The 206,821-nt window shown below is 36.1% G+C and overlaps 1 pseudogene; it reads left to right on the top strand.

The window, feature by feature from the left end:
• The first annotated feature begins 15,426 nt into the window (after nucleotides 1-15,426).
• On the top strand, nucleotides 15,427-206,358 carry LOC100586069 (annotated as a pseudogene).
• Nucleotides 206,359-206,821: the final 463 nt, after the last annotated feature.

Raw genomic sequence — 206,821 nt, 5'->3', positions numbered from 1 at the left:
TGGCAGCAGGGCAAATTGGGGAAGGGGTGGTACTGGAGAGGGAGAAACTCTAATGAAGTTTGCTTTTCAAATATGGACACTGGCATGCTAATTTCTGAATGGAGAATATTTTTTATGACTAACGTGATGAAAGGATTTTTATCAAAGGACATGTAAAATACAGATGCTGCCCAAGATGTCATCCAAGGACAAAAAATAGCTCTACAGAGAGGCTGGAGAGGCAATGGAGGAAATGCAAATCGTTATTTTCCTTTTTTATCTATGAGTCCTGTTTTTTCAGCATACTGGTGTCCCATATGCAATGTGCAAACAGGGAAGAATATCTCTTAATGAAAATTATTTGAAAATTACAGGATGCAGTATTTAAGCTTAATGTAGAATAAACCATAGATATTCTAATTTTCAAAGTAACTGATGCATTGATAGCAACTCTTATTTTTAAAGCAAGAAACATAGACACAATTCTATAAAATTTTCTAACATCAGATAGCTATCTTGAGACGTCTGAAAGACTGAATGACAAGGTTCACTTACGTATTTATTGACATTTTTAAATTAAAAAGAAAATTATCTTATAAACCATTTACATGGCTAGCAGTGTGGGAAAAGGTGAATAGGTCTAAATTAAATTTCTTCTCTATTTCAGTACTTTTGAAAGGCACGAAAGGAAATAACACCAATCCAGAAACGTATTCTTTCTCTCCAATTTTTCCTTTTCCCATATGAGCCAAGCCTGGAAGTCCACGGACACATTAGGGCATGTTTCCATTGTGTGGGAGAAACATCTGCAGAGTGCGCCGGGACCACCAGAAGTGGAGTGAGAAGGAAGCATGCGGGGGCGGTGGCGGTAGACAATGAAAGAAAACTGGAATCTGGTTAGGCCCAAACATCCAACTGAATTGCCTAACCTTTAGTTTACCCTTTTGGGTTATATAAGAAGTCTAAGAGCTATAAAATTTATATTAAAAACAATTTTTAAATGTCATGAAATAGAATTCATAGCATGCTCTTAGAATTCTTTCCTTCTGCAACTATGAGAAACACTCTACTTTGCACATCACCCTCTATAGAGCCTAAGTTGGGTGGTTTTCATGGGTTTCTTCCTACTCATTCTTCGCTGCCATTTGTTAATATGGCCTTGCGAAAGACTCGGAGCTACAGGCCTCCTCTTAACCCAGAGGGAAGCACAGTGAAGACAGAGATGGATTCTGAGGAAATTCACTGTAAAACATCAGGAGCCAAAGGGCTCTGGAAATGCAAATGATTATCATTAGAAAGTAATATGCAACTACTGAAGAAACATTTGAAAGAGTAATGTGGTCTAGCAAAACAATCCTGCAATCTGCATTCAATCAAAACTGACCAAAAATGCTCGCAGTGGTCCTTTGTATTGTTGGAAGCCAAATGCTCTCTGGAACTCATGAACAAAGCTTTACAAAGTGGCTTATTACCAACAGAGTATTACTGAAGCAATAACCAGCCTTAGAGTTGACTTTTCCAATAAGGGGGAGAGTCTCCGACTGCAATGGCCAAGGTATTTGAGAGTGACAAGAATAGTTATGTACCTATCAAATGCGCATAGATGAGCTTTGTGGGTCAATTTGTTTTAAGTCTACAACAGGTATAACTAGACATCTTGCCCACAAAATAGCTTTTGTAAGAAGATAATTAAAATTCTGTATACAGAGTTTTGAAAATCATATGAGGCAGAGCTATACTTAGAAGACTGGATGAGAAGCATACCTCGAACTTTTGGAAACTGCTTAATTAATTTTGATTCTAGGCCAATTTAATGAGTCTCAAGTACCGTGGCACTGAAAATCCATTAACCTTATTCTGTTAGAAAACAAGGCACATATTCTTTATAGATTGTGATTTTCACTCCTCACCTGTGGTTCAGTGCCTTAGTGAGCCAGGGTTTTGGACTCCAATCTTCAAACAAAAAGTTCTAAGGCTGGCTATGATTAAGTTTCAGACAAATCATCTGCCTTCTCTCCTTCTGGTTGACACCTGGCCTCCGTGAGCAGGACTGCCTCCTTAGGATGCCGACTGGCAGTCATGAGACAGAAGCCCTGTAGTTTTTCATGAAAGAACCACTTATCCTAGGGCCATAGATCACCTAGTACCAAAGTATGTGGTTTAGGAGATGTCAAGCACGTTCAGGGATTTTAGACCTCATTCATTTACCTACCAGAAACAGAAATATGTTCATAGGTAGTTTTTTTTGACAAATATTTGTTCTAAAGTTAGAACAAAATTGAAACCTAATGTACTTACTGTCAAAACCAGGCAGGCAAGTGGAAAGGCCAGTAAAACAAGTACCTTAGATTTTCTAATTCAAATATATTATATCTTTTAGTTTATATTTATTTTTCTGAAAGACAGTATAATCAAATTAGTTAAAATCAATATTTAACTGAAATGGAACATTGAAGAATAAGATGATGGTCTTTTTGGAGGCATTTAAGAAAAATTAAGTAGGCCATATTAGAATGTGAATATAAAAAAACTTCCATAAATGTTAACCTTATACGAATATTTTTTCTTTATATTCTGAAAAATATATTTTTGAAAGAATAGATTTTATTTTATTATCGGTGCCACCATTATGTAGTAGAAGATGTACTTGCACAATAAAACAATTCAATTGTAGCTTTCACAACTCCCTTATACTTCCTTCCCTCCTTCTTTTGTTTCGCCTTCCTTCCTTCCTTCCTTCCTTCCTTCCTTCCTTCCTTCCTTCCTTCCCTCCCTCCCTTCCTTCCCTCCCTTCCTTCCTTCTTTTCCTTCCTTCCTTCCTTCCTTCCCTCCTTTCTTCCTTCCCTCCCTTCCTTCCCTCCCTTCCTTCCTTCTTTCCCTTCCTTCCCTCCCTCCCACTCTTCCTCTCTTCCTTCCTTCCTTCCCTCCCTTCTTTTCCTTCCTTACTACCTTCCTTCCCTCCCTCCCTCCTTTTCCTTCCTTCCTTCCCTCCCTCCCTTCCTTTTCCTTCCTTCCTTCCTTCCCTCCTTTTCCTTCCTTCCTTCCTTCTTACCTCCCTTCCTCCCTTCCTTTTCTCCTTCCTTCCTTCCTTCCTTCCTTCCTTCCTTCCTTCCTTCCTTCCTTCTTTTCCTCCCTTCCTCCCTCCCTTCTTTCCTTCCTTCCTTCCCTCCCTCCCTTCTTTCCTTCCTTCCTTCCTTCCTTCCTCCTTCCCTCCCTCCCTCCCTCCCTCCTTCCTTCCTTCCTTTTCTTTCCTCCCTTTGTCCCTCCCTCCCTTCTTTCCTTCCTTCCTTACATTTTTTACTTTCCTTTTTTCCAAAGAAATATGACATTTTAATTTCTTTTAAAGCTTAGGAATTCAAGTTCAAATGGGCACTCTCGTTTTTTAGAATTTACATTGAGACTTTTGATAAATATTGAGTATATGGTATTTGTTAAAATATTCAGACTGATGGAGATGAAGAGATTAAATTAAATAAAAGGGTACTTTCCCAGGAGATAGTTTTTAACAATTTATTAAAACATGCTGAGTATTTCTGCCTAATTAAAATGTGCTTAACAATAACAATCACTTTATAGAAAACTGTGCTTGGGAAGGGACAATTATCAAATTTTCTGTGTTTAACAAACCAAAATTATTAAAACTCTTATGTTTGTTTAGTCTCTCATGACATTAAAATAATTTCTTTTATATATTTTTTATTTGAATACAACTATTTGATGCTTAAAGGTTTAATTTTCTCTAATCGCAGTTTGACCTAAAAAGGTGATAGATGCTACAGATTACCAATTCATCATCATGTGTCTTAACTCATTGAATCCTCACATTGACTCTCTTAAGTAGCGATGACTTCCATTTTACACTTGAGGAAACTGAGACTTACAGAGTGTAAGCAACTTTCTAAAAGTCAGGTGGTCATTAAATGTTAAGAATCTGAAGAAGAACCAGAAGTGTTGACTCTAGAATCTTAGATTACTGAACTGAAAGCTAAGGACAGTAGGCAAACAATTCTCTTTAAGTGAGGATGCAGTTGATAATATTGCCTGCATTTTTCAAGAACAGTGGTTCATATTAAGCATAAAATTAACACTTTGTCTATTGTAAATTGTATCAGAATATTATGATAGGTAATAAGAACATTCATAGTTGGAAACTTCACACACCTTGTCTATTGTTCTTTCACCCTGCAGAAAGGATGGGGCATGGTGAATGTTAGTTAAGATCCATTTACTTGAATCTTCTTCCAATTTTGTGGGCTTTGGAAATGAGAAAATTTTATTTTCTTTAAAGTCAAAATGGTGCAAGAAAAATATATCAAGAGGATAGAATAGACATATAAAGACAGACCCCTCCTCAATTGCTAATATAGAATAGACATATAAAGACAGACCCCTCCTCAATTGCTAATATATGCCATCATTATAAAAAAAAATAAAAAGTAGACTTGAACAGAAAAAGTGCAATATGGTTTGGAATTGTGTCCCCTCCCAAATCTCTTGTCAAATTGTAATCCCCAATGTTGAAGGTGAGGCCTGGTGGGACGTGATTGAATCATAGGGGTGGATATCTCCCGTTGGTGTTTTCATGATAGAGTTCTCATGAGATACGGTTGTTTAAAAGTATTTAGCACCTCCCTCTACTCTCTGTCTTCCTCCTGTCTGGCCATGTAAGATGCGCCCCTTCATCTTCCCCCATGATTGAAAGTTTCCTGAGGCCTCCCCAGAAGCCACTATGCTTCCTACATCCTGCAGAACCATGAGCCAATTAAACCTATTTTCCTTATAAATTACCCAATTTCAGGTATTTATTTATAGCAATGTGAGAACCCACTAAGACAAAGTGTATTGTTGAGGCTGGGCACAGTGGCTCATTCCTGTAATCCCAGCACTTTGGGAGGCCAAGACAGGTGGGTCACTTGAGCTCAGGCATTCGAGACCAGCCTGGGAAACATGGTGAAACCCTGTCTCTACCAAAAATACAAAAAATTAGCCAGATGTGGTGGTGCACACATGTAGTCCCAGCTACTCGGGAGGCAGAGGTGGGAGGATCTCTTGAGACCAGGAGGCAGAGGTTGCAATGAGCTGAGAATGTGCCACTGCACTCCAGCCTGGGCAACAGAGTGACATCTGTCTCAAATAAAATAATAAAATAAGTAAATAAAAACAAAGTGTATTATTGAATTTTTTTACTAATTTTTATTGTACAATATATAACATAAAATTTATCATTCGAACCATTTGTAAGTACACAGTTCTGTGGCATTAAATATATTTATGTTGTTGTGTAACCATTACCCTATCTGCAGAACTTTCCCATTTTCCTAAACTGAAATCCTATACCCGTTCAACACTAACTGCCCACTTCCCTCTTCCCCCAAACCTAAGAAACCACCATTCTACTTTCTGTCTAATAAATTTGATGACTCTATGCACCTCATACAAGTGGAATTATGTAATATTTTTCCTTTTTTTAACTGGCATATTTCACTTAGCATAATTTTTTAAGATTTATTAATGTATCAGAATTCCCTTCGTTTTCAAGTCTGAATGATATTCCTGATGTATATACCAAATTCTGTTTGTCCTTATCATCTGTGGATGGACACTTGGGTTGCTTCCACATTTTGGCTATTGTGAATAATGCTGCTATCAGTATGAGTGCACAATATATGTTTCATATATAATAATAGATTACAGATTTTATCTGCACCACCCTTAAAAACCTTTGGAAATCCCTGAGTTCTATGTCATCCACTATCAATCAATGCAGTAAAAATATTTCTTGTTTGCTTTCTCAGGAGCTGTACATACTAAAACTATATAAAGCAAATCAGAGCAAAACACCACCATCAAAAATAATATTTCCAAAATGTCTAGAATTTTTCTGTTATAGTGAATATTAAAGAAGGAACAATGGAAGGCTTCAGTTTTAGATAATATATATAATATATTGAATCTACAAGCTTATCTCCTCTTCTTTCTGAAAACCTATTGCATTAAGAGCAATGGAATAAAAGGTATGTATCTACAACAAAAATAGAAGTAGAATAAGAGGGAAATGATTAGAAAGATATAAGCTTTTTGGAAGTTAGAAAGCCAATTCATAGATGGGTAGTGACTGGTAAAATAGTTTCGTTTGGGTCCAGTGAAGAATGTGAGTAGAAGGGGCACTAGCTCAGGAGGAAGTAGTTTTGTCCCTAAAGAGTCTCAGTTGATAGAAATAGGAAGTAGGAATAAAATATGGGCATTAAAATAACAATCAATTGAAATTTTATGTGAAAGACCTCTCTACACTTAGCATGAAATGATAACAGCCAGATGATACCTCCTTAGAAAGGAAAAGTGAGAATTCTTCTCTAATGAGCTCTAAATAATTTAGGAATTGGTACATACTATGGTTTGAATGTCTCCTCCAAAGCTCATGTTGAAATTTAATTGTCTTTATAACAATATTAAGAGGTGGAACCTTTAAGAGGTGATTAGGTCATGAGGGATCTGCCCTCATGAATAGATTAATGCTATTATTGAGGGAGTGTGTTCATTATCACAGGAGTGGGGCTTTACATAAAAGGAGCTGAATTCATAAATTCAGTCCAGTTTTATCTATGTATCCCTTGCTTGTGAGCCTTTTCACCCTTTCATTTGCTGCCTTCCATCATGGGATGACCTTTGCCAGATGCTGGTGCCCTACTCTTGGGCTTCCTAGCCTCCAGAACTGTGAGCCAAACAAACTTTTCTTTATAAATTACCCAGTCTGTGATATTCTGCGATAGCAACAGAAAATGAACTAAAACAGAAAATAAATACTGAGAAGTAGGGCTGCTGCTGTCACAAACACCTGCAAATGTGGAAACAGCTTTGGAAATGGGTAATGAATAGAGGCTGGAAGAATTTGGAAGAGCAGACTAGACAAGGCCTAGACTGCTGTGAATGAAGCATTAAGTGAAATTATAGTGAAGGCTCAGAAGAGCAGAGTAGGGAAAGTCTAAATCTTAGAGATCACTTAAGTGGTCATAGCCAAAATGGTGGTAGAAAGGGATAGTAAGACATTCTGGTGAGGTCTCACACCTCACCAGAAATGAACAAAGTATTAAAAATTACAGTAAAGACTATTATTATTACAAAATAGGAAAGACCTTGGCAGAATTGTGTTCATGTTCTAGGACCTTATGAAATTCAGAATTCTAGAGTGAGGAACTGGAATATGAAAAAAAATAGCAAAGTATTCAGGCTTCTGTACGGTGACTTTTAACTGCATACAGTGAGATGCTAGAGCAAAGGAATAACCTAAAGACTGTACTTTTAATTAAAAGGGAAGCAAAGTAGAAAGATTTGAAAAATTTGTAGCCTGACTACATAAAAATGCACATTCAAGAAAGAACACTAAAGGTGTAGAAAGGAGCCTTTTGCTAAAGAGATTACTGTGGATAGAAGGAGACCAGGTGTTACTCATCAACATAATAAAATAAAGACCCCAAAGGCATTTCAAAGATCTTGGAGGCTTTCCTCCCATCACAAACCCAGAGCTCTAGGAGGGCAAAATGGTTTTGGGGGATGCCCCCAGAGAATGCCCCATAGGTTTGCCACTCAGAGCCATCTTGGGACTCTCATCCCCTCGTTCTAACACAGTACCCCTGTGGCCCTCCAGCCATGGTTGAAGTGAACTTGAGTGTGGCTTTATCTCCTGCTCTGGAAGGTAAAAGCCATGGCAGTGTCTACTGGTTGATAATTCTGCAGGCTTACAGAATGCAAAAGCTCTGTGGTATAGCTGCCTCCACCTGGATTTCAAATGATGTCACATATAGCCTGAGGATTCAGGCAGAAACCTGCTGCAGGCGCAGAGACACACAGAGTCTCCACTAGGGCAGTGCCTAGAGGAGTCATGAGAGTAGGGTTTTCTCTGAGACCCCAGAAATGTAGAGTTACAAGTGTGCAAGTTCAACCCAAGAGACAGAAATTGTGAGCTGAGCCCGGTGAAACTAAAGGGATAGGGCTGCCTGAGACCTCAGGACCTCTACCCCTGCCCTAGTGTGTTCTCAGAATTTAGGATATGGAGCTCTAAGACTTAATATTGCTTTCCCTTTTAGGTTTTTTACTTGAGACAAGTCATCCCTTTCTTCTTGCATAGCTCTCGCTTTCAGAATGGGAATGTCTATTCTATGACTGTCCCACCATTATATTCTGAAAGTAGATCATTTGTTTGATTTCACAGGCTCACAGCTAGAGGAAATTTGCCTCAGGATAAAGGGTGCCTTTAGTCTCACTCATATTTGATTCAGATGAGACTCTGGACTATGGACTTTGGGGTTGATGCTATAGCAAGTTGAGATTTTTGGGCTATTGTGATGGCTCCCAACTGATGTTATGGCCCCTATTGTGATGGATGAATGTGTTTTATAGGTGAGAAGGACATGAGTTTTGGAAGGAATGCTGTGGTTCAAATGTCCCCACCAAAAGTGATGCTGAAATTTGTCATTGTAACAGCATTAAGAAATGAGACTATTAAAAGGTGATTAGGTCATGAGGGCTCTGCCCTTATGAATAAATTAATGCCATTATCACAGGAATGGGCTCCTTATAAAAGGACAAGTTCTGTCTGTTTTCCTCTGCCTCACATTCTTGAGTGCCCTTCCGTCCCTCTGCCTGCCATTTCCTGCCATGTGATGACCTTTGCCAGATGTTCATGCCATGGTCTTGAACTCCCCAGCCTCCAGAACCATAAGCCAAATAAACTTAAAAAGTAAATAAATAAATTACCATACTGTAGTATGCTGTGATAGCAGCAGAAAATGGACTGAAACAGTACCCTAGAAGAAAACCTCCTTCCTTCTGGTATTTACTACTTGCAAAATGTTACATAACAGTCCTTCTTGTCCACCTAAAATCTAAATGTCAGAGTCAAGAAGCTGCACTTACGTACCAAGTACATACAGCCATTTTTAATAAAGCCTCTTTCTCAGATGGAAAGAGGCACGAAGAAACACCAGATAGAGGAGAAAAAGCAGCAAAACAAAAGATAAACACTGATTTATACAAACAGGACAACAAAACAACAAAAAAAGGTCTACAACCAGACACATCACCACTAGATTTCCATGAAGTAAGGAACCAAGTGTTTCCAGAGAGAAAGACAGATTATGCAGTAAATGAGTTTCAGACTTCTCAAAAGGATTACTCTGCAGGAAAGCAGTGCAATAATGCCTTCAAAGGCCTGAAAGACAAGGAAGTTTAACCTAGAATTCTATATCGGCCAATCTATCAATGAAGTCAGTAGTTAGAATCAAGATATTTTAGTCATGCAATGACTCAGAATATTTTTCTGGAAAATTCCCTTCTTAGAGAGTTATTTGAGAACATATTCTGGCCAAATATTGAATAAAAAGAGAGGAGATGGTAAGGCAGGAACAGTATATTCCACTCCCCCAAAAGGGCAGTACCAGGATGTCCCAGGATAATGCTAAGTACTACTAATAGGGATTGAACCAGGAAGGAGTTCTGCAGGCTGAGGAGGGGTGAGAAGAGTGGAATACATAAAACGAGTAATGTAATTAAGACACTGGGAATAATTGACTATTTATTGCGATATATAATGAAAATTGATTTTAATTTGTGTCTCATTTTTTATTGAGAGACATATGGTGGACATTGGAGTCATAAAAGAAAGCAATATCATTATGTAGTAAACACTTTTTACTGATTTTTACCTTTAACAATCCCCCAAATAGAAATAGTAGACAATGTAATTGTGTCTATTGAATGGAGAGTATATATATTTACCTTAGAATTATAAAATTGGAGGTTTAGAAGATAAGCAGGGGAGTGGAAGGGGATTAAAAAAGTGAAGAGAATGATGGAAGATTAACTATCTTCTATTCTACCGAGTAAGAGTTAAGACATGCTATTTGTGACAAATGGCTAAAAAACAGAAGTTTAAGAAAGTCTTCTGAAGTAGAGGAAAAAGAGAGGTGTACTGGGTAACAAATGTGATCCTGTTACTTTCCTATCAGAAGAAGAAATCAGCAGACAGTATCTACATTTTGTGAATCCAGAAAAAGTGTTTTTAAAAAAATTAGAGATTGAGGTACAAACCACTGGAACTAAAACCAGAAAACAGCAAGAACATTTGCTTCAGGAAGAACAGAAGTGTTGATGGGCAGAAAGACTGCTTTTAAATGAAACAATGTATCTTTGATAAAAATAAAAGCAACTGATCTAAAGAAAAATAAAGACCAGAGAGAAGTTTGTTTGTGCAAACAAACAAACATCTTTTTCATTCTTTTCATTACCTAATATATTAACTCTTTCATTTTTAAAATTTTTTGGTATGTTTCAAATGCAAAGACTTCATCTCATTAAGAGCAATGTAGCTATGCCCTTTAATTTCTAACAATTTGGATGGAGCAGATGTATTCTCTCATCTGCAAAATTAATCTAGATCCAACAAAAATGTTTTTAAATCATATTTTTTCCTCCCCTTATTTTAAAAGCATCAGATTTGCATTACCTTTTTATGTTTATGAAATTCTTTAAAAAATACCTTCACAAGACATTTATTTGCTAGGCAAGAATGAGACATCTAGTTGTGAAAGATTAAGTGACATGTTTTGGTCATGTGATTAACCAGTGGTAAGTCATAATAACCCATGTCTTTTTGACTCTTGGTCCCAGAAACTATTGTCTATACTTCTGTTTAGTTGTGTATAGCATCCTGCAAATTCTGTCAGAAGCCTATGATTTCAGTAACACCAAAACTTCTCTCTCAAATTGTACAAATATTCAGTTTTAAGACAAATAAGCTCTGGGGATCTAATGTACAACATGTTGACTATAGCTAATAAGTCTGTATTGTTTACTTGAAATTTACTAATACAAATTTGCTTAAGTGCCCTTGACCCAACTAATACTAAATTAAGTGTAGTGAAGGATGTGTTAATTAATTTGATTTTGGTAATCATTATACAATGCGTAAGTATATCCAATCACATTGTACATTTGAATATATATAATTTTTATTTGTCAAATAACCTCAATAAAACGGGGGAAAACTATTCTCATGTTGTGGTTTCTCTTGATACAAGAGAAAGTGAATAATAAAACTTCTTGTCTGCACCCATACATTGTATAAAATATCCTTTCTGATTGTAAAGAAGAAACATTTCTTTAAATACTCAGTTTGAATCCTAAAAATTTGGTATATTTATGTGCTCAAAGGAAAAACTGAGTCAGTTGTAGATCAGAAACTTGAAGATGGCTTCTCTCTTAGTCCATCTATATTCCGGTCTTCATCATGCAGAGGAAAAAAGAGGAACAAAGCCTGAAGAAACAGGATAAAAAACTTTTTTGATGCTGCAATCACATAAAAGGAAATGTAAATAATGACTGTATGTGTTTGCTTTTCATTTTGCTTTTGATAAATTAAGTAAGTATAAATCTTGAAGTATAAAAATAGGAAAAGGTAAATTTAGACTAGTGTAATGATAGCAATTTTAAAAAGTGGCAGACATGATATAAATGTTGTTAACTATTGCTCCCAACACCATTACATCGCTACTCTTTGTATATGAAGCTATCATTGCTTCCTTGTGATCTTGGTTCTCAAGTTCCATGCATCAGCAATAAATCTGCTCGGTGATGTATATAACATATTAAAGTTTAGTAAAACTCAATGGATACTGATGATGTGTAATACAAATTTCATAGTAAATACCTTTCCCATTTTTAACAGAATTCTCAATTTTCAGTTTTCTTCAGCCTTGTATTCCGTTATTGTTGATGAATTAATTTGAAAACCCTGATAAATAATATTTAATCTATATAATGTGCTTTATTTAAAGTAAATTAAAGTTATATCACAGTGAAAATAGAATGGATGACAGGGACTACAAATATTATTATCATTTAAAAATTATGTTGTGTTTTAAAGATTAAAATGCCATGTGAAATGTGTAACCTCCTTTTTTTGGACATAAAATCATCTTTTGAATTATCATTGAGAGATATAAACAAAAGAAGTGGGATTAGACCTTATACAGATAGGAGAGAGAGAATAAAAGAGCCAAAAATAAATAAGTATATAAAATAAATAGGGATTATCTGGAAAACATTCAGATGTTTATTGTTTTCTTCCACTGTAAACACCATAATCCCTATCTACATTAATTACATGAATTTTCCCCCCAAAATCATAACCATTGTGTGTTAAAACTACTCTTCTTTGTCAGACTGCTGCTTACACTAGCTATAGCAATTCTGAGTAAGTGAAACTGGAAAGAAGAGAAAATAATACTCCCTTTTGTACCGGAAGATAGTTAAAGTAGCTCTTTTCTTTTTTGATACTGACATCTATTGGAAAAAATGGAAGAATATATTGATATGTTTGCTTTTTGAAGGCAAATAAAAGCTAATTAAATTTAAAACTCAAATTTAAATTAAAAATTATGAACGTATAGTACATGAACCATTTTAATAGCACCATTTTCTAACTGCTTGAAAACACAGATAAGTTTTTAATCCTGTAAACCTTTTTAAATTCAGTAGTTGTTATTGCAAATACAGTGATATATCCTTTAAAACTCATTCATTCTAGATAGGATTCATGATTCAAACTATTGAACATTAAACAGTAAAAGAAAAGAATAGGCTGGGCACAGTGGCTCACGCCTGTAATCCCAGCACTTTGGGAGGCCGAGGCGGGCGGATCACAATGTCAGGAGATCGAGACCATCCTGGCTAACATGGTGAAACCCCGTCTCTACTAAAGAAAAAATACAAAAAATTAGCCGGGCGTAGTGGCGGGCACCTGTAGTCCCAGCTACTGGGGAGGCTGAGGCAGGAGAATGGTGTGAACCCGGGAGGCGGAGCTTGCAGTGAGCCGAGATCGCGCCACTGCACTCCAGCCTGGGCGACAGAGCGAGACTCCTCTCAAAAAAAAAAAAAAAAAAAAAAAAAAAAAAAAAAAAGAAAAGAAAAAGTTTGGCTTATATTCAAGTTTTGCCTATCAGGCTCTCTGAATTTTTTCTTATCATTTGGATTGATGATACATAAAGAAAATATGCTTTCAAAAATAATTTAATTCAATTTGTGAATGTCCTTTTCATAGAAAAAATATTTTTGGAATGTATTAGCTAGTTTTTTTCCAAATTTATTTAAAATATGTGTGCCCAGTAAGGCATGTATGCTTACTTTGTAACTACTACTCCATTCTATCTTTAACTAGATCTGGGAGTGCCTGGTCTACACAGGGTATTTTGTGTCTAAATGACCTCTCATGCATTTCTATGGGAGTATAGAGCACACAATTCTCAGGAAACGCTCCTATCTGGTAAAACAGACTGTAAAGTACACATTTTGTCTACACTGAGCTGGGTTGGGGAGCTTACCAAGGAGTCCATCCTTTTCTTTGAGCTTTTACCAATATGATAAAATCAAGCATGTGATGGAGAAAAGTATCTTTCTTAAAATTTAATTTATTTTTATTCTCTATTAGAAATTATACATTAAAAATTACAAAAGCAATATATGATTACATTACAAATGCAAATAGTACATGCATATCAAAAAGTGATCATCCCTCATACCACCACTCCTCACCTCTCAGGTAAAAGGGTTAACTTTAGTTTTCCAGATTTTATCTATTTACGTATCTGTGGATGTGTATACACAAAAGGTATGGTTCATGTTTCTATCTATTATTTCTATTTATATCTAATTTGCACATCTATATATTAGGGAGATATATTAATACTAGACATTCAAGAAATACATAGAAGTACCAAAAAATGTAAAAAAGAAATTACCAAGTCCCCAAATGCTACCATCAAGAAACATGTGTTTCCAATATTTTACAAACATCATCTAAGGCTTTTCACATCTCTAAACAGAAATAAAGGAGAAACATAAAATGGGGTCATATTCTTCATGTCATCTTAAAGTTTAAAATGTATTAAAGATAACATGAAATTTGTAAAATTTTTAAAATAAAATCAAAAGGATCATGAGTTTTAAATGTTTCTTTACCTGAAAGATATTTCCTAAAAATTAGATCCCACTAAACATAAGAGAAACAATAGAAAGAAAATATGAAAGAAATACAAAAAATATATAACCTTTTATTTAAATTTTCAAATTTATATCTATTGGCTCTTTGCTATGTAAAATAAGGAATTTGTAAACTTAAACTCCTAACTTCTGTTTTATTTTTTAACCCATTTTCTGTTAACCATATTAATGGTATATGGTCATGATTCTATAATGTATAACATTACAATATAGTAGTTTTTATCCTTACCTATTTTATATTTCATTTGTAGATTTTTATTGTATTGTCTTCACATTTCTTTGCCCTGTTAATTTGTAGTTTCATTCTGAATCTCATGGTGATGATCGAGGGACCATATTTACAATTTAATTTTGACTTGTGTTACAGGGGCTAGGTCTTGCTCATGCTGTTTAAGAAATCAATGTGGCTTTAAAAGGAATCAATACTGTATAAAATGCCGAGCAATAACAATTTAGTCCATAAAAGTAAATGACATTTTATCCCTTCCTATCAAATCAGATATACCATGCCATTTCTTTGGGCTTTGTTTTTGTTTTCAAGAAATAGGAATGTCCTTGAATTAGTTCATGTGCATGCCTTTGGGCCTTCTGTAGTGATACAAGTAAATAAATTTACTTCAGTAAATTTGTGCAATAGATTTACCTCAGTAAATTTATTCAATAGATTTACTTCAGTAAATTTATTCAATAGATTTACTTCAATAAATATATTCAATAGATTTATTTAACATATTTACTTTTCAATAAGGAAAATAGATTTAGTAAAAAGTATAGAGGAAAAGCAGCTATAAAGAAATATTTTATGTCATAAGGATATGTAATGAGATGTAGTTATTTGAGAAGCCCTTATCTTTTGAGATTTGCTTCCCAACTAAGTTATTTGTGCCTATCACTTGTGATTGTAAGGTTTTTCAGATATAAAATATTTGCTGGGTAGTGTTTGTGTACGAATGAAAATGAGGCTAAGGAAACAGAGTGCCACCCTCTTCCATGAGCTCTCCCCACACAAGTCTCCGCGACGCTCGACTCTGTTCTTTACTTCACACTTCACCTGTATCTTCTTCTTTACCAATTCTGGATTCTAGATAAGCATAAGCATAATTCTTCCTCACACCTCTGGAGCAACAGAGAAGCTTCATTGCTGGGCCCTCAAAATCCACTGGGACTGGAGTTTGAGGAACTCTTGTGGGTCTCTCTCACTGGAACTTTAATAAAAAAAAAAAAGTGTACTCAACCACCAATCAAAATCTTAGGGAAGCCTATTATAAACATTGCAATAAATATCAGGAAACTTGATAACTAAGTCACATGGCAGGTTTTCTTTAAGTGTTGATGCTTTAGTCAATCTAGGCATGATTACTGAATCTGCCTCACTCTTCTGAGGTCTGCAGAATGATTGCTGCAATCCCAGTTGTGGCCCTCTCTGTGGGACTGGAGGTAACTAAGTACCATCTTCAACCTGATCCCAGGGATGGCTCTGGAAGAAAGCTGAATTGGAAAGGTATGCTATACACTCAACTTATTTAAATGTACTTATTGAGATTCACTTGATGTCTGGGGACGTATCCTCTATGGACAGCTCTGTACCCCTGCCTGGAATGTTGGCAATCTTGTACACAAAGGGTGGCCAAGAACACTTATTTTATTTTTATATTTGAGGATGGGACATCCTCAGGGTTCCAGTGAAGACTAACTACAAACAACTTCCAAATTTAATCTGGAGCTTCTGCTCTAAGTCTTGCTGTGGTGAACAAAACATTCTAGCATGTCTTTGTGTGGGAATCTAAAAAAAAGAGCACATCACTGTCTCATTGAATTGTGGTTATGAATTTTAGATCTGAGGTTATCCCAGGCCCTCAATACTTGTTTTGTAAGTGGCCTATAGTGCTGAGCCACAGAGATAGGTACTTAGATATCTGGGTTTCTCCACCTTTGAGATAGTCCATTTCTTCATAATTTCTGTCATTCTTTAAAGTCAGCTTACATTTGTGGCATGAATCTTTCCCCCAAATTTCTCAAGTTTCTTGATATTTATTGCAGTGTTTATAATAGAAAGATAAAAGGCATGGTGTCAATGTTAATTAAATGTTAATAAGAGACTGGTAAGAAATAAATTATAAAACACATGGTGTAATACTAGACAGCCAATTAAATAATGATACAAATGTTATAATTTATGACATGGAAAGATACAGTAAATTGTTTAGTGGAAGAAAGTGCTGATTAAATATGTTACACATCGCTAAATGAGGAAAGTAGAAAATTCCCCCATGCAGAATAATTCCAAATAATTTGTGTTGATATTCTGCTCTCCGGGAGGTAAAGCTTAACTCCTCACAACCCAAATCTAGACCAAACACAGTGACTTCCTTTCAAAAAGTATAGTATGGAAAGGGGAAAGAAGTGTATACTTTATACTGACAGATACTACTGTGGTGGGTGATCAAGGTCAACATCAACAGTAATAGGTCATGTTGACAATATGTACCCTTGATAGAATGTGTAGAAAATGACTCTTCATCTCTGTGGTCTTCCTCCCATAAACCATAACCCAAGGCCGGGTGTGGTGGCTCACACCTGTAATCCCAGCACTTTAGGAGGCTGAGGCAGGTGGATCACGAGGTCAGGAGACCGAGACCATCCTGGCTAACACAGTGAAACCCCGTCTCTACTAAAAATACAAAAAATTAGCCAGGCGTGGTGACGGGTGCCTGTAGTCCCAGCTACTCAGGAGGCTGAGGCAGGAGAATGGTGTGAGCTCCGTCCCGGGAGGCGGAGCTTGCAGTGAGCCGAGATCGCGCCACTGCACTCCAGCCTGGGCGACAGAGCGAGACTCCGTCTAAAAAAACATACAAAAAACAACAAAAAACCATAACCCAAGTCTAAGTATGAGGAAAAAAATAAGTCAAATCCAAATATAGTAACATTCTACAAAATACCTAACCAGTACTCTTTAAAACCATCAAGATCTTCAAAACAAGGAAAGTCTCACACATCATCACAGCCAAGAGGGGCCTAAAGAGACATGTCAGCTACATAGAATGTATCTGTCTGAAATGGGATCCTGGAACAGAAAAAGGACCTGAGGAAAAAACTAAGGTGATATGAATACAGTATGAACTTCAGTTAATAACAATGTATCAATATTGGTTCATTAATTATGACAACTGTACTCTGCTAATGTAATTAACTTGGAATGGAGTATATGAAAATATACTATCTTTACAAATTTTCTGTAAATTTAAACTAATTAAAATTTTAAAAATTAAAAAATAAAAAAATATAAGCCTTTTTTAGCGGAAAGTGCATATAGATGTATGCATGTATATACACAGCAACACAGCAAGAATGACATTATACTATGCTAACCTTGGTTATTCCTTGAGTGTGGGTATACCTTCTTTTTGTTTATCTATATTTTTCTATGTTAATTATTTCTTGCTTGTGTAATAAAAATCAACAATTCAACTATTAAATACAATCTACAGAAATAGCACACAATAAACAAATGTATTTTCTCACAAATCAAGAGATCCAGAGGTAAGGTCGATACTCTCATGCAAAAGTCAAAGCTCTGGGAACGTCTCACTCTCCCTTTCAGCCCCTGGCCTTCAGCATGACAGCTTTGTCCTCAGGTTTGCTCACCCCTGGTCAGAAGATAGATGTCAGCATTAATTACATGGCAACATGCTTTCTTGTTTATATCCATGGAAGAAGGGAAAACATCTACTCCAATCTTCCTAAAAGATTTGAGTCAACTCAGGTAACTGTACCCATCCCTAACTAGTCACAGTTGCCATCACAAGTTACAAATGTTCACTGGCTTAAGCCAAATTCTCTGAACCAGTCACTGTTAATGGAGTAAGGAATTACAGGTAAGGCCTAATCAAATCCACCTAGAACCAGCAATAGAGTCACATTCCCCAGATACATGGGTTACTTGAAGAAGACTGAAACAAACTCCTTCATTGATTTCTTATTTGTCTGCAGATGGGACTTGGTGATCACATTACTGACTCCAACTGTTCCAAGTAAAGTGTAAGAAAAGACACCAGTTGGCCGGTGTGGTGTCTCACGCCTGTAACCCCAGCACTTTGGGAGGCTGAGGCAGGTGGATCACTTGAGGTCAAGAGTATGACACCGGCCTGGCCAACATGGTGAAACCCCATCTCTACTAAAATTACAAAAATTAGCCAGCTGTGGTGGTGGATGCCTGTAATCCCAGCTATGTAGGAGGCTGAGGCAGGAGAATTGCTTGAACCCAGGAGGTGGAGGTTGCAGTGAGCCAAGATTGCAGCCCTGCAATATACTCTGGGGGTGACAGAGCGAGACTCTGTCTCAAAAAAAAAAAAGAAAGAAAAAGACACCAATCGCCCACAAACTACCTATTATTCAATATCTTAATTCAGTAGAATTGAGAAATATGAACTAATGGTGTAATCAGCAATCGATAAATCAGTGGCAGATCCACACTAATTTGTTTACATATTGTCTGTGGCTGCTTTCATATTGCACGATGGCAGAGTTCAGTAGTTATGACAAGGACCACCTGGCTTGCAGAGTCAAAAGTATGTTCTGGTCAGCCCTTTATAGGAACAGTTTGCCAACCCCTGACCTAAAGTCAATCAGGGACTTCACTCTCCCTCCCTTAGTGAAGAAGGTCAGCAGTCCTCCTGCTCATTTGTCACTTTATTGAGGTCTCTCCACCCCATCAACCAATGCTCATCTGGTTATCCACCTGGGACCAATAATAGACAAGTGAGATTAGCCCCTAGGACAACTCTCCCAGAAGCCTCTGAACAAGATTAAAACATTAATCCAACTTCAAGGCTGAAGTTCCATGGTTCATTCTAAATGACTTCCAACTATGTTTATCCATAGAGCCTGTCAGAATTTCTGCAATGAGAGTGTCACTAGAAATTTGTAATGAAAGCATCACCAATTGCCAGCTTTATTCTAAGTGCCTTTGTTTCACATCCAGCATTATTGAAAGCATCTTCATTCTGTTGTTTTTTGAGTCATATGTTTTGACACCCCAAAAACTGCATTGAGTGTGGGCTCCATCTAGTGACAGAGCGTGCATACTTCCTTTTCAGTTCTGAGTCTGAGGAACTATTTCTATTGCCTCATGAAAATGCTTAGGCTTAAAAATAGCCTGCCTCCTAAGGAAAGAATCTTTCTTTCTCGTATGTTATTAGCCAATGCAGAGCCAAAAGAAGACCAGGTGGTAGGGATGATACACAGGTCTGTGGACAAGCTCTTGAATTCAAGGTCAGCCTCTCCACAATTCCCTTCTTAGCTCTGGATGCATGATAATAATTTGGGCAGCACATGCTGGCTAACCAGGTGGTGTCCTAAAATTTGTGAGCTTAGGGCCTCACGAATGCTTTTGAAACAGGAAACACTGATCTAACTATTAATGTATTACAGGGCTATAAAGCCTCGCCCTTTTATTTATTTATTTATTTATTTTTCATTTTTTCATTGCTTTTTCTGATTCCTTACGTCTGTTGCAGTAGCTTATTAGGGCCTGAGACCTACCATCAGCATATGCTGGTGATCTCCTCTCCCTTCAGTAGGTATACTAGGCATAGTTAAAAATTAAAATCAAACTGAGCATATGTGCCCTGAGGCTGCCTGTGCTGGCTAATGACCTGTACCTTTACTGAAGCCAGTGCAGCTGGTATTAACTGGCCACACCCTGTGCAATCAGAATCTGCAATAAATGTCTGTGTGGCTAACAGGTCATTTAAGGCCCGTGAGCTTGTATGTTTGCTGAGATATATTTAGCCTCTGCACCGTTGCTAGGACCAGCTTTGATTCTTGTGTGTTCACAGAGGTCTAGCATTTCTATAGAGACAGCTCATTGCCTGTAGATAAGATCACTGTGTCCTGCCATGAATGATGATGTCTATATCCCATCTTTATTAAGGTTTAGAAGTGTTCTTTGAGGACACAGCATTTAAAATTAAATCACACTCTCATTTCCAGAACATCTTCCAAAAGTGCAGGATTTGGAATTTTAAATGTTTATGGCCATACAGCTAAAAGACAGGTTGATGATGCCAAAGCACTGATAGGTGTAAATGTCTTGCTTGAGTTGACCTTAGAGAGGCTTCTAAAGCGTTTGAAAAGCTTTCAGAATAGTAATCTTAGCCCTGCAATCTTAGATAGATGTGAACTTTTGGTTTTCAGTCTGATGTAAGAACCTAGTGAATGGCTAAAATGTGTTAAAATTGTCTTTAAAAATGTTCCATGATACTTTTTTCTTTCCTTTTAGTGTTTGGAGGTTGTAATTGCCAAAGCAGTGTAATGTAGGTCACCCAGTTTTTTGTTGCAGTCTACTCTTTAGCGTCTCTTGTAGAATGTTACTTGTGATGTGCCTACTTATTATTATTGAATATAAGTCTCTTCATAATCCTTTTGAACAAGTAAAGTCTGAAACTATTTCTTAATTTTAGAGATATTAAATAACTAGCTTAATTTATAAAGCAATGTTTGAAATAATATTTTATGAGTTGTTTACCTTCAACACCATATATAACCAAAATTTATCAATCATTATTTCTAAGTAGTGTTTTACAAACTCTCCACAGAATATTTTTTAGTATATTTCAGTGAAATAACTTTTCAATATTCATGGACATTGTTTTAATTTCTATAAAACGCTGATTGCTATAAATTTTCATGATTTATGGTGTTATTTAGAATCTAAGATTTTTTTTAGAACTTATTGATGAAATTTAGAATGTCAGTTTAGATTATTAAAAATGTCCCAATGTGGGAAAAAATAAAAATAGAATCACGCTCTATTATCTTTTCTCCAGCTATCCACTGGACATTCTACTGAATGGATAAGAGCCCTTTTGAATTCAGCATTTCTCAAACTGAGCAACCTGACCTCCCACTTACACCCCTAATCTTGCTCCATCCAAAGACTTCTCTATCTCAGTTGTCAGAAATGCCAAAATTCTACTTTCTCAAGCTAAAAGCTTGGATCATCCTGGACTCCTCTACTTCTTGTACTCCCCACACTGAATTCATTAGGAAATCCTATTGATGTTACACTAAAAATATATGAAGAATGTTACCACTCATCACCTTCACTGCTTTTACTCCCATCCCGCTTCTTACTGGATGACTGCAGTGGCCTTCTAACTGGTTTCTCCACTTTTCCCCCTTTTCCCTTAAATAATCTTCTTAATATAGCACCTGGAATGATAACTTTTCTTAAAACATAAGATGGGTCCTGTTCCTACTCTCTTTAAAACCTACAAACAGCTCAGCATTTTGCTGAGAATAAAAGCCAAAGTTCTTACAGTGTTCAAAGGGACATTGTATGATGAATGCCTTCTTCGTCTCTGACTCCTCCTTTACTACTCTCTCCCTCACCACTCTGGTCTCCTGACACCAGCATATTTGCTGTCCCTTGAATATACCATACACCCAGCTGCCCTGGGCCTTTGCACTCATTGCTCCCTCCACCGGTGTGGTCTTCCCTAATGTGTCAGCATGGCTCACTCTTCATTCATCTCAAGTCTTTGCTCAAGCATCCTTCTGGTGATTCCCCTTAATACAGCAGCCTGCTCTCCTCTTCTCACTCAGCATCACTGATCCTTCTTATCTGGCTCTACTTCATCTCTTTTTCCTCTCACGTCTCTAGTATCCATATAATAGGCTTATTTATTATGTTTATTACTTAGTATCTGTCACTTCCTATAAGAATGTATACAAGGCCTGGGGTCATTGTCTGTTTTGTTACCAATGTATCATGCTCAACACATGGTAGGTACGCAATTATTGAACAAATGAATGATACAAGATTTCATATGAATATTTACATGTTTATATACATACCTATAAATCACTTAAGGTATACTTAAAATTATCTTGTATGAGTACACAATAAATTCTTCAATTAATTCCTTACTATGGAGCAATAATTGCTTTAGGTTCCCATTATTTTAATCTTTAATGAACAAGCATGTATGTAAATATTTTTATACATTCTCATTTATAGAAAAAGTACCTTGGGTAGTTTTACAATGTCCCAATTAACCATGTGTTATATCCCATTTTAAGAAATTAAATTATATGTCATATTGGTTTAAGTAACATAACGGAAAAAATTGTACTAGACTAGGAACAGTAAAACTTTTCAGATATGCTACTCTTTACTTTCGGGTAAGTTATATAAAATTCTTGAGCTTGTTTTTCTCGACTTTTAGAATAATATACACTTTATCATCTATGTCATTTGTTTATAGGGTTAAATACGAAAACATAAGGGTGATTGTTCTAGGAACTGTGAGACTCTATTGAAGTTTAGTTTTACTATATTAAGTTACCCTCAAACTCTGAGTTGTAATGACCCTTCAGACTCTTGTCTTTTATGCTAACTTTCAGAATTTTTTAATGTTTATAGATTCAGGGAGTACATGTGCAGGTATGTTCCATGGGTATACTGCAGGATGGTCAGGTTTGGGCTTCTAGTGTACCCATCACCTGAATAGTGAACACTGTACCCAATAGGAAATTTTTCAACCCTTATTCTCTCCCTCCCTCCCCATTTTTAGCATCCCTAGTGTCTATTATTTTCTTTGGTATGTCCATGTGTACCCACTGTTTAGCTCCCCCCATAAGTGAGAACATGTGATATTTGTCTATATCTTGAATTATTTCACTTGGAATAATGGCCTCCCGCTCCATCCATGTAGCTGAGAAAGACATGATTTATTCTTTTCATGACTGTGTAATATTCCATAGTGTATGCATACCACATTTTCTCTATCCAGTAATCTGTTGATGAACTCTTAGGTTGATTACATGACTTTGCTATTGTGAATAGTGCTGTGATACACATATTAGTGCAGGTGATTTTTTGATATAACATTTTTTTTCTATGGATAGATACCCAGGATTGCTGAGTTGAATGGTAGTTATATTTTTAGTTCTTTAAGAAATTTACATACTGCTTTCCATAGAGGTTGTACATTACATTTCCACAAACAGTGAATAAGCATTCCCTTTTCTCTGCATCCTTGCTAATATTTGTTGTTTTTTGACTTTTTAATAATAACCATTCTGACTGGTGTGGGATAGTATCTTGTTGTTTAAACTTGCATTTCTCTGAAAAAAATTTGCATTTCTCTGAAAATTAGTGAGGATGAGCATTTTTTCATAGTTTATTGGCTGCTTGTATGTCTTCTTTTAAGAATTGTCTGTTCATGTCCTTTCCTACCTTTTAATGGGGTGTTTTTGTCTTGTGGAGTTTTTTAAGTTATTTATAGATTCTGAATATGGATGCATAGTTTGCAAATATTTTCTCCCATTCTGTGGATTGTCTATATACTCTGTTGATTATTTATTTTGCTATGTCGAAGCTTTTTAGTTTAATTAAGTCCCATTTGTCAATTTTCGTTTTTTGTTGCATATGCTTTGGGGATTTTAGTCATGATTATTTACCTAGGCCAACGTCCAGATAATTTTTCCTAGGTTTTCTTCTAGGATTTTTATAGTTACAGATCTTACATTTAAGTCTCCACTCCATCTGAGTTAATTTTTGTATATGGTGAGTGGTAGGGGTCAAGCTCATTCTGCATATGACTATCCCATTTTCCCAGCACCATTCATTGAATAGAATGTTCTTTCCCCATTCTATATTTTCATTGACTTCAGTAAAGATCAGTTGATTGTAAGTATGTGGCTTTATTTCTGGGTTCTCTATTCTGTTTTATTTATCTATGTGTCTATTTTTGTACAAGTACCATGCTGTTTTGCTTATCATAGCCCCATAGAGCCAGTAATAAGACATCTCCCAACAACAATAACAAAAAATGCCCACAACCAGACAGATTCATGGTCAAATTTTACCAAACACACAAAAAAGAGCTGGCACCAATCTTACTAAAACTATTTCAAAAAATCAAAGAGGAGGGATTTCTCCCTAACTCATTCTATGAAAGCAATATCAATCTGATATCAAAATCAGGCAAGGACACAACAATAAAAAAAGAAAACTATAGGCTAATATCCCAGATAAACACAGATGCAAAAATTTTTAACAAAATACTAGCAAACTGAATCCAACATATAAGAAAAAGATAATACATCGTGATCAAGGGATTGTTATCCCAAGGATATAAGGGTAGTTCAACATATGCAAATCAATAAATATGAGTCACCATATAAACAAAATTAAAAATAAAAAAACCATAGGTCATTTCAATAAATGCAGAAAAAGCATTTTATAAAATCTAACATCCCTTTAAGATAAAAATGCTCAACACACTAGGTATAAAAGAACATGCCTCAAAATAATAAAAGCCATATATGACAAGCTAACAGTCAACATCATATTGGATGGAGGAGAGTTGAAAGTATTCCCCCTAAGAACTGGAACAAGACAAGGATGTCCACTGTCACCACTCTTATTGAACATAGTACTGGAACTCTTAGCCAGAGCAATACGGCAAGAGAAGGAAATAAAAAGCATGCAAATTGGAAAAGTGGAAGTCAAATTATCTCTGTTTGCTGGCAAAATGATCTTAAATCTAGAGAACCCTAAAGATTCCTTCAAAAGACTCCTAGACTTGATAAATGACTTCAGTAAAGTTTCAGGATACAAAATCAATGTACAAAAATCACTAGCATTTCTGTACAACAATAACCTTCAAGCTGAGAGCCAAATCAAGAACTCAATTTCAATTACAATAAGCCCCAGCAAAATCAAATACCTAGAAATGCATTTATCCAAGGGGATAAAAGAGCTCTACAAGGAGAACTGTAAAACACTGATTAAAGAAATCATAGATAGATGATACAAATAAATGGGAAAACATCCCATGGTAATGCATTACAAGAATCAACATAGTTAAAATGACCATAGAGGCCAAAGTGATCTACAGATTCAATAAAATTCTTATCTTATTACCAATGACATTTTTCACAACATTGAAAAAAAAATCTTTTACAATTTATATGGGACCAAAAACAGCCCAAATAAGTCAAAGCAATCTTAAGCAAAAGAACAAAGCTGGAGGTATCACTTTATCTGACTTCAGACTCTTCTATGTTGACATTTGTAGTAACAGAGAAAGAGATAGTGATTACCTTTTATTATTTCTTTCTTTATTTTATTATTACTATTTTTGAGATGGCATTTTAGTCTGTTGTGTAGGCTGAAGTGCAGTGGTGCTATTACAGCTCAAGGTAGCCTCAACCTCCTGGGTTCTGATGATCCTCCCACTCCAGCCTCCTGGGTTACTGGGACTATAAGTGCATGCCACCATATCCAGCTAATTATTTGTCTTTGTTGCAGAGATGGGTTTCCACCATGTTGCCCAGGCTGTTCTCGAACTCCTAAGCTCAAGCAAGCCACCTGTCCCAGCCTTCCAAAATGCTGGGATTACAGGCATGAATTACCATTCCTGGTCACTTTTGATTATTTCTAATCACCCCATTCTTAAATGGCATAGCAAACCTATGATAACATTTGATCATACAGAAACCTACCTTGAGTTGTAAACTATTTGCAAATTATTAAAGGTGTATTAGTCCATTTTCACACTGCTATAAATATACTACCTGAGACTGGGTAACTTATAAAGGAAAGTGGTTTAGTTGACTCACAGTTCTGCATGGCTGGGGAGGCATCACGAAACTTAGAATCATGGCAGAAGGTGAAGGAGAAGCAAGGCAGGTCTTACATGGCAGCAGGAGAGAGAGAGAGAGCACAGGGAAACTTCCATTTTTAAAAACATCAGATCTCAAGATAACTCACTATCATGAGAATAGCATGGGGGAACCGTCCCCATGATCCAATCACCTACCACCAGGTCCCTTTCTCAAAATGTGGGGATTACAATTTGAGGTGAGATTTGGGTAGGGACACTGAGACGAATCATATCCAAAGCTGTTTATTGAATAGAACCTATCTGAAGTTAACCTTCTGAGGCAAACACTTATCTTCATGAAGACAAGAACAGTGTCTTGTTCATCTGTGCAGCCCACATACTAACAGGATGCCAGACAAATGATGTATGTATTACTCAGGGTTCTCCAGAGAAACAGAACAAATAGGGTGTGTATGTGTGGAGGGGTATACATGTATGTGATTACATATGTGTGTGTATACATACACACACACGTATACATATACATATGGCATTAATCCATATATGGATTATATATGATATATATATATATGTATGAATATAGGGATATATATGGATTATGTATGGATACATACATGTATATATATACATATATGTAAAATCCACACATGTATATATGATATATGTATTACTGCATCTATGGATTATATATGAATTAATACATATATGACGTGTATATGTATACAAGCATACATATATGTGTATATGTATGTGTGTGTGTCTGCATGTATGTGTGTCTGTGTGTGTGTGTGTGTGTGTATATATATATATATATATATATATAGAGAGAGAGAGAGAGAGAGAGATTTGAAGGAAGATCCATGGATGAGTTGATATTGCAGCTTGAGTCTAAAGGCCATCTGCAGGCAGAATGTGCTCTTTCTTGGGGAACATTTGTCTTTTTCCTTGCAAAGCTTTCAACTGATTAGATGTGGCCCACCTGCATTATGGAAGGTAATTGGCCTCATTCAAAGTGTACTGATTTAAATATGAATCTCCTATGGTTTGGATGTGTCCCTCAAAAGCATTTGTTGGAATCTTAATCTCCAGTGCAACAGTGTTAGGATGTGTGGCCTAATGAGAGGTGATTAGGCTATGAGGGCTCTGCCCTCATTAATGGATTAATGCCATTATGACAGGAGTGGGTTCGTTATTGTGCAAGTGAGTTCCCTATAAAAGGATGAGTTTCATTCTGTTTTCCATCTCTCTTTCACTCTTTTGCCTTTCTGCCTTCATCCATGAGATGATGTAGCATGAAGCCCCTTGTCAGATGCTTGCTTTTTGATCTTGTACTTCCCTCCTCCAGAACTGTGGGAAATAAATTTTTGTTCATTGTAAATTACTCAGCCTCATGCATTCTTTTATAGCAGCACAGAGTGCATTAAGATAAATCTCATCTAAAAAATACTTTCACGGCAATAGCTATACTAGTATTTGACCAAATACCTGGGTTCCACGGCCTAACCTATTTGACACATGAAATTAACCATCAAAGTAGGTGACTAATAAATATTTTTGAATGACCATACTGGATAATTATAAATATATTTGCATTATTGTTTATTTCCATATGGAATTTATGGTAGTTTATTAATTTTCAGATATGTTAAATTATATCCTTTCAAGTTTTGTTACTTCATATGTGTACATTTAGGTAGATCAGATTTATAGATAAATAGATGAATGGAAAAAAAGGATGGACAAATGGTATATAGGCAAATAGACCCAGATAATAGAAATATACAGTTCTCGTTAATCATATTTTGGTAATATTAAGTCATTACAGATTTACATTTTATAATTTTTAATACTTATTTGTATCAGACACAGGCCTGACAAAATTTAACTATCAAAGTTACTATAAAATGAGATGAACACAATTAAGAATTTGTCATAAATGAAATCTCTGCCAATGAGAAAGGGAGAAATCCTTCTGCCCCTTGTGTGGTATATGAAGAAGAAAGAAATAGTAGTGACTGAAGGTCAGGTGGTAATGTTAAAATTCCTACTTCTCACTGTTCCCTGATCAATCCCCTTGAAGTTTAAGGGTGCTATGAAAATATCAACGTATATGAAAAGTCCTCTTCATCTAGCATGAGATTACCTGTATGTTTCCAAGAGAACTTTGGGATTTGGCTCAGCTGCATTATCCAATATAGTGCAAAAGTGATATATTAGCATTCACCAAGGTGGTGGCTGGATAAATAAAAGTGAAGCAGCCCTTTTAGCTTCCAGTGCCCAGTAGGCAAAAAACAAGTTTAAGCATGTTCTGGCAGAGAAATACATCGGATCTGAGAATGCTGGAGGAATAATATAGGTGTAGGGATCATAAGAAGAGACCACACAATATGCGGGACTTTTGTCACTAGAAGCAAATGAATGGACATATTGGACCTTAACGATGAGATGCATTGTGAGAATAGCATGTAGAAAATATTATTTATAGTATGCTTTGAAATATTTTTTCTGAGAATTCACAAATTAGCAAAGTTGAAGCAACTGGAATATCTTTGAAAGTATTATCCCGTCCTGTTTGCAGCCTGTTAGCATTCTCTCTGTATATTGGGACAGTGGGACAACATCATGCCTCAGACTGATGTTGGTACAGATATTTCATGTTGTGCTTACTCCTTTAAAGCTTTCTTGCTTAGTTCCTGTTTTCCCTAGGAAAGGCAATGACAGAATTATTTTTTAAATGTACATTCTAACTGAGAATGAGCCTGGGGAGAAAGTAGTAACCCTGTGTTCTTTTCCAGTCCTGGACTCATGCCCTAGGAGCATGTAGTGAGAAGAAACAGAAGAACTGAAATCTCAGCAGAATTAAAAACAAAGCAATCAATCTCTGCACTGTCTTTTACCACTTCTGTAGAGCTTAAAGATTTTTATCAGACTAAAACTTTGAGATATTTTGAAAAGTTTATTTCAACAAAGGTCTGCAAAATTTGCCTCATCATAAATAGGTTTATTACATTTCCCAATCCCCTTGAATAACTAAAAATATATTTTAACAGCATATCTCAAGTTTTTCTTCTTTCATTGTGCACAGTCATTGTTGAGGGACCTGTACTTTTGTGGTAACATATGGGGTGTTATTTGGAATAAAATACAAAGAAAATATAATCAAGAAATGATCTCGTTTCTTGGTTATCTTGTTTCTTGATATATTATAAGAAACTAATATGTGTATAAGAGACATACACATATTAGTTGCTTAAGAGAATGTAGTTTTATCTACCCCTCACCCCCACCGCAAAAATAGCAACATGCATTCCAATTCTGGATACTTGTCTTTGCTTAACATTTTGTATTTATTTTTAAAGACTAAATAAAATTTACTTACAGCCTTGATTTTTATCTTTATTTCTTTGAGGCATCCACATTGATTAAAACACTGTCCTAAGTCCTGACATATATTATGCAATTTATTTTCCTCTAGAAAGGAGATTAAAATTTAATTCAGAGACAGGAAACAAATGAGAGCCAATCAATTATATGCTGGGGCTTTATAAGCACAACAGACTGAACGATTCTGCTTTATGAATGGACCTCGTTTATTGTAAGTTCCTTTGCCTTTGGGCCTTAATTCTCAGGGGCTCACAAGACATATTTGGCATGAAACTATTTCCTTTGCAAGAATGCTATTATGATTCCACAGTAAGACTCATGCATGGGAAAAAACAAAACCTGAAAAACCAAATGAATAATGAGCAAAGTTGAGATGAAAAATTTTTGGCTGCTAGGTTTTGTTTTTGTTGACATTATATGTTGTTGTTATTATACCTTTTAAAAAGTGTTCCCCAGCAGTTGTGCTCCTCACAAATGTAAAGGTTGTTTTTCATTGTTTCTCTTTTAGAATGTGATCACAGAGACTTCCTGAGGTCCCGAAACACCTATGTCCTATAGCAGTGCTGCTCACACTTGCCTAATGAGAACAATTGCCAAGGGAGGTTGCTAGAATGCATATTCCTGAACCCCAATCCAAACCTAGTAACAGGGCCAAGTTCTTCATTAGCCACAGTAGGTATGGTGCCTAGGGTTCATGCTACTTTTAGGGATCTAAAAAAATGCAATAATTTCTTTTGAAATCTGAAGAACAAATATAATCCATCCTCAATTATATTTGTCTTTATATCAATACAGTCATAAAATATAATATTTAATATTTTATGGATGAAAGAGTCTATTGAATATAATAGTGCCTAGAGCCCCTGAAAATAAAAATGGGATTTGGTTAGCAACCAGAATATTTAAGGCAAGAGCTCCAGAATCTGCATTTCAACTAGCACTCACAAGTAAGTTTTTGAAACACTCTTGAGCAGTATTTTTAAAAGCTACATCCTTTCTGAGTTCAGTCAGGTTTCAATCAGAGAAATGGAATTATTGCAAGTATTACAGAAGGAATTTATGAGAGGAGTTAGACCTTACACAATTGTGAGAAGTACAGAGAAATAAGGTTGAGAAATGAGATGTGGAGGATTTGAGAAGTCACCAGCAAGCTTGAGCCTGGATGGGAGGTTAGAAGCTTGCAGATAATCTGGAAAGCCAGGCTTGTCCCCCTTTGGAGGTGAGACAAACAAAGGGAAGATGAGTTGGGATAAGTCTCTTCAAGGCTGTTGCCGCTGCGTCTACAAGGGTGGGAGTGTGGGATTGGGGTTCACTGTTTATCACCAGGACCTGCAGCCTGGCAAAAAGAGAGTGGGATACTGAGTAAGAAATAGCAAGGCAAACTTGAATGTACCTGCAGATACCTCCAGCTTAGCTAAGCTGACGTACAAAATGCGGCCTCTTCTTCCCCTCAGATGTTAGATAATTTTTATTTACATAACACATACTCTGCCTTCATGAGCTGATCATGGTTGTGCTACTCCCTGTCACTCCATTCTTTACTCTCCTACCCTCTTTCTTACTAGTTGTGTGATCTGGGAAGGTATCTTACCCTCCTAAGCCTCATGGTCTTTCCTCATTTGATAATAGAGAGACTAAGAGTGCCTGCTTCAAAGGATTGCTGTGAGAACTGAACCTGATAAATAAGGTAGGGTGTTTTTTTGCCAGACTGTCAGGCACATGGTAAATGTTTGTTACTAGTGTTATTATTAATAATAATAAAGTAGACCACAATTCAAGTGAATGATTGTGATATAATTGTAGAAATAATTCTAAATCTGCAATAAACTACAGTGCTATTTGTTGTCTTAATGATTTAATAGCCAGAAAAAATAATCAGCCTACTTAAAAGGAACAATAATTAGATGACTGACTTTGTAGCAGAAACTTTGAAAGCCAATAGAAAACAAGGAAATAATATGTTCAATGTGCTGGAAGAAAATAATTGTAAGATGGAGAGCCAAGATGGCTGACTAGATGGAGCTAAGAAGAGCTTTTTCCACTGAGAGAGACTGGGCCATGAAATAGATTGGTGCACTCCAAACAGATCTTTGGAAAGAAGGCATTGAGAGTGAACAGAGGGAGGATACAGACCCCAAGCTGAAAGGGGAGGAAGCTACCAACACTGCATGTGGTTGCCGAACATGAAGACTTGTTCCTGGCCCTGAGTGGCTCCTAGAGAAGCAATAAATGAAACAAAAGTGGAGTGGCTTACTCTCATCTTCGACCTCCAGGATCCAAGCTGCAGGAGATTCCACAGCCCCCAAGAACATCTGATCTGGCAAGAACTGGCTGGGGAGTTGGCAACGACAGAACTCCAGCCTGCATTGAGCCCAGAGGCTTTGAGCACAGCCATGGGTGCCCATGCCCCAAGGCTCTAGCTTATATTGGTTGCCAGAACTGGATAGAACAGGAGTGTCTTGCCCATGGGAGGGGGCCAGTCTGATCTGAGAACCCCCTATCTGCCAGCCTCTCCCAGGGTTAATGCCTAATTACACCTGCTTGCAGCACAGCCTCAGCTTGCCAGCAGCCACTGCCATAGCTCTTTCACTGGCAGCTCTTGCCTAAGCACTGCAATATTTTTGCAGATGGACCCCTGCCAGTGCATACTCACCAACAGCCTTTCCTGCCAGTGTGCACTTGCCCATAGCCTCCCCCCATCACCTTGCTGGTGCACATGCACATATGGACTCCCTGCCACCCTGCTGGTGTGCATGTGCACAAGGGCCCCCCACCACCTCACTGGAGCACTATTACCAGCAGCCCCCATTAGAGTGTAGTTGCCAATAGCCTGGGAATGCCTCAACCCCTGTAGCGCAGCAGGTGCTTCACCTTGAGCGGCCAGAGGACAAAGACAGAGTCCTGGTTACAACTCCCCAGGGTTAGAGCATGTAGCTCAGGAGTGCTGGGCTGAGCCTTGGCTGCCTGAAAGTATCCAGAAACAAAGAAAATAAGCTAAAGCCAATTTATTCCACAGTGAAACGCTCAAGGGCATCAAAGAATATAAAAGAAAAATGTCCCATACAAAAGACAGCCACTTCAAAAATTAAAGGAACATTGGCCCACACAGATGAGAAACAACCAGTGCAAGAACTCTGGCAACTGTCAAAGCCAGAGTGTCTTTTTACCTCCAAATGACGGCACTATCTCCCCGGCAATGGTTCTTAACCAGATTGAAATAGATTAAATGACAAACACAGAATTCAGAATCTGGATGGCAAGGAAGCTCATCAAGATATAAAAGAAGGTTGAAACCCAATCCAAGGAAAACAGTAAAATAGTAAAACAGTACAATAGTTGAAAGATGATGTAGCCATTTTAATAAAGAGCCAAACTGAATGTCTGGAAGTGAAAAATTCACAACAGGAATTTCAGAATGCAAAAAAAAAAAAAAAAAGAAATTTTGTAATGCAATTGGAATCATTAATAATAGAATAGACCAATCTGAGGAAAAATCTCAGAGCTAGAAGACTGCTTCTTCTTCTAATCAACATAGGCAGATAAAAATAAAGAAAAAAAAATTTTAATGCAACAAAACCTCCGAGAAATATGGAATTATGTAAAGAGACCACAGCTGCGACTCATTGGTATTCCTGAAAGACATGGAGAGACAGCGAGCAACTTGGAAACCATATTCGAGGATACTGTCCATGAAAATTTTCTCAGTCTCTCTAGAGAGGCTGAATACAAATTCAGGAAATTCAGGGAACCTTTTCAAGATGCAATACAATATAACCATCCCCAAAACACACAGTCATCAGATTCTACAAAGTCAGTGTGAAAGAAAAAATCTGAAAGGCAGCTAGAGAAAAGGGGCAGATCACATACAAAGGGAACCCCATCAGGGTAACAGTGGAGTTTTGATAAAAACCCCTAAAAGGCAGAAGATATTGGAAGCTTATATTCAGCATCATTAAAGAAAAGAAATTCCAACCAAGAATTTCATATCTGGTCAACCTAAGCTTTATAAGTGAAAGATAAATAAAATCCTTTCATACCAGAAAATGCTAAGGAAATTTGTTACCACCAGACCTGCTTTACAAGAGATCCTTAAGGAATTGCTAAACATACAAACAAAAGATTAATACCTGCCAGCTCCAGTGGCCTAGTACATAGCTCACCGACACTATAAAGCAACTATATAATCAAGTCTATATAACAACCAGCTAATAGCACCATCACATGATCAAATCTTCACATATCAAGATTAACCTTGAATGTATATTGGCTAAATGCACCACTTAAAAGACACAGAGTGGAAGCTGGATAAAGAAGCAAGACCCAACTGAATGCTGTTTGAAGAGACCTATTTCAGATGCAAGGATACCCAAAGGCTCAAAGTAAATGGATGGAGAAAGATCTATCAAGCAAATGAAAACCAAAAAAGAGTGTTGCTATCCATGAGCATGGGATGTGTTTTCATTTGTGTCATCTATGATTCCTTTCAGCAGTATTTTGGAGTTTTCCTTGTAGAAATCTTTCACCTCTTTGCTTAGGTATATTCCTAAGTATTTCATTATTATTTTTTGCAGCTATTGTAAAAGGGGTTGAGTTCTTGATTTGATTCCCAGCTTGGTCACTGTTGGTATATAGCAGAGCTACTAATTTATGTACATTAATTTTCTATTTTGAAACTTTGCTGAATTCATAAGTTCTAGGAGCTTTGTGGATGAATCTTTAGGGTTTTCTAGGTATATGATCATATCATCAGCAAACAGTAACAGTTTGATTTCCTCTTTACCAATTTGGATGCCTTTGATTTATTTCTCTTGTTCGATTGATCTGGCTAGGACTTCTGGTACTGTGTTGAATAGAAGTAGTGAAAGTGGGCCTCCTCATGGGTGGATAGAATCAATATTGTGAAAATGACTGTATTGCCAAAAGTAATCTACAAATTCAGTGTCTATCAAATACCACCATCAAAATACTACCATTAAAATTTATATCAAAATACCACCATCATTCTTCACAGAACTAGGAAAAAAATACGTAGCATTCATATGGAACCCAAAAAGAGCTTGCATAGCCAAAAACAAGACTAAGCCAAAAGAGTAATCTGGAGGCATTACATTACCTGATTTCAAACTATACTATAAGGCCATAGTCACCAAAACAGCATGGTTCTGGTATAAAAATAGGCACATATGCCAATAAAACAGAATAGAGAACCCAGAAATAAACACAAATGCTTACAGTCAACTTATCTTCAACAAAGCAAACAAAAACATAAAGTGTGGAAAGGACACCCTATTCAACAAATGATGCTGGGATAATTGACAAGCCACATGTAGGAGAATGAAACTGGATCCTTATCTCTTACTTTATACAAAAATCAACTCAAAATGGATCAAAGACTTCAATCTAAGACCCCAAATCATAAACATTCTGGAAGATAACATTGGAAAAACCCTTCTAGCCTTTGGCTTAAGCAAAGCCTTCATGATCAAAAACACAAAAGCAAATGTAACAAAAATAAAGATAAATATATGGAACTTAATTAAACTAAAATGCTCCTGCAAAAGAAAAGAAATAATCATCAGAGTTAACAGATAACTACAGTTTGGGAGAAAATCTTCACAATCTATACATCTGACAAAGGACTAATATGCAGAATCTACAAAGAATTTAAACAAATCAGCAAGAAAAGAAAATAAAACAATCCCATCAAAAACCAAGCTAACCACATGAATAGACAATTCTCAAAAGAAGATATACAAGGGGCCAACAAACATATGGAAAAATGCTCAATGTCACTAATTATCAGGGAAATCCAAATCAAAACCACAACATGATACCACCTCACTCCTGAAAGAACGGTCATAATAAAAAAATAATAGATGTTGGTGTGGATGTGGTGAAAAGGGAACACTTTTACACTGTTGGTGAGAATGCAAACTAGTACAACCACTATGGAAAGCAGTGTGGAGATTCCTTAAAGTACTAAAAGTAGATATATCATTTGATCCAGCAATCCCACTACTAGGTATCTACCTAAAGAAAAAGAAGTCATTATACAAAAAAGATACTTGCACACACACCTTTATAGCAGCATAGTTTGCAATTGCAAAAATAATGGAACCAGCCCAAATGCCCATTAATCAATGAGTGGATAGAGAAAATGTTGTATATTTATACCATGGAATACTACTCAGCCATAAGTAGGAATGAAATAATGGCATTCACAGCAACCTGGATGAAATTGGAGACTATTATTTTAAGTTAAGTAACTCAGGAATGAAAAGTCAAACATCATATATTCTCACTCATAATTGGGAGCTAAGCTATGAGGATGCAAAGGCATACTAATTAAATAATGGACTTTGGAAAGTCAGGTGAAAGGGTGGGAGGGAGTTGAGGGATAAAAGACTAGACTACACACTAGGTACAATGTACACTGCTTGGGTGATGGGTGCACCAAAATCTTACATGAACTTATTCATGTAACCAAACATCACTTGTTCCCCAAAAACTTATTGACATAAAAAATAAATTCAAAAACCTTTTACCATTGCACACCTTCAGTGCAGCCCTGAACTGATTACAGTTTGATACTACCAAATCCATGAATTTCTGTTCAAATAAACTTATAAAAATTTTAAAAGAAAACAAAAACAAAACAAAAAAAGAGTGTTGCTATTTTTATTTCACACAAAACAGACTTTAAACCAACAATGATCTAAAGGACAAAGAAGGGCATTGCATTACGTAATAATAGAAGGTTCAATTCAAAAGAAGATTTAACTATCTTAACTATATATGCACCCAACACTGGAGCACCCAAATTCATTGAAGAAGTTCTTATAGACCTACTAAGAGACTTAAATAACTAGACAATATTTGGGATATTTCAACTCCCTGCTACAGAAATTTCAGAATGCAATTGGAAGCATTTAAAACAGAATAGACTAATCTGAAGAAGGAATCACAGACCTAAAAGACCACTAACAGTGTTAGATAGATCATTGAAACAAAACTAACAGAGATGTTAGGGACCTAAAGTCAACCCTGACCAAATGGACCTAACAAATATCTGCAGAATACATAACAACAGAATACACATTCTTCCCATGTGCACACACCACATATTCTGAAGTGAACCATATGTTCTGCCATAAAGCAATTCTCAACAGATTTTTAAAAAGACCCAAATCCTACAAATCACACTCTCACACCACAACACAATAAAAATAGAAATCAACACCAGGAATATTGCTCAAAACCATACAATTACATGGAAATTAAACAACCTGCTTCCGAATTACTTTTGCATAAACAATTACATTAAAACAGAAATAAATAATTCTTTAAAACTAATGAAAACAAAGTACAATATACCAGAATCTCTTAGATACTGCAAAAGCAGTGTTAAAAGGAAAGTTTATAGTGCTGAACACCTACAGAAAGAAGTTAGAAAGATCTCAAATCTAACATCACACCTAGGGGAACTTAGAAAACAAGAGCAAACCAACCCCAAAGCTAGCAGAAAAAAAGAAAACCAAAATGAGCGATGAACTGAACACAAATAAGATGCAAAAATCCATACAAAAGATCACTGAAACCAAAAGTTTGTTCTTTGAATGAATAAGTAAGATGGATTGCCCATTAGCTTGATTAATAAAGAAAAAATAGAGAAGATTCAAATAAACACGATTATAAATGACAATGGAGAAATTATCACTGACCCAACAGGAAAAAACAAACAAACAAAACTTAGAGACTATTGTGAACACTTCTATGCACACGAACTAGAGAACCTATAAGAAAATACATTCCCAGAGATATACAACCTCCCAAGACTGAACCAGGAAGAAATTATAATCCTGAAGAGACCAATAACTAATTCTGAAATTGAAGCACTAATAAAAATGTACCAACCAGAGAAAGTGCTGGGCCAGAAAGATTCACAGCCAAATTCTACCAGACATATAAAGAAGAACTGGTACCAATACTACTGATATGTTTCAAAAAAAATCAAGGAGGAGGGACTATCTCCTAATTCATTCTATGAGGCCAGCATCATTCTGATACTAACAAAACCTGGCAGAGACACAAAAAGAAAAGAAAACTTCAAGCTGTTTTCCCTGATGAACATAGGCACAAAAATCCTCAATAAAATAGTAGCAAATCAAATCCAGCTGTACATTAAAAAGCTAATTCACCATGATCAGGTAGGCTTTATTCCTGAGATGAAAGGTTGTTTCAATGTATGCAGATCAATAAAATGTTTCATCACATAAGCAGAGCTAAAAACAAAAAACACTTGATGATCTTGATAGATGCAGAAAAAGGCTTTTAATAAAATTAAACATCCTTTTATGTTAAAAACCCTCAACAAACTAGCCATTGAAGGAACATACCTGAAAATAATAAGAGCCATCTATGACAAAACCACAGCCAACATCATACTAAATGGGCAAAAGCTGGAAGCATTCCCCTAGAGAACAGGAATAAGACAAGAATGTCCCTTCTCAGCATTCATTCCTATTTATCATACTACTGGAAGTCCTAGCCAGAGCAATCAGGCAAGATAAATAAATAAAAGGCATCCAAATAGGAAGAGTGGAAGTAAAACTATCTCTCTTCACAGATGATATGACTCTGTACCTAAGAAACCTCATAGTCTACCCAAAGGCTCCTACAACTGAAAAACAACTTCAATAAAATTTCAGGGTACAAAATAAATATAGAAAAATCAGTAGCATTTCTATGCTACTTGGACCAATAATGTCCAAGCTGAGGGCCCAATCAAGAATGCAATCCCATTCATAATAACCACAAAAAGAATAAAATACCTAAAAATGCAGCTAACCAGGGAGGTGAAAGATCTAAACCCTAATGAAACAAATCAGAGATGACACAAACAAATGGAAAAACATTCCATGCTCTAAGATAGCAATAATCAATTTTGTTAAAATGTCCATATTGCCTGAAGCAATTTACAGATTCAATGTTATTCCTATCAAATTACCAACATCATTTTTTTCACAGAATTAAGGAAAACTATTCTAAAATACATATAAAACCAAAGAAGAGCCCAAATAGCCAAAGCAATCCTAAGCAAAAAGAACAAACCTGGAGGCATGACACTACCTGTCTCCAAACTATACTACAAGGCTGTAATAAACAAAACAGCATGGTACTGGTACAAAAACAGACACATAGACCAATAGAAGAGGTTAGAGAACCCAGAAATAAAGCCACACATTTACAACTATCTGATCTTTGAAAAAATGGACAATAGCAAGCAATAGGGGAAAAGACTCCCTAGTCAATAAACGGTACTGTGATAACTAGCTAAACATAAGCAGATTAAAACTGGATCCCTTCCTTTCACCATATAATCAACTCATGATAGATTAGATGCTTAAATGTAAGACCTAAAACTATATAAACCCTAGAAGAAAAGCTAGAAAATATTTTTGTGGATGTAGGCCTTGGCAAGGATTTCAAGATGAAGTCTCCAGAAGTAATTGCAACAAAAACAAAATAGATAAGTGGAGCCTAATTACACTAAATAACTTCCGCATGCTAAAAGAAATGATCAACAGAGTAAACATACAACCTACAGAATGGGAGAAAATATTTACAAACCATACATTCAACAAAGGTCCAATATCCAGAATATATGAAGAAGTTAAATCAACAAGCCAAAACAAATGACTTCATTAAAAAAAGCGTGCAAAGGACATGAATAGACATTTCTCAAAAAAAAAGACATATACATGGAAAATCATATGAAATAATTCTCAACATCACTAATCATTAGGGAAATGCAAATCAAAATCACAATAAGATACTATCTCACACTGGTTAGAATGGCTATGATTAAAAAGTCAGAAAATAACAGGTGTTAGCGAGGTGAGGTTGTGGAGAAAAGGGAATGTTTATATATGCTGGTGAGAATGTTAATAATTTTACCCACCGTGGAAAGCAGTTTGGAGTTTTCTCAAAGAAACAGAACCACCATTTGACCCACTAATCCAATTCCTGGGTATATACTCCCCAAAATATACATTATTTTACCAAAAAGACACATGCACTTATATGTTAATCCTAGCACTATTCATAATAGCAAAGACATGGAATCAGCCTAGCTGCTCATCAACAGTAGACTGGATAAAGAAAATATGGTACGTATACACCATGGAATACTATGCAGCCATAAGAAATGGAATCATGTCCTTTGCAACATGGATGCGGCAAGTATCCTAGGCAAATTAACAAAAGAACAGGAAACCAAATAGTGCATGAATTCCCACTTATAAGTGGGAACTAAACCTTGAGTACATGTGAACATAAAGAGAGGAACAATGGATTCCAGGGCACACTTGAGGGTGGTCCGTGGGAGGAGGGTGAGGGTCAAAAAACTATGTACGAGGTACCATGCTCACTATCTGGGTGATGAAATCACTTGTACACCAAACCCCAGCGACATGCAATTTACCCATGTAACAAACCTGAACATGAACTCATTGAACCTAAAATAAAAGTTGAAAAAAATGGAAAATAACTGTAAACCTAGAACTCTGTCCACAAACCTATCTTTGAAGCATAAGAGCAAAATACATTTTACTCATAAGACATTTACCACTAACTAACAAATCTACCCTAACAGAAAATCTAAAATATGTACTTTAGGCAGAAGGAGAATAATTCCACCAAGAAGGTCCAAAATATAAAAAGGAATAGTAAAACAAATACGGAAAATGTTAACTAAGTCTAAATAAATAGTATTTTAAAAATAAAATTAATACTATTAGTAATTTATTCCTTCTAATACACTTTACCACTGAGCAAGACTGTTTTGCTTTAGTTTGAGCCTCCCCTCTTAAGTGATTGGAAAATATTCCAAAATTGACACCTGAATTTGAAGCTATGACAAGCATATTTTATATTGAATAATAGTCAAAATAATAATGCTTAGGCTAGTACAGGTATAATCTCCAAATCAAGACATGATTTTATGTTTCAGTATTTTTTTTCCCATTACAATTTTTCAGGGACTTGCCTTTTACAGTCTGTGTATGTCTGACTATGGCAGAGGCTGCTAGGTTTCTCTTCGTATATATTTTTCCCTCTTTGATAGAGACAGAGTTCCTTATTTTTAACTAGTCACACAGCCACCCAAAATGGAGCCTACATTTTTCAGTCTCCTTGGTAGTTGGTTGTAGCTCTGAAATTTAAGTTCTGGCCGAGGAAATCCATTAAAAGATAATGGGTATGGTATGGTTTGGCTGTGTCCCCACCCCAATATCTTGAATTGTAGCTCCCATAATTCCCACGTGTCATGGGGTGGGAGGTAACTGAATTGTGGAGGCGGGTCTTTCTTATGCTCTTCTTGGGACAGTGAATAAGTCTCACAAGATCTAATGGTTTTATGAAGAGGTGTTCCCCTGCACGTGCTCTCTCTCGCCTGCCACCATGTAAGACATCCCTCTGCTCATCCTTCATCTTCCTCCATGATTGTGAGGCCTCTCCAGCTATCTAGAACTGTGGACTTAACTGAGTCCATTAAACCTCTTTCCTTTATAAATTATCTAGTCTCGGATGTGTCTTTATTAGCAGCATGAGAACAGACTAATACAGGGTACGATTTCCAGGATATGTCTATAAAAGACAGGAGGGTGCCATTGACTGCCTCTCCCACTTCTTCTAAGGTTGGGCTGTGGTCCTGAACCATGAGCCACCTTGGACCCTGAGGAGGAGGGACCCCAGAGAAGGCCAAGCAACAGGAAGGGAGAAGCTGGGACCTCAGACACGGCAGAGCACTTTACTATTCCTTAAGCCATTCTGGGTTTTTTTTTTTTTTTTGGTATATATATTTTAACATTTTGTGAAATGTATATCCTAAATAATGAAGTGGTTATAAAAAATACATACGTTAATTTATTGGCAGACTGAAACTCATTGCTGTAAACACTTTAAATCTTTACATTTCACTGAATATAGTGTTAGCTACTTTTTATGCTGTCAATATTTCACTGATGTTCAGCTGCTGCTTTATATTTTAGAAGATGATGCCGTGATCATGAATGCACTAGAGAAATCTGCAGGGAATGTTTTATGGTGATACTTGCATCTGTGAAGCATTTGTCCTCCAAAAAGAAAGCATGTACTTAAAAGGTTAAATTCTCATGCCCTGTCCAAATGTACAGGTAACTTTAAGTAATAACAAGAAAAATAGAGAATGCATGTTGGTTTTGGTTTTTTTTTTTTTTTTTAATTATACTTTAGGTTTTAGGGTACATGTGCACAATGTGCAGGTTTGTTACATATGTATCCATGTGCCATGTTGATTTCCTGCACCCATTAACTCGTCATTTAGCATTAGGTATATCTCCTAATGCTGTCCCTCCCCCCTCCCCCCACCCCACAACAGTCCCCGGAATGTGATGTTCCCCTTCCTGTGTCCATGAGTTCTCATTGTTCAATTCCCACCTATGAGTGAGAACATGTGGTGTTTGGTTTTTTGTCCTTACGATAGTTTACTGAGAATGATGTTTTCCAGTTTCATCCATGTCCCTACAAAGGACACGAACTCATCATTTTTTATGGCTGCATAGTATTCCATGGTGTATATGTGCCACATTTTCTTAATCCAGTCTATCGTTGTTGGACATTTGGGTTGGTTCCAACTCTTTGCTATTGTGAATAGTGCCGCAATAAACATATGTGTGCATGTGTCTTTATAGCAGCATGATTTATAGACCTTTGGGTATATACCCAGTAATGGGATGGCTGGGTCAAATGGTATTTCTAGTTCTAGATCCCTGAGGAATCGCCACACTGACTTCCACAATGGTTGAACTAGTTTACAGTCCCACCAACAGTGTAAAAGTGTTCCTATTTCTCCACATCCTCTCCAGCACCTGTTGTTTCCTGCTTTTTTAATGATGGCCATTCTAACTGGTGTGAGATGGTATCTCACTGTGGTTTTGATTTGCATTTCTCTGATGGCCAGTGATGATGAGCATTTCTTCATGTGTTTTTTGGCTGCATAAATGTCTTCTTTTGAGAAGTGTCTGTTCATGTCCTTTGCCCACTTTTTGATGGGGTTGTTTGTTTTTTTCTTGTAAATTTGTTTGAGTTCATTGTAGATTCTGGATATTAGCCCTTTGTCAGATGAGTAGGTTGCAAAAATTTTCTCCCATTCTGTAGGTTGCCTGTTCACTCTGATGGTAGTTTCTTTTGCTGTGCAGAAGCTCTTGAGTTTAATGAGATTCCATTTGTCAATTTTGGCTTTTGTTGCCATTGCTTTTGGTGTTTTAGACATGAAGTCCTTGCCCACGCCTATGTCCTGAATGGTATTGCCTAGGTTTTCTTGTAGGATTTTAATGGTTTTAGGTCTAACATTTAAGTCTTTAATCCATCTTGAATTAATTTTTGTATAAGGTGTAAGGAAGGGATCCAGTTTCAGCTTTCTACATATGGCTAGCCAGTTTTCCCAGCACCATTTATTAAATAGGGAATCCTTTCCCCATTTCTTGTTTTTGTCAGGTTTGTCAAAGATCAGATAGTTGTAGATATGTGGCATCATTTCTGAGGGCTCTGTTCTGTTCCATTGATCTATATCTCTGTTGTGGTACCAGTACCATGCTGTTTTGGTTACTGTAGCCTTGTAGTATAGTTTGAAGTCAGGTAGCATGATGCCTCCAGCTTTGTTCTTTTGGCTTAGGATTGACTTGGCGATGTGGGCTCTTTTTTGGTTCCATATGAACTTTAGAGTAGTTTTTTCCAATTCTGTGAAGAAAGTCATTGGTAGCTTGATGGGGATGGCATTGAATCTATAAATTACCTTGGGCAGTATGGCCATTTTCACGATATTGATTCTTCCAACACATGAGCATGGAATGTTCTTCCATTTGTTTGTATCCTCTTTTATTTCATTGAGCAGTGGTTTGTAGTTCTCCTTGAAGAGGTCCTTCACATCCCTTGTAAGTTGGATTCCTAGGTATTTTATTCTCTTTGAAGCAATTGTGAATGGGAGTTCACTCATGATTTGGTTCTCTGTTTGTCTGTGATTGGTGTACAAGAATGCTTGTGATTTTTGTACATTGATTTTGTATCCTGAGACTTTGCTGAAGTTGCTAATCAGCTTAAGGAGATTTTGGGCTGAGACAATGGGATTTTCTAGATATACAATCATGTCATCTGCAAACAGGGACAGTTTGATTTCCTCTTTTCCTAATTGAATACCCTTTATTTCCTTCTCCTGCCTGATTGCTCTGGCCAGAACTTCCAGCACTATGTTGAATAGGAGCGGTGAGAGAGGGCATCCCTGTCTTGTGCCAGTTTTCAGAGGGAATGCTTCCAGTTTTTGCCCATTCAGTATGATATTGGCTGTGGGTTTGTCATAGATAGCTCTTATTATTTTGAGATACGTCCCATCAATACCTAATTTCTTGGGAGTTTTTAGCATGAAGTGTTGTTGAATTTTGTCAAAGGCCTTTTCTGCATCTATTGAGATAATCATGTGGTTTTTGTCTTTGGTTCTGTTTATATGCTGGATTACATTTATTGATTTGCGTATGTTGAACCAGCCTTGCATCCCAGGGATGAAGCCCACTTGATCATGGTGTATAAGCTTTTTGATGTGCTGCTGGATTCAGTTTGCCAGTATTTTATTGAGGATTTTTGCATCAATGTTCATCAAGGATATTGGTCTAAAATTCTCTTTTTTGGTTGTGTCTCTGCCTGGCTTTGGTATCAGGACGATGCTGGCTTCATAAAATGTTTTAATAAAACTGGAATGGAGACTCAGCTAAGACAACTAACATATATTATTACTTCATTTTAACAAAGAGTACTTTGGTACTTTGGCAAAAAATAAATAGCTGATTGCTTCCTTTGTCTAGACAAAATCACTTCCTAATCTTTGTAGAGCTAGGCCTAGGAAATGATTAAGTTACACAATATTTAAGCCTAGTTTTCATGCAACACTAATAATTCTATCACATTTTTCTTTCTTTCAGTAATTCATTTCGGATTACAATCTTTGAGCCATACATTAAGCCTGGTGTTTCATATATAAATTATTTACATTCTCATTTTAAGAAACCCATTTCTGAATAAGCTAAATTTACAATAAGAAAATATTAACCTTTCAGAATTGGTTTCCAAGAATCTGAAAATACATATTTTATAACATAAACTTGATAAGATTAAATGGTTATATTTCAAATATTATAAAAGTGTATAGAATTAACCGTGTGGTTATATTAACTGTGCTATAGCAGATTTTTATTTGTTAGCTATATTTTGAGTGAAGGATTGGATCTGTTTTGTTAGTTTTTAATGTTAAAAGGCACTGAATAAATCAACTCATTCCATGAATAAAAACTGTTTAATTTTCTTAAGTAAAATGTAATTGCATAAACATTCTAACAATCAAATACCTTCTGCTTCATTGCTAACATAAACTTGCCTTTGAGATAATTATAAACAATACTTTAGAACATTTTATACCAAACATTTGAAGATGAAATTAGAGTTTTCTAATTTGCTCTGCTTTGGAAGAAAGTATAGGTTATATTATTCAATTTGTATGGTGTAATTGTGTAATGATGATTAAATTTCTGTTACAGAATATCCTCAAAAACCTATGGGTAATAACCTTGATATCTTCTCCTGTGAGCGTAATGGAGGTTGACATTGTGAAGTTTATGGAAATACGTGAAAGGTGAAAAGTAATTTACTCTAAAATAAGGTAAAAATAAAATTTATTTTTCCTTTAAAACGCTAGAGTTTATTGGGTTAAAAATACCAAAAATACAGTAAAAACAATTACCGATAATACTACTATCTTGAGATAGTCATCATTAATATCTTAATATATTTCTATTCTGTTATTTACTTTGAACATATAAGCTTATGTATCTACATATCTACATATTTATGAAAATAGTCAATTTTTATTGTATTCATACTATAAGACAGTATTTTCATTTATTTTAAATCTTTTTAAATAGCTGTGTGCTATTTTATTTTATAGGATTTTTATAATCATTTTCTTCATTTTGCAGGCATTCAGGAAGCAATTACCTTTACAAATACTATTAATAGAAAGCAAGTTGGAAATGGTAAGTAAGACATAATACATTTATTTACTATTTTACCTCATCTCTTTTCAAAAGTGTAGGGTAATAGGCAGGTGATATTTTGACGCTATTGATGAAAATAAACGTAGCCGGCCGGGTGCGGCGGCTCACGCCTGTAATCCCAGCACTTTGCGGGGCGGATCACGAGGTCAGGAAATCGAGCCCATCCTGGCTAACACGGTGAAACCCCGTCCCTTCTAAAAATAAAAAAATTAGCCAAGGGTGGTGGTGGGCGCCTGTAGTCCCAGCTACTCGGGAGGCTGAGGCAGGGGAATGGCGTGAACCCAGGAGGCGGAGCTTGCAGTGAGCCCAGATCGCGCCACTGCACTCCAGCCTGGGCGACAGAGCGAGACTCCATCTCAACAACAACAACAACAACAACAAAAAGAAAAGTTACGCCACTTGTTCTGCCTCCATTGGAAATCAGACACTGACATAGTTCCTAACACCAGTATGTATACAGAACATCTTGACATTTAAATGGTGATGCAATTTAAACTTTGTAGCCTGCTGTAAAGCAGCGAGGGCGGACAGTCATGTAACATATCATTACAACTGAAGAAGTGCAACTAGAGGTAAATATAATGTACTTGGGAAGCATTTATTGCTCCTGACTAAAAACATGCATGCACATACTTAAGTACCATTCTCTATACACGTACACGTATTAAGATGTTAGGGATTTCTGAAAAATCCTCTTCACACACCTTTTTTGATTTATTTTTCTCATTTGCATTTCTTATACTTTTCTGGGTAACAGGTAAACAAACACTTGAGGTATTTAATTACTATGTTTTAATTTTTCAGTTTCTACTCTGTCAAAAAGATTGGGAAAAGTATTCTAATATTTAAGTAATTAAAACATCATTATTCTGTATAAATCAAAGATTATATGATGCTATTGAAAAAGTCAGACCTGTGCATTTTTTTTGGATTATCTTATAAGATATTTGACTGAATATATTAGGCATACTCATCTGCCTAATAACACCAATGTTAGCTAAGTTTCTAGACTTAAGAAAAAAACCCCACAGAATCTAATTGCCTTTCTGGTCTGACAAGTTTGTGCATTTGAAAGACAAATATTTGTAAATATGATATTCAAATTTAACACTGATACATATCTTTTTATAGTGGCCAACCAGTAAAAATTTAAAATAGTTCAATAGGTCAATGACTGTCAACACCACCAAATACATGTGTTGTGATAATTTGTTTATACCTTAAAGATTCCTATTGAAATGTATAATTTACAATGCATGCTACTTATAAGTTTTTGAAATGTACAATGTGCTGGCCTTCTAATTCCTGAGCAATCTATCCTATTTGAGCATTCACAAAATGATTAGTACTGGAATAGCATTGTTCACGATGACCAAAGCTATTCTCAAAATCTTACCATCATCCCTTCCATTCTAAGAAAACATGAAGTTTTAATGAGCAAGCTGTTCTATAGTGTCAGAAACTATTGCTGTATACGTTTTACATGTGTTTCAAGTAAAAAAAAAAAGACAAAACAAAACAAAACTTCAGTGCCAACTTCGTCTGTTCATCTTGTTTCACTGAATGGAAATACGTTTTTAAATATTTCTGAATATACCCATAGTACCAAACACCAAATATTTAAAGTGTATGTATTTACTTATTATCGTCTGAAATGCCTTTTACTGTTAAAGTACCTCTGAGTTTACTACAGTCTGCATGTTCAGTTAGCTAGACGTTGGCATCCAGTGGGTCATGCCATGTTTATGGTAAAGGGAAGGAATTTAAGAAGGGATAGGTAAGAAATCTAGCCATATCTATTGGGTAGATAAATTGAGCACCACCTCAGCATGTCACATATGTTAGGGCAATAACAGCATGTTGGTCCATCAGATTTACAATGCATGATGTCAGGGGATTCTGTGGAGTGGCCTGGCTGTGACTAAATGTTGGACTTAGAAAAGTCTGTCAACTAAAGAGACAGTGATTTCCACTCATCAATTTCATGTTCAATAGCAGAAGGACTCCAAATCCTTGGAGAAAACTGTCAGAAGAAATAAAGATATTTAATGCTAATTGAGATTGGCAATTTAGGCAGGCTACTAGAAGAGAAACCAAGGAAAAATAATAAATCAAAAACCTAATCAATAAACAAAGGCAATATAATTTATCATCAGATTGTTGGGGTTTATATCCTGGCTCCTCAGTTTAGTAACTGTGAGATCAAGAGCTATGATTTAAACTCTTTGCTTCAGTATCTCATTTGTAATATGCAGATAATAGCACCTAGATTCCATAACGTGGTTGTGAGGATTAAATGCGATAACAACTACAAGTTTCTTAGTTTCACTTCTAATACATATCGGACATTCAATAAATATTAAATATATATTAGCAGAAATGATTGTGGCAAGGTGATCACTTCTGTCTTTTCTGTCGGCAATCTCGTATTCTCCCTTCACTAAGCTAGCCTAGCTCTTTTGTATTCCACAGCTTCAGGGAAGGTTGCACTGCTGGACCACAACTAAAAGCCACTTACAGGACACACATCTTTTTGTGCTATTTGAGGTCTTAAAGCTTCGAGATAAAGGAATTAGGTAAAATGCTTATGAGGATAAGTAGAGGAGAAAAGACTAATGAGACAACACCAAAGGTAAAGTTTAGAAGAAGAAATTATGGAGGCTGAGTAATAAACATCAGAATTCACTGCCTCAGGACAGTACTCCTTTATCACTATAAAACCATGAAAAAAAACTTTCTAGATCTGAAGAACCTCTTCAGAGTTGTACAGTAATGTCTATAGCTATGACTATTATGGTTCATAAGTTGGTGAGTCTTGCTTCTTTTTCCAAGCCATATTTCACTTGGACCTTGAAAGATAATGGGGCTCTAATAATGACTAACTTTGGATTTCCCACCAAGCCTGTGGGATAGAGGCTTAGAATCAGTTTTAATTTGATGATTTAAGATTAAAAAGTGGCTATTTCTTATATATAGTTTATGTAATATGTGGATTGGGAACAATGTAATTATTAGCACAGTGGGGTGTGAATAAAGGCTTAGAGATTAAGAATAATATGACAGATCTCGACCTTGATATTGAAACCCACTGTATAGCATTAGAGCTCAATGAATACCTCATGGATCAGGCAGTTTGACTCTGAGAATTAGCAAAAGGTTAAGCCTACAGGCAAAGACACACTGTCCCATCTTTTGGGAGGAAGAGAAATGCTGGCTGAAGTGACCTTTCTTAATAGATTTTTTAAACATATTCTTTAAATTGCTGTGTTACCTGACAGAGTGAGAATCCTAGCTTAGTTCTAGGCATTTACCAAAAAAGAATAATATTTGACAAAAACATAAGTTTAATATTAAAAAATAATTTTGTGTTTTAGTAACAATATCACAGTTAGCCCAAATAATAGATTCGCCAGTTTTACTTGGAAGTACCTATCAGGTGTTTTAACCTCTGTAAGGTCAAATCGGCAGCATTTCCATTTCAGGCAGTTGCTTTAATGGTCTTAGAGAAATAAAACTAAACTAGGTCTTGCATAACACATAGTTTTTTTGTGTTTTGTTTTGTTTTGTTTTGTTTGTTTTGAGGCGGAGTCTCGCTCTGTCACCCAGGCTGGAGGACAGTGGCATGATCTCTGCTCACTGCAACCTCTGCCTCCAGGGTTCAAGCAATTCTCCTGCCTCAGCCTCCCGAGTAGCTGGGGGGACTACAGGTGCCCGCCACCACACCCAGTAATTTTTTGTATTTTAGTAGAGACGGGGTTTCACTATTTGCCAAGGCTGGTTGCAAACTCCTGAGCTCGAGCAATCTGCTGGCTGTGGCCTCCCAAAGTGTTGGGATTACAGGCGTGAGCCACCGCGCCCGGCTGACACATAGTTTCATACTATTAATATTAGTTAATTAATCAGAAGTCTCCAAGAAGACAAAACCATAAACAACAAAAAGACAGGAAAGGAGTTTGAAACTGAAACTGCAGCCTGTCCTACAAGCACTCCCAAGGCGTTGGGCTCTCCTCAGGTCAAATCCATCAGTACTAGGATCAGGTGACTGGACCATGAGCCATTTACAAGATGAAAGTTCTTAGATTATTTAATTAATGCCAGAATCCTAGAAGGTAGATAAATTTGTCTCATTTGTTAGCTCCCTGATTCCTGGGAGGAGAAAATGCGCATTTACTCTGAAAGGTCGTTGACTAAGGTCAACTAAATATAAGCCTATTGTCAAAGAGCACCAAACACACAAGAAAACAAATACCCACCAATAAGAACCAGCAGGAAACAGGTGTTTGCTTAAGAGCCCTAAGGATTACAGATACTGGAATTATCATATATAAAATATGAAATAAACACATGCAAAATGTTTAGGTAACAATGTAAAATTGTAAAAAGGAACAATTAGCAAAAAAGTATGTAAAAAATCTGAAAATTTGAAAGAACCAAAATACACTTTAAAAATGAGGCCGGGCACAGTGGCTCACGCCTGTAATCCCAGCACTTTGGGAGGCCGAGGCGGGCGGATCACGAGGTCAGGATATCGAGACCATCCTGGCTAACACGGTGAAACCCCGTCTCTACTAAAAATAAAAAAAAATTAGCCAGGCTCGGTAGCGGGCGCCTGTACTCCCAGCTACTCGGGAGGCTGAGGCAGGAGAATGGCGTGAACCTGGGAGGCGGAGCTTGCAGTGAGCCAAGGTAGCGCCACTACAGTCCGGCCTGGGCGACAGAGCAAGACTCTGTCTCAAAAAAAAAAAAAAAAAAAAAGAATGAAAAACATAATTTTTGAAATAATGATCAAAACTTTAATATATGGGTCGAAGGTTAGATTAGACTGAAGAGAGAACCAATGAACTAGAAAATATTATCTGAAGAAATTACTAACAATATGGCACAAGGAAGCAAGGAGATTAAAAAAAGTAAAGGCAAGATTAAGATGTTTTGAGAATGGAAGTCCTGAAATATGTCTAATTAGAGTCATGTGAAGACAGAATAAATAAAATGATAGAAAAGAAACATTTCAAGAGATTACCACTGAATATTTTCTATTAACATTGAAAGATGAGGTAAAAATAACTTATGCTAATAACATTGTAGTGAAACACAGAGAAGAAAAAATAAAGATCTTAAAAGATGCCAGAGGGAAAAGACAAATCTCCTCAAAGAAGTATCAATTTGACTGACAGTTGTTTGCCAACAACAGTAATGGATGCTCTATATATTATAACAATACCTTCAGACTCCTAAGAGATATGTATAAACCTAGTTTGGTGTACTTAACCAAATTAATTTTTATTCATTATTGCTTTAATTTCTTGGAGCTCAGTCTCAAAAGCCTGAATGAAACTTTTTCTACATTTTATGGCATGTTTTTATACTTTTGTTGTTAATTTTTATAATTATATTTTATTTCCTGTAGTTAATATATAATTTATAACTTTATTTTTGCCAAGTACAAATTTCCTCTTTTTGTCCAGTTTTACTTCTTCTTAGCCTGAATCTCTACTTGTATTCTATTTCCTACCATTATGAGGTTCTAATATATTTAATTTATTCTATACATTGTATTTATATGTAGTTGGATTAAATGCTAATGGCAAGAAAGTGAATCACCGCTAACTTACATACTGTATTATTCTTTTTTTTTTTGTCTTTTGAGATAGGGTCTGGCAGCTCTGTAGCCCAGGCTGGAGTGCAGTGGTGCAAAGGAATATATTGGAAAAAAATTTGGCACAATCTCATAAGATTAATCATGCATATATGAAATGACCCAGCAATTCTATTTCAATATGTACCAACTCCTTGCCCCTAAACAACTCTAATACTTGTCCATCAGGAGAAAAAAAATCTATAACGTCACTACCAAGAATAAAAAATTGAGAGCTAAATGATGAGAACTCATGAACACAAAAAAGGGAACAACAGACACTGGGGCCTACTTAAGGGTGGAGAGTGGGAGGAGGGAGAGAAGTAGAACAAATAACTAATGAATACTAGACTTAGTACCTGGGAGACAAAATAATCTGTACAACAAACCTCCATGACATGAGTTTACCTATATAACAAACCTCCATGACATGAGTTTACCTATATAACAAACCTGCACATGTCCCCTGGAACCTAAGATAAAAGTTAAAGAAAGAATAAAATATCGGAATCAATTAAAAGCCCCATTTTCAGTGAAAAATGAATGAACAACTACATATACCAAATGTGGATGAAATGTAGAAATAATTGGGAGTGGATAAAGCAAGTCAAAGATGACAGTGTACACCATAATACCATTTTAGAGAACTCAGAAATAAAGTTAGAAGTATGTGCTACCTGGAGTTACATATTTTATATGATAAGAATAATAACATGGCAAGTGGGTGATAAATTAAAATTCCAGAAAGTGGTTAATTGGTTGAGAGTAGGAAGAAGAGCAGATAGGAAGACACAGGTAGAAATTTAGGTGTCAGGGATGCTCTAGATCTTAATTTGGGTGGTTAGTTCAGGGAGGATATTTATTATTAAGCTTTATAAGTCACTTATGTGATATATGTAATAAATATAAATACACATAATGTTTATGATGTGTCAAATATTACCCAATAACGTTGTTAAGAACTAAATGAAAAAGTCAATTTACAATTTTTGAGAATTTTATTTATAGACTCAAGCCTTACATTACATTTATTTTATTATGTAAAAGCTCCATGGGCACTTTGTCTTCATTCAAAAAGATTTAATTGTCTATTGATCGACCTCATTATGTTACCATCTCAGGCAGTACATTATTTGTGAATGGGTAAGTATTGAAACATTGGTATTTAGATAACGGTTTATTCTGCTTCTCTCAGGTTAATTGACTCTTGATTGTATGTGCTGCAATGTATTGCCTAGAAATACAGATAGTTTTAAACGCTTTCAGGTTATTTTATGTATTTTCTGACAGGATATTTTTCTCACATAGATAATTGAAATCTTATTTTATATCACTAAACTTGATGCATACTGATTCGGCAGATCATTGTCTGAGAATACAAACAATATTTGGAATGTCGGATTATGATTTAGCCTGTCCACGTGGCACAGTGGAATCTAATTACATTACATGCTTTGTGTTTAACTCTACTTAAATCATCCAGGAGAGAGTAATGTCATGAGACGTATACAAAATGTACCTCACCATTACTTTCTAACTGCAATTGCACAAAGTTTTTCTGAACATAAGAGAATAAAACAAAGTGCCCTGGCTCCAGGACTTTGGAAAGGAACGGGTTCAGAGTAAGTAACAGTTATGCAAGCTAAAGGTACCAATAATAGATGTACTAAAAAAAGGAAATGTCATCCAAGAGGGGAGGGCAATTCTAACTTTTTGGGGGGCTGGTGAGACAGTGAATGGAGGAACATGAGAGCTGAGGTAGATTTGAAGTGGGTGTACAGTATCATTTGGGGGGAAAGAGAGGATAATAGCCTTTGAGGGCCAGGATATGGCTTAAGCAAAGGGCCAGAGAGTGTTGTAGACTCAGAGGTGATGAGGAGACTGCCGTTCTCAGCAAACAATAAAGCAAGGAGAGCACTTGTTTCAGTTAAAGACTTCTATATTGTTTCATTGCCTCTTTCCTCATCTCCACCCTCTCTCTCCTCCTTTACCTATGATTCTGCTCTTTTAAATGCACTTTTAGTCATTTCACTCCCCAGCTTAAAAACATTCACTGACATTCCCTTACATATGATGACATTTATTCTGGGGCTTGAACTCAAGGACCTCCTCAACATGATCATAATAGTTCTTGTGAATCATCATTCCTACTAATCTTCTGCTATAAAACTCTTTCATGAAAAAAATGAACCCATCCATTATCTTCCATCTTTGGTTTGTGTGCTGGTCTGCACTTGATTTTACATGTCCACCTCGACCACCATTGCATCACAACCTTTGCCATCTGTTTCAGGATTCCTATAAAGCCCTCCTTCCTCTAAAACTTTCCCCACATCCCTGAGGAACAATTTATTCTTCAAAATTCTCTACAGTACTGAAAGTACAACACTAAACTATTAACAATTTGAATAACAGAAATCAAAGAATTATGGACAGGGAAAAATAACAAATAAAAATAAAAGAGAAATATTCATGACTGAAGAAAATACATTATCAGATAAAAAGTATCCAGGAGTTTCTGAGGAAAATGTATAAAAAAGTAATTGTTCTAGTATACATCATTCAGAAGTTTCTGAACTACATTGATGAAAAGAATATGCAAAGCTTTCTAGAAATACAAGTTACTGACAAATGTGTAAGAAATATCAGAAACCATGAATGCTTGAAGGCTGTGGAAGAAGGCTTTCAAATTCTAAGATAAAATAATTTTGAACCTAGACTTCTATATCCAGAAAATTCACAACCAGCTGCAGAATGTAAGCAAATAAATCATTCTCAGACATGCAAAATCAGAGAATCTTACATTCTGTGGAATATCTTATTGGCATCTTATGAAAATAGGATTTGGCAAGCCAAAAGAATTAAACTAAGGGAGAAGAAGTCGTGGAACCTAGAGAACAGTCTTTAGGTTGGAATTTCAGTGTAGGGAAACCTCTGTGGAACACCTGTATAGCACATCTGGAAGGTAAACCATCCCACAGGAGGATTCTGGAGGGGGAAAGAGACAAGAGATACGTAATGGAAGAAAATAAAACCAAGAGACTCTTAAATACACATGCAGGCACGCGCGCACACACACACACACACACACATCACAAAACAATAAAGGCCATCCTATTAGGAATTAATTGCTTCCGTATACAGCAAAAATAAAAAAAATATGGCATAAAACAATTTATGAACTGTAAGAAAACACGTTATTTTTCCTTCATGCAGGAAACTTCAATTTTCAAGTGCTCCAGAGACTGAGATTTTGGACCCAATGGAGAAGGAACATAATCCCAACACACTATTAGTGACAGAATGGAATCTTAGTAATAATGTAAATGCTCCCTTTTAAAAAAATTACAGATGTTAGAGCCAACCAATGCTAAAGCAACAATGACTCAACTGCAGAAGGGTATGTGGGTGTAAATACATTGATTATATAAATGGAATAGTGCAGCTGACAGTAATTAGGAGATAAAAAAGCAGGAAGGAAAGGGTAGAGGAGCTTGTATCCCTTTTTTACAATGTGACACATCAAGATATGATACTAGGCCAGGCGCGGTGGCTCATGCCTGTAATCCCAGCACTCTGGGAGGCCGAGGCAGGCAGATCACCTGAGGTCAGGAGTTCAAAACCAGCCTGACCAACATGGAGAAACGCTGTCTCTACTAAAAATACTAAATTAGCCTGGCGTGGTGGCACATGCCTGTAATTCCAGCTACTAGGGAGGCTGAGGCAGGAGAATCGCTTGAACCCAGGAGGCAGAGGTTGCAGTAAACGGAGATCATGCCATTGCACTCCAGCCTGGGCAACAAGAGCGAAACTCTGTCCCAAAAAGCAAAAAACCAAACAACAAAAAAAAAAAAGAAAAGAAAAAAACATAATATTAAATGTTGAGAAAAAAATAGTTGTTTCATTACATGACTAAAAAATACAAAATTTAAAAATGAACATTTAAAATAATAAGTAGCAAGTATTTGAAGAAAGACAGCTGGAAGAAGGGAAAGTAAAAGGAAAAAAAAGTCCTCATCTTCCCTATGGGAATATTAATGCATTTGTTTAAAGTTGGCATATTGTCTAAAGTTGACATATTAAGAAATAGAGGAATAAGCAGATTATCTTGAAATATAAAGATGAATACCAGAAGAAATTAAAACAGAAACATTTAAGAGTCCTCTGAGGAATAGGACTTTGGTATCAGATATAATTCCTTCTTATCATAAGTTTTTTATTATTTGATATACTACTATATTAATGAATATTTATAAAACTATAGATTTTATAGCAGTATTATGTGATTTAAATATGCAGTTTTTGATTACAAAAACCCTTTTCATTCATTTTCTAAGCTAGCTTGTTTCCAAACATTGAGGACAAACTCAAAGTCAAAATATATGGCTGTTTCATTTATTATGGCAAATGTTACAGTCATGAAGACAAGTCACTGGATGCTAATTTGAGAGGTGATGTTCTCCACATTTAGAGGGTGGTGGATACCTTGAACAGAGAGGCAGTTCAAAGATTCTGATCAGCTTTGATAGCTTCCTGGGTTCCATTTTCATGATGAGTCTTTGTTATCATGCTAAAAATTCTCTTAACTATCAGATTGGTAGAAAAATCTATAGGCACACGTATATGCAACACATACACACACACACACACACTAACTCATATAAATAAATTTTGATTAGCTATGTTATTGTTCTCCACTTATATGCATCTACTTGAAATTATATATTATATATGTTATATGTATTATATATATAATTTAAAATTTACTTATCTACAAATAATTTATTCCTGGAATCAGATGAACAGTAATTTAGTTTTTTAAATATCTGTAATCTTGAAATAAGGAGAGTTACCATGGAGTGATATATTCACTGAAACTATGTGAATGTCATTCGTGTGTAAACTAAAAGTTTCCACTGTTGACTTTATTAGATTTAATTTCCTAGTTAAATTGCCATTAGCTTTCAGTTACATGTATGTGAAGTGTTTTACAGAAAATCTTTCATGTTCCCCAATTTCACTGTCAAACTGCCTTCTTCCCCTTCCTTCCTCAAAAACCCCAACTGCACTATTCACAATAGCAAAGGCATGGAATCAACTTAAATGCCCATCAATGGTAGACTAGATAAAGAAAATGTGGTACATATAACCACGGGATACTACACAGCCATAGAAAAGAAATAGATCATGTACTTTGGAGCAACATGGTTGGAGCTGGCAGTCAATATCCTAAGCCAACTAATTAAGGAAGAGAAAACCAAATTCCACATGTTCTCCCTTTTAAGTGGGAGCTAAACTTCGGGTGCACACGGGCAAGAGGAAGGGAACAACCGACACCAGGGCCTACTTGAGGGTGGAGGGTGGGAGGAGTGTGAGGATTGAAAAAATCTATTGCAGCGTATTGCATAAGCTCAGGAGTTTGAGACCAGCCTGGACAACATGGCGAAAACCCATTTGTACAAAAAAAATTACAAAAATTAGTTGGACATGGTGGTGCACACCTGTGGTCCCAGCTACTCAGGAGGCTAACGTGGGAGGATCACTGGAGCTCAGGAGGTGGAGGTTGCAGTGAGCCAAAATCATGCCACTGTACTCCAGCCTGGGTGAGAGAGCCAGACCTGTCTCAGAAAAGAAAAAAGAAAATAAAATACCTATTAGGTACTATGCTTATTATCTGGGTGAAAAAATAATCTGTACATCAAACCCCTGTGACCTGCAATCTCCCCGTGTAACAAACCTGCACATGTACCTCCGAACCTAAAATGAAAGTTAAGAAATTATGTTCTCAAACTCTCAATGGTATTTATGATATAGGGAACATAACAGAAAGGTGTGCAAAAGTTTATGTGCTTAAGAACTGGAACAATTGTCAGAAACAGTATATTTGGGAAAAGAAGCCAGTTTGGAGGAAAAGATGAGGTGTTCAGTTTCAGATCCATGGCATTTGAAGTGTTGGTGAGCTGTGTGAGTGAACACTTGGCTGGCAGAACAACTGACTTGTGTCATTGCTGGAAGTTCTCACCCCCAACTCTCACCTGGGTTGTGGTAATGTTGGATTCTGGGGTAACAAAGGCAAAACAGTTACTAATTTAGTTTTTGGGATTATAGGCTTGATGATGTCACCTTTCCTATATATCACCATCCTCTGCCTAGCTTCAGTTGTTTAAGTCCACTTTTATACTTAAAAAAAAAATCCCAGCTCCTTTGACTCATGTATCTTTGAATTTGTTACTTACCTATTTTTATTGATGCCACTGACTTGCCTCTTCGTCCTTATCTCTTTTTCACTGATGATTTTAGCCTCCAGCTAATGGTATTCTCTCTCCATTCTATCTCCAGCTAATGGTATTCTCTCTCCATTCTATCTCCAGCTAATGGTATTCTCTCTCCATTCTATCTCCAGCTAATGGTGTTCTCTCTCCATTCTCTCTCCAGCTAATGGTGTTCTCTCTCCATTCTATCTCTTCCCTGTTGTCTTCCCTCCCTACTTCCTTAGAGTTCATGATCCGTACGATAACTACTCAACTGAAACCATTTCAGCACCTTTGCCATCTTCCTTTATTGTCTCCACCTGTTCAGTTGTTGAAAACAATTATCCCCTTTCATTTTGTCTTTACCTGAGTAGCTGGATATTGCTGCAGACACTTACACAATAGGAACAGCTACTGTCCCGAAGTTATGCCTGCAGTTCCTAAATAGGTTATTGCACTGCTTGTCAATCATTTCCTAGCATACTCTTTCCCACTCTCATACAGGATTATGTCACATTTATTCTTCCCTCCTCAAACCTTCTCAAAAAGCTAAATAGCTAATTTGACACAGCTTTATAGATAAAACAGAATAAGTTACAAGAAATGCTCAATTTCCCAGTAAATGTAATCACTTACCATATCTAGACTCATATTCTTGCCCTTCTCAGTTGTTTTTATAGTGAAATGGTTCTGTCAAAGGTTGACCATTATAACCGTGCTCCCCTCTTGCATCCTTCTTGCCTTTCTAAAGACTTAGCACTTGTAATTGTGAGCTTTTTCTCTTGAATTCTTCGCATGTCCCTGAATCAGATCATTCTTAACAGACAAATAAGCTGTAATAACTCTCTGTTGTAAAATGAAAACAAATAAGGGAAAAACCTTCCTTGACTTCACATCGTCTTTGTTATTTATCTATGGTTTAATTTTCCCTTCTTAAAATCTGAGTACAGTCTTCACTGCCTTGATTCACATTCCATTTTCAGCTCACCCCAGTTGATCTCCAGCCACGATCACTTTCCCAAGATTTTTAAATTAATGTCACAAGTTGCCTCCATGTTGTTAAATCCACTTTGCTTGTATCATCTTCCAGGACTTAGCTTAGTGTCATCCCCTCAGAGTCACCTTCACTGACAATTGTACCTAAAAGGAAACCTGCAACCCTAAGGCACATCAGATTTTTCTGTTGTCCTTATAGCACTATTAGCTGATATCATTTGATTAGTATTTGTCTTCCCACACCATCAGCTTCATAAAAACTGAATCCCAACTCTGAGAGTAGTGCCTGAAATATTGAAGTATTTCATTTAAATGTTAACAATAAGTTGTTGAATGAATTCATAAATGCCTAAATAAAGTCAAATTTTTTATGCTCCTCTAATATCAGCGAACACCAGAGTTGCCATCTTGTAATTTTGATTTGATGTCCTCCAGGTAATAATTCCAGTGCTGCATGATATCTTCTGTGTGGCTCTTGAAATCCCTTATGCACCCATCTCCACTCCTCTCTGCCTCAGAAGGCTGGCCTGTATGCATGCAGCTACAAGTGTTCTAATTCCCCGCTTTCTGAAAAGATTTGGACAATTGTGAGTCCAGCAGGAGCTTGGAGGCAGACAGGAGAGTGGATTCAGAATTTTTATTACTCTAGATCCTTCTCTGTGGGGTTGCCTTGGGCTGGTTGCCTTTCCTCAACTCAAGATTGCAATTGTTCTCATGGCAGCTTGCTCTACCCAACTGTCTCCTTTTGGCTTCTATGCGTGCCAGGAATTACTCCTACCTTGTTTGTGTGTGTGTGTGTGTGTGTGTGTGTGTGTGTGTGTTAATTTGTTTGGCTTTTTAAACCTAAGTGTGATAACAGCTTTTCTGTTACTAGGTCCACAGTACTGCCTTTTCCTCTGTGTTTTCTGTACATCTTATCCCTACATTTATAAATTGCCCCTTTAATGAACTAGCCTCCAACTGCCCTGTTTTGAATATACCATGTACTATTTGTGGAACACTGAAAAATGCAGGATAAAAACAAATTCTGCCAAGTAGTCAAACAATTTATGTAATCTTCATCCACAACTTGTGCCATAGTCTAGGCAGAAATGATTTCAACTTATCTTTGGGGTGTCCACGCCGTTATTTCCCTATCACTAACAAGAGTCAACTCATTTGTTTATGCCTTATTGGAATGGAGATAAGGAGAGGGAGAAAAAGCACTGAGGTTTGTAAGTTGTAGCTGTGCTGCCCAGGAGATAATATAATTTAAACCAGTTCTGGAGTCCAAGGGATGACTAGCATTACATCCTCTTATATTTTAAGTTATGGAGCTCTAACTCCACTTTGCAAATAATTCAGCAATTGTATGCACCTCCTAAAATACTGCTTTATTCGTCAATGATGAAAACTGTTCTACAGATCAACAAGATTCTGTATGTTGATGACATCATTGTTTAAACTGAGACTCCTATGAGGCTATGAAAAGAATGCCTCCTTCTGATATGTTTCCAAAGTTGCCTCCTGTTTTACATAAGTGGTTTCATGCACACACACACACACACACACACACACACACACACACAAATACAAGCAAAAATTTGAAACAGAATAATATAGCTATTGGCAATTAGAAGCTCAAAAGTTTTTGAAGCTTAATAAATTATTTTGATCTTTTAAAATTCTTTTTCATAAGCCAAGGTTCCATGTTAAAGGAAGTTAATTATTTCAAACAATAGAGCAGATGGAATGCTCAAGAAAAAAATGAAAAGCATTGCTCATGTATTACTCACTCCTGATAAATATCTTTGTATATATACATAGGACGCACATAAATGCCAGACATATCACCGAGATTAAAGTGATGTCATCATTTCGACACTGTATTTTCTCACTTCTGTATTCCTTTAAGCAATATTTTAACAAACACAAAATATTCTTCACTATAAAACCAATAGCAAAGTATATTAATTCTAACAATTATATAGCTAACATAATTTAAATATTAATATCCTGATCCGTTTCCTTATTTTCAATTATTCCTTTCCTTGTCCACCTCTTGTGCTGCAGTATTCTTTGCCACATTTTATAGCAATTAGAGAACCTTTTTGTGAAATATCATAGTAGAACAATGTTTTAAACAATTTCCAGGGCTCATCATTTTTAGGGGGACTGAGTGGAGAGTGAGGAGTGGAGAAAGATGGTGAAAATGTGCTATTAACATTCAAGAAAATGTCTTGTTCTGGAAAATTATTTTTAGTTCTAGGAGAGAAAAAAGCAAAACAATAAAAAAAAATAAAAATAGAATTTGACTATTGTCAGAAAAAAAAGGTCGGGTATGTGTGAGATTAAAAGACATGTCGCTTTGAAACATGAGAGAAAAAAAGGAAAATAAATATTAAGAGTTCTGAAATATAATTATCATAATAATTTGAAAATCATTGCTCTAAACAAAGCTGGGTGGACAGAGAGCAATTTTAAATATATTTTACACTAACTATAATAAAATAAAACTATATTTCTAGTTTGATTCATATGCCCAATAAACTAAGATATTAAAATTGCAAAGGGGGAGGAATCGCATGTAGCACTTTGCAATTTCCTATTTCTGGAACATATGTCCTAGACCCCCAACTCATACAATACAGGCTTTCTAATTCTCTCTTTAAATTAAACCTTTGGGATTACTCGAGCATGGCTGATACACTTAGATAATATCAGGCATTTAATACACACTATGTGCCTTTGATTTACCTGACAAGTGACAACAAGGCTGTATTGAGTTAAGCAAGCACTATCACTAAATGAATATTTGCAGGATCTGCCTGTGGTTATTGTCATACCAGAACAAAACTCTTGTTCAATATCCTGTTTGGGAAGCAGTCTCCACCAGATGCATCCAAAGCAGGGCAAAACCACCCATAATGCAATTGGATAGACATGAAATTCTATACCCCTGAGGGATAACACTTCATCCTGGCCCCAGGTGGTGGGCAACTAATACTTTGTGTTCCTAGGAGAATGGGTATCTTTAAAGAATATATTTTTAAGTGACTCTTTAGTAATATGGACTTTACCTTTCTAACACTGATTATTTTTCTGTGATTATAAGTCACCACAATGGGAAATATTAAGTTGGTCAGAATGAGTTGCTTTTCCTTATTTTTCACACAAAAAAAGATTCTTTTATTTAAATGTGATGTGAAACACATGGAATTATCTTCCTATATTTTATTCATTTCTGATTTCCTATACATGTTCTCTGAAATAATTTGGTAAACTACGTAGTAGAAATAAAATGGATTTATATGTTAACCGAGAAGCTGGATATACAACTGAACAATGGCCAGGCAATATAAGTAAAAGAGAACACTAACCTACAACCCTGTAGCAACCAGCCCTGGAAACCAAGCAACAACTTCTGCAGCAACTAATTTCAGAAGTCAAACCACACTTATGTAGCAATCATACTTTGATGATTGACTTGGTCCAAGACTTCAGCTCACCTGTCCTGTCCCCTCTCTTACCTGCCCCTAACTCAGGATCAACCAGCGAGAGCCAAACATGCTTCCCAACTAATCACATAGGATGCCCCACTTCTGTAAGCCCACCACCACCCCCATTCAAACTGTCTCCAATTAGGGAAAACCTGAAGCCTTTCCTTTTTTCACTGTAAAGCTGTTGACAACCCTGACTGCCTTTGAGTATCTGCCAAATGTGAGCGACATTGGCTGGCTCCCTAGCTATAGCAAAGTGACATTGGCTGACTCCCTAGCTACATCAAGCTCTTAATAAACAGACTTTATTCATGCTAATTTAAGTGCTGTTTATCTATTTCTACTACATGCTAATGTTCTTAAAGCATATTCATAAAATTTTAAGATTTTAGATTATAATTGGTTTTAAGGTACATTTTAAACTGTTTCAAATGATTATTTCTGGGGCATGGATTAGATGTAATGGGTAACTTTCTTTTTTCTATGTATACACATACACATATAGATATATATACTTATATACTTTTACTTTATATATATTTTAGTTGAGTATCACTGATTCCAAAATTATTTATAAACAATAAGAAATAATCTTGGCTTCATTTAGAGAGCTAAGCTTTATTTTATGTAAAGAACTAAGACAAATTACACATTCAAATGAATTATCACAAAGTCCATAGCAAGCATATAAACAACAGTTTTATAGGCACTGATAAGTGACTACTACTAATAAAATAAATTAAAATTTGTTTTAGAAAAGTAGTTCACCTAGCATATCTTCTATTGTACTGGTGAATTTGGGAAATTGAAGAGTTTGTTCAATTTCATTAAATTCATCTCTTCCTTTTCTTTCTTCTCTCCAGCTATATGGAGATATAACCACAGCTGCTGCTTCCTTGCCTACCCAGGAAACCAGGCATGTCTGTTATCACACTTGTTTGGATTGGTGCCACCTGTTTTCTTCTCTGAAGCTGTCTGCCAGAGAAGGAAGCATTACTAACAAGAGGCAAACTTGGGTGGCACTGGTAGGGTTCAGGGCAGGAAAGGCAGGACTGATGCTCTAAACAGAGAGGAGGAAATAAACACAAAATTCAATATGAACCTTGTGGTTGTATATCCAAACTACAAGCAATGGCTTAGAACTGGGGAAATTATATGAATATGGATGGCAGGAATTGAAGGAGGGAGGGAACAAGCATATCACTAATGCAGAAAGGGGTGAAGAAAACACTGTAAATTCCTGAAGATGTGGGAAATAAACAGGAATCAGATGGATTCTAAAAAAAACTATTTTTACTACATTTCCAAAACTGAAAAATTAAAATAATTAGAAGTGAAATTTACAACCACGGAATAAAATATTTAAAAGACTTTATAGAACAATGAACATGTGATTTCATTAAAATATTGACAAGAATATTGCTTAAATAGAAATATAAAATCCAATTACAGATAATTTTAGAAAAGCTATTCTTAGCGATAATTCTACAGTAATCCCTCAATTGTAATCTATGAATTTTGTTATGGGATGATTTAGACTTTTTTATCTAGACTAACTAAGTGAATTATTATCACCTGATCTTTGAAAGGAGACAGGCATTAATTTGGAACAATTTCCCTTGGTATCTTCTATTAGAGTGAATTTAATAAGCTTGCTCTCAATGTCAAAAGATCTTGGAGAACTGTCAACATATACTAGATAATTTTTTTTCTGAAGATTTATTTACGTTTTACTCGGTAAGTTCTAAGGTTGAGAAAATTTTTGTTATTTCAACGCAAAAGGCAACAATGGTGCCATATTATAAAAAGAATACTTTGGCAACGATGAGTCTAAAAATCATTTATTTGTATGTGTTCGTTGATGAAAAGAGTCAAACTCTGTAAAATATTTTAGAGATTAATTCTGAGCCAAATATGAGTGACCATGGCCTGTGACACAGCCCTCAGGAGGTCCTGAGGACATGTGCCCGAGGTGGTCAGGGTATGGCTTGGTTTAATATATTTTAGGGAGGCATGAGACATCAATCAAATACATCTAAGAAATACATTGGTTTGGTTCAGAAAGATGGGACAACTCAAAGCTGGTGGGGGGGCTTCCAGGCTATAAGTAAATGTAAACATTTTCTGGTTGACAATTAGCTGAGTTTATCTGAAGACCTGGGATCAATAGAAAGGAAATGTTCAGGTTAAGATAAAGGATTGTGGAGGCCAAGTGTTATTGTGCAAAGGAAGCTCTCAGATAGCAGACTTCAGAGACAGCAGGTTGTCAAATGTTTCTTATCAGACCTAAAAGGGTGCCTGGCTCTTAGTCAATTATCCCTTGGATCTGGAAAGGAAGGAAGGAAAACAAGGGGGAAGAGGATTCTCTATAGAATGTGGATTTTTCCCACAAGGGACAGCTTTGCAGGGTTATTTCAAGATATGTCAGAGAAACATGTTTTGGGATAAAATATTGTGATTTTCTTCCTTGTTATGACAGAGTCAGATTGGAAAGTAAGTCACGATATCCACAGTTAAATAAAACCTTTCTGATGAGAATTTATGGTTTGTAGGGCATGAGTCCCCAGACCCTTAGACAGGAATTGGGGCAAGATTATAAAAAAATCAGAGCTTAGTCCTCATGTTAGTTTTTTCACTTTTGGATTTGATCACTTGAACTTTATTTTATAGGTAACTATCAGGAGTACATATTCTTTATTTCCCATGATTACAGGCAGTAATAGATCACAATAAGGGGCAGCTACAATAATTTAATAGTTTTTAGCCAATAGTCATGCTCTATGATTCATATAAATTTGGATGTGATTACATTTCTTGCATATTTTTTAACTTCACAGTGTAGGCTCCATTATACAAACACCTCATTTATATTTAAAATGTTACTAAGATAATGTTAGCATTGGCTTTATATAAAAACAGACTTAAAGAGTTTAAGTATTTTTTATGAAAATATACAGCTAGTAGGTGGTAATGTCTAAATCAGAACCCAAGTCTTCTCATTTCAAACTGAGTGTAGTTTCTATTATGCTCTGTATGTCTCATCAGAAGGAGGCTTCTGTGTGCCTAGCTCCTAGCTCATTTTGGAGTAGACTATGGTACTTCACCAAATGCCTGAAGCTAGTTACAAGCAATGCTAGCATTTGAATAGCATTCATTACTAATTAATATACTGTTAAGTACCTGTTAAGTACCAGGTGCTGTATTTGGTGACTTACAGATATTTTCTTTAATGCTTACAATAATTTTTAAATGTAGGAGATATTTATCTCTCTATTACATAAGAAAATTGAGATTCAGAGAGACTAAATAATTTGTCTAAACTCATATAGATGACAGAGCTAGGATTCATACCCATGTCTATTTAATTTTTGCTTGTTCTAGGATCTGCTCCTTTTGAGATAGAATACCTTCTAACTTTTATGTGACTGTTGTTGAATCTTCTTTCTTGATTCTTTAAGGACCAATCAGTTGGCTAGTTTACTTAAGGCCTGTTTTTTCTAAGCTGATGGTCATATATACGTATTGTCTGGAAGAGAAACAGAAGACACCTGGTAAGCATAAACACTATTGCAAGAGTGTTTAAAAAAATAGAGAGGATCGCCACAGGAAGAGAGTAATAATAGCTAAGGCATTCTGGATATGAGGCAGAGGCATACTTTAAAAATTTGGAAGTTATTTAAAAAGTTATTTATGATTTTTATATCAAAATCAGTCACATCTGAGCAATAAGCTATGGGGCTCTTGGTAGTAGTCTGAGTAGAAACCTACCTCCACTGCACTTCTAGCCACAAACTGCAGACTGCAAACCTCACTGGTCATTCTGTGAGTAGGGGCACAGAAGAGGGAAGAAGGAAGTCACAATTCCAGCCTCTGTGCTCTGAGGACAAACTCGTGCCTTCTGATTACATGTTCAACATTTCAACTGGAGAAGCAGCTATTAAATATCTTCTCAAAGTGAACAAACTGCAGAATACTGTTTGCATGGGTTATAAAACAGACAGGAACTTGCACATAGAGGTATCTTGGTTTTGATGTGATGGAAAATACTCCCAGTAGGTGGTTCCCAGCTCAACTGTCATTTCTTTTCTGAAGGCATCCAATTCCAAAAATACTGTTTTAATCTTCTCATCTTTTAATATTTTCACATTATTTAATAAATTTGTTATAAAATTTACCAAACTCTATTTTGTGACTGATTTATGTGTCCCCCCTCTATCTTCAGCCATTAGACTATGTTCTAGTTAGCAGCAGCTCCACTGTATCTTGTTCAGTTTTATAACTTAAGTGCTTCCATGACTTCAGCCTTTGTGGGAGGCACTATTTTCAGGAACACTTGCTGAATTTCTGAATCCAGTTACAAGTAATCCTAGCATTTGCATAACATCCTGAGAAGTGGTTAATTGATATTATCCCTGAATCAAATGTAAAATCTGGTAAACTCTCCAATGTTGAAAAATGTCCATCTTTAGTTATAAAGAAAAGAAATCATTTGAATTCTAAAGAGATGGAGAGGAGGACAGCACCATCTCTAGCTTCCTTCTAAAGATCAGAAGACTGGGAGAGTATGTCAGCAAATTTAATATTTTCAACAGGAGAATATGTCAGCAAATTTAAGCAGGAGAAGCTTTATCTGATTGAAGTTCAGTGACCTGATTGAAAACTGTAAATTGCCCCAATTTCTTTATGGGCTCTTCTTGTATCCTGGCTCATGTTAGGCCAAAACAACACAACATAGACTGTTGGAAAATTCTATTGCCATGATAACTGGCGATCCAAACTGACTATGGAAAAAATCTGGCCATGCATATTGGATCATACAAAAAGAACGTTACCAAGGAGACACCATGGCTACCACAGAGATAAGTGGCTCAGGTGAAAGGCAAGGTAGGGAAAAAGCCGGTCAGCCATCGCCAAACAGAGTAATTCTGTTAACAGGTTTGCTGGTTGGGTGGTTGGTTGGTTTGGGTTTTGTTTTGTTTTGTTTTGCCTGCCTTTTAGTGCAGGCACACAATGAAACTCTATGTGGGAAACGACGGCTGTGCAGGACCGCCTTTTAATCAGTTATGCCATCTCTACTGCAGGTCTTGATTCTAAATATCATAAAAACCACAAGCTTTTTAAAACACTCTGGCTATACTACAAGGTACTAATTCAAGACACGTCGTAAGAATATTTGAGATTGGTACTGATACAGATTTAATAGAAATGCTACAAAAAGTTATCTGAGTAAGAAACCTGTCCTAGCAAAGCGTACACTCACTTTACTGGAATAAATTACTTCATTTTACTGCTGCTCATGTCAGTTTTTATGTGATCTAAATAAACTCATCAATGTTTTATTTAAAACCTGAGTCAATTAAGTTACTTCTTCAGTTTGATAATAGCTAATTTCTCTTCTTTTTTTTTCTTTTTTTGAGACAGAGTCTTGCTCTGTCACCTAGGCTGGAGTGCAGTGGTGTAATCTCGGCTCACTGCAAGCTCCGCCTCCCGGGTTCATGTCATTCTCCTGCCTCAGCCTCCCAAGTAGCTGGGACTACAGGCGCCTGCCACCATGCCCAGCTAATTTTTTTGTATTTTTAGTAGAGACGGGGTTTCACTGTGTTAACCAGGATGGTCTAGATCTCCTGACCTTGTGATCCGCCTCGGCCTCCCAAAGTGCTGGGATTACAGGCGTGAGCCACTGCACCTGGCCAATTTCTCTTTTTTTATATCACTTTTTTTCAGTGAAGCATAATGACCAGGCTCAAACTTAGTTTGTAATTTCTAATTTATCTTATATTCATGTTTCTAACTAGGAGAGAGAAGAGATTAGCAGGTCTTGAAGACTCATTTTAAAGTAGGAGTAGCAATTTATACATTATCAAAAGTCTGTGATGAGAGTCAAGTATAGTAACATGTTAGAGAGCATTGTAAATTTTGAAGTACTGTGTGAATATAAGTATTCATTCATCATTCATTCATCCCTTTGTTTTTTGTTCATTTTTTTCATTCACAAATATTATTTAGGGCCTTCTCTATGCCAAGTACAACACTAGGCACTTAGGATACATTGAAAAAACAAGTTCTCAGATCTCATATGGCTTACAGTCTAGTATACAAAACAAAGATGCAACATACTTAATAGCTAAACTATATACTATCTTAGAATGTTGGAGGTTCTGTAGATAAACAAAAATAAAGGACAGTAAATAAGAATAGACCTTTCAGGGGTGAGCTGTTGAATTTAAGTTGTAAATCAAAATACAGATCATTGAGCAGATGAGTTTCTAGCTAAGACTTGCTGGAGGTGAAGGAGTTGATTATCCGGATATTTGGGAAAAGAAAACAACAGAAAGAGAAAAAAATAGTCTAAGTCCCTAGGGCAAGAGCACAACTAGCATGCTCTAAAAACAGTAAGGAGGCTGGTGTTGTTCAAGAAAAGAAAGCGTGACAGGGATTAGGAAAACATGTCAGAAAGCCTCAGGAGGGCCAGATTATATACTATCCTGTGGCCAACCATGAGGACTTTGTTTTTTACTCTGATGGAATATTTTGAGGAGAGTAGTGACATGATTATATTTAAGTTTTAAATGGTTCACTCTGGCCACTCTGTTAAAGCAGAATACAGAAATCAGGAGAGAAGTGAGAAAAACAAATAAGTGTATCACAATAGACATGGTAGTAGCTTATACCAGGGTGGAAGCTGTGAAGGTAGAAGTGGTTGCATTGTGGACAGATTTTTGAAATTTTATAAAAACCGTATTTCTTACCGAATGGATGTGACTGTTAAATAGAAGACTCAAAGTGGAATGCAATGGTTTTGGCTTGAGCAAGCGAAAGGGTAGAAATGTGAGTGACATGGAGTAAGACACATTTCTGGAGGAGCAGGTTAGGGAGAGGGTGAGCAGATTAGGAGCTCATTTTGGAAATGTTGTTTTGAAATCCCTATTAGAATAACATATAGAGATGTTGATAAGCAATTGAACATATGAATCTGTAGTTTGGGAGAGAAGTCTGAGCTGGAGATGTTAATTTAGCAATTGTTGGTGCATTGATTATATTTAAAGCCATGAAATCTGATGTGAACAAAGAAGGTGACTGCAGATACAGAAGTACACAGGAACAATGAATGAGCGTATGGATAGTCTGACATTAAGGGTTTGGGAAGAAATTGAGGCATGAACAAAGTAAATTAAGAAAGAGAGAAGTGTCTGTTCATATCCTTTGCCCACTTTTTGATGGGGTTGTTTTTTTCTAGTAAATTTGTTTAGGTTCCTTGGAGATTCTGGATATTAGACCTTTGACAGATGGATAGATTGCAAAACTTTTCTCCCATTCTGTAGGTTGCCTGTTCACTCTGATGATAGTTTCTTTTGCTGAGCAGAAGCTCTTTAGTTTAATTATATCTCATTTGTCAATTTTAGCTTTTGTTGCAATTGATTTTGGTGTTTTAGTCGTGAAGTCTTTGCCCATGCCTATGTCCTGAATGGTAATGCCTAGGTTTTCTTCCAGGGTTTTTATGGTTTTAGGTTTTACATTTAAGCCTTTAACCCATCTTGAGTTAATTTTTGTTTAATGTGTAAGGAAGTTTCAGTTTTCTGCATGTGGCTAGCCAGTTTTCCCAGCACATTTATTAAATAGGGAATCCTTTCCCCATTGCTTGTTTTCGTCAGGTTTGTTGAAGAGCAGATCGTTGTAGATGTGTGGCCTCTGATCTATTCCATTGGTCTATATATCGGTTTTGGTACCAGTATCATGCTGTTTTGGTTACTGTAGCCTTGTGTAGTTTGAAGTCAGGTAGCATGATGCCTCCAGCTTTGTTCTTTTAGCTTAGGATTGTCTTGGCTACATTTATGTAGGCAACAAATACATAAAAAAAAGCTCATCATCACTGGTTATTAGAGAAATGCAAATCAAAACCATAATGAGATACCATCTCATACCAGTTAGAAGGGTGTTCATTAAAAATTCTGGGAACAACAGATGCTGGAGAGGATGTGGAGAAATAGGAACGCTTTTACACTGTTGGTGGGAGTGTAAATTAGTTCAACCATTGTGGAAGACAGTGTAGCGATTCCTCAAGGATCTAGAACAAGAAATATCATTTGACCCAGCAATCCCATCACTGGGTATATACCCAAAGGATTATAAATCATTCTACTGTAAAGACACATGCACATGTATGTTTATTGCAGCACTATTTACAATAGCAAAGACTTGGAACCAACCCAAATGCCTGTCAATGATAGACTGGATAAAGAAAATGTGGCACATATACAGCATGGAATACTATGCAGCCATAAAAAAGAATGAATTTGTGTCCTTTGCAGGGACATGGATGAAGCTGGAAGCCATCATCCTCAGCAAACTAACACAGGAACAGAAAACAAAACACTGCATGTTCTCACTTATACATGGGAACTGAACAATGAGAACACATGGACTCGGGGAGGGGAACATCACACACGGTGGCCTGTCTAGCGGTGGGCAGAAAGGGAAGGGAGAGCATTAGGACAAATACCTAATGCATGCAGGGCTTAAAACCTGGAAGACGGGTTGATAGGTGCAGCAAACCACTGTGGCACATGTATACCTATGTAACAAACCTGCACGCTCAGCACATGTATCCCAAAAATAAAAATTTAAAAAAGAACCTCATTACAAATACTGTGAAAACTTCAAAAAGGAAAGAAAGGAAGACATATATTATCTTAGCTCAGATTGCTTTAATAAAATACTGTAGACTATGTGGCTTCAACAACAGCCATGTATTTTTTACAGTTCTGGAAGGTGGGAAGTCCAAGTTTAAGATGCACACTGATTTATTTTTAGGTGAGGTACCACGTCCTGGTTTGCTGAAGACCTTCTTCTGGATGTGTCCTCACAGGGTGGAGAGTAGGAGTTGTAGTCTTCCTTCTTCTAAGGACACTAATCCCATCATGGAGTCCCATCCTGGTGACATTATCTATAACTAATTACCTCCCTAAGGCTCCATTTCCAAATACCATTACATTGGGGTTAGCGATTTAACATAGGAATTCGGGGAGGACACAAACATTTAGTCCATAACATATTAATATATATTAAGAAGGAAGAACTAATCATCAGTTTCAAACGCTTCTGATATGTCAATTAAAATGAGATCTTAGGATCGACCACTGGATTTATCAGTTTGAAGATCACTGGTGACCTTGGGAAAGTACTTTTAGTGGAGTGGTGAGGGTAAAATCTGGTGGGAGTGACTTCAAAGAGAATGGGAGAAAAGGAAGTGGAGACAGTAAATGAAAGATCTAAAAAAAAAATAGAGCTTTTTTGTTCTTTTTTGGTTTTGGTTTTTGATTTTGGTAGGGAGAGGGTAAACTGCAGCATACTTTCTATGTCAACGGAAAAGATCCAGTAATGAGTAAACACTCAAAAATGGGATTTCAAGGTGTGAATTGTTGGAAAGATGTTCTTAAGTAGGTGATCCAGGAGAGGAACCAGTGCAGAAGAGGAGAAACTGGATTTAGAAAAAAAAAAAAAAAAAAAAAAAGCATGCATGATTTATCTCTGGTACTACATTTATAAGGCAGAGGGTGTGAAAACTAATGCTGGAAGGTTGGAAGATATGTGATGGAAATATGCAAAAGTTCTTTTCTAATTGTTTCAATTTTCTCTGTAAGATATAATTAGCTCAGATTGAGGCTGGGGGAAAAAGTGTCTAGTTAAGAAAAAGAATGTCTATAATTGCATATAGTATAATTGTATGGAAGCATAAAGGGCCCATATAAGGTTCCTGGTCATGTATTAAAAGCAAAAGCAATCAACAGGTTGTGTGTTTTTCTGCAGCCACACTCAGCTGCAAGAGTGAAGGGATTAATACATTTGATATACTTGGCCAAACAAGTTTCATAAAGTCAGAGATGTTGCAAGGAAGCTGAGGATGTATGCAAGGAAATGTTTATGATGGCTGACCTTAGAATTTAAGCTAGGTAAGGAAGTAAGAGAGACATCAAGACAGTAGAGGATAGTTAAAAGTTGTTAGGTTAAAAATTTAAGATTGTAGAAATTATAACTACTAAACTGGTATAAAGAAACACCTGAGACTGGGTAATTTATAAAGAAAAGAGGTTTAATTGGCTCACAGTTCTGCAGGCTGTATAGGAAGCATGGCAGCATCAACTTCTGGGGAGGCCCCAGGAAGCTTTCAATCATGGCAGATGGCAAATGGGAAGTGAGGCACTTCACATGGCCAGAGCAGGAGATCAAATCACCTCTCACCAGGGCCCACCACCAGCATTGGGGATTACATGTCAACATGAGATTTGGATGGGGACACAGATCTAAACCATATCAGATGCCCAGAACTCCTTCACTTCACTGTTCATGTCTTGCTTTCAGAGCAGGTGGGAGGAATCACTGTTAGTGAAATTAATATCAATCAATTTTCCACTCATACCTAGTTCTTATAAAGGTCAAAAGAAGGAAAAAAAACCCAATAGCTTAATTCTGTGTTTTCTATCGTGCCACTGCACTCCAGCCTGGCAACAGAGCGAGACTCTGTCTCAAAAAAAAAGTACTGACATCTGGGAATTATCCAAGACTGAAATATCTGGGGTGAGAGGAGTGGAAATGTGACACTAAGTTTCTGTATTTTTTTAAAGCTCCTCAGGTGGTACTAATGGAAAGCCAGGGTTGAAGACCAATAGCTTTTAAAAGAGGTTTATTTATCTAGTCATATTGAGCTGAGCTTCCTTTAGCAGAGATAATCAGTGGTTGACAAAGGCAAATTAAACTCATCACTTCTCTGGTTTCATAACTTTGAAAAGTGTCATTAGTAACATACCTACACAAAAGGTATTAGAAATGTTAACACACAAGGCAAATCAACAAGGAAATCAATGATTTTTGTTAGGTAGGAAAGCTGTTTTTTGTTAGATAGGGAAACTGTGATAGACCAAGTGAGCTTATGCTGAGAAAACATTATCTGTTTTATATAATCAATAATGACAACTCTCTTTCTAAGTAAAAATTGCTCCCTGGAGAATATAGCTTCTCTGTTAGTGTAAAATGGAATAGCAGATAATTACATGTAACTATAATCTCCCCTAAAAGGTCCTTCTGCATGTTTCATTATGGTTAACACTTGATTTTTGAGCCAATAATGAGTTCAGACTATAGAAGAATTGTATTCCATTGAATGAATTTTGGATGTTCTATCTGAAATATTTATCTGTTTATATATATATATGTATATGTGTGTGTGTGTTTTTTTTTCTTTAGTAGTTTTTAAATTCCAGCCAATTTAACCTTGACTCTTAGGCATGTTTGACTGTTTTATAATATTGATATTTAGTTGGTCAACTTTTCAAGCAACATTACAAAGGGAAATTGTGTTTGCAATAAGAAAATTTCTTTTGTATTTTGGCTGAAGGTATTTAAAAAGCATTCATTTCATGCTTTTAATCAATGCCATTGTTGGGTGAAATACAGTTTCATCAAACTTGGCAGTTTCAATTAAAAAAAAAAAACCTCATCTAAAACAAAGAGATTTAGAACTGAGAGGAGGAGATAGGAGAATAATAAATACATCAATAAACCATAATATACTAGATTCTCCTCTCCTGTATCCTTAAATGTGACTGAGCACTTTACCTATCTTTTGCTTAATCCAACACCCATCTGAAGTTTTCTCATTGGTCATAACAGTAGATAAGAAAGCATGCGGCCATGTGGACATTTCTATCTATAATTTTCTTCAATTACTTCTCTTTAAAAATTTCACACTCAAGGGGTACATGTGCTTGTTACATGGGTATTATAGGTGTAATGGTGAGGATTGGGCTTCTAGTGTACCCGTCACCCAAATATTGAACAGTGTACCCAGTAGGTAATTTTTTTCAACCCTCACTTCCCTCCTTCCCTCAAAAGTTAGATATATTGGAGCACTAATTTACAAACAGTGAAATTTATTCTTTTTAGAATTAAAATTATTTGCATTTTGACAAATGTACAAAGTCATATAGCCATCACTACAATCGAGGTGTAGAATATTACCCTAAAAAGTTAAAAATGTTCATACAAGTCAGTTATGGACATTTACATAATATCCATTACATCGGTTACGTGATCCTAATAAAGTCCTCTCTTGTTCCTTTGTAGTTACTTCCCTCCTATCATCCCCAAGCCTTGGAAACCACTAATCTGATTTCTGTGGCTATATGTTTGCCTTTATTAGAATGTGATATTAAGGTAATTATAAATAACAGTATTTTGTATGTAACCTCTTTTATTTAGCCTAATGCCTTTTAGGGCCATCTATGTCATTACATGTATCAGCAGTTTGCTGCTTTTTATTGCTCAGTGATATCATTGTCACAATTTAGTTGCCCACTCACCAGTTGACTGATATTAGGGTTGTTTATAATTTTTGGTGTAAAGTATAAGGCTGCTGTGAATGTTTGCAGACAGGTCTTTGTGTAGACATGTATTTTTATTTGTTGTGGGAAACTGCCTAGAACCAGTATTACTGGCATGTAGGTAAGTATACATTTTAATATTAAGAAACGGCCAAAGTGTTTTCCAAGGTTTCTGTGCCATTTTGCTTTTCTAGGAGCAATGTATGAGAGTTGCAATTGCTATACTCCTTATCAGCACTTGGTGTCATCTATTTGCATTTTGATTTTCACGTTCTAATAGGTGCAACATCTCTTTGTGGTTATATTTACATTGCCCTTATTACTAATAGTGTGTTTCTTTGCCATCCATGTTTCCTCTTTGATGTAGTATGTGCTCAAATATTTTCTTGATTTTTAAAAATTGGGCCTTTTTTTCTTTAATTGAGCTGTCAGAATTCTGTGGATATAAGTACTTTATATAAATAGGTCATTTGCATCAGATATGTCATTTTTCTCCCAGTCATTGACTTATCTTCTCAGCTTCTTAACAGTTACTTTAGAAAAAAAAAGATGTTTGGTATTTGATGAAATCAATTTATTCACTTTGTTTCATAGGTTATATTTTTATGGACTTACCCAGAGCTACAATGATTTTCTACTATGATTCCCACTAGGAGTTTTATAATTTTAGGTTTTACATTAAAATCCATGATAAATTTTGAGTTAATTTTTATGTCATGAAGCATATGTTGAAGCTCATTTTTATTGCATATGGGCATCCAATTTTCCAGCATAATTTCTTGAAAAGATTACCTTTTCTCCATTGAATTACACGGTCATCTTTGACAAAAATCAATTGGCCATATATTTGTTGGCCTATTTCTACACCCTTCTTATTTTACAGTGATTTGTATGTTTTTCCTTTAGGCAAGGATAGAATGCCTCTATGTTACAAACTTACACTAAGTCTTGAAATCAGGTTGTGTGATTTCTGGACCTTTCTTCTTTTATGAAATACCTTGGCTCTTCTTGGTCCTCTACTTTTTAATGTAAATTTAGAAATCAACTTGTTGATTTCTACCCAGAACACCCAGCTGAGATTTGGTAGAGATTGCATTGACTCTATTGTTTAACTTGGAGAGCATTGATATCTTAAGATATTTCCCTCTGTCAATTAACATGGTATATATCTCTATTTGTTTATATCTTCTCTGATTTTTCTCATTAAATTTTATAGTCCATAGCATATACATTTTGCATATGAATTTTTCAGGTTTTACTAAATTTATCTTTACATGTTCTGATGTTCTGTTTTTGATGACATTGTTAATTACCCTATTTTCTGTTTTAATTTCCAATTTTTCCACTGTTAATATGTAGAAATAACGTTGACTATTTATATTGACCTTGTACTGTGGAAAGTTCCTAAATTCACTTTCTTCACAGAGTAATTCTAGTAATTTTTTCTTCTACTTTTTTTGGTGATTTGCTACATAGACATCATGGGATCTGTGAACAAAAGCATTTCTATTTCTTGTTTTCCAAGTTGTTTTAGTTTTTTTATTTTCTTTATTATTGATTATAATCTTCAGTATGATGTTTAGTAGCAGTGGTGAGAAAAGACATCCTTGACTTATTTCCACTATCAGAGGGAAAAATTAGTCTTTTACCATTAAGTATTATATCAGCTGTAGGTTTTTCATAGATGTCTTATGAGGTCTTATATTAATATTTGTGGAGTTTTTATCATAAATAGATCTTGGATTTTGTCTAATGCCTTTATCTGTTAAAGTAAGTATATGGGTTTTGTCTTTAGTAAATAACGTTAACTGATTTTCAAAAATTGAATCAACCTTGCGTTCTTGGGATAAAATGATTTGCTTATGATGTACGATATTTGAAATGTTGCTTTCTTTGATTTTCTATTAATTTGTTTAGTATCATCTATCTATGTATATGAGGTATATTGTTGCATAGCTTTCTTCTTTCTTTCTTTTTTTTTTTTTGTAACATCTTAGCCTAGCTGTGGTCTCAGGGTAATGCTGACTTTATAAAATGAGATGGAGAATGTTCAGTCCTCCTCTATTTTCTCCAAGAGTTTGGGTAGAATTAGTATTATTTATACCTTAAAATTTTGATAGCATTTTTCCATTAAAGATTTCTGAATGTAAATATTCCATTCTGGAAATTTTAAATCACAAAATGAATAAATTTAATAGTTTAAAACTTTTAAAGTTATCTATTTGTCCTTGAGTGAGTTTCAGTAGTTTATGTCTGTTAAGGAATTTATTTAATCTACATATTCAAATTATTACAAAAAAAGTTATTCATAATATTTCCTTTTTATCCTTTAGTGCCTGTCTAATCTGTTGTGGCATCCTCTCTTTTGCTCTTGTTATTAGTAATTTTTGTGTTTTCTTTCTTTTTCTTTACCTTGATCAATGTGGTCAATATTTATCAACTGTATTTATCTTTTGAAAGAATCAGCTCTTGGTTATATTGATTTTATTTGTTATTTTTAAATTTAATAACTCTTGCTCTTTTCTTAGTTATTTTCTTCCATTTGTTTTAAACAAATTTTTAGATACTGGCAAATGGGACAGCAGCACCATATATTGAATAATGATTTACGGTATACACCGCACCCTGGAAAACATTGCTCCAGTTCTGCCGGGAGGTGCCATCTAACTGATAGTGTAACTGACCCTTCCAAAGGCCATTCAACCATTTTAACAGGCCAGTGGTTTCAAATTCATAAGGAATATGGTAAGACAAATGAATTCTACGAACATGAACCAATTGCTCTACTTCATTTGTTGTGAAACATGTCCTTCACCAGAAGCAGTGTTAGGTGGAATACCGTGAAGGTATCCACCATGATGGTGGATAAGGCTTTCTGTAAGTCCAAAAATGGTGATTTTGGCAGATGCATTGAGGATAGGAAAGGAAAATCTATATCCAGAGCAAGTGTCTCTTTCAGTGAGAATAAAGTAAGGCCTCTTCTAAGATGGAAATGACTCAATGTAATCAACCTGCCAATATGTAACTTACTCATTCTCCCCTGGTAAATTATGTTGTATTGGAGGTTAAATGTTCACATCTGATTTGGCAATTGGGCAGTGAGAAGTTGCTCAACCTTAGTGAGTAACTCAACCTTAGTGAGTAGAAGTACATGTTGCATGGCCTCATTTCTGACACAATGGCCAATTTGTTCATAAGCTTAATATAATGACAAGAATTATAGAATGATCCATCTTATCCACCTGAGTATTAAAATTCTCCTCTCTTGTGGTGACATATTTGTGAGCATTTACATGCAACATAAATATCTTTAACTTGCTGTCCACTTAGAAATATCTATCCAGGGCTGGGTGCAGTGGCTCACGCCTGTAATCCCAGCACTTTGGGAGACTGAGGCGGGCAGATGACGGGGTCAGGAGATCAAGACCATCCTGGCGAACATGATGAAACACCGTCTGTACTAAAAATACAAAAAAATTAGCCAGGAGTGGTGGCGGGCACCTGTAGTCCCAGCTACTCGGGAGGCTGAGGCAGGAGAATGGCGTGAACCCAGGAGGTGGAGCTTGCAGTGAGCCGAGATTGCACCACTGCACTCCAGCCTGGGTGACAGAGTGAGACTCCATCTCAAAAAAAAAAAAAAATATATATATATATATATATCTCTATCCAGATCTCTCTCCCTGAGACCAGTTTTCTAATTGTGTATTTTCCAACATTCAGTGAAACTATTAGCCCACAGTTCATACATTGGTATAAACCATACCTCTATTTCTCTCTCCAACAAAGGGACATTGGGTATATTGCTCAAAGTTCTGCTGATCAGGCGGCTTTGCCTTAATTGATGTCAACAGGGCCCCACAGAGTACAACTATAGCATTTCGACTGGTCACATTTGGATGGCACCTACTTATCAAACAGAACTTATATACTTCAAACCCTACTTATTCATTTTCAGCCAACTAGTCATAGACACTCCGAATGAAGCCATAGGTGAAGGTTGAGTAAAAGAATGTAAGTTTTGCAGGAGTAGGAACCATGGGCTTTCAGGAAACTTTCTCATGTAAATTATCTGTGCCTGCACAACCTGCTGAAGCCCAATCTCAAACATATCATTTTCACTTGATGACAGCATGCTGCTTGCTGTCCACACACAAATGTATGGTTAGATAGGTCAGACAATATCCAATTTATGATGAGCAGCTCAAGTTGCATGATAATTTGGGGGTCATGGTCAAGCATTCAGTCTCTCCTAAAGCCTAATAGCAAACCAGAATCTAGACAAACATCTCAAAAACAGAGTAGTTAGCCACCAGAAAAATGGTATTGCTTTTCATTACACTGATGTTATTATAAGCTCATTGGATCTGGTGAGCAGGAAGTAGCAACTACTCTAAACACAGTGGTAAGACTCTTGTGTGCCAGAGGTTTAAAAATAAAATACACAAAAATGAAGGATCCTGCTGCCTTGGAAAATTTTTTAAGAATTTGGTGGTCTGGGACATGTTAAGATATTTCTTCCAAGATTAAAAATAAATTGCTACATCTGGCCCCTCCTACCACTTAAAAAGAGGTAAAATATCAACTGGATCTTTCTGCATGTAGGCGGAAGCATATACTTCATTTGAGTATTACTTTAATACATTTTCTGAGTTATATAAAAAGCTGCAATACTTCTGCAACAGGTCCACTGAGATCATTGAGAGGTGAATCTCAGTCAGATCATCTGACCTCAGTAAGCTTCTACCTGGACTGGTGAAACAACATGAAGTTTTGGTTCTGCAAAAATTAGTGTCGACTCAGATTCAGTAATTAGTAATATCCTAGAAGTCTATTTCCTCTTCTCCAATGTGTGGTCACTCTTGTAAATGGCTAGAGGTCTCTTTGAGGAAGGATAAGAAGGTTATCCCTATAAATTTTTTGCAGAGTGGAAGGGTCCTTCCTTAATGGAACCCACCTCTCTTCATTTAAGGAATTTGGGACTACAAGCTTGTTCAAGTTTAAAAATTGATTGAGGGTCCTGCCTCTTTGTTTTGGTGATTCAAGTCAACCTTTATTTACTAGATCTAGAGTTTTTGACTTATGCAAATCAAATAAGCTTCAATATGTTATGTACCTATTTCAATTCTAGAGACACTATAATCAAGTTGCCAGTAACACAAATTTTTGTGGATCAGACTATTCTGATGAATGTTCTGGCTCTGTGTCTAACACGATAACCATGCTCACTTGGTCCTTGAACATTAAATGACACTACTTGGTCCCTGCAATCCCAGGATTCTAATTGTAGTTGGAGATTCCTGTTTAACTATAGCAGTTTCCTCTGTAATAACTGGCCTACAGAGAAGAGACACTATGGAGCTCTTTAAGAATATGGGGAAGAAGAGGGAGAGACTTTCTTCAAAAATTTTTCCTGCTTTCATGAGAAAGAGAGTGTACATTAGACCCTGGAGGGTATATTTAAGGGATGAGAGGGTTGAGCAGGTCTTACATGGTAAATCCAGCATATCATTCCATTTGCACTAAGCCTTTGGATAACTTCCTCTACAGTTTACTCAGAAAAAGAAAGCATTTCAGTCTCATTGGTGTGGGATTACTTTTGGTCCTATTTCCATCAATGATGGAACTGTACCTTCTTGTGGGTCAAACTTTGTATTTCATCTTTTAGGAGCTCCTGGGACTGGAATTTTGTGATAAAGTCTAGAAGCAAGGAGATGGGGTTAGTGGTAGTTCCTAAGAAGGATAGGTAGCCCCTTGTAATGCAAGTACCTAAAGGGCAGCCAATACAACCTCTTCAGGTAAGGAGGAACTGACTTCCTCTGCAGATTTAAGAGGGCTGCTTCCAGTGGCAGAGTGATCTTGGCAGAATTTCAGGCTTCAGAGTTCTTAGCTTCAGTGGAATGTCTCCATGGGTCTCTATCCTAATTTTCGCAGTCTCATTCCTTCCCAAACCTTGATGGCAACTTTAACAAAAGAAATCCTGAGAGGTTTAAGAATTAAATTTGTGTTGTAATTCAGTTATCTATAGATTAATATTTAGAGTTTGGTTTTCAGAAATCTTGATAGGTACAGAATATAAGAGAAGTAAAAGAAGCTTTGAGGTCTCTTATGTGGTCCTTGTGCTGGAAATTTAAATCCCTGAGTACATACTTCCTCCCTAGCTTTCTCCAGTGCCATTAGAAGTAGCAAAAGAATCTCATTATTCTCCTTATTTTCACTAACACGTTATACAGCAGCAAGTAGTTGTTCACCCAAAGCTTTGTCTTCTATAGACATTTAATTAAAGTATGTAGGATTATTACTGCCTTTACATTTAATCACATGAGAAAACCAATGCTAGATAACCCAGAACCAATTCAGATAAACTGTGGGGGATATAAAAATATTTTTTCTTGGCTTGGCGCAGTGGCTCACACTTGTAATCCCAATACTTTGGGAGGCCGAGGTGGGTGGATCACGAGGTCAGGAGATTAAGACCATCCTGGCTAACACAGGGAAACCCTGTCTCTACTAAAAATACAAAAAATGAGCCAGGCGTGGTGGCAGGCGCCTGTAGTCCCAGCTACTTGGGAGGCTGAGGCAGGAGAATGGCGTGAATCCTGGAGGTGGAGCTTGCAGTGAGCCGAGATCCTGCCACTGCACTTCAGCCTGGGTGACAGAGCGAGACTCCATCTCAAAAAAAGAAAAAAAAATATATATGTGCTTTTTTTTTTCTTTTTACCCTTTTAAGTTTTTGGCTGGGGTCCCTGTCACAAATAAAGAAACAACAACAAAACCAGATTAACACAAGATAAAAGCATGCAGATTTATGTAATGTAAGTTTTATGTGACACGGAAGCCTTAGTAAAGAAATGAAGATTCACAAAAGCAGTGAAACATGGCCATTTTCCTGCTAGGTTTGATAAAGAGTAAAAAGTTGTAGAAAAACGTGACGGGGCAAAGGGTATGAGCTAAGTGTAGTAAACTGGGGAAAACTTAGCAAGGGTTATTTGTTCAGATTCTATTTGGCATTCTTCCATTTTCAGAGATAAGGATGTTCCTTTCTCCAGGTATAAGGAAGGCACTTCTGACATGAGGGTCTCATGACCTGTATCAGGGGAAGGTCAGAAAGTTTTTCCTGCACCTGACATTTCTCAAATTCCTTCACTTTAAAATATTCAGTATACTAAAGTGCCATATTCTCAAGTAGCCTGTCCTGAACTCCATCAAAACCATTTTTTGAAACCATACTTGATACGTTCAATCAAAGAAGCAGAATGAATATACACACACATATACATATTTTTAAGGACATTTTTGCCAAGATTTGCCTTTATGCTGGGGAAGGCAGTCAGGAAGTAAAGATGGATGTAAAGTTTGGAGAGCATGTGCAAGGAAAGCCATGAGCACAAACTAGAGTCCGTAAGGCCAGAACAGATTCTGTGTCACTTCTCACTTACTCCAACCTCAATTATGTCAGTGTCCCATGGAAAAGTTAGTGCCATTTGTTACAGAGTTAAATCTACAATTGGCCCAGGAGTTGGGTCAAGCTGAAGGAGGATCAGCTGCAAGACTCTCTGCTGTCTGACACTGCTAAGGTGAGCAAAAAGAAAAGCAACAGCATGCATTAGCCCCAGCCCTGGCATTGTGAGCATGAAAAACATGGCTGCTGCTTCACTTCTACTGTCTGCATCTCATGCAAAATATCTTTTGAAGCTCACTATAATTAGGAGATGCACACACACATACACACACACACACACGCCTATGCAAGCATATGGAAATTCTGAGAAACAGAGTTGAGCCTAGCCAAGTGGACACACACTCAAAGTTGCCTATCCATGGCTTTCAGTCAAATGCATCATTTAAAACTATACAGAGCTTTACTACTTTGTATGATCTTAAAATACAATAACAATTTTGGCCTTCATTTTAAAATGAAGGTAGATTAAGTAGCAGTTCATTTAAGTTGATAAGTTAATGTAAAAAGAAGACCATATTAGATGTCTTAAAAGAATAACAGAAGTTCTATGAAGTTCCTAAAGAAAGATACATTACATAATTGGCATGAGAATAAGAATTATAAAATGTTTGTTTGGGAGGGGCCATACGATTTGGGCACCTGACTGTATTTTGATCAGTCAAGTTGATAGATGAGATTATTGTAAGCTAAAGAAACTGAGTAAAATGGTATAGATTAAAAAAAGGTATGTTAATAAAAGTGAAGGATAAGTTTGTTCCGAAGATAACGTGTGTGTGTGTGTGTGTGTGTGTGTATTTGCATGCACATGAGCAATGGAAATTCAAATAGAAATGTATATTTAAGCAAATTCTAGGAAAACAAGGGAGAAATAGCCATAGGTGAGTCTGAATTTGAAAGAGTAAATGAGTTTCCCTCTGTACTTGGAAGATCAATTCAAATTTCAAAGTAATATACAGGTGCACTAGGTGAAAGAGAAAAAGAGGAGTGAATACATTGAAAGTTAATGCATATTAGTTGGTGCCAGTTAGAAGAAATTGAGATGGGATGTTTGAGTCACTGAGAAAGTTGAATCTATGTGTTTTTATAATAATTTCAGGTAAGCTGTTAGAGATAGTAAGATCAAGGACGAAAAGGCTTTACAAAAGAAATATTGAAAAAATAATAAATAGCATTCACTTTTCATATACATATATTTTCATTTGTGGAAGACACTGTGCAGGCATTGGAGATACAGAAATATGTATAATGTATAATCTCTGCTCTTATGAAGCATAACATCTATTTAGGAAGATGGACAAATAAGTACAAGGCAACAAGGCCTATGAGGAAGGTATGAAGAGAAGACTTTGGAAGAACAGAGGCACATATCTAGTTAGACTAGGGGACCAGGGAGGGTTTCCCAGAGGAAATGACAGTAGTTATTCTCCAGGTAAAGATGAGGTTGTGAGCAGATGGAATTTTGTGTCAAGCTTTCATGCAATTGTATCAAGCAATTTTGTGCATTCTGTGCCTAGTAACATCAAGCAATTACATCAAGCAGTTGTACATCTGGAAGAGCTGAAGCGTTGTTTCTTAACAGGTGGATTCTGTGAGATGAGTAAGGTAAGGCAAATAATAATCAAATCATCAAAACTTGTATATTTAACTAAATATATGGGTTTTACTATATGTGGTTTTTTTTTCTTTTTTTTTTTTTTCGAGATGGAGTCTCGCTGTCTTGCCCAGGCTGGAGTGCAGTGGCACGATCTCGGTTCACTGCAAGCTCCGCCTCCTGGGTTCATGCCATTCTCCTGCCTCAGCCTCCTGAGTAGCTGGGACTACAGGCGCCCACCACCACACCTGGCTAATTTTTTTGTATTTTTAGTAGAGACGGGGTTTCACCGTGTTAGCCAGGACAGTCTTGATCGCCTGACCTCGTGATCCGCCCGCCTCAGCCTCCCAAAGTGCTGGGATTACAGGCGTGAGCCACCATGCCCGGCCTGCTATATGTGTTTTAAGCAGGAGACGCACATGATGAGTTCTTTATTTTCAAAGACTACTCTATGGAGGTTCCTCAAAAAATTAAAAATAGAACTACCATATGATCCAGCAATTTCACTACTACATGTATATCTAAAGAAAATAAAATCAGTGTGTCTAAGAGATATCTGCACTCCCATGTTTATTTCAGCACTATTCACAATAGCCAAGATATGGAATCAATGTAAGTTTCTATCAGCAGATGAATGAATGAAAAATGTGGCCTATACGCAATGGAAAATTATTCAGCCATAAAGAAGAATGCAATTCTGTCATTTGTGGCAACATGGATGAATCTGGAAGGCTTTATATTAAGTGAGATAAGCCAGACATAGAGAAATACCACATGACCTTACTCATGTGGAATCTGAACAGTTGATCTCATAGAGGCAGGGAATAGAACAGTGATTACCAGAAACTAGGGAGAATAGAGGGGAGGGGTGAAAGGAGGGAGAGTGGTCAATGGGTACAAAGTTAAAATTAGGAGAAATTAGTTATAGTGTCCCATTGCACATTAGGGTGACTATATTTAATAATGTATTGAATATTTCAAAATGTCTAGAAGAGAGAATTTTGAACGTTGTTACTACAAAGATATTATAAATGTTTGAGATAATATGCTAATTGTTCTGAATTGATCATTACATGATGTATATATGTGTTGAAACATCACATTGTACCCCACAAATACATACAATTAATGTGTCAATTGAAATAAAAATAAGGTGTACTTTCAACGAGTGGTAATTTTGGAAAGATGAAGACCAATTGGGAATGTATCATATAAGTCAAGGGTCATGTTCTGAAGATCTGAATTAAGGCAGAAGTGTGAATAGAGATATAGGAATAGATTTGAAATGATGATTATGATAATGGTAATGGTGCTAACGGGAGTGATGCTGATGCTGATGTTGATGAGGATGTTGATGCTGTTGCAGTTGCTGCTGCTGCTGATTACAGGTAATATCTTTGAGCACTTACTATTTTACATGTACTGTGGAAAGTTTACTACATAGATTATATCAAATAATCCTTACGGAAGCCTTCTAAGGTTAAATTTATTTTTATCTTCATTTAAGAGAAGAGGAAATACATCCTTTAAAATTTGAGTATTTTGTTCAAGATCATAGAGACACTAAAAATTGTATGTGGATTTTAAGCCAGGCTATCTAAAGTCCCTCCTTTAGGGCCACTTTATGATTTTCCTTCTCAGCAAATATTTAGGAATGAAAATGGTCAAGTGGAAGGCGGGCTGAGTTTGAATTAGAGAATAATCTAGGATTTCTCTCAACATTCTAACTTAGGTCATTAGAATAATAGTATTCCCATGTATTGAGACTGAGCGTGCTAGTGGAGGTACTAGCACTAACATTATCAGTTGTTGAAATAGGAACAGTATAGTGAGATCTCGCCTGAAAATATGTTTGAATTTATCTTCCTAGAGAGATAACCACACCAGGAAATTTTCTAAAGAAATACTGTAGGGTAAAGGAAAATATTCTGCAGATGCGCACAGCTGGACCAAGAATTGACCATTATTGTATTAACAGTGTATTTTGGCGTTCTTGCTGTTCTTCCTTTTTGTCAATGCCTCATATTTTTTTCCTTATTCTGTTGGTCATTTCGTACATTTTTAAAAACCTGAATAAATTTAACTCAACATTGATTTATGAGTAGCTGCAAAGTTAAAAACAAAATATTATCAGAATCACAGAAATACGTATCTTCAAAGAACATGTATTCTGAAGAAAATTATTTACAGTATGACAATAATGTCTAGTCACACTACGATTCCACCTGAAGACAATAGATCCCTGTCCCTCTAATCTAATTTGGATAGTAAACTCTGCTCTTGTACTGACACACTGTGATAATTGTGCTCTCTCTAATTTTACATCTTTATTAGCTTTTGTGTGAAGCCAGCTTGTCTGGTAATTACAAAAATTCTTTTGCTTTTTTCATGGATATCACTTTTCACATTAACAACAATAAAAAATACTGAGAATACCCCTTGAAAAGCTGCACTCCTTGTAATAAATCTTACCTATAAATAGTTACATTCCTTGTAATAAAACTAATTTATAAATTTTCATTATTTGTATTGTTAATATTTATAGTGATTAGGCTATAAAAGAAAAATATCAGTGCTTTCTCAGGTAATTTTTCCATCATGTTTAAAACTTAGGGAGACTGATAATTATAAAGATTAAAAACTTAAGGAGACCGACAATATAAGATTAAAAACTAAGGGAGACTGCTAATTATAAGATTGAAAACTTCCACAGTAAAAAATATAAAACTTAGGGAGACTGCTAATTATAAAGATTTAAAACTTCCACAGGAAAAAATATAACTGTAATGCTTTACTTTAATGGTTGCTTTCATTGCAATGATTTGTTCCTTTCTGAAAGTGTGGATAAAAGTCTGTGCATCCCTGCAAGCTTGTTAATGGTATTCTGTCACCATAGAGTACATGAGGTGAACCCCCTGGGGGGAAAAACAGAATGTCTCATCCTAAATGGACAGCTAATGAGATACTTAAAAGCACAGCCAGTGAAATGTGTTACTGGAATAGGTCTGTACAAATTTGTTTGAGGCTTCCAGGTCATTGATTTGTTTATAGAGATCTCTTAGATTCATATCTCTTTCACTGCTATGGTCTCGTATAGACTGAGGTCATAATGAACATTTATTTGGTGAGAGTCCCCAGAGGGTGTACCAAAATTAGCAGCCTCCATTAATAATATTTGAGGGTCTTCTGCTTGATTAAAAAGCACTAATTTAATTAGTGATTTATTTTCTTCTCTAATGCTGTTTGCATTGCATCCAATTCTGATTGTCAGTAATTTCCTGTGAAGAAACAAACAAAAACCACATGTTCTTAATATCGTCATTACTGTCCATCTCATTTATAAGTAATTTAGCTGTGTCTAAACAAAGAAAGAAAATGAAGAATTAGGCAATTGAGGAGGGAATTTATTTTCAACTTAGCCAGACTAGATCACAATATTTTTCTCAACTTTTCTCAATAATAGCATTGATTCTCTACTTTCATTTCCTATAAGTAAAAAGGCCAACTAGAACTGAAGCATGTGTTTATACAACATATGCGTTTAAGAAAATATCTGAATAAGATAGTAAAGAGCAGGACGTGACATCAACACTCCTAGAGGGGAATGAACCCAGTTCAGTATGTCTTTTGAGTGGGAAGCTGACAAAAACTGAAGTGGGTAAATATGAAAATGTCACTCCCTGGTTTTTAAAGAGAAAAACTGACACTTAGATAGTATCAATATAATTTTTAACATAAGTACCACTAGAATGGAGATTTACCAGAATCATATTATAGAAAAACAAAGATGAGAGATGTTTAGCCAAACATAAGGGGTTCAAGAAAAGTATCCTTCACACACACACACACACACACACACACACAGAGATTATATATATCTATCTCCCTAGATATATATGTATATAAATGTAATTTATGTATATAATATATATTATATATACATTATACATTATATGCTTGTAACAGTATATACATATATACAATATGTAATGACAAACATTTATCATTTATTTGTCTTGGAAACATACCAAATCTATTCTTCCACTTATTTTGAAATATACAATAAATTGTTGTTGACTATATTTGCCCTATTTGCTACTGAACACTAGAGCTTATTCCATCTATCTAATTGTATTTTTGTACCCACTAACCAACCCCTCTTTATTCTCCCTCCCCACTACCATTTCTAGCCTCTGATAACCAGGATTCTGTTAACAATCTTCCATGAGATCAATTTTTTTTTGGCTCCCACATGAGTGAGAATGCGCAACATTTGCCTTTCGTTGCCTGGCTTATTTTGCTTAACTTGATGTCGAGTTAAGTTAATCAGTATTTTTCCTGATGTTTGGTATTCACAGTAATTATCGTAAGTATTGTCCCGATGACATTAATTATTTCAACCATTTTTATTATCTTTCTTGTTTCAAACTCATTACTTTTGTTAATAGCATTGCTTGCTTCATTTGGTTAAATTCTTCATAATCTTTCACTTCCTAATTTAAGTCTTGTTTATCTCCAGAACCAAGATTTTATTTCAGAGGTGTGAATTGTATGTTATTACTGGTTTTCTAAGAGGCTAAGGAGGTGCATTGTGTGTATGCTTAGGTGTGGGGGAAAGGTCAGAGTGGGTTAGAGTCAAAAGTGCTAAGTTAGAACGACTTATTCAGTAAGAAAACTAGCTATTTTTCTAATAGTTTAGGTATAGTACCTGCACCGTCTGGTTGGAATATATATGATCACCTTTGGAATAGTCTTGAGCTGTGAATTTTTTCCCTGGTTGTATGGGATACTTTCATTTCGTGAAAACATGACAATTCAGGTGTCCTCATGCCCTACTTTATATCTACAAAGCTGTCTATTTATACTCTTCTTATAACCATTTAAAGAATAGAAAAAATAATGAACTTTAGCCATGATTTTTATTTATCTGTCAGAGCATAGGGTAGCATTTTCCCTAGGCTTTCCTTCATGTGTCTTTTCTAGAACAGTCAAATGATCCTATCTTTTGTCTTCCAGTTTGCAAAATGTCATAAATTTATTTCTTAACAGTAAGTAGCTCTAGGATCATTGTGTCTTTCCCGTATGGTTTTCCTTCCACAAGAGAAACTGTAATGCTAACTGTATTGGTGCTTCCTTTCACGCTGAGGCATAAAGAGTATTTCTGTGTGGATTCTTAAGACAGCACGCACCTTTTAATTCAAATTAAAAGAAATTTCAAAATTTTGTGTGCATACTGGAATAAGAACTATGCCAATCTTTTTCTAGTAGTGCAGGTTATGAGAATCTTCTATCTCTCCATAACTATATTCAATATTTTAAATTGTAGCACAATATTTTATTCCTTTTATGTCTATATGTGTGTGTGAAGGGGCAGGTGGGAGGCTTTCTGGCTTTACCTATCTTTTGTTATTTTTTTTAATTTTAGAGACAAAACATTCTATGGTTACCCAGTCGTTATTCTGCTGTTTTATTCAACATGTTAGAAACTATTATAAATGTTTTAGCTTTTTCAATTCTAGAAATGCTTCAAATCAGTTTGGAAGGAAGTAATATATAAATAATAAGTGACAAAAGTATTAGTTCTAAATAGTTGGTGACCCCTGTAAATCTGTATCAATAGCAGGAGAATGTGGCTTCAGTTTTGTCAAAGAAAAATATTTTGAACGAAATTTAAGTAGATTTCTAGCTTCATTTTTTCCTTTTATAATCAGTTTCACTGCCTAATCTGAAAGAGAAGAGAATTTTAGCTTGCAAGGTATTATATAGTTATTGTTGAAAGTTCCAAATTGAGTCAAATAGATGGGTTTTAACCCAGCCCTGGTTTTGTTACTAACTGAGTGATTCTGTGCATATCACTTTACCTCTCTCTCTTTGAGTTTCCTCTTATATTATCTATATCTTTGGGTTGTTGCGAATTTACCTATAGGTGAAGTGCCTAGTATAGTCTGGCATACAGAGTGCTCAATAAATAGGCGTTATTATCATTAGTTGATATTTTAGTGTTTTATTCAATTTTAATGGAAACAAAGTGGCAATTACACTGTGGCTTTGTCATAAACATAAAAACAGATAAATCTATATAAATGTTGTAGTTACATCTTACCACAATAAGATATGAAAAATTATTTTCTAAATTCTTAAGGAATTTTAGAATAAAATTCCTCAAAAACAAAACACATTTGTTGAAATTTTTTTGTATGCTTGCTTAGTAGATCTGAGATATAATAGCTCTGAGATCAAGCACATCTCATTTTACATCAGAGTCAAAAATTCTTTAATCTTCAGTTATTTTTAAAGTTTTTTCCCTACTGATTGTAATTTGTCATATTTCTATTTCATTTGGAATAATAACTTCAGTTTAAAATCTCATAACAAATTTATATCCATTTTAATTTAGAAAGCTAAAACACTAACAAAATATGTCTTCTGGAGACCTATGTTTTCCATCTCTTCTGCTTTGGTAATCAACTTTCTCATAGCTCTTTTGGGGAGAGAAATCTAAGATCACTGCTTAATAAATGAAGAGATGGTACATGGATTGGTTAATGCAAATTAAATTAATGGATACTATTGACTATTGTGCTCTTTAAAACTCATTGACATCTATCAAAGAAAATTTTGAGAAGAACCATGTTTTAATAGGCCAGTTTTGTGTCTACAAAGTTATGTTTAATGACATTACATTTTTTAGTGCATTTGTTAGTTTCCTACCAGCAGGATACTCAGAGAAAAAGCATATGTTGATTATGTGTGCGTCATGTTTTCTTCCTTATATTTATTTTTAACTTCTACATTTTAAAAATTAAGAGAAAATCTTTTTAAATCAAGGCAAAATTAATTTAAAACTGGTTCTATAGGGAAAGCACTTAAAAATCAAAGAAATATCTATACAAAATTTTGGGGGCCTCAGGAAAAAAAGCTCCATAAATGAATCCCAGCTATTTTATTATTTCAATGTTCACAGCAGTTATGTTTTGTGCAATTTGTTCATTTGAACCAAGTTTTTTTGTTTTGTTTTTTTGAGATAGAGTCTGGCTCTGTCTCCCAGGCTGTAGTCCAGTGGCGCAATCTCGGCTCACTGCAAGCTCTTTCTCCCGGGTTCATGCCATTCTCCTGCCTCAGCCTCCTCCCCAGTAGCTGGGACTACAGGCACCCGCTACCACGCCCGGCTAATTTTTTTTTGTATTTTTTAGTAGAGATGGGGTTTCACCGTGTTAGCCAGGATGGTCTTGATCTCCTGACCTTGTGATCTGCCCGCCTCGGCCTCCCAAAGTGCTGGGATTACAGGCGTGAGTCACCACGCCCGGCCTGAACTACGTTTTTTAAGATAGCTATTATACACCAACAAATCTATTTTATATTGTTTTAGTATCATCCTGGTGATCAGCTAAATCAAATTCAGAAAGACAACTGCTGTGAAATTTTCATAAATTTTTTGAACCTGAATAGCTTTTTCAGTCTGGCTGTGGACATGTAGACACTTAATCCATTATTTGAACATTAAAATCACTCTACATCTATATTTACATTTTTCTCAATTTTTCTGAAAATAATTTATTTTTATTTAATTATGCAGTAATGAAGGCTTTCTTCATTATCAAGTATTATTTTATTTCAGAATTTCTCTGAGGAAATTATTTCCAGGATTCTCATAAATGATTTGCTTATAAATAGAAAACTTTTATGGGTAGTTTTTCCATAAGTACTAATTTCACAAAACAAGACAATCTGTACTTGAACCTCTGAGAAGTGATTCCACTGATCAAATTTCAATATGCAAATATTTCACTCATGCTTATCATTCCACAAACGTGCAAATATTTCACTCATGCTTATCATTGCCTTCAAACATTAAGTTCTATTAAGGATGTCACTGTCTTTCACCTGTTTAGCTTCTATGGCACAGTTAAGCTTCTTAAAAATCCAATTCCTATACATTAAGTGGTGTATATGAAAAAAGAATGCAGGTCTACTTATTTACAGGGTCTTCAGACTCTTTTCATTACCTCCATCTTTGTCTTTTCTCCTACTTTCTATAACTGGAACATATTAAATGCATTCTGTGATGGAGAGACTGTGAGTAGCATTCTCACAACCATTACTCATTTACTTTACATCTTGACACCAGAGATGAAGCTCAATTCAATATCTGTGGAAATAGATAAAATCTCTCATATCATTTATGTTCAACTAAATAAACCCAAAATGTCAATGTGAGAAAATCCATTTTCAGATTGAAAAGCCATTCTCTTTGAAGATGACTACTTTTCCTATTCCTTGTCTCCTTCACAGGTCAATTACGATGGGGCACAGGGAAAAACCAGTCCTCTCTAAAATGACATGTGGCATTTAAAAACAAAAATCTCTATTTTCAGTGCTTGCATAAATCTGATGATTTTCTCCTCTTGAGCAAAGAAACTATAATGCCTTCCTGGTGTGTTTTGCAGAGCATGGGATCAACATCACACATGGAATATATTTGTGAAGAGACAGACAGAATTATGTCATACCCAGAGGGGAAAATAATCAGATATCAACCCTGCATTTGCTGCATTAATCATATTTTTGTGACTAAGAGAAATAAGAATAGAGCTGGTTATTAGACTCATAATGACCTCGTTCCCAGTCTCCAATTTTGGTGTGGCAAGTATGTTCATCTGTCTGCACATTGGGTTATTGGTAAAGTATAATCATGCATAATACTTCCTTATTGGCTCAGAGCTTTAAAAAGTGATTTCACATTTTCTTGTGTTCCTTGAAAAACTGTGTACTAGTCAGGTGCTAATGGCTCTCTTTGGGAAAGAAAACTAAGACATACTCTCTTATAATTTCAAAAGGATTTTAAGTGTATAATTACATTAGTATCTAAAGTAAATTGCATCTCATTTTTACATCATAGGAATTAGGATTATTAGCATTAAGTAAAATTCAAAATGTAGGAATTAAGGATATTATTACTGGGGAAAAATAACAGCATGAAATTTTAAAGGAAGGATTTGGTTTTAGGTAAGATAATGTTACTTCATACCTGGTAAAAGATAATTCAGTAAATATTTTCAAATATAAAGTAGCTTCTAATTGAAAATGGTAGTGATTTTAAGTGTTGAAGTTTACTAGAAGCCTTTGGGAGAAATTTAATGTATTGAAGAAGTTAAAATGTATACAATTTTACAACCTATGAGATATATTGCTAATATTATAAAGAAAAATCTATGTGACTAATTTGAACCTTAAAATATTTATATAAAAATGGTAATAAGTGAAAAGAAAAAAATATTTCTGGAGATTAAACTGAACACTTTAAGCTATAGAACTGTGTTTTGTATTTTCTATGTATCAGTCTTCAGTATTGTGCAGGCAACTCAATTTTAATGTATAAAATAGTCCGAGTGATGATACTCATGCCCAATAACCTATCGGTTGGATTAGAGTTAAAAGCACTGCACTAATGTTATTAATTTATATTTGTTCATTTAGAATCATGTAAATATGCTTACAACTTTTCTGATAAAACTCTAGCTAGAAAAGCCATAGATGGAGAGGAAGACAAGGCTTCCAATTGGAGAATGTCAATATTCTAAATATCTAATTGCCAACAATTTTACATGTCTGTCTGTGTCAACTTAGAAGAATAGAATAGAACCTACATTTCAAGTAAGATAAGGTAGAACTGACAGCCATTTCTCCTTTTTTTGTTGCCAGAACATTGGTCCTGCTTAGGATACCCATATACTAAAGATTATATTTCAAAATTTATATACCAGAGACATAATTTTGCTCAGCTAAACCTATGATGGCAATTTCAGTCATTATGCCAATGACTGAAAGATGAGGAAAAATCTACAGGGGGATTTTGGAAAAGACTATATTATTCTCACTGATAACAAGTAAAAGTTGAGGAAAAATAAAAAGTCTTCTCTTTGTTGGATTTTTTTTTTTACACTTGAAATCTTGGCAGTCATTTTGGGAACATAAGTAGAGTGAGCAAAAGATAATTAGTCAACACACATGTAGGCAGAGAAAATCATAGAAAGAACATGAGTCATTGTGATGTAATTTGTACGCTAAATTAATGCCTCTGATCATTTTATAAGCAATATTAAATTATATATTGTCTAGTTATTTTGTTTGGCTCTTCTCTTACTTGTGTAAGAGATGATACTTGTTATTTAAGGCATGGAAGTGCGTATTTTATAAAATATTATTTCTATCTGAGATGAATTTGAGAGCATTGAGCGTGTGTCAGTGGCCCAGGTACTGGTATGATTGAGTTCATCTAAATTTGTGGAACGACTTTTAGCCAATATTGTCGAAATTTGGAGCAAAAGAGGACCTAGGATAACTTTACCCACATTTTATTTTCCCCTCAACATTTTACAAAGAATACGCTGAACTCCAGAAATATTAATTAGCTTATTAAAGGTAGCCTAGATCTCTGTATTTACAAAAGCTTTATTTAGAGCTATATTTAAAACATGTGCCTTTATTCCTAGTCCAATTTTCTTTCCATTATGCTATGCTTTTCCTAAAGCCTAGAAATTAAGTCAATATCTGATTTTAATTATCATCTGAAAAGTCTTGTTATGTAGTTGACCCATCTTTATAAAACCTCTGGTGTTTATGAGCTTTCCAGATTAACTGATGAACTGGACTTAACTATTGGGGTTGGTGAGTCACTGTCCATGGTGCTGTAATAGTGGGGGCAGGGGGCACTTTCCAATTATTGTTTGACCCTTACTTTTTGATAGTAGTCATAGGTGCATGATATCATCCAAATGTAAAATTTATACCCTGATTATTGCCCATTTAAAAAATAAGAAACATACTGTTGTCTTGGAAATTATTTCCCTTATATCCTCATTAATCTGGCTTTAGTTTAGATGAATACGTTCTTCTTCTTCTTCTTCTTCTTTTTTCTTTTTTTTTCTTTCTTTTATTTTTTTTATTTTTTTTGAGACAGGGTCTCAATCTGTCATCCAGGTTGGAGTGCAGTGGTGCAATCTTGGCTCACTGCAACCTCTGCCTTCCAGGTTCAAGTGATTCTCCCACCTCAGCCTCCTCAGTAAGTACATTCTTAATATATTAGATACTGCACAGTCTGCAGTAAAGGAGTTTTAAGATGTAACAGGATAGTATAGCAATGAAACAGTTGACTTTTCTTATAAGACCACAGCACTGAGTTAGAACGGTAAAGTCATCGTTTTTCTTTTTTTTCAGATAAATATTGCCATCTCATAGTGCCATATCATAGCATTATCCAGAATAAGTTATAATGAAGACAGTTTTCTCTGAGGACGGAGAATCTCGGCACAGTTGGCTGATTAGTTGGTCATCAAAGAGAACAAGAAATTCCATACAAGTGCTTTCTCTAAATGGTCTGCAATCAGGCAACAGAGATTTCACCTATAAAAATATTGACTGGTTTATATTTCCACTAGCATCTATGAAACTTGCTTATGTGGGACTCTCACTCACTTGTGTGAGTAAAGCCTTTTATAGGCCTCAGTATTTCCAGAAGAATAGGTCAAAACATGGTTTGAGCATTCACAATAAAACCACCCATCAGGTCGGGCGCAGTGGCTCACGCTTGTAATCCCAACACTTTGGGAGGCCGAGGCGGGTGGATCACGAGGTCAGGAGTTCGAGACCAGCACAGCCAAGATGGTGAAGCCCCGTCTCTACTAAAAATACAAAAATTAGCCGGGTGTGGTGGCAGGCGCATGTAATCCCAGCTGCTCGGGAGGCTGAGGCAGAGATTCGCTTAAACCTGGGAGGCAGAGGTTGCAGTGAGCCGAGATCACACCACTGCACACCAGCCTGGGCGAAAGAACGAGGCTCCGTCTCAAAAAAAAAAAAAAAAAAAAAACACCCATCTCCTGTCTTTCCCATCTCAATCAGCTGGAATCCAAAGAGCACTGTGTATTTGGAGTAAGACCACCTCTCTTTTGACTTTCTCACCTTAGAGTCAAGTAGTCGCCTCATAACTTGTTCAAGTTCATGACAAATGTTTCTTCTCTTTTTCTTTGCTTCCCTCAACACTTCCCACTTATCACCTTAATCTGCCTTCAGGTCATTATTTCTTATTTCATTATATTATTATTTCTTGTTTTTGTTAATCAGTTTCAAAAGCTCAATCTTCCAGTCCATACATCATTTCCTTGCTCCAAATCAGGAATCTGTTCATTCCTTTATCTCCCATCCATCACTAACGTCTGATAAGCTTCAACAGTTTCCTTGTGTCAGATATTAGCAAAATCCTCCGTATCCGACATTTCTTATTGAGTTTTTATTTTAACTTCCTGTTTTAACTGGTATATGGCTGTCTTCCACAGCTTCCCTTGCAGCCATCCCAGTGGTATTTATCCTGTCTCATACACTCATCACAGGCCAGGGCATTCAAGTGAGGTAGTTGTCTTCCTTAATCCTCATTATCACATCTGAAATATTCTCCCTCCTTCCAACTTAGAAACCCAAACTGTGGATCTCATATATGCATACTGTAATACTCCTCATATGTGCCTACTGTAATACTCCATATGTGCATACTGTAATACTACTCATATGTGCATACTATAATACTCCTCATATGTACATACTGTAATACTCCTATGTACATACTGTAATACTCCTTACTGCTGTCATTTGCTTACATCATTTCTCTTCATTTCCTGAACATTTTGACTCCTGGATAACTTTTGTTCTTTTGCCCACTAATCCTTTAAAATGTGGCCTCTCCTGTCTCTGATATCTTATTTTCCAGTGATCCTGTCCTCCACCTTGCCACATCATGGTGGTCATTTCCTATATTTTGCCCTTAACACTAACTCCACCTCTCCAAGATATCAATCGCATGCAACCAGGAATCCAAGTGCCTTATCTTATCTTTGTAGCCCACTCACAGTTTCTTATCACTGATGATCTCACAAATATACTGAAATCTACAGTTCACTGATTCTATCACTTTTTAACCATTTGTCACACCCCTTCATGTTCACATTTTTCTCTATTAAAATTACTTAGCCAATCGTCATATACTCCCCCTTGCATATACCGTTAACTCATTTTGCCTACTCAAACTTTGTCCTCTTTACTTGGGACAATCACAACCTTGGTTGCCCTTACTTACATGTGCACTAATGAAGCTAAAATTAGACGTATAAGCTGCAAAGTAATCATACTGTATTTTATTTGCCCATTTACTTTGTCATCTTTAGAACAAGCTTTAACAAGCTATGTCCCATAGGCCAAATTCAGCCTGTTGCCTGCTTTTCAAAATAAAGTTTTATTAGAACACAATTATGTTCATTCATTTACATATTGTCTATTGCTACTTTCATGTTATAATGACAGAGTTGAGTAGTTGCAGAGAGATCTTATGGCTCCCAAAGTTTAACATATTTACTCTCTGGTCCTTTATAAAATAAGTTTTCTAATTGTCGTTCTAGATGACTATGCCATTACCTTTCACCCATCCTCTTACATCTAACATATTCTCCCCAGTCCTCACTTTTGGTGGGTGAGATTGCTTCGCACTGCAAGAAAACTTGAACGGTATATGGATATGCCTTCATGCTCACATCATATATGTAGGTAGGTAGTATGTGTGCTACCTACCTACATAAGTAAACCTAAGCTGAAAAGTTTTGCCTTCTCCCTTGATACTATAGACATTATTATATACATGCATTAGATTTTTCACATGAGCATTAGATCTTATAACTTCTCATCTACTAAAGGACATCGGTTTAACAATTCACTTCTCTCTCTTGAATCATCAATTTCCTGATTTCTCTTTTTGTTATATTGTCATCGTGAATATACAGACATGCTTTTATATCTTCTCTTTTTAAATAAAATCTTCTGATAACATCTCCCTCTCTAGCTTCTTCAGTAAAACCCAAAAGTATTTTCTACACTTACTGTTTTCAATTTATTTCCTGTCATTCTTCTAATGCATTCTCATCAGTCTACAAACGACATACACATCGCAAAATCCAGTGACTGATTCTCAATGTTCATTTTCTTTTACCTATTGATAACATTTTCATTAAACAATTACTTACTAAATACTTACATATGTGGGCACTGTTTAAAACATTAGCCAAAAATGAAAAAAGGTAAAAAATCTTTGCCTTTAAAAGGTATATATTTCACTAATTAATCATATTTAATCATGCATTCTTCCTTTCTCCCCTCCTACCTAACCCTCCACTTTTTCTCAATCTGCTTTATAGTTCTTTCTATTCTCCATGACCATTTAATGTTGCAGTATTCCAAGGATATGCAATTGGATATTTTTATTTTCTACCTGCAGATACTAACTCTATGACCTCATTCATTCCTGTGGCTTTGAATTTATACTTTTTGAAACTTTAAATGTGTATCTCTAGCCTGTATTTCTCTCCTGGTCTACAGATTTATATATAATATATGCATATATGATTTACATATATTATATTGCCTATTTAACTTGGATGACTAATAATCATCACATACATAACATGTTTTCAGATGAACTAATGATCTTCTCCTCCAACCCTTCTATATCTCAGTTGATGACAACCCCATCCCCAGTGACCACCCTCCTGCAAGCAACCATGTCTTGCTTGACTTGTCACTGTAAACCCTTAATGTATTTTTGTCCTCCACCATCTATTTTCAACACAACAGCCGATGTGATACCTATAAAATGTACACCAGACCATGTCACTCCTCTCCTCCAGCTCCACTAGGGGATATCATCTCATTCTTAAACAGCAATGTCCTTACAAAAGCCTATGAGGCATTATATGATCTGGTCCTCCCTAGCCTCTTTCACCTTCTGCTTATCTCCTCCTCTTCCACTTGTTACAGTAGTTGCTTCCTTGATGTTCCTGAAAGAGACCCACCATGCTCTGATTTGCAGTTTTAGCTCTAATTGTTCCCCCTCCCTAAAAAGTTCTTTTCCCCATATATCCGCTGGACTTACCTCCCTCCAGTATAGGTGTAAGTGGCACTTTCTCAGAATAAATGGCAAAAAAAAGAGCAAATAAAATTGGTTAAAATACTGACAGCATGATATTACTTGCTTATATGATAAAAGGCTCAAGGAACCATACTCATAACCTCCTTAAGTATTTTCATATTTTTATAATATATGCACAAGAAGCTTTTATGACCCCAATAGCACAAAATAGCTCTCTTCGTAATTATATATGTAACAGAGGCATTAAATTTTGGTATAGTTATTCATTTAAACAGCTTAATACAAGGACTAATAATATTTTTCTCACATTCAAGATAAAAAATGACCAGATGAATTTTCTGAGACCAACTAACTTGAGAGTAATAAAGCTAGAAAAATACAGGTTTTTAATTAATACATTGTTCGAACATCTACAAAGCATAATATTAATTTAAGAACATTTATAAAAGTAATAGTTGAGCATTCCTTTACTTTTTGCTTTTTGTTTAAGAGCTTTCTATAGCTTTTCAGTCATAACTTACCTTATTTTTCTTTCCCTTAAATTGTTTTCAAGATAAAAGAATCTTTATCCAGCCATATGCAAAATGCAGTACATCATTGTTTTCCACTAAAAAGTAGAATTTTTATCATCCAGATCATAAAAATCTGTAGAATTTAAGCCAGCATTCTCGAGTCCCGAAGACTTTTTGATTTTCACCCTGACCCTGGACCCTAAATTCGTTTCTGCTATGGCTCTATTCCTTTAGGATTTGAGCAAAACAATTAAATAAAAGAGAGTAGACTGAAAGAATCTCTAATAATCTTAGTAGAGAAATTAAGTAAACCATGAAAATCATGTCTGTCTGTGACCCCAGTGGATCTAAGAAAATATTCATGGTCACATGGGAACTTTTGAGTATTTCTGTATATCATGAACAAAGTGACAGCAGCCCAGCCAGTTTAGAAACTTCAAATGCCTTGAATCAATTAATTTTATTAAAAAATGACAAGTTTGCACTGTGATAATTCAACCCGTCTATTAAAACTACTTACATTAGCCCATGATTGCATACTCTGTTTGCCCACAAATATAAATAGTTATTTGAAACACCGTAATTTACTAACCCTGAAATGAACATTTAAAAGAATAAAGAAAAAGAAATCAAAATTAAAAAGGGAGAATGAAAGAGAATTTTAAAATTTAGAGAAGATCTGTTTTCGGGACACTAGGGCAGGTACCACAATACATATTTTCTAAATAAGAGAGGTGGTGGGGGGGATTTTTATAGGAATTAATTACTGAGAAGCATATGCATAGATGAAAACAAGTATTGTTTTCCTAAATTCCATCATCATTCACTGTGAGAGAGAGTTACAAGTAGTTTTTTTTTCCCATATCTGCCTACTCTTATACATCATTTTTTGAATAAGCAGCTATGTGCAAAACAAATGGTGTTCTGACCATGAGCTCGCTAACTTGGGTATAATTGTTCTGCCACAATTTGTTTTTGCACTTCATTCTACATTATCCTTTTGCTGCTGCCTTTTAACCTTCCTGCCTCTATTTGCTAAGGTGGTTGATGACTAAAATGTCTAGCCCTGAGGAGACAATCCTGAAATAAAATAAAACATGATACACTCGTTGCCTGCAAGTAAATCTAATTCCTAATATTTGAGCTGTTTCAGTCTAAGTGTAATAAAAATAGCAGTTGGTCTTAAAAAGGCAAAACAAACAAAACCTTCATTAACCTTGCCAAAAAAGAAAAATGGCTTCACTATTCTGATAGAATTCTGAGATACTCCCCCCAAAAATCTCCTAAGACACAGTCTATTTGTACCATAGAAAGGTGACCTCTTTGATCTAAGATACTTTACTCCTCAATTGAAGATTCAATTATTTTTTCTGACATCTGCTATCATTGATGGTATTCCCAGAATCTCTCAGCATTACAACAATGTGCATTAGTATAGGAAAACTTTTAAATGAAAATCTATATTACATTTTAGTAAACACTTTACTAGCACTTAGGCCTAGTTATAAAATATCCTATTGCTTTCTTTTCCTTTTCTTCTCCTTTTTTTCTTTATTTTATTTTTATTTCTTGCATTACTATAAGAAAAAGCTGAAATCACTTAGGCCCTTAAATACAAGAGTGTTTAAATATCACTATTGTCAAGAAAAGTTATACAACTGAAGGGTGCATTGGAAAAGTATGAAATACAAAACTCAGGAAACCAAGTTTCCATCAAGGGGTTCGTAATTTCTGTAGTCAAGTGCATTCTAGGTAGCTGTACTTGAATTTTCCATTCTTTGCAAAGCATGTTTTCGCCATTTCCATCATCTGTCTTCCCTTGCTGCCACATATATTCTCCATGAAATATTCTACTTCCTCCATACTCTGTGTTAATAGACTCAGAACTCCACCTTTTGTAGTAACATGGTTAGCTCCCTAAATTCAAATTTTATATTTGCTTTTGCTGTACAAGGAAAAAAAACTATGGAGCTAAATTTTATTTCAAAATTTTATGCAGAAAAACAAAACTTCTGTGCAAGTTTTCAAGATCTTAATCACCCCTAAATCTCTCCCCTACTTCCCACGACTATAACATGGCACATTATGTAATGAACACATAAAATCTTTAAATTGGAAAACAGAGTGGGGTTTGTGATATTTATTAGCGTCTTTTCTTCCCTTACTTCGTCATCGTCTATGCATCCTGCTGTCTCCAGTCTTTCTAGCTTTTTGGACTATCAAAACGTTTGAAATCCACATATGAGTGATAATCATTCAGTTTACCCACGACAAGTTTGTGTCTGTTCCACTGAGCTCACTAAGCTTAGTGTTTGCTCTCCTTGGGAACCTCAGCCCCTCACATGACTTCCATGTTTTATGTTTCTCAAGGTAGAGACATGGGTACCACCTCTTTCTGGACATGGCTCACATGAAGGTTAATGGCTTCCGACAGCAACTGACATACTAATAGTTGATCACTGTCTCTTTTTTGAAACACTGACTTCTCTAATTTATAAGACACAACATTTTCCTGGTTTTCTTATTTCTCTGACTTCCTTTTCAGTTTCCTTTTTGCTGATCCCTGTTTCTGATTTTACCTTCTAATCTAAACATGGAATGTGTCTGACCGTACTTTAGATCTTTCTCTTTTTATACATGTCCTAATGTGTCTATGTACATGATGTATCTTCGTTCTATATATGTTCCATATATATCATCTCCCTATATAATGCTTCTCTCTATATAGATCTCCTTTATATATAATAATGTATCCGTTATTAAAATACTGTTGAGAAAAGAAATATTTAATTATATTCAAACAGATTCATGGCATATTAATTATAAAAACATGGAATATAATTTGTGATCAATTAGCATGATATAAAATAGAGATATGCTCTAAGTTTTTTTTACAATTGAGAGATGTGATAACTGTTTTTCTTATATAAACTGTTAATTTTATTACTATGTATGTAGTAAATATAATATATGTGGCATAAACATATATTATAATTCATACAGATATGAACCATCTTGCCTGCCTAAACAATGTTTGTTTGTTTATGTGATAGTGTCAATGCATAAAACAATTTTTAAGATATGTACACATTGGCCAGGCATGGTGGCTCAACGCCTGTAATCCCAGCACTTTGGGAGGCCGAGGCGGGCGGTCCACGAGGTCAGGAGAAAGACCATCTTGGCTAACACGGTGAAACCCCGTCTCTACTAAAAATACAAAAAATTAGCCAGGCGCGGTGGCGGGCGCCTGTACTCCCAGCTACTCAGGAGGCTGAGGCAGGAGAATGGCGTGAACCTGGGAGGTGGAGCTTGCAGTGAGTTGAGATCGCGCCACCGCAGTCCGCCCTGGACCAAAGAGCGAGACACCGTCTCAAAAAAAAAAAAAAAAAAAAAAGATATGTACACATCATTTGCTCCATTATTATTTAGCTTGTTTTTAGATACAGAATTTGCTAGGTTCAATGGATATTACTGTGATATTTATGATGAAATAGCATTAGATTTTCTAAAGAATTGTAATTGGAACCATAAATCGGAATCAGCCTAAATAACTTACTGCTGAAAGCAGTATATCAATTTTCTTTTGACACTGTAATGCTGCAGAACAAAACAGCTGATAGCTCAATGGCTTTAAACAATGACCATTTATTAACACACGAGCCCTCAGTTCAGTGACTTAAACTGGGCTAGATCGTTTTGGCTGGACTCATTCACAGGGCTGAGAATCTATGAGCCAGCTGTAGGCTGATGAGGACTGGCTGTGGAAAGACTGAGGCAACTAGTTCTGCCCACATGTCTTTAATTGTCTCTGCTCCACTTGTCTTTAATTGGCTAGCCTTAGTCTATTCTCATATCAGTGACAGAGACAAGGGCACAAATGAAAGCTTGAAAATATTTTTCAAGCCTCTGCTTTTGAACAGACATTCCATTGACCAAAGGAAGTCACCGAGCCAGATCCAGAGTTAGAGTGGGAGGATACCACAAGGTTTTAGGTCAAAGAGCATGAATACAGGGAGAAGAATAGATAAGGGACAATAAAGAAATCAATGTACCACATATGCTATAAACACATTGAATGTTACCATAAGGGGTCATTATCATCTGTGGAACATTTTAGCCTACACATACATTTCCTCTCCCCCTCAAACCTTCTCGTTCAAGGTGCCTATATATTCAAAAACCCAGAGACTTGTAACCTGCATACTCTGAGTTACTAGACTCAGAACTCCACATTTTGTAGAAGCTCTGGATTAAAAAGAAGTGATTGAAGTGTATAACCTGATTGAGAATGATTAGCCTAAACTAATGCCAGAAGCTAGGGCATGGCAATTTGATTGGCTTAAGCAGAGTATTCCTCTATTTTAGGAATTGTCAATATACCAGCTTCAGGCCATCACAAAAACTCTAGGAGAAGAAAGCTATAAATACAAAGGAAACTTCCTTAGGTCTTACGATTTGCCCCATTGTTCTTGCTTTTCAGAATATAAAAATCGAGCACAGAAATATGTCTAGCTTCAATAAAATACTCTTCTTAGATTCCCTGTCTTATGTTTTCACTTGGTCTTACTACCTACTTCATTTTCTAATTGAGTTTTTCCACTTTATCTAGATTTCCCGAAGGATCTATCTTCATCCTGTGACTCGCTCTGATTCAATGGACTATTCTAATAACTTAGCAATAAACTCCGACTAAAGCCTGTGTCAAGAATCATTTTAGCCTTCACTCTTTTCATAACAATAATATGAGAGTATTATTTCCCACTTCCTTTGTAGAACATGTTATTTTATGATAAATATCTTGATATACCATAAATCAGGTTAAAATAGAGAAATGAGAAAAACGTAAGTGAAAATTGACTCATGACTACACACAATACATACCAGGACTCTAAGTTTCAGTCAGACAAAAATATACACAACCTTGTTCTTTTGTTTTGTCTATTTTTTAATGTCCTTCATTGGTTGACTTTTAAAATTCCTCATTAAAAAAATTTTCACTCTTATGAAAAAATAAAGTTATGTTTGATGATCAAGAATATTATGGGGTTAAAAATTAGCATTTAATACCTTATTGAAGGAAGCAATTTAAATGCATGGTCTACTACTTCATGGTTTGAGCCCGGGTTTCAGAAAGTTGGGCCAGAGCAACTCTCTGAAATGCTTCAGGCATGTTTCCTGGCTGTGTCTTGCATCACCTTTTCTGACTTTGTAGCCAAGGCTCATAGCTTCAAGAGTTGGATGTTGATTGTCAATGTGTTACTAATAAAAAGTTAAGCCCTCAGATTTTTAAACCAGACATATTTGCAAAAACCATTGCAATTTCTTAGTTTTCTTTCTGTATCAGCTATTCATCTCACACTCCTAAGAAGCAATACATGACTTCATTCATTATGACCTATGCTTCAGTCTGAACAATTCAGGAATATTCATCAGGATTTGCCATTAATCAGTTAAAGATGTTCATAAACAAAGCCAATGAATAATTCATATAAAACCCAGTACATGTGCTCTAATGATGAATAATCATGAACTGATCTGGAATTTGTTAATGACTTATGAATATTTATCTCTAGATTGTACTCCTGTGCAATTCACAATTCCACGAAAACTTTCCTTTTACATTTCATCCTGTACTTTTGCTGAAGATGCCTTTGGGACCATTAAATATTTTTCCTAGAGGGCTTTAATATGACAAAAATTGTGGATATGATGTCATCCGAAGACCTTACTAAACACACCAAAAACTGCTCCTTATTTCCATAATCTCGATCTAGCAGATTTTTCTTAGGTAATACTGCCTTTCACCATATGATGTTTGTATATATGACAGAAAGATGGCCATGTGGAGCCCACTTAACTAGTCAGATGTGAAAATGTAAAAAAATAAAATGAACTGAAAGCTGAATGCCGGAAATAACGTTTTCCTTAAGCAGCTACTAATCTTATGCCAGGTGCAGGCTGTGACACCCTTCAATGAATGTCTTCTTAGTGTGCCCTCTGGCCACTCAAAAATTGGAAATTTCACAGCAACTTTGGGCTGAGTATTTATATGAGATGAGACACTTCAGGCTAGGATTGTCATCAGCTGGCCCTTCACAGGATGGGAATTAACAAGCAACATTTTTGGAACTCTTCAAGTGTTCTGAGTGCTTGGCAATCATTTACCAGTTAATCCTCCTTTGAGGGAGGTCAGTCCTCCACTTGAATTTTCACATGAAGTATTTCACACAGATGTGAAGTGATCTCTAAAGGCCACAGTGCAGCAAATCTGGGGTAATAAAAATAATCAGAGACAGACTTGGACAAAATTGGAGAGTAAGAAATTGATAGTTTGGGTTGCCCAATTGGATGTTCTTTCTGAACGCTTCTCATAATGAAAGCAAGTTATCATTTGCTATATATCAGGAACTATTCTAAACACTTACGTGCAGGAGTTAATTTAATCTTCGCCACAGTCCTACAAGGTGGGTAGTATCATTATCTCTATTACACAGATGAGGAACTGAGGCACAACGTGGTCAAAACAATCGTCCGGCACACAGATAGTAAGTGACTGAGCTGGGATTCAAATCTATGCACTGGGGCTCCAGGCTGGGCTTGCAACATCTTCCCTGAGATGCCTCTGCTGCCCCATTTTTATCTTGCCAATCACAAGCATCCTATCTTAGCTTGTCCACCCCAGCAATTACCTGGATTATACATTTCTGTCAAGTCTTTGCAAAAAAAAAAAATTGTTTTATGTCCAGTCACCCACTGTCTTTTCTCTGGTAGGGAACTATTAAATTATCTCTACAGTGGGCCTGTATTTGATCACTGAAGTATTTTGAAAGAAAGAAACATTCAAAAGTTCTTTTAAAATATCACTGAAATAAATACATACTGTGTTCCTTTTACAGGACCACCTCTGCAGGGAAATGTGGTGAAATTTTATATCATTTTTTTTTCTTTTTTCAGAAGATCTTAAAAGTTACTGGGTCACTTACTGGGATGCTTGTGCAGTTAATCCAGGGAGGGGTTCAAAACTAACTGGTGTGCACACAGCAATGATTAGTGAGAGATTGAACCAGTAAAGTAGAATGCATCTTCGCCCAGACGTTTTATCTACTCTGCCAGGATATATTCATAAGCATAAATGGTTTTTTGGGTGTGTTCAGACAAATTACTTTGAGACTGCAAATTCCATTGATGTCACACACTGGGTGGTTAAATTCCTCAATTTATAAGGAAAGTTAATAGTTTCTATGAGATCAGCATCTATTTATAAGTATTCCATTTAGGGGGAGAAAGGGGAGTCCGTGAACTACTTTGCTTTCTTTAAAGTTCAGGACTATTTTCACGGACTTTTAAGTGTTTGTCTTTAGACTAAGCTTTTAGATGTATATGTATATTTTTAAGTCACTTCTTCATGAACCCCTCCCCATTGCATCCAAGGATATTTATATTTGAATTACCAATAACTAATTACAAATATGAATGGTAAAATGAGATTCATATCCGATTGCTTAAATAAAAGGGGCCGCAAAAAGGCAATGGTAAAGACAATGATTCAACAAAGAAAGAAATTTTGAAGTCTGTGTAAGAGGCTAAATTGAAAAAGGCATGCCTTAGGGTCAATTTAAAAATTATAAAAAATCCTGACGTTCGCAGCACCTCTTCCATTTATAGAACAGGTTTAACACTTTCTCCATAAGAGATGGCCAGTTGCTTTTCTAAATGTCTATAAAGTGTTATGACATTTATTTTATTCCTCATTATATGTATTTATCTCCAAATACAATTAAGCAGCATGAAAATATATCTTTATTAGAATTAATACCAATTTTCAATGGAATAATTTTATATTCAGAATTTTTCAAAACTTTTAACTCTCTCAATTTGCTAATACTCTGTACAGGTTTTATACATGATTAATATAAATTATTCCTTTGTAAATGTATTATTGTCATCAAGGGATTTTTCTCATTTAATATTTCATATTATAAAAATCATAATTGCCACTTTTTATAAAAGCGATATATGCATTTAAAATAAATGCCATGCATGTATTAGTTCATTTATACTTTTATGCCTGCCTTAGGTAGTTACCTTCATTATCCCTATTTTCATAAGGAAGAAAAGATTGAAACATAGAGGTTTCTTTAGTTATGCAGAGTCCCCACAGTTAGTAAGTGGCCAAATTGGGGGCTAAACATAGGCCTTTTAAATACAAAGTATTGCTTAAGAGCAATACTCCATTTTGTTTTAAAATATCTAATAATACCTCAAAGCTGATAATAAAATGCCCTTTCTATGCCGTCATTAATTACTACTTCCCTTATACCCTCCATCATCCTGTTTTAAAAAATACATATTTCCAAATTTCTAACTAATATAGTTTATAGAGCTATTTGTTTATTTATCAGTGTTAGACATTACATATTGACTTACATTATAGAAGAAAAGTATTGCTTACAAAGTTCTCCCCTTTGGCACTTCTACTGTCATCCTCCTGAAATACTAACATCCCACTTTTTAGGTCAAATTTCAGGATTCACATTTTATGGTTTCGCAAATACTACTGTTAGTTGTGCCATTGACCGAACTTTCTCACTATTTTTTACTGAAGACACTTACACTTTATTGGATACATTATTGTTTGTTTATCCTGGGGTTACCCATTCTCTTCAGTTGCTTTTCTTCCTATATACCTGTCATTAACTCAGCACACAAACTCACTGACAGAATTGTAAAATTATCCTCAATACCTCTCTGTTTCTCTGTTCTCATGGGACCTTTTTATTCACGAAGTCTATTACACATCTGGCTTTGGAAAATTACCATTTTCTACATTATCTTGGGAATTTTCTTTCCCGCTCCTCTCTGTTGAATCCCATTTATCTTCATCTAGTATCTTCCTTTCCGGTATTTACTCTCCAGTTTGGTGGAGTATATTCTCTAAGAGATCAAGAGTTAAGAGTTTAAAGACCTATACTTATAAGCATGACTTTATTTCACATTGAGTATATTGAATTGTAGTCGGCTGGGTTTATTCTACCAGCTTTTAACTTTGGACTTTTTAGGCAAAGTAATTCAGATAGATTATTTGCTTAAATAGAAAAAATTTAAATTCTTCCTTTTCATCTGTATAACACTCTTTTTTGGAGGAGGCAGTAGATGTTCAACATAAAAAACTAAATAATAATATTGACAGTATCTTTCTAATATTAATGTGAATGAATCCAGTATCCTGTTAGCCCTTAGTTTAAGATTTTTTTAATTTTCCAAGTAATTTTAACTTAAGAACAGTTTAATTGAATTCTCTAGAGACATCTGTTAATGTAATTGTGAACATTTTGTTTCCTAGTGGCCCAGGATGTGTGGAGTGATTTTATAATATAAAGTATTCTTTAAGAGAAAAATCTAAGTTCATCGTGGTGTTTGATTTCAGTTCCCTGGGCATTTATTTAAGATTTTAACATCTGTCTTTATCTTTGTGTTCCTATACAATGTTTTTGAGTCTTTTATAAATATATGTATATGGCTAACCTTTTACTACTGATTTAATCTATGCTTTGTGCATATGAGCCTATATGAGAAAACATTAATGCTATCCAATCTAAGTGAGCAATAATGGATGCTGACTTAGCAAATTAGTTATGTTCTCCTTTTTTTTTGCCTTCTCCCTCCATGAGGCATTGACTTTATAGCTTCCAAAAAGTGAAGAATAAGATAAAAGTAGATTTTTTTAAAAACCTAAAGTAGTTGAGTCTCTTTAGATAAGAAGTTCTAGATTAGGTATCCATATATGTCTACCAGTGATGGGATAAAATTAATTAGCCAATTGAGCTAATACTAACAGTTTTATGCTGTGTATTCTTCCAGCTCTTATTCTTTTGTGATATTTGATTGTTCAGCTGTTTCAATTTCTTTTAGCCTCCTCAGATATCCATGTGCTAAATTCCTAAGTCCAGAATTAAGCTTTAGATATCTTGGCAACCTAAGGGAAACATTGAAAGATTATACATCATTGAGTTATCCATTCTTTGAAAGCTTGAAGGAACTCACTGGTAAGTTATATTATCCAAGAGCTTTACTTTTAAATATAATTCTTGAATTTTTATTACATTTTCTGGTAAGTTACATTATCTGAGAGCTTTACTTTTAAATGTAATTCTTGAATTTTTATTACATTTTCTGCAATTATCTGTGTATTTGTATTTTCCCTTTCTTGAGTCAACTTCATCTGCATATATATTTAGAAAGATATTAACTTATTATAATTTCTAGTTAATTAACTTATAAATTGACGTAGTTTTTCTTTAAAATATTTTTAATCTCCTTTACATATATTGGAAGTATTCAACCATGTAAACTCCTCAAAGCTGAAGAATTGCTATAGGAGATGGGAATAAAGAATGACAATAGTTTTTATTTGCTGTGAAAGCCAAAATATTCAGTCACCTGCAAACATTGCAAAACTTTTTGGAAGATTACCTGATCAGATTATTTCAAAGTGGAAGGTAGTTTCTCAATTGCTTTTTTGCAGATAACAATAGCACTTTTGACACAAACCTAAACCAATGTTATCAAATTGGCATAAATACAAAAGCAACTGTAGCATAAATTCACCTGGAAAATTGTCAGTGAATTATGGTGTTCCTTGAGAAACACAGTTTAGATATATTTGTTGAAGTGAGCTAAGAAAACCTTGATTTTTATTTTATTCCTTCATGTATCTATGAGTTTGAATTTTCTGCACTTATAGCTATAAAAAAGTGGTTATATAGTAACAATTACATGTGCCTTGTCATTTCTCAAACCCTTCCACGTTTCCAGATGCTTAAACTTCATTTTAGCGTCAAGTATTTTGAAAATCACTTCTGAGAATAATTAGAGAATACTTTTGCTTTATTATACAATTTGTATTAATTTCCCCTTTTTCCTGAAATGGTAATCAACTGATAATAAAGAAGGTATATAAGGAATATATATTTGAAGTACTGTTTATATATTATATGACCATAATAACAAATAACTACATAAATAAATAACTAAATGAATAACTAAATTTCAAAAGGATAAACTATATTTCATGCTAAATTTTGTGACTTTGAAAATCTGTGTGACATTTTTCCTCAGAGATATAATAATTATCAAATTCTCAAAGGATATTGACTCATGAAAAGCCTCAGATTTAATGATTTACTTTGTGAGACTAATAATTTTTATATTGCTTAAAATATGTTAGCACTTATTTTGTTCTCTAATCTATACTAGCTAACACTTTCAGGTAAACAAAAGTATTCCTAACAGAAGTTATTGTATTGTGTTCAAATTAATAGAAATGTCTCTATTCTCATCAGCCAGAACTATTTTGTCATTTGATGCTAAATTATATTACATTAAGAAATATTGTTCTACTGATATTTTGCTAAGAATTTTGTTTGTTTGTAATCAGGAATGAATGGTGTTTATTTTTAGTTTACATATTTGATATTTATTTCATTTTTTTCTGTTTTGATCTATGTAAGTAACGAATCTTCTTCATAGATTTATAATAGATGTTCTTGAGTTTCTAGAATAAAGAACATAGAGATCATTAGAAGGTAATTATGAAAAGAGATAGAAGTGATGAGTCATCTTCACAGATTTCTAATAGATGTTCTTGAGTTTCTAGAACAAATAGCACAGAAGTCATTCGAAGGTAATCACAAAAAAAAGTAAGTAACGAGTCATCTTCATAGATTCCTAACAGATGTTTTTGAGTTTCTAGAATACAGAACACAGAAACCACTAGAAGGAAACCATGAAAAGAAATGTATTTACAATAGACATATGGTCTATTGCTTTAAGCAAAGGATTAGTGTTCCTGTATTTTTATATCTTTTACAGTACAAAACAAGCCAACCACTAGCTAAACTAATCAAAAGAAAACAGAAGGCATAAATATTCAAAATAAGAAATGAAGACGAATAAATATTTAAACATGAGAAGTTTAGCAGGACTACTTTGCAGACTTGTATGAAAATTAATTTGAAAACTTAGATGAACCGGTTAATTTCTTAAGGAAATACAGATTACCAAATTAACCCCACAGAGTTAGGAGGCTTCAACAGACCAATTTTCTTTTTTCTTTTTTTTTTTGAGACGGATTCTTGCTCTTTCGCCCAGGCCAGAGTGAAGTGGCGCGATCTCGGCTCACTGCAAGCTCCGCCTCCCGGGTTCACGCCATTCTCCTGCCTCAGCCTCCCGAGTAGCTGGGACTACAGGCGCCCGCCACCTCGCCCGGCTAATTTTTTTTTTTTGTATTTTTAGTAGAGACGGGGTTTCACTGTGTTAGCCAGGATGGTCTCGATCTCCTGACCTCGTGATCCGCCCACCTCGGCCTCCCAAAGTGCTGGGATTACAGGCGTGAGCCACCACGCCCGGCCAACAGACCAATTTTCTAAGAAGGAAAATTATTAAGGAACTGCCCCAGAAGCATCAGACTCAAATGGTTTCACAGAGGAATTCTACCACATTTTCAAAAACCAGATTAATGCTCTAAAAATTATTGCAAAGCAATGAAAATGGGGGAAAGTGATCAAGTTCCTTTGAGACTGGGAGTATAAAATCAGTAACTTAGGCCACTTCTTCTGGGTTCCCTGCAGTTTTTCATCATCTGCTTTTTTTCCCTATTGATGGGGAGGCAGTAGTGTGGTAGTGTGAGAGGTCACATGCTGCCATTTGATGAATTATTTTCTTTTTTTTTTTTCTTAAGTTATTTTAACATCTCAGCTTTCTCTGTCATCAAATTATACTTAGGGCATAGATTTATGTAGAATATAATTTTCCATTCTTGTTTGGTTGTTACTCGATTATTACTGAATGGAATTTCCTACATTGAATCTGCATTCTTGTTCACTAGGTATACCATGCTATTGCTCCATTGTTGGTACATGCTTTTAGCTCTCATATCTTTGTAATATACACACCTGTTTGAATTATTGTGTGACTTATTTTCCCATTTACTCATTTTTGCCTTGCATGCTACATTGTCCAATATTTATAGTTCATTGTCTTTCATTTTTCATAATTTTCTTATATATAGTTTTCTCTCCTTTTATTTTTAAACTTTCTAGGTCATAGTACCTACCTCATAGAGTTTCAAGGGGATTAAATGATCTAATATATATAAATCACCTAAAATACCCAAAACATACTAAGTATATAGTGTTTTTGTTTGTTTGTTTCAAGTAAATATACTCAGATTTTTAAATTTTTGTGTGAGACTAATTTTCTTAAGGATGAGAACTGGCTGTCTCATGCACATCCTTAGATTGCTTCAATCTTATCTGACTCTTGGGCTTTTAGCTGCTTGCTATACTGGCTTCTACCAAGACCACCGATTCCATTTGCAATGATGTTCTTCCTACCTGAGACTGAGGCTTAGAGTCTTGTGATCCTCCCACCACTTTCAGATGAAATACTGCACCAAATGGCATGGAACCGACTTCCCCAATGGCTGTCAAAGGGTCAGATAATGCAGCCTAAAATTCAGGGATAGTCACAATCCATGGAATGAATTTTGACCATTGAGGGAACGGAAATGCAGAGAAGATAAACTTCCCTCTCTGTGCTTCTCAATTCACTTTTCTGAAAGAAAGTATTTGAATAACTTCTTTAGAACAGTCGTTTTCTGGAAGAGTTAATACCCTTGTCTCTTGACGGAACAGTGGCGGTTCATGAACTTTACTCATGCTGCTCAAGCTTTCTTGAGTCCTGTCCTAATTGTACAATTTCCATTTCATGATGAATTTCTGAAACATCCATGAACTCATGACTTAGTAACTCAATAATATGCAGCTCATGAATGGCCATTTAAACTCATAGTTACTTATCGTCCCATGGTCATTACCTTTCTCTAGAAAAGACCAGTAGCAGATGGAGAGATGTTTCTCAAACCAGAATTTTTTCTCTGTCATGGTAAACATGTTTTTGCTCCAGATTCCAAGGGATCTGTATTGCAACTCATTTGTTAGGTCTTATCAGAGACCCCATTCAGCATCTCCATTCACAAGGAAAACTCCAGCCCTGTCAAAAGTTTTGGATAATATAGCTCAGTTGGCCTGGAAACTTAAACCATAGTTTGAACTTGCTTTAGAGCCCTCTCTTCCCCTGGGACTTACTTATAACTAACAGCCTTTCACAACTTGTGATAAATGAAGCAGAACAGTATTCCCAAGTGTACTATACGCTGCTTTTAAAAGTCCCCAAAGACCCAAAACTATTGTGCTTATTTCTGAGAATGAATGAGGTTCAAAACTTGCTCATCATCTTAAAAGGGATGTCCGAGAACACTCCAGACTATTGGCACTTTCTACCCCTAATTTGATTCAATGCAGTAAGTTCCTCAATGTTTGTAGAATTTCTCCAGTGCTGTTCTGGTAAATTAATGTTTAACAGCCATCTCTCCAGGTAAAAAGAAAAGGTCCTGATTTTTAGCTTTGTTATTTTTTAAAATATAAATATTCCCACCATGGCTGATTTCAAAGTATTAATTGGGCACCCCTGAATGTATCTTTGGGAAGAGATATGTAGTACCCCCAAGACTCAGAAAATACAGTAAACCAGCCCCTAAAAATGTATTTTACACTCTGGCCCATGTGAATTACTAGAGCACCTAGGATACTTGCAGCATTCTGCTCATTGGGAGCAATATGGTGTTCTTGATAGTAGAGCATGCATGATAGTCTGTAGGCCATGTATGGATCATGTTTGTCGTTTTGTAGCATATCAAGAAAAATCAAAGTCTCTATGGATACATTAGATACATGGATACATTATGGATACAAAATCTCTATGGACAGAAAAGAGTAGAATTAATCAGAGTTCTATGTTTAAGTTGTACTGCTGGTCTTAACAAATAAAGGCAAACTGTTTGACCTCCCATCTTGGGTACCAAGAAGACGTACTTTCCAAATGAATTTCTGCATACTAAATACCAGAGGCTGTGTTGATTCGATTCAACCCATTCCATGTCAGACACAGCAGTTTCAATTGATATTACTCCTTTAATAACTTTACAATAGGTCACCATTATACACCATGACCTGTGTGGGTTTTATCAGAGGCCATGCAGGTGAACTGAAGGGTAAATAATGGAGCCTAGAACTCTGAATCCTTCAAATCTTTTTATGTGTGTATAGTGCTAATATCTACATTATATATTGATATATTTTATAAGTACAACCAAATATAGGTACAATACAACTCTGATACTTACTTTAATTATGAATGGCAATTATTTGGAAAGAACCCTACGGTTCACAAAGTTTATTATACAGATACCTTTGAAATAGTAAGAGTTATACATAAATTATTTTGAACAATTTTTGAAAGATACTGTTCTTTCCAAAATATATTATCTTTATTAATTCAAATGGAAGCAGTCAGAAGATAAGCTTTCATGTTTCAATCCTTTGTTAAGTATAATATTTATCAGCAAAGAACATATCTGAAGTGTCAAACTCAATAACTATTCAAACAATTGGACACAACTACATGACGGGCCCTCAATCAAGAGGCAGAGCATTATCAGAACACCAGAAAACTACCCTGTGTACCCCATTTCACTTAGCACCCCCATAAGGATGTTTAGTGACTTGAAAAATATAGGTTAGTTCTGTCTTTTTTGTCCTTAATATAAATGGAATTATACATTTTGTACAAGATTGTGTTTGCCTTCTTTTTCTCAATATTTTATTTGGGAAATTCATCTATGCTATTGCATGTAGTTGCATATGATTATTTTTATTACTGAGTAATATACTATTGTAAGAATATTACATTTTAGTCATTCTAGTGACTTAATAAGTAACATTAAAGAAAGTCAGTACTTTTTCAAATATTTATTGGCTTATTAAATAGTATCCTGTGTGAATTGTCTATTCAAATTATTTTTTCTTTTTTCTTTTTTTTTTTTTGAGACAGAGTCTCGCTCTGTGGCCCAAGTTGGAGTGCAGTGGCCCAATCTCCGCTCACTGCAAGCTCTGTCTCCAGGTTCACGCCATTCTCCTGCCTCAGCCTCCCCAGTAGCTGGGATTACAGGTGCCCGCCACCATGCCCGGCTAATTTTTTGTATTTTTAGTAGAGACGGGGTTTCACCGTGTTAGCCAGGATGGTCTCGATCTCCTGACTTCGTGATCCACCCGCCTCAGCCTCCCAAAGTGCTGGGATTACAGGCGTGAGCCACTGCACCCAGCCTGTTCAAATCTTCTGTACATTCTTCTTTAGTGTTTCTTTCTCTAATAAATAAATTTAGTTTTAAAAGTCAATTTTTGTTAGATGTATATACTGCAAATATTTTCTCCACTCTGTGGGCTGCTTTTGCACTCTTTTACTGGTGTCTTTTGACAAATATTAAGATTATAATAAAAGCTTGGTCAAAAGATAATTCCTTAAAAATTGTATTTATGTGTGTTCCTTTCTACCCTATCCATTTCTGTTTCTTTTTCTTTTTCTTTTTTTTTTTTTTTTTTGAGACAGAGTCTCGCTCTGTCGTCCAAGTGGGAGTGCAGTGGCACAATCTTGGCTCACTGCAACCTCTGCCTCCCAGGTTCAAATGATTCTCCTGGCTTAGCCTCCTGAGCAGCTGGGATTACAGGCGCACGCCACCATGCCCGGCTAATTTTTGTGTTCTTAGTAGAGATGGGGTTTCACCATGTCGGTCAGGCTGGTCTCGACCTCCTGACCTTCTGATCCGCCCGCCTCAGCCTCCCAAAGTGCTGGGATTACAGTCATGAGCCACCGTGCCCAGCCCTATCCATTTCTTTAAAAAACTCACCCTTTGATGAATTAAAGAATAAACTTTTTTTTCAGTTTTTAAATTGACAGGTTTTTTTTGTTACCACTGGCTTTCCACTACCTGAATTATCAGGTTGATTTGCCCAAGAAAGGCCGCTGGCATACCAAACTGTTTTGCACCAAATAGATAAAAAGTTAAGATGCATCCATATTTAGTGAACCACCATATGGTTGATATTGTAATCAGTAATTTTATCAACTTATTTCTAAATGTCAGTGTTTTAAACAAATTATTTAAATATTAAATTCATTTTTTCCAGGAGATATTTTAACAGTTTCCTGTCACCTTTTTATGAGTAGATGAATTGATGATTCTCTTAGGTATTAATACATGCATGGGTATGTGTACATCATGTAAAGATATACACGTATTGTAACACTTTATATGTAATTTAAAACAGTCATTTACTAAAGGAAAAGAGGCAAATTATCTTTTAGGCCTGAAGAATATTTAGGTTGCAGGTATGAGTTTGACTACACTTATTACTGTGATTTGCAACAAGTGTGCAGGATTAACTTAAAGTATAAGGATGCTGGATTTCTTCTAGGAAAAGTCAGTAAAATTAAAACTTTTGACTTCTTATATACATATACATGTAACTATTTTCTCCTCAAAAAAATAGGTTGGGAAAATATTGGAAGGGCCAACTGGAGTTATTTCTTATTAAATACTTTAAAGCACTAATTTCTTTTAAAGTATGCTTTAAGAACAATCATTATTAAACAAAATCATTTGCCCATAAGCAGGAGTGAGAACACAATATAACAGAGAAATAATAACACTATTATTATGGAATTATGATTTTCCAATTTTAAAATTCCTACCATCGTTCAAACTAGCCTAAGGTTTTCTGCAGATTGCATTGAAGTAATTTGCTTGTGTATTTTCTTCTTCTTTGACTTGTTTTCTATGACTAGTGATTAAAGAACAAAAAGAGAAATGTTTCTTTGTATTAATTCTCAGGTTCAATTGATTCCTTAGAAGACATCTTTTTTCTCTTTCTCTTTTGCTTGAATTGAAAAACAATTAATCTAAGTCGAAATATGTTCTCTGATGCATTAGAAACTTTTCGCTTTTGTTTTTGAATTTGCCTCAAGGGATAAGATAAAGTCATGAAAATTGAGACATAAGCTTTTTTTAGCATTGTCTAACATAACACTTATTGTTAATATAAAACAGCATTGCATTTAAGCTACAGCTACTTCTTCATATTGAAGGCATCCTTCCAAATAAAATTATCTACACATGCTCAGGAATATAAATCAGTTAAATAAGCCACACAAGGCAGATTTTTTACTTGAAATTTTATTTCACAAAATTAAAAAATCTGGCTAGAAATAAGTAGATTGCAGAAAATACATAGCTTATTTTTTGTCAAACTCATTCAAGCCAAATGGCTAAATGAAGCCCGCACTCATCAAGGGGAAGACAGGGAAGTAAAGAAACAGAAATATTTACAGCTCATTTGCAATCGACAGAGAAATATGATGAAAGACAAGTGAACGCATTCTGCTGAAGGACTCCTTTTGGAGTTTAGGAAGGGCATTTGCCCCTCTATTTTATAGAAGAATGTAACTGGGCTTCCAATCAGCTCCTTTGTGCTTGTTGCCCTTACGGGTGGGAGATTTCCTAATCTTGGCTATATAAAAATGTCTGTGATAGTGTCCCGCCGGGAGCAAAAGTATAAATGTCCAATGACATACTAGTCTTTAGATTTTTCACACACAAAATATTTTTGAATATTTCATTCTGATGAGTCTGTCAGAATGAATACAGGTGTTTTTATCCAAACACCTAATGGATTATCACATTTAAGTTAATCTTCTCATAGTTTAATAGCTTTCTTCTCTAAAGTTCCAAAAAAAGACTCTTAAGTATGATGATGTATTTCAGAAATGTATAGCCCTATAGAAACAGGTTAAGTTTGTAGATGACATAATGTCTTTGAAATTTATCATATCAAATGTATACTTCCAAAGCATTAACAACATATTATAAGCTCATTGTTCAACGCAGCCCACGTTCCCTTCCTAAGTCAATACTTTGGAGGTAGGACACACAATTATCTTGTGTTTTTCTTCAAACTTTTAAATGCTATATGAAGACAATTTCATAGAAGTTCATGGGGCTAGAAGTACTTTTTGGGTAAATTCTTTTTTTTTTTTTCGAGACGGGGGGTCTTGCTCTGTCGCCCAGGCTGGAGTGCAGTGGTGCGATCTCGGCTCACTGCAAGCTACGCCTCCTGGGTTCACGCCATTCTCCTGCCTCAGCCTCCTGAGTAGCTGGGACTACAGGTGCCCGCCACCACACCCGGCTAATTTTTTTTTTTTTTTTGTATTTTTAGTAGAGATGGGGTTTCACTACGTTGGCCAGGATGGTCTTGATCTCCTGACCTCATGATCCACCCTCCTCAGCCTCCCAAAGTGCTGGGATTACAGGCGTGAGCCACTGCGCCCGGCCCTTTTTGGGCAAATTTTTAACATTTCTCTAATGTTTGCTACAAGTTGCACTGATAGCAAGTATCAGCAAGGAAAAAGATTACTAGCAAAAATCGTCAGAGCCCAAAAGCAACCTGGGATACACTCTGTAAAAGTTAATTATACAAAATGGGTCATTCTTGTTCTACCTAGCCAAAACAGAGTTGAGGGGAAAGAGCCCTCAGGACACACACACACATTGCTCCAAGAATATAACTCTTTGCAAGACTAGCTGTTGAAACTGCCTGCTGTAACCCAAAACAAGTTTTATCTAATGTCTTATGAAACAACCTGCAGCAATTCTAAGACGAGTTTTACCTGCCACTGTTGCTCACCAATCAGAACTTGCCAGTACATCGGAACTTTACTAGTGCCGATGAATTTTCTCAAATAGCGATACTAACATTCCCCTTTTTATAAAACCTCTAACCTCCTCTTTGTGCCTCACACACAGAGAAGACCACCCAACATGTGTGGTCTGTGTGTATGCCCTGAATTGCAATTCTTTCTTCCCAAATAAAATGTTAAATTTAGAGATTTGTCTCTACATATTTTATTTGAATTTGACAAGTCTCGTAGTCTAAAAACCAAATTTTCTTTATTTTAACGAAACTGATTTTAACTGACAAATTTATCGCCACAGGGAATTTAGATTAAAAAGTTTTCTGCAGTCTTCCATTCACAAATTCAATAGGAACGTAGCAAAAAAATGAGGTTTCTTTTTCGTTTAGTGAATCATTACTTGATGTAAAATCCTAATACATCCTTTTTTCTTAGAGTTTTACTTTCTTTTATAATTAGCTCAAAATAACATCAAAATAAACACAGCTTTATTTTCTGGGCAAATTGTGATTGTTTTTATATAATTTGGCTCTCATTGTGATATAATCGTATGATATTATGTAGGACAAGGCTGGGTATCTAGCTCTTTCCTCTAAGGGAATTTTCAGCGTGTGACTAGAAAAGGGTGGGAGAGTGGTGCCAGGTTTCTATTTTCAGAAAGTTTAGCATATAGCATTGGCCTGTCTATAGTTTTTCATCAGTGGCTTGCAGAGCATCATTATTTGACAGACTCCGTTCATATAACTTAGTAAAAGGGCATGGCCAGTAGAGTTGGGGAGGGTAAAGGTAAAAATCCTTCTAATCAGTGCAAGTGAACAGTGGTGCCCTTGAGCATATATCGGAGGGACTGAATGCTACTGCTGAATCTTAGCTCCGTAACTTATACATTTCATAGATATTTCAGGTGGACTTTGTGTTCACTGCCCTGTGGCTATTGATATTTTGGAATATGAAAGAATAAAAAAATCCATTTGTCTTAAAATATTATTACATGAGACAGCTTAATATATGCCCGCAAAGTAGCTTTGCTTGATCAGACACAAAATAATCTATTTTAGTTCTTTGTCACACATTTTTTCTGATGATAAGGTCATATAAAATCAATGTAAACATGTTAAGCAATATAGAAATTAGACGGCCAAATTCGCCAGGCGCGGTGGCTCACACCTGTAATCCCAGCACTTTGGAAGGCCAAGGCAGGTGGATCACCTGAGGTTGGGAGTTCGAGACAAGCCTTACCAACATGGAGAAGCCCCATCTCTACTAAAACTACAAAATTAGCCAGGTGTGGTGGCCCATGCCTGTAATCCCAGCTACTCAGGAGGCTGAGGCAGGAGAATAGCTTGAACCAGGGAGGTGGAGGTTGCGGTAAGCCAAGATTGCGCCATTGCACTCCAACCTGGGAAACAAAAGCGAAATTCCATCACAAAAAAGAGAGAGAGAGAGAAGACCAAATTCCCCTTCTTAAAGTATATTTTTCAAAAGTATAAAAATTTGACTCTTATACATACATACATACATCTATATATATACATGTATAGAATGAATCTGTATCAAAGATTTAATTCATTAGTAAAGGTACTTGGAAGATGTTAAAAGTAGTCAGCACACTGAGTATTAAAAGGTATTTTTTAAAAGGAAATGTTAGAATAAGTTTTCTAGTTTAGATATAAAAAATCATTAATGTCTTACAGACCAATAAAATCAAACCCTTTTGGTGTATTTTTTCTGTCAGACAGAAATCTAAAAGTTACTATATCACTTCTTTGTTTTTTGAGCTTTAATCAAATAGTAAATAACAACATCAGACACAGGTACATTGTCCTAGAGGATTTAATAACCCTTAACTGGACTTGTGAAAACAGCTCCAATATAATATTGAAAGAGCGTCATGTACTTTCTTTTGTCTTTCATCCTACTTTTAAATAGTTTTTCTCACCAGTTCTCCCATTTTGATATAAAATTTCCAAAGGTTATTCTTGAACACAAAGTTTATACTGCTTATTTGTGTCGTTTCAACAAAAGGTGTTGATTAACTAGATATGTTTCCTTGAGTGCTGTGGTCTGAATGTGGTATGCTTTTGCTCTGTGTCCCCACCCAAAATTCATCTGGAATTGCAATTCCCACATGTCAAGGGAGGGACCTGGTGGGAGGTGATTGGATCATGGGGGCGGATTCTCTCATGCTATTCTCATGATAGTGTGTCCGGAATTGGTGCGTTCTTGGTCTCACTGACTGCAAGAATGAAGCTGCGGACCCTCGCCACGAGTGTTACAGCTCTTAAGGTGGCGCGCCCGGAGTTTGTTCCTTCTGATATTCGGATGTGTTCGGAGTTTCTTCCTTCTGGTGGGTTCATGGTCTCACTCGCTCAGGAGTGAAGCTGCAGACCTTCGCGGTGACTGCTACAGTTCTTAAGGCGGCGCATCTGTTGTTGTTCGTTCCTCCCGGTGGGCTCGTGGTCTCGCTGGCTTCAGGAGTGAAGCTGCAGACCTTCGCAGTGAGTGTTACAACTCATAAAAGCAGTGTGGACCCAAAGAGTGAGCAGTAGCAAGATTTATTGCAAAAAGCAAAAGAACAAAGCTTCCACAGTGTGGAAGTGGACCCGAGTGGGTTGCCACTGCTGGCTCCCGGCAGCCTGCTTTTATTCTCTTCTCTGGCCCCACCCACATCCTGCTGATTGGTAGAGCAAAGTGGTCTGTTTTGACAGGGCGCTGATTGGTGCATTTACAATCCCTGAGCTAGACACAAAGGTTCTCCACCTCCCCACCAGATTAGCTAGATACAGTGTTGACACAAAAGTTCTCCAAGGCCCCACCAGAGTAGCTACAGAGTGTTGATTGGTGCATTCACAAACCCTGAGCTAGACACAGGTGCTGATTGGTGTGTTTACAAACCTTGAGCTAGGTACAGAGTGCTGATTGGTGTATTTACAATCCCTGAGCTAGACATAAAGGTTCTCCAAGACCCCACCAGAGTAGCTAGATACAGAGTGCCCATTGGTGTATTTACAATCCCTGAGTTAGACATAAAGGTTCTCCACCTCCGAACCAGACTCAGGATCCCAGCCGGCTTCACCCAGCGGATCCCGCACTGGGGCTGCAGGTGGAGCTGCCTGCCAGTCCCCCGCCATGCGCCCACACTCCTCAGCCCTTGGGTGGTCGATAGGACTGGGCGCTGTGGAGCAGGGGGCGGCGCTCATCGGGGAGGCTGGGGCCGCACAGGAGCCCAAGGAGGGAGTGGGACCGCTCAGGCATGGCGGGCTGCAGGTCCTGAGTCCTGCCCCGCGGGAAGGCAGCTAAGGCCCGGTGAGAAATCGAGCGCAGCGCCAGTGGGCTGGCACTGCTGGGGGACCCAGTACACCCTCCGCAGCCGCTGGCCTGGGTGCTAAGCCCCTTATTGCCCAGGACTGGCAGGGCCGGCCAGCTGCTCCGAGTGCGGGGCCGCCAAGCCCACACCCACCCGGAACTCCAGCTGGCCCGCAAGCGCCTGCGCACAGCCCCGGTTCCGGCTGGCGCCTCTCCCTCCACACCTCCCTGCAAGCTGAGGGAGCCGGCTCCCGCCTTGGCACAGTGCAGCGGTGGGCTGAAGGGCTCCTCAAGTGCCACCAAAGTGGGAGCCCAGGCAGAGGAGGTGCCGAGAGCCAGTGAGGGCTGTGAGGACTGCCAGCATGCTGTCACCTCTCAATAGTGAGTGAGTTTTCATGAGATCTGATAGTTTAAAAGTGTGGCACTTCGTCCTTCTCTTCCTGTCCTGAAAGCTTGTAAGACGTGTCTTGCTTTCCCTTCTCCTTCTGCCATGATTGTAAGTTTTTTGATGCACCCCCAGCCATGTGGAACTGTGAGTCAATTAAACATCTTTTCTTTATAAACTACTGAGTCTCAGGTAGTTCTTTATAGCAGAACGTTTATGTCCCCCTTGAAATTCATTTGTTGAAATCCTCACTCCTAGAGTGATGGTATTAGGAAGTGGGGCCTTTGGGAGGTGATTAGGTTACGATGGCAGAGCCCTCAAGAACAGGATAAGTGCCCTGATAATAGAAGCCTAAGAAAGCCCCCTCGCCCTTTCTGCCATGTAAGGTTAGAGTGAGAAGCAAGCTGTCTAAGATGAAGCAGGTCCTTACCAGACAACAAATTTGCCAGGACCCTAATTTTGGACTTCCCAGCCTCCAGACTGTGAGAAATGAGTTTTTCTTGTTTATAAGCCACCCAGTCTATGATATTTTGTTATATTAGCCCAAAGGGACTAAGATATTAAGCAAACAGTTTTGAGCAAGTACTAAACATCTACTAGAAAATTAGCTTTGTCTACAAATTATCATAAAGAATCTCAGTTTGAATTTTTATAAGTATGTATTATTTAATTTTTTATACCAAGACCAGGAAACCAAGCCCAAGAAAGTTTTTCCCATGACATTAGGGAATTCTACTTTGCTTGCGATGTGTAAAATCTGCTAAGATCTTTGGTCTGTCAGGAAGGGCATCCCTTACTGATGAAGCTAGAAATATGTAACAGGTAACGCGGCCAGTTTACCTGAGTGTTTTCTCCGAGCGTTGGCTCTCTATGCAAACTTATTCCCTAAGTGTGAGCTTGGTGTACCTTGACTAAATGAGAAGCATTCTCAATATGACACTGTAGGTATAATCTTGGATTTATGATCAATATTTCCAATTATATCTTAGTAAAAGGCAAACAGATTTTTACTTAACCTATGCAAACGGCTATATTAACATAAAAAGTGCAGAAACTCAGTAGAGGTGTTTGCTTCTGAATTATGAGGAGTAAATGAGACTTGGCAAATTGTGGGTTAGCCTTAAATTAAGAAAGAAACAAGCTTCTTTTTAATATACCAGCCAGAAAATAGAACCGTAAAATTAAATCAACAATACTGTAAACAAATAACCACAATTAAATTTCCCTCATTAATTCATTCAGTCCAATGGAATTAATTCCTTTACTGAGTCATAGGTCATCTGTCTGTTATTAATGAAGTTTTCTGCTTCTAATTTTAAAAAAGACCTAGCTGTCCTGACTCAGTCTGCTGGTATGATCTGACACTTGTCTAAATGATGTCAGCTTTAAGCTCCAAAGCCTATAACCATGAGTGTATGCTGTGAAGCATCGACAGGTAAAAGTCCCAGTATATTGCTTTCCATGAGTCTGTGAATGCAGCTTTCTTTACTGAAGACAAAAATTTACTCTATAATATACAACAGAGCCTTCAGGCAAGCATAAGATGACAGCGGCAAACATCTGTAGATGGGAGTCAATAGTTGTGATTAATTTGTTATAGAAACGAATGATATCAGTTTGGAGAGGAATGAAGTTGCTGAATGGAGTACAATAGATAACACTTTCATAAGAATTGTATCAGTGTTGCCTCTGATAATATATTACAGGCAGAGAGAGAATTGACAACTCTTGAGGGCCTTCAAATCCATTTTATAAATTGTAGAATCCTGGAAATACTTATGTTACTTACAATTCACTTGCATAAAATCATAATTTGGTTTGGAATCTCTTTCCATGCAGCACCTTTTTTTTAAATAGTGTGAAATAGTGTGAAGCAAATCAATAAATGTGCAGCATTCCCAATGAATCTGGGTTTTTTTTTTCATTTTTTGGGGGGTAAGGTGAAAGACCTTTGTGACTCCCCAGAAACCCTCTGAGAAACTCAAACTTTAGTTGTAAAAGACATGCGCTCTTCCTCACTAAATTTAGGATCTGATTTGGTAGAAGACAAATTTAAAAGATTAGCTGAGGAGATTTGGTCACTTGATTAAAATAGGATTATTGATGCCTAGGAACAATTGCTCAATGTGACAATATAATATCTTAAGTAAACATAGGAGAAGGAAACTCAATAGTTAGGAACCTCAGATATGAGCAATATTTCAACATTGTCTAAATCTCAAGAACATGATAAAGGCAAAACAAAGCACTGAGAATGATTCAGGTAGTCTGATGAGGAGGTTGTCCAGTCATACCATTTAAATACTCCTTGTTAGGAAAAGACTAGATACATCAATTATTATTTTAATGGATAATAAAATTTAGTTATGCATTAATATAATATGTATTAGTAAAAAAATTCTACTTTCATTTAAAAATACGTTATTGATAAAGCCATCAAAAATAAAATTTTGCCAAAATTTTAATATATTTTGTTGCTTCTTTTCAGGCTCATTATTTGCAAGAAACCTATTTCCAAGCAAATGAAATTAACATCTGCCAAACTTTCTAAAACTTGATACACACATTTAAGCATTTCCTTTTATTTCACTTTTGTGTATTCTGAAATGACCTGACAAGTTTCCATTAAGACAAAACCTCTTTTTTCTCTTAAAATGAAGAACTTTTCTGTTATAGAAAAGAATTGCTTTTCTACAACATTAGCATTCCTAGTATAATCTCAAACATCATTGTTAGTTACAACTTTTAATGAATGTAACTTCTATTACACAGAGAAAACTGCAAAGTAGTAATGGATACCTGACCGTCAATAGCAAGAATGTTGGCAGACAGCAAAGGCTCATGAGAATATCAGTGATCACCTACTGAGACCTACCTCCCTTTCACTCATTCTTAAAGTGGCTAAATATATATGTTCATTAACTTGACCCAAAGTACAGCCATTATGTAACATACTAATTGTTAAAGAGAATATACATATAATTACCTATATATGTAGTTAAAGGTAATTAAAGTTACAATATCCTGTCTTATTTTTCACTAGAAATCTATATATTATTTACTAATCCGTGATTAAATAATAGAAAAGTCTTTGAGTAAGGACATAGGAAATGATTTTAAGATCATGTACCCAAAACTATATAGAGTATGGTTGTTATTAATTATTAAAATATTAGTATATTTAAAATGTTGTTATTGCAGATGTTTTGTTTCCCTGGGAATTCTTGATTTCTCTAAAATTTGACTTATGTTACTCTTACTGGTCTCTATTAACTAATTAAACAAAATTCCTTCAATTTAAGAGACTTTATAATCCAAGTGATTGATAAACTCTGAAGGGAAGAAAGTGTTTTAAACTCACCAGAAGATGTATAGGTATTTCCCAGTTATAAACACACAGATATAGGAAGAGCTTGCAGTTTAATTTCTACAACCTCAGTCACAAGTTAAACACAGAGGAAAAACTTTACTGTTGAAGATCTCAAAGGGCCGCTTTGCTTTCTAGTGTGCAAGAAATGTTTTCTTCACTGATTTAAGCTCTACAATAGAAAAGCACACAAACACAATAAGGAACCAAATAAGCAGATTTCTTCCATCTCTCAACTGCCAAAAACAAAGTTTTTACAATCTCAATAGAGATCATCAAATATTCAGATCATAAAACCAGTACCCTTCTCACTGTTATCTCCAAATGGGGAATAACTTATTGGACACATATGAAACAGAAGCAGAATCAAACTTGATCAAGAATTGAAACAAAACCAAAACAGAATTGAGAGACAGAGAGAAAGAGAGGCAGAGAGACAGAGAGATGGGGGAAAATTCTATTATTACTTGGGAATAACTCTAGGGTTCCAGAAATATATATAAGTCATCAATGAGGAAATCACTAAAATGATAAAGCTGATTTCCTGTAGCACTTGAGAAGCTGGGCATTTATGGGTATACAAAGAGGAGAAGGAAGAAGAGTAAGAATAGAAGAATGATGTAAGGATAAGATTGTTAATTAGTTACAATCGTGGTTAATGTCCTACATGGCAATAAAACCATAATCTTTGGGGCTAATCCATCACATAGAAACCTACAGATTAATATATAACATTACAGTGGGCTAAAATTATGTAACAAGTAAGAAAGTCAAAAACAGACACACTGCCCTAGGATCTAGAGATAATTAAATGATCTTTTTTAAAAAGAATTGTTTAATAATATCCTTATTGATTTGCGTATGTTGAACCAGCCTTGCATCCCAGGGATGAAGCCCACTTGATCATGGTGGATAAGCTTTTTGATGTGCTGCATTTTGTTGACGATTTTTGCATCGATGTTCATCAGGGATATTGGTCTAAAATTCTCTTTTTTTATTGTGTCTCTGCCAGACATCAGGATGATGTTGGCCTCATAAAATGAGTTAGGGAGGATTCCCTCTTTTTTCTATTGATTGGAATAGTTTCAGAAGGAATGGTACCAGCTCCTCCTTGTACCTCTGGTAGAATTTGGCTGTGAATCCATCTGGTCCTGGACTTTTTTTTGGTTGGTAGACTATTAATTATTGCCTCAATTTCAGAGCCTGTTATTGGTCTATTCAGGGATTCAACTTCTTCCTGGTTTAGTCTTGGGAGGGTGTATGTGTCCAGGAATTTATAAATTTCTTCTAGATTTTCTAGTTTATTTGAATAGAGGTGTTTATAGTATTCTCTGATGGTAGTTTGTATTTCTGTGGGATCAGTGGTGATATCCCCTTTATCATTTTTTACTGCGTCTAATTGATTCTTCTCTCTTTTCTTCTTTATCAGTCTTGCTAGCGGTCTATCAATATTGTTGATTTTTTCAAAAAACCAGCTCCTGGATTTACTGATTTTTTGAAGGTTTTGTGTGTCTCTATCTCCTTCAGTTCTGCTCTAAGTTATTTCTTGCCTTCTGCTAGCTTTTGAATGTGTTTGCTCTTGTTTCTCTAGTTCTTTTAATTGTGATGTTAGGGTGTGAATTTTAGATCTTTCTTGCTTTCTCTTGTGGGCATTTAGTGCTATAAATTTCCCTCTACACACTGCTTTAAATGTGTCCCCCATGCTCATGGATAGGAAGAATCAATATCGTGAAAATGGCCATACTGCCCAAGGTAATTTATAGATTCAATGCCATCCCCATCAAGCTACCAATGACTTTCTTCACAGAATTGGAAAAAACTACTTTAAAGTTAATATGGAACCAAAAAAAGCCCGCATTGCCAAGACAATCCTAAGCAAAAAGAACAAAGCTGGAGGCATCACGCTATCTGACTTCAAGTCTACAGTAACCAAAACAGCATGGTACTGGTACCAAAACAGAGAAACAAACAAATGGAACAGAACAGAGCCCTCAGAAATAATACCACACATCTACAACCATCTGATCTTTGACAAACGTGACAAAAATAAGAAATGGGGAAAGGATTCCCTATTTAATAAATGGTGCTGGGAAAACTGGCTAGCCTTATGTAGAAAGCTGAAACTGGATCTCTTCCTTACACCTTATACAACAATTAATTCAAGATGGATTAAAGACTTAAATGTTAGACCTAAACCCCTAAAAACCCTAGAAGAAAACCTAGGCAGTACCATTCAGGACATAGGCATGGGCAAGGACTTCATGTCTGAAACACCAAAAGCAATTGCAATAAAAGCCAAAATTGACAAATGGGATCTAATTAAACTAAAGAGCTTCTGCACAGCAAAAGAAACTACCATCAGAGTGAACAGGCAACCTACAGAATGGGAGAAAATTTTTGCAATCTACTCATCTGACAAAGGGCTAATATCCAGAATCTACAAAGAACTCAAACAAATTTACAAGAAAAAAACAACCCCATCAAAAAGTGGGCAAAGGATATGAACAGACACTTCTCAAAAGAAGACATTTATGCAGCCAACAGACACATGAAAAAATGCCCATTATCACTGGCCATCAGAGAAATGCAAATCAAAACCACAATGAGATACCATCTCACACCAGTTAGAATGGTGATCATTAAAAAGTCAGGAAACAACAGGTGCTGGAGAGGATATGGAGAAATAGGAACACTTTTACACTATTGGTGGGACTGTAAACTAGTTCAACCATTGTGGAATACAGTGTGGCGATTCCTCAAGGATCTAGAACTAGAAATACCATTTGACCCAGCCATCCCATTACTGGGTATATACCCAAAGGATTATAAATCATGCTGCTATAAAGACACATGCACATGTATGTTTATTGTGGCACTATTCACAATAGCAAAGACTTGGAACCAACCCAAATGTCCATCAATGATAGACTAGATTAAAAAAATGTGGCACATATATACCATGGAATACTATGCAGCCATAAAAAAGGATGAGTTCATGTCCTTTATAGGGACATGGATGAAACTGGAAACCATCGTTCTCAGCAAAGTATCACAAGGACAGAAAATCAAACACTGCATGTTCTCATTCATAGGTGGGAATTGAACAATGAGAACACTTGGACACAGGAAGGAGAACATCACACACCAGGGCCTGTCGTGGGGTCGGGGGAGGGGGGAGGGATAGCATTAGGAGATATACCTAATGCTAAATGACAAGTTAATGGGTGCAGCACACCAACATGGCACATGTATACATATCAAATTGCATGGTAAATTTTAAACTCTTGGTATTTTAATCTTACATTAAAGAAAAACACCTTTAGAACACATTTCTAAATTTACTAGTAGGAAAGTGTTTGGGAGATTTTGTGCTATTTTTAGTTCCCAGTGGTCAATTAATATATTAGCTTTGAACCAAGTTCATTTTATTTATATTTTGTCTAAAATTAATGAATATTTGTGTCCCACTGGTTTCTCAATAATGTTTATCCACTTACTTTTTCTTTAGATTGCTTCCTCTACCAAGCAAGAGAGGTCATGTCTAGTGATATTCTATTATTCTCTACAAAGACTCTGTATATTCTATCTAGTTTTCCTCAGGTAAACCCTGAAGGTTACCAGTAGTGTTTTGATAACTTACATTTCTTGAGATGAATGAGGATGTTTTGAATGTCAGAAAAGGATGTGGGGTACAGGAGTGGAAGAAAAATGGAAAGAGAAAACGAAGAAAAGAAATACAAAAGATACTTCAAAATGTAACACCTCATGAAGAAGTAAAACCCCATATATAACATCATGCATATTTTATAAATATAGGTACATTGTAGAGTTGTTTTGCTTTTCAATTTCTGTAAATAATTTCAATATTGAAAAAATTCATATTGAAAATAATTATTCTTTATTGTACCCCTTTAGTTTACAAATGAAAACACTTTATAAATAAAACCATATTTATATTTTCAAATATTGTCCAAATTTGAATTGCCACAATTTTTCAAAATTTATATTTATAAACGTTTATTTCCCAATATTCCCCATATTTGAAGGCTACTCAATCACTGAATTTTTGTAGTCTCTTCCCCTAAATTATGCACATATCTTTTTTCATGTTGCAGAGCTTACCAGAACAGTCTTTTCCATTCAAATGCATCATACTCTTTTTCTCCAGACATCTGTATACCCACTGAGTTACTGGGTTCAGCTATTTCTAGTTCTCAAAATCACCAATCCCATCTAAACTGTATGTACTAATGCTAAGTTGGACTTCTGTGGCAGATATTTTTCTTTATGATGAATTCTGTCAAACACCTAATTAGTTTCCTACGACTTGATTTCCATTCGGGCCTCCAAATCTGTCAAAAACATATGTATATGTCCTCATGTCAATTACAGATTTGGTTAAAAATAATTTTCCCCAAAGAGTTCCCCAGAGGTTGCCATATAAATGAGCGCACACTACTATTCAATACTTTTTAGTTCGCCTGTCAGGTTTATTCTCTTTTAACCCTCACCTAGAGTGGGCACTTTGCTACTTGTACATATAACACAATACAAGTTTTTGCAAATTTTAATATTATTAACTTTACGTGATATATTCTGAGATATTATTGTTTAATATTTTATAAGTAAAATAGAAATGTACAAAAGTTTTCATATTATTCTTCGGGAAAAATTCAACCTCCACACAACGTATTGTAAATTTATAGCTTGACACACTTCACAAAAACTGACCGAAATCATGGATGTCAGGGAGCATAGAGCTAATTACTAAATATTTGATGAATATCAATAGGCTTATTGAATCCAGAAGCAAATTAACTAAACAATTTTCCACAGAAAAATACATTAAATAAAATTATTTATTTTTATTTGAGCAGTGTATTTTTAAATGACGTTTCATATTATTTTTCTAAACTTTAGTAATACTACTTTCCGTGCACTTTTATAATTTCAAAGTCTTATTATTATTACTGCATTTGTATATGTTTAAGTTTCAGTGATACGTAGTTTTCCAAAGACAAAAATATAACTGTTAGAATATAGGCACATTGGGTTTTAGATGGTATACATTGTATAGAGATAAATAAATACCAATACACAATTTTTCACATCTATCTAGTACCTACTATTAATCCCTTTGGGAGTCTAAAATGAGCTTTCCAGATTTTTTTACTTCTTTCTTCGTGCTATAGAGTTTGTTTTACTTTTCTGCCCCAAATTGATACTATAAATATAAAAGTGTTTAATTTTACTTAAATATATGAATATACTATTAATATGTTATCCAATTTAAGAAAAATATTTCATAAGCCTGCTATGTGCAGTCAGTGTTAGAGTTTTTAATGGGATTGGAAAAGAAAATAAAACTTTAGAAACACATAAAATATATTAAATACAATTTCATCAATATAATTTTTAATATATAAATATTTTGAGTTCACGTTTGCCAAATCAGATATACATGACTTTAGGAATGCTGAATACCATTTACAATGTCTTACATTTTTCAGCACTCAACAGATTTCAAGAAGCTTTCAAAAACGTGATCTTATTTAATTATTGTAACTTTATAAAGGAAGGTAGGCAGAAAAAGAAACAGATTCAGGTTCATAAAGCGACTTGTTTGAAGTAAAAAATGGAGTAACAGCTGCATATGAATATGCCTTTTAGACTTTTGATTGTAAGCTCAAGTCTTTTCTCATTATAACTGTAGCTTATTTTTGAGGTATACATTATTTATCCTAAAAATGAAACTGTTGCCTTGATGCCTGGGACTAATTTGCTTTTTCACTCTCACTGGCATCTTTTTGCTTCAGTAGAAATATCACTGACCTGCTTGAATATGTGTGGTGTACAGCACATAGATCTGTGGGTGTCCAAAATACAGATTTCATTTTTTCTCACACACTAATATTAAAAATTTGAATGAATGTCAATTTCTCTGGTTATAGTATTCTGTGAAATGAAGAATCATTTTAAATATTTGCTCAAGTCCATTCCAGCCCAACTGTTCTGTTCTACAAGCTGGTTATTACTCTACTAGAAGACCGAGCTTGGTAGCAAAATGATGTTTATTTGTCAAGAAGGAGTTTCTAATTATGGCCCGTTACAGCTAACTCTTTACTTCTATATCTTTCACTATGCAGACACATGTCTAGTGTGTACTTAATAAAATTACAAACCTTCAGTTTGGATGGAAGACACTATTAGGAGAAAAAAAAGGCATTATAATCACAACACTTAAGTATACTGGATATTATCTCAAAATACATGTGTAATTAGTTAAAAAGCAATGTTAGCCTTCTCTAAGGATACTCTTTCTCACACAATAAAGAGGCAATGACTTATTACTAATACCTAATATACCACAAACATTGAGTTGTATTATTTTGTTATAAATTTGAGAATACAAATCTCATATTTTCAAGTTCTAGAATTGTTGGCCTTTCAAACAAGAGTGGTTCTTTTCAAAATACTCTCAGCCTGACATTCTGTTACTGTTACATGTCAAATTGAGTTACATCATGTAATAAAACATACTCAGAAAGGTGTACAATTTTAAAGAACTCTTCCAAGGCTCGGAACAAAACATCTTGTATACATTTTTCCTATGTGTGTTTTTTTCAGCAAATAGAAAAATCAAAATGCCATAATTATAAAAGCAAATCATAAACCAATTGAGGCATCATGTTAGTATATCTTTATCAGACTTTTGAAAACATTACTGTAAAGTTGTCTGCATAAATATTTTTCTTTGAACATACAAGATTTTGGTAAGTAACATTTGTAAAATTGGTTGCATCAAAAAAGTGTCATCAGCTTCATTCACAACGGATACTTGGTATCAACAAGGATGAGTTTTCATCCCTCTTTGACAGCGGTTAGTTCTGTCTTCTCTACACGGTAGAACAGTTCTACATGAAGCCAATGAGGAAAGGTACAAGCTTGTATTCAGTGAGGATTTAGACTCGATTTCTTGGCCCAAATTTCTAATTTATCTGACTAAGAAACTTTATCTCTGACCAGATATTTTTCACATGAGGCCAGTATGTAAAAAGATTATACACCCACTCAGTCAAATTTAAATTTCTATTACTTGGAGGTATATTTGCAATGTGTTTGCCACAGTCAGATTTTAGCTTTGTAAATACTTCTGTCAATACTTACATTTAAGGACACAAGTAAAAAAAATTTTGAGAACTATTGGCTGGGCATGGTGGCTCATGCCTGTAATCCGCACTTTGGGGGGATGAGGCAAGTGTATCACGAGGTCAGGAGATCGAGACCATCCTGGCTAACACAGTGAAATCCCGTCTCTACTAAATATAAAAAAAATTAGCCAGGCATGGTGGTGGGCACCTGTAGTCCCAGCTACTCGGGAGGCTGAAGCAGGAGAATGGCGTGAACCCGGGAGGTGGAGCTTGCAGTGAGCCAAGATGGTGCCACTGCACTCCAGCCTGGGCGACAGTGTGACTCTGTCTCAAAAAAAAAAAAAAAAAATTGAGAACTATTTCTAGAAATATAAAGTATATAATATTGAAATCGTTTTGAATTATTAAATATATTATAGAAAACACAAGTAATTTTGTTAATGCTGTTAAAAATTCAAAAATTATAGTGTAAGAGGGAGCAGGAGAGGGTCCTTTTTATCAGTTGACTCTTTCATCTACCAGAATGTTGGCTTCTCTAGTGCTCTAGTCTTGGTCACTCTCTTATGCCTTCAAACGTATAGTTTTATTTCTCTTTTTTCAGCTTTGCTACTTGTTCTTGACAAGAAAATTGGTCTTATATATTAGCTAATCCCTCATAGAGGAAAGCATATGGGGTTTTCTGAAATGTAAAGATAAAATATTAATTATAAGATGACTTGAAAATTTCAAATATATAAATAAACATGCACAGTAAAAACTTCTAGTGTAATAATGAATGAAATTGAGTAATTCAGTTAACATGAATCAGATACATTTCTAATGCACATAGGGAAAAAATCATATTCTCATTATTTTAAGCTACATTATATTTTCCACTCAAGACATTTGTGGATCATAAAAGGAATACTACATAATAATAAAATAGAATTTGTAGCCATTTTAGATATGTATGCCCAGAGCAAAATAGTCTCAAAATACATGAATATTTTCAAATGTTGAAACAAACTTGAACACCTGGAATAAATCCCACTTGACCATGCTGTATAATTATTCTTATGTATTGTTGAATGTGATTTGTTAATATTTTTTTGAGGATTTTCATGTCTATGTTAAGACAGACATTACTATGTAGTTTTTTGTTCTTCACCTAGTTTGAGTATTAGAGAAATACTTACCTTATAGAGTGGATTACAAAATGTTTCCTCTGCTTCGATTTTCTGTAAAAATTGTAGAAAATTTACACCATTTCTTCCCTAAATGCTTGCTAGAATTCACCAGCAACCCCATCTGGGCCTGTGATCTCTGTTTTAAAAGGCTGTTAATCATTGATTCAATGTTTTGAGCAAGTAGTACATTCTGCTTGTGCGGTGACCAGAGTAAAGTTAAAAGTTTATACACTTGCCAGCATTCCTCCCCACACAGCTCTACTGATGGTCTGTTCTGGTTACCAGATACTTGTTTTGTTTCAAGGTTGGACGCTCCTAGAGTCTGGGCAGGAAGTTGTAGTCCGCAGGTTTCAACCAGAGGAAAAGCTGCTGTAGCCACTGGATCTATGGAAGGTCTACCAATGGCCTCAAAAGCTCTTTCCAGCTACTCGTATGGCCACTGCATGGTGTGCTGATGGTGTCATATGAATTATGGACACAAGGCTAAGTCTGTTTGGGATTCCTTTGAAAATTTTGGTGTGTGCTGCTTTGTTTTTATTGTGAAAAGCCAACATGACTATGAAGGGAAAGGAGGTAGCACAGAGATTTGCTGACTGAGTTAAAGAGAGAAATGTAAAGAGAGTGGGAATATTAGACTCATTAATAAAGCCTTTGAGTTGGCCGGGCACGGTGGCTCACGCCTGTAATCCCAGCACTTTGGGAGGCCGAGGTGGGTGGATCACAAGGTCAGGAGATCGAGACCATCCTGGCTAACACGGTGAAACCCCATCTCTACTAAAAATACAAAAAAAAAAAAAAATTGGCCTGGTATGGCCACGTGTGCCTGTAGTCCCAGCTACTGGGGAGGCTGAGGCAGGAGAATCGCCTGGATCATGGAGATGGAGCCTGTAGTGAGCTGAGATTGTGCCACTGCATTCCAGCCTGGGCAACAGAGGGAGACTCCTCAAAAAAAATAAAAATAAAAATAAAATAAAGCCTTTGAGTTATCTAGTCATGTGCAGTGGTGGTCAGTCCTCTGATGTTACAAACTCTGTGTTTGGCAATACCTAATAATGGTACAAACAGGTCCATCTTTTCACTGGGGGATACAGAAGAGCCTCATGACCAAGAACAGAAGAGTCAATTTCACAAAATTTTATCTCCCGGAGTGATAATGGCTCGTCTTGAAAGATAGACACAGTCTTTCGAAAGAGGCATTGCAATCCCAGCAGTGCCAACAGTGCCAAGGAACTGAGGCCAAAATATATTAATGTCATTTCAGAAGACTATAGGACAATATCAGAGAGAAGTTATTAATGGTTTTGATAAAAATGTTCAGCTTCAAGAAGCTCTTTGTCCAGGAAACTGCTGGAAGAAAAGAATGTGGGACCTAAAGGAGCAGAAAAATGTGTTAGAAAACATCAAAACACAAAGGGAAAAAGAGGTCAATTGTAAAGAGAATCAGTAAAAAATCTCTAATGGACTCTGTGCTGAAGATGATAAACTTCTCCTTTTAGAGAAGATTATACAGATGATGACAAATTGACATCTCCTTTTAGAGAAGATTACACAGATGATGACAAATTGACATTAGACAAAAAAGGTTTCAGAAAATGGAAACCAAGATTATCAGTCAAATATCAATTTGAAGAAACTCGTTAATGCTGTTAACTTAAATATTTTCTTTAAAAAAACTTAAAAGAGAAAAACAAGCAGTATTTTAAGAATTCCCAATTAGAGCAATGCAGTGAGAAATGCACTATTTAAAATTGAGATTCAAAAGCTTCCTTTGAAACTCCAGACACTGCCTGAACTAAATCAAGAATGTGAAACCAAACTTTGCAGAAAATCAATGGAGGAGGAAATGTATCACATAGAAATAGAGGAGAAACTTCCCAAATTATATGAAAGCATCATCCTTTTACATCAAAACCCTGACTCCTATGGGAAGATGTCTGAAGGCTTGAAGAAACAACTGGACAGTTTGTCTCATTTAATCAAAGGTGGATCATCTCTCATGAGAAAATAGCTCAAGAAAGCTTGTCAGCTGTTGTTATGACCAAGAGAGTGCAATGATCTAAGAAAACAAGATGGTCACAACATGCAAAAATTGTCTGAATTAGAGTTTGAAATCCAACTTTTCCCAGATGACCCCTTTGCAACTACTATTCCACATGTAGCCTAGTGTGGTGGCCAGAGAGTATCAGGTCGGCTCCTGAATCTTCAGGTTCCCTGAGGAGTAGGAGGGGTGAGATGTGATAGCTCAAGGATGCAGAGTGATGTGCAGATATGACTGAGGTTTCCAGCAGCTAAATCCTGAATATCCACATACTTAGCCAGATATCTGATATATTTTATCCATTTAAATTAATTCTGATTGAGTGACACCTTTTAACTTCTTAATTGATGCTGTATTTTCTCTATTGAACTTTTATATATCAATAATGATAAAATATTGTTTTTAGACTAGAGATGGTTTCAATATAGTTCTTAAGAGCATATTATTTCATTTTACCATACTTTCTAGAATTAGATCATATAAGTATTGCACTTTAACTTACTTAAACTGTAATTGAAGTTGAACCCAATCAGAAAACAATGGAAACGTTAAAGATCTTTTCCATATGCTGTGAGATGTGATAACAAAAAGTAATGTTTACCTCAATAAATGTTGATTGTTGTTAAACATGTCAAGAAAACAAAAAAGCCAAACTAAACACAATCAAATCCCCAGCCTAATTTGTAAATACTTGTGTTTATTTATTCCTAATTTTATAAATCAAGTTTAGGAAATTCATAGTGTTGTACCCGAGCGAGTTAGAAAAACGCCACACTTTGAGACGAATTATGAGTCCTTTATTAGCCAGTGACCAAGAGACGGCTAACACTCAAAATTCTCTCGGCTCCGAGGAAGGGGCTTGATTAACTTTTATACCTTGGTTTAGGAAGGGGGGGTTCTAGTTAAAATAATTTTACAGAAGTTAAGTAGTCAGAAAGTTAAAAAGATAAATGGTTACAGGAAAGTAAACAGTTCCAGGTGCAGGGGCTTTAAGACTATCACAGGGTGATAGACACGGGGCTTTGGGCGTTATCAATCAGACGAATTCTTGGGGACTGTGGATATAGCTTGCCACAGTGTCTTATCAGTTAATTGCATTCTTGGATGTGCTGGGAGTCAGCTTGCACAAGTTAAGTCCTTGAGGAAGGGGCTACCAGTGAAAGAGCCAAGATGGAGTCTGTCTGGCTCTCTTAGCTAAGGGAGAGTCAATTCAGGTGGAAACAAGGCTAGGTGATTAAAGGAAAAGGGAGTCTAAAAACAGGGTTAGTAAAAACAAGGTTGGGCATTACAATAGTTGTTGATAAGGTTTGGCTGTGTGTCCTCACCCAAATTTTGTCTTGAATTGTAATCCCCGTGTGTCTTGGGAGAGACTTGGTAGGAGGTAATTGGATCATGGGTCCTGAGGCCACCCCTGCCGTGAGAAACTGTGAGTCAGTTAAACCTGTTTTCTTTATAAATTATGCGTCTGAGGTAGTTCTCTATAGCAGTGTAAAAACAGACTAAAACAGAAAATTGGCACCAGGAGTGAGGTGCTGCTATAAACATAACCATAAAATGTGGAAGTGGCTTTGAAGCTGGGTAATGGGCAGAGGTTGAAACAGTTTGGAGGGCTAAGAAGAGGCCAAAAAGGTGAGGGAAAGTATGGAACTTCCTAGAGAGTTGTTAAATTCTTTTGATCAAAATGCTGATAGTGATGTAGACAATGAAGTCCTGGCTGAGGTGGTCTCAGATGGAGATGAGAAACTTATTGGGAAATGGAGCAGAGGTTACTCTTGCTATGCTTTAGCAAAGAGACTGGTGGCATTTCCCCCCTGCCCTAGACATCTGTGGAACTTTAAGCTTGAGAGAGATGATTTAGGGTATATTGCAGAAGGAATTTCTAAGCAGCAAAGCATTCAAGGGGTGACCTGGCTTTTTCTGAAAGTGTACAGTCATATGCACTCAGGAAAAGATTATCTGAAATTGGAACCTATGTTTAAAAGGGAAGCAGAGCATAAAAGTTTGGAAAATTTGTAGCCTGACCTTGCAGTGAAAAGAAAAACCCATTTTCTGGGGAGAAGTTCAAGCCATTAGCTGTAGAAATTTACATAACTAAAGAGAATCTAAATGTCAATAGCCAAGACAATGGGGAAAATGTCTCCAGGGCATTTCAGAGATCTTCATGGCACCCCATTCCATCACAGGCTCAGAGGCCTAAAAGGGACAAATGGTTTTGTGGACTAGGTCCAGGGCCTCGCTGCTCTGTGCAGCCTCAGGACATGGCACCCTGTTTCCCAGACTCTCCAGCTCCAGCCGTGACTAAAAGGGGCCAAGGTACAACTCAGGCCATTGCTTCAGAGGATGTAAGCTCCAAGCCTGGGCAGCTTCTGTGGGGTGTTGGGCCTGTGGATGCACAGAAGACATGAGTTGAGCTTTGGAAGACTTCATCTAGATTTCAGAGAATATATGGAAATGCCTGGGTGTCCAGGCAGAAGTCTGCTGCAGGAGAGAAGCCTTCATGGAGAAGTTCTACTAGGGCAATGCAGAGGGGAAAATGTAGGGTTGAAGCCCTCACACAGAGTCCCAACTGGGTCACTAACTAGTGGAGTGGTTAGATGAGGGCCACCATCCTCCAGACTCCAGAATGGTAGATCCACTGACAGCTTGCACCATGTACCTGTATAAGCCACAGAAATGGCCGGGCATGGTGGCTTGTGCCTATAATCCCAGCACTTTGGGATGCCAAGGCAGGTGGATCATCTGAGGTCAGAAATTTGAGACCAGCCTGGCCAACATGGCGAAACCCTGTCTCTACTAAAAATACAAAAAAAATTAGCCAGGCGTGGTGGTGAGTGCTTGTAATCCCAGCTACTTGGGATGCTGAGGCAGGAGAATTGCTTGAACCCAGGAAGCAGAGTTTGTAGTGAGCAGAGAATACACCATCGCACTTCAGCCTAGGTGATAGAGTAAGACTATGTCTAAAAAAAAAAAAAGGAAAAAAAAAAAAAAGAAAAAAAGCTGCAGAAACTCAACTCCAGCCCATGAAAGCAGCTGTGGAGGCTGTACCCTGCAGAGCCACATGGGTGAAGCCCACTTCTTGTATTCAGCATGCCCTGGATATGAGACATGGAGTCAAAGGAAATTATTTTGGAGCCTTAAGATTCAATGACTACTCTATTGGGATTTAGACTTGCAATGGGGCTATTGCCCATTGGCTTGGGCCAATTTCTCCCATTTGGAATGGGAGAATTTACCCAATGCCTGTACCCGCTGGACACTAATGTCCCCCAGAAGCCCTCTTTATTTTCAACCTACATGCATGCAATCAAAAGTAACTAAGTTGCTTTTGATTTTACAGGTTCATAAGCAGAAGGGACTTCCCTTGTCTCAGATGGGAATTTGGACTTGGACTTTGGGGGACTGTTGAGAAGGAATAATTGTATTTTGCAATGTGAGAAGGACATGAGTTTTGGGAGGGTCAAGGGATGGAACAATATGGCATGGCTCTGTGTTCCTACCCAAATCATCTTGAATTGTAATCCCGATGTGTCAAGGGAGGAACCTGGTGGGAGGTAATTGCATATGGGGGTGGTTCCCCCATGCAGTTCTGGTGATAGTGAATGAGTTATCAGGAGAACTGATGGTTTCAAAGTGTGGCACTTCCCTTTGCTCTTTCTCTCTCCTGCCACCGTATAAGGCATGACTTGCTTCCCCTTCACCTTTGGCCGTAAAGGCAAGTTTGCTGAGGCCTCCACAGCCATGCAGAATAGTGAGTCAATTAAACCTCTTTTCTTTATAAATTACCCAGTCTCAAGTAGTTCATTATAGCAGTGTGAGAATAAACTAATACAGTTGGCAACCATTTGTTTCTTATTTTGTTTGTTCTTTATAACCTTTGTTTTGCTGTTTATAATATTGTTTACTGTTTAAATATTTCTAATTTGTATGCATCCAGAATAAAAGATAATTTGATTGCATGACTCCTGTGCTTCATTTTTGACTTAGAAACAATCTTCTTAATCTCTTTTAAAAAATTCTGTTTCTCTCTGGTATATTTATGGTACAATTTTTTACATCAAATGTTTGATCTTGTTCTGCTTTGCATAAGAAAGAAATTATAAATCCAACATCATTTTTCCTGAAATCTTTATGAAGTTTTTCTGAGAAGGTTAACGAGACAGTTTATGCTAATTAGTTAACATGTCACTTTGGCCAGGTACTAAATTCCCATATGTTTTTAGATCTATTACTACTGCTTTTTAACAATGATCGTAGAGATTTTAAAACCTCAAAAGGATAGTGAGCTCCTCATTTAATTTTTTTTTCTTTTTACATTTCTCTTGGTTGCTTAATGTTTCCTATGACTATAATAAAATTTGGTCAAGTTCTGGCCTCACTCCTCAAAACACAAAATGTATAGATTAATTTAGGAGAGTTGACATTTGTCTAATGTCTTCCTATCTAAGGACAAGCACATTTAATACTTACTTGTGCTGTAATTTATATACTAGAGTTTTCCTCATCTATGAACTTCACGTTTATTTTTAGGGTTGTTGGTAGGCCTTTAAACTTATTATTAATCATAAGTATTTAATATTTTGAGATGTTAATACATATTTCCTTCATTCTATATTTTCCCTTTCTCTTCTCTTTTTCATTATGCACTGAGTATAAAGCCTGAGGAAGTGGATATGATGGGAAGATAAATCCAAAATGTCCAGAATATTCTTGCCCTTTATGTGGCAAATCTTAAACCCTAGGATGGAGAGAGGATTTGGAGACTAAAGAACATGCCTTGATAACAAAGATGGTAATAGTAGAATGTTCCTCTCCAACTACTACTTCACAAAAACACAGAAACACATGTACATGCCCCATTCAGACTCCTCTAGAATCTGAGAAGGCAGATGAAAGAGAGGCAGGGCTGGATTTTCTAACATTCATTCTATTTCCAACCTTATTTGGGACACTTAGAAACTTTCTTCAGCAGCAGGCTGAGAGACCTAACAATCCTGGTTGATTAAGACAATGTCACAGGAGATCATAGAAACAGATTTTGCTTTCCTCACAAAACTTTGGCAATACGTGGTCACTCCCTTAATAACCACACATACTAACGTCCCCCAGAAGCCCGCTTTACTTTCAACCCACATCCATGCAAAAAATTCAATTTCTTATAATCATGGTATGTTTTTTCATTAACCCCCACCGCCAGCGATTTTGCCGAGTCTTTTGAAATCAGAAATGCTTCCACATCCCTTGATTTTGTCATTTCAGGAGAGAGGTAATGAGCCCATGCTTCAGTTGCTGCAATTTTTACAGAATTCCATAGGGTTCTCAAAATGTAGAGAAATATGTTTCTCTTGAACTCTTCCCTTAATTTAGTCTATATTGTACTAAGTTTGGGATGTAGTTTCATAGTATAAGACTTAGGATTGCAGTTGTTTCCAGGTTTGTTTTTTTTTTTTTACTTTTATAAACATTTAAGGTCCAGTATATCACACAACATAAAAGTTAAGAGTGAGTATACAGTCAGTAATTACAAAGTGATCTCCTCTATCACAGCATGATGGCCAAAAAAAAAAAAGTATCTGTAGTATTCCCAAGAGCCACCTTCCATGGCTTGCAGGACCAGGTAGCTTAACCACATGACATTTTGTTTTCTTAGTATGAATCATTAATAAGGCTGGTGTTTTTTAATATATATTTTATATTAACATAGAATTTGCACACAAAACCTTTCACACTTTCTGTGTATAGTTCCGTGGGTGCTGAGAAACGTGTACAGTTGAGTATCCACTACCACAATCAAGATATGGAACAGTTCGTTTATATGCTAAAAGTAAGCCCATCTCCTTCAAAATTGTCTCTCCAACTCGTGGTCCCTGGCATCCATACATGTATTCCATGTTCCCACAATATTGCTACTGCAAGAACATCATACAAATGGAATCAAACAGCATGTACCATTTTAGTCTGACTTCTTTTACATGAGTTTATCCATTTGTTGCATGTGTTAGGGCTTTGTTCTTATTATGAGCAGTACTCCATCTTACAGGTGTACCACAGTTAATTTAAAGCTTCATCACTTAAAAAATATTTGGCAAGTTTCCAGTTTGAGGGGATTACAAATATAGATACTATAAATATATGCTTATGAAGGTAATGCCAAGTAGGCTGGATCGTAGCATAAAAAAATGTTAATTAGACATTACCAAATTGTTTTCCAAACCGGGTATTTTGCATTTCTTCTACCAATGTATGAATTTTCCAGTTTTGCATTCTTGCCAGCACTTGAGTTTTTTTCCTTTTTAAAGAAGCTGTTCTAATAGGTATATGTTATATACATGTGGTTTTCATTTGCCAAGTGACTAAGAGATTGAGCATTTTTATATTCTTGTCATATATATGATGTCTTCCTTGGTGAGGTGTGTTTAACTCTTTTGACTACTTTTTCATTACTTTCTTAGGAGTGTTTGAGAGTTGTGTGTATATTCTGCACACAAGTCCTTTATCAGGCATATGATTTGAAAATATTTACTCTAATTGTTTGCATTGAGTTTTCAATATCAAAAGTTTGTTTATTTTGATAAAGTACAAATTATTCTCTCTTTCTACATATATATATTTATGTAATGTATAATGATGAAAATCAATTAAGCATATATTCGTGTGAACGTGTTTCTGGACTCACTCCTCTGTTCCATGCATCTCACTCTCGATGTATACATACATCCTTTTCAAAGACCACCTGATGTTGAGTACTATTGGTTCATGTTAAATCTGAAAATATGGCATCAAGAATTCTCCAACTTAGTTTTCATTTTAAAAACTATTTCTACTATTAGAGTTCCTTTGTCTTTCCATATAATTTTAATAATAAATTATTAATTTGCCCACAAACTCCTATTGGAAAATTTGTTTATAGTTTTATTGACTCTATAAAAGAGTATGAACAACTGTAGGCTGTGAGAGGTAGGCTCTATAGAATCACGACAACAGAGTGACCTCTCCTCCCAGGCAGAAGATGTGATTAATTTGTTTGAATTGAGTGGGTAGCAGGTAACTAAAACCTGCTAGTCAGAGATGAATTCATACAATAAGATATTATTTAGCCTTAAAAGAGAAGCAAATCCTGTCATTAGTGACAACATAGATGAAGGTGGAGAACATTATGCCAAATGAAATAAGACAGACACATGACAACACGATTCCATTTATACGAGGTATCTAGAATAGTCAAACTCAGAAGCATCAAATGGTGAATGCCAAGGACAGTGGGGAGGAGGAAATGGGGAGTTAGCCAATGAATAAAAGTTTCTGTTATGCTAGATGAGTAAGTTCTAGAGATCTGTTGTACAACAACATCGTGCCTATGTCTAACAATACTTTATTGCACACTTAATTTATTAAGAGAGTAGATTTCATGTCAAGTGTTCTTGTTTTAAAAAAAGGCAAAAAGAAGCATTTGGAGGTGATGTTTATGTCTGTTCCCTTAATTTTGGTGACAGTTTCACAGGTGTGTGCATATGTCCAAGTCATGGAATTGTATACATAATTTATGTGCATTCTCTGAGAGAGAAAGAGAGAACCCAAGCCTAAACAGGAACTATGCCTAGTTCCTCTGAAAAGGAGGGCGGCTTGGCTGTGGACCTTACCTTTGGGAGGAGGGATCAGAAGAGAATTTGCAGTTAGGGCATCATGGCATACCTATTTATTCTCTATTTGATATTCAGCATTTTTTCTTAAAATTATAGGAGTTGTCATGTTTAACTTTAGTGGAATCTTCAATTATAACTATAATTTGAATCCTAGTATTAAAGCTGTGAAGGTTTGTGCAAAATGCAATTATTGCATTTTAGTAGATGGTAAAGTTAATTTGGAACTTATGTTGTAGAGGTGCAAAAGCTAATCAACTCCCCTTTAGATTTTTGTTGTACAAATTATTTTAGTAAAGTTTGGATTTCCAATTGGGTCAATGTTTGCACTTATTTTTTCTAGTTTTTTTGTTTTCTCCTTCTTTATCGAGGTTTCTTCCTCCTTTCCCCTCGTCTTTCATTCGTTCCTTTCTCTTTTTGTTTTCCATGTTTGTCACTGTATATATATGTTTGTGGGGTGTGAGGTTTCTCTCTGCTCTACTCATACTTATAAATGTATTCCTCCAGAGAGCCTCAAATCAGTATCATTGTGGTTATAGAGACTTCCCCGATGGCAAATGGTTGCTTTATAGGGATGAAGGACCTCGAGCTTAAGTCAAACTAAAATGAACTCTTATTGTGCCTCAGTGGTGTCTGGGGTGTTTTCTCTACCACCCGGAGAATCAGGATGTTTGTTGTAAGAGACAAAGGCAGCAGAGTGGCACAGTTAGAGTGCTGGGCTCATAAACCAGATATTGATGCACTGTAACCATCCTCTGCTATGGCCTCGCCTTTTCTGCAGTGCAGGCTTCCTTTTCTTCCTCTCTTTTCTCTCTGTACACATTCCTTCAGAGTATTTTGAATTTCTAATCACATAAATCATGACTTTTAGTTTCTATTTCTGTCTGATGATTCAGGGTGCAAAGTGCATTGTGGGTGGTTACAGGGAAAAACCCAGGAGCCCAACAGTCACCCTCATGAGTGCCTCCCTCCTTCTCCAGGGAGTGCCAGTCAATCTTCCCAGGTGAGAGCTTCACAGTCAAAATTTCATTTTGTCTTGCTGGGAGTGACAGCCATCGAGCTGTGATTGCAATATTATTCCTTTAGTCTGCTGGTAAGCAGCAGTACTAAGCAAAGCCTAGACACACTGGATAGGGGTTGGGCATTCTCCTTTCCCTTTTCTCATCAGTGTCTGGGCCACAGGTTGCCATGGTTGGGCACCTCATTAGCCTGGGAGGTCAGGGAACAATACAGGACAACAGCAAAAGAAGCAGAAGCACAGAACATGGGCAAAGCCACTACCCTTGCCTGAACATCAATGGCTCACATTAGGCAATGAAGTGCCACACTTAATTCTCTCTGGAGTGGTGGTCGCCTTCATTCCCACAAGCCTCACAAAGGTCTATTACTGTTCTTATCCCCACCTATCTGCCATCCCATTCTGTTGGGCCATTCTGTTTGTAATGCCAATTGATATGGCTGCCCCAAACCGCCAATGATAGTCACCAGGACAGATGCAGTGAGCAAAGAACTCCAGCCTGTCCCCTGTTTAGTGGGACTCAAGCACAGGTTAGTCAAGGCACTGTGTTAACACTGCCTTTCTGACTTGCCAAACGTGCTCAGTCTGACATTAGGCTATGTAGGGATATAGTCAATTGATAACAATTCTGATCCTAGGGAGAAGAGTGTTTTAGGGTGGGAATTGATGGAAAAACTCAAAAAAGGTAACAAACTGCACAGACAACAGCATAAACTGACCAGTAATTGATGGTTCTGTCTCTAAAGGCTTCACGGTATCACAGAACAAGTTAGTTAGCAAAGAACAGTTAATTAAAGCTGACCAGGTGTCCTAGGTTATGGTTGGGCCATCCTGTTCATTATGCCAATTGTTTTCATTGCCTGAAATTCTTCCCATTGGTGCAGGATGGATTTCACCCTAGGGTTAAGCAGATGGCCAAACACATGCCACCTGACACTGGACAGATGCGATCTACAGCACTTTGTTAGTCACATATACTCACAGCCTGTGGGAGGAGGACCTGCTTGCCACTCAGGGTTTACACTTGGGAATGGAGTGAACAGGCAGGGGCTGTGGGAGGCAGGCTTTGTAGTATCAAGAAGGTGAGATGACCCCTTGTTTCCACTAAAGGATGTGATTGACCTGTTTGAATAATTCCATGGGCTGGCAGGGAAATGAAATCCCCTATTCAGAGATAAGCAGGAATTCTGCCTGGTCTCCTAGACTAGGAAACTTATACAAAGGGGATCTTGCAGTTAAGCCATGCAAGTCTTTATTTTACCAAAATGTCATAACGGCACATATGAATAGTTTTTTGGGTCTTATATTTGGGTCTTGTACCACATATATGTTCTGTCCATTTTTGGTGAATATATTTTGAAACTCTGCTGTTAGGTACATTAACATGCATATCTACTTCCTCTTCTTGAATCATGGATCCATTTATCATAAATATTTGAAAATCATATATTTGATAGGGGATTTGTATCCAGAATGAATAAAGAAACAAGAAAAAGACAAATAACCAAGTGTAAAAATGAACAAAGGGTTTGAATAGACATTACTCCAATAATAGCCAATATGCACATGTTCAATATTTTATTAATCACACAAATGCCAATCAGAATCACAAGGAGATATCAATTCATACACTCTCGGGTGACTATAATCAAGAAGAAAAACTACTAAATTTTGGAGAAGATGTGGAGAAGTTGGAACACTCATAAATTGCTGTGAGGATGTCAAACATTGCAGCCACTTTGGAAAACACTTTGTCAGTTACTCAAAAGGGTATGCTTAGTTAGCATAAAACCAAGCAGTTTTACTCCTAGGTATATACCCAAAAGCAAGGGGAAAATATATGCAAACAAGAACTTATACATGATTGTTAATAGCAGCATTATTCATATTAACCAAAAAATCGAAACAGTCCAGCTATCTACCAACTGATATATATTAATAGTTAAATAAAATTTGGTATATCCATACAATGTGATATTATTTGGTAATAAAGAGAAAATAATTAGTGATACATGCCATGACATGGATAAACCTTGAAAACATTAAAATGATAAGAATCCAGTCACAAAAGATCATAATTTGTATGATTTAATTTAGATGAAATGTCTAGAATTGGGAATTCTACACATTTGGAAAGTACATTCATGGTTGTTTAGGTTTGGAGGAGTTGAGGATAAATGGGGAGTGACCGCTAATGGATATGGGGTTTCTTTGTAGAATGATGAATATGTTCTGAAATTGACTGTAGTGATAATTATATCACTCTAGAAGGATACTGAAAACATTGAATTGAATACTTTAAATGTGTGAATTGTATGGTGTGTGAGTTATGCCTCAATAAAGTTGTTATAGTAAACAAACAAACAGATGCCTGCCTCTCTACAAAGAAAACAGCAGACTAGAGGACTTCATTGGTAAGTCAAGAAGTACCAAATTTACCCAAGATATTCCATGTGATAGAAAAAAAAAAAAAAGAGTACTCAAACATATTTTATGAGGCCAGCATAACATTGATATTAAAACTGACAAAGGCTATGAAAGAAAGAAAAATTGCAGGTGGATCTTCTCATGAACATAGATATTAAGATCCTTTCCAACAAAATCCAAAACATAAAAAAGGCATAATACATCAAAACCAAGTTGGGTTTATTTCAGGGATACAGGCAGATGCTAACAGTCAAAAATTAGTGTACTTAAAGCTCCTCCCAAGTGCTGGCAGACCACTGCGCATGCGAACAGCTCACCCAAGGAAACATCCAGGGAGGAGAGACACAAATCTCTGGAACCACGCCAATGTATAAAACCCAAACTAAAGGGCTGAACAGCACACTTGGATCTCTCAAGTTGCCCGCTTGGCTCTCTTCCAAGTGTGCTTTACTTCATTTCATTCTTGCTGTAAAACTTTTTCATAAACGTTCACTTCTGCTCAAAAACTTGCTTCGGTCTCTCATTCTGCCTTATGCCCCTCAGAAACTTATTTCCTTTGAGGAGGCAAGAATTAAGTTGCTGCAAACCTGTATGGGTTCACTGCTGCTAACACTAACACAGATATTTTATTAGTATTTATTTTTGACATTTCAATAGGTTTTCTCAGAAAGATCATAGAAAATTCCAAGTATTCCATCATCCATCTTGACCTATGTATTTCATTATTATACAGTTGTTATCTAAAAATATGACTGCTGCACAAATTAATTTTATAATAATAATAAAATTCCTGATTCCCAACTGTTGACTAATGGTCAGTAGAATAACAAAAGACAGAGTGAAACTGTCTATATTCTTCAAAAACATTAATGACTTTCCCTGGTTATTGGGAGCTTTTATTAACATAAGCTTCACACTAAACATTTTTTCATGGCTAATAGAATTAAGCATCTCATATTTTATAAAACAAAACTTTCAGTATAGTATGTCTAATTTGTGTACCTATTGATTTCAGCTTTGGAATTTACTATGAATACAGCCAAATATAAGTGAGCATATCCTGAACATTATGAAGTGCATTTATGCATTTTTATGAATTGGCTTCTTTCTTAGCTGGTTGCATAACCTCCATAAAATTGAATACCTGAAGAATTTAAATAGCAAATAATTGACTTTCCACTCATTTATTGCTACTACTCCTCATTTCTGTTTTCTTGGCACTAAATAACCTAAGCTTAGAAGCATGTATCGAGTAGTTTTGACGTAAATGGAAAATTGACATTGTTTGCTAAAAGAGAACACTAGCCAGTTATAATAAAAATATTGGACTGCCCTACTTGTTAAATATAAACTGTTATATGTTCTCATTCAAACACCCTTTAATATTCTTGATTCTCTATCTCCATTGTCACTATCCTACTTTAACTCCAGTTATTTTCTTGCTGATCCATATACAGCCTCCTATCTGTTCTACTTAACATCCACCCAACACAACTCCAATCATTTTCCATACAGGAGTCAGAGAGATCCTAATAATGGGACAAATAAATTATGTCATTTTTCTGCTTAAAACTCTTCAATGTTTGCCCAGTGTTTCCACCGTTTTCATTATCTCTCTTCCACTCATTGTGGTTTTCTTTTAAACAGCTTCTTCATTGAGATAAGACTCTAATCTGTTTGGAGTCTTTACATGTACGCTATTTCCTCTGCTTAGAAAATACTTGGTCTTTTACTTCACAACCAGATTAGTTTCACATTTATATTTTATTCTTTATTCATTCAGGAAACTTCTATTTATCATGTACAATGTGCCAGATAACTATGATAATATTGGGGAGTAACTTCAGACATGCGCCCTGGCCCTCAACAGTACTATAGTCCAAGGACCAAAAAAAAAAAAAAAAGCAGCAAATTATTGCACAAATTAACTTGCAATTCTGAGAAAGTGTTCCAAAAGAAAAGCATGTGATGGTATGAAAACATACCCTAACAGTGTAATAAAGAGATTTCATCAAACTATAGAGGACAATGAAACTTTCCAGGGAGAAAGGATGATTAGCTAACCTGTGAATGAGTAGCAGTTGACTAGGCAAAGTGAAGGAAACTGCAGCAGGAAGGGTGAGATCAAGAGTGAAGACCTGAATTTCCCTTCCTAGTGGAAGGCCTCCCAAACACCCCACATGACAACAAAGTGCCCCTGCAAAGTAGATCCCTTGCAATCTGCCCTCCTCTTGATCTTCTCTGTCACTCAGTTCCGTTTCATTTTCTGTATTGCTTCCCACCATTGACATTCATCTACTTTGTGGCTTGTAATAATGGCTGCTCCAAGTTCCTTGTTTACAGAGATTAACATCTAGAACAGAAATATACTCCTCTTTCCTTCCCCGACCCCCAGAGGCAAATTCCAGGGAAGGACATTGATTGACCCTGCTGGGTCACAGGCTTGGGCATCATTGTTGGCTATCCCTGGATTCTGTGATCACTACTGTACCCAGGGTCAGGGCTTTTTGTCAGAAGGTGCACAGGGGAGAATCATGCTGAACAACCAGAAACAATCACTGTGACGATTCTCAACCACACTCAAATTTTAGCCCCCTCCACTAATTTTTTTTACTCTCATTTACTTATTTGAGAGTACTTCACTTTGAAAGGTGGTTCAGTCTTCTTTAAATATTTAGAAAAATGACAAACTTAAAGAAGTCTAAGAAACCATTTACAATGTGACTAACGTAAACTTTTTTTTTACATTAGTAAAATTGTTATAGCGGAATACTTGAAATTATATCACATGCTAGAATTCAGAAGCATTTTATAACCACAAGAGATGTAGAAAATTTTAAGCCAGTTGTTTCAGCTTTCATAAGAGCTAAACTTTTTTCTGTACTCACTCATAAGACAAGAATTGATTGTATTAACTTTTCCATTATACTGAAAATTACGATCTCACCCATGAAAGCCCTCAACACCTGGAAAATTCCTCCAAAGAGGAAATAATGCATCTAACATGGAAATATTTCACCATCCTCGATAAAATGTAATATGGATGAAAATATAAGTGAATAAAATAAACAGTTTATAGTAAACTCACCAAGTTGGAATGTTAACTGTTATTTTAAGAGCTGCCAATCTACGTTGCATATCATAATAAATTCCAGAGTAGAGAGTGGTGTTTTGCTTTATCGTTTGGGATCCCTGGGACTTATTCAAGGGTACAAAGAAAATAAACCCATAGTCCTAAATTATCTATAGTAATATGTTTGTCTCTGTGTATGCTAAAATTATATATAGCAACAATTTCATTTAATGAGAGTGAGCATTTACAAATTTATTGAATGCTTACTGTATGCGTGGCACTGTTTTCAGTATTTGGGATATGTCAGTGAATAAAGTCAAGTCCTCTGAACTTAAAGAATTTATGTCCTAGAAAGTTCTAGTAATTATTTATATTAATGGTTATGTGAACATTTCAAAGATATCTCACAATGTAAGGAGTAAGGACTCTAGGATGACATGTTCCTCAGACCCTACAAATGGGCATTTATCCTGGAGAAATCAGTGCGTTTCATATACTGGCTTTGATCCAGATAGATTAAGAAATCTGACATTGAGCACATCAAATGGCAGGATGTCTCTCACAGGTAGAATCAATTAGCTAAGTTGACAGACATCACTGACTATAACAAAAACACTAATTTATTGGCTTACATTGATAACTATGAAGGCTGCTATCCAGGGACTAAACAACTTTATGCCTTCTTTATGTCTGTAAATAATTTCTGAGAAAAGCCAAACTGTAATAAGAAAATTGCTTGTAGAGCATGATATTAACAACATTGGAGTTGAAAATAGGTTTCAAATGTTTGCAATATCCGGCTGAACGTATATGCTAATGTGAGCATTCTATGAAATATCTAGCTCCAAATTTCTGTTCAAATTATTTTGCCTTCTCTGATATTACTCTAAAATCCACCCATAGAGAAACAGAGATGCTCATACTTCTCTGTGGCTGATTATAAAAAGAGCACTCTGATTGTCTGATTAGAAACATTATATCTCAGTCTTCCCATTGATTTTGCCTCAAATCCACCAACTTGGGAAAATAAATGGAAAAACCTGCAGAAAACACACTTATCTCTGCTTTTGTTAATTGCACGATCTTCCTACTTCCCAGGTGACCTGTCTTAGCAAACATAACACTGGATTTCAATTTATAATTCCCTTTCTCTAAACAGACAATAATATTCTCAAATGACTTTTTTTTTCTACATGGTAAGCTCTCAATCTGTGACACTCTCTGTTTCTGGAGTTACTCTCTAAAGGTGGGTTTTATGCAGTCTTAATGATATTCCTCACTTCTTCCCCACGAACCACAAGTATATTATTTTAAACTGTCTCTTGTCTGCTCACTGTAAACATTTGTTTTTTATTTGTTGGTTTCTTTTGAGAAGGATTCCTGCTCTGTTGCCCGGGCTGGAGTGCAGTGGTGTGATCTCAGCTCACTGCAACCTCCGCCTCCCAGGTTCAAGTGATTCTCCTGTGTTCAAGTGATTCAGCCTCCTGAGTAGCTGGGACTACACGTGTGCCACTGCACCTGGCTAATTTTTGTATTTTTATTAGAGAAGGGGTTTCACCATGTTGGCCAGGTTGGTCTTGAACTCCTGACCTCAAGTGATCTGCCTGCCTCAGCCTCCCAAAGTGCTGAGATTACAGGCATGAGCCACTGCACCTGGCCTGTAAATGGCTCTTTAAAATTGTTTGGACTTACATGCTCCTGGTGCATCCTCTGTAGATGAGTTTATTACCTTTCTTACTCATTTCCCCAATTGCTGTGTCCTGTGTCTCCGTGAGGAGTTGTAATTCTGGTTTATATATATAACACAAAAAGTGCTCCCCACAAAAACAATGGCAATTGTGCAAAATGTAGTACTTTCAATGAACTGTAACATTGAAAAACAGCACTTATGATATTGAATTACATATAAATAATGTATGTACAATAAGATCAGTGGTGTGCCTGTTCTTAAGGATCACTCTGAAAATGGCTTCTAATTTGCCATATAACCCATGCTTCTCAAATTAACATCAGGAGATCTGCTTCTCTTCATTGCACGAAGTCATAATGTCATGACCTATAGGATAAATCTAATTTTATCTTTGGTTATTGGTATGTCATGGACTTACCCAGGACATGTTCCTTTACTAGTAAAATCATTGCCGCTGAAATATTCATTCATTCATTCGTTCATTCATTCTTTAGTTGGTTAGTTAGCTATTTATGGCAGATATAGAGATTCACCACTAAGATCTTTCTTCCTTCAAGCATTACACTCATTACCCAGCTGCAAGCACTGTAGGTAGCCTTACAGCTTTAACTCCATCATGGTTTGATGGCTGTCCTTGCCCACTCCTGCTTCTTCTTATTCCCTTTCCCAGGTGTGTTTGCCCAATATAACTGTTGTAGTCCTAATTCCAGTCAGTATCTGTTTCCAGGAGGATGCAATGATACTAGAACTGAGGTTTTTGAATTGGATCACTTACTGCCCAGCTGGGAATGAGAACCACATATCACGTGAACTGTGAGTTATGGATAGTCCCCAGCTCAAGCTTGCAGTCCAACTGCTAACATTTCACCATGTCACTGGTGCAATGACTCAGGTTATTGAAAATGCATAAAAGGTAAATAATGGAATTTGTTATTAAATTTCATTGCTAACCTGCTGAAAGATAGTGAAAAGCTAAAAACTGTGAATACTTGAAAACTAAGTGTAAAAGCCAGGACCTCTAATATTCTACAGGGACAGAAAATAAAAAGCTAAAGACAAACTCAGAATTTAATAGAATGGCCAAGCTTGAATGACATTTGAATATTCAGCTAAAGCAGGTCTATGATGCCAAGGCTATGGCTATGATTGAGAAAACCTAGGTCTCTGACACATGGGATCTGGGTAAATGAACCCAAAGCTATCAACTTCCCAGATATCTCGGAATCGTCGGAGACTGTATAGGTGGCCCATCCTTCCCCACTAAGAGTTGTGATTTCCCTGTGTGGGAAGACACTGCAGAAGCCTCTCTCAAGCAAAGTATCAGGGCTAACCTTGTTAGATGGTGAGGGCAGATCCCTCATCTGCCCTCACCATCTGTCCTGTCTTCAAAGCCAGTGGCTAGAAATAAGTGGCAGCGTATCTTAGCTGAGAGCATGCTACATACCCCTACAGAGGTAGGGGACACTGTCAGAAGAGCTATAATTAGCTGGCAAGTAGTGGTAGGAGCTGGAGGAGTATCAGTGAGACTAGATTTTGAGAAAGTTTGATAAAGAGGATCATATAATAAGATTAGATAAAGGAGGATTTATTGAATTTGGACCTCCATGGGATACACAATTTAATATCATAGCAAGCACCCCAGCAAATTTCCTGCTAGAGTGGTACTAAAAGCCTGAAGAAAATGATGGTTTTGTTGAACCAAGCTGAAATGTCAGATGCCTTGGCAGAAATGGAGAAATGGATTAAAAGGCTCAGGAAGGTGAACGAGAAAAGTGGATATATTCTATGTAAAGCCAGACTCTCCACCAAAGGATGACATTTCTGAAAAAGACAGACACACAATTCACCAAGACCACCAACAATGCAATGGTAAAATGGACACTAACATTACTAAGAAATTCAGTGATGCCTCTCCTTTGCACTTCCAGGGCTACAAAAGAGGCTGTCACAGAGTGTGACTCATTTAATAATGATGAGGATGATGAGCTTATGAAACGACAGAGATCCTGTTGTGGTGCTTAACAACTAAAGCTGGGTGTGGGGGAAGCAGAGGTGTCACAATTTTATAATTATTTACAAGGTTGGAGTGCAGCCTAGAGTATCTGACATTCAGAAAGTTATGGAGATGATTAAGTTAATATGGTGCCCCTGGGGGCAAGACACAGGGGCTATTAACAAGGTATTGCTTAATATATAGAATCTAAATAAAGCAAGAACAAATCACAAACACACTGCAATGCTAAAATGTAACCATCCCTTGTCAATTTTCCTGGACTCAAACTACTTTTCAGACTTACAACCTGTTGACTGAAGAGATGAATTGTTCCCCAGGAAGAAGGACCCTCTAAAACTGTGAGTAGTATGTACTGTAATGATTCCCTTTAGTGGGTGTGTGTGTGTGTGTTTGCTTTGTTGTTCTGTGTTTTTGTTTTTATTTTTTTAAAAATGCTTTCTTGACCCACTTTTGAATCTCTGGTCAGTATCCCTTCTTGAGAAGCTGATTTAAGTTCATACGCCAACCACTGTCCTTACTAGGCTCTTACACTCTGGGCCACTATTCAGTCCCTAATTGTCCCAGAGCCAGATGACAGACAATTAGGGACAACACCTATGATCCAGAGCCTGCAAAATCATTCAACTTAGCCAATCTAGAGAGAGCCCACAAAACCTACTTTTTTTTTTTTTTTTTTTTTTTTGAGACGGAGTCTTGCTCTGTCGCCCAGGCTGGAGTGCAGTGGCGCAATCTCGGCTCACTGCAAGCTCCGCCTCCCAGGTTCACGCCATTCTCCTGCCTCAGCCTCTCCGAGTAGCTGGGACTACAGGCGCCCGCCACCACGCCCAGCTAAATTTTTGTATTTTTAGTAGAGACGGGGTTTCACCGTGGTCTCGATCTCCTGACCTCGTGATCCGCCCGCCTCGGCCTCCCAAAGTGCTGGGATTACAAGCTTGAGCCACCGCGCCCCGCCTTAACCCTACCACACTTGCTGTAGGTAAGCTGCCCTGTAGAGCCGAAGCTTGATGTTACAATGTCACTGGTGCAACCCCGTGTGGCTCTTCCTGCAGCCTTGTTTTGTATGAAACTAAGTAACAAAGAGTTCTGCCTTCACCTACAGTTTTATTTATAGTTTCATCTACAGTTTCATCAATGACGTCTGTAGTGTCATTGTGTTGTGTTCCACCATCAAAATTGTCATTAAATCTTATAAAACACCCAGATTTTTTCCAGTGAGACCTATGGAATTTACTAGGGTAACTCCACATTGAGGAACAATGAGTTGACATACAAATTTAGAAATCTGAAATGTTATTCTAGTGGGGGGATGAAGGGCTTAGGTAATATGTAGAATCTGGTTGAGGTTGAGTTTGTGGTAGATCCCCTGTGTCTATAGACCCAACTAGGAGGCATTTCCAAAATTCTGGAATGTATAATTGCTACAGACATATATAACAGTTGGAGTAACCACTATATTGATTTCTTAGCCTGTAGGTTAAGGGCTATCATAGTAGCAAAAAACAAGTTGAATTATCTGAATTATACCCCAGCCATTATCTCTATGAGGATATTAGCAGAAATATTTTTTAAAATACCGTGTCAATTGTCTCTATTATATATTTCCATTACATTAGTAAGTATGGTTTCTGCAGAAGCTAGATAGACCTTAAAGTATAACTAGACTATCAAACTCCTCCAAGAAGTAGACCCGCACCCATGCTCATGTGGTTTATTGCTAGAGCAGATTAAGGTGCCTTAGGTATGTGATACATAGCCACAGATTTAGTGAATGAGTTATTTTTTATCCCATTTGGGAAAGGGTATCAGTTTACATTATTATGGAGTAAACAGGGCAGCAACTGAGAAGGTATATTATCGATGGCTCAGACCACTCTACTTAAATCTTTTTTACAGGAAGATTAACTTGTGATTTATTCTGATAATTTGGTAAAGGCTTTGCTCTCTAAGCTCTCCTGTGAACTGTTCTCCTGTGAACTGTTCTGTGGTTGGTATGTTTTTCTAATCAATTTTAGATGACATCTAGTGCTCTATTTCTAAAACTGCTTACAGTGATACCAGAAGTAAGTTATATCTTTTGAACAATGACTGGTCAGTAAAGGCTGATATAGTTAAAAAGAAAAAAAAAATTTAAATTAATTTGAATCAATTATATTTTTAAGAGGCAATCAGAAAAATTTTACTGATTTACTAAGTACAGATTTAAATTGTGAATACATTTTTTAAATTTTATTTACTTTTTGTGTTTTGTAATGTACTATATTTTTGCACTAATTTTTAATTGATTTTTTCTTAGGTTGTTAAATTTAGTATGCTCATATTACAGACATTTTAGAATTTTATACTTATATTTAAAATTCAATGATACATAGGAAAAAATAATAATTAAGCAGTTTTTGAGGAAAAAATGATAGTTTTATAGTTTATGGTTTCCTAGTTTTAAAGAAAGAAAAACCTCAGAACCTTAACTGGTGGAGTTTCAGAAACTCATGAGAAGTTATGAAAGACAGAAAATGTATAAAATATACAGATGAAAAGGGCTGATAAAAAGGAAAGAAGAAAAACAACTTTCTTAGAATGGAATGATAATGATATCCAGAGATTTAGAGGAGGTAAGATTAAAAGAATTTAAATTACTTGCTCTTCATCCTCTTAAATAAAGTAAAAATTGAGAAGGAAAAATGAAATCTATAGTGATTTCTACATATATTAATCCATCAATTTAACCTAGTAACTCTAAAATACTTCAATGTAATTTTATTTTATATTATGAAACTACCCCTGTATCCTTGTATCAAATTCTATCTTTTCTAATTTTTTTATTCTCCATTCTTCCTAATAATTTTCATCTCACGTTTTGTATTTGGGCTGCATAGTTATACTCCTATTTCCATTTATTCTAATCCTCATAGATGTCTCACTAACTCTTAATTTAGTTCTATCAGCTACACATGCAAAACACTCTAGTATAATAGCAAAGACTTGCTGACGTATGTGGACATGTAAATCTGTCTTAACGCTCAGCTGTTGTTATCTTGTTTGTTTCTTAGCTTGTATTGTTGAACTCCATATAATATTCTGTAAGATCTTAATTATTTTCCCATTATTCGTTTGTTTATTGTGTTTATCGTTATGTTTCCTTGGCTATGTCAGTCATGGATAAAAATATCCAAAGGATACACTTTTCCCTATTATGTAGAAAATAACCCCCTGGATATTCATTAGAATTTATTATTAGAGTGTTTTTCTAGATGGCATATACATCTTTTAGTTTAGGGTTCTCAATGTTACTTATATTCCAACATTATTTAAGAACCTGCAGTAACTGAAATAAGAATAGACAGTAAGCATGTAATTTCTGAATACACTACTGAATAATTCACTTCAAAATTCATTGCTTTGGAAATATGCTATCTATTTAAAAAGCTTCAGATAGAAACTAAAAAAGTGGAATATACTTTTTAAAAATGGGCTTTGAGAGATATTTGCAAGTATCTTTAAATTGTATCTTTATTTTCTTAGGGCTGTTTGATAATGAGAGATTTAATCTAGATTCAAAACTCTGTATAAAAATTCTAAGGCAATTATTCATGAAAGAAACATAAAGGGAAAAATAATGATCTAGTGAGTAATCAAAATAAAAGTGAGGAATATTCAGGAAATTGTGATTACTCACATATCATTTATGACTATTTTCTTATTCCAAGTAAATGGTTATTTGGTCATTTCATTTAAAAGTTTTAAAAAATCTTGACTAGTTGTCCAAAGAGACTTAATCAATTTCCCTAGTATATTATTTTTAGGATTATTGCAATTATCTTTTAACAAGCTTTTATATATTTTAATGCAGAGTGTGAACATCAGCCTACTTTATTGTAGCATTATCCAATTCTTCCAAATGTATTGATACTAAAGCAAACTTATTTATGTGATGAATATGACATTTTTTTCTCTTCTATGTTTTTCTATTTCATTTCACCCAGTGAAACACTTTTGTGAACAATTTCCAAATTATCCATGTTCTTCCACCCTAGTCCCTGTTTACCTTCTTCCTTATTTCTTACCATTTTTTCTTCACATACACTACTAGTTTCTACTGGCATCTAGACTAGTTTCTACTGCCATGTTCATTTTAAAATGATCCAGATTTTTAAATTTGTGATTGCATTTTGTTGGCTAATTTATCATAGTGCTTTTTCCAGTCCGTGTCATCTATATCAGAGAACGTTCTTCTGGAAGTTCAATTGCAGAATTCTTCAACATGGAATTTCAAGCAAATTAAGTTTTCAAAAACAAACAAAATCTCATGATCCTAGGTATGCAAATAGAGCTACACCCATGTATTAGGTTTCTCTAGAGGGACAGAATTGATAGGATGATGTATATACAAAGGGGAATTTATTAAGGAGTGTTAATTCACATTATCACAAGGTGAGGTCCCACAATGGGCTGTCTGCAAGCTGCGGAGCAAGGAAGCCAGTCTGATTCCCAAATATGAAGAACCTGGAGTCTGATGTTCCAGGGCAGGAAGCATCCAGCACAGGAGAAAGATGTAGGCTAAGCCAGTCTAATCTTTCCACGTTCTTCCGCCTGCTTTTATTCTGGCCTCATTTGCAGCTGATTGTGCCTACCCACATTGAGGGTGGGTCTGCCTTTCCCAGTCCACAAAGGCAAATGTCAATCTCCTTTGGCAACACTCTTGCAGATACACCCATAAACAATATTTTGCATCTTTCAATCCAATCAAGTTGACATTCAGTATTAACCATCACAAACCCCCAGGGCCAGCTGTTAACATTTGCTATCACACTATCCAGTTAGTTAACATTATCTTCCATTTGTAACTGAACATCCCCCAAATGGTGCCTTATGTGTGCTCTCAATCCAATCACTCATAGGTGCAAATCTCATTAAGTCTTTCATGAAGAGATAGTTCTATCAGTTTCTGGTCTTCTATCTTAAGGAAATACAGGCTGAGGATATATACCATATCATCATTTCCGAATGCATTTATTTACTCTCCATACCCAAAACCTGTACAAAGTAGGATAATAGAGGAGCAGGAACAAATAAAGCATTGCCCCACTGCTCCCAGAAACTGAGCTACAGCTAAACTAGATACAGATTTTTGTTGGGTCTTTGCTTCCCATGGGACTAAAAGCTTCTGTAAGAGAGTGAATGAGGAAATGTGATGCCCCACCATGACCTGGGGGATCTGGGCCCATGTTAACCTTTCAGAAGAGCAGTTGATATTCCAAAAAAATTAAATGAGGAAGTATATATAAAGATATTTTTTGAAAAGTAAGCCCAAGTTTCCCATTATTATAAACACAAAGAATAATGTTAAAATGTATAGTTAATTGTTAGGAAGTTCTTTTACTTGTATATAGCATATAACAACCTATACATTGTTTTCAAGCAACAACGGAAAAAAAAAGCAGAATTTATATGAAATATAAGAGAGAGAAGAAAAAAACACAACAGATAGTTTTTATAAAAATATTTATTTTTCCTTTCATATTAGCTGGCAGCCGGCAAAGAGGCCAGTCAGGGTGTTCTGCCTCTTGGTGGTTCAATGGGTCATTAAAGAAAACTATTTTAACTGTTTATGGATTCTCTTGACAAGCTTTGGTGCACCCATAATGGGTTGTCTCTGTGTAGTATCTATCAGGGTCCTTTTTTAACACTTCCTTCTTAGAATAGTTATGCACATGGTCCTTATATCAGAATTCCTCAAACTAGAGCTGGGAATCAGGCGATATGACTAAAATTCCTCAATGAAAAACTGTACCACCTCTGGAAATAATATAACCTTTCATTTATTTATTCTTTGACTATATTTTTAAAAATCAGCATGTGTTTCCACTTTTATCAGCTTACTGTTATGGTATTACTATGAACTAATAAATATTTCAAACTCCCAACTGCAAAACAAAAGTTCTGAATGAAATACCCACCACCATCAACAACCTGCACATCTCTCAGTCTCCTCCATTGCAAACCTTATTTGTTCAGTTGCCTCAGAAGAAAAATTTAAATGTGAAATTCCTGGTCCTAATGGGCCCATTAGAAGCACAGCAAGTAAGCCTGGGCCTCATGGTAGTAGAAAAGCAGCAGATGTGGCTTGTAGAGCTCTTGATCATGTGGAGTTTAGAGGCAATTATAAGGACTCCTGCTTTCACTTGGGAGGATTTGATACCGTTCACATTTTAACAGGAGCCCTCTGTGTGGGTATTGAGAAAAGAATGCTGGGTAGAAATGGTGAGTACGTGAACTCTTTTAGGTGGATTTATTGCAATAATCCAGGCAAGAATTGATAATGGCTTGGACTAAAGTGTAGCTATAGAGATGTTGAGAAGAGTTGGGATGCTGGGTAAAAGATATGTTTGTGGAAAGCATGTGGGATATGAGAGAAAGAGGGAAATCAAGATCGACTCTAATTGTGTTGAGCTTGAACATTGTGCTGAAGAAGTTTTATGCTTTGAACATTCTACTGAAGTCGTCTTAATAGGGTTGTGTGTTTGTACTTGTGGAAATAACTGAAGAATTAGAACAGCTGCATTTCATAGGATTATTTTGGACATCTAGATATGGAGTAGAGTTGTGAGATATTGAAAGGTTGCTCGACCCCATTCATGGCTAAATAAATGCAGTAAAAACACCAAGGAGATATTTTTCCCTTATCAGTTTGGCAAAAGCACAAAGTTTAATAGTACACAGAATAAACATGTGGGAAGGAAGGGATTTTCATACACAAAATGAATGTGGGAAAGTAATTTGAAAGATTTGAAAGATTACTGTGCAATAACTTTTAGAAGATATGTAATTCATCTCTGTATTCTCAAGTAAAAAGTGAAAGGTAGATAAAGGTTTATAATATATTCTTTTAATATAAAAAGGATATGTGTATGTATTGGTATATGATATCTATGTATATATGCTTTTCTATACATAGAAAATGTCTTGAGGAGAATATAAATGATTTAAAAAAGTAGTCTTTGTGAAGAAAATGTGTTACTTATAAACAGAGCTTTATGCTGGGCCGCTTTTGCAGTGCTGGAGTTTTTTTTTCATTTGCGTGTAATACATAATTAATTTTTAATTGTTAAAAATATAAAATTTGACTACTGTTCTCCTCTATGTTTCCATATGCTATCAACATTTAGCTTAAAGACATTAATGCCATAGGAATATTTAGGACCCTACTTAGCATGTTGCAAATTTGAAATTATTACCTGTTTATTAATTAACTATCATTTAATAATTCTGTCTTTAGTTCATGAAAAACACCAGGACTGAGTTCTATATGTTTCACCTTCTGACTTGTTGCATGCCAAATTTGCCTGTAATTTTAGTTTCAGAGGTTCTGAAATAAGTTAATTTCTTGTTATCATCAAAATCCCATCAAAATCTTATTAATCTAAAAAAAAATTTGACTATCACAGTGAAGTGGTATGATCTAGTATAGACCACAGTAATGTAAAATATCCATTTTTTTACCTTTTGAATTGTTCTAATTTTAATTTATTACAAAATATCTACTAAGTCTCATGTATATGGTCAAAATTCCCTGAGTAATTGCTTTATTAAATATCTCTTAAATTCTATTTTGGACTCAAAGTGAGCATTGAGTTCTTCTTGTGTACTTAGTAGAGACTGAATCAATGAAATACCAATGACTTCCTGATTGATAAACTTAATATTTGCTTTTCAACCTTTATTCTATTTGATCTCCTTCAAGCATTGCATTGCATTGTCAAACACCTACTGATAGATAACTGTATTCTAACTTTACTTCAAGATATTATGTTCTCTTGAAAATTTTTCTTTTCTACTATTTCTCCACAAGTACTTTTACTGGTAGCTCCTCCTCTTGTGTATCACCCTGAAGAATTCATTCTCCCCAGGGTCTGTCACTCCAAGTCAAACATTCTTAACTTGAAGGTTCGTAGGCTCAAAGTTGTTCCTAGAATTCAAGGTATCTAGAAACTTGGCTAAGAAAAAAAAAATGTATATATATATATATATACATATATATGTTACATATTTATTAACTTATAACTTAAATTTTGAATATAGGCAAGAAGCCACAATAGTATTACAGTACCTATATCTTGTCACTGATAGAAATTGAGTATGTTGATATCATGTGATAGTTATTATAGATACTTAGTATACCTTTTACACCCATCACTAGTTTAAAGTTATAGTAGTTAGATTTTCCACAGAGCTTGTTATTCAAGTTGTTAGTAAAGATGCAGATGTATGATCATAACTCAAATATGTTTTATAAATATTTTGGTAATTATATTTTAATAAATGGTTTTCTTTCAGACCCTATGTATTTAATATGACACATTTAGAAGATTAAGAAGTTTTCAGATATTTTTCCATTTTATCAAAGATGCCAATAACATAGAAAAGTGAATTTTTTCCTTGGGTTAGTTCACCACTTCCAAGACTTCATTAATCACTAAAATGCAAATAATCCTTTAATTTGTACCTTCAATAAAGATATTTCTCCTGAATTAGACCATAAGCAAGTCTCATAAATTCGACTCGTCCAGGTTGAGACTCTATTTGTCCATCACTCCTTACTTTCTCCATCTCCACCTTCAAACCTGAACCCTCCTATAATCCCTGTATTTGGTCATATTGCCCACATCAATCTAGTTTTGTAAACCAAAAATCATACAATCACTCTCTCTTCCTTTGGCTTTATAAAAAAAAAAAATAGAAAGATTCCATTTGACAATTTCTGTGCCAGGAGTTATTCAGGATTTGCATCTCAATTTCATTTTATCTTCCCAACAATCCTACACATAAAGACAGTTATTGATCCCTTTGTAGGCAGGAAGACTAATTAGCATAATAAACTGGATATTACTAACTGACAAAATTAGGATTCAAGCCCAGATTTGTCCAATTTAAAAGCCTATGCTCTCTCTATCACGCAGGAGGTGAATAGAGTTTATTATTCTTTTTCTTAGCCCACCAGGAACTCAAGGAAGCAGGACCCACACCTCTTCCATTTATTCATTCTTCGAACATTTGTTGATCTTATTCTATGCTTTAAAAGTCTAAGCTCTTTGTTCGGAGGAAACATAAAGTTATATGAGACAGACTCTAAAGTACCTTACAGTTTACTTTTTCTGCAATTTAAACACTACCTTCAGGCAAAGCGATTTCCATGAATTGGAAGACATGAAACATTGCCTTAACATTTGGATAGTTTAATAATAAGGATACCGATTATGATTGTTAATGCCAACTGGAATAATAAAAAAATAAGTATGGCTAAGGATAGCTTCCAAGCAGCAGTTACAGGATTTGTTCTGCTATCTTGGATTTGTTACCCAATCACATTCTTTTTGGTGAACATATTCCATGCAAGGTTTCCAGCACTGTCACAGATAACAAATTTGCTTACAGATGTGTAGACTGCTATGACAGAGACCATATATTGTCAGTGATAAAATCTGAGTTTCCACATTTTTTAATTTTCTCACTGTGACTAAAATAAATAGGTTTTGTAGGTTCTTGAGAATTTTCACCATAAGAAATATGGCTATATTTAAATATTTGAATAGTGGTTTTGGAATGACTGATTTAATTTTTTGAAAAATAATAAATGGTTAATTAAAATATATGTATATAAATTCAAAAGAAAAAGGTAGTAGATCATCTAATATCTTATATGCAGATAAATATGATTGATAGATTACCATCTCAGGCAACTCTATCATTTGCACAAATGGAAGAATACATACAGATGAAGGAAATTTTTAAATAAAAATTTGATTATACATGCCATTTTGACACAAAGCATAAATAAATAGTCTCTCTCTTTTTTTTTTTTTTTTTTTTTTTTTTTTTTTTTTTTTTTTTTTGAGACAGGGTCCTGCTCTGCTACCGAGGCTGGAGTGCAGTGGCATGATTACGGCTCACTGCAGCCTCAACCTCCTGGGCTCAAGTTATCCTCCCACCTCAACCTCCTGAGTGGGTAGGACAACAGGCACATACCGCCATGCTCAGGCTAATTTTTAAAAATTGTTTGTGGAATCAGGGTCTCACTATGTTTTCCAGGCTGGTCTCCAACTCCTGGGCTCAAGCTATTCTCCCACCAGGGCCTCCTAAAATGCTGGGATTAGAGGCATGAGCCATTGTACCTGGCAAATAAAGTCTTTTAAAAAGGAATATATGGCCAGACGCAGTGGTTCATGCTTGTAATTCCAACACTTTGGGAGGTTGAGGCAGGTGGATCACGAGATCAGGTGTTCGAGACCAGACTGGCCAATGTGGTGAAACCCCCATCTCTACTAAAAATACAAAAATTAGCCACGCGTGGTTGTGCACACCTGTAGTCCCAGACACTCAGGAAGGCTGAGGCAGAAGAATCGCTTGAACCCGGGAGGCAGAGGTTGCAGTGAGCCGAGACTGTGCCACTGCACTCCATCCAGCCTGGGCGACAGAGTGAGACTCTGTCTCAAAAAAAAAAAAAAAAAAAAGGAATATATTTTGCCTCTCTTGGCAACTTTTAATTTCCTAGGTGTTTTCAAACAAAGGAGAAAAATCTGGTTCAGAGTCTAAAAATGTGTTTCACTTCTCAATTGAGTGAAGAAAGTCTGTTGTAATTGTTTATTTGACAGCATTAGACATTGTTTATGAGGCATCCAATACAATTAATTAAAGAAGAAAACATTAGCATAGAGGTGGTCCTCAATAATTGGGAGGAAGAAAAACTTTGCCCTCAGAAACAACCTGGAGAGCTGTTCCATTGTAGTAGCCGCCTTCATGTTCTTTCCAGAATCCCTTTGGCTTTTGAGCCTTACTTAACCTTGCTGGTTGGTCTTTCTCATTTTGTCTCCTACAATGGTTACTTTTGGATACAAGGTCATTATTCCTAGATTTATTTACTTTTATCTCTGTGCTGCCTTGCCTAATATTCTCCTCCATTCGCAGCCGTAACAATTACCTTTTTGTTAAGATTGTATGTTTATCCAGGAACTAATAGTTCCCACATGAAGGAATTGTGAATTTTCATACCTATATTACTTACTTTCATAAACTGTATGTCCACACCACAGCAACAAGATGGAGTTGCTTGAACATAGGTAGTTTTATACATTTGTAAGGTGCTTTGTGTTTTTTAGTTTATTTATTTACTAGTCTCACAAATCTTCAGAAGGAGTTAAGTTGTATCGCTCTCTTTTAAAGGAAGAAAGAATTGAAAGAGTAGCAGTTTTATGATTTACCAGAAGGTATAAAATGGATTATAGCAGTTATAACTAGAGCCTGGAACCCAGTGTCCTGGTTTCTAAAACAGGACATTCTCTACTACATCGAGACATACACCTTAATTGATATTACCAGTGAAAAAGAAAATACAGTCATTACTTGGTATCCATCATTCCAGGACCCCCGTCAAATACAAAATCCAGGGATATTCCAATCCCTTATATGAAATGGTATAGTATTTGCATGTAACCCATGCATGTATACTTTAAATCATCTCTAGATTATTCACAATATCTAATACAATGTAAATGTTTTGTAAATAGTTATCATATTTCATTCTTTAGAAAATATTAACAAGAAAAAAGTCTGTGCATGTTCAGTAGACACAATTATCCTTTTTATTTACTTATTCCTTATTATTTCTTTACTTACTTTATTTTATTTACTTAATCCTTATTATTACTGCTGAGGTTAGTAGAATCCATGAACATGGAACTCACAGATACCAAGATTTAACTGTAGTAAGAAATTCACAGAAAAGTACAGTGGGAATATTGCCTATTGCATTTTAGTATATAGGAGCTATTAATGTTATCACAAACTTATTCTAACTCCAACATATTATGGTTAATTTGATTCTGGAATCACGTTTTACTTGATTTCTTTTAATTCATTGCAGTCATTTCCTTTGAGAAAGCTCATTAGCTGAACCAAAAATAGAAGAATAAGTTGTTCCATGCAATTTAGAACATCTGTAACTAGGTGCAATTTGTGTGTGTGTGTTTTAGTCTTAACAAAACCAAATATAATTATGCCTGCCAGAAAAAGAATTTGGGGTAGGCAAATTGGGTATCTTAAGTATGATTGACTCTATTTTTATGTAAGGTTATATTTTTCTTCCTGAGCTAAGATGTTAATTTTAGAGACTTAAAAGCTGAGCAGTTTAAGTATCAAATCATAGGTCGGTGAGCCCCGAATATCTGAGACAGGTCTTAGTTAATTTAGAAAGTTTATTTTGCCAAGGTTGAGGATGCGTACCCGTGGCACAGTTTCAGGAGGTCCTGATGTGGAAATCACATGTGTCCAAGGTGGTCAGAGCAGTTTGGTTTTATACATTTTAGAGAGACATGAAACATCAATCAACATATGTAAGATGAACACTGGTTCAGTTTGAAAAGGCGGGACAACTCAAAGCAAAAGTGGGAAGACTCATGCAGGGAGGGGGCTGCCAGGTTATAGGTAGATAAGAGACAAATTGTTGCATTATTTTGAGTTTCTGATTAGCCCCTCCAAAGGAGGCAATCAGATATGCATTTATCTCAGTGAGCAGAGGGGTGACTTTGAATAGAATGGGAGGCAGGTTGGCCCTAAGCACCTCCCAGCTTGCCTTTTCCCTTTAGCTTAATGATTTGGGAACCTCAAGATTTATTTTTCTTTCACAGGTCCTTAGTGCTAACTTCCAATGATTACAAGGTATTTGTCATTCCTGCATATAATAATAAGCTCAGAAAAAAATTAATGTAGGAAAGTCATTCTAATGGAACTCCAAACTCCTCTTTCTTGGTTCCCTTCTTCAGCTCTTTGTGTCCTCCAGGGCCTCTATATTCATGGTCTGGCTTCCCTTCAAAATCCATTAAGGCCGAGTTATTGTCCTCAAATGTGATGATGATTTATCTCACAACAGAACTGGTTGATTGACAGAATTCATTTTACTCTTGAGTTCTATTCATTGTGATTACTGTGTTGAACCAATATATGAAGGGACAGTTGTTCCTCGTGGCTGCTCACCCTTTGGCACCTCCATACCTGGCTTGAAACACATTCAGCCAGTTGAAAGCTAGAGTTGGGTTTCACAAGCTCAAAAGGATTGTCTTGCATCATTATTTTGTTTCAGGTTTATAATCCTTGCACAGCTACATACCATTCACTATAGCAGCTGAGGGACAAATCACCAAGTTTTATATATTGAATCCAGGGGACTAGAATGTCAAAGTGTGTGGCCTTGGCAACACCTGGCCTTTCCATAATGGAATGAGAATGGCTTCCGCAGATCTGGCCCTGACTCAGCTGGGAAGCTTTTTCATTTTACTGAAGCTCAGACCCCACCACTAGATGTTTGATTTAACTGGTCTTAAATAATCCTTAAATGACTCTAATTTCCAGCCAAAGTTAAGGCCTACTGGTATTGCATTGGTAATCATAAATGTTTACCAGCTGGGTAGGAGACAGGATGCCAAGTGATACCTTAAGGTAGAACCCAGTTGCTTTACCTTTGCTGTGATCTTGATTTCACAGCAAAGCAAACCCATGACAAGGTAGATCTCATAATAATTATATCTACAAATATTAGAAAAATAATTGATGCCAGTTATTTGACTGAGGATTACTCCTTTGGTTTATGGTTAGCCTTAGCATAGAATATATATCCAGTCCATTTATATACCCACAATTTGGCTTGTTTTTCTATAAATAAATTGGCTTTAGTGGCTTTGGTCTCTAGAACTCTACTACATCAAATATTCGGTAATAGAAATACACATATAATAATTTCAACTACTCCTGTCTTTGTTTTAAGGATAGCTCTCCTACCAACCAATGTGAGCTAGGGCACTTGCGGCATAATAGTTATGATTTCTCAGTGGTACCTGGCTTCTGCAGCTGACAGGCAATTGGGGAGCTATGATTCCAATATCCACTGAGAGTTATTAGAATCATTGGCTGATGTCAGTAGTTTTGGGAGCGTTTGCAATTTTCAGCCTTCCTGGAGAATAAGAATCTTAGTGTGGAAATCATATATGGACTGCATAGTAACAAAAACATACCTTCAACAAAGGCAATTAACAGACAAAAGCAACTATACTTATGTTGGAGTTCTATAAAATGAACTCACAAACTAAGCAAACAAATCTGAGGTTTTGAGGTTGTAAGAATATTGGAAAATTGAGGAATGGAAAAAGACAGACACCAAAGAAAAGATAGGAAAGTAGTTGAAAAGTCAAAGTGTAATAAAATATCTCAGTTCCATTAGAGATGTGTGTAAATGTGTGTGTGTTTATATGTGTGTGTTAAGCAAGCTTTCCCAAAGAAGGAAAATATTTTGTTAAAAAGGTAATTTTTTAAGTATTGAGTGAAATATAAGTAGAGCACAGCATATAAGTTTTATTAGCCCTATTTAACACAAGGGGCTTGTAAAATATATAATTTTATAGTTAAATACGATCAGTCATGAAGTCACTATAACCTCCTGTGTCCTTAGAACAAAGCACTGTAATTTTTTCAAACTGAGATTATTTTTAGAGGGCATATTACTGCTAAATCTCTCCTCTTTCCATCTCCCTTCCCTAATTGTACAGTATCTCGTGCTAAGCAGATGTGGAGTTTCCTTTTGGTGCCATAAAGGAATAATACCTACTGTTTTCAGTCATACAAAAATGCCTTTAAAACAAAAATATAAACAGTTTTCTGATGATTATAATAGCTGTCTCTCCTTGAAACATATTTTAGGAAAGTTCAGCTGGTAGGTATAAAGTTTTCATGGAGGAATTATAAAGTTTTTATATATTTCATAAATATATATATATATATTTCTGCATGATTCTTTCTTGGTGCCTTTCCTGTCTTGAAAGAAGCACAAGTTCATTGATGAATAGTATGGGTTATGCCAGGCTTTAATGCTGATGTCACTCAGCTTGTCCGGGGGAATGGTGTAAAATTGGAGGAAAGCTGTGAAATAGTTACTATTATTATTCAGTAATGACAGTATCACACAAGTCATGACTATACAAAATATTAGCAGCTGTCACTGATGACTGGGCATTTGACTCTCCTCAGGGGATGGGTCTAGTTGGGGACTGCCTTTGCCTGCCCCGCTAGTATTTGAATCTCAAATGACAGGTAAACCAGTTTTCCAAGGCAGAGTTTTAGAATCAGATGAACTTTGCAATTTAGTACATGCTCAATGAGAAAAAGTGTAATTTGCTCTTGAAAACTGACATAGGTACAGATACCCATGTCAATATATACAGGTTTATAAATCCATTTAATCTTATTATAATTTATAACTGGTCTTATTTATAAACTTAACCCAGTTTAAATCATATTTCTTATGCCCCAAAGTCTTCTACTCCAAAGAAGAAATTGTCCTTAGTTTGCCTTCTATTTATTGTGGAAATGGATGTCACTTCAGGGTTTTCCCATATTGATCACAGAAATGTTTCCTAGAAATGCTTTCTCTACAATGTAAAGTCAGATACTGTGAAAAAGGAAAGAGATACCCTTAGCTGTTTTTCTCCTAGTGTGGATAGTTCCATGGTCTAATCAATGCTGAGATGAGAAAATTACTTTTTCTAGATCACAGCTGTGCATAGGCATCTGGCTTAGAATTAGAAGACCAGGTGTTATTTCTGGCACACCCATGTAGTATTCTGGGCCCGTCATTTAGCTTCTCTGATTCTCATTACTCATTTTTAAAGTGAAGGTAATACTTTTGCCTCAGAGAGGAATTTTGAGGATTCGTTTTTAAAAAATCCTTTGTAAACTTGTAGTGAGTGGATTATGCAAATAAATGTTTGCTAATTTTTTAGCATAATGTATGAAGGATATATGAGGTAGCAAACATGTAGTGTTTCATACACTTTATTTTGGTTTGTTTTCAAAACAACCCCGTTGCATAGTGTTTTGGTTATCAATTGCCACATAACAAACTACCCCCAAATTAGTGGCTTAAATCTTTTTGCACAATTTTGTGCATCAAGAATTTGGAAAGTCTCTGCTGGAGGGCGTGTCTCAGATCCATTTGTGGTGTCAGCTAGGGCAGCTGGGACCAAAGGCTCCAGCTTTAATATGCTTCTGGACTCGATATGTGGTGTCCCAGGGCCCCTTGGGTTATCTTTCTCTCTCTACCTGGCTTCACATCCTTTATGGCTTCTCTGCATGGCTTCTCACAGCATGGTGATGTCAGAGTAGTCACTCTTCTTATGTGGTTTCAAAAGAGAGGAGCAGTCGAGCTCAGTTAGGGGTTGTTGTATCCGGAATTCATAGCATCATCTCCACTGGGGTCTTTCTATTGGCCAAAAACAGTCACAAGGACTATGTGGGTTCAAGGGTCTGGAAATATCTATTCACTTGAAAATTGCACTTACTTTTGTTACACTGAAGATTGATAGTTGTATAATTACTCTCAGATGCTGAAATTTTGTTTGTCTGATACTGAAAGATAGAATATTTACACTTTATTTTGGCCAAGTCATGAAGGCAACTACCTTCTCTGCATGAAAGCAGTCATGCTTTTCATAAGTTTGAAGTGTGGAAATACATTTGCGTTATATGTGGTATATCAACGGGACTTATATCACCACTGTTCCTTAGAATAGTTGATTAACTAGACCACCACGTTCCTTCATGAAGTCAGAAAACAGAAGACTTGTTTTTCTAAAATTGCCATGAGTTTAGAGCCATAATAGCATGATCTCTATAGGGAGCTTAGTTACCATGGAAAAATCCTACTGTGGTCATTCTTCAATATTGTGAACTCGATGTTAAGGGACAGTTTGCTTTCTGTGTTTGTTTGTTTTTAACCTCATGATTTTCCATCTATTCTGGAGTAAACTCAATATCACTTTTAATCCCCTATCCTTTGTATCATCTTCTTGGCATCTGTTCCTCTGACTTCCTCCTCTCATTCTCTGCTTGCTCCCTTTCTAAAAGGATTTGGCCAGGCACAGTGACTCACACCTGTATTCCCAGTACTTTGAGAGGCTGAGGTGGGAGGATTCCTTGAGGCCAGGAGTTCAAGAACAGTCTGGGCAAGATAGTGAGACACTATCTCTACAAAAAATAGCAAATAAAAAAAAATTAGCATGGCATGATGGTGTGCACCTATACTCTCAGCTACTTGGGAGGCTAAGGTAGGAGGATGGCTCGAGCCCAGGAGTTCAAGGCTGCAGTGGAATATAATCCCACCACTGCACTCTAGCAAGGATAACAGAGAGAGACTCTGTTAAATAAATACATAATACTTAAAAAAAAAAAAGGATTTGGTTATTCATCACAGTGAAGTACACCCCAGGAAGAGTCACACCATTTATAAGCATCAAGATCTTAAACTGTATTATGATCCCTCTTCTCACTTCTGTCTATGATACTGGTTGGACATAAGAGAAATTGGGCCTTCAGGCCTTATCTGTTTTTCCCTATTTTTCTCCTATTTGTTTACCCTCTTGAGACATGAGTAAACACATATTTCTCTACTATAAAAAATTTCATCTATAGTAGCTGATACTCAGCCTCATTGTGGAGGAGACAATGAGGTGTGGTGAATACAAGTGCAAGGATACAAGCCCTATGGAAGAGGCACAGGCATCACTGAGCTCCAGGTGACTGAGGTCATGTGAAAATGCAGAGCTGCTATATTAGTATCAGATCTCATTTTAATATGAATTCTCCTGATTTATAAAAGTTGATGACTATTTAAAAATTAAAAACACAGCAAAATATTATATAGCCCAGTGGAACATATCTATGAGCCAGATTTTCCCCATGGACAACTAGTTTATAAATCAGTTCATGACTCTAGACTCTTACCCTCCTCTTGAGCTCCAGATTCACACCCAACTGCTCCTAAATTTTCACCAAATGTCTAAAACTGATCATGCTTAATATATCTAAATCAGAGACTTTACTATTTTCCTTAATTTTTCCTATCTCAGGAAATGGTTCCATTATCAATTTAATAATCACTTAATTGTAACTTTTCTCTATTCTTACCCATAACTCAATCCACCAACAACTTATGTCACTTCTAATACTCAAAAGATAGCTAGAATGCATCTGTGTTTCCCTGTCTTCACTACCACTAATCTTTGCTATAATTTTACACTCCTAGATTAATACAATAACCTTTAGATTGGTCTCTCTGCTTTGATTCTTTTTCCTTTTCAATCTACACTCTGTCAGCAGTGGAGAAATATTTGACGATAGTAAGAAAAACAACAGCAACAACATTTTTCCTCCATATATCAGTGACTTCTATTGCTGTTGAAACAAATGATATAATTTTCTCTATGGCCCACTTCTTAATAACTCACTATTCCCCCATTCACTATTCTTGAGCCACATAAGCCTTCCTTCTGCTATTGAAGAAGTCAAGCTGTTGTACCTCTCAGGATCATGGTGTTCGCTTCTCTCCTGGTGACTGGCTCCTTCTCTATTTCATGTCTCAGCTCAAACGTTTCCGCAGAGAGGCATTTCCTGACCATCCTATCTAAAGTAACTCCCTCCACTCCGTTTCCCTCTGTAACATCGCCCTATTTATTTCATTATTTTATTAATGAATATTGATAAAATTAATATTTATATTGTATTTATATTACAGCTTCATTTATTTCTTTACCAGCATTAACTCTTCCCAGCCCAGCCCTCTGCAGTGTAAACTCTATGAAAGCAGAGATCTCATCTTTCTGTCTTGTTTGCTATAGTAGCCATAGTATCTAGCCTGGCACATGGTACTTTCAGAATAAATATTTGCAAGAATAAATGGTTTGAATATCTATGGAAACACACTTAGCATGAGCACATCACTATTTTGCAATGAGTTTTAAATTAATAGCATGTTCTATGTTATCTGGACCTGCCTACATTCATCATGTCAGTCAGCACCAGCCTTCTGCACTCTTTTGAATGAGTCATGTAACTCCCTGAGTGTCTTCATAGATGTTGTTTCTTCTGCCTATAGTGATCTCTCAACTCACGTTCCTTTTAGCTAACTCTTCCTCATTCTGTTATCCCATCAAATCTCAACTGAAAGTTATTTTGTCAGTGAAGCTTTCCCTGCCTGACTTCCATCCCACCTCCTGAGTCTTGCGTAGGTTTCCTCTAAAATGTGTTTTTATGTACCTTAAATTTGTATCCCTATCCAGTTTATAATTAACCTATCTTATTGATGGCAGCATTTGTTTACCATCCTTAAGGACCAAGTCTGTCAAATTTACTGCAACCTTATCAGCTTCTTACAAACTTTCTAGAGCAGAATTGAGACTAAATAAGTGTATTAGTCAGGGTTCTCTAAAGGGACAGAACTAATAGGATAGATCAATATATGAAAGGGAGTTTATTAGGAGAATTGACTCACACAATCACAAGGTGAAGTACCACAATAGGCTGTCTGGACACTGAGGAGCCAGGAAGCCAGTCCGACTCCCAAAACCTCAAACGTAGGGAAGCCAACAGTGCAGTCTTCAGTCTGTGGCCTAAAGCCCGAGAGCGCCTGGCAAATCAGTGGTCTAAGTCCAAGAATCCGAAAGTTGAAGAACTTGGAGTCTGATATTTGATGGCAGGAAGCATCTAACCTGGTAGAAGATGGAGGCCAGAAGACTCAGCCAGTCTACTACTTCTATATTCTTATGCCTGCTTTTATTACAGCCGCACTAGCAGCTGATTAGATTGTGCCCGCCCAGATTGAGGGTGAGTCTGCCTTTCCCAGTCCACTGACTCAAATGTTATCTCCTTTGGCAATACCCTCAGACACACCCAGGAACAATACTTTGCATCCTTTAGTCCAATCATGTTGACACTCAATATTAACCATCACAATAAGTATCCGTTACGTGTTTGTAGACAAGAGGCAAATGAAAATTTAGAACTCATGAATCTGTGATTCCTGTTCTCCCACGGTACAAATTAATTAACATTAACACAAATCAATTTGTATGACACCAGCTGTTATCCTCACTTACTAATACAGGATATTCATTCTCTGAAAAGTTATCTTCCATTATTTTTTGGAAGTCTTGAGGGATTTGCATGTGTGCTCATGAGCCATTTTCATCAGCCGTCATGAAGTCTGCTGTTTTGTCTCCTCGTCTTTGACCCATTGCTTTCTTAATATTTGTCACCAGCAGAGTCATGTGTAGGTACCGTGCCACTGTCTCCCAAACTCTCGACAAGACAGACTTCCATTTGTTACCCTTTAATAAAATCACCAATCTCTGCCAACCTCCATGCCACTGCTGCTCTGGAAGTGTTGGGTGAAACATTTTGTGTAGACTCACTCTGTTGAGTAACATACAGCAAAAGAGAGAGGGCTTCTTGCTTTCTCCTGAATTATACCTCATGAAATAATAACGCCTTGTATTCCAGTGTTCTGAAGATTTTTTAGAGAAGAGTTTGATAATTTATTCATGTTATTTAAATTCATGGCTACCTTTTTTAGAATTCAGACATAAATCCATGAGGCCCTGAATGAGATACAAGTTTAGAGACTGTTCCATGCTTTTCTCATAATTACTTTACCCTTCTAATAATTGAGGCTTAGACGTGGTTCAAAAACAGATCTCTCTCCAAGGAGAGTTGTTTTACATCCCTTAGACACATACATATCTAGAGAACAATTCTCAACTGTTTCCTGGACATGGAACACAACTGAGGATTCCCACACCTCCAAATTTTGTTTCAGTAAGGAAACAGACATGGCAGCCAGGCAGCTTCAGATCTGTGTTCAGGTCTAATGGGAAATGTTTTGCAATTCAAACATGATGATCCACCTGGCATTGCTATGTCTTGCGACACTATACAAAGGCAAAACAATTAGTGTGGTTTTTGCATCACAGATGCGGCAAGGGGCCTAGGGTACAGATATAGCAAATCCATCAAAATCATCAGGGATCCCAGCCAAAACCTCTTTCTTTCTCGTTTTTCCCATACCACCACTGATGATTCCAAGGAATTTCATATGCATATAAAAGGAGAAAACACTAATGTGAGCCTAAGGACTAGGAATGATGAGGAGTCTGTATTTTTGCAGGGAACGTTCTTTCAATGTGCACAGTGACTAAACTTTTCCATTGAAAAAATTTTCCACCCGGATAAATCTGCCACACTTTATGAGCAAATGCAAAACAGGATGATAGACACTGAACAGCCTAGAGACAGCCTGACCTGCCTTTTATTGCCTTCAAGGAGCCAATTTGAGCTCTGAGCAATGAAATGAGTCAGTGCTTGAGAAATGTAGAAACACCAGGTGAAACTTCAGAAGAGGTTTTTGTTAAAATGCAAAAGGTTTTTTTTTTTGTTTTTTTTTTTTTTGTTAAAATCGAAGTCTTATTCTTAGGAAAATAAATAAATACAGAACCACCCTGAGAGCAATTGTTTAATTCAAGGAGAATAAAAATCGTTAAGGAAAGCATAGACTGAAGAAAGACTACCATTTCTTAGACCCTGTTTGTAAAAAGGAACCAAAGGGAAGAATGAATATAACTGGAAACAAAAAGCATTGCTGTGAACAACTTACTTTAGCACAGAACTTCTATGTATTACTTTTTAAATACTTAAAATTATAGTAAGATTTAAGAAAGTATCCACATAGCAATTACAACTACATGCATCGCAATGTCTTTGCTGATTTTTATCACATGCAACAGTGCTGTAAGCTAATACTTCATGTCAGTGATGAGAGATTATAAGACAGCATTATTTACAGTAGGTATCAATGTATTTATTCGGATGTGCACAGAAGTTGGGACTCTTGTTGTAATTAAATAGAACTCCCACTAGAGGGGGCAAGAAAATAAAGCTCAAGGCCCTATGTACAGGCACCTTTCCAACCAAAGGTACGCTAGATACCAGACGAAACTGCTCAGTATTTATTTATTTATTTTTCTTCCTGGTGAATCATTTGCAGCCTGCTTGTCACTGTGGGAAGTTTCTTTCAGATTTATTTTCTCTGGTTTTTCAGCAGCTTTCTTTGGTTGTAAATCCATGCTGTGGTTGAGCAGCAAAGCAATATTCCAGCAAGCTCCAACAGGGATATATTTTTCTACAGGGTTTTTAAAACCTTGCACACTCAGTTTCAGCAGAGCCTTCCCCGGTTCCTTGCCAAAGGTAGCACTCTGGTAACTGAGCCTGAAGCTGATAGAGGGATAAAATTAGATGAGGAGGGACACACTGCTAAGGGAAGCTTTTGGAACTGCTTATTGACTCAGAAAGATAAACTGGGGAAGCAGGCAGGTCAGCACAATAGAATGTAATTAACAAATGCAATTAGCATCAGCGCATAAATCCCTCCCCCTTGACATTCTCCTTTGTATTGCCAAGGCAACCCAGGCAGCCTCTTCCTTTCCCACCTCCTCCATTCCAGCACCTCCAGGCTCCCCGCCCTTCTCACTCACTGACTTTGCCCTTGGAGTTGATTTTAAGTAGGTCGCACCTGGATTAACATGTGTGAGGGTGGAGAATGGGGAAGATGGAGGAGTGAAGGAAAGGTGAGGAGAGGGTTGACCTAGGTTTTGCAGTTGCAATTTTTATTTTTTGCTGGTTTACACTCTTTTCGGAATATAACCCATGCCAGTTTGGGAATATTTTATTACTATTTGTGACCATCAGCTGGCTTGAAAAATGCCTATCTTGTCGTCTATCCAGTTTGCAAATGGATAGATGTGCACTCAGGCATTTCACTCTGTGCTCTAAGTGTACATATTCTACACTTTGGTGTGTCATTTCAGCTAGTTTTTTGTCAGATAAACAATGTTTCAAGTTAATTTTCAGGGTAACTAGTAGCCAGGAAACAAATGAAGAGCACTAATATATATATAATTTATTATATTAGTATTTAATGTTGAATATATTATATCTATATAATATGTATATTTGTATATGGGCAGTAGTAATATCTGAGTGCGAAGTGCTGTTGAAGGCAAAAGTGGGTACTTTAATTTTCATTTAAATAGTTTTGTTTTTTATCATTTTAAACAAACACATGATGCTTTTTAAAAACACAAAACTAATCCAAAAATTAAAATAAAATGCCTTTAAAAATAAAGATATTATGATCAGTTGGGAAAAAAAAGTTATAGAATATGAATGAAGCAAATAACTCCAATAATTACAAAAACCTTTATTGAATGTTTTCTGAATACCAGGAAGTATTTAAGCACTTATTTGAGTCTCAAAAAAAAAAAAAAAAAAAAATAGGAAATAAGTATTTTTATCCCATTTGTTTTTCCAGAGAAGGGACCTGAAGAACAGATAATTTTTCCAATATTTCTTAGCAGTATAAACCACCATGTCATCATGCCTCTCATATTAAAAATTGTTACAATTTCCTCATGACATTATATTAGTTGTATATTCCTTTAAGAGAGAAATTACAGAGGAAAGGTAGGCAGCTTGATAACATTAAACATAATTAACCCTCATGTCAATGTGACTTTGGTGTCCTGAATAATCTTATGGATTTTGGAGTCAGCTAGAAGTGAGCTCACATCCAGGCTTCACCCCTTAGGCTTGGTAGGCTGCAATCTGAGCCTCAGTTTCCACATGTGTAAAATGATCTAGTAATAGGCATCTCTCTTCCGATCTGCCCACTTCCCTTTAGGACCTCATTTCCCCCACACTCACCACCACCCTGATTTTAGATACTGTCTTCTTTTTGATGAGGAAGGAAAGATCTGATAAACTCATTCAGATAATACTTTAGTTTCATAATGCCTTCTCTAGAGTTTTGGCACTAGTTAAAAAGATCCAGCCAGAAGTAAAAATACCTATACCAAAGGCATGGTTTATTTATGAAATATTGTGCCTTCCCTAGAGTATTGACACCATTTAAAAAGATCCAACCACAAGTTAAAATACTTATACCAAAGGCATGGTTTATTTATGAAATATTGTGGGGATGAGATCCTTTAATGCAGCTACACATGATTTGCATTCTTTTAGTTATTTGCATTTTCTATTTGTTCTGTGGTAAGCAGGTCCCAAAGTTAAAGGAAGCTGAGAGGCTGGAAAAAGAGGCTGACAAATCTAGTTTATCAGAAAGAAACATTTAATAGAGACTTATGAATAGCAGCCACAGACTTGGGCAGCGGTGAGATATGACGATCTGCCTCACTATCCCCCAGACTCAGGGCTTATATACTATAGGGAAAGAGATATGTACAGCAATTGCTTAAGGGCTAAATTTATGGTACATACACTAACGTCAAAGTTGTTTTGACCTAAGGGCAGGAATTACAGTAAGTAGTACATGCTGTTGCACGAGGAGCAAGGGATAGAATAGAAATCTTAGAGGCATTCCTGGAACTGAGGTTAATCAGAAGTCAACATGGTGAGGCAGGGCAAGTTGGCTGATGCCTGTAATCCCAGCACCTTGGGAGGCCGAGGTGGGAGGATCACTTAAGCCCAGGAGTTTGAGACTAGCCTGGACAACACAGGGAGACCCAATCTCTATTTAAAATATTAAAAAATAATAAGAAGAAGAAGTCAGCATGGCAGATTAACATCCAAGATGGAGTTGCTTTAGCTTCCACACTACTTAGGACTTAAATGTAGTTTTCCAAATTAGTCATATATGTATAGCACATACAGAAATTTAGAAATGCTGGGAGACTTTGCAGCACACTTCACATAAATGCAAAGCCTTTCCATAAGGACAAGTTCACGTGGATGATGCAGTCACAAATCAGGCCCCTCAAATTTTTCAGCTGCTTTTTCCTCTAGAGGCTATTTTATGAGGAAAAAATATATATCGAAGATTCCTGTTTCATTTTATATGGTGCCCTTGAATGTGAGGTTTAAATGGCTTATATAACTCACAGAAAAACCCGCTGTCCTCAATGCAGACTCTGGACTTGAGAAGTAAACAACTATTAGTCCAAAAGGGACCCATATCGCTTTATTGGGTAGGATACCTGCTTCCAGACTCCAGGAATCGGAAACTTTCCTTCAGCTATGTTCAGGCTACCACTTGTTAAACACCAAAAACAATATGTTAAACACCCAGGAAAAAAAAAAAAGTAAGTGGGACCTTCTGTGCAGACAGGGAATTTGGTCGTATGCCCCAGCTGCTTGGTTGGTGCCACAGTGTTTGGCAACTTCCTGAGAACAGATTGTAGGAGAGGAAAGTTTGAATCTGGAAGGGACCCTCCCACACACACGCTTGGGAATCCATCTTTTTAGCTGGCATTTTCGGCGAATATTAACATGACTAAGGGAATAATATCTCGGCTTATTAGAAAATGGTAGCCAAATGGGGTAGAGATAGAGGGTTTTCTGTCCATGAGAATGATTTTGGCTTCACCTAAAAGAAAACTTCAACTCAAAATGTCTCAAATGATTAAGAAAATGTATTATTTCACATTGTAAGGAGCTTGGCAATAAGCTGATTCAAGGGTGGGATGAATGAGTGAACAACAATATAATCAAGGACAGAGTTTCTCGCTGTCGTTCCCTTCTGCCATCCTCACAATGTTGGCTTAGTTCCTTGGCTTTGTCCCCTTATGAACACAATACGACCTTGCACTTCCAAGAGTCGCATCCTCAAACAAAACATCCAATGTTCCAAAGCAGGAGCAGGGGGCGGTGTGTGGGGAGGAGAGTGCGACCTCCTCGTACACTTTTGAAAAGCCTGGGAATCCTCTTGGCAGCTGCTTCGGTTGACTTGCCTCTCACCTCTCATGGGCCTGCATCATGTTCCTATTTCTGAATCAGTCATTGGCAAGGAGAATGCCAGTACTGTGACTGGAATAGAATAAATAAAATCCATCCCTGCCTTATCCTGAAATAATAGCCACATCTCTGGAACCAAAGGAGTTCCATTAGCAAGGAAGAAGTAGATGAATGTCAGCCAATGTTGTCTGGGCAAGGGCCAGCGAGCATGTTCCAGAGACAACCTAGGAAGTTAATTACAAATTATCTCCTCTGCTGTAACTCTGGTCTGTTACCCTTGAACCTTGAATGAGATCTGGACAACCTTTTTTCATTTAGCTGTGAGCCTTACAGGAAAGGCCTGTGGCATACCTGAGCCAGAAGGGTAAGCGGAAAGTGGCATAACCTGGAACCTTCAATGTCATTGCAGCTGTGCTTAGTAGATCCACAAGAGAAAAAAGAATCTGGGGCTAGGAGTTGGGGCTTCAAGATCCATCTGCTCTTTCTCAAGTGGATATTTCTGTCCCAATTTTCTCCATTTGCTCATTCAACAGATTTTATATGAACATCTAGCATATAATCAGGCTTAGTTCCAGGCACTAGGGATACATCAGCAAACAAAACAAAAGTCCATGCCCATGGTGCTTATGTTTAGTTAGGTTAGTGGGGAAAGAGACACTGAAAAACAAAATAAATAAGGAAATCGTTTAGCACATTGAAAGGTCGTAAGCGCTATGGGAAAAAAAAAAAAAAAAGCTGAGAAAGGAGCAGAGGGGACTGGGAAGTGAGCAATTTTAAACACGGTAGTCAGAGACAATGACACTGAGAAATAGCATTTGAGAAAAGTCTTGAAAGAGGTGGGGGAGTGACCCATGCAAATGTAGTTGTGAGAAGAGCATTCCGGGGAGTAGGAACAACGCATACAGGCCCCACAGGTGAGGATGCTGCTGCCTCCCAGTAACAGGAAAGAGACCAGTGAGGCTGGGGGGACAGACTTCGCCTGTAAGAGCCACAGCAAAATGCAACAAGGTTGTCAAGAGGCCTGGCTTTTGTTGGTCTAAATTTTTAGGGCACCAGCCATTGAATCTAAGATGGGTAGAAGAAAAAGAGAAAAAAATACCCTTTTTATGGGTCATATTTCTATAGTGATTGGGTCCTCCAGTGCAAAATGGGTTGAGGGCTTGCCTTCAAACCTGACTCTGTTAGTAGCTCATTTTCTCACCTTGGGCCAAGTCATGTCATCTTTCTGGATCTCATTCTGTTTCTTTTATAAAAGTAAAGTGCCTTCACCAGATTATCTGAGGTTCGTTTCAGATTCAACATTCTATGATTCTTTGTGTCTATTATCTGATAGAGCAAACAGCTTACTCTTCAAATGTAATTGAGAATAATTGTAAAAATGTCACACAAAAGATGGTCAAAATGACTTTCTAAATGTGTTTGGGAACCATTTTAATTCAGAAATGAAGGCAGAATTATTTTAAGGCATTATTAGTATATAAATTATACATATTTCTAAAGGTCCAAATATTTGAGCATCAGAAATAATTGTTTACAAGTAAGATATTATCTAGTGAGATAGTATATTTTTATAAGTTTGAATGAATTGCAACATTTTCTTTCCTCAAGAGGAGAGTCTTCTATTGGTCTTTGTAGCTTGGTTATAAACCATTTAAGAAACATCATTAAAACCAAAGGTATGCCTCAGTAAAAGTTACAGAAAATATCATACCAAATAAGTGGATCATTGACAGATTCCCAAGTCTGCATTATCCATCCATTTATTTCAATAACATTTATTTTTAAATTAATCCAAGATTTAAATTTGTTGAACATGAGGCATTTATTCTATGGCCCAAATAACCCTTCAATGAGTCATTTCAAACAGTCATTCAAAATAAAGCCATTCAAATAGTCATTTCAAAAAAGTCCTCTCAAAGGGTCTTATTACAAATTTTCTGGGAAACTGAGATTCTTGTATAAATTATTCTCACAGGTTGACTGTTCAAAAGCTGTTAATTATTTCATTCACTCAATAGATATGTAAAGAGCCTATTATGTGCTAGGCACTACTTTGCATCTTGGAGACAGAGCTGTAAAAATAGTTCCTCGGCCTACAGAACTTTGCTTTTAGTTTATTCATGTTTATCTTTTATGTGTGAAATGGAATAACTTAGAAGAAAATAGGGTGCAATATTGAGTATTTAGAGATATAATTCTTAAACAAAGGTTGCTGCCTCATATGTTTAAATTCAATTATTAAGTATTGCTTGCAATTTTTTTAGTTTTTAACTCTTAGTAGTGCTGCCTGGCACTGATAAGTAAGCTGGAATTTTTAATAGCTTTTCATAGACGAAGGATTTTTCAACTAGAACAAAAAAGCGTACTTATTTGTTTCAATAAATACAGGTACAATAATTTGGAGTGAAGAAATTGTTTTTAGAATCAGAAGTTTAAGCTCTAGCTCTGTCACATACTATGGACTCAAGCAAGTTGCTTAACTTGTCTGAGCTGAGGCCTCATACATGAAATGGAGCCTAGGAATGGGTGCCTCTCAAGGTTAAATCTCCAGTAATATGAAATATCCTATTATTCTAAACTCTAAAAGCACATTGTATTATGCAAAATTGAAACACTAATTTTTATTTAAAGCCATAACAACTAAATTTATTGTAGACCTATAATACACACCCCTTAAAAAGAATAAAAATATAAATAGCATTTAAATAACTTAAATTTTATCACATCACTTCATTTATTGAATACACCAGATAAGTCCTAAAAATGTATCAATGCATTTCTATTTTTTTTAACTTAGATCAGAATAGCACACTCAAAACAGTGTGACAGAAAAGAAAATGTGTTTACCTCTGCTGATCTAAAAAAAGACGAGCAAGTATAATTCATTTTAAAATGAGAGTTTTGTGCATCCCAAATAGCACACACACATGACCTAAGAGAACATTTTTCTCATTTCTAGTATTATATCACCCTTCAGAGATTTACTAAAGGTGTAAAAAATATCCCACAGGTACTATTGATTAACTCGCCAGGATTTGTTAGACTCAATGAGATAATAAGATAAGGTACCCACTGAGAGAATTTAGAATCTCAATAGAGAATGGAAAATGAGCAGCACCAACCAAAAGTGTATCCCCACAGATAAGTTAAAATGGCCTTTTAACCTTTCACAATCAATTTAAAGACTCCAGTGAGCAAAATATAAATAATGGCAATGCCCTGTCTGGAATGAAGCATAGGTTACATACTAAGTGCCTATCACTCATCTCAAGCAGAACAAGCCATCATTTTCAGCCAAATGTCAGCCTCATATTTTACTCTCTATGTCTCCAAGAATGTCCTAGTTCTAGAACCTTGCTAAGAAGATGTTATATTTTAAAATATATACCTAAATATTTGCAGGGTAAATATTTTATCCTTATTCACTTAGCATTTGTCATAAATGTTGTAAGACTCCAAGATGATATCACAGAAACTAATGCTTGGAAAAAGAAAAAAAATCTAAGTGTGGTGATGTACATTATTAACTAGCATTTCTTATTATAAAATAATTTGGGTAACTCAGGAAGCTGAGGCAGGAGGATTGTGTGAGCCCAGAAGTTCAAAGCTACAGCGAGCTATGATCCTGCAACTGCACTGAAGCCTGGGCAACAGAGCAAGACCCTCTCTCTAAAAGAAAAAGAAATACAAATACAAATAAAAAAGAATTTTGTGCCTAATCCTGTGATCCACATTTTACAAATTACTTATTTAATTTTCATGTTTGCTTGATGAAGTACTAGACATAGTCTTTGTGGACCCAAGGACTGGAGCATGAAATAGACTTAAAAAATCAAATATATTCAATTGAATAGACTTAAAAAATTGAATAAAGAAAATTTCTTTTACATCATATAAACATAACATAAATGATTGTTTTATATTATATCACCATTTAAATAAATGATTCAAGTGGTAACAGTTTCTTTTGTAAACCAAATGCACTTGCAATCATATATTAGCATGTGATTTGTGTCCCACATAAATTCCCCTAAAGCTGTTCCCTTCTTCTATGCAATAGCAATTGAATGGTCTATGGAGAAAATTTAATAGCTATGCTGCACTTGGTACACCACTTGTCTCATGCAGCTTCCCACCAATTTTGAGTAAGGAAAAGAACAAAATTAGAACTAAACTGTTATGCCATTGACAAAATAATAAGTAGGAACCCAATAAAATATAGTGAAAGAATAAAGGCATGAGGAACCCATTACTGAAGACATTTATTTCACCCCCACATAAACCTAGTTTAATATTCCAAAGAGTAAATACAGATCAGAAAAGTGAGGTAAAAACTACATGCACAAAAGGGATGAGTAATTAATTAAAGAAAGTCTTAATATTAAGTTTAATAATACAGACTCATTCAAACTCCTTTTCTAAATAAATCTTAAATTAATATTTAACTTTGCTTACATTTTCAAAGGTCAAATAGAAGCTCAACAGATATCATGTCCTAAAACACAACGGTAAATAAATGTGTCAATTCGCTGTAGTGAATTCGCTCCTTTAGGACCAAAGCCCTAGTTTCCCCAGGTGCTGGGAGTGATGCCTGGCTCACAGAAGCGTCCTTCCCCAATAACTGCTTTCCGCAGAAAGAAGCGATCTCTCTCCACTGGTCCAGCAGTGGAAGAGTATAAAGGCTAAGCCCTCTTGACTCAATCTAGGAAAATTCTGAAGGACCATACCAACTCCAGAGCTCCCCCTGCGGATCAGCTAAGTCCTGTTTCCACTCTATCGCTCTTCACCTTCTCTCTCTGCCCAATTCTGTATTCTTCACTCGCTTCCTGGTGTTGCTCTGAAGAGCTCTACCTGACAAAACAGATGCATGCAAATATAAAATCTCAGAGTTGGCCTCCTTTCTAATTAATAATATTTTGAAACTGCACACACTGTAACAGGAAATTGAAAAATCTATGCATGTTCTCATTATTTTGCCATCATTTTATTAAAATATTTTTCCTATTTGTCTCAAAAATCCTTATAATGCTTTCCTCTTTTTCCTCTATTACATCCTTGATCAAATTCTGATCATATCAAGAATGCAGGACACTGACTTTTTCTATTCTAGATGATAAAAATCATAATTTAATAAGGACAAAGAAATTTGAAAGGTCATTGAATTCAGTTTTAGTTATAGTTTCTAAAAACCAATAGACTATGAACATTTTATTTAGTCCTTCAAATTAGCATTAGTCATCTCTATTCAAAAACGCCCTTGTCTGATAGTTCAGATTTATATTTGCAGACATTGGGCTACTATGAAGATTAAGTTTAAAAGAAATAAACCAAAAGTTATATCCAGAACACTGCTATATTTCTATTAGGGGCAATGTATATTTTTTAAAAAACATAAATAAACCCAACGTAGTGATTCCTGAAAGACCTAAACACAGAGCTACCATCTGACCCAGCAATCTCATTACTGGGTATACACCCAAAAGAATAGAAGTCATTCTATTATAAAGACATGGGCATGAATATGTTCACTGCAACACTATTTACAATAGCAAAGGCATGGAATCGACCTAAGTGACCATGAGTGATAGACCGGATAAAGAAAATGTGGTACATATACACCATGAAATACTAGGCAGCCATTAAAAAGTACAAGGTAATGTCTTTTGCGAAGACATGGTTGGAGCTGGAGGCCATTAACCTTAGCAAACGATCACAGGAACAGAAAACCAAATACCACATGTTCTCACTTACAAGTGGGAGCTAAATGATAACACATGGACGCATGGAGGGGAACAACACACACTGGGGACTTTGGGAGGGTAGAGGCTGGGACAGGGGAGAGGATCAGGAAAAATAGCTAATGGGGACTAGGCTTAATATCTGGGTGACGAAATAATCTGTACAACACCCCTGTGACACAAGTTTACCTGTGTAACAACGCTGTACATGTATCCCCGAACTTAAAAGTTAAAAAAAAAAAGTTTGACAGGAAAAAATAAAAACGTTAATGGCTAAATATATATAATACTTAAAAGCAGAGTAAATAAAGGTCTAGAAAATCCCCCCCAAATCCTATAAATCTATTAATTTTAAAATGATTTATTATTTACTGACACTTTATATCTACTATATATCATACTGGGTACTTTTTGTATACCTTTGCAAGACCTCTCAACAAACTGATATATATTTATATGATATGTATTTATATGATATGTATTTATCAATATTATACAAGGAAAAATAAATGAGGTTCATGACTATTAAGTAACAAGGCAAGACTACATGTTTAATTAGTGGTAGTTTTGAAGCTCATTGGCCAAAGGCTGCCAGGGATACGTCTGTAGTCATACAATGTCAAATTTACTGAGCTTGCTGCAGCAAGGAAGAACACTCCACAGGCAAGTTTTAGGAGCTTCTGAATCTGAGGAAGTCAGGACAGGCTTTTTAAATAGGGTCTTCGGGCTTGGCTTAAGTGGCTTTAAGAAGGGTTGTGCAAAACAGAGTAGACTGAAAATGATAAACTGAGATAAGCAAGGGATATTTGCTGATCTCAGCTTATAAGCAGAATCTGTTCACCGCCTTCTGCACACTTTACCTGTAAGGGAACTGAGGAAGTTTGAAAGGCTGTACTCAGTAAGCATCGCCCATCCTGAACCCTTCTGGTACCTTTTGCTGAAAATATATTATTTGACTTCATCATAGAAAAATGTAGCTTGGAAACAATTTAGAGTGCTCACGTTCACCAGTTCTTAAAATAATGGACTTTAGTTATGATGTAGATAGCTGGAACTAGCAGAAACTTCTGACTAAGATATATGTTTAGACAAGACATGAGCTCTGCATTTATTTTTTCTAGGTCATATAATCAGTATATATACACCTTTTTTAATTTAAGAAAAACTATTTGAATTTTATATACATAACTTACACCAAACTCGAGTTTGAAAATAAGTTGGATTCTTAAATGGGACTTTGTTTTTAAAGATTTTTTTTCCTTAGAATATTATTTACTTAAATAGATTTCCAAAGCAAGAATTTCATTATTATCAATTTGCACATTTAAACAAAATAATATATATCTAAGGTTACTAATTAAACTAATAGTGAAATACATGTGTTCTTTTTTCAATCAACAATTCATTAACAAGGGCATAAATTTCAATGTCGGACATCCTGAAAATCATAAATTAAGAGTTGCTGGTTTGTAAACGTATCACCAAGTAAAATCATCATTGTAAACTATATAATTGGCAGTGAATTACAACTAGAATAATTTTTGTAAAGTTTAAATATCCCCACCGGCTTTACTTTTAATAAAACTGTTTTATAAATTATCTTTATTATTTGGACAGATTAAAATATTTAATCTAACTATACTTGAAATTATTTCCTATTTTCATAACTATCATTTTATGAGATTTATAACTTTATTCACTTGATAAGCATTAATTGCACTTCGACTCTTGTCAGACTGTTATAGGGATATAATAATGAAAGAGACCAACTCCACCCCCATTGTTCTGAAACTTACATTTTTTCTGAATGATGTGAACAAAAAAAAAAGCAAAATAGCTAAATATAATATAACATAGGAATTAGTGTCATAAGAAGTTAAGTCAGAGAAAAAGACACAGAATAAAGGATAGAGCGGGCAGGGATACTCTTTCAGGTCATGTGGTCACCCAAGTCTTTTCTATGTAGGTGCCATTTGCAGATGCTAATAAACTGAGAGTGAGGCATGCATGACTCTGCATCAAACGATCTCTCCTTCCCTGACTACATTGCTGAACTGTTTTATGGTACTAATGAATATCTCATTATATATGTAGCTATTTTATTATCTGCTCCCTTGGAATGTGAGCTTAAGGATGACAGAAGTTAAATCAGTCTTATTCATCATTATATCTTCAAAGAGAGTACTATAAATAGATCTAGTTTTACAGGTGAGGCAGCAAAGACCCTTTGGCAATCAAGTGCCTTAACCAAAATATCACACAACCTAATAAATAGGATGAGAAGTTAGGAAGAAGAACAGAAATTATGTTAAGTGCTCATATGTGCCAGATATCATGGCAAGTGCTTAATATTATTAATCCTCAAAGCAAGTGTAGCAAGCTGAGTAATGACCCCCTAAATATCAACCTCTCAATCCTTAGAAACTGTGACTGCCACCATATAAGTAAAATGTGTACCATATAGGTAAAATGTGCAGATGTGATTTAGCTAAGCATCTGGAGAGAAGGAAACTGTTCTGGATTGCCCACATAGGCCTGGTGTAGTCACAGCAATTTTATAAGAGGGAGGCAGGAGAGCAGAAAGGAAGTGACTTTGGAAGCCAGAAATGGGCGTGATGGGAGGAAGAAGCATGAGCCAATGAAGGCAGGTGGCCTCTAGAAGCTAGAAAAGGCAAGGAGATGGATAACCGACTAGAGTCTCTGGAAGGAACAAGCCCTGTCAACACCTTGACTGTAGCCCAGTGGAAATGATTTTTGACTTCTGGCCTGTAGAAATATAAGATGATTCATTTTAATTTTGTGTTGTCATAAGCCACCAAGTTTGTGGTAATTTGTTATAGCAGCCAAAAGAAATTAATACAGCACCCAGATGGGGAACTCGGGTAAAGGTTAAATAATTTGTCCAACATTACAATACCTCTGCAGCAGAAAGCTAATGTTATTTTCCTGTATCCTCAGCCAAAGACCCAAGGCTGATAATACTAGGCAGAAATTGCCCCCATATTTTAGAGTGTCAAGTAGTTACAAGTAACCCTTATAGTATTTAATCAAAGATGGCAGGGTAAGTCTTTTGACCCTCATACCCACAACCCATCCAGACTAAATAAGGCTAGGTCTAGAGGAGTTTACGTATAGAGGGAATTCATTTGGATTGTTGGCTTGTCAGACCAGAGGAGAGTAATGGGGAATGGAAGCTTTTTCTCTCCCAAGGCAATGTAACCTTAGAAAAGCATGCAGAGAGACTGGCAGTGGTTTTAAAAGATGTAGACTGTTTCTCACACCATGGTTGAATGTTTATGAGCCACAGATTCTCAGTCTCATCTTGGGGCATTTCTTGGAGGAGAACACCAGACAGTGCTTAACTGAGTCCTCTGAAGGGTGGATGCATTTATGCATATGAAAGCTTAGGCCTCTTTACTGCATGGAATCTTCTATGGGTGAGAATGTGGCTTGAGCAGCCCACTACTGCACAGGAACATGTAGAGAAAAGAATAAAGGGACTTGCACTTTCACCACTGGAGCTGGCAAAGGTGCATGGGCCAATAGAGGCAGAATAACATAGCCCAGCTTAAGTCTTTTTGAATGTACCCTAAGAAAGAGGGAAGCCTGCCAAAAGGAGAGTCTCCAGGGCCTGACACCCATGTGACAATAGTGTGCATTGTGGAGGTCCCTACAAGAACTCTTTAAATATTCACATACATACCTTACATAAGAAATCATATATGAATGCTGCCAGGCAACAAAAACAAAGGCCTAACTATAAAAATAGGGGGAAGGAAGACATTTGTATCTCTTCCACCAACTCTCCTTTCTCACCTCAGTCTAGAAGGAGGTAGAAAAAGAAAGAAAAGGATGATGGAAAGTGAAAAAAAATGTCAACATGCCTTTTGTCACTGGAAGCCTTTGAGCCACGGATCAATCTTGAGTTGTGCAGAAGAGAGAAACTTTGAATGGAATTAGAGTTTGGAGCTCTGACTTAGATTGGAAAGAACATCTGAATAACAGAGAGTGAGTCATAATGATTGAAAAGAAAATAGAAGTGACTTGAAAGTTATGGGATGTTCATAATGTGCTATCAGGGGGTGGAAAGATTTTGAAGAGTTCATGAAAGATAAAGGGGCTTCTTGAACACATTTTTAAGTTTAGCTCACTCAATAACCAGTTAACCTTGTAAGGTATGGAATGGAGAAGCTGGGGCTTGAGAACAGACCTCCAATATTTTTGTCAAGTTTTCTACACCATAATTGGTTTCTACTCCTCCTAGAAATCATCTTAATATTAAAATATAATCTCTTACGGATTTTACTTCCAGTGAATGTGGCTTTCTAATACATTGTACAATGTACTGATTTTAGTAGTCATCCATCACTTCTCTTCCTGCCTTAAAGAAACCATATGAACTTTACACTTCCTCAGTAGGGTGTTTTTCTTTTTCTTATTAATTTATCCTTTCATTTTCAGGTTTGCCTAACTTACCACACTTTGTTCTTCCTTGGAAATTTGCCCATTTTTTATATAGTAGCCAAGAAGGAGAGAGATAAAATTATAGGAATTAAAAGATTTGTTTCCAGGAAAAAAAATTAGGTTACCTTTAATAACCTGGGGACAATTTTAGTGTAACCTTTAGGATTTATGATTAAAATGAAAGGAATGAAGAAAATAAAACAAAAATAAACAAGAAAACAAAAAACTGGGGAACATTATTTTGTCTAAGTGGTGTCTTGAATATCAACCAATCAAGAGACTGTCAATTTGAATAACTCAATTCTGCTAGTAGAAAACAAACAATAATGACAGAGAGAGAAAAAAAATCTGTGTTCAGTTATTAAACAGCCTAATTACATTTATAAGATAATTAATTAAGCACTTCTTGAGACAAATTAAAGCACAAAACATTAATAAATCTGCCAAGCTTGTCCAACCCAGGGCCCGCGGGCCGCATGCAGCCCAGGATGGCTTTGCATGCAGCCCAACACTAATTTGTAAACTTTCTCAAAACATTATAAGATTTATGCATGGACCTTTTTTTTTTTTAAGCTCATCAGATATTGTTAGTGTTAGTGTATTTCATATGATGTGGCCCAAGACAATTCTTCCTCCAATGTGGCCCAAGGAAGCAAAAGATTTTACACCCCTGTCAATTATACAAATTATCTTTGGAAGAGTGAATGCTCTCTTCTTTGTCCCTACTACTTGAAAATTGCTAAGACTCAACGTTTCTCAATTTTCTGTTTCATACCATGAAACTTAACGCTATGGTATTTAAACTGACATATATTAAGTATAAGCCTGGATGGCTCCTTCTATTCTACTTAAACATTGTAAAATATATGTGTCTATCAAAAATGTTTCAGCCTACTATGTATGTGTTATTACAGTATTTAATGGTCGTATTCTTTCCCTTCTTATAAAACAAGCAGTTAGTTATAGAGTTACGAATTGTCAAATCTAGTTGGCATATTAGCACTCGTCTAGATTATACTCCCCTCATGGTGGAAGTCGGTTGTCCAAGATTTCTCACCTAATCACTTGTAGAACTTGAATCAGTGAGCAATTCCACTGAGTGTTGACTCCTATCCAGTGCATCCACCCTCTCTGAATAGCATTTTTTCATTCTAAGCTCCAAACAGCACATATATTTACCATCCCCACCCAAATAATACAAGATAAATTGTGGGACAAAATATTATTTACTATTTCCTATTTTCGAAATGCAAAACCATGTTGTTTTGTGAAATGCCTTTTCTCCTCTTTTTTTGCCTCCTCATTTCTGTGGCTCTAATCCTTAATACTTTTAATTATTCATGCATTTGAACAACTTTGAAGTGGAAACTGCTACCTGGGACCTGGGGAATCAGTTTTAAGAGAACAGCACAAAAAGTAGGAAGATGACAAACCGGAGAACTTGGATGCAGTAGTTTGACCCATTTTCCAGTCACTCAGTGTTACCTTATAAGGGTTTGCTCTATTTTTTGCCAAATTAAGTGTGCATGACAGCATAAAAATAAAATAATTCTCATCAAGTTTCCATAATCATTTCTGAATGAGATAGGGAAGACTAAAGCCCTTTAACAATAGACTCAAAATGTAATGGCTCAGAAAAATAGACATTTGTTTCATTCTGTGCCATAGTCTAAGGCAGTGCTCCTCAAAGTAGGATCCCTGTAGCCATAACCTGGGAGATGTTAGAAATAAAAATTCTCGAGCTCCACCCTCTATCTGTAGAGTCAGAAACGGATACTGAAGGCCAACAATCTGTGTTTAAACAAACCTTCCTGGGTGATTCTGATGCAAATCAAAGTTTGAAGTTCACAGAGCAATCAATCCAGAAAAATGTGTGTGCCCAAGGATGAGAAGGAGATTGTCTCTACTCCATAGGGTCATTCAAAGACCCAAGCTGACTGAATCTCTGTCATCCTCAACATGCCCACATGAAAAAGTAAAGTGTAATTATATGTGGGACGTTTTCTAGGACAGCTACAATGCTTCTTTATAAGAAATTCAGCACATGGTCACAGATCACTGCAAGGGAGGGTGAAAAATGTAATAGAGTTTAAAAATAACATACCCATCTACTGTAAAAGAAAGGAGAAAGGATTTTGGTAGTCAGCTGATAGTCTCTGCAATGATGACATAATTATCTGTGGATGATCAAGTCTGCTGGTCATGTGTTGTGTTTCTTTTTTTTCTTACATTCCCATTGTTTTTGCTTTTATTTGAGTACTTGCTTTAATTCTGGCATTGGTCAAGTATACTGCATAAAGAGAGCTGATGAATAAGCTGATGAGGTAACAGGGTCTGTTAGTCTGTTGGTGTTACTAAAAAGGAATACCTGAGACTGGGTCTTTTTTTTTAAAGAAGTTTATTTGGCTCATGTTTTTACAAGCTGTACAAGAAGCATGGTGCCAGTATCTGCTTCTCGTGAGGGCTTCAGGCTTCTTCCATGCCTGGTGAAAGGTGAAAGGGAGCCAGTAGCATGTTCAGAGATCACATGGTGAGAGAGGAAGCAAGGGAGAGGGAAGCGAGGTTGCAGACATTTTTTCACAACCAGCACAGGGGCAGTGGGGCCTGGGAGACTAAGAGAGAACTCTCTCATTACCACAAGGAAGGCACCAAGCCATTCATGAGGGATCTGCCCCCATGACCCAACACTTCCCTTTAGGCCCCACCTCCAACATTGGATATCAAATTTCAACATGAGGTTTAGAGACTCAAATATCCAAAGTATAGCAGAGAGTAATTCAAAAAAGAGGAAACAGTGTCAGATGTTGCTGAGAAATCAATTAAATGGAGACTAAAAATGTGCCTTGGATTTGGCAAAATGGAGGTCATTGATGACTGTAGGAAGGAATGTTCCATAAAATAATGCTATCGAGCCATGTTGGCATGGAGTGTCTTAGTAATTGGAGAACAGAGACAAAGAAGTGTAATTTTTTTTTTTTTTTTTTTGGATATGGAGTCTCACTGTATCACCCAGGGTAGAGTGCAGTGGCACAATCTTGGCGCACTGCAACTTCCACCTCTCCAGTTCAAGCAGTTCTTCCTGCCTCAACCTCCTGAGTAGTTGGGATTACAGGCACCCACCACCACACCCAGCTAATTTTTGTATTTTTTTTTTTTTTTTTTGGTAGAGACAGGGTTTCACCATGTTGGCTAGGCTGGTCTTGAACTCTTGACCTAGGTGATCCACCTGTCTTGGCCTCCCAAAGTCCTGGGATTACAGGCTTCAGCCACCATGCCCAGCCATAAATAATTTTTAAAAGATTACCTACAGGGTGGAGGACAGATAGGGCTGTAAGTACAGGAAGATATGGGATAGAGGCCTGAAGATTAATATATTTGATGGAAAATATATAGTTGAGAAATTGTAGCTGAATACTCTGGAAAAAGAAGTTGGCTAATATTCCTGAGAAAGTATAATGGAGCACAAACATACCAATGGGAAGGATGATGGAATGTAACAGGAAGTCAGAAGACATTCACAGATGTGGAGAAAATTGAAGTAATCATTGGGAAAATTGAGACAAAGTTTATAGAGTAACACAGATGGATTGCTGAGCAGTAGTTAAGAACTATTTGAAGTTACCTTGCACAAATCTACACAAAACCATTAGAACTGCACATTCAAGTTCAGTGGATTGCTATATCAGCTTGGATGTCAAAAAGCCCTAAAATTACATCTATTATAGTTTCTGTTAATTTTTTTGTTTTATAAAACATTTTACTGGCCAAGATTAGAAAAACCATAATTTTATTCTGCCTAATCCTGCTTAATTAATCATTGTTAGGAATGCTTTAGTCAGTAGGTTTATGATAAATACCAAACTTTATAAATTTAGTAACTCTCCCAAGGCTTCAAAATTAACACTCTTGTAAGAGGTTTTAATAACATGACATCATTTCTCTTTTATTGGAATTACAAAAAATTCTAAAAAGAAACTCGTCAAATAAGCCAATGCTTCATGTTTACTAAAAATAATTAAGACAATTGAGTACACATATTAACATTCAGGTTTTTTTTCCCCAGGATTAAAAACAACATGCATTTCTCAATCATTAAACATATTATTTTAAAAATCCAGTCTCTAGGTGCTTACAGATTGTGAGCTGGGCACTTATCTAATGCCGTGCTTTCACCCTAGCAGTGGGACTTCTTTAGACTTCTGAATGTGTCATGCACTTTGCTAAACCTCACCATGTTGCTCTGAAAAGTTGAGTCAAGCCTAGGTGTTCTCTGAGAGCAGATTCAGAGATTCTGACTACTGCTGGAGACTTAAGATTCGCCACTTACCTACAGGTTGAGTAATCCAGGATGCCCTACCTCTCAAAGCACAATACACTAAAATCATATAGAGATTATCTTGATAATTCATTGTATTCAAAGCACAATACACTAAAATCCTATAGAGATTATCTTGATAATTCATTGTCAATACATTCACATACAATTTCCAACGTTTATTGGGAATCGAAATACTTAATTTGATCCATTAAACTGTATTTGCGTGGACCATGTTGCTTATCTTTCTAAGTAGGCATATAACCTATTTTTGAAGATAATTTTCTCATGGTTGGTGGTTAAATGAGGTTTTCAAATAACATGGGGTTCCTTTGAGTCATTATTGATAGAGGCATATGTAATTATCTTTGCTACCTGAGATCTCTGTGATTTGTATCTAGTTCTTTCTCTACCTGGTCTCTACCTTTAAAGGTGGGTATCATGAGAGGACATATTTATGGTTGGCCTTTATAGGAACATTTTCCCACCTCTTCAGCAGATGTGAGAACACAAATGGGCTTTATCAAATTAGATTGTCATAATTTTTACAAATTTATATTGGATGATTTCTTTTTTGATTTATGCAAAGCAAAGCCTGGTTTCATCTGACTGTGAATGTTAAAGAACTTTGTAGAATTATCAGTGCTTTCTAGAAGTGGTATAATTTTTAAAATGTTTTGTACTGTCTCAACTACAATAAAGGAATCCAAGAAAGACCACAGAATCAGAAGAACTATCAGTTCTTTAGACATTTAGATAAATAGTTTAGTTTCTATAAGTGAATAGTTCTTTTAAATAATTTCAACATATATAATGCTGTGGTCAACAAGTTAAATATCCCACCCTCAAAAAAACATAAAACAAAACAAAATGAAACAAATACAGGCAGATGGTAATTTGGCATAATTGCATTCCACATTAATTTCATTTTTATATTCCTCACCATTAGTGAAAATTGATTATGTATTTATCCACATAACCAATTATTATTTTGCAATTATATTTAAAAGTTTACTAATACAAAGGTTTCTCTATTGATTACATACTAAATTTTAGTTGTTGCTGCATAACAAGAGAGCAAAAATGTCTATTTTCAGGTTCACATCCTTACTGTCTTATTTGACAATGCTAGGTTCATGAATAATTGGTATTTTTATTACTTCTCTGATCACTTACTCATTCAACAAGTAGTTATTAAGCTTCCTATCATTTGAGAAGCATTTTATAAGGATTGTGGATACATAGAGGAAAAAAATAGAGCTCTGCCTTCATGAAACTGATATTCTGGAGAAAGCCTGAAAGTAAACAAATTAATATGTATTTGGTGATGAAAACTTGAAAAGAAAATAAAGCAGAACAAGAAAGCTAGAAAACACTAGGTTTATTTTATACAGGACACTCAGGGAAGTTCTCTGATATGGTGACATCCGAGCAAAGACCTGAGCAGGTGACTTAATTGAGGACATTTTGAGGAAAAAGAATTACACTGGAGTGCATTCAAGGAAATTCAGAAAGGCCAGTGAGACAGAAGCAGAGTAAGTAAGAGGGTGATACAGGTATGGTCAGATGGTTAGCAGCATCAGATAGGGCAATTAGGGATTATAGGCCATGGTAAGGACTTTGACTCCTACTCTAATTAAGGTGAAGGCCCACTGTAAGAGTTGAGCAGGGAAAAGACATGCTCTGATTAAGTTATAAAAGGATCATTATTATGGCTTATCCATGGAGTATATCCTTCAGAGGGATGAGTGAAAGCAGGGAAGCCAGTTAGGAGGATATTTTAATAATCCAAGTAAAATGTATTGGTGAGTTGGACAAAGAAGAGGTGGGATACTCAGAAGCATAGTAGGTATATTTTGAAGGTGAGTCGGCAGAATTTGCTGATGGGTGGTTGTGGGTATGAGAAAAATGTATGAGAAAAGAGTCAGTGATGACTATTCCCTATCCTCCAGCTAGTGGAAATTGGAAGAATAGCATTTCAACTTATTTGTATAAGCAAGAGTGCAAAATGTGAAAGTGAGGTGGGGGTGGGGACTGGAGTTCGGTTTTAGATATGGTTAGTATGACTAATGTAGATTGACATTATTTAGAATTACAAATGTAAAATAGATAATTGAATATATGAACTTGGACTTAATTAGAGAGTACCACAGTAGAGATAAATTTCAGAGTTATCAGTGAATGGATGGCTTTTTAAAGACAGGTTTTATTAGCTGAGATCATCAAGGGAATGGGTGTACATTGAAAAAAAAAAAAGATGTTAGGGCCAAGGACTGAGCCCTTAGACATTTAAGGATTAAAGTTGGAGAAATAAGGGAAAGCCACTTAGAGAGACTAAAAGGAAACCAGTAAGTTGATAAAGTACCCAGAAGAGAGAGTGATAACCTTAAAGAAAAAGGGGGGCATTATCAACCAGGTCTAATATTGATATGTTAAGAAGGAGAGGGACTAAGAATGGGTCATCAAAAGTGGGACTGGTAAGTCACTGCTTCCTTTAAAAAAAAAAATCACAAATAAATCCACATTATTTTATTTTTGTTGTTAGTGTACTTGCAGTCTTGATATATTTCACCTTAGTTTTCCCTCTAATTTAACATTCCATATATTTTGATGCTAAATTATTTTCTAATAAAAATGCAAAGAAAATATTTAATATCTTACATTTTGATGCTGAATTATTTTCTAATAAAAATGCAAACAAAATATTTAATATCTTTTCTTATTCCCAGATCTATTATTTGGTATTGCATTTTGCTCTGGAATATGAAATCGGCAGCAACATTTTAAACATTTCATACTTGTGGTCTGTATTAAATGGAAAAGAAAGTTTTATTAGCAAGTGAAGTATCACTTATTGGAGTTTTACTCTCAAGTTAGTTTTCCATGTCAAGAAGTCATAGTCCCTGATAGACTGAGTCAGTTATCTTTATTAATTTATGGCTGAATAATGCTTAGAATTAAATTTTGCATTGGACCATCCTCACCTTAAGTGAATGATAAATTATACACTAAAACACAACATAATAACATTTACAGTATTAGCAAGATATCTTTGAGGTAAAAACACCTAAACCATACATCTCATTACATAATACAAAACACTTTACCTAATATTCTCACATGAATTCATAAAATAATTAATATCAAGTTTTTTATTCCTTCATAAAAATGCCATATACTTGTTGAATTTTTACTAGAGTACAATGTGCTTTTACAGCTATACTCTATATAGTATACCCACACTGTATTATATATATATCATGATACTGTATTTTTATTTGAAGTACTTATCAAAATTATGACTACACAAAGTTTTGTGTAATTATGCAAATTCTTCTTGGATCATATACTCACACAATTCAAAACATATTCATGCAGTTTAAAGTTTCCAACCTACCCTGGGTGCCTTCCAGTAAAATTTACCCACCTCTATCCATGACTTTCATTTACCATCATAATTAATTATTAATGTCAAATTTTTAGCATCTATACACACATACACGCACACACACACAAAAACATACTTTGCTTATCAAGCAAACACAAATAGGATTCTTATTTTCTACCTTTTTTTTACATAAAGGTTGTTTTTAGATGCATTGTCCTATACTTTTTTACTTAACAGTGTACTCATAAAATAATATAAAGTTTTTTTATTACTTCATAAAATAATAATACTACATATTGGTTGAGTTTTTACTAGAGCACAATGTACTTTTATAGCTATGCCATGTACTGTATATGGTATATTCATACACCCATGTCGTTTCAGGTGTATTAACTATTATTGAGTACCTACTGTGTTTTGGGTGCTGTTCTAATAATCGGATATACAACAGAACACTGTAGTTTAAAAACTCCTGACTTTGTGGCATTTACCTTCTAACATGAGATAGCTTGAAGATGTTGTTGTTGTTGCTAGGGTTTTTGTCTGCAGTTTGTTTTTTCTGTACTTACCATTTCGTTGAAAAGATGGTTCATAATTTAAGTAACACTTACTGCTATTACCAATAATTAAACTTTCACATTTATAGTTTTAGCATGGCTTTAGAGATAGCTGTAGAATAAATGTTCCACAGTGGGATGCCTAGATTAGAGGTATTTGAATTATAACTTTTGTACAGTTTATCAAATTGTCATCCATAGGATATATAAGATGCTTCTATCTATTCTTCATTTATGGAATATTTTTATCAAGAATGATTGCATAAATTTCCTGATGTGGAGTTCATTCTCACATTGTTATGCAGAAAATCCTATAGAATCCACAAAAAAGCTATTAGACAAATAAGTGAGGTTAGTAAGTTTTCAGGATCATATTGTCTGTGGATAAAGACAGTTTTATTTATCCTTTATCCTTCTGGATGCCTATTATGTATTGATTGCCTTATAGCACTGGGAAGAACCTGCAGTACAATTTTGATACAAACCAAACCCAGACAAAATCATCACAAGAAAACAATCTAACAATATCACTTCATGAATATAGATATACATATTATAAACAAATCAAATCTTACAATATAAAGAAGATCATACATCATGATCAACTAGGTTTATCCCAGGAATGCAAGATTGGTATTTGAAACCAATTAATGTAATACACCAATATTAACTAAACAGAAACTCCTATGGGAGCAAAAAATTTTTTTGAAAAAAAGTTAAATTCCATTACTAATAAAAATCTTCTTCAAACTAGGGATACCTGTATAAGGGAAGTTCCTTAACCTGATTAACAGCATCATTGAAAAACCTAAAGCTAACATTATGCTTAATATCAAAAGACTAAATGCCTTTCCTTTAAGTATAGGAAAAACGCAATGCTGATTGAGACATGAAAGACTTGGAAAGAACTTCAAAATAATTTTTTTGTTTGTTTCCACTTCCCAAAATTTCTCATCTTCATTGTGTCTAGAATTTCATATTTTTGATGCTACTGAAAATTTTAATTTCTAATTGTTTATTGTTAGTAAATAGAAATGAAATAAAATATTTGTATGCTAATGTATCCTGCAACCTAACTTATTGAATATATGGGCATATAGATGTTCATAATATTCTTATTATTTTTTAATTTTTCAAGAATTTTACAAATACAGCATTTCTCATTCTTGATATTGGGAATTTGTGTCTTCTGTATATTTTTTTCTTTTCAGTCTTGCTAGAGATTTACCAGTGAAACTGACAATCTCACAGAACATGATTTTAGGTTTATTAATTTCTGTGTATTCCTTTCTGCTTTGTACTTCATCAATTTGTGCTCTGATCTTTTTTTTTCATTTACTTCGACTTTGCATCTTTTATTTTTCTAGTTTTAAAAAGTGGAATTTGAAGTCATTTATTAAAATTTTTTTTTTTAATTTTAAGTTCAGAGGTACATGTGCAGGTTTGTTGCATAGGTTAACTTTGTCATAGGGGTTTGTTTCATCACCCAGGTTTTAAGCCTAGTACCCATTGGTTGTTTTTCTTGATCGTCTCCCTCCTTCTAGCCCACAGTGTTGTTCCCCTCTATGTGTCTATTTGTTCTCATTATTTAGCTCCCACTTATAAGTGAGCATATGGTATTTAGTTTTCTGTTCTTGTATTAGTTTGCTAGGGATATGGCCTCCAACTCCATCCATGTCCCTGCAAAGGACATGATCTTGTTCTTTCTTATGGCACAGAGTATTCCATGGAGTATATGTACCACATTTTATTTGTCCAGTCTACCACTGATGGACATTTAGGTTAAGTCCATGTCTTTGCTATTGTAAATAGTGCTGCAATGAACATATGAATGCCTGTGTCTTTATAATATAATGATTTATATTCCTTTGGGTATATATCTAGTAATGGGATTGCTGGGTTGAATGGTATTTCTGGCTTAGGAATCACCATACTGTCTTCCACATGGCTGGACTAATTCATACTTCCACCAACAGGATGTAAGTGTTCCTTTTTGTCCACAACGTTGCCAGCATCTTTTATTTTTTGACTTTTCAGTAGTTGCCATTCTGACTGGTGTTAGATGGTATTTCATTGTGGTTTTGATTTGCATTTCTCTAATAATCAGTGATGTTGAGCTTTTTTTATATGATTGTTGGCCGCATGTATGTCTTCTTTTGGAAAGCGTCTGTTCATGTCATTTGCCCACATTTTTATGGGGTTGGGATTTTTCCTTATAAATTTAAGTTCCTTATAGATACTGTATATTAGACCTTTGTCAGATGTACAGTTTGCAAAAATGTTCCTCCATTCTGTAGGTCATCTATTTACTCCATTTATAGTTTCACTTGCTGTGCAGAAACTCTTTAGTTTAATTAGAACCCATTTGCCAGTGTTTGCTTTTGTTGCAATTGCTTTTGGCTTCTTTGTCATGAAATCTTTGCCCAAGCCTATGTCCTGAATGGTATTGCCTGTGTTGTCTTCTTCCAGGGTTTTTATAGTTATGGGTTACATTTAAGTATTTAATCCATCTTGAATTAATTTTTGTATATGGAGTAAGGAAGGGGTCCAGTTTCAATCTTCTGCATATGGCTAGCCAGTTGTCCCAGCACCATTTATTGAATAGGGAATCCTTTCCCCGTTGTTTGTTTTCATTAGGTTTGTTGAACATCAGATAGGTGTATGGTCTTATTTCTGGGTTCTCTATTCTGTTCCATTGGTCTATGTGTCTGTTCTTGTACGAGTACCATGCTGTTTTGGTTACTGTAGACCTGTAGTATAGTTTGAAGTCAGGTAACATGATGCCTCCAGCTTTGCTCTTTTTGCTTAGGATTGCCTTGGCTATTTGGGCTCTTTTTTGTTCCATATGAATTTTAAAATAGTTTTTTCTAGTTCTGTGAAAAATGTCAATATAATGGAAATAACACTGAATCTATAAGTTACTTTGGGCAGTATGGTCATTTTAACAATATTGATTCTTTTTATCCTTGAGCATGTAAAATGTTTTCATTTGTTTGTGTCCTCTCTCATTTATTTGAGCAGTGGTTTGTAGTTCTCCTTGTAGAGATCTTTCACCTCTCTAGTTAGCTGTATTCCTAGGTATTTTATCTTTATGTGGTAATTGTGAATGTGAGTTTGTTGGTGATTTGGCCCTCAGCTTGACTGTTGGTGTATAGGAATGTTAGCAATTTTTTTACACATTGATTTTGTATCCTGAGACTTTGCTGAAGTTGCTTATCAGCTTAAGAAGATTTGGGCTAAGATGATAGAGTTTCCTGGATGAAAGATCATGTCATCCGCAAACAGGGTCAATTGTGTGTGTGTGTGTGTGTGTGTGTGTGTGTGTGTGTGTGTGTGCGTGCTGAATTACATCCCTCCAAAATTCATATGTTGAAGTCTTAACCCCTAGCACCACCTCAGAATGGGATGGTTATTGGAGATGTGGTCATTAGAAATGTGATTAAACAAAAATGAGGTCATTCAGGTAGGCCCTAATCTGTCCCATATAACTGGTGTCCTTATAAGAAGAAGAGATTATGACTCAGTAAATACAGAGGGAAGACCACGGGGAGAGGAAGATGGCTATTTACAACCTAAAGAGAATGTCTCAGGAGAAACCAACCCTGCTAATGCCTTAAACTTTTAGCCTCTAGAATGATGAGAAAATAAATTTCTGTTGTTTAACTCAGGTTGTGGAACTTTGTTATGGCAACCCTATCTATCTATCTATCTATCTATCTATCTATCTATCTATCTATCTATCATCTATTTACCTAATCTGTCTATTTTTTATATGTAAATATGTTGAGATGTATACTGATATATTTGAATAAAAAGTATAAAATTTGTTACTTTAAATATAGACAGCTTATTTTATATCAATTGTACTTCAGTAAAGCCACTTATTTTCCTGAAATTTGTGCAATATACCTGTGAAAAGGTATAGAATTTATTGTAACTGTCACTATCATTTATTCAATATGAGATAGAAATTATAGATAAGTATATTAATTTATCATATTTGCTATATATGCAACTTTTGAAAGTCATCAACAGAACAAAGAAAGCATAAATACCTGTTCTTTTTTCTGAGATGCTTTTTGTTTGGGCTTATGCTGTTGTTTTAGCTAGTAATTTATGTCTGTAGTTTCTTGGGAATTTAGAAATGGAAAAGACAAACACTTTTTTTCTTCCTGTCTCAGGAATGGAAATTTAAAATATGTAGGTAACTTTCCTAATTCAATCATTTTAGAATAAGACTTTTCAAAATGAATTAAAAAAATTAAAAATTATTACCACTATTAATTCATAATCCTGTTTTACCCATGGTATAATGTAGACATATAGTTTTTGATTTGGGATTTTTAATTTTTTAATATCTTTAGTCAGTTTTGAGGTTCTGGTTAGAGACTTGTCAGTTGCCCTTTCTCAGAGCCTGATTTCTTCCACACTCCAACCACTTCCTTAATCAGGTTCTTACACTGTGGGCCCTTATGCACAAGCCCTAATTGCCCCAGGCCAAATACCAGACAATTAGGCACAGCATTATAACCAACCGGAAGGCAGTCTGAGAAACCTAGCTAACCCCACTTTGCTTGCCATGGATACCCCAAATAGTTGCCTCCTACAGCTGTCTTTTGCTGCTACCCTGTCCCTGAGTGCAATTCCCTATATGGCCCTGCCTGGCAACCTTCTCTTATTAATAGCTGAAAGTAATAAGAAATTCTGCCTTTCATGTATTTGAGTGACAGTGTGTTGTATCCTTCCATCAAAATAATCCTTAAATCTTATAAAACAATTTGCACTGTGAGCAGATAGCATGGCCGTGACTGCTGACTCAGATAGCTTTTCAAGAGGCTGCTCTTGGCTTACTAATTAGTTCCAGACCTCTGTGAGAGTGGCTTGGACAGAACTTGAGCTTGTGCTTTAGCCTTGTTGCCTGCTGCTGTGTCTGTCTGTGCTTGCCACGTATCCCCACGTCTCTCAGAATATTCTAATGAACGGTGCTAACAGATTAAACTCTGGAGGCTCAATAAAAACCTTGGTGGAGGCCCACCCCATGGATATGGGAGTGATGCGCCGCTAAAACTGCACTTTCTGGCATTGGGCATTCTATCCTCTTTCTAGTCACTGTGTTCAACAGAGGCTGACCCCAGATGCCCTTGCCTCTTTATTTCCTTTTTTATTATGTATACCAGAAATAAAATTCTAAGCCCACTAACTGACTGATAGATCCTCTCCATGGCCAACGGCATTCCAAAGTTAACCTGAAACACTAGTTCAGGGCCACAATGGGAAGTAAGGGCTGGACATGCCTCCCTTTGAAATTCAGGCACAACTGACCAGCATTAATGATAAAACAGAGACCCTATGACTGATAGAACAGAGTCTTTCAGTCTGATCAGAAACATTTACAATCTATTCTCTCTGAAGCCTGCTACCTGATGACTTTACCTGCACAATAAGAACCTTGAGCTCAACAAACCCTTATCTTAATGCAGTCACTTTCTTCTATTCCAGATCTTTAGATAAACTCTTTCAACCAATTGCCAATCAGAAAATCTTTTAATCTACCTATGACCTGGAAGCCCCCACCACTTCAAGTTGTCCCACATTTCCAGATCAAACTAATGTACATCTTACATGTATTGATTGATGTCTTCTGTCTCCCTAAAGTGTTTAAAACGAAGCTGTAACACAACTGCCCTGCATATGTTGTCAGGACTTCCTGAGGCTGTGTCACAGTCATGCCCTTAACCTTGGCAAAATAAACTTCTAAATTCATTGAGACTTGTTGCAGATACTTTTTGCTTTATAATCATTAATTAGGGCAGAATGATGATTTGTCCATGTATTTCAGGCAACCTTTGTGAATAAAGATGTTGGCTGGGTTCCCCCATGGTAAAGAAATGGCACCCCTGTCTCATAGTCAGTGTTGCTCTGGTCGGGTAGCCGTCGACCTGCTTTCTTTGCTGCATATTTTGTTGCTGTTTTTAGGGAACTTCAAGTTCCCCAGATCCTCAGGAATATCATGGGCTGCCCCGTTGGATACCAGCCATTCAATGTTTAACCCAGAGAGGCTGTCTGTGGCAAGGAAACAAATATCTCACCTCAGCAACCCCCTACTGAACACCTGCAAAAGTTACCCAGTTGCTTAAATGATGCAAGGCCCCTAGCCAGTGTGACTGGGCTTTAGTAAGTGCCCCTGCAGGTCAACATGCAAAGGAACAAAAACGTAAAGGAACTTATTGCCTGTCCCGAGGAAAGGTGACTGCAGCTCTCAAGTGAAATCTCATTCTTTCACAGGTAGACTGAGAAGCCTTAGGATGAAGAATGGCTGCCTATGAGGCAGACCACTGGGCTCCTTCCCCAACTCCTTTCCTGTAACCACCCAGGTTTGAATTATGAACTATTAGATACAGATGGAAACTAAAAACCATGACTTCAGGAGGCTAGAGGCCCAAAACAGAGGAAAAATAATGGAATAAAGAGAAAACCTTGATATAGGAGAAGAAATTTTAAAATAAATAGTGTGTGTGTATGTATATATACATATTTATTTATTTACTTATATAACTCTGTATATATACATATACACACAAAAAATTTGTACATAAATTAACCCAATTAGAAATCTAAAAATCTGCTAAAATATTTTTTATAACACTAATATGAAATGTGTACTGATTGGGCTTTTGTGTCTGTAAATGATAGGTTCTAACTTAAATTTAAGATCTGCTAAAATACACCAATTGACAAAGCTTTACAGACTTAATCATACTGGGTCTCAACTTAGAGTTTTACTCAGGGATCTTGCTAAATTTAAACATAATACTTTCGATATTCTTGGGAGAGTAACTAAATATAAAATAGAGCCTGGTCCAGTAGTACATGCCTGTAGTCCCAAATACTCGGGAGACTGAGGAGGATCACTTGAGGCTAGGAGTTCACGGTTGTAGCGAGCTATGATTGCACCTGTGAATAGCCACTGCACACAGGCCCTGGCAACATAATGAGACCCCCATCTCTTAAACAAACAAACAAATAGTTTAAAAATTTTTTTAAATAGAGAAAAAATAGGTATTCTTTAATTAATTATAGTGTTTTCTAAATTCCATTTTGAGCATGTATGTTCTGATACAATGAGCAATGCATTAAAATTAAATAAAGTTTTTGGCACTGAAAAATTAGCCTGAGAAACAAGACCCTGTGGGCCCCCGTATTAAAACAGTTAAGATGTTCCAATGTAAATTTTAAAAGGACCTTCAAGAATTCAAACTTATTTATATAAAACTTAACTAATATTTGCAAACCTCAAAAAAATAAATAAAGACAGATGCCTAAGGGTGGTTTATTACAATGCTGTGGTTTCATCTATTGTGATCCTCATGTGTAATACCTAATATTATTAAAATTACTCACATCACTTAACTAATAACCAGTAAATACTTTGCTATTATAGATTTTGCTAATATTTATCTTTGGTGGCTATTTCAATGGCCTCTTAACTGTATTTTGCCTTTATCTCCAAGGAAAAAAGTATGCTTTTCCTAGGTCACCTTACAGGGCACCTCGACAGTGTTGCCATTTGCATGCAATCTTTGCAGACAAGAGCTTAATTAACTGCACCCTCCTTTCTCCAGCAGCACAGGTTTGATATTAAGTTGGTAACATCTTCCCCTAAGGAGTTTTATTTGACATGCTCATTATAAACATAAACTTTCAACATCTTTTAGTTCTTTTTTTCATTCTGGAGGCAATATATTCCTATCTACAAATTCTACTTAATGTCTCTGATGCTGCTGTTTCCAAATAAGCTCACCGTAATTGGGGATCACTCAAATAAAAGGTTCTAAATTCTTTCCATCTTAAATTTAGCTGATCTTGCAGAGGCCTGTGACTACAAAGGGTGTGGCAAAGCCTTCATCAGGCGCTACCTTCTGAATCGCCACATCCTGATTCACATTGGAGAAAAGCCTTTTATTTGTGCAGCTAGTGGCTGTGATAAAAAAAAAAAATCCCACACAAAATCCAACTGGAAGAAACATTTTGCATGCAAATATGAAAATCTGCAAAAGCAATATGTATGCAATTTTAAAGGATGTAAGAAGACCTTTAAGAAGCATCAGCAGCTGAAAATCCATCAGTGCCAGCATGAAAATAAACCCCTATTCAAGTTTTACCTTGAAGGATGTGGAAAACACTTTGTTTCACCCTGCAGGCTGGGAGGACAGATGCAGGCTCGTCAGAAAATTATATGTCAATAGGGATGTTCTTTTGTGGCAGAAACATGGACAGAGCTTCCAAAGCACATGAGAGAAATCCATAGAAAGGAAATAACATACGATGTATGCCAGAAAACATTCAAATGTGAAGATTATCTCAGATAACCTGTGAAAACTCATGCCTCAGAAAGAGATGTATGTCAACATCCAAGAGAAGACTGCAGAAGAACTGTATTTAATCTCCAGAGCTGTCTTCTTTCTTTTCATAAGGAGAAGCACCCATTTATGTGTGAACATGCTGGCTGTGGCAAAAGGTTGGCTATGAAACAAACTCTTACAAGACATGCTATTGTGTATGAGCTTGACAGGAAGAAAATGAAGATCAAAGTAAAGCTATCTTCTGAAAAATGAAATTTGGCCTCTCATCTCAGTAAAATATCGCTCGTAAGAGGAAACAAGAACAAGGTTTATCTTTGCATAAAAATGGAGAGTCATTGAATTGTATTGATCTCGACAGCTTCAATACTTACTCTCAGCTAAAAATCAGATTTCTTTGTTTGAAGGACTACAGACCAATGAGCTCAGTTATTTTCCCTCAGAAGTATATTTTTGTTATCAAAATCATTTATTTAGGAAAAAAAGAATGACAGACACTTGATAGATTCACTACAGAAGATTTAGCAACCTCCTTTCATGCCTCCTGAAGTCTCTGGACAACCTATGATGGCCATAGGTAGCCCATGGACTTTTGAAACAAGAAACTGACCTTCCTGACCCTGTGCTATATACAGCATTAGAGCAAAAAATGTTGGCCACATAGTGGAACATCCTGGAAATAGAGGCCCTTGCAGACCTTGAGCCTGTGATTCTCCATAACCAATTGCCCATTATGCCTTGGGTCATAAAAGCAGCATCCCAAAAACTCAGCACTGCTCCTGAGGCCTCCTTAATATAATATAGAGCCGAACCTAGTCCCTCTGGATTATTAACCTGGAAGGGGTGGTCTCCACTGTCAATTCCTTGACAGATGCAATGGTGTTAAATGAAGTCACCTTTCCCTTAAACCCTTTGGCTATATGAAGAGCCCCTTGGGATTAACTGAGTGTTCAG

Source organism: Nomascus leucogenys, chromosome 11, assembly GCF_006542625.1.
Source record: "Nomascus leucogenys isolate Asia chromosome 11, Asia_NLE_v1, whole genome shotgun sequence".
Lineage (NCBI taxonomy): Eukaryota > Metazoa > Chordata > Mammalia > Primates > Hylobatidae > Nomascus > Nomascus leucogenys.
Note: the sequence above shows the minus strand (reverse complement) of the source record. Positions and strands in the feature narration are given on the sequence as shown.